The sequence below is a fragment of the Zophobas morio genome, unplaced genomic scaffold (genome assembly GCF_036711695.1).
Source record: "Zophobas morio isolate AGI-343-1 ecotype UQ-CSIRO unplaced genomic scaffold, CSIRO_AGI_Zmor_V1 ptg000014l, whole genome shotgun sequence".
Lineage (NCBI taxonomy): Eukaryota > Metazoa > Arthropoda > Insecta > Coleoptera > Tenebrionidae > Zophobas > Zophobas morio.
The window spans coordinates 11,778,543-12,066,900 of record NW_026972119.1 but is presented as its reverse complement, the minus strand read 5'-3'; the positions used below and the strand labels follow the sequence as shown (position 1 = coordinate 12,066,900).

The following is a 288,358-nucleotide window of genomic DNA, read 5'->3' as shown; positions in this document are numbered from 1 at the left end:
GCAAACTATATTTTTTTTTAATTCGACGTATATATCTTAAAGGATTTTGATAGACCGTTAAATTGCCATTATATTAATATACAACACATAGTTATTTATTTCATTTTCAATGGTTAAAATAATAAAATTTATAAATATAAAAAATTCAGGACTAGTATCATTTTACGACAATACGAAAAAATATACGTTGCAATTTACAAAAATATAAATTTATATATGTGCGTCATATTTGTAATATACCAAATTAAGCTTTCCCGTTTAAGCTTAGAACAATGGCGTTTACAGAATATCAACACCTCAAGATATAAGGGGCTGCAGTTTTAAATTGGGACACCTGTATAGTAAATTTAATGGATCGAATCGACTTTCCGAATACAGATGTGTAGAAAATTTCTTTTAAAGAAGAAATACACACTAACTACTCAACAATTGTTTTGTTTTTATTTAAACAGGCATACCCAAATTAAAAAAAAGTGTATCCGGTTTTAGGAGATCTACATTTGATTTTGTAAAAAGAATTTCTGGGTATTATTTTTTTACTTTATTTTAAGAGGAAAAAAATGCATACGAAAGTGCAAGTTTATTTATAATGTACACAATCAGATGTGTCTTAATATTCCTGTGAAATAGGTAAAATGTTGACCAAAATTTTTCTTTCTTTATTATAGCGTTCAATAAACTTCATCTGAAATATCCAACGTAATTATTAGAATAAGAATCAAGTTTAGACCAATAAATTTTAGAATAATATCACATATTCGTAATAGACTTCTTTCAATTTTTGGTAATATTAAGCATTGTTTGAGAAATGACACATAAATTATTGGTTCCACCCAGAAAATTACTGAGATCATCAAGTTTTTTTTTAAATTACGTTTATTTAAAAATACCTCCGAATTTTGACAGCATTTGTACTTGAGAAACTTTGTTTTTTGTTTTTTCACCAATCCACACTTTAACCCGGTCACTCAGTACAAAATTTCCACAGCATATTGTTTAATTTCCTTTCTTTGTATATGCTCAGAGCAAGCTCTAATCGTTTTTGTTTTGTTTTTGTAAATTTTGTAATGTAAGTACAAAATTTTACGTAGTAGTGTCAAAGTGTTAACTATTCAAAAGACACGTTTACTTCCCGAACGTAAGCTAAGTAAGTATTGTAATAGGATCCATCCGGCGAATGGCTACTTTCATGTTTTCTCGAAGTTTATCCTAGAATATGAAAAAATAGGTCTCCGGTTTTCTTCTGTCTGTATCAATCTTTATTAGACAGATAATCTCTAAAAGTGCCCTCCTGTGATTGTCAAATTTTATATGTTTATTAGGAATATTGTGTCGAGTGTAACTAACCAAAATATATCTAATCACACCCGCCAACAATTTAAGGTCATCTCAAAATTTTGCTTGTTGAATGCCGCTGAAATTTTATAAAATAAAATAATCCTATACTTGTGACTTATGAATCCGCTTTGAGTTTTTCTCCTAAACATCCCGATTTTTTAAAAAATAACCCCAAATTATATAGTAACAGTTTATAACAGTAAGAAAAACAAGAGAAATTACATCCAAGTAATAACGCGGGGATCGCAGGTGCGATTTGTCTGTCTGTCAGTCTGGTGTCTGAGTCCATTTTTATTACACAAGTAATCTCCGAAACTACTAGTCCTGCACTTGTGGTGTGTGAATCCGTGTCGAATTTTCTTCCTAGACATCCAGAATTTTTGAAAAAAATTCAAAACTCTGTAACAATATTTTGCAATATAATTTTGAAACTGCAAAACCGAATGTTCTGAAATCTAAATATTTTAAGTTTAACGTAATCGCGGTAAATCATTAAGCAAAATTTATTGGAAATATCCCCTCCCAAAGAATTGATGATGTCATCTCAAAATTTTACCGAATAAATCCAATTCAAAATGTGCAAAATATGATCTGTACTTGTGATTTATCACTGCTTTAAAAGTTTTTAAATTTCTTATACAGGGTGACTCATAAAAATTAATGAATGCGTCAATTTATTTTATTGATTAAATCGGTAACGGCCCACTCCATTTTCCCGAAAACGTGGGAATACAATACTGATATCATTAGTATTACCGTACACCTATCTAAAGAGATATATCTACGTGTCTTTGCAGAAATGTTGATGACGTCATCACAAAATTTTTTAATGGGAAACTCATTTGAAATGTACGCCCAGCATGCTTCTTTACATTTACTTTAACGTTACGTACATATCTTTATTTTAACTTATAAGGATTCTCATAAAAAATAACATTGTTATAATCAAATTTATTATAATTTAATAATAATATATTTTTTTAATTTTTCGAAAAAGCTGGATTTGTTTTATTGTAAGTACTTCAGGAGCGAGGAAAGTTGTGTCGTAACGTTAGACCAATTTTTTCTTGCACTGTGACTGGTATTATCTATATAATTTTTAATTTAAAGAGTTTATACTTAGGTACTTATATTGAAATAAAATTTTGCAAAATCCAACTTTACTATTTCTCAAAAAAGCTGGATTTGTTGAACTATACTTCGGGGGCGAGGAAACTTCTACTATTACAACTAATAGTGAAATTGATACAAAATAAATAAAAAAAGTTGTTAAAATAGGTCTGTTGTGATCTTTTTTGCAATCGAAAAATAATATCACAGAATAGAGTGGTTGTAGTTTTACCTAGAGTTACAGGCACATAGAACTTAAAACGACTAGTTTCTAATTTTGTTTCTGAAAAAATGTATTCTGGCACGTTTTATCTCAAGCTTGACAAACGCTAACTGATTTTTTCTTTTCTCTTCAAAATTTTGATATGGTCACCTAAAACTGTTTCTATATATTTATTACGTTATCATTCTACTTAAAATATCTCAAATATACGTCTATATTTGACATTTGTCAAAATGCTCATATTTCTAACCTTTAACCTAACAAAATTTTACAGCTTGTCTGAGAATGTACTATTTTGAAATTTAAGTAACACATACTTCAAAATTATTTATCATTAAGTCGACAAATCTCTAGTCAAAATCTGACCATCCAGTCTTTCCAAAAATTTGATAACGTTACCTCAGAATTTTGCCAAGTAAATCCTCATTAATATTAATATTGTTACGAAATAAACCCATACGCCACCCCGGTACGACGCCTATGTGGACCGTCGAGAACTTTCTAGGACGGACGGCAATGACGGGTGACGCCTGGAAGCGAAAGTCGCGAACCCAATTCGAGAAAAATCTCGATCGCCGAAGTATGGGTTTAAATACCAGACACCTTCGGGAACGATTATTGTTCAGCTAGTTGAGTCAAAAGAAGTTGAGCCGGAATTATTTTATAAATTGCTGTAATATTGGTGTAAATTCTAGTTAGTAAGAAACAAATTGTTGAGTTTTACCTACGCCGATTTTATTCACCGATCAACGTAACAATATGTATACTTGTGGCTTATTAATCTACTCATATTGATAAACAATTTTCGCTCATTTGTGTAGATAAGTATAAAATAAATTATTGCAGTCGTACTTCTTTTGACCGAAGCAAACAACACACCAACTTTACCCTTTGATTTACACAAGATATTTCCCACCATTTCTTTAGAAAATAATAGTCTCGACTTCGAAGTGTTTTCCTTTTAATTTTGGTCGAACAACGATGTTTCAGTTTTTATTTCTGTAAACCAAGAATTTACCGACAATTTCTGGAACGAAAGCTTTTACATGTTTTTATTTACACGACCTAGTAAGTTTACCTACTGATCTATTGTCATATTGCTAACCGATTGCCCACTGAATAAAAAAATGTTTATTTGAAAGATTTGTTAGCTGATATATTCCTTTGTGACTTGTTGTTCCAAACCTTTGTGAATCAACACTGCTTAATAATTTATTGAGAGAGTGACATTAAACGAAACTCTTGATAACTCATCGCCTTCTAACGAGATTCCTTCCTTTCTAAATATTGCAGAACATAATTAAAATTTAGTGTTCATCCCCCCTCTCGGAAGTTTATGACATCATCTTGCCAAATTATTAAATAAGTAAATCTGTTTTCAAAGAAAATTGTTTGTAATTATTATGTGTGACTCATTTCGCATGTATAAAATTGATAGTTTTTTAATTATTATTTTCCCCAAGCAATTTCTGTCAGCGAACAATGTAACAAGGAACACGGAATGTGATGGCGTCTTAACATTCTCGGAAGTTAATAGCTCCCCGGCAAAGCATCGGCCTATTAAATCTTCCTATAACGCTGAGACATCTTCCAGCTTAAATAACAATTATTTCTAAAAAATGCGAACCACGCAATTTCGCAAAATTATTTCCGCAATAAAAACGCCAAAATACGTATGGTGCAAGTGAGAGTTGTAAGGTAGGTGAATAACCCTAAAACTTTATCGTAAAAGGCATCATCCTCCAAAACTTGCTAGAATTATAAATTCACAGATAAATTTATTGTCAACAACATAAAATTTTACAAAAATCATCATATTGGTAGGTGGATGTAGACCTTTTAATTGACTTCTTATGCTAAATGTTGCGTGGCAGACAAGGCTAATTTACGTCTCATATGGAAACCGTAGGCCACAAAATTATGCTTTTATTGAGTTAAATTACTTTTAAAAAGCCATCATGTTGTATTTTCAGTTATAATATTATTGCTGTTAAATCGATAAGTGTGGTGATTTTAATAAAGGTAAGGTTTCGCTAGCTCACTCAAACAATTATCAGGCCATAAATGCGGCTTTTATGTAGTATAAATAATTGGGTGTTATTGTTAGTGTTATAACACTGACCGGTATGAATGGTCCGATAAAATGGTTTTAGTGACAGAGTGAAACCGTGCATGGTGGCAACGTTATGCAACGCTGATTGGACAGTCGTTAGTAAAGTTGCATAACTTAGGGAACATAATGTTCAGAAATTACAGTGTCAATTACTTGTGTTTTTGAACGTTCAATATTTTTCTTTCTATTAATAACAACAGAAGCAAAGAGATATTGTTGCAAAAATGGACACTTCAAAATAGCAACAGTACAAGAAAAAAGAAAAGAAAAATACATTTAAAAGCTGGTAACAAAAATTCTTAAATTTATGATTTCCAAGAAAACATACGGAATAACAAAATTATTACAGAAACTTCAAGAAAATAAAAACGCCTTTTTCATACGTACTACTTTATTATTTTGAAAAATAAGCTACAATTTTTATTTACGATGTAAATGTTGTTTTATTTTGTCATGCTTCAATGTCTTAACATCCCTTTAAATTGTAAAATTTATATATCAATCAAATGAATTTATTCGTCCCTTTCCGAAAGTTAATGACGTCACGCCAAAGAAAGACTAAACTAATAAGATGTAAGAGGCAGTTTCCTAAAAACTTTGGCGTCTTCTTTCTTGCATTATATGTACACTCTGTATTAATTAGCAATTTTGAATTTTAATGATTTTTTTTATTTTTTACGAATGATCTCTATTCAGACGTATTAAACACATTTGCAGTCGCTGCAGTCTCCTTTAATTTTTTTAACATATGGACTATAAAATAATGTCACTGGAGACTTCTTATTTATAAAAACTTGATTAATTACAGATTGTTATAGAGAGCCGAAACTAGAGTATCGCAGAATGACATTTGATAAACGACGTGATCTGTTTTTAATTAAAGTCAATTAGCGAATGTGTATTCAAAATTTAAGACACCCGTAGGCTTTATTTTTTTCAAACAATAGCAGATAGAACTTCATTTCTATTAATTAAAGTGACAGGTGTTTAAATTAAACGTTTTCAGTAGTAGACAAAGATACGTGTATTCGATAGTGTGCACGATCCGACATAATGAAGAACCAAATGATGCGGTTTGGACCAAGAACCGTTCAAATTGGTTCAAATCTACATATCGATCCAGTTCGATCTTGGCTGTATCGAGAGCGAAACCTTCGACTGGTGGATTTTGTTTATTAGTATACATCAAAGACTGACGGCGACCATTAATTTCCGCTTTGTTTCTATGACTCTTATTTACTATTTGGAATGAAACATTTTAATGGGCTAATAACCTTGCAATCGAAGTCGGAGATGGCATTTCACAAACGACCCGCACTAATTATTCGCGATTATCATTAAAATCTGCAAATGATATTAATATGCAAAACACGCTTGCACATCTTTGAAAGCGAAAAAAAGGTGCTTAGAGTTGTTGTGGGCTTTTTTGAATGCATAATTTTTCTGTTTCAAAAAAGATTAAAGGAGACGCAAGACTGGAACAAAACTAAGAAAAGAACCTATACGTTTAATTGCACAGAAGTGTCTGTTCTTGTGAATTAACGACATCGCTTACATCAAGACGTTGATAAGAAAAGTATACTGTCTGAGATTTGGATAATCATCACCACATACATATAAATTCATCATTTTGAGTTGTCCGTATTATATCACTAAGGTACACAAGAAAGAGTAAGAGTCTCAAAACCGAACCCTGAGGTACATCTAAAGTTAAGGATAGGTACCAGCTGTCCTAGTATACCCATATTACACCTAGGTTTTACTAAATATGAATGATAGATAAACAGATGTTAATTTTCGTCTTAAAAGTTACTTATTTAAAAAGACTGAAGAAAATTTTTTTTTATGGTTTAATTAATCACTGAACCAATGTGCGCGCTTAAAAATTTATTTTCCTGGCGTTACTTAACAAATAAGTAAAATTTTCTAATACTTTATTAATACATACGGATACAATCTGAAAAGTACAAAGGAGGTTATCGCATAAATAATCTTCAGTGTTTGAGGCGTAGAATTTAAACACAGTCACCTGCATAGTGTAATATCGACATATATAGCTTGAGAAAAATCTGAAAGAAAACAATTCGAACAGGAAAAATGTTTAAATTATGTATACAGAAAATTCTTTGTTCTCACCACACAGTCAGTATCGTATGATTTTAACAGTATTTTTCTACAAAAATTAAATAACAAAAGAATAAACTTTTATGTCGAGTCATCAGTTTTTTGTTTTGATAGGAATTACAAATGTTACCATTACCTACTCTTTCCAGAATTTTAGCAGGTGATTAGCGGTTTAAAATCTTTCTGCCAAAGAGATTCCAGACAGATGGATTTTTAGTAAAACTATGCAAACGTGAATCCGAGATTCAGAAACTTATGATATTAATCCACCAACAATACAGACACTTCAAAAATTATTATAAATATCAAATATATATAAAACCAATCGTATTGTTTTAGTGTTGGCAATTTTTCTGTGTTAAGTAATTTATTGGACTGAACAGAGAATTCGTAATACTCATTTATTAAAGTGAAATTGGCTTTAACAACCCGAAAAAAAATACAGTTGTGTTCAACGAAAATGAATATTCCACTTGATCTAACAATTCATGTTTAAGTGCTTTTATGGTGTGTTTACGGATGTTCCCTGTCCCAGTAGCTGTCACTTACCATGAGTCGACAACAGCGAAGCAGATTCGTACTTGTAATTTTCTAGAAGTGAGTGTTTAAAAAGCGATCTCATTTGAATATCGACAGGGTTGGATTTTAATAAATCAAAGAAGTTTTATAAGCTATAAGCGAAATTACTCAAGGATTTAAATACTACATAGCTCAATAAAAAAACGAAGATCTTTTGTAAAAGTGGTTAGGTACTTTAATTGCTGTGGTTACTCATTTTTGTCGACGTTTACTCAACTGAAACAGTATTTAATCTACACTATAGTAATTATTACGGTGAGGTGCTTTTAGTTAAACAATCTATTTTTTACCAATTCTTAAACAAAATGTCAAGTAAAACGTAACGAAAATGTATTTTATAATTGGCGATTTAATTAATTTTGTGCTAGCAGAATTTAGTCAGTTGATTTCAGTTTTTCAATGTATGATTTAAATATACACTATGTAGTTTTGTTCAAGAATCTGATGACATAATTGTAACAACTAAATTCGATGATAAAAGTACTGTAGGATTAGGTAAACTCTATCATATTTGGATAAAATTGGTCTGGTCTAGTCTAGTTTTTTAGAAAAAAAAAAAAAAAATAGATAATACCAGTTACAGTGTAAGAAAAAAGTGCTCAGCTTTGCTTTTATAGATATTATTCAAAAAGCTGTAATTTAGCACACAGTATTAAGGAATAAAATTAACATTTATTCAGAAAACAAATTTCGCCCAGTCTTCTCTGTCCTATCATTCCATTTTTCTTTCGGACTACCTTCTGTTCTGGTTTCTTATATTTTTGTTACCCACACTTCTCTGTTCGTGTTTTTGTTTTATTGTTCACCTCATTTTCCATATGATAGTATTTTATGTCGTGTGATATTTTTTTAACACAGCTTCATCGCTGTCATTTATTTCTGTTTCCCTGGTTCTTTATTAATGTATTGTCACTCGCAAATGTTTAACTATATGTGCTTGTTCTATCGGTTTTTTGTTTATTTCAACTGATATATATCGTGATTCCTGTCCGATTGCCATAATTTCCGTTTTTCCTGTGTTAATTTTTAGACTTCTTTTCTCCAATGTTTGTTTCTATACACTTATGTTATAAGTACAGGTACATAAATCATCCACAAAAACACAGTCGGAAATTTTAACTCTTTGCATTTTTTTTTGTATCCCACATTTAGCATTTTAATTCTTCTATTTGTTTCTTTTAGTACGTCGTCCGTTACTAAAAAAAGAATGTGAGGCTCAAAGCTCCTCCTTGTCTTATTAGTCTGTGCTTTCTATGGAATTCCTCTGATTTCCTATTTTCTGTTGTTAATTAATTTATTCCTCTCTTTGTCAAATTCGTCACGACAATTTCGTTTAGCATACTCTGAAATGCTTCTTCTAAGTCTATAAATACCCCGTAAAACGAATAGCCTTATTCCTCTTTTTTTCATCAGTTGTTTTATATGGAAAATATGATTTTGAATCTTGTGTTTTCCTCAATTATTGTGCTTCCCGTTATTGGCTTAGTCTTTTATCTAATATTCTCTGATAAATCTGACATACTGCATTCAAAACTACCTTTTCTGTGAATAAAATTTATAAAATAAAATAAACAAAGGTATTAAAATTTCCACTTCATAATCTGTGTCTTCTATCTCCCCTTGTTAATAGTTTTATTGCTGCTTTAACGTCTTCTCTCTTTAAGTTTTCGGTTTCTTCTCCTTTTGGGTTATTTTGGATGTTCTCCCTTCTTATCTATCTATAATATTTATATCTAATATGTCAACAAAATGTTCTTTCCTTCTATTCATTGTTTGTTTTTCTCCGATGAATATTTCTCCGTCTTTAGTTTTTATTAGTTTTAACTGTTTTTGTTTGCCTTCTCGTAGAATCTTTAATGTTTTGTAGAACAGTTTTGGATTTTTTTGATTCTACCTTGATAGGATCCATCGAACGACTGCCTACCTTCATGTTTTTTCGACATTACCCTAGAGTAGAAAAATAGATCTCCCGTTTTCGGTTGTCTGTTCTATATATTGTCTGTGTCGATTTTTGTTAGATAGATAATCTCCGGAATTATTAGGTCTATTGTTGTCAAATTTTGTATGTGAGTGTGTTAGGAATATCATATAGACAGTAAAACACTAACCAAAATTTGTTTAATCATCCTCACTAACCATTTTATAAAACCATGTACCTGTACTTTTGAATCTAGGTTGATTTTGTTTATTACTATTGTTTTATTGTTAAATCTTGTTCTAATTTCGATATATAATAAAAAGTTTGACAAGTGGGTCTCGTGGAGTAGATAATCGACTGCCCGCTTTGTCGAGTTCGAACTCCATCCCCTGTCATATATCAATCAATCAATAATCAAATAACAACTACCTAGACCCACCCAAAATAACATTTCGATCGTTTTGACCGATTATCGACTTGTCTAATTAATTAGACCTCTTCTCTGTCTTCAGGAGACAAATTAAATAAAAATTCATTTTTTTTAGCACAAATGCATATTTTGATCTGCCGCTACTGTTGCTGGTTATATGTCGTGCTTAATAGTCGAATTCTGTCGAAGTATAAACATAAATAGTTGAAGTTTAGTATGCACTAAGAATATATATTTTTCCATCGATTATTATCTGATTTAAATATATTTTATATTGGAACTTGTCCCCGGGGTTGTGGGGGTGTCATTTACACTACGTGGTAGAATGCTTATTTACCTGTACTTTAACAGTCCAGAGATATCTTTATTTCAGAAGTTATCATAAAAAAATTAAATTCGCTAAATTAAATTTTACAATTTGTCGAAGAAATAGTGTTTGTTGGACTGTATTTTAGGAACGAGGGAAGTTCTGTCTGTATTACCTTAAATCAATTTTTCCTTTGATGCATTTAACCATTATGTTTTTGATAATTTTGTTCCTTGAATCCGTTTTCCATATAATATGTTTTTTACCATTTCACTTCTCTTTTTATGTATCTCTCGTTGCATGTATGTATTGTTTATTTTTTGGAGATTAATTCATACTTTAATTTCGATTTTGTCTTGTAGACCCTTATTATTTTTTTATATGTACTTAGCAGCATTGTATATAAAAAAAATCAAAATGAAAATGAAAGCAACTTTCATTTCGATTTTTGTTTTTGTCACCACCAAGTATTATATTTTTCCTCATAAGTCATAACTCTTGCATCTTGAACCTCTTTTTACTTCCCGAGCGTAAGCAAAGGAAGTATTGTAATCGAGTCCATCGGCCGATTATCTACTTTTACGTTTTCTCGACCTTTCATTACCCCTACAGGACGAAGAAATAGGTCTCCCGTTTCCGTCTGTCCGTCTGTCCGTCTGTCTGTCCGTCTGAAGATGTTTTAAGGCTATAAATAGCATCATAAATCTTTAGTCAAAATATATAATATAAAATGTGCAAACTATGATGAGACAATACTTGTGATTTATCACTACATTAAATTTTTTTGGATTTGCTTATACGGGGTGCCACAAAAAAATTAATGACTGAGTCAATTTATTTTATTTATTAAATTAAAATTTGCAAAACTGAATATTTTTAAATCTTGTACACGTTTTGAAGTTATTGTACGCATGGAAACATTTTAATCAAAATGTATCTGTTTTTCAACCCCAAAAAAATCTCGAAATTTTGCCAAATAAATCTTTTCGAAAATATGCAAAAAAAGATCAGACTATACTTGTAATTTATCATTGCACTCATATTTTTTAGACCTGCTTATACGGGGTGACTTAAAAAAATTAATGAATCAGTCAAGTTATTATTGATCAAATTACGAACCAGCCGTGACTCCCAGAGTGAAAGCGAATTTATTGAAATATCCCGTCACAGAACTCTAATGAAAAGAATCTATGATAGACATAAAGACACGGTTCTGATAGCGAGGGAAGTACTGTCTAAACTCTTTAGACCAATTTTTTTATTTTCTGTGAATAAGCAGAAGTCTATCGCGTGACTTAGTTCTATGTTTTTTCAACGTTTCATGACCCCTGCAATACGAAAAAGTGATCTCCCGTTTTCGTCTGTTTGTCGTCTGTCTGTCTGTTTGTCTGTGTGTCTGTCTGTCTGTCTGTCTGTGTCGATTTTCATTAGAGAGATATTAGGGAGAGAATCTCCAAAACTACTGGACTGATGGTTGTCAAATTTTGTATGTATATTAGGAATATCATGTAGATGGTATAAAACGCTAACCAAAATTTGGCTAGTTATCGCTACCAACAATTTGAGGACGTCTGCTCATTATATTGCATAATTAACATTACCGAAATTGTTTTAATAATAATATGCTTCTATACTTGTGGTTTACGAGTCTATCTTGATTTTGTTTATTGTTATTATACTTGCTTATTGTTTAATGCGCATTGTTCTTTACGGACATAGTAGGCATAGCCGTATTGTAGCTGGCGTGGCTTAGTAGTAACCAGAGTCAACTAAATGAAACTGGCGGGGAGCAAACTTTTCCCCGTTAGATAAAATAAATTTAATAAAACTAATCACTCGCTAATTTTACGCATTTATTTAATAATGATAAAATAGGAGTCATAATAATATAATATTTTTTGTTCGAATGTGGCTTAATTAACAATTTTAGTCCTCTGTTTTAAGGAGCCAAACTCATTATTTGGCTGTATAAACATAAACGGTCGAAGTTAAGCATATTATTATTACTGAGAGGACATTTTGCCCCCGTTGGTTATCTGTTTTAAATACATATATTGTTACGGTGAAGGGGTGATAACAATCGGAGTGGGTTAAACTCAACAATATATTTCTCAATAACTCAAATATGCACGATTGATTACACAGCGATTATGTACAAAATAAATCCAGCGCAATTGCACTGTACTCTCTTGGACTGAACTGGCTGAATAATTATCGTTCCCGAACGTGGCCTCTATTTAAAGCCGTACTTCCCTTCTAAAAGTTCCGCAGTCGAGGTCTTTCTGGATCACCCATCGCGACTTTCGCTTCCAGGCTTTTCTTCGGCCGCCGTCACCGACAATGAGTCATCATCACCGTACAAAATAGAACCCACAGGCATTGCACCGTGGTTTACTTCGTAACAATATTGTACATTGTCCGTCCTTATACGAACGGCGTCCCTTTAGAATTTGCGTCCCTATGACGCAGGTGCTGCGAGGGTGTTATTTATGCGACAAGTGTAAGACGTATGTTATTTTATTAAAATTGAAATAACACATACTATGTAAAATTTTAAGATGACGTCGTCAAATTATTGATGGGATGATCAAACAAATTTTTGTTAGCGTTCTACTATCTACACGATATATCTAAAATACATATAAAATTTTAGTATTATTAGTCCAGTAGTTTCGGAGATTATCTGTCCAATAAAAATCTACACAGACGACAGACTGGCGGAAATAGAGGAAATTATTTTCCTACTTTAGAGAAATGTCGATAAAACATGAAAATTTATGTTTTATTCAGCCATTCGCCGGATGAAAATTTTACAATACGTCCTTAGCTCAAAGCTCAAAGGCTCGTATGAGTCGTATATAATTTGATGTAGTGACTACGGTACAACAAAAAAAGGCTGGGTTGACGGTTATGGTGCTTCTACTATACTAATACTAATTTTAAGAGATGAAAAATCTATATATTTTTGTCTTCAATGAATATTCGTAATGTATAAATCTTTTACCACGGCGTGACCACAATGTTCTCCGAAAAATGATTATGCGAAAAACGCCCAAAATTAAAACAACGGCGTTATGATAATGGATAATGCAAGTCTTCACTAGTAGTGAAATTTCAGCTTTTTATTGGAAGAATATTTCAATTTTAATAAACTTATTCAATTCTGAGAACAGAAAATTTTGCTATTTTCCCCATGTCATTGTATGGTCAATCCTTCAGAGCCGACGTAGACAAAAGCTAAACATCATTTTCGACGTAACAACAACAATTAAAAATTTAATAAGGAAACACTTGCCAAGAATGCTTTTAATGCAAATATTTTCGTTCAATATTTTAATGAAGAACAATTTTTCTCAATATCGATTTGAATCATGACATTGATAGTTGTGGCGAACGAGACTGCCAAATTATGTTTAGAGGCCACTAAAACTGTCTCTAGGTCAAGTATCCTTTACGTCTTCGGAATTTTAATTAATTAGTACTTTCGATAAAAAGCTTCGTCGATAGTGGACGGCTTGTCCTGCGGGACTGGCGTCTGATCCTGTTAATTACAGAGGCCTGTCATGGCGAACGTATGCCTAACCAGGACGAGAAAGTGCGAAAACTAGTAAGTTGTGATAGTGCCGAGATATATGGCCCCGACTTTGTTGCATATCTGTGATAGTTATTTCCTCGGAGGCATCCCGTACTCGTGTTCTTCTAGCCGACTGTGAGCAGAAATAACATATTTACCACTTTAGATTTGTGTTCGGTTGGACTTTATAAATTGGATTTTAGAAACGACGAGAACGTTGTTAGGCGGCGCGCATTTTACTGTTTTTGAGGTAGATGCACTTGGAATTCGAGATGGATGAGGGCAATTACCCCGGGAGGAATCCCTGCCACGTGTTTTTAGATTTCTTAAATTTGTTAAAGAACGTGGCAACATCTATGCAATCATTTATTATGTGGCAAAGGGGAAGTGCAAATAAATAACGCTATAAATCTGCGATATTTGCACTATGGGCAACGTTACTTACGAAGGATTTAAATCATAGCTGTTCGTAAAACTGGTAAATACCTGTAGGTTTTCCTGTCGGGGTTACGTACTCGTTATTATTTATGTAGAGAATTTAAAAAAGCGTAAGGGTACGAAGGCAAAATATTTTAACACTAATTGAAAGACTTTGTATCCTTTGAAGATTTATATCTCTTTAATATCATCGTTATCTTTCGTTTTGTGGTACAAGCAGTTTTAATGATCTTGTTCAACACGTATTTATTATAATACTAAAGTAGATCTGTGCTTCGTGGATATTAAAATTTGCGTTGAAGACTCAAAATGCTGAAATAAATTTTAAGATAACCCTGGAGGTGAATTTCCTTTCTTATCATTTTTGTTGCTCGGTTATAATTCTAATCTCTCCACTCTTTTGTTATATATCTTTCTGGTGTAATCTGTCTTATGCGGGTTTCGTTTGTTTTGGACTTCATTTCCGACTTCAAATGTCCTTTAGAATGTTTGATTATACTTGACAAAACAACAAAGCACTAAACCAACAACAATGCCCTTTAATAAACTAATGAAACCGGTCGTTATTTTTAAATCAGCGCATCCGTATTGTGTTGTAGCCAATCCTAAATCGAAATATTTTCGATAACACGCTATATTGAACGCTATTATATTTCTATCGTTTCGTAACGACGTATATGAAGATATAGTGCAACACACAATTAAATCATAAGTAGTTAATGGAGTGTGGTAACGTTACAAAACTAAAGTTATAAAACTTTTTTTATTTAGACAGAAACTCTCCTCTCACAACGTTTTCATGTAGCATCCAGCAGCTTATCGGTTGTTTTATTGTTACGTAATGGAGATTCTTACTTTCAGGAACTTGCGTTTGCGGATCGTAAATTTTATGTAACATGAGAGGGAAACTCATGGTTGTAAAAATGGATGGGACATATGGACAAATTACCAGCTTTGTCCTAAGTGGTCACAGGTACAAATGGGCCTTTTTTGTTCTAAATTTATTAAATTTGTCGCTAAAAGCTCTATCTTTATTACAATTATTACAGCGGAGGATGAAATTGTATGTTGCACAATAATAGGCCGTACACGAAATGCTGCTAGACAATTTGTTTTTACTACTAAGAATTAATGTGATGTTTTTACTTCTTTATTTAATTAACTTTTACTTTTTATTTTGTCGAAATAAACGAAATTGGACCAAGAGTTTGTGTCTCTTTTTAAAGTATGTACTGCGATAAAAGGAGATTACAAATACGATTTATATAAGAAATTGAGGTTGTTTAAATTGGCAGTTCTATATGTATCAACTTCAACCCATCTAAATTGGCATATAATTATCCGATGTTGTGCAACGTACATAATTGGAACTATTTTTCATTGCTGATACTGGTATAGAAGAGTTTTCATTCCTGTGTTAAACAGGTATCGAAAGGTACAGAACGAATTCATAAAAAATAAGAAAACAACTTACCAGAAAAACTGTAGTTTTCTACAAAAAACTATAGCTTTAAAGTTAACTTCATGAGTTGAAAGTGGTTAACAGACACAACTTGTTCAGGTAATACCTCAAATCTGGCGTTCTTCAAGGTAGCGATTTGGGACCATTTTCGTTCTAGCTGTTTATTAACGATTTAACATGTCATCATCTCTTATTTTCTTCCTGTTATAATGTAATAACGATAACATAAGGAAGATATTTCAGAAAAAGTTTAGGATTACATCAGTTTAGGTGACAATAATAATATTATTAAACGAAGTCAAACGTAAACTTTACCATAAAAGTTCTCAATATTTTCATTTTATTATTAGATTTCCTCAATAACAAATCTTGCACTGAGAGGATAAACACGTTATATTTTTGGAATCAGCACATCGAAATCTATATCTCAGAATTTTTTGGATTTTTTTTTCCAACTTTTCCAAAAGTACAATTTTTCATTACCCTATGAAAATTTCGGCCAATTTTCGACAATTTTCGAAATTTAACTAAAGACTTTTCTTATAGATTTTGTCTTTCAGTAGTTAGTTTTCGGTTCATTTTTTCGATAGCTCCTACCATTTTTCCAAAATCGCCCACTAAAACATTTTTTTAAATACTCTGTTACACTTATTAGTAAAAAGGTAGCTGTAAAATTTCAATTTTTTGCGAAAATCTGAATGCCTAGGATGAAAATCAAGATAAATTCATAAACCAAAAATGTGTTCACATCCCCTCAAAATTTGTCATATTAAGTAGGATTTTATAAAGTAACATACTCCTGTACTTGCAGTTTATGAATCCGCCTCAAGGGTTTCCCAGAGACATGTAAATTTTCACAGAAGAATTGAAATTATATAGTTTTATACTAATACTAATAAAAAAGGGCAGCGTGCACGAAGATATTCGATAGCTCATTGGTTACAGTGAGCGACTTTAGACTTGTAACGTTCGATTTTCTCATGAACTTTTTTGTTTCTGATACTATTATGTATACAGAATACCAGTATCACAAAATCAAATTTTACTACTTTGCAAAAAGCACGATTTATTAGATGGTACCTGAATCGTCGGCATATTACTTTTAGACCTAAGAGGATATGATTAAACTACAGACAAGATTACATCTCAAAGTATACTGTATCAATAGAAATAGGGGTTTATGACTTTGACTTTTCGAACCCTCTGGTCTGTGAACAAAAAACATCTTAAACTATTTACCAGAAAAGTTTCATAAATTTGCATTTAATACGTTGCAATGTTCGTTGACAAGAGTGGTGGAGAAATCAAAATTATAAAACCATTACACTTGTTGGTGCACTATAATGTATATTTCTCAGTAAATATTAGAAACATTGGTGAAAGTTATTTCGACAGAACTTCCCTCGCCCTTGAAGCGTATAATTTGATTGTGCGAATTTTGTATTGCGACAATCTCGCTAGTATACCGGGTATCTGGAAAATAGCGGAATACCTCACATTTTGGTAGACTTATAATGATTTTAAAATTGGTTCTTTTGCTATGTTTAGCAACTAAACTTCACACATTCATTATCACCATAACTAGTAATAAAATTTTATTTAATACGTCCCTCGTCCATGACCATCTTTAATTACCATTTTAGTTAGAATGCACAAACATATGGTTGTGTTGTTTTTGTAATAATTTTATAAAATTCCATTTGTCAACAATGTTCGCCTGATATAAAGCGAAGGTACAAATCAGCAAAAATTGAGTAAGCAGTTAAAAATGTTTGACGTATCAAAAATTGTCAAACTTTTCAAAACCCTAGGCTTAAAATGTTCGCAGTTAATTTTAAGTTCGCAGGTGTTTTATTTTCCGATAAATTTAAAGAAATCGGGTGTTTCGTTGCTGGATGAACTTGAAAAAATCTTTTGAGCTTTTGGTGTTTTATGTTTTATAAATTTGAAGTCTTGAGTGCCGCAGTGGTTTTTTTTTAATCGGAAGACGCTTGGGTACGAATGGTGTATTATTTTTGGAGCCCATGGAGATTTTTTTTATAAATTATTTAAAACAATTTTGGCGAACTTTGGTGTTCTATTTTTGAAAAATTCTGACCTGACCTGTTTTTGAGTTAATTTTTTTTTTAAGTTAAAACAATCTTGAAGTTCTAGGTATTCCTGTTTGGGAAGAATTTGAAAGTGCTTTGGAGCCTCTACTGTCTTTTTTTGTAATAATTTAATTAAATTTCTTTGAGGATACGTCATTTGCTAAAATCAGTCTTATTTATCTTAGCAGGTACTAGCCTCAACGGCCCGCCCTCTATTTTCATAGAGAATATGTCACTTGTCAAAATCATTCTTAACAGGTACTAGCCACACCCACCCTCCCTCTCTTTTCTTAGAGGGGATATCATTTGCCAAAATCAGTGTTCTCTTATCAGGTACTAGCCCCGCCCACCCTCCCTCTTAAAAAACATAGAGGGTTTCTCCTTTGCAAAAATCACTCTTATCTTAGCAGGAACGAGTCCCGTCCACCCTCTCTTTTATTAGAAGGTATCTCATTTACCAAAATGAAATACCTCTAAATAATATCGATCTCGGCAAATGAGATACCCTCTAAGAAAAGAGAGGGCGGGTGGGCGGGGCTAGTAGCTACTAAGATAAAACTGATTTTGGCAAATGACATACCCTCGAAGAAAAGAGAGGGTGGGTGGGTGGGACTAGTAGTGGCTAAGATAAAACTGATTTTAACAGGTACTAGCAACTATTTTCTTAGAGGGTGTGTCATTTGCCAAAGTCCATCTTAGATTAGCAGGAACTAACCCCGCGCTCCCGCCCTCTATTTTCTTATAAGGATCTCATTTGCCAAAATCAGTGTTATCTTAGCAGGTACCTGCTCCGCCCACCCACCCTCTCTTTTGTTAGATGGTATGACATTTGCTAAAATCAGTCTTATCTTGGCAGCTACTAACGCCGCTCACCCACCCTGTCTTTTTCAGAGGGTATCTCAGTTGCCAAAATCAGTCTTATCTTAGCAGCTACTAGCCCCGCCCACCCGCCCTCTCTTTTCTTAGAGGGTGTCTCATTTGCCCAAATCAGTCTTATCTTGGCAGCTACTAGCCCCGCCCAGCCACACTCTCTTTTCTTAGAGATTATGTCATTTGCCAAAATCAGTTTTATCTTAGCAAGTATTGATGACTAACTTTTACAAAAAATTATCAAAATTTGGAAATAACGAGCTTTCAAATAAAAACGACGTCAAGTTGGCTTTGGAAATGTGAACGAATCACATTTACAAAGCCAGCTTGACGTCGTTTTTATTTGGACACTCGTTTACGAGCTTACTTATATGCACAAGGCAGGAATTTTTAACATCTTGTCTAGTGTTTAATTGATTATGTTTTAATGGATTTTTCTTTTGTTGGTTCTGTTTTTGTTTATAAATGTATAAATGTCTTATTAAATGTTTTTTTGGTTTATTTATTAATGTCCTAAAAAAATAAAAATGGATTTCACTCACCATTGTTTCTAAGAAATCAGAAAGTAAGCCGGAGCACGCATTAGACATTTTACTTTTATAAAATTACTTTGTTTTCGTAATCGACATCATAAAGAATTTTTTTATTATTTTTTGGGACTCCCGAAAGCCCCGTACATAACGTACTGAAGATTTAATCCGCCATTTTCCAGACACCCGGTATAGTAAAAACCAGTGGCGTAAACAACACATCCAAGTGCGGGCAAAAGAAATAGATTTAAAGCAGGTAACCAATGGGAAAAAAGTATTCTCAATTTCTTAGTACATGCTTAACTTCTACTGTTTATGTTTATATTTCGCAAAAACGCGGCTGTTAGCACGTTCAGATTGCAAGCATCGACGGCGGCATTTGATTTAAAAGCAAATGAAATTTGGTTGATTTTGTCTATTTAACGCAGATGAGAGGACTAATTAATTAATTAAGTATATTCATAAATTCTTCATAAACGGAGAAATGTTGATTAACGATTTATTTACCATGTTTCCAACAACCTTAAAATGTTTGCAAGATTTTGATTTTCTTCCCAAAAATCTGGATGTCTAGGGTAAAAACTCAACACGGATTCATAAATCACACACGCGGGAGTATTTGGACAAAATTGTACAAGTGACGTCATCATTTTGGGGGAGGGCCATAAACGAAAAAAAATTGATGATTAACTATTTTACCATGCTTACGATAACCTTAAAACTTTTGCAAGATTCCAGAGTATTCGATTGAACAGTTTCAAAGTTAAATTGTAAAATGAGATTATATATATTTTTTTTTCAAAAAATTTGGATGTTTAGGGCAAAACTAAACACGGATTCATAAATCACAAGTGTAATAATCTTACTTTCTTATTATTTTACTAATAATTTTGCAGATGACGTCATGTCATTGTTGTTGGGGGATGATTAGCCAAATTTTGGTTAGCGTTTAACCATATACACGGCATTCCTAAAACACATAAAATTTGAGAACAATTTTCATTAACGATCTACTTACCATGCTTCCAAAAACTTTAATCACATCATTCACTTTTGAAATTTCAAAATTAAAGTGTAAAATGTTATACAATTTTGATTTTTTTCGCAAAAAATCTGGATATATATAGGAGTATATTATTTTATAAAATTTAAACAAAATTGGGCAAAATTGTGAATTGTCATTACCATTTTGGGGGGGGGGGGGGGGGGTACGCATAAACGAAAAAAATTTGAATAACGATTTACCATGCTTACGATAATCTTACAATTTTTGCAAGATTTCAGAGTATTCGATTGAACAATTTCAAAGTTAAATTGCAAAATGTTGTATATATGAATTTTTTTTTTTTAAATTTGGATGTCTAGGGTAAAAACTAAACACGGATTCATAAATCACAAGTGTAAGGGTATTTTATTTTATTAATAATTTTGCAGATGCCGTCATCTCATTATTGTTGTGGATGATTAGCCAAATTTTGATTAGCGTTTTACCATCTACACGATATTCCTAAAATACATCAAATTTGAGAACAATCGGTCCAGTAGTTTCGGAGATTGTTTGTCTAATAAAAATTGACACATACGACAGAGAACAGACAGTCAGACAGACAGACAGACAGACAGACAGACAAACGAAAACAGTAGACCTATTTTTTCGTACTATGGGGGGTCGTGAAACGTCGAGAAAACATGGAAGCAGCAAGTCGGTCGATGGACTCGATTACATTATTTAGCTTGCTTACGTTCGAGAAGGAAAATTTAGTCTCATGTTATTAAACGGAACTTTCCTTCCCTTTGAAGTATTGTCAAACAAATCCAGTAATTTTGAAAAATAAACTGCTTAATTCGTTAATTTTTTAGAGTCATCCTGTATAAGCAATTCTAGAAAAAATGATTGCAATGAGAAACCACAATATCGACACCAAACTTTCTATAATCATTAAATAAATGCTAGTATTTCATCAAAATTTTAAAGAAGTGCGTGTTGTAGGATTTAGGACGAATCGTAAAATTGAAATCTATGATTTTTTTTCCAATAAACAGTAAGATTATGCAACAAAATCACTAACAGACAGACAGATTGCAAGGAGATATCGACATTTTTGTATTCTGTGAGCTGACAAAACATGAAATTGAACATTCTTTATTTAAACTGAACTTACTACAACATTTTCCTTGGTTTAAATTCGGAAATACCAAGAGAGCAATAAAAACACGATCAAAGGCATCTATGGATTTTTGAAGATTTGTCTTTGCTAGAATTTTCATCTTGTCACTGGAAGTTTGACAAATGTTGAAAAATCCATGGCTGATTTTGATCATATTTTTAAAGCTATGATCTTATTGCTTATTTAGACGTTGACAAATTTCTATTTTCATGTCTTTAATTAGTTACCTTGTTCTAGTCATTATCAACTCAACTATTGCTATCAAAAATAACCAAATAAAAATATTGTTGTAAGTGTATTTTGCATATATCCAATCTGTAGCGTTTTTGACAGAATGGCAAGAATTCTACAAACACTGAATTTTCAAAAAACACACAAACATATGCAAAATAAAAAAACCTCTTGAAATTTTTGTCTTAAAATAATATATTTTAACAATTTTCCAAAAGGTAATTATTTTCACAAAATTCCACCACTGTAGCTTAGAAAACCTACTTTACTAAAACTTCTGTAGAATCAAGTAAGCCGCACTTATCGTTTTAAAATTAGAAGAATATAAAAAATAGCAAAAGCAACTATCAAACTTAAATAAAAACTCTCTTAGAAATAATATTTTAAAATTTAGAACAACTGTTATAAGTGCTGTCAAATTATATCAAAACGAGAAAAATTCATTAAATAAAAAAATTGAAAATCATATTTAAATTTGGCCAATTTCGTCAAATCAAAACTACAAGGTAAAAATTTCATCATATTGTAGCCACCGTAAAAATTTTACTTCCTTTCTTTCCAATGATATTGTGGGAGATTTCAAAGGCTGGTCAAATACGCTTCAGGTATTTAAAAGATATCCCGCTGTGTGAATCATAAATCATAGATTACCGCCGGAGCTAATATTTTGGATTTTCTAACTTAGCAAGATTTGTTCCAAATACACTGTATTTAATTTTTTTACAATAACTAAAAATTAAAATAAAAGTCTCTACGACCGTCAAGTAATATTTTTGACTGAAAAATGGTTCCCATTTTTCACATGTTATTTTTAATTACAAAAAAATCATACATTGATGACTGAAAGGAGCCTTAAGGTACGGTAAAAGACATCTTTCATTTAATTTCAATCAATTTCTACCGACGGCGTAAATAAATTCAGAAAAAACCTCGTGTGCGTTTAACCAAATAACTGTTGCAATTTTAATTACTTACAACAGTTACCGAGTAGCCACATCTGTTGTCCGCTAAAGCGCCCTGACAGGCCCGCATTAAATCAAGATTTCCTTTTTTTAAGATTCTTTGCCGTGTAATGGGCGTTAAATAATAAAGTTCCAGTACGACTTCACGGTACATTAAGCACACGAAATCAAAACGATCATAAATTAATAAAGAAGTCGGGACATTTTGACCTCTCGGAAGAATAAATTTTGACAAAGTCAAAAAATTTCAAACGAACAACAAAACATCTTGAGCGTGGCAGCAAAGACGCGATCCGTCGCGGCCATCATCAAACATAAATCCACTCTAACCGATCATCTCGGTGTCTTTTAAAACACATTAATCAAAAATCGGACGTTTACATTGTTACAGACATCAACAAATCATCGTGATGGCTTTCGAGCACATGGGAAAAAATGGTAGCGTATGCCCGTCACAAGTGCGCTGATGCGTGTAGATTTTGGAATTCCGTTACCATATAGGCTGGCGTAAGACATAATAACGACTTGTTGACATCTTCATTAGGCAGATGTGACCGATTTTCGGTCATTATGACAATAATTCCTGATTGAAAGGTGTGATGTGGGTTGTCTAAAAGTGGTGAACCTTAATATTAACCATTGAATTTTCAGTAAGGTCGTTCTGTGAATGAAAGCTAACATAATGTTGGTATTTAATAATTAATAAGGGTATATAGAGTTTAATCAAGTCGGAATTTATTGTACTTGTTAAGGAGTGAACATAAAAACAGTGTTTATCCGTGCGTGTTCGTACATGAAAATTTTGTTATTAAATAATAATGTCAAACTGGAAACTTTTAGTTCCTTTTTTTCCAAAACTGAATTCAAATTGTCAGAAAAAATTTCAAAATTTTATTTTTCATCTGTGGTGTTTGCAAAGCAGTGCACAAATTACCGAAAATATTTGTTTAATAACAATAACAATAATGACTTTAAGGCCCAACAGGTTTTTGACTCACTTATTGGATAATTATAAAAAATTGGTCTAAGGTGTCAGACAGCATCAACTGGTACATGACAAGACAATGATTTAAGAAGATCGTCAATGAACAATATGAACAACAATGGTCCAATATTAGACCCTTGAGACACGCGTGATGTTGAGACATATTCTTGTGATTTATAACCATTTTAGGAATCTATGTGATAAATATGACATTTATATGATTTATACATCACTTGATCTTGCCATCCGAAACTCAGGTGTTCTTCAGGACAAAGATTTATTAAAATTACTTTATTATGTGTCTTACGTGGTTCGATCCCGTTTTGAGTATGTAATGTCGCTTTTTTATGGCAGAGTTTTCTCAGTGTTTTAACAATAAGATAAATGATGTTTTCAGGAAATATAAATGCTGCAAGAGTTAATACATGGCCACTTCAGCAGGATGGTGCTACTGCTCGTACAACCGGAGCTACAACAGATTTTTTGCGACTTCTTTTTGTAACCACATAAAAAATTCTACTTATGCAACACCCTTAAATTATCTAGAAGAATTGCGGAATAGGATAACACAAAAAATTAATGAAATTAACAACAACGCGGGTCTTTTAGAAAATGTGGCCTAGGTTGTATTTCCAGAAAGAGAGTTCCCGCTTCTAATATTTGTTATAATTTAATGTTAAAATTGTTTAATAATTCAAAATGTAACATATCAGACCCTATAGAAAGCTGAATTATTGGTAGTACAGAAAATTTTAATAAAATGACGTATTATTCTTATGTTTTTTTTACTTTCTAAACAAACAAACATTTCACAGACGGAACTGTTATAATGAAGTCCATCGACCAACTACCTACATTTATGTTTTCTCGACCTTTCATGACCCCTAAAATACGAAGAAATAGGTTCCTCTTGCCATCCGTCTGTCTGTCTGTCCGGATTTCTATTAAACAGATAATTTCCGAAACTACTGGACCGATTGTTGTCAAATTTTGCTTGTATATTGGAAATTTCATTTAAATTGTAAACCGCTAACCAAAATGTGGTTAATTATTCCCACGACCAATGGGATGACGTCATCTCTAAAATTTACAATAGTTTTTTTTTAATTATATAAAATAAGATATTCCTACACTTGTGGTGTATGAATCCGTGTCGAATTTTCACCCTAGACATCTAGATTCTTGAAAAAAAAATCTAAAATCTTGCAAAGGTTTTATGTTATCGTAATCATGGTAAATGGTTAATCAAAATTTATTCGTTTATTCCCTCCCAAAAAGTTGAGGACGTCATCTCAAAATTTTTCCGAATAAATCCTCTCTGAAATATGTAGTATATTTTTGACGCACTCATAGTTTTTAGAGTTATTTATACAGGGTGATTAAAAAAATGCATGCATCAATCGCTTTATTTTACTGCTTTCAAATTTTGCAAACGTTTTTAAATTGATTACTTCATCTCAAAATTGTGCCGAATAAATCCTACCCAAAATATCCAAAATTAGATGAGTCCATACTCGTAATTTATCATTGCATGAAAAATTTATGAATTGGTTATATAGGTTGACTTAGAAAAATTAATGAATGATCCAGTTTATTTTATTTTAAATCAGCCTCCATTTACCGAAAATTTGGGAATACAATACCGTCATCATTACTATTAATTTGAGATATGTGTCCTTGCAAAAATGTTGATGAAACTTATTGTTATGAAATTTTATATATAAGAGGTCCACACCTTTCACTATACAGGGTGTTTTTGAATTGCATATCTTTAAAAATCAAAATCTCATTTATTAATGGAAATTTTGGAACGCGGTGTTCACTAGTGCATTCAGCTTCGAAAACTATAAATATTATGGAAAAATATATGTGACATTATAGCTAAAAATTATAATTTAACAGTCATAAGATTGTTCAGATAAAGCACTTACTAGGAGATTTTATAAGATTCACTTAGTCAGGACTCATCCTTCGCTTATCAAATTATGAATAAGGTTTCTGGATGCTTATATTTAAGGGTTACATTATAACACTTCTTAGTTCCTCACACAAGATTGCTAATAGTTCATTTACGGCAGTTAAATCAACTTAACGTTGTCCCAGTCAAGGACCGTGGAAAGTGCGATAGAATTCATAATATCGTGGACTGAGGTTCGGGAGGATTAATTTTTTCCCCTTGGGCAGTTATCATCATCACATCACCGAGACGTTTTTCTCGCCACGTGGGATGCATTTTGTGTTTATTTACCACGTGTTTTGTCTGGGATAAGCTGGGGATAGTCCAGGATGTAAACTCTCAAAGCTTAATTTTTTTTAAGGAACCAGTCGCTTGGATCAAGATATAATTTAACATCATGTAAATTCTTTATTTGAACCGTTGATAAAGTGTGGCATAATTTAACATAAGGTAAATTTTTTGTTTGAATCGTTGATAAAGCCTGGCATAATTTAATATCAGGTAAATTATTTGTTTGAATCGTTGATAAAGTGTAACAAATATTAAACTCATCTAATGTGGTTAGTTTTGCAATTTTTCATCTAATGCTATTTTTGTGTATCTGCAGTTTTAGGCTCAGTAATTTTTTTTTTTTCTGTATAATTTAAATTGAACGTATATTTTCATGCTTTGCAGTTTCTAACCTCAAGTAATGTTTTTGTCTGCACAAGTTTAACTTCACACCAGATTGTTTTTTCTTTATTGTTATAAATCTTTGCTAGTTTTTTTTCATGTAAATATTTTGTTGATTAATGCTTCCATCATATAAATTGTCTACTGTCGAATCTTAATCTCAGTTGTTTAAAATAATTCAGGACAGTGTATGGCGAATGTTGTTTATTGCTTTTTTTCAAACTTTAACACTTGTTCAATTGTAGTTTAATATCAGAGTTATAGAAAGTGAACATTTAAAATGGAATTGAGGTAAATAACACAAGAATACCTGGCGGAAGTGCCTTGTCGAGCTGGCAATCGCGCCATCTGCACAAAAGACGCAGATCTAGAATAGAATTCAGGGGCGGTCGGAATGATGAATAATAGCCGGGACCCAACCACGAGTTTGCTGCTGGATGGCATGTGCCTGCCGATAGAATAGAATCACCGTCGTGGAGGGAGAACAGCCACAACCAGGACCCCTATAAACTCCGCTCGTACACAGTGTCGAAATGCTCAATACTGTTTCCAACAAAAGCATCTCAAATATAAGTTGGTTTATATAAAAACCTATTTTATCGTCTTAAAAACAAGTATAATTAGATTAAAAACCATTGCGCTGACCTTAAGTCAGTCTGTTGATGTAGTAGGGCAATTGTATAAACGATTTGAAGATGCCCCTGGGGGAATAGATGAAACAGCATTTAAAAAGCTGCAAGATACTTTACAAAAAAATACCGGGTACCAAGAGCTTAAAGTTGTCAGCAACATATTACAAAGCGAAAATGTAAATAAAAGATTTAAAAATGACACCCACTGAAATTTCTAATTTTAAATATTTTCGTTTAACATCGTGTTATGTTGAGAGAACCATCTCTAGGTATAAAAATGTCATAATAGACAAAAGGAAACTTTATTCTGTCGAAAATTTTGAAAAATATCTAATTTATTATACAAATTTTAAAATTCGGATCGTTGATTATGTAAAATAATAAAATAAATGTAGATCTCAAAGAAAAGCAGACATTGCGTAAAATTTATTTTTCCTAAAACGAGTCTAAAGCGCCTATTTTGTCACTTTTCGGGTCTAAAGTTTTTGTTTTTATCGCCTATTTTAGGGCCTATTTTGGCTAAAGTCTAAAATCCGCTCTTTATTACTTCCCGAGCGTAAGCAAAGGAAGTATTGTAATCGAGTCCGTCGGCCGACTGTCTACTTTACATTTTCTCGGCCTTTCATGACCCCTAGAAGACGAAGAAATAGATCTCCCGTTTCCGTCTGTTTGTCCGTCTGTCCGTATATCCGTCTGTCCGTCTGTCTGCCGTCCCGAATTTTTATTAGATAATCTCCGAAAGTACTGGACTGATTCTTGTGAAATTTTGTAATTATATTAGGAATATCATGTAGATGGTAAAACGCTAACCAAAATTTGCCTAGTCATCCCCACCAATAATGTAATGACGTTACTTCAAAATTGTACATAGTAAATGGGTTTTAAATTGTATAAAATAACATAGTCCTATGCATGTAGTTTATGACTCCGAATTGAGTTTTTACCCGAAACGTCCAGATTTTTTGAAAAAAAATCAAAATTATAAAACAAGATTTTGCAATTTAATTTGGAATCTGCAAAACCGATTACTTTGAAATCTTGCAGATAATGTACAGTTATGGTAAGCATGATAAATTTTTATTCAAAATATATTTACTTGTCCCCTCCAAAAAATTGATGACGTCACCTCAAAAGTTTGCCGAATAAATCCTATCTAAAATGTACGAAACATGATGAGTCTGAACTTGTGATTTATCATTCCATTCATATTTTTTAGATTTGCTTAACAGGTCGCTCAAAAAAATTAATGAATGAGTCAATTTGTTTTATTGATTCAATTAAGAACAGTTCACTCAATTTTCCAGAAAATTTGGAGATACAACACTGTTATTATTAGTATTACATTGTATCAACCCAATTTGATAGACACAAAATTTTTTAAAGTAAAAACTCGTTTGAAACATAGGCATAGTACACTTATTTACATTTACTTTAACATTACAGACGTGCATTTCTTTTGTTGCGCTGACTAGGTTCCGTGAAGTGGTATAGACAAGTATGCAACTTTACTCAGTCTACAGATGGAGTGTTCGAATTATAAAACGTACATACCAAACCCGCCAAAACCTTGGATTAATAGTAACATATTTAATTTAATAAAACGCAAGAAAGCAATGTGGCAAAAATACAGAAGGACTAAATTAGCAGAAGATTACACATCACACAGGATTTTTTCGAACACACTAATTAAAGAAATCAAGAAAGCTAGAAATAACTATGAAGAAAGTATTGTAAGTAACGAGAATCCTAAGGTAGTATTCAAATATATAAAACGCGCATTATCGTCGGTAGCAAAGGAATTAAGGTTAAATCGTCCAAATAACTCTAAAACCACGAGTGATAATGAAACTGCAAATTTGTTGGCAGAATTTTTCTCAGAATCATATAATAATATCAGTAATAAACCACCGTCACCTATTAAAAGTCATACAGATGGAACCCTTTCTGATATCACATTTGAGATTAATATGATCTCTAAGAAGTTAGAGTTGATTAAACCAACATCTTGTCCTGGACCAGACATGATATCACCAGCTGTATTTAAACACTGCAGTCAATTACTAGCAATACCTTTACACATTATAATGGATCAGTCATATAAATTGTCAATACTACCAAACGACTGGAAAATCGCTCTTATACGGCCCATTTATAAAAGTGGTAATAGGTTTGATGTTAAAAACTATAGACCGATTAGCCTCACATCTCCAGTAGTTAAAATTATGGAAAGCATAATAGTTGATCAGCTAGACCTTTATCTGCAAAAATGTGAATTACTTCCTAGGCAACAATTTGGGTTTATTAAAGGTAGATCTGTTGAGCAAAATCTGTTAACTTGCATTAACGATTGGTCAAAAGCTTTAGATAACTCTGAAACTGTTGATGTTGTCTACTTAGATTTTTCAAAGGTATTCGATAAAGTACCTTTAAAGTTACTACTAATGAAACTAAATTCTTATGGTATTAGTGGAAAATTATTAAGATCGATAGAATGCTTCCTTACTAACAGAAATTTTTTTGTTAGAGTTGGAAATGGTTCCAGTGATATATTCGATGTATTAAGTGGAGTACCACAAGGGTCTGTCTTAGGGCCCAAGTTATTTCTTCTCTACACAGCCGATATACCTAAGTCAATAACTTCCTCCTGTGCAATGTATGCCGATGATATCAAAGTGTACAATCATATTTCTAATGCATCCGTTTTACAAAATGATATTAACGTTATCTTTGAATGGGGACAACAATGGGGTATTCCACTCAATAAATCTAAATGTAAAGTCCTTCGCATTGGTAAGGATAAATCGAACGCAAATTATCAAATACAAGGTGAATGTCTATCGCGAGTCACAGAACATAATGATTTAGGAGTTCAAGTTCACAGAAATCTAACATGGACAAATCACATAATAAAACAAGTGAAAAAAGCTAATTTAAGAACGTACACGTTTTCAAAAAAGAATATTTCTTTAATGGTAAAGATATTTAAGACATATGTTCGCCCAATCTTAGAATTTGCGAATATTGTTTGATGCCCAAATAGAATTCAGGATCTTGAAACTTATGAAAAAGTACAACGTAAGTTTACTAGATGGTGCTTTGGCGCTAGAAGACCCAATTATAACACACGCCTAAAACGTATGAAATTGATAACACTTTCAGGTCGTAAACTAAGAGGGGACTTGATATCTACGAGTACATTGTGAATTACACCATCAGAAATTAAAATAAAAAAATGTTTTATATAATAAGCGGAAGTCGAAGCAATATAAAAGTCTGGGCGACCATCGGTATTGTTTGCAGTTTCTCTGTTTGACTCTCACGTGTACAATCCCAACAAGTGTTACCGCTTGTTGTCTTAAATTAAGAATGCTTATACATAAATGATTTTGAGTCGCCTTTGCTAATACACGCGGTACACGTGACTTAACTGTTTCGTTATTTTATTGATTATAAATCAATATTCAAGACGACCCAATTCATTTTCCCGAAAATTTGGGAATACAGTACTTTTATTTTTAGTATTACACTACATCTATCCAAACTGATACACGTGTCCTTGCAAAAATGTTGATGACGTTAGCGCAAAATTTTTTTAAATTGCCCTGCTACAAAAATGTAATGAGAAAAGAGACATAATAGGCATACAGTCGTAATGTTTCCGACAGCGAGGGAAGTACTGTCTAAACTCTTTAGACCAATTTTTTTTTTTACATACTTACCTACTAATATTCTGTTGCATAGTTAGAAATTGAAAAATCATTATGCAGTGGTATAATATTCTATAGTAGATACTTATATGCCTTTCCATAAATGGGCAATAAGCCTGTGAAATTATCAGTAATAATAATAATAATTCGGGGTGGTTGAGAAGGCTTCTGAGGGTCGTGTCGACAAAATTCTTGCGTGCAGATATGCAAAGGTGTTAGGATGCGAGGAACGCGCGTTCCAGCTTAGGAAATATCCTGCCGGAAGCTCGCCATATTGGGCCAGCAACCACCTCAATGACGTCTCTGCGATTGCTATCGTCGAAGATTCGCCAATTAAATTAATTAGCAGTGACAAACAATTTTCTGCCTGCACAAAATAGAGGCACCTAATTAAATTCCTGGGATTTTTTTCGTTTTTCCATTTTTGTCTTCGTACAAGGAAATGGAATTTTTTAAGCGTCATCATCCTGAGCGTGTCGGCAACGCCTAAAAGACCGGAACTTGAAAAAGCGTTCGATTAAAAAGGTTTATTTATGGACGAAGCGCGCCACGTCCGTTTTATTTCTATAAATGTGTTAAGACCTACATAAAAATACGTAGATACTCCACCACTACTTTTTTTGCTTATTTTTAATTCAACAACCTTCGAATCGCTGCCAACGTTCAAATATACATAAGATGTTATAATGCGTTTGTACACAAAAACATAATCGGTTATGCGACCGATTTTATTTTTTTGCGTATCGGGAAGTGTTTGGCTTAGAGCGCACATTTTTCTTCGCGCCTTGTCCTACTGGCTCCGATTGTGCGCTTTTTGGACACGCGGTTTATTTGGAGAGTTACATCAAAATAAATATTATCAAAGTGAATAAAAAACACATTTCATTTCAGCGTTTGGAAGTTAAATTTGGAACAATGTATCGAATCGGCGTGCGGATTTTCGAACTAAAAAGTGTAGAATGGTGCAGAGTTAAGGTCGTGCCGCATGTTTTGACTCTATTGCAGTAGTTAGTTTGTTTGTTTTGTAAAAATGCCAATTTCCATTGTTGAAAACAAGCAATTATTCGCTTTCGTTTTAAACGAAAAGAGTAGATTGCACCACCAATAGTTGATTGAAAAGTATGATTTTTTTTACAATTTGGAACCTAGAGTTAAGATGTTTGGTGGTAATAACCTTGTTATATTGGAATATATTTTTTTTTAGTTTATTTTGAAATGGCAATAACTCAAAATTTTAAAATATTTGTTATTCTTTTTGGTTTGCTTCTGTGGCTAATTCTACTGTGTTATTTATTCACTACATGACTAGAGAGTACTTAATTTAACAAGATAATTTATATTCATATTGTGATAAAAGTTACATCATTTGGAATGTTCCTTTAAACATAACAATAGTAACAATAATAAAACAACATTGTACAGGTAGATGCTCCTATAGTAATAACTTTATTTAAAAGCTTGAAATTGAAACTTCATACAAATTTCACTTTATGGATTATATTCATATAAAAAAGTTGCAATTGTTTTGTTTCATTTGCAGAGTGTCTGAATAATAGGGAATCCATAACCCTACTAAACTTATTACAGTTTACCTTGTGTTTTCTTAATATATAAGCCATCTTTTCATAACAAAAAACTTAAAACATGGTTAAAATAGTACATTTTTGCAAGGAAATATGGATTTTGCAATTAAAGGTCATATCCTAATTACAAAATCGCTGTTACAAATTTTCCATTTTAAACATGTTTTAAGTTTCATGTTGTGAAAAGAAGTCTACAAATATTAAAACACAAAGACAAAATATCAGGCCGCCCACCCGCCCTATCTCGATTGTGGTAATTTTTTTTATTTGCCGTGAATCAAGGGGGCGGAGCTTAACTGCAAAATCGATATTTCCTTATACAAATTTTCCATTTTAAATATGTTTTAAGTTTCATGTTGTTCACCCACCCTATCTCAATTGCGATGATATTTTTGTATTCGCCGTGATCCAAGGGGGAAAATACTTATTTCTTTACAAGTAATTAAAAACACGTTTTTGAGTATTGTGTTGTTCAAAGAATACTATGTATATTAAGAGAAAAAGGCAAAATATAAACCCCGCCCACCCACCCTATCTCGACTGGAAAGATTTTTTTTATTCTTGGAAAGTTAAAACATGTTTAAAATGGTAAATTTGTATAGAAAAATATCAATTTTGTAATTACGCTCCGCCCCTCGATCTGACAACGAATAACAAATTCATCACGATTGAGATCGAGACTGCTGGGTGGAACTTCTCTTTTGGTTTTCTTTTTTAATTAATACTTTTAATTTTCTTTGTATAACATGATTACTTAAAAACATATTTCACATGGTAATTTCTCGTACAAAAATAAGGATTTTATAAATAAGGTCCGCCCCTCGGCTTACAACGAATAAAAAAAAAATCATCAGAATTGAGGTAGGGTGGGTGGGCGGGGCTTATATTTTGCCTTTTTTTTCTCTTAACATACATGGCCAACTTTTCACAGCAAGAAATTGCAAAATCGATATTTCCTTCTACAAATTTTCCATTTTAAACATGTTTTAAGTTTCATGTTGTGAAAACAAGTCTACAAATATTAAAACAAAATGGCAAAATGTCAGCTCGCCCACCCGCCCTGTCTCAATTGTGATGATTTTTTATTCGCTGTGAACCAAGGGGGCGGAGCTTAACTGCAAAATACTTATTTCTTTACAAAAAATTAAAAACACGTTTTTTAGTATCGTGTTGTTCAAACAATACTATGTATATTAAGCGAAAAAGACAAAATATATCGGTTTCTACAAAATCTCTGCTTTCTGGACGTAGTAAATGTAGTGATCGAAAAAAAACCGTGAAATTTATTTTTTAATTAATGACGTTGGTATTGCAGCTATTTCATATTTTATTTGACAGTTATTTGCCAGATACTGTCAAATTTAACATGTGTTGGTGTTGCCAACATAATTTTTTTTTAATTAAATTTCAGATTAACAACGTTTTTTCTTCTTCATGTAGTACCTTTTTATAATAACAAAATTTCTTCTATACCTAAAAACGCTTGTGAAAAATCGACGTCAGTGATGATTTATTGGTTTAATATTTCATAAGAATCCCATAAGGTTTATCTTTAAGATTTTTTGGGATACTTATGTAAAGTTCAAATTAAATGTTATGTTAAATAACACGTTACTTTAAAATATTTGCGTAAAATGTGTTACCTTTTCCTTTGACATGGCTATCCGTACCTTCTATAATCCGAAAACCTCTATAATCCCAAACACTTTATTGTGTAAAGTGATTGCTATAATCCGAATATTCGATTTCTTTATTGAAGTATAAACTTCGCTTCAAAATTTAGGAGTATTTAAATTAATTCAGTTTAAGCTTAATCAATTATTTTTAAAATTTTGAAGCGCACTTTCTTTGAGTTGATGTATTATTCTTTAAATAAAATATTATTTCCAAATAAAACTCTATGTTATGGGTCTTATTTTCATCAAGTCTGTGATATCCATAGTTCGATATAAGTTCGAGTTTAGATGTCTGCTGTACGCCAAATATTTAGTTGACTAATTCAACGGGGAACTGGCAACTTATAATCATTTTTTACTATATTTGTTATCACTTTTTAAACAACGTTCTTAAATTAACTTTTCTAAATTAATTTTTCTTTTTATGTTTTTACTTTTCTTAAACCTTAGAGTACGAAAAAATAAATCTCCCGTTTCCGTCTGTTCGTCTGCCTGTCTGTCTGTCTGTCTGTCTGTGTATTGTCTCTGTCGATTTGTATTGGGTAGATAACATCTGAAACTGTTGGATCGATTGTTGTGCAATTTCCTAATACGAATTTAGGAATATCTGAAAACTGATGTCATCTCAAAATTTTGCTTAGTAATTGTTACTTAAATATTATCAAATAACATAATATAACTTGTGATTTATAATCCGTTTTGTTAAATTACATTAGACATTCAGATTTTTGGAAAAATCAAAATTGTTACAAACGTTTTGAAGTTATAGTAAGCATAGTAAATCGTTAATCAAAATTTGTCCGCTTATGGTCTCTCACAAAATTTATGTGGTTTATCATTGCACTTATATTTTCCGAATTACTTATACAGGTTGTTCGAAAAAAAAGATATATATTATATTTTACTGAATAAATCAAGAACAGTTCATCACATTTTTTCGAAAATCTGGGAATATAGTACCGTTATTACTAGTATTACGTTAGGACTATTTAAATTGATGTATTTCTAAAATGTTGATAATCTCATCGCAAAATTTTATAGTAACGTAATTTAGCAACATGCTTTCACTTCTATTTAATTTTATTAATGATTAACCTTTCTTTAGAAATATCAAGTTGTGTTTTTTTCTATATTTTCATGTAAGTTTTTATCTGTATAACTGTTTGTGTATGTTATTCTTTAGAATTTTTTAGTAATTTTTAGATTTTTTTTTGTTTTCCGAAAGCCTTATTTTTTATAATTTTGTGTTTTTTTTTTTGAAATTTGCAACGGTTTTTCCTTTTTTACTTCCCGAGCGTAAGCTAAGTCCATCGGACGAAATGTCACTTTCATGTTTTCTCGAAATATCATGATCTCTATAGTACGAAAAAAGTAATAGGTTAAATGCTACCCAAAATGTGGATAATCATCCCCACCAACAATTTGGTGACATCATTTTAATGAATTGTATTTTAGTGTTTGAATGTTATATAAAAATATACTTCTACGCGTAGTGTACGAATCCACTTTCTGTTTTTTCGCTAAATTTTCAAATTTTCGCAAAAACTTTTGCAAGGTATAATAACGTTATATTACCAACACTGAACAGAACTCCCCGTGGCACAATGGCTACGTCGGGAACAAGGAGACCTGTGCTACGAAGCGGTAGTGGGTTCGATGCCGAAATTTTTTTTCCTTGCATTGGTAATACGCTGCGACTAAGTTTCTTTTGTGCTGTGACTAGTATTATCCATGTTGATGACATCATTACAAATTTTTTATTGGTCAAATTAAGAGCGAGTCACCCCATTTTTCGAAAATGTGAAAATAAACTCATTCAAATCAAACTAATTTCTACGTGACATTCTTTCGATGTATAAACATAAATAAACATTTCAGATTGCGATTACCTAGTGCTGAAGAACAATTTATCACGTTAGTTATTTGCTTTAAATACCTATATTCTACATTGTCCGTAGGGCGAAAAGGCTGCGGGGGTGTTATTTATGGCGCTGGTTTTTACTTTTACAGCGGTTATCACAAAAAGAAAATCGCAAAGTTAAATTGTATGTTTTTTTTAAAGCTGGATTTGTTTTTGATCAAATTAAGAACCATTTCTAGAAAATATGAGAACAGCCACCTCTTTATTTAATTATGATCAAATAAGAATAATAATAATCATATTCAAAAGATTTTGTTCCATTGTGGCTTAATTAATAATTTTAGTCCTCTGTTTTGAGGAAACAACTCATTCAAATTAAACAAATTTTTACGTGACATTCTTTCGATGTATACATATAAACAATCGAAGTTACGTTAGGCATCTCTTTGGAATTTGCACATCCGCGGCGCAGGTGGTTAGAGGTGTCATTTATACCACTTCTTTTTAATATAAGTATAAAGGTTATCAGAAAACAACATTTTTTATAATCTTTCAGAGAAGCGAAATTTGTTGGACTGTACTTCAAGAGCGAGGAAAGTTCTGTCGAAGTAAGCTTTGACCAATTTTTTAAAATTTGTGTATTCGTCGCCTTTTTCATTTTATCGCTTGGTTTCTTTGTAAGTTATCAAAGTTAGCCTAGAAAATTTAACATATTGATTTGAAGCATAAATTCTAATCGTCTTGTGTTCGTTTTGTGTTAAATAACAAAGTTAGATATACTATTGTATTTAAAAAGAAAAACTGATCTGAATTTTTTCGACGAAGTATTGTATTACTATGAAAGTGTGCAACTTTTTTTAAATTGTGCTGTTCTCACAATTTTACTGTTTTCAAGATAATAATAGCCAGAGGAGGTAGAAGCACTTTCCTGTACAAAAAATGCTCCGCCACTGCTTTTGATTCGAAGACATTATCTTACGAAACCACACTCTGTTAACTTGTTTATATTTGATCTGGCGCGGAGTACGAGGAAATCGGATGAACGGTGATACAATTGCTCCTAAACCATGAATCTATTGATAAAGTGCAAGGATGTGACTATTGGAAAATGTTCCGATCAACATTTCAGTAAGAATACGTTTGTAATATATATAATATAATTAAATACAATCGAAAAATCCAGTTTTTCGAAAAATTATAAAATTTGATTTTGCAAAATTTTATTTATTTTATGATAATTTCTATAAGCAAAAAAAAGATAATACAAGTCACAGTGAAAAAAAAAATAGGTAATGATGGGATTCGAACCCACAGAGCACAAGACCCATTGTTTTCCATCGACTCTACTATTCTAAGAACATATGGTAAATATTGCACAAAAGATTTTGTATAGACAAATTTTGGTTAGTGTTTTACCTTCTACACGATGTCCTTAAAATGCACATAAAATTTGAGAACAATCGGTCCAGTAGTTTCGGAAATTATCTGCCTAACAAAAATAGACACACAGCTCTAAAAGGAGACCTTTTTTTTTCGTACTCTAGGAATCATGAAACATCGAGAAAACATGAAAGTGGCCAGTCGCTCGACCATATTACGATTACTTCTTTAGCTTACGCTCGAGAACCAAAAATCATTATTTTACTCCGTTTAATTACTCATTAAATTTAAAATATATATATACTGCCAGTACCATACGAGCGAGAAAAAATGCGTCTAGGAACCTTTGAAATTTAACGTTAAAGAAATTATGTTATAATACCAACGTGTTCCTTGTCCAGTTTGACAGTCAAATGGTTGTAATACCAACACCATTATTTTAAATAAGTATACATTTCATGGTCTACTGGACAACTTTTTTGTCGATCAGATCTGTTCGAAAAACAGTGTAGCGTGAATGTTGTAAACCCTACACCAAATGTCAAGGAAAATGGCTATTTATGGACAAGAAATATTTCGCTAAGGCAGTATCCGGAATCGAGGATAATGAGAATCTGTGTCCCCAGAGTATCGTTGTAATTTTTTCGTCTAGATTCTTATTTGTTTGGTAATTCTTTCATCGTTGTTCTATTTCTTGCATATCACGCACGACCTAATACCAGAAAACATTGCCCGAAAAAAAATTGTTTAACTGTAAAAACTCGTTCAATAATTTGACTCTTCACATTTTCAAAATACGTCAAAATAGGAAAAGGATGCTTGTTGATTTTAGTAGCTAAACTCTTGATGAGAAGAGTGCCATTCTAAGTTTAATATCAAACCATGTCTGTAAACTCACATTTCCACTACTATGTAAAAAATTTCGAGATTTTCAAAATTTTATTTGTAACTGTGTAGCAATTTCGAACAAAACTGTTTACTTTGAAAGAACTGTATCAATTATGACACTTCTGGAACATTAAATGCTTTGTAGATATGTATTTTAAAAACTAGACCATTTGTGGCAAGTACAAAACTTACAAATTCGGTGGTCCAATTTTCAAAATCCTAAAAATTTTTGTTAACTATATGAATACCATTGCGTGTATGAATGTTTCTTGTCAGCAATTTTCCGTGCAACAAAATTTTACACCTGTTACATTTCACAAATACACCTGACGAACGATCATCATCTTCAGAATGTGAGTACAAATTCCCCAGAAAGTTGTAAATGCGTAAATATCACTAGCATAATATGTAGGTACATATTACCGTCTCAAAAGGATAAAACCGATTGTTATTCATCACCCGCTGTGCGATATGGAGAGAACAGGACAAAATGGATCGAGGTGAAACAAGACACCTCCATGTTACAAAAGTCTAGAATTGCGCTCTTCCACTGATTATCTAGGCCTGGTATGCGAAGAAAAACTCTTCAGAATTACTTTCAGACTTCTTTACCTTGTGTTTATTGTCTTTAATAGGAACTATTATTGTGCCTATTTAGAAATTCGCTCAATGAAACTCTCATAAACAATAGGGCAACACCTGTGCGACATTGGTCGGGATAAAAACGGCAGATTTCCGTGTTTTGCGAAAACATACCATTGGTATTAACCCATCGGGCCGTGCGCGCACGAAAAATGCGGTCTCGATCGTTAAGGAAGAATCGGATTTTGGCAATGACGAGGGCATATTTGGAATTAAAGGTGGTGGTACCAAAGTTGGTAGCGAATATTTCGGCCCGTTTATTAAGATAGTGATTTCCAATGAGCTCATTAAACAAAAAGCTGCCGTAATTGCAAAGACTTCTGAAAAAAGGTCTTCATTTATATGTAGCCAATAAATCCACCGGTTTCGATCTCGTTTAATTAGAGTTCGACTTTGCGAAAGAAGCAGGAATGACCTGTAGTTTATGGTTAGAAAAATAGACAATAATTAAATGTCACCGGTAGCATTTTTCACGGCTTAGCAATACTTATAAAGGATATAATAATTGCTGTAAATACATTATACAAAATGACAAATATTTTTTAATTAAATACGTGTCCTTAATACCAACACGTCCAAGAGCGTGTGACAAAGTAAAATAAAATTTTATTTGTTATATTAAATGCACCGCATAACATTTAATAACAATAAGCAATGAATCATTTCTTAAATGGTATCGAGTGCAGAATATTAACACTTCTTTAAGGGTATTTAGCATTCATTCACGGTCTCGTTGAACCATCGGCACGGTTCCACTAATCATCGCTACGCAAGAAGACTGAATATTTCTAAGCAATCAACACCGTGACACAATTATTATTAACACGAATGCGATGTGCGATAATGCGTACTTCCGCTCTTAAACACTCCCCGGTGATTACCCGTTGATACGTAAACAGCGAGAAATCGGTTTTTAGAAGCACTATTTTTTTAACGTGAATAACCTTAATTCTATCGAAAACACATCTATAAATAGGTGCTTACCAAATTAGATCATGCACTGACTGTCTGGAAAGTTAGAAAATTGGAAAATGTTGACGTCTCTACCTACGAACCGTTTACTTTAAAATTTCCGCTTTGAGGTAAGACTGATGTGAAAATAATAGTGTAAACAAAAATTCTGTCTATCCTTTAAAATAATCGATGACGTCATTTTTAGATGCCCCCCCTGCAGTGTCGAAATTACTCACCGATAGGTATAAAATTTTTCACTGAAATGCCTCTGGAACTAATAAAGTTTTCTAGAGGAGCAAATTTTTACTCAAAATAATTATTATACTTTTGTCCTGATATTGAAACTGATACTATGTCAGTTCTGTAGTTATTTTCGATTTTCGAGTCAATTAATTCACTAATCAAACAATTTTCTTCGCTTTCTCAATGATGTTCTTACAGAAACTGAAATTTAACAGTATAGGGACATTTTTCTAGTAGTATTATAGTGCTGTCCTGACTTTGAAATTTAAATTTCGTGCTGAGAGAGAAAAAAAAAACAGTAGTTTCCTAATAATAACTGAAAAATAAAAAATCAGACAATAACGTAGGCAACCATGTGTAGAGGAATGTCACTCTGGACCTCGTAGGTTTAGCGGGATTGTAATGTTGTCCAGATAGATTTTCAAAGGCCTCTTAGTCACTTCTTGCGAGTGTAAACACGTGTTAAAAATTGCATTCGACTTTTCAACGAGTGTAACTAGTGAAATATCAGTTTATTAATGATTTTTTAAACTGAAATGTCTAAAACTTTGATTTCATAAGCACGCGTAATTTTTATTTTTATTGTTTGTATATTTACAGTTCATCAAAATTACTTATTCAGTTGATGGATGTTTACACTTAAGTTATTAAATTATTATCAACACTTTGTAAATTTAAAAGTAGTTCATTTGTGGCATTTAATCAAATCTTCAATGTTGATTGATTTTGAGAGAAAGGACCTTGAAAATTATCACCAGTTAAATTAATATCATCATGGACTCGAAACGTGAAGTGTATTTTCTCACAGCTTCTAGAAATATTATTTTAATTTATTTAATTTGAATCTGTTGTGTTTACTTCATATGAGTTTTGTTTTACGTGTTAAGTTATTGAATTAATGATGTAACAATTTTGATTTGATCAATAGCATGAATTAATGCCTACTTTAACATCATGTAAATTCTTTGTTGTTTAAAATTCTTAATGACGTGCGGCATAATTAAATTTTCCTTGTTTCTGGTAATGTACTCAAAAAATACCTATTCATTTTTGCTATCGTCAAAATTCGGGAGATTTTAATTCTAATCGAAGTAAACGCACGGAGGCTGAGCTTTTCTTCTCTTGCTGTTTTCACGTGAATGTTTATCTGCAATACTGGATTTTCAACCCTCATGAATCAGGCCGTCTACTTAGCTGCATACGCTGGGATTGAAGTAAACTTCAGTAATATGAGTGTTTAAAATTCATAGCTCATGGTGTGGTTATGGATAGGACAAAAGGACCTTTCTGAGGAGACGCCCTTCGCGCCGCTGTCGCTACACCAGTTAAAGTTTGCTTGGGATTGCACAGACTGTGGAATTGAAAAACGCAGGATTCCCCTTTTAGTCTGCAGACGGTTTGTCGAGCAGTCTCGGAAACGACCAAACCGATTAACTAAACTCTAGGTTTATGTACGGCTTTCCCACAAAAAGACAGATGCTTGGATTACCAAATTTTAGAATTTTCAGAAATTATGTTTATCAAGGAAAATCTACATTTTTTTTTTAAATGAAAGTGAGAATTTTGGTTAGCATTGCGGTGACCAAATTTGAATTAAAATTTCGCGCTGAAAAAAAATCGCATTAGAATAATCTGACTTTGATAAAAATTTTAATTAAGAAAAGCGTTAAACATAGGCAATCATGTGCAAGTTTAGTTCTTTTCTGGTGGTTGATAGCTTTTCTAGGGAATTTCTGGGTAGCATCTAGTGAGAGGGTTGCTAAAAGGTTCGCTTGTTTTGTAGAGGCGTCACTGTTGTTTTTGTTTTGATGAGTGAAAGCACGCGGCAAAGAAGCTAGATTAAGTTTAGTTGGTTTGGTAGATAGAAAAAAAGGGGGGGGGTCTTTGTTTTAATGAAAATTAATCGAATCGATGACGACCCCACAGTTTCCCCAAAAAGCATAACTAATTATTGCTGTTTTTGTATTCGGAAATAGGCGAATTTTCGACCGACGCTAACACGTGGTGTAAATTTGTTTTCTTGTAAGTAAATTCACAGTTCATGTTAGGATTTTAATCGTTACTGGTTATAACACAATTTAACAGTCATGAGATTGTTCAGATAAAGCGTCAGGACTCTTCCTTTGTTTATCAAGTTATAAATAAGTTTTCTGGACGCTTATAGTTAAGTGTTACATTATAACACTTCTTAATTCCTTACACAAGATTGCTAGTAGCTCATTTACGGCAGTTAAATTAACCTAACGTTGTTCCTCTCTGGAAAAAGGACCGTGAAAGTGCGGTAGAAATCATAATATCGTGGACTGAGGTACGGGGGGATTAAAAATTTGTCCCCTTAGGCAGTTATCATCATGTAATCATTACATCATCGAGACATATTTCTCGTGACGAGGGAAATTACACCACCGAGAAGCATTTTTCGCGACGCGGGATGTATTTTGTGTTTATTTATCATGTGTTTGTTTGGGATAAGCTGGAGACTTTAAGTAACCAGCCACTTGGATCATGGCATAATTTAACTTCATGTAAATTCTTTGTTTGAACCGTTGATAAAGTGTGGCATAACTTAACATCATGTAAATTTTTGGTTTGAATCGTTGATAAAGTGTGGCATAATTTAATATCATGTAAATTCTTTGTTTGAGTCGTTGATAACGTGTGGCAAATATTAAACTCGTGTAATGTTGTGAGCTTTGCAAATTTTTCACTTCATGTAATTTTTCTCTATCTCACGTTAGCCTCAGTATTTTTTTTTTGCTGTTTAATTTAAATTGAACGTAAAATTTTCATGCTCTGTAGTTCCTAACCTCACGTAAATTTTTTTGTCTGCGTAAGTTTTACTTTACACCGGATCTTTTTGTGTTTTTATAAATCTTTGCTAGTTATATTTACCAGGTAAATATTTTATTAATTAATGTTTCCATCATATAAATTGTCTGATGTCCAGTCTTAATCTCAGATAGGAATTCTTTGCTGTTTAAAATTTCACGAGAGTGTTTGACGAATTTAAATGTTATTTATTGCTATTTTTGAAACTTTAACACTTTTACACGGTTGTAGTTTAGTATCAGAGTTATATAAAGTGAACATTTAACAGGGAATTGGAGTAACTAACGCAGAAACACGTGGCAGAAGTGGAGGGCGCGGTTCCTAGCCGAGCTGGCGGAATTTATCGCGCCCTCTGCACGAAAGCTGCGGATCTTGAATAGAAGTCTGGGGAGCGGTTGGGATGACGTGACGCTTTCGGCTTGTTGCAATAGCCAGGATTTCCAACCATGAGTTTGCGACCGTAACCACTATTTCCGTTGGTACCACACTATACCTTCTGGATAAAGTAGGAAAGAATTGATACGGTTACGAAAGAAACCCATACGCCGCCCTGGTACGACGCCTATAGGTTCTAGTATGTACGGCGATAATGACTCATCGCCAGTGACGGCGGCCGAGCGGTGTTCACAAAAGAAAAGCCTAAGCGAAAGTCGCGATGGGCAATCCAGAAAGAATTCGACTGCGGAACTTCTAGAAGGGAAGTATGAATTTAAATAGAGGCCACCTGCAGGAACGAGGATGATTCAGCCAGTTCAGTCAAGACAGAGTCCAGCCAAGAGTTTACCCACGTCGATTTTAAATTACCGAGAATCGTAAAAATACTTCTAAAAATTTACCTACACCTTATAAACTAAGTCCATGAACTGCAACATTTCTATACATTAAAAAATTTGCAGTTTACATAATTTATGTGTTTGATGTTAATGGGGTAATTTTAATTTAAAAATCATGACAAACTTATTCCCTGTTCAGAAAAAACTGTTTTCATTTTTCGTACATGAAAACTCTTGTTTGTTCTTTTTCAAATTTCAATTTGTGCACTCTTTTGTGGTGTCCCGATTTAAAAATTAAATTTCGGGAAAAAAAACTTAGGCAATTACTTATGTTTTAGTGCTTTTAGGAAATTGGCGAATGCTAGTCTATAAGTTGTTGTTAGGAGTTTGGAATGCAGAATGTAGGTACAATTGGACGGAGTTCCTGTTTTGATGGTGTTAATTTGTAATTGTACCAAAGGGCAATTGTTTAAACAAAAATAAATAACATTCGACGCCAAGGTTCGCCTCAACGAGTATAATTAGTGTTAGATCAGCTTATTATTATTGATTTTATAACCCGAAATCTGAAATTTTGACGACTCTGTCAACACGTATAATTTTTACTTTACTGTTTGTAAAGTCACAGTTCACTTTAGACTTTTTAACTCTTCATGATTCCAATGCAATTTTACAATATTGTGAGTGTTCTCGTAACGTAACATAACGATATCCAAAATTCTGGATAATTTATTCACAGTTAATCTTAAACATTTATCCAGTTTTAAAGTCATTATCCGTGAAGGTAAGCGGAGAATAATGTTGTGACTCGATGGAATTCGAACCCCACGCTTCTCGCTCTCCGGGGCAAGCATCCTAACCACTAGACCACGAGGCCACTTATCTTTCTCCGCTTACCGACGTGTTATTGTGCCGTCACAATCCGTTTAATTAATATCATTAATTTATTCCCGAAGTACCGAGACCACCTTATTTTGCTTCTGATCGTATTTATATGCGCCTGTTGTGTTTATTTCATATGTGCACAATGTAATTTTTCTAAACTAGTTTTGATTTAGTCATTAACTTGAATTAATGCATAATTTAAAACCATGTAAATTCTTTGCTGTTTGAAACTCTTGGTAGAGTCAGGTGTTGTTAAATTTTGCTTCCTTCTTTGGATTTCATTTTTTTATTCAAACAAAAGCACAGTATCGCTTGGCGAAAGCGGAATACATGGTTTCTAGTTAAAGCTGACGATTTTGGCGTAACAGGTGTTAAATTTGAATCTATATTGAAAATAGCTGGCTGTTTTGCGAAGACAGAGTATACCGTATAATATGTGGCAGGTTTTTCTGGGCTTAGAGATGTGACGTGACAATAGAGTAAATAGACTATAACAAGAAACTTAAATTTCGCTCTCGTCCCAATGGCCTCTGTAGCACGTTTTTTGTTTTCTCCTGCGTCAATAATTTGAATTTGCCACCACACCATCGTAATAATTTCAATATTACCATCTAGATACTTTAATTAAGATTTCTCTTTTCCTTTGTGTGTTGAAATTTATGATGTTCAAATATATATTTGTATCGATTTGTAATATTTGATTTCTGAATGGTGGAGAGGTTTTTGCAGTTGGGTGAATAAGTTATTTCAGACTTATTAAATGTGGGTCTGAAAATTTTGTTCTCATTTTGTCAGGATGTTTGTGTTTTCATAATTTTCTTGTCGTCTTAGAAAATATTTTTCTTCTTAATTTATCGTTTTGTTTTTTTTATCCATTCTTCTTCTTAAAACGTTCTTTTTGTATCCACTAAAATTGTAATGTTCTTGTAAAGTTAAAAAGATATTGTACCTGTAGTAGGTTGAATCCCATGGCAGGGGTGTACTTTTAAAATTTCAAAGGTTGATCTGCACGGGTCACTTTATTAAAGTCTCCACTAACCCTACTATTATCTGATTCAACTTCTTATAATCACGTGGCAAAATTGTAGTGGACAAAAATAACATTCTGCGTATACGACAACTACTACATATATTATTTTTGACATTTTCTCCCTATTGTACTTACTATTTTGACAAAATCAGTAATTCTGGATATACGCAACCTCCATGTCGAACTAAAAGAACTAAGGGTGTTAGAAACTAATTTACTTTCCCATGGTAAATACACATCAGGATTATGTTGCCCACTTTTTGCATATTTGATTATATATCTCTTGCGTTATTAACATACTAATTTTGAAAATTATGCTTTCATAAATTAGATAGTGGCAAAAAATTCTCCGTAATTACAGAATCATAAAACAAAAATTATTCAAAACAGTTTTACGACAGCAACCAGCAATCACAGACGGAAAACGTGACTGAAAGTTGCCTGCTTTTATGCTGAAAACTTCGGGTACACAAAGAATTAATTTTAGATGTTGAAGAAGGAAATAAGTACGATTTAAATGCGTCAGCCAGATTTAAAAAAAGATTCGTTGCATCATGCGCTTTGTTGTCTTAAATAAATATGAATTTATCCCCAGAATAATAATTCTAGTTTTTGAAAGTGACTTTTGTCATTGTAACAAGTTGGTGATTTGATACCCGACGGAAAAATAGCGGCTTTTGTCTACATCGAGTGTTTTAAAATATGTATTCACAAGCGAATGACTATTTTTAAGTCATAAATATTTTGGTGCGACTAACCATCAAAGGAAATAAAAATATGGCGTCGAGTTTGGACAGTGTTTTTCTCGCTTTCAGAAGCCCACACGATGTAGGTCCACGTTTTTTCTCAGAATTGTTTGATTCGAAATTTTATAAAAAAAAAAAATACAACATGTACACTTGTACTATTTTACATAATTTAGAAACGATTTACTTAGCAAGCTTTTGATGTGAGGTCATCAAAACTTTATTGGCGATGACAGTTTTAAAATACATCTCAAATTCCATGGTAAATGGTTCAGTTGTGCTGAAAATTCTTTTGGGTTTAGATATTGAGTGTTTGATCTAAAACCAAAAACTTTCAAGCGACACTTAAAATAAATGCTATTTTTGGTCATTAATTTTTTGGCTACGGCACCAACTGAAACTGTAAGTAGTGGCGCCGGATACCATTTGGATATTTTTGTACTTCCATGCTAAATAAAGTTAAAAATAAAAATCCGCTTTCGTTGTAGAGAAAATCTTCTTTTTCGAACATCCACCTACTTTTTCGTTTAAAAATCAAGCCCAGACGCCGGAAGCATGAAATGGAATAAAGAAGTGTTACGTGATATATTGCACAAAAATGATGTTGGTGTATTACGTCCAAGCTAGAATTTATTTTCGCAGCAAAGGCCGGATTCCTAAAAATAACGCTAGTGTAAAATATAAACCGAAAGGAAATGTTCTTAACGGAGCAAGCACATCTAATTCCAAACACATCTAAGACTAGTAGAGCAGACGTTTGACTATTTCAGTCGCAAGTAAAAATAAACGCATCGCCGAAGCGGTAAGGAAAATTGTACGAGTGTGAGTGAGAGAGAGCAAAGGAACGCAGAAAAACAGAACATAATAACAAATTTTATTTTTGCAGTTATATATGGCACGAAATATAAATACAGAGCGTTATCTTCGCTTTACAAAAGAAAGAACACTTTATTTCTATTTTTAAAACGTAATATGTATAAAGTTCTATTTACATGAGTGGCAGTTTAAGGCTTACAAGGATACAAGAATAAAAGGCGTAATGGTTTGAGCTATGATTTGCATAAATTTTATTATGTAAATACGATAAATATCAAAAAAGATATGTTACAAGTATATTATCTAAAGGCACGTTTAATTATGAAAGTGTTTTATCCAATAAGTTAATAAATAAAAAAATTTTCAACAATTCGTCAAAAACGTTTCTGCGTTGTTACCGACGGCGGCCATTAAAAGAAATCCTGCAAAAGAAAACATTGCCCCTGGTTTTGGAATGTTCGGTAAGTAATTTAAGGAAGCAGCTAGAAATGCCATGGAAATCGACGACCGAAACGTTTTTGCGACAATACTAACAAAATTAGTATAATATGTATAGGTACCAATCTACATACAAAACACTAATAATTTATGCACTAGCAATATTGACTAGCATATAACACAAGCAGAGAGATAAAACTGCCGAAATGGTCACCAGTTTGGCGCTCATTCCAACAAAAGTCAGTCTAATTGAGTAAAAACTAAATATTGTATTTCACAGATAATTCACAATAATAAATTAATAAGTACTACTCCACTCTATAATTTGGCAAGTATTTATTGTCGGTTTTATTCGTAAGTAACAATAACATCAAATTAGGTAGCACAACATCGACAAACAAATTGTTCGAAAAATGGTTATCATGGAGGTCAGTTACGCTAAATTAGGTACTTTCGTATTAACAAATACGACAACGAATTTGTTATTCAAACATAGATCTTTGGCCGATTTACACAACAGCGAATAAAAAGCGAACGTCAAATAGTCGTTCTGTAGTCAAATATGTTCTCGAGTAATTTGGTGCGATTTCAAGCAAATGTGAGATCGCGGGCGTCCACGAATCAATTCAGCTGGGTCGAGAATTGACGATTACAACGACATCTATTTGTCATTCTCTGATCATTTTCGACACTATCCGCTCTTATCAATTACACGGCTATTATAAATATGTGGTTACCTATGTTTAGTATTTTTCTAGACAACCTTCCATGATGTAATTTACTTGTCTAGACTTTTCGTTCGTACTGAAAATTTTTACTGAAGTTAAATACAATTTCTTCATGCATTTTTGTTTGTGTGAAATTAAGCGCTATATTTATCTTTTAGCACCGTTTGTAACAAATACAATGGTGAATGCTGTGAAAAAATTAAACGAAAAAAAGGTGCAAACAGACTTAAGAACATAATGTTAAGAGTTAATGAGAAATTGAATGTAAATCAACTCTGAATTTTAAATAAAAAATTATCACCATGAAAAGTCAAAATTTTCACAACACGTAAATCGTAGCTGTCAAATCTGTAACACTAAAATGGTGTGATTTGATGATCATGATTGTAACGTTTAATTGACAGTAATCATTAACCTAAAATGTGGTAAATGACAATTGCCGAATCGTTGACATTTCGTCATGACCTTGTTCCACGTCTGATTTAAATGATCATCTGATATTAATCCAGGAAAACGAAAAAAATGGTTTTTATAAATGACGTTGACGATTAATTTTTATTTTAGAGTTAACATAATTAATATTCATGTCTGTAAATCATAACACAAACATATGAAAAGTGAAAAATATGTATAATTAATTACAGGCAATTATTTATAATTATTGATAATTAATTATATCCACGTTTCGTAGAGCTTTTGGATATAGTGGACGTCGAATTGAATTTAGCAGTTCACACTAGGAAAAATCTGTTTTTACGTCGTAATAATTAGAAAGAGATGACAGAAGTACAATATATGAACGAAAGTTTGGCTTGTGGCGAGAGTGCTTGGTAAATATGCGTAATTACAGCCAATTATCAAATTTGTCACACTTATGCGGAAACATTGTATTTAAAATACAACGCAGGTCATACTTGGTAACTGTATTTATCTTAATCGAATTCTTCATATACTCATGGTGAATATTTCGTACTTTCGGAAAATTTGCCAGTTAAGTTGCATTTAATGCTTCTAAATTTACTACTTTTTACGTATTGATGCTTGCACATAACTCCATTAGAAAAAATGGGTCAATTTATAAACGCACATTTATATACAGTTGCGGCCAGAAATTCTTCGACGTCATTTTTCTGTCATTTTGAGAATTTTGGTGTAGTCTATGCCTCATGTCACTTTGACCTTTGAGTTTTAAATGTCAACATTCCCGTAATGTCAAAAATGACAAAAGTAAAAAATTAAGGTGTTTTTACACTTTGTTACAGTGGAATGACATTGACGTCCAATATTTCCTGACCCCAACTGTACGGTTTTAGAAAAAACTATGAAAATATTCATTTCTATGTGTTTGAAAATGAATACATTTGGATAATATCACTAGGAAAGTGTTTATGACGTCATCTCAAAAATTTTTCTATTTTTATTGCAATTTCAACAAATATTCTTTAATAAATTTGATTGATTTTTTTTTACTTTATATCAACTGTACTAACTATAGGACAATTGAAAAACCATTAGGAAATGTCTCAAAATTTATGTAATCCTTTGTGTTTTTGAAAAATGTGTACATTTTATTTAGAAGGATGTGTAGGAAATTCCGGATGAATAGATTTTACATTTGATAGTGATGGTAATTCTGAAAATTCGGCCTTAAAGTTTTCTTTGGTTCAAAGTTAGTTGTTTATATTATATTCGCACAACATACAGTTTTTTGTGTAGTATGAACTTGTTTGTTTTCATGGTTTCAAAATCAATAAATTTGCATAAATGCTTACATCTACCGTATGATCGAAAGTCATCTAGTAAGCCATGAAATTTATTTTTAAAGTAATGATGTTGACAATATCAACGCGTTCCTTGTTCAATTTGACAGGTCCGGTTAAATAAGTGTCAAATAATGTTGCAAATAGCTGTAATGTCAACAACATTATTTTAAAAATTAATTTCATAGCCTACTAGAGGGTTTTTTCGGATCATATGGTATTATCAAGTCAGTCACCTACGGTGAGTTGTTTTAAGCAGACAATTGAAGAATTATTATTATTTTTTTTAACGAATAATACATATAAGTATCTTAACAGAGAAAAATTATACAACTGTCAATCAAAGTTAGCTACGACTTCAAAATACACTGAACTATAAAAGTGAAATTTATAGTACAGTTATCAACTGAAAAGGCGAAGTGACAATCAACTGTAATTCATATTTTTTCGATCATAGAGTATTGTGTTCTTAGATTAGTAAATTCACTGTAGAAGAGCTTGTATTCTCAAAATGAATACCTGACATTAATAACTGTTTGGAAGTCTATTAGACACAAAAGTAGAAAAATAGAAAAGAAAAAAAAACAAAAGTTTATGCTAACAACACGTAGGAACTAGTTATACAAAAATCTTAAAATTTGAAACTTCTAATACAAAAAATTACTTCTAAACTAGGTATCAAATAAAAAATGTACCATGTTCCAAATACCTACTGTCACTTTGTGAGAAGAAATAAATTCGTATAAAATTACTTGATTTTCCATATTTTCAAAAATAATTCATGTCATTTTGAAGAAGTTACATATAATTAAATGAAAGGTCAAAAAAAATAATTAAGGATTGGAATCGACGTGAAAAAATAACGCATACTGATACCTTTTCTAAAAGAAGAAACAAACATATGTAATAACAACAGAGAAATAAATCTGCGGGTGACGTCATTGCGATATCCCGCCTATTCGAGGTGTGAGACTCAGACTCAAAATTCCCGGCAAAATCCACAGCGAGAATTTTAGAAAATCTACCTTTTTTCCGTTCTATCCAATGGATGCAAAGAATTATTTTTACATATTTTCCGTTCGCTTTAGATAGTAATTCCGCTCATTATCGTGTTCTTTAGATTACGTCTAAATATATATAACGACAAAAAGATCTACACGGAAATAACGCAGTGCTGAAAAAACACATCCCGAAGCTGTTGAATATTGCTATGACGTCATACGTTATCGCATTCTGAATCGAAATCGAAAAGTGCAAATACTAAAAAGCTGCAGTTTTCACTGTTTAACATTTGTATTTCATTCTCTATAAGCTATAAATCGAAATTTTAGTAGCGGTTTTGTAAAACTGTCAAATTTTCAGAAGAATCGTGATTCAATAATAGATTTTCTACCATATCTAGTCAAATTTAGAAGCAGCGTTGTCAGTTTTAATCACAAATCATCAAACATCACCAAATCCGGTTATTTTGACAACGACGACAACAGTTTCCTGTTTTAGACACAGATGTCGATATTTGAAACATCAGTATTTATGTTAATGTTCATTTTTATTAATTTAAAAAAAACTGCAATGCTTTTTAATGAAGCTAGTTGGTTTTAATCCATATTTTTTTTAATACCACAAGATTATTAGCGAAATTGGCGTCTACAGTATTTTCGAAAATGTGACACCTCGTCCTTCAGTAGTACTTTCGCTCAAAGTGAGTAACGATAAGATTAATCGAACCTGTAAACCAACCTCTTGCTACCTACATTGACCACGACCGTTGCAACCTTTTTTCCGTTTAACTTTTGCATAGTCATATCAAACCATGTACAACAAGAAACATTAGACGTTACATAATACCACAGCAACATAACATGCCCGAAAAATCGCAATACTACAATAATCCCTTCGATTCTGTTACGTCGAAGTGGTACTCGGACCCGCCCGATCCTCCCCCTACAGACTACATAGTGACTATTGCTTTGAAGCGAAGGTCGTGCCGCAGGACTCCTCTCATCGCCCCTTTCTGCAACACCTCCAGCCATCAGCTCGGCAAGTAAATACGACAAAGTATCGCGTGTCCTACCTCCGTGATTTTTGAATACGGAAACGGGCACATCACGTCCCCGAAGGGCACCGTCCGCTCCGGCAACCGGAAAAGGAAACAGGCAGAACAGAAGCGCACATACGAAACAAAGTCGACGGAAGCCCGCAACGTGCCAATAATCTTATTCGCCGGTCACTTCCGCTTCGACAGGTCAAGCTCCCCCTGGCCGTTGGCCGCCACCATGGACAGCGGTATCGTGATGAACTGCGGGTGGGCGGAGGTGGGGTCGGCCTGGGCCAGGCTGAAGATGACGCCGCCGTTGGACGGCGTGGCGTACATCATGCCCTGGGGGGTCTGGTAGAGCAGGGGCGAGAGGATGGGCTGCGACGGCGACGACTTGGAGGACGCGGTGGTGGCGGGCGCGGTGGACGTGGAGGTCGTCGTCGAGGCGGTGGAGGAGGCGGTGCTGGACTGGGACGTGGTGGCCGGCGGGGGTGTGGCGGATTTGGTTGACGGAGGAACGTAGACGATGTCGTTTTCTTCTTCGTGCGCGTCGGCGTCACTGCTGTCGCTGGATTCGCCGCCAGACATATTTTCGTCCTGGAACAAAAAAGAGGAGAGTTAATTTTGGCTGGGAACTGTGATCTTTGACGATGAGTATACGTTGTCTACGAGCAACAGAGAATTCTTAAATTTGCGGTCAATCCGACGACGTTGTTACTAGTATGTTAAATTTATTGCAAGGAATTGTGCGAAAGGAATTATAAACATAAGGAATTTATTAATGATTGTAAGTTAAATCTTCCAATTATACTTTAAAGTAATTAAAACATTTTTTCAATCACGTATTAGTAGCCAATTTCCCCTGCAAATAAGTTGCAAGCGACAAGCAAGCTATTTATGGGAGAATACAATGAATAAAATTGATTATATAAATTTCAACGCAAGATAAAGTAGGAGTCCCAGTTTTACGTTGCAGCACATTCAGTTTTATAGAATTCAGAATGGCATACGTATTGTCAAAAGTTTATACAAGGTGATTACAAAAGATCATACATTAAGTTAGCTTGTCAAAAATGTCAATCATAACCTAACTTTCTTAAACGTGGGAATGCACTTCCAGTAAAAAACGGACCGTTTTCAACATTTCTCCTTCAGTATTCTTGTTTATCTTATTTTTAAATTGCAATAAACTGGTGAAATAAATACAGTGACAGATTTTCCAAAACTAACGTCAGAAAAATTACTCTCAAGATCGTTAATATAAACTGAAAATAATTTCGGTTTAAATATGGAACCATGAATAACGTACATATCGAATATTTTTTAATAAACAATAGTCACCCTTGATCTGTTGCTTTCTTTTTCCCAAATAACTTTTAAACCCATTTAAAAGTGAGGCGTATGCAGACAACATTCCAATGCCATTAATGCATTTTTTAAGGTTACAGTAAAACTTTGCGAAAAGAACACTTTTGTTAGGTGACACAACATAAAAAAACTTGAAACAATTTAGCCGCCCGCAGTCAATAAAATTGGAACGAAACAATAACTCACAATTGAAATTTTATTGCCAGCCTGATGAGTGTGAACATTATAAGCTTTGTTCTATATTATTGCGGACACCCAGAAGCAAGCGACAAATTTAACAACATTTTCAAAATTAAGCTAGTACCGTACCGTATCATATTCAGCAACGATACTGATGGTGAAAATTACTGAAATGAAAAATGACGTATGAGGAAAATTCGTTGGCAACAGAGAGTATGTGAAATTTTACCGAAACTATATAGTTATTCGTGCATTAGTTACAAAAATCGGCGTGTTTTTTGTGCATAATGCAAGGGAAAATGTGTTAATCATCTTGCAGGAAAAATTAATCTTGGAAAGTGACAGACATCCAAGAGCATATACGGGGCATGGTTTTTGAAGATCGTTTGCAACTATTTATTTTTATGGAAGTGGAAGATTTTGAAAGTCGCAGAAGCTATACAAACCGATTTTTTGAAAAAAGCAATAGCCAACAGCAAGTTATTATTCTAATTCTATAGCCTGATTAAATTCAGCGAGATTCATCAACAGATAGCCAACGCGAAAAAGTGTTCTTTCAGCAATAATAGCATGCTTAACTTCAAGTGTTTATGAATAATTTGAATGGCTTTGTCTCCTCGAAACAGATGACTAAAATTATTAGTTAAGTCACAATCGAACAAAATGTTCTGAATATTATATTTTACAATTCTTATTTTATCATTATTAAATAAAGACGTGCGTAGTTATTTTCAAATTTTCGAGACAATCCGCTGGTTCTTAATTGATGAATTAAAGATTTGTGATGACGTCATCAACATAGATAATACTGCCGCAGCGCAAGAGAGAAAAAATAAAAGGCCAAGTACAAAACTAAGGACTCGGTTAATGTTTTAGCGAAAATTTTCACGTTTAGGGGAATAACTCAAAGCGGATTCCTACACAAATATTGGAGTATATTCTTGTATAACATTCAAGTCATTTTAAAATAGAATTCTTTAAAATGATGTCATCAAATTGTTGGTGGGGATTATTAGCCAAATTTTGGTTAGCGTTTTACCATATACTTGATATTCCTAATATACACACAAAATTTGACAACAATCGATCCAATAGTTTTGTCTAATAAAAATCGACATAGACGGACAGACAGAAAGACAGACATACAGACAGATGATTCGGTACTTTACCACCAGTTTAGTTTAAAAAGACGAAAAAGTAGAGAGTATGTTTAATTTAAGTATTACGGGAAGAACGGTAGCCAGGGATATTTACAACTTAAAGTTGTAGCGTGCCGGTAATCACCAGATGCTAGAAAGCAAAAGAATTAAGAAGATTAAACTATGTAAATCTTCGTGGGAACAATATTTAACGACTCAAGGAAAAAATGTAATGTTTCAGTAACTGTAAAGGGGTACATAATGTCAGTATTTCATAAATGTTATAGAAAAATATGTTGTTATCCATTGCTGGAAAATCTGTGACGTCATGGCTACATATCTTTGAAAACCAATGCTCAAAAATTTTTTAATGTTATAGTTTCATAATATGGTTTAAACTCTGTTCAAATAATTCAAATTATATGTTTTTGATTTTCATTAGGGGAACTCAGAAAGAACTTCCCCCGAATAGGAAGCGCAACCAAACACGTTCCTTTTCTTAGATAAATAATAAGTTTAATGTTTCATATTTAATTTTTATAACAACCCCTATATGGTAGTTAATATAAAAATTGGATACATTGTTAAACCGAAATAAAGGAGCATCTCACCCTAAATGTGATGAAACAAAAATTTTGAAACTTTCATTAAGATTTTCGGAGGAGGCACCAGTTTTATGGGTTTTAGTTACTTGTATAGTTTTGGAAATTTCATTCTACCCTATAAAATTTTATTGGCAAAAGCGAGACGGACAGTAGTACAATAGCAAGGGATATTTATTACTTAAAGTTGTCGCGTACCGGTAATCACCAAATGTTAAAAGTAGAAGAATCCGTGTCCTGCTTAATGTTCTCCTACAAATTCGGGTGACCTGGTGTGAGCCATAAGTATACCTTCTCATTGTACTACTGTCTGGTTATTGTCAATCAAATTTTATAGGATAGAATGAAATTTCCAAAACTATACAATTTTGAATATTTTTCCAAAAAATTACATGCATAGGGTTAAAAACAGAAGTATATTTTTTGCGCACTATAAAGACGAGTTACCTCATTTTACCAAATTTTGGAAACATCGTCAACAAATTTTCGATGAGGATGATTAAACAAAATTTGATGAACGTTTTACCATCTAAACTTTCGTAACAGTCAATCTAAGAGTTTCTTTCGGAAATTATTTGCATAATAATAAAATCGTCAACAAACCATGAACAAATAAGTAGAAGCGGGAGACCTACTTTTACGAATTCTAGACGCCATGAAACATAAAAATTACATGAAATTGGCAATTCGTCAAATGGATCGTGTTACAATTATCTACAAAAAAATTAGTTCTGAACATTTGCACTTAATTTCTCATACAAACACAGAACTTTTTTGTAGAGCTCACGTTCTTAATCTTTGTTCATTATAGTTGTAGATTACCTCTAGAGAATTTAAAACTGCTTCATTTCCAAATTACTATAATTTGCACGTCATGTTACTTGATGTGATAATTACTGTACTACCTGCCATTCCTGAAATGAAGATACACTTGTAACTTTATGCATATATCATAGTCGATTGTTATACAGCGTGTTCATGACGTTTATATTATATACCGTGTGTCAAAGTTTCATTTTTTTTATTAAACGATTAATTATCACAAGGCGGATCACACATTTGAAAGTATTTTTTTCTTTAAAAAAATATATTGCACACCGTTACAAAATATTAATCAAAATGGCCCCCAGAGAAGATAATTAAAATTTTCAAAACTATCTTAGATGTTTGTCCACAATAACAATAATATTCCATGTGAAAAATACAAAATTAAAAACACTTTTTTTAAGCAGACACAAAAACAACGTTTTTGACAATTACAAAGAACAACAACTGAAAACAAAATTACTATAAATTATTTTAGGACTTGAATAGGAACTGGAAGGAATTGTTAAAATGTTATTGTGAGTTATTGATGAACTAGAGGATCCTTCATATCTTAAATTTGATATCAAATTTTCGTGATATGTAGAATTAAGTTGGAGATAAGAGCCAATTGAAGAAGAGTCTTATTATAAGTTCCTGGTCAAACACTTTAGCTTTAGACAAGCGAGTTACCGCTTTGATATCACGTCCAATGAGCCTTGCAGAATTTTGGGTCCATTTTGAAATTATATTTAGACCATTTGGGGTTAGGAATATATGATCTGTTGTTACATTTTTGTTTCTTTTGTCTATGAGTTTATTAAATAATTTGACAAACAGTTTCATCTTCTTTGTTTTACACCAACCATTTACTATTCGCACATTTTTTCTTGACCACAGGTACGTAAAATGAAACCCTTATTTTATAGGAAGAAATGATTGACAAGAGACCGAAGTGCTAAGTCGTTCACAAATTACAAGAAAAAAAGCGGCCCCAAGTTAGACCCCTGAGGGACTCTATTTGAAACATATTGTCCAAAATTACACAAGCTCGTTGCAAGATTTAACCGTCGCGCAATTAGCTTTCTGGGGGAGAAAGTAGGTATATAAGTTCCATTTTGGTGGTAGATTTAAAAAATCGATCTTTTGTGATAAGTTTTAATATGACATGGCCGCCATTTTGAATTATATTTCGCGTAGTAATATATCTTGCAGAAACGTGTAGACTACTGCGAGGTAACCGCCGTCTGAACCCCGGGAATGTGGTAAATCTCTTGTTTTATATCATCGCTTCTGGAGAAGAAAGGCCTAACGCAAGAAGAGTTTCGTAGCGAAATTTCCATGATATAATGCGGTTTTTCTGTATCTCTCCCCATTTGGCTTAAGCGAGTTGCGAGCCGTGCAATAACACTATAATAGGCAAGCAAAGCCACGCTGTCTGCGATTTTCCATTGGAATCGTAAAACCCGTCTTTGTCAAATTTGGTATTGAATTCAACGACGGCACACGCGTAAATCTAAACTCGTCGGCCAGCCGCGACTACTAATTACGCGAATTAATTGCTATTTACTCCCGTCGTTGTCATGCTGTTAGCTGATCTTATTAATTAATTATTCAGGATTCAATGCAAGACGAATCGACTGATTGGCCAACCGCTGCGATATTTTTCTGCGCGAATTTATTGTGAAGACAGGTTTCTACACTTTTTTCAGCATGCCGACTAGCCACCATGTCTTTTTAATAACAAAAATGGTAGTGATTATTGATGTTAATTAGCACGTTTACCACAAACTCTAAATGGAATGAGGTCTACGTCAATTGCATACTTGTATTGTCATTGTACTTGCGATGGTCGCGTCATCTTCATCCCACTTTGTCTACGTGTCACTGACTTTTCAATATTTGACAGTCAAATTTGATAAAGGTTGAATGGCTGTTTATGAATTAAGGAAAGTTTGAAGCTGCTCAAAAATAATTCTCTCTGAAATGCATTATTGATTGTTTTTCCACTATCTCTTCTGACTAGAAAGCTAATCTATAAAACATCTGTGGTTACCGTGGCATTTAACAAAAATTAATGATTTTTTTTTAACACCCACAAGGTAAGAATGATGTCATTAACACTAAAATCTTTAGTATCGATAGAACTGAAGAAAAAAATCTAGACGAATTTAAAAAAAAAAAAAAAATGAAAGAGGTTAGTGAAACTATAGAATATTGGGGAATTGAAGGTAATATTTCGGAAAAATTTCGTTCGAGATTCAGTAGGTATAAAAGCATATGGACTTCAGTGCAAGATTTGAGTTGAAAATTCAGTAAGGTTCCATTTGAAATGAAGTGAATGTTATTTATAATTTGGTTTTAGTCGCTGAATAACTACTAAAAAATGCAATAGAACAATAATAAGAAGTCAAAATGTCAGCTGTGTAGTAGTTTGATTAAAAAATTCCTTGGTCCCCGAAGCATAAAAATCAAACAAATCCCGTTTTACCGAAAAAAAAAAAATAGATAATAATATAAGTGATAGTGTAAGAAAAAAAGTAGGCTATGATTTTTACATTATTAGCACGCGCACTAACCAACTGAGCTAACGAGCGGTTGGTCAACGACCTTCTTATATTACTATAAAATGTTATATCATTTTGATTTTTTTTATGCGAAAATCTGTATGTTCAGAGGAAAAACTCACGACCAAGGTTTAAAATTTCACAACAATTGATGAGGTGGTTTCGGAGATTATCTGTTTAATAAAAAACACACATGACAGACGATAGACAGACAGACGGAAACGGGAAACCTATTTTTACACACTCCAGGGGTCATGAAACGTCGTAAAAACAACTAGAAACAAAAAGAGATTAGTAATCATAGTAGACAGTAATTTTCTTCAACGGTTGCAGAAGCAAAAGTACCTTGAATTGCTTGGACAAGTTTTAAAGTCGTATGTTTTTTTTGTTGGTATACCACGTTTAATTGATGAAAATTTGCATCTGATCACTTCTTTTAATTTAGAGAGATTGTGTTCAAATCAAAATTATGAAAACAAAAAGTAGGTGTCAAATCAGCCCAAAACAAAACAAAAATACAAATATCTAAAAAACTGGAAAAATTCAAATAATTTTGAAAAATCTTTGGACAAGTTTCGTGCCTTTTCATTTTATCTAACCATTTTGCAATTACTTTCAATAAGGAAATTCTTCGAATAGTTACTTTCAAAGGATATTGATTAGTACCCAAGATCAACTCTAAAAAGAAAACACTTCGGAAAAGTCTGATTTATAAAACCAAATTGCATATTCTTAAGCATTAATATCATACGTTGTTAAGAAGGCTCTGAAGAACTCGAAAAAAATGGATAAAAATCCCTGCACCAAAATTTTGGAAATATTAAACTTCAATTGCTAAGATAAGACTGATTTTGGCAAATCACATACCTTCCAAGAAAATAGAGGGTGGGTGGGTGGGGCTAGTACTTGCTAAGTTAAGACTGATTTTGGCAAATCACATACCTTCCAATAAAATAAAGGGTGGGTGGGTGGGGCTAGAACTTACTAAGATAAGACTTATTTCGGCAAATGACATATTCTCTGAACAAATAGCCTCCAAATATTCTAACCTTTTCAAAGCTTTTAAAGCTTTCAAGGATACCAAAAACTCTAAGGACTACAAGGATTTCAGGAATTTCAAAAAATGAAAAAAAAACTGCGTACCTAATTCTGATTTGTTTTAGTGAACTACATGTCAAATAGACAGTTCAATAATTAGTTATTAAATATGTTATTTTGGACAATTTTTCTAGAAATTTTAAATTTCTTTAACTTTGAAGTTTAATATTTTCAAAATTTGGTTCAGGGATTTTTCAACCATTTTTTTCGACTTCTTCAGAGCCTTCTTAACAATGTATCATCGAGCTTGTCCGTAATCTTTTGATCTGCCTGTATATCCACTAGACTGATATATAGGTGTATGTAAGTTTTAAGAATGAAAATGTCAAAAAACTACAGAATGCCGCGTGATCAGAAATGACTGAGTGGGTTGGCAATCCTGGATTTTTAGTTGAAATTGGTATCATCATGTTTCCTATAATTTCCAGTTCTCAGCTGTCAAGATTGACAGTTTGTTGACAGTTTTAATTCAAAATTTTTCCAAAACATAACCTAAATTTATCGCCTGCCACGACTGACATCTGTCACACAATTACTTCCGTTAAGCCAACATAAACACAAGAAAAGTTCACATTTTTGTCTAAAATTAGGTACATCATTCTTGATTTGATCAATAAAAAAATGGAAACGTCACCGGGAATCGAACTCGGGATTGTCCATGGCAAAGCGAAATATCTCCCTACAAGTCTATTAATCAGATTTAAGACTTAATAAACAAAATTGAGGTGGATTCATGAACTACAAGTATAAGAGTATGTTATTTTATGAAATTTAAATGGTGAAATTTTAAAGTCACATCATTACAATGTTGGTGGGGATGATCAGACCAATTTTGATTAACATTTTACCATATACACGATATCCTTACATGCATATAAAATTTATCAAAATTATCTGATAAAAATTTGGGCCGACGGACGGCAGGCTGACAAACAAACAGATAGACAGATAGACGGAAACGAGAGACTTATTTATTCCTATTCTTGATCATGAAACGTCGAGAAAAAATGAAAATTGTGATTAACGATTAAGTATACCATTGATAACATGAACACATGCACATAATTTCACTGTTATTATAGATTCCAAGTCAAATTATAAAAATTTTTGTTGCAGTTTCGAATTTTTTGCTAAAATCTACATGCAGGGTTAAAAAATCGGGGTGGGTTAGTAAAACTCATACAGAAATATATTTCTGTACATTTCTAATAAAACTTACAAACTTCTGAATTCATATTATCACGTGTTTGGCGAAAACTACCAAACAATCTTGATCAGCGTTTTATCATCTACATATATTCTTAAAATAAAAGTAAAACTTGACCACACTCAGGCCAGTAGTTTCGGAAAATTTTTGACGAATAAAATCACAAACAGCTGGCAGACAGATGGAAATAGGAGACTTATTTTTTCACGCGCTAGGAGGTATAAAACAGCGAAAATATGAAAATAGTCACTCGTCAAACAGGCCTCGGGAAATAAAAAAGGTGATTAAAAATTGAAAATACATAGATTTTCAATTGGAATTCAACATGTTATCGAGGATGGCACAAATTTTTATCGTTAATTTCTACTCACGCACACTAGAAGAAAAAATAGGCAGAATATTTGTTTGATGAGTTTTCGAAATTTTTGAAACCTTTTGATTTTTTTTTTTTTTTTGGCTTTGAGGCATTATGTGGGCGAGAGAGAACCATTTTTGTGAATTATTCTTCTAAATAGGAAAAAAACATTTCATTTAATATTTTTAAGATCGGTAAAATTCTTGTGAACAAATTAGTCCAAAAAAAGGACAATATGAGTACATAAGTGATTTAAACTGAATGAAGCACATTTAAATCTTTCAAGTGTGCAAAATAAAAGCGTTTCGCATAGTTAATGAAACAAAGAATTTTGTTACCAAAATTTCGAACATTTTTCAAATTGTACAATCTACGGCTAAATAAAAATCTGCCTTTGTGTAAAAAAATTCTTCTTAAGTTTTACTTCCCGACCGTAAACAAAGGAAATATTACAATAGGGGCTATCGGGCGACTGGTTATTTTCATAGTTTCTCGACGTTTCATGAAACCCTAGAGTATGAAAAAAGTGGCCCCGCATTTCCGTCTGGTGTTTGTCGTCTGTGCCAATTTTTATTAAAAAAATAATCTCCGAAACTACTGAACACCGATTGTTGTCAAATTTGTATGTATTTTACTGTCTTTGTCATTTCTACTAAAACCATCTGTAGATTTTGGTTAAAATTTAGCAGTTGGTGACAGCTTTCAGTTGATTGAGAACGGCTTTTTGTGAGAAAATTGTCTGAATACAACGTTGCCAAATTTACGATCAATAAGTGGTGTTTCAATAGAAATGGCAAATGCTATAGAATTGTCGTGTAGATGGTAAAACAATAACCAAAATTTGTCTAATCATTCTTACCAACAATTTGATGACGTCAGCTCATTACATTGCGTAGTTAAGGTTATCTACTTAATTGTTATGAAATGATATATTTCTGAACTTGTGGTTTATGAATCTATCTTGATTCTGTTTATTACTACAATATTTTTGTATTGTTTAATCTGACTTATTCTTTAGATACATAATACGATCCTCCATTACCACAGTGATAATCTAGGAATAATATGTAGGTAAAAACAAAAAGCCGGGGCCGGATTCCAGCTATTTTTTTAGCGATCAAATCAAGACGGCTCATCCCATTTTTCCCCCAAAAATTTTAATATTCCGTAGATTAACATGTGTCCAGAAATTAAAAGCATTTTTACCAACGAGTCTTGGTTTTTACATCTGTGGATATGATCACAGGTTTACCCAGAAGCACTTTTGTAAGAGAGGAAGTTTTTTTAAGGTATAGTTAGTTTATCTACCCAATCACTAAATTTCCAACGTAATCAATAACATTTATGTAACCTGACAGTGTACGATATCAACAAGACTTTTTGGCAACTTTTATAAATCAACTAGATGATAGTGAATTAGCGTTAGCGTATTTTCAACAAGATGGTACCACTGCACATGAAAATGGAACCACAATTGCGTTGTTATAAGGGATTTTTGCAAATCGTCTCTTTTGTTGAAATATAGAAAACCTTTGACCACCAGGGTGGATGATAAAGTCAAAAGTGCTTGACACAAAATTGGCCATGACATGTTCAACATTTTAAAGTCATGGAATTACCCCAAGTTAAACTTTTTCTCTTTCTATCTTCTGCACTTTGTGTGAGATAAAAAAAAATCACCAAATTTTGAGCATGTCGTAGAATCTTAGGTCAAATTTTGGAATTTGTCATTTGTCCCAGTCAAACATGACGACCAAGCAAAACACGTAATTTTAAATGTGTTAAACTATCTTGATACAAAACGAGATGTTTTGGAATTTAAGAAAAAAAGGAAGACAGAACTGGCCGCAGAAATCTTGGAAATTTCGGAAAGATCTGTCTACAGGCTACAAAAATGTCCAGGTTTAAGTGACTTGGAATACAAGAAAAATATGTCTTCTAGAATTAGTCACAGAAAGACAAAAGTGAATCCTGTAGATTTAATGTCAAATTGGGAGATTATCTATAAAATTGTTGTTTCTAAAAATATATTACTATTAAGTTTTTGTACGATCGAGTAATGGAAGAGATTCTCGATTTTAACGTTGGTCCTAAATCGTTAACCAACTGGATAAGGAAAATTGGTTTCAAGCTTAAGAAAAATAGTAACAGATTATTTTTGATGGAACGGCCTTCAGTTAAATTAAAGACAACAAAATTTTTGCCTGAATACCACCAACACAAAGGAAAAAATTTATAAAATAAAAAATAAAAACGGTTTCATTAAAAGAGCTTCTTTAATTTTTAAAGCTAATATCAAATCTGGAGATTATCATGATAACAAGAACCAGGAAAATTTTGACAAATGGTTCAAAGAAGAGTTGATATCAAGTGTGCAGGAATCTTCTCTTATTGTGGTAGATAACGCAAGTTATCATAGTAGAGTTGAGGTGTCAATTTAGTCTTCATAGGTATTCATATATTGTAATAAAACTTTCCTATATTTGTAAGATGAAATTCCTCGAAAAAGTTGGACAAAGACAAAAATGATAGCATATTTAAATCCACCCAAAGCCATAAAAGACCAAATCTGGGGAATATTGGCTAACAAACAACCCCAAAAGCGTTACCATTTAGATTTATAGGCCCAACATCATGGGCATTGCGTATTGAGGCTGCCACCTTACCATTGTCATTTCAACGCTATTGAAATAGCATGGTCGGAAGTTAAAAGAAATTATGATAAGATCATTCCAAGAACCAACTCTTCCCTTAATGATGTTTGTGCAACTTGGCAAGTTGAAGTTCCGGTTGTGAATTGGAACAATTACGTTAAACATAACTGATAAAATAATAAAATGTGGTTAGGAAAATGAAAAAATTTTAGATATTTCAGAACACAATGAAATTATTATTAATGTTAATAATTCTGATGATAGTGAGAGTGGAAATGAGGATGATAACAGTAGCCTTGCATAGAATCAGTACAATAATAAAGCATTACCTGTTGTGTGAATTCAATAAAGAATAAAGAATATGTTATAATTTGAAACTTTTTCTTATTAAAGCTTCCGTTTTTTCGTTTTTTAATGAAGTTCAATTAATTGAGTGATTAAGTGATCCAATTTCTATAAAAGAAAAGTAAAAATTTACCATTTTTCTAACTGATGAAATATAGCAATTGGAAACAGAGGGCGTACGGTACTAATTAATGATTCTCCCAAACTTAAAAATTCAATTTACAAAAAAAATCTCTCACTGACTTTTTTTTAGTGCCTGCACTTTTCAATAATTGCGAAACGAACGAAAACTACTACTCACATTCTAAGTGTTTTTGATTAGGGGTATTTCCACGACTATACTATAGCATGGTAATAAAATAAATTTTCTCAAACATAACTACGTGTTTATTCCGTCAAAGTAAAGTCGGGATAACTCGATTACAACAATTTTTCCTCACTGTATAGAGATTTGTATCGACGCATTGCGAAAGCTTCATATCTCCGGTGATCAAAGTATGCAGCTCGTGTGTCTTACCATCCTAACCCTATTATCAGTATCAATTTGTAGTGATCTCGTGGAAACTTGTTCCTCTTGCTAATTATTCTGTACGTGTTGATCATTAAGAGATATTCGAAGCCTCCTGTATCTCAACCGTAAGCCACTGATGGGCCGACTTCCCGGGAGCCTACGTGCAAGTACGTCCTCACAACATTCGTGTTAATAGGCAAAGAAAAAAGAGGTACATGTCAGGAATACCTCAGTCATAATCGATAATTATTATTATCAAGATGCCAGAAAGCCGCGGCGATTGGAAGCCCAAATCGATTACATATGCTATGGGAATCTCCCAATTATCCGTTTGGCCGACGTCGGCGATGCTGTCATATGATATACGCGGCTTGGTCATTACGACTTTTTCTCGTCGGTAGGGATAATGCAAGTCATACGTGACGGAATCCCTTTCCAGCTCCCGCTTTTTGTCCCGGCTTTCCGAAACGCGTACAACGCCGATCGCGCGCTTTTTACCTAAATTAAAGAATATGCGTTCGCTTTCGAAATATGACAATTGCGTTTTTATGGCGCCGCTGTCGTCGATTTGTTACGTTGCCAACATGCCTCTTCGATCGCTCGGAAATATCCTCATAAACTTCGCGTTTACGCCGGTATGTCATGTATGAAAATTGTGCGTATTATGTTTAAACGCTTCGGTAAATATCACAGCGTCACGCTCTAGTGCCGCATCGATCCGACAGGTGGCAATCGATTTTTAAACACCTGGTGGTGGATTGCGCCGAAACGGCGAAGGAATCATCCTGGCGGCGTGGATGCTTTGATTGGCGCTAATTGACGCGACGTATCCTGGATTATTGGACACGTCGTTCCGGCTTATTATGCATTTTACGTCTATTTACTTAGTTCATAATGACTTTTTGAATTAGGATTTTTTATGAACTGACATTACTCACTCATTAAAGATAATGAGGGGTTGAGGAAATGTGGACGGCTTTAATTGGAATGGTAATATGAAATAAGTACTTGGGAAAAGGCAATAAATTTAGAAAACTCGTAACATTATTAGTCTGTTGAAAAAAGATACAATTTTTCCCTATTCATGTGAAATAGTTATCTATGTATGTATCTAGAACGGAAAATTAAGCAGTAGGCGCGCGTTTGAAATATTTTTGCTTGTACAATCAAAATTTCTCCACAGAGGACGGAAAAAAACTAAAAACATGTGTCTCAAAAATGCGACAGTTATTTAAAGTATGAGTTAATTTAACTATAATTAAGCTATATAGTGTCGTGTGTTCGTAACGTTTGTAAAAAAGGTAATTTAGTTTTTAAATTAACATTATGGTGTTCCCACATTTTTTAAGAAATTCTGTTTTTGGTAGTTTTAAAAGAAAGTATACAATAAATCCAAACAATTTTAATTGTTCGTTTCTGTGTCGGCGTATCTTGGGTTAATTTAGAGACAGAGAGAAATATTAGTAAAATAATGTCAAAAATGAAAAAAAAAATCACCATGGTTTAATGGTTTACATAAAAATTAGAAGATGTTTTTTCACAAATTTTTGGCGGAAGAAAACGCTTGGATGATTTGCAATACGAAAAAATAACAATAGATGCAAACATATAAAAAAAAAATAGTCCAATTTTATTTAGACCGAACTTCCCTCTCCACTTAAACACAATAGAACAAATCCAGTTTTTTTTTCGAAAAATTATACAATTTGAATATGCAAAATTTTATTTATTTTGATATCAAACACGTGTAAAATATTGCACAAAAAAATCGTAAAGTATTTATGATAAAAATCAAGGCGGATTCATAAACCACGAGTACAGGTGTATATTATTTTATACAATTTAGATTACCTCCACTACGTAAAATTGTTGGTGCAGATGAAGTAAAAAGTTATTATGACAATGAGCAGTTTATTGGTCATATTAACCTATCGGTGAAATTTTTAGAAATTCCGTCGATACTAAATGCATGATAAAATTTATTAACAAACTAACAAGAAGAATAATGGTACAGTAAAATTAAAAAAAAAAAAAAGAAAATTTAGACGAAAACTTAAAACAATTGCTTTATAATGTTCAGGTAATGCCACAATATAGAGCATCACAAATCATTAAAAAAATGTTTTTTTCTCTTCCTTTATGCAAAAAACAAGACTTGAAAACGGCAGTAACATCATATATTAGTGAAAAATATATTGCTATCTCCGTTAAAAAAAGATTTATTCACTTGTCCACAAAAAAAGGTCTCAATCGTAAGGATAAAATCTGCGTAAACATGAATTAATTAATTATATACAGCGTGAGTCATTAAGCGCGCGCTTTTGGATATCTCATTAATTTTAGAAATAGAAAAAAGTCCAAGATTAAAGTTGCACAGTTCCTCAAGAACCATTGGTACATGGTGAATTATTTTCAACTATACTGAGTGTTCTATTTTGAAGGCGTCACACAGTTTACTTTTTTCAAATGGAATACCTATATATTTTTATATATTTTGATTGATATTTTCTTAGGTTTTACAGCCGTAGTTTATTTTCGAAATTCCAATGCGACGTTGCAAAGTTGTTCGAATTTTAATGGATTTTTTAAGGGCTCTGAAAAAAATTCGCAATAGGATTAAATTACAAAACGTTTTATAAACATTTTTAAATATCGATACGTATTTCGATTTTTTCGGATAGAACAGCCTGTATTTTATTAATGTATTAATTATTAGAAATAGAAAAAAAGTCTAAGCTTAAAGTTGTACAGTCTTTCAAGGACCATGTACTAAAATTATTTTAAACTATACTGAGTGTTCTATTTTTAAGGGAGTCACACGACTCAGTTTCTTCAAATGGAATGCCCTATATATTTTTATTTAGTTGAGTAACCTTTTCTTAGGTTCTACAACATTTTATTTTCGAAATTACAGTGCGACGTTGTCAAGTTATTCGAAGTTTCTGGAAATTTTCAAGGGTTGACAAAAAAAATCGAATAGGATTATTTTTAAAATCTGCAACATTTTGTAAAAAGATAAATAAATATACACGCTTTGTTGTGGTATAAATGAAACTAGATTTTAATTTACACGGTGTTTATAAAAAAAATTAACTTATTTATTTTTTTTTAATAGAATATAAATTATTTCTGCATTAATAATAATTATTGGAAATAGAAAAAAGTCCAAACATAAAGTTGTGCTGTTTTTTCAAGGACCATGTACCAAAATTACTTTCAATTATACTCAGTGTTCTATTTTGAAGGCGTTACACAACCTAGGTTTTACAACCACATTTTATTTTCGAAATTCCAATGCGACATTGCCAAGTTATTCCAATTTTCATGGAATTTTCAAGGGTTCACAAAAAAAAATCGCAATGGGGTTATTTTTAAAATCTGGGTTGTTATATTTTATGAAAAGATAAATAAATTATTGTGGTATAAGTAAAACTAGGTTTTAAATTACAGTGTTTATAAAAAAAAAAATAATTATAACCATTGTTAAATACCGATATATTTTTTTTAGAATAGAACATCCTGTATTTGATTACTGCATTTATTATTAGATATACAAAAAAGTCCAAGCTTAAAGTTATACCGTCCTTCAAGGAAAACGATCCAAAATTATTCCAACTATGCTGAGTGTTATTATTTTGAAAACGTCACACAACTTAGTTTTGTCAAATGGAATACCCTCTATATTTTTATATATTCTGATCGACCTCTTCTGAGGCTTTATAACTACCGTTTATTTTCGAAATTCCAATGCGATGTTGTCAAGTTATTCCATTTTTTTTTTATTTTCAAGGGTTCACCAAAAATTTGGGTTGTAATATTTTGTGAAGAAATAAATAAATATACACACTTTATTGTAGTCTAAATAAAACTAGGGTTTCTTTTACAGAGTGTTTATAAACCAATTTAAATTATAACAATCAAATAACGATATTTCGATTTTTTTTAATAAAACACCCTGTATTTTATTACTGCGATAATTATTAGAAATAAAAAAAGTCCAAGATTAAAGTTGTACAGTTCTTCAAAAATTACTTTCAATTATACTGAGTATTATATTTTGAAGGCGCCACACAACCTAATTTTTTCAAATTTTCGAAATTCTAGTGCGATGTTGCCAAGTTATTCCAATGTTCATGAAATTTTCAAAGGTTTAAAAAAATCGCAATGGGATTGTTTTTAAAATCTGGATTGCAATATTTTGTGAAAAGATAAATAAATTATTGAGGTATAAATAAAATTAGGTTTTAGATTAGTGTTTATAAAAAAAAATTAAATCATAACCATTTTTAAATATCGATATTTCGATTTTTTAGAATGGAACATCCTGTATTTCATTACTGCATTTTATTATTAAAAATACAAAAAAGTCCAAGTTATTCCATTATTGTACAGTTCTTCAAGGAAAATGTACCAAAATTATTTTGAATGGAGTCACGTAAGTTTTTTCAAATATATTATTATTTATTTTGGTTGACTTCTTCTTAGGCTTTATAACCACATTGTATTTTTGAAATTCCAATGCGACGTTGCCAAGCTATTCCGATTTTTTTGAAATTTTCACGAGTTCACAAAAAAATCGCAATAGGGTAATTTTTAAGTCTGTGTAGCAATAATACAAAAAGTAGAATAAGATTGAAGACTGAAATATCGATTTGAAAATTGTAAATTTTATTTTGCATTATAACATTCTGTATATTAAAATTTTATTTAAATGGTTTGATACCAAAGCGCGCACCTCTGTTTATCTCTTCAGAAAATATGGCAAGCAGATCTGAAAAATAACAGTAGTGCGATTTTTATGTGAAAAATTGAATAACGTGGCAACGTTGCATCAGAATTTCAAAAATGAACTATGATTATAAAGCCTAGGAAGAGGGCAATAAAAATATGCAAAAATATATAAGGTATTAAAATAAAAAAAAAGTGTGCTATGCCTTGAAAGCAAAACACTCTGTATAGTCGACAATTTTTATGTACGTACGACTTTAGTCTGTGACTTTTTTTCCATCTCTAATAATAATTAATGAGATAATTGTGCGCGATATCTCTCACTAAAAAATTGTCAGTGGTCGCTTTAGTCATTTGCAGATTATTTTTTGAAACACTAATAATGTAAATTTCCAACTTACGTAGACGAAGAAAAGTTTCTTCTAGACCGTAAATTATAGGACACTCTGTATACGTATATAGGAAAGTGAAAAAAATGAGATATAAAAAATGTGCTCAAATAGGTAAAATTTGACGAAAGATATAGTCCGTTTACGCCGTTCAATTCATAAACACTAACGAAGTCTTCATAAAACTCGATAAATAGAAATTTTTATTTGTTACTCTTACAATAGGGGAAGGTCTTGTCCAGGCAAGCGGATTTATAGCCCCGGAACTTGAAAAGAAAAACAGTCAGATATGTGATAATTGATAATACACAAAATAAAACTGAAAAAATTGTCTAATATCATTCATCGCACCTAAAGCACACTAAAAAAGCCGAGTTTGTCAGATAAATTATAAAATTTGATTTTGTAAATTTTATTTCTTATGAGAATGTTTGTTCATATTTACATTAAAATAAAAATATGGATACATGAATAAACCTGCATAAACGCATACTACTTTATGCATGTTTAAGCAGATTTATTTAGCAAACTTTTGGGTTGACCTTATCAAAATTTTGGTGACGAATAAGTTTTTATGTGGTATTGACTTTCTTTAACTGAAAAATGGTATAATAGGACTATATTAAGTACTTTCTTATTTATTTTTCGTGAATTCACTTAGTTGCTGTAATAATGTTACGACATTAAAAACGAACCATTGGTCTAAAGAGTTTAGACAGTTTTTGTCGTACCTTCAGAAGCATGAACCGAAGAATATCACCATATGTTCAGATGTAGATTGCTTTGACGAGAAATTTTTCTAACAAATTTGGACATTTAGTAACACTTGCTTAACCAAGGTTTTGTGTTGACGTCATCAAAATTTTGGTGGGGATGCACAGACTAACTGTGTTTAGCGATCTATCAATCATGAGCTATATGTATTTCAAGGTAATTGGTTCATTAGTTTCTAAAATGAATTGTAACATTTTGTTGCACAATTTTGAATTTTTTTCAAAATTTTCAGTTGAATATGCAGTCAAACCCGAATTTCAAAAAAGACAAAATAAAGCAAAACATTCATATTTGACACCTAAAAAATTAACTATTTACTAACAGATTTTCAAACATGTCATCAACATAATCCGCTGCATCGACTCCTGTCTGCCAACAATAAACCGCCAATTTTTAACTTCTGACAGCGCACCACCGGTCAAAGACCACAGCGGAACACCGCCTCCCATTTTCACACTAGTCGCATAGCTTTGAGCCAGGATGTCAGCATATGGACTTCTCAAAGAAAACCCGCGATTGAACTAGAGCATCCGCGAAACTGTACCCAGACCTCTTTCTTCTCCGCTAATTATTCGTTGTCGAAAGTTGCAAGAGTGAAAAATACCGCACGGATGCCCCATCAATCAAAAACGAAGAGAAAAAAGCGATCGCCGCTTCATCGCGCCCGATTTCTACACACATACTCTCCTCGTACCGAACTTCCACAAAGAATTTCACACGACCAAGCCGCGATTTCCGCCTCGGGACGAGTACGAGGTCCCGGGTGGAAATTTGCGCCCGCTTTTCGACGCACCCGTGTTTGTTTCGCGCCCGTGACGCGTTTCCGCGGAGAGAATTTCGTTTTGACGGCGTTTGGGGGCGGCTACAGCCCTTAAACTTTTCAGATGGTCCGGTGTCTGCGCTGACCTGAGGCCGGGTCAATACCCGAAGTGATCAAAGACCCCCGGCGCCAAAACACTTGACAGCAGTTCCGATCCATTTAGGTGGTGTCTCTCATCGTGCACGTTTCGACATGTATTATAATGAAATTATTTCACAGGTAACGCAAGCCTCCTGGCTTATGCAAACACGTGCGCTAATGGGTCTCCAGGCGGGTTCGTGGAGGCGGGTTCATTCAGAGGGGAGAGTACCATGGAAGGACGTTGCGGTTGCCCATTGATTTGCATAATTAAGTTACACAGAAAGCATGAGAACCGTTTACTTAAATATCACCCCTAGACACTTTTAGACAGGTTTCTAGGCTTCAGTGGTTCATCTTGAGACCGATTTCACTTTACGAGATTAAATTAACCCATTGACAAAATCGAGCAAATCTGTCAATATTAGCTCAAAACTGCATCAAGCAGCCAGTTCTTCCACCTTCTCTAACACTCGTTGCTTGATTAGATCGATGACTTAACGCACCTTCCATTTTTGGGCTGCGGAATTGCCGGGTTTTCTTAAAAGTGGGACTAATTTTTCATTTGATAACTTAACTGTTGTGTGATTGTAAGAATAAACAGCTTTTTATGAATGTAGGAGTGTACTCTCGGCATTAACAGTATTGTTAATAGTAGGTGTAGATCGTTCTTGCTTCCAAAGCTGACATTTTAAGCTACTGATGAGGTATATTTATGTAACCTTTTTGGCGAAGACAAGGTATGATATTTGATCTTAGTAACTGTAAATTCTATTTGGGTAATTTAAATATCATTTCGTCTGTAGTTATTACTGAAAAACATTTTTAAAAGCACAGGATTTTGGCTCATGTTTAAAAAAAGATTATGTGGGTTGTACGATACTTTTATGTTACTTGTTATTTTCATTAAAGCGAATTGAAAGTAGCAGTGTTTATGCTTTTAGAGCTGGATAATTTTTGCGGTTACTTTGTAGCTTTGATGAGTTCTAAACAAGGCGTACTCTATTTTATTGAACAACTAAAAAGCCTGGAAAGTGAATCTGATGGATACTTTTTAAAACGTCCAAATTTACTACAAACATTTGGAAAAAAAAATCCCCAAGCATATTTTCTCAACATAGTCTTCATTTGAGTCTAATAATCCACCTTTATTTCGTTTTAATATAAAGGAGATTTTGTAGAAAAATAAACCTCTTCGAAATTTTTGAAAACCCACCAACATTTTTTTATGAATGCAGAACATCAACAAAATTGTGTTTAATTTAATCATCTCCTTCAGGGAACTGCTGAATGTTTATCAAAAAACGGGCTTTATTTCAAATTCTTATAGTTTTTGCATTTACGACATAAGAACAGTTTTTGTGTTAAAGAGCTTAATTAATTTCGAAAAAACTCTACAAAGATTCATATTGTTTGTAATTTCATGATATTCTTTGAATTCAGTCGTTCGAGGTTAATTAAGCCACATGTTTAATTTCACATTTCCTGGACGTTTGACAGTTTGTAGAATATGATAATGTTGATCTTCCACTTTCGTCTGTCTGTTGTCCATCTGTTCGTTTTATTACTCAGACAATCTCCGCAACTTTGAAGCTGTAGATGAAATTTAAAATAATTAAATTCTAACCAAAATTAGCTTACCTCTACTCTCCAAGAAACTGATGACGTCATCTTTTAATTATTGTTATTATTATTATTATTTTACAACTAGACTAGAAATATTAATGACGTCATTTCAAACAAAAAACTTATTAAATACTTAAGTTGTTCCAAGAAACTACAGCATGTAACATTTCCGTCGTCATGGCATCAAAAATCCGCGACTAACAATCCGCTCTGGAAAATTACTGACAGGTGTAGAAGAAACATAGTAATATAAACATTGATTGCAATCTCCTTCTATTCTTATCCGTTAACAAGTTTGAATAAACATTTCGTTCATTTTCAGGAATTAACACGCAATATTAGAGCACAAGTAAAAAATTACAGGTCGAAAGATATTTTTGACTTTCTAACGTTAGCTAAGTATTCTACAGTATTTTTTGAAAATAGAAAAAAAGTCACGGACTAAATTTATTTACAACTATACAGTGTTGTGTTTTCACTAGATAGCAGACAACTTGGTTTTTTAAGTAGAACACTCTATATATTTTCAATATTCGCATTGGCTTCTTCTTAGGCTTTAAAACCGTAGTGTATTTTTGAAATTCCAATCCGACTTTGGCACGTTATTCCAATTTTTTTGACATTTTTAGCAGTGTCATGATTTACAAAAAAAAAAAAAAAAATTAAATGGGTTTACTTTTAACATTTGCGTTACAAAAATTAAAATAAATAAAGATACCCGCTTTGTTGTGGTGAAACTTAAATTTAGTCTTAATATACAGGTGTACATAAAAAATTTAAAAATATTACCATTTTCAACTATCGATTTTACAGTTTTATAAAATGTATGTCCCGTATGTTTTTAATGCATCTTACTCCGTTTTCATTTTCTGTTATATTATTGATTTTCTGTATTAAAAGTTAATAGTTTCTGCGATTTTTCACTTTTTTAAGAAACGCCTTTACATATCGAAATGCAGTCATAAAATACAGGCTATTCTACTTGAAAAACTGAAATATTGGAACTTGAAAATTGTAATGTTCCGCAATTTGTTTCTCAACACTAGGTATATTAAAACTTAATTTAATTGATACCACAATAAAGTATGTATAGTGTCCGAAATACTACAAGGCTATATGGCCCCACTAAAGTTAATAATGAAATGTTATAATTCTTTTTGTGCGGTTGGTTACCAGCTCAATCCTAGCGTCATAAATCAAGGCTTTGGCCGAATATCTATTGCTGGGAAATCCGCTTACACATTTTTGGTACATTAAACCAACACGAATATAATTTATAACCGTGAGTTTGCCTTATTAACTGCTCCATTGTCGTCTTTAACTAGGTCTAATTTTACAACAGCCATATAACCTCGTAGTATTTGGGACACTATACCTCGGTTTACCTCTCTATAAAATGCTGTAACACAGGTTTTAAAAATAATCCGATTTTATTTTTTTTGTGAACCCTTCCACTGCCAAAAAATTTGAAGAAAATTGGAATAACGTGGCAACGTTGCATCAGAATTTCACACGTAAATTGTGGTTATGAAACATAACGTCGCCTGGCTCTTTGAGTAGCGTTGATTAAAATTATTTTACACTATACAGAGTGTTTTGTTTTCGAGGCATAGCACACAACTCAGTTTTTTTACCCTATTTTTATAGTCGCTTCCTAGGCTTTATAACCATCGGATACTTTTCAAATTTCCGATACAACGTTGCCACGAAAGGTAAATCAAATGTACGGGCTTTGTTATGGTATCAATTAAATACAGTTTTAACATACACAGTGTTTAAAAAAAAATAAATTGTACAATTTTCAAATATTGATAGTTTACTTTTTTAAATAGAACACGCTGTATTTTATTACTACAGGTTAGTCTATTTTCTATTAACTCTTTCAATATGTCGGCGTGTTCCTTAAAAAAATAAAAAATCTCAACTATCAACTTTAAATATAGAAAATATTTAACAACAAAGACAACAAAAAAACAGAATAAGATGCAGTAATAAAATACAGCGTGATTTGTGAAAAAAACTAAAATATCGGCATTTGAAAATTGTTATATTTAATTTTTTTTAAACACTCTATGCATTAAACCCAAATTTTATTTATACTATAATAAAGCGCGCACCTTTATTTACGATTCTACAAAAAAAAAACCGAAACAATAATAATGTTATATGGTTATAAAGCCTAAGAAGAGGACAAGCAGAATATATAAAAATATAGGTAAGTTATCCTTTGTAATTTCGCATTTCATGTTAATTTGAACAAAATATATTACATAACTTCTGTTCTCTATACTATAATAATGATAACAAAAGTTGGGTGCTATTTCTTAAAAACGTAACATTCTGTATAATTGAAAATAACTGTAGTATATGGTCTTGAACGAGCTGTATAACTTTACTTTTGTATTTTTGTATCTATTTCTAATAATAATCTGTTTGCCGCCTCTCCAGATTTTTATTAGACAGATAAGCTTCGAAACTACCAGACTGATTGTTGTCAAATTTTATATTCATGTACATATATTTGTAGATAGTAAAATGGTAATTAAAATTTGTTTGATCATTCCCGCCAATAGTGCAATGCGTCACTTTAAAATTTTCCTTAGCTAGCACAATTTAATAAAATAATGTACTCCTGTCTGATTTTGTTTATTATTATTACATTTATTGTTTAAACCTTTTTGTTCCTATAGGAATAAAATAGGTATTTTTTTATAAATTGGCGAAGAAAAATTAAGAAGTACCTCGGGAGCAAGGAAAATTCTGTCCAAGTGAAATATTTACTTAAATTTACAATAAAAAAGGACAGTAGGGGCAGGGATCCGGTAATGGATACCTGCCCCTACTGTTCGTAATTAATACGTTATAGTTAAGTTTACCACTAAAATAATGAAAAAATTAATGCGTGTGATAAATTTGAGACACATCTTGTTTTTACGAACCTCCATTTCTTAAAAAAAAAACGGCAATGTCCGCAGATCGTTCTTACATGATTCTAATTTAATCGAAACATTTGACAACATTGCTAACAATTGAGACACAGTGTAACAGTATTTACAGATCAAAAGCAAAATTTTCCCGTCAGAAATTAATTTTTTAAAGTAAAATATAGACTTTTATCTTTATAAAACAGTATTGCCCCCACAGATTTGTCAAAATGTTATTCAAACTCGAAAAGGAAAGAACGCCGTTCCAGCTTAGGAAACCTATCCCTATTATCCGTAACTGGCATAATATATGAAGTAAGTTTATGACATATAGATTTTCCATTAAGAAATAATAATTATTGTTACTGATAAACTTGAGATAAATTTAATGTTTGTATGAACCTCAAAGATTGTTGAAAAAAAAGAAAGGATCCACAATTTTTCCGGATTTTTCTCTAATAGAAAGTTTGATAAAAAATTAGAGTGTAATATTTTGAACACGTTTAGAAGCAGACAATCATAAAAAATAGATACATTTGTTTTTAATTAATCTGAAATATACAACAACATTATAAATTCAATTTAGACTCTTTTGAGACATGGTATGGATTTTCAAATATCAGCAAAATAGAGGCATTACTGAAATATGCTAAATTTCTTTTGATTCCAAGCAAAATATAGCCAAATAAAAATCTGCAGGAAAGCTTTCACGAACTAAATTAAATTACCGAAAGTGAAAAACTTTTTATTACTTTGGAAGCCGAAGTCGCTTCATTATTAGATTAGCAAAAATTGTATACACTTTCAGTCACTTTTTATGCACAAATCTGAAAGAACGAAAAACATCCATTCTGTAGTAATTTGTTAATTGAAATGATTATTCTTTATCCACTCTGGTGAAAATTTATCATCCCCCGTCCAATTTTCCCTTCGGTTCGCTAATTGTGCGTCGCTCTACCAAATCAGAAAAAACCGTATATTGTCTTCATTAAGACCATCACCGTCTGTCTCGGTAACGAGGCGTGCAGCTGGTCTTTTGGCCTAATCATCTGTGAAATATTTGCACCTTCCTACTCGATGCGAGTTTTACGACGGTATGATTGGACCTTACCGGTGTTAAATAACAAATACCGCTCCCGTTGTAAATAGCAATAATTAAACACTACCAATTTTTAGCAGCAGGTGCAACATTACAAAGTGAGCGCTCGTCGTCGGCTGGAACGAAATCTGACACAAGAAGAATGCAGTTGGTACTCGAACACCCATCAAACAACGAATTAAAAGTTGAATGTCGTTTTTAATTACTGCAGGCATTGTCCGCTTTTTTCCTTCTTATCCAATTTTCTATTATAAATTTTATGGTCAATCTATTTATTTTCTAATTATATTCACGTGAAAAATCGGTTGGGATATTTCGGGGAAATCTGAGGCTCGTTATCCGTGAAATTATTAAAAGGAAACGGATCTTTGTTGAAGGTGGACGGTGACAACTGTCTGAGAGTTTAAGAGGAGCAAGACGACGTTTGTTGGTAGAGAATCGAAAAATACATAGTGTGGTATTTATGGCGCAAAATGTCGCAATACTTCACTGAATGAATTTGGGGTGTTAACATGATTAGGGTATTATTCAAAATTAGCCACGCTGGTTACGGTCTTGGCGTCAAATTCGATCTCCAATGGAGGCACATTTTACGAATAATAGCGTACTTTAGTGTTTATTGTTGACTCTTTTGAGAAACCACAATCAGTATCACTGGATTTCGAGTTTTGAGAATGTTTCGCTTGAAACGCTTCTTGAAAGAGACATCAAATGGTACATTAGAACGACAATAGTGAGTATAAGATATTTCAAAGGGAATGTTACCCATTGTGATGGAATACGTCCAATAAAAAATATATTTTTAACAAGCTGGACACTATCCATGATGAAACTTATTCATTTAGTAAAGTTAGGCCTTTGCAAAATACTAATACATATTAGAACTCACACACAATTTTTTTTTTGCAATTGAAGCATTTTTGTGTATCTTCTAGTTCTACTTATTTAAAAAATTATACGATTTATCCGTGGCTAGTGTAAACTGTAAACACTGTTTACTAATTGTAAAGCCATAATAAAGGCTTCCTTTCGTCGGAAAAGGCGAAATGTGCCGCCGCACTTCCTTAATTAACTTGTCCATTTTTTGATGTGTTTTCCTTTAGGCAGGAATCAAGAATAGTTTCTTTTATGTTTTTGTATATCCCTTTCTTAATCTTCGGCATGACGTGGTCTGTTTTTCATCTTCCTTCCTTCCTGTTTTTCAATGTTTGGAGTTTCAGAATTTGACAGTCTTTGTTGGGACTTTAAATGAAGTGAAAAACCCCAATTATCAAACTTACATTGGTGTCTTTGCAAATTTCAAACTGAACTTGATTTATTAAATCAGATATTGAAAAATTGGGCTCTTTTTGGTTTAACATTTTATTTTTTCTATTTTCTAGGATCGTGTTGAAGTGGTAAAATTGTTGACGTTTTTTTTATTATTATCTTTGCAAGTTAAGTCAGGTCAGGTCAGGTTATTTTTTTTATTTCAACGTCGACAATACCATTGCGGCTGAGTCTGGTCTTATTTTTTTCGATTTTTTCATAAATCTAATTTATATTTCATAAAGAAAAATATAACTTAGTGGATATTATTGTTAAAACATAGATGATTTTTTTGGAAAATAAATACTCAACATTTAACATCTGTGTGTGATTTTTTTGATTTCTCATCTAGATTCCGCTGTCCATTCCCCAAATTACGTAGGTCGTCTTTTAGAACATATAACTTTGTGTTGTAGTGTGGGTTGTCTACATTCTCGCGTTCTGACATAATCGTGCTTTCTATTCATTTCGCAAGTTCGTTTCGCTTATTGTTTTCCCATGTTCGACGAAAATCAATCTTTTTTAGTGTGTTTTAACACAAAAGCAGAATTTTTATCACGAGAAAAATATTCTCTGAAGTTCGTAACACATTCATGCTTGAGTCTCACTTCCGTAACGGCCAAAAATTCGATGGTAAATGGTTTCGTGAAAAATTTTCGGTTGTTGTAGTGCCTGAGCTAATTTTTTCAAAACACTAAGTTATGTGATCATCTGGCAGCGTTAAGAGAAAAATTTATTATTTTATTTAACACTTGTTCAGCTTACAAAAGTCTGCTATACGCTTTTTACAGTATATCATTTTTAGCAAAAATTCGGTAATCTATCTGGTTCGATTTCTAACGTTTTGTAAGCTGGTGGTAAACAGTGGTGGAAAGTGCGTTCCGAAATTTTCATAAATAATTGAAATATTGATTTTAAGATATACGTGATAGTAAAATTTCAACAAAATAAAAAAAAAAGAAACTGTTTTAAAAATGTTCCCAGGAATCTGGTGTTTTGTTGCTGGATGAATTAGAAAAAAATCTTTTGAGCTTTTAGTGTTTTGTTTTTTGACGATTTTGAAAAAGTCTTGAGTGCCGCAGCGTTTTTTTTTAAATCGGAAAACTCTTGGTTGCCCATGGTGTATTATTTAATATTTTCTGGTAAATTATTTAAAACAATTTTGGGGGACGTTGGTGATCTATTTTTGGAAAATTCTGACCTAACCTGTTTTTGAGTTAATTTTGTGACCCCGTTTTTTTTTTTGAAAAATTTAAAATAATCTTGAGGTTCTAGGCATTAGCTTTAGAAAGATTTTGAAAGTGCTTTGGAGCCTCTAGTGTCTTTTCTTATAAAAATCTAATTAAATTTCTTAGACGATACGTTATTTGCTAAAATTAGTCTTATCTTCGCAGCTACTCGCCCCACTCACTTACCCTCTCCTTTTTTAGAGGGTACCTCATTTGCCAAACTCAGTCTTATCTTAGCAGGGGCTAGCCCCGCCCACCCACCCTCTCGTTTCTTAGAGGGTATGTTATTTGCCAAAATCAGTTTTATCTTATCAACTACGAGTCCCGCCCATCCGCCCTCTCTTTATTTAGAGGCTTTGTCATTTGCCAAACTCAGTTTTATCTTAGCATGTACTGATGAGGATGACTATCTTTTACAAAAAATGATACAAATTTGGAAACATTACTCATATGTACAATTGCAGAATAAATAATTTCAACATGATGGAGCAACGGCTCATACATTTGACAGCTTCAGATTATTTGTAAACAATCACTGAACACAATTCACACACATTCTTCGGTGACTAGAGCAGAAATGAAAAAAAAATCATTCGAGTTGAGTCTCATAGACACAGGCCAACTTCATCTACATACGTTCCAGGGTTTCGTACAAACAAAAAAACATCAAACCGACGATAACGCCCTCCAATAATTCTTGATGCTGTACTGAGCAATAAAACATCTTACTAAAACGGATAGTGAACAAGTAATGCGGATATTGAAAAATAGGAGGACGTAAATATTTAATATCCAACGTTCAACTTTCAAGAGCAAGTTTATGGATTTCAAGACTACCTTGAAAATCATAAATAATAAATTTTCAACACACATCTGAAGAAAATTGATGATGGGCCAATGTATTTAATTCGTGGACAGTATTCAAAATTTTGGGAAAAATAGATAAACTATTTTTGATTTAATCAAGATATAGTTAACTAATTATTAATTTGTTTAAACATCCTGTATAACCAACTCTAAGAAATGATTATATTTTCCATTTTTTGTCATACGTTGCCCACTTTTCACATCAAGAAACTTAAAACATGTTCAAAATGGTAAATTTTTAGTACGAAAATATATATTTTGCAATTACGCTCCGCGCTTCGGTCTAGCAACGAATGGAATATTCATCACAATTCAGTTCGGGACAGGTGGGCCGTGCTTAATTTTTTTTTCTTAATATGTATAGTTTTCTTTGAACAACACGATAGTTAAACTAGTTTTCAGTTTCTTCTTGGGAAAAAAAGACTTCATTATATTAAGAACAAATGGACAAAATATAAGCCCCGCCCACCCGCCCGTTCTCAATTGTGATGATTTTTTTATTCGTCGTGAGCCGAGGGGCGAAGCTTAATTGCAAAATCTTCATTTCTCTACAAAGAATTACCATATTAAGTATGTTTTCAAAGGGTAAAATTTTGTAGAGGAATATGGATTTTGCAATTAAACTCCGCCCCTCAGTCTAATTACGAATGAAAAACTCATCAGAATTGAGATCCGGCTGGGTGGGGCTTAATCTTTGGCTTTTTTTTACTGAAAACGTACAGTTTTCTTTCAAGAACACGATTACTTAACAACATGCTTTACATAACATTTTCTTATAAAAAATAAGCATTTTGTAATTAAGCTTTGCCTCCCGATTCACAACGAATAAAAAAAGAACATCACAATTGAGACGGGGTGGGTAGGCGGCGTTGATATTTTGCTTTTTTAATCATACGTTGCCATCTTTTTACAACAAGAAACCTAAAACATGTTCAAAATGTAAAATTTTGGTAGGGAAATATGTATTTTGCAATTACGCTCCGCCCCTCGGTCTGACAACGAATGGAAAATTCATCACAATTGAAATCGGGACGGGTGGGCTGTGCTTAATCTTTTTTTTTTCTCAATATATATAGATTTCTTTGAGCAATACCATAGTTAAACTTGTTTTCAGTTTCTTGTTGGGAAAAGATGACTGTGATCAGAAATTACTGAAAAATTTGAACTTTTCTTGCGTTTATGTTGGCATAACGGAAATAACTGTGTGACATATTTTGGATACATTTTGTAAATTAAAAATGTCAACGATCCTGAAATTATTGAAAATGATACCAATTTCAACTAAAAATCCAGGATTGCCAACAGACTCACGCGTAATATCAAAAAGGTGCCAAAAAGTAAAACATTATTTTGAAAAATTGTCAAAGTTTACAGAAAATTATGTCATAGAGGAACAGATGTGAAGTTGGTTGGCAGCATTGTTTCTTAGGTCAAACTATACACATTAAACTTCATTGTGCAAAATTGGTGACATTTTTTGTGGTTATATTATTATGGCGAAATTTTTACAACAAAATTGTTGACTTTTTAATGATTAAAATTCGTTAAAAAATGTCATAAAATTAGACGAAATAATCACACTGGGGAATTAATGTAGAGGGGTTGGTACCATTGCCCTTTCATTCAATTTCACGCCGCAATTTTATTTGGCACCACGAACTGAATGTGCAATTTGTTTATGTTTATAATGAAATTTTTACGACAAAACTTTTTTGGATTTGTAAATAATAATTTAAAAGTGACAATTAAAAGTAACATTGCATTTCAGACTAGATTTTCTACAAACATTGATTTAATAAATTTTTATGATGACGCCGTCAACTTTCTAGATGAAATGAATAAAAACTTTTTATTATATTATTCATTGTTTCAAAACCCTCAAGCAAATGATACGATCTTTTCGACATTACAAAATAATTATATATTACAAATTTCAAGCAAAATTTTAAGATGACGTCATCAAGTTTTTGGAAGGGACGAATAGATGAATTCCCGTTACCACGTCTACGACAACGTTAAGGTGTTTGTTTTTGTATAGGTCTAAATAAAACTAAACCCTTCGTGTATTATTATTATTTGCTTGCACAATAAAACAAATGGAGTAATTACTAACGATTGTCTTCATTTTCTATTTAAACTAAATACGTTGCAAAATACGTAGCACAGTGGTTAACTTTTAATGAGCTACTCGGTAAGCCCAAGAAAAAAAAAATTTCTTGAAAGTTACAACAAAATAAGAACACTACTTGAGGACAATGATTTTTCTTGCATCAAATCTATATTACATCACAATTTAGCAAAAAATGTAACAGTACTTTGGCGCACCCAGCATTAACAATCTCATTACTGTTTATTAGGTAGAAGTATATGCGTCAATTTTCTGCATTAATGTTTTTTTGTCTTTCACTACAAACAAACCTTCATCTTATTGATCAACCTTAATAACCTTGTCTTGTAATTTAAGTCCTGTCTCTCTAAACTCTAACAATTAACAACAAATAATCTCCATACTTCAAAACACATTCAGATAAGTACGTACTGAATAGATTTGAGATTATTGACAACATCGAATAAAAGCTCTTACAGCCAGCGCAAATATTTCTAGTATATCGTTTATTTTTGTTAAACGAATTTTCTTAATATTGTTTATTTTCTGTTTTTCTCCATTTAGTCAATTTTAGATCTCACATTCTATGGTTTTAAATATTTCTGAAATAAGTCATCTAGACTACGACTTTACTCTTACGAAGCTCACCCACTATAAAGCATAACCTTTAAAACTTTCACCTGTGAAGGTGGAACCTACGTGCTTACGTGGACGCATTCAGTTTGTTTACTTGAATATTTACCTGAAAAAAAACGCAATCGTTACACGCACTTTACTTTAATAGAGTCGACTTAAACCCAAACCGCAGCCACAGACCGAAGACAAAACCAACTTTCAATTATGTCCAATAAATAGTCGATGCTATCTCGTATGTTGAGATCAAGCATATCGGGCTGGTACATCATGGATATCTGGATCTGGTAGCGATGGTAATCTGTGCGGTGCGTCGGCTTTCCGCGGCTTAAGTAATGGTTGGTTAAACCACAATTACCCGAACAATGGCTATTATATTGTTATCGAGTTACTTGGCAAAAATATTGACTTATTATATGCAAGCATTATATGTATTGCTATACTGCGTGTAGGTGTACGGATACATCGTTTGGACATGTGCTGCGAGCCGGCAGAGTTTTTTCTTAACCATTTATTTCACCGTTTGCGCATGATATATAGACACGAGTACATATGTACACTTGTCCGCGCAATAAATGCAACTCCCATGTGATATGTTGAATTGGCCAAGGATTATTTGAAAGGGATTTTTAGACCGAGCGGTCCGCATTCATTGCGAAGACATGCACATTACTCTTCGAAACACGCCAGGGGCGGCTCGTCCAAATAATAACGTGTATTCTAAGAACGTTATTTTTGTGTCTGCTGCAATTTCATTGCCCCTTCAAGCTAATGACGGTAATTACTGTGGAAATTAGGCTCACTATCTTAAATGATCTAACATTTAAACAGTTAACTCATTATAAAGTGTTGCTATTTTTGTCTCGCCGAAATATAAAAAAAATCATAAAATGTAATAAAACGGTACAATAAAATTGCCAATCAGATGTTGGGATTTTTAAACTACTAATTTATCAGAAGGTGACTTTTGAACATTAATGTTATTATACGTTTATTTATTGTACGTGATTTTGTCAAGTGAGTGCCTGAACTCCGCTAGAATATAAAACACCAGGCGCTCCGAAAATTCATTCAAAAATAAAACACCGGGTACACCTACATTCAAGATTTTTTAAAAAATCCAAAATTCTCTCAAATTTGTTCTAAAATAAAACGGTCAGGGCTCCTCAAGATTCTTTTCAATTCTTTGAAAAACAAAACGCTAGGAACACAATGGCTCTTTTAAATTTTTTCAAAAACAACACACTTTCAGGGAATTCAAAGATTCTTCCAAATTCTTTCAAAATCAAAACGAAAACTTTCGCAATAATTCCATCCTTTCAAAGATTAAACAATGGGTACCTTCAAGAGTCTTCAAAATTCTTAAAAAAAAAACACCAGAGGCCATCAAAGATTATTTCAAATTTGTACTAAAACAAAACACTTAGGAATTCTCAAGATTCTTTTAGATTCTTTCAAAAACAAAACGCCAGGGATCTGAGGGTTCTTTTAATTTTTTTTAAAAACAACACTCTAGGTCTACAAGTTATTTAAGACTCTTTAATAAACAAAATACCGGGAATAAAAAAGATTCTTTCAAATTCGTTTTAAAACCACAATTTCAGAGACTCCAAAGATTCTTTCAAATTTTTCCAAAAACAGAATGCAGGAGACCTTTAAGATTTATTGAATTCTGTCAGAAATTAAACAATGGATCCTCCAAGATTCTTCAAAATTCTGTCAAAAATAAAACATCAGAGGCCCCGAAGATTCTTTGAAATTCGTTCTAAAACAAAACGACCAAGCGTCCTCAAGATTCTTTTAAATTCTTTCAAAAACAATATACCAGGGAAAGCTGGGTTCATTTAAAAACAACACAATAGGGGTTCACAAGATTCTTTCAAATTCGTTCTAAAACCACTTTCAGGGAATCCAAAGATTCTTCCAAATTCTTTCAAAATCAAAACGAAAACCTTTGAAATGATTCCATCCTTTCAAAGATTAAACGATGGGTACCTTCAAGAGTCTTCAAAATTAAAAAAAAAAACACCAGAAGCCACCAAGATTATTTCAAATTTGTTCTAACACAAAACGCCTAGCAATTCTCAAGATTCTTTTAAATTCTTTCAAAAACAAAACGCCAGGGATCCCAGGGTTCTATTAATTTCTTTCAAAAACAGTACTCTAGGTTTTCAAGTTATTTAAGACTTTTCAATAAACAAAATACCGCGAATAACAAAGATTCTTTCAAATTCGTTCTAATACCACAATTTCAGAGACTCCAAAGATTCTTTCAATTTCTTTCAAAAATAAAACCCAGGAAACCTTTAAGATTTATTGAATTCTTTCAGAGATTAAACAATGGATCCTCCAAGATTCTTCAAAATTCTGTCAAAAATAAAACACCAGAGGCCCCGAAGATTCTTTGAAATTCGTTCTAAAACAGAACGACCAAGCGTCCTCAAGGTTCTTTTAAATTCTTTCAAAAACAAAATACCAGGGGAAGCAGGGTTCTTTTAAAAACAACAGGTTCACAAGATTCTTTCAAATTCGTTCTAAAACCACAGTTTCAGGAATCCAAAGATTATTTTAAATTCTTTCAAAAACAAAACGCAGGAGACCCTTGACATCATTGCATTCTCTCAAAGATTAAACAATGGGTACCTTCAAGAGTCTTTAAAATTCTTAAAAAAACCCAGAGGCCATCAAGATTATTGCAAATCTGTTCTAAAACAAAACGCCCAGGGTTTCTCAAGATTCTTTTAAATTCTTTCAAAAACAACACACTAGGTCTTCAAGATTATTTAAGACTCTTCAATAAACAAGATACCGGGAATAACAAAGATTTTTTCAAATTCGTTCTAAAGCCATTCTTTCAGAGAATGAACAATGGATCCTCCAAAATTCTTCAAAATTCTGTCAAAAATAAAACACTAAAGGCCCGGAAGATTCTTTGAAATTCGTTCTAAAACAAAACGACCAAGCGTCCTCAAGATTCTTTTAAATTCTTTCAAAAACAAAATACCAGAGGAACCAGGGTTCTTTTAAAAACAACAGGTTCACAAGATTCTTTCAAATTCGTTCTAAAACCACAGTTTCAGGGAATCCAAAGATTATTTTAAATCCTTAAAAAAAAAAACGCAGGAGACCCTTGACATCATGACATTCTTTCAAAGATTAAACAATGGGTACCTTCAAGAGTCTTTAAAATCCTTAAAAAAAAAACCCAGAGGCCATCAAGATTATTGCAAATTTGTTCTAAAACAAAACGCCCAGGGTTTCTCAAGATTCTTTTAAATTCTTTCAAAAACAACACACTAGGTCTTCAAGATTATTTAAGACTCTCCAATAAACAAGATACCGGGAATAACAAAGATTTTTTCAAATTCGTTCTAAAGCCATTCTTTCAGAGAATAAACAATGGATCCTCCAAAATTCTTCAAAATTCGTTCTAAAACAAAACGACCAAGCGTCCTCAAGGTTCTTTTAAATTCTTTCAAAAACAAAATACCAGAGGAAGCAGGGTTCTTTTAAAAACAACAGGCTCACAAGATTCTTTCAAATTCGTTCTAAAACCACAGTTTCAGGGAATCCAAAGATTATTTTAAATCCTTTAAAAAAAAAACGCAGGAGACCCTTGACATCATTGCATTCTTTCAAAGATTAAACAATGGGTACCTTCAAGAGTCTTTAATTAAAATCCTTAAAAAAAACCCAGAGGCCATCAAGATTATTGCAAATTTGTTCTAAAACAAAACGCCCAGGGTTTCTCAAGATTCTTTTAAATTCTTTCAAAAACAACACACTAGGTCTTCAAGATTATTTAAGACTCTCCAATAAACAAGATACCGGGAATAACAAAGATTTTTTCAAATTCGTTCTAAAGCCATTCTTTCAGAGAATAAACAATGGATCCTCCAAAATTCTTCAAAATTCGTTCTAAAACAAAACGACCAAGCGTCCTCAAGGTTCTTTTAAATTCTTTCAAAAACAAAATACCAGGGGAAGCAGGGTTCTTTTAAAAACAACAGGTTCACAAGATTCTTTCAAATTCGTTCTAAAACCACAGTTTCAGGAATCCAAAGATTATTTTAAATTCTTTCAAAAACAAAACGCAGGAGACCCTTGACATCATTGCATTCTTTCAAAGATTAAACAATGGGTACCTTCAAGAGTCTTTAAAATTCTTAAAAAAACCCAGAGGCCATCAAGATTATTGCAAATTTTTTCTAAAACAAAACGCCCAGGGTTTCTCAAGATTCTTTTAAATTCTTTCAAAAACAACACACTAGGTCTTCAAGATTATTTAAGACTCTTCAATAAACAAGAGACCGGGAATAACAAAGCCAAATTCGTTCTAAAGCCACAATTTCAGAGATTCCAAAGACTCTTTCAATTACTTTCAAAAACAACACGCAGGGGACCCTTAAATTTATTGAATTCCTTCAAAGATTAAACAATGGATCTTCCAAGATTCTTCAAAATTCTGTACAAAAATAAAACACCAGAGACCCCGAAGATTCTTTGAAATTCGTTCAAAAACACGACCAAGTGTCCTCAAGATTCTTTTAAATTCTTTCAAAAACAAAACGCCAGGGATTCCGGTGCTCTTTTACATTCCTTCAAGATTTTTCAAAATTCTTAAAAAAAAACATCAGAGGCCACCAAAATTATTTCAAATTTGTTCTAAAACAAAACGTCCAGAGCTCCCCGAGATTCTTTAAAATGCGTCCAAAAACACGACATATGGGGGCCCTCAAGATGATTTAAGATTCTTCAATAAACAAAATACTGGAAATCACAAAGATTCTTTCAAATTTATTCTTAAACAAAACGCTGGGAAGCCCTAAGATTCTTTCATTCTTTCCAAAAATAGAACAACAGGAATCGCGAAAATTCTTTCAAAAACAATGCACCTAAGCACCTAAGGCCTCAATATTCTTTAAATTTCTTTAAACAAAAACAGAACACAGGGGTGATCACGATCATTTAAAACCGAGATTCTTTCGAAAATAAACACCAGGGGTCCCTAAAATTCTTTTTGTCCTAAAATCAAATTACTATGGACCACAAAGATTATTTAAAATTAATTCTCTCAGAAATAAAAAGCAGGTGCCCCCATGACTCTTTCAAAAATAACACCCAAAGGCTCTCAATTTTTTTTAAAACTCTTTCAAAAACAAGACACCAAGGGTTTTCAAGATTACGTAAAATTCTTTAAAAAACAAAACACTTGGTGTTCCCAAGTGTGAATCTTTAAAATTCTTTTGGAAATAGAACACCAGATGTCCCCAAGAATCTTTCAAACCAAACCCGAATTACCACGGGATCCAAAGATTCTTTAAAATTCAGCCAAAAACAAAACACAGGCAGCCTCAAAATTCCTTAAAATTCTTTCGAAAAAAAAACACCAGTGGCGCTAAAGATTATTCAAAACTCGTTCAAAAACAAATTCATTCTAAATCCAAAATTTCAGGGGTCCCAAAGATTCTTTAAAATAAACACCGGATATTCTTGAGATGCTTTAAAATTTTTTAGAAAACAAAACACCACAGTTCCCTAACATTCTTTCAAATTAGTTCTAAAATTAAATTACTACGGGTCCCAAGGATTCTTTAAATCTCATTCAAAGTGGCCTTCAAGACTACCTGAAAATTTTTCAAAAACAAAACACTGGGAGTGAAAAAGATCCTCTTAAATTCATTCTAAAACCAAAATTTCAAAATATTCTTTAAATCTGATTCTCTTTCAAAAACAAAAGTCCGGGATTCCTGCGATTCTTTAGATTCTTTCTCTTCAAAAATAAAATATCAGATGTTCGAACATTCCTTCAATTTCTTCCGATAATAAAACACCAGAGGTCTAGGATTCTTTCAAATTCGTTCCAAAACAAACTACCACGGATTCCAAAGATTCTTTAAAAGTCATTCAAAAACAAAACACCGGGAGTCAGCAAGATTCTTTCAAATTCGTTCTAAATCGAAAATTTCAGGACTCGCAAAGATTCTTTAAAATTGATTCAAAAACAGAACGTTTGGGAGGAGATTCTTTAATTATTTCAGAAAGAAAGAGCAGATGCCTCCAAGATTCTTCCAAAAACAATATACTAGGGACCGTTAATATTTTTTAAAATTCTTTAAAAATAAAACAGTAGAAACTCTTAATATTGTATAATATATTTCAAAAAGAAAACGCCCGGGGTTCCTGAGATTCACCAAAATTCTTTAGAAAACAAAACCAGCGGTCCCTAAGATTTTTCAAATTAGTACCAAAACCAAATTAACACGAGTTCCAAAGATACTTTAAAATTTTTTCAATACCAAAACACCAGTGCTCCTAAATAAAACAGCAAGGATCCGTAGGATTCCTTCAAAAATACAACACCGTTAATTATTTCAAAAACAAAACACCAGGTGTTCTGAAGATGATAGAAAACTCAAAACGCCGAGAGTGTTTCAATTCTTTCAAAAACAAAACACTGGGCGCCCTTAATTTTCTATCAAATTCTTTCAACAACAAAACATCAAAGATTCTTTCAAATTCTACATTATTTCAAAAACAAAACACCAGTGACCCTAAAGACTATGTAAGACTCTTTCAAAAACGAATGATTGGGGGCCTGAGATTCTTTAAAAATAAAAAAACAATAGACTATAACAATTGTTTTCAAAATTTTAAATTCTTTCAAAAACAAAACCATCAGTGTTCCTAATATCACAAAATTCTTTCGAAAACAAAATGCCAAGGGTCCGAAGATTCTTTCAAATTCGTTGTAATACCAAATTAGCAGGGGTACCAAAGATTATTTAAAATTCATTGAAAAACAAAACACCCGGGGGCTGATATCCTTTAATTCTTTTACGAATAAAACTCATAGGCTCCCACGACTCTTTCAAAAATAACACACCCAAAGGTCTCTAGGACTTTTTAAAACCCTTTCAAAAACAAGACACTGGGGATTTTCAAGATTACTTAAAACTCTTTCAAAAGCAAAACATCCAGTATTCCCGACAATCTTTAAACTTTTTTCGAAAATAGAACACCAAAGGTCCCAAAGGTTCTTTCAAATTCATTTTACCAAAACACCAGGGGTCTCAAACAATGTTCAAAACTATTTTAAGAACAAAACAGAAGGAGCGTCCAAGATTCTTTAAATTCGTTGATTCTTTAAGAAATAACTCACCAAGAGTATCCCTTGTTTCGCCGAAATGTTTTGTAAATTTTCACAGCATATGGTAAAGTAAAATTATTGTCAAGCAATAATTGTTCAGACTTTGGCCTCTCCATTTTGTTTACTATTACTAATATAACAAAAGGCAACTTTTATATATTAACATTATGTATAATAATAATAATAATAACGATAATAATGTCTTCATTAGCTAGCTTCTTTATGGCATTTACTATTTACTAATTTATTCTACGTGGTTTTGTCAAGTGAGTGCGTGAATTAAAAATAAAAAAAAAAGTAAGTTTTAAATTTGATCTGTTAATACATAATACGTATAGTGAAGAAAAAGTTCCCATTGGACCAACATACAATACTACACCTCATACACAGAAAACAAATTCTCCTCAACAATCAGTTCAACAGTTGATTTTAAATGGGAAAAAAGCTGTCCCAACCACAATTTTCCAAGAGATTTATGTAATCTTTTTATATGATTGAACATTCCCATAAATAAATTGGACTTGCCTATATTTCAAATATTTCTCAATTATGAATCTGCACTGAAATTAATTCAAAGAGACAGTGGTGACGGTCCCAGCTGGTTTTCCCTCGATGAAATAACTGATGTCAAAGGAAGAAATATTACATTTTATTATAAGAAGTTTAAAAGAAACCTCCGAGGAAAAGGATATTTAATAAATGTTAAAGAATTAGAAAATCCGTCCGAGTGTTTGACCAATTTTCATTTACCTTCCCAAACAATGTAATGTCTAACTGATGCTCAGTGATGCTGCGTCGAACATGTTTAAAATAGCTACACAATTCACGTGGAAAACAATTCAGTGCTTTGCAAGGATTGAATTGAAGTGAAATCATTTTACTTTTGAATACAATTGCTGATTACGTTTAAAAGCTTAATTTAAAAATGTGTTATAAAAATTTCGAAACAACTTACTCCTGTGTCCCCCAACGAGTCGCCACTGTCTAACACAGAGAAAGGCGGAACAGGCGAGCTTTGCTCGGACATGCTGAAGACTCACACCTAAATCTGAGCTTCCAGTGTCAAGCGTGTCGTAATTATCCACTCAACGGCTCGATTTACTTAACGACAAAACTATAAGTGAATCGAACCTAATTAGAACCATTTCGGAACGATAGGAAATGGAAGATGGAAAAAAGTCGGAGAACGAAACGGAAATGAGGTGTTAAAAATGTAATCCGTGCAATGCTAACGATTGAAACGCGAGCTCCGCTGAATTTACTGATGTAAAAAGCGTGTAGGTTTTTTGCATACAGGATGAGTAGAAGAAATTATTTAAAAGCTTATTAATACTAACCGTAATTTCGATCGAATTGCCAGAACGTGGGAACAGATAGATGACGCAAAAACGGTAATTAGGTAGGAGTATATTAACTATACCCGTTGCTAAGAAACGCTCGCTTAAGGCCATATCGTTTTGCCGCTTTTCTATAAGTGTGGTTTTTTCGCAGTGGGCAGATTAAACGGCGCACATTTATCAAAAGTCTGTTCAAAATGTGCAATTTATTGCTCTAGATTTTTCCAACTACGTTTTTTTGTTTAGCCAAAATAACTGAAACAATGTCTGCGTTGAAGATAGTTCGGAAGATCTTTTTGTTTCGTTTGTTGCGTTTTTTTAAATGTTAGCATTCAGTTGAAAGCGTAAAAAATCATTTTCACAGAAGATTCAACCATAACGCGAAAGGTCAAAATTTCCAAAGTTGGTTGCATCGTATGCAATGATCATAGGTCAGATATTTGTTTTAATTTAACGTATATGATGAAAACGTAATTAGCAAAATGCTTAAGTATATAATTCCAACGTCACGCGTCAAAATTATCATACACGAAGTCACTATTTTCAGTCACACGTAGGTATAAAGTGTGTGCTTATAATGAAGTAATTAAAGACATCTTCGACTAAATAAACATGCCTACCTACACTCAGTTGCGTAATTGTGCTCTATGCGTTGTATTTAAAAGTCGACACCAGGAATGAAATATAAAGAAATTACTGTCACTAAGAAAAGAAAGTTATTAAATGTAAATCAAAAGACCTTTAGATTTAAAGAGGTCTTATATTCGACAAGATGAAAGTGACGAAATCTACAATTCTTTCTAATTTTAACATTTGGAGATGTTCATCAGAAGAAAAAGAAACATCCCTGCAAATTTGTAGATTTGCGTTTCTACTTATCCGAGAAAATAATAACAAATCCTGAAAACCCGACAGAAGTATCTTGACAGAAAAACCAATTAAGAGGTTTCATGTTACATCAGTTGTCACAAAGAACACCGACAGTGTGTATCAGGAAGAACAGTTTGTCAAAAATTTGGATACTTTGCAAAGACCGCCAAACGTTTTCCTACGGCAGGTCAAAAACAGGTTTCTTAACAACTGGAATTTTTCCTTACAATCTACATCTATTTTGCCTGAAAAAACAACATCGCAAGATCACCAAAAAAAAGAAGAAAAAGAAAGTTCAACAAAAATTTCAGAAGGGTATATAGCAACACGATCTAGAGACAACAAAGTTATTAAAGATAATGTCAATATTAAAATTTAAAAAGATGTTCCTGAAAATTTAATGTGGAAAAGAAATGGCAAAAAATCAAAGAAAGTTGTAACTCTGAAAAAATTAAACATAAATTTGACTCTAAAAGAAACATTTGTGAACAACTTCTTCTAAAAACTATAGAATTTAGCTTTGCGATTTTGTTTTATGATGACCCCTATAAATGAAAATAAAAATTCATATGGACTGTGTTAACTACCGGTAAAGAAGCATGCTGCACGTATGTTTCAAGTGATTTTTCCACAACAAATTTTGAAGATAAAAAAAATGACATCATCAGCATTTTAGCAAGGACACGACGATATCTATTTGAATAGGTGCAGTCTAATGAAGTAAGAGTATTACATATCCAAATTTTCCGAAAATGGGGTGGGCCGTTCCTGATTTGATGAATAAAGTAAATTATCTCATTCATTAATTTTGAGACGACGTCTTTAATTTTTTGGGAGAGGATTAACGGACAAATTCTGATTAACGATTTATCATGCTTAGTCGGTTTTGGAATTTCAAAGTTAAATTGTAATTTGCTATTATATATTTGTGATTTTTTTCTCAAAAATCTGAATGTCAGGGTAAAAAATCGTATGGACAAACGTGTAGGAGTATGTAATTTTGTAAAATTTCAGTTAATTACGGTGCACAAATTTGAGGTGACGTCATCGCACTGTTGGTGGGGATCTTTAGACAAATTTTAAGTAAGTTGAGGCGCCGAGTTTAACTCATGGGATTTTTTATACGTTTTCAAAATGTAATTTAATTATTAACAGACTTTAGGGATCATTCATAATGAAGTCACGAAGAATTTGTGGTTTTCGGACTCCCTCTCTATATCACAGGTTGTTACATTCGTGTGACTTCCCAGCAAATGTTGTGACGTCACATATTTTACAACTTTTAACTTTTGATTAAAACATCAATTTAAATGACCTTAAATAAACGTTTTTCTTACGATTTGACTAGTTATTATTAAATTAATCATATTGATTTTATGTGGAATTATAGGTATATATATATACAGGGTATTTATTAAATATGCAACAAAAATTCAGGGCGTTATTCCTTGGATTATTTCAATCTGTTATCCTTGAATGATTTACGGAAAGATTATTTGTTTCAAAGATACGGAACGATAAAAGTAAAGACTTAAATCCCTAGAATTTTTAATTATAGGACCATTTAAAACATTAGTGTCCACTCCAGTGGACAATGACGAAAATTCGAGACATCCGATAATTGAGGGATTTAAATCCAATAAGACACAAGCCTGGTATTTTTGAAAAAGTTCGGTATTCAATGAGGAGAAAATTGGTAAGATGCATGCTCTAACTGGTGAAAGACATTTTCAGCCGTTGTTGCATATCAGAAATCTTTAGATGTAATACGAATTAATAGAGTATTTTTTTTTCGAAACGTTTTTAGCGCCCTCTATCTCCGAAAGAAAGCGGTTCTCAATTATCATTCAAGAACAAAAAGCTCCTAAAATAATCCACGGAATGATCTCTACTCTGGATTTTTGGTATACACCTTTAGTGAACACTCTGTATATTCACGCCGCATATAGGTATGAACTGCCTATCGAATTGTCAAATATTTTTGATGGGACGACATAAAAGTTTTGAGCCCCCACCTCCTCCTGTCACATGTCACTTTGCCTACCCATTCCCTCCCCCTTAACGTGTGACGTCATTTATGAGTGACTCCTTATAGTTAAAAAAAATTAAAAATTATTTGTCTACAGCTTTTGTTATACAGGCTAATTCAAAAATGATGCAGTAACTCAACGGTATATATGTTCAAACGCCAAATTTCGAAAATATCATCAAAAAAGTGCTTACGTCAATTTGAGTTTCACTTACAAAAACAAAATACGACTTAAATAGACTAAATGTGAAAAATTAGCCATTCTGACCAATTTTTAAGTTTTTTGTAAAATTATAAAATGAAGCAAACTGCGGACTAAGACATACTTCCAAAATTATTTTGACTAATGGAAATCCGATCAAATTCATGTACCCAACATTAACTAGTGAATTGAAATATGGTCAAATATCGAAAAGAAAAATTAAACTTTGGATGCCTATGTGTGTTCTATGTTAGGCTACAAAGACCTTTTAAATTATTTGCCCCATTTTTAGTTAGCCTGTATAATTTTTTTTTTTTTAATTTTGGTGACATTTTTCATCACGTATATTTAAAAATTAATTTCTCAATCGTTTAAAGAAATTTCTGAAAGCGGTTTTCAACGCTGTTTTTAGCTTACCAAATTCTATAAATCGTAGGAAAAACATTACCGATTTTTTTGTAGGAAATGAGATACAGTAAATAATCTACATTTTTATTTTATTGTATTGCATTTTCCACAAGAAAAATTGACAATATTTTTCCTACGATTTATAGTTTTGTAAGCCGAGAACAGCGGGGAAAACTGCATTCCGAAATTTCCATAAATAATTGAGATACTGACTTTTAGAGATACGTGATGAAAAATTTTGCCAAAATAAAAAAAATGTAAATTTAAAAAGAAACTGCTCTTGTTTTATATGAACAAAGTTGTGGACAAGTTATACTTAAAATTTCATAACAATAAGTCTGTAAATGGAGACATAACTTTCTAAAATTGTAGTGACAACCCCACAAGAGCTAAAAATAAAAATTCCAGATTTTACCATCTACATCATATTCCTAAATTACATAGAAAATTTGACAACAATCATTCCAGTAGTTTCTGAGGTTATGTGTAATAAAAATCGACAATGACAGACGGCGAGGCGAGACCTACTTTTTCGTACTCTAGGTGTCATGAAATGTCGGTGAAAAAAAAAATTTGAGAAATTTTATTTTCTAGGAAGTCCTAAAATACCTAAAAAGTGTTAAGGATTATTTAACAATAAAAATTTTCAACTCGATAATGTGTGAACACTGTGGAGAGATAGAATGAAAATGGAATTTGAAATGAAAGTTACAGTCGTGTAACCCGTGTAAATAATTTATTTAAATATAATAACCAAAGACAACAAAAGAAAAAGTATAGCCTACTATTGGTAAATTTAGAAACTTTTTCCACGATTTTTTTTTTGTTGAGCATAAACTAAAACACGTATCTCAATTAGGTCTGTCGTTTCTTCAATTTCTCATTTGCAGTTTTCCTAGTTTTCATTTTAAATAAGTAATAATAATTATAATTTTAAACAATTTTGAATTTTTTTATTTTTCGATATTTAATTTTTCAATGTTTCGATTTTCGTGTCAGTTCTTCTTCAATTTGCAATTTTTCAATTTTCCACTTTTTCACCTTTGCAATTTTTCGTTTTTTCCGTTTTTTGATTTCCCAATTTTTTTCGGTTTTTCAACTTTTCAAGTCAAAAAAATGAAAAAATTTAAAAATCGTAAAACTGAAAAACAAAAATGAAAACACGAAAACGTAGATGAATTGTGATAACCTAATCCTCAAAAAAGTCTGCTATTTAGGACAAATGGTAGGAATTTTCGAGCAAATGAATCCAAAAATCACTTCTGGGTCGAAATTCATAAAAAATGCTTTTGGTAATTTTCGAATGTGCTCGAAAAATCGTCAAAAATTTTTGAAATATTAAAAAATTGAGCTTAGGGAAAAATTGACTAAAAATTCAAAACAAATTTTGCTATATGTATAGATTTCATCAACCTAGTTCGAAAAATATAGCATGTTTAGAATTGCGTATCAACATTTTCCAAATATTAGGTTTGAAAGTAATTTTTTGAAATCCTGAAAATGACAAAATATTTCATATTAGCGGTTCTGGAAGAGTGGTAAGAATTTTCGAACAAATAAAGCCGAAAATGACCTGTGCTTCAGAGACTACTAGACTGATTGTGGTAAAATTTTAGACGTATTTTAAGAACATCGTGTCGATGGTATAAGGCAAAAATTTTACTTGATAAATCATATTTAAAATGTGCAAAATAATACGCTTTTAAACTGTCATTTATTAATTTGACTGTATTTTATAACATAAAGTGAGCAGATTTTTGAGAAAAAAAATTCAAAACAATGGAAAAAATTTTCTAATATGTTTTGAAACTACGAAACCGATTGCTCTGAAATTTAACACACGGGGAAGGTGTCCGAGAATAATATCAGTAATAGTCTTTTTTTTTAATTTCTCAACTAGTTTCGGTATAGCTACAACTGGTTATCGCCAAAATCGTCAACGATCAAATACTTCAGCAACTTTTATTTGAGATGGTAAACAACGAACTCTGCTAAAATTGTTCACAAAATAATGTAAATGTGGGTTAAAAAAAAAATCGTCGTAAAAAGTAATTAATTAATGTCAAAAGTGAGTCAATAAATTCGGGAAAACTACAAAATATCGAAATCGGACACAACTTGCGACCTTTATTTTATATCAATTATTATACTACTCATGTACAGTACGTAAAATAAGGCCGGGACCCTATAAAACTATGAGAGCGCTACTATAAACCGCCTTTTGTTGCGGTAATGGTTTATGACTTGAAGGTTGTATGTTTACCCTCGCTATAAATCCCTCCCAAGAAACGAACGTACAATCTCGATAAATTTCGGTTCGTGTGAGGGATTTATAGCAAGGGTAAATCTACAACCTTCAAGTGATAAACCATTACTGCAACAAAAAGCGATTTACTGAGTAGTAGCTTTATAGGGTTCCGTCCTCAGTTTTACGGACTTTGCGTCGTTATTGTTAGGACGCTTGGACGTCATTAAAAAATGAAGTGTCAATTTATTTAAGACTCTGCAAAATTGTGATTATGGAAGATTACGCTGGTCTACTTTTAGATTTTTCCTAACATTCAGGCAATCCGGCCACCCTCTAAAACACTAGTAATCGTAATGCAAAATTTTGTACAAACTTCTTTCAACAACTTGAACCAAGAATGCTTAATATCATTCAATCGTAAACTCCATGAAACGTTAACAACGTCGTTACATGAACGATTTGCATTTTATTCACATTTTTCAACTAAAGTCAGTCCAAAAATCAACAAAATCGGATGCCCAATCGGCTACAGATGACACCTCGTTATCAACGACGCAGTTGTCGACAACCACGATTGTGGAAGTTGTAGGAAACACGTATTGGATATTCATAAAATGCAAAATTACACACATACCATCGACTTAACGGCATATGCATGATAATGGTTTCGTCCCAAAACGGATTAAAGAAACGAATTAATAATTCAATTACGATGCAAATGCGGTTTGGCGAACACGCGACGAAAATTCGGAAGTGGGCAAAATTAATGTCGTTATCGACGCTGGTGATTAGTTTCTCTCTTTAAAACGATGGTGCGTCCAGCATTCACCTGCGATCGAGTTTCGCGGGTTCGCCTTTGCTTCCGGGTCTTGATTTGCATAACGCGGAGAGGAACGACAGACCGTTATTGCGTATTAAAGGCTTCGAGTGCGAGCTAGCTAGAGGTCTTCCCTGTGACGAAGTCAGTGGGTAAATGGTTTCGTCCACAGAAAGTATTGACATAGAGAGGTATCGAAAAAGAGGAAATACAGTTTTTACAAACATTAAGTGGTTCCTTTTTTGGGAAACCGGCATCGAATGAAAATTTTAGTACATATTTCAGAAAGAGGTATAGCGTTTTGATAGTTCAATGAAAACTCTATTCACTGTTATTAAATAAAAATATATATATTGGGCAGATTACCGACGTTTCATGGCCTCTAGAGTACGAAAAAATAGGCCTTCCGTTTTCGTCTGTCTGTTTACCGTCTACTCCTTCACATGTGGTATCAGAATGCGTGGCCAGTTCTTGGAAAAAAAATCAAAAGTGTATAACATTTTGCAATTTAATTTTGAAACTGCAAAAACCGAATGCTCAGACATTTTCCAAACGTTTTAAGATTATCGTGATGATGATAAGTTGTTAATCAAAATGTATTCGTTTATCACCTTTCAAAACATTGATGACGTCATCTCAAAATTTTGTCAAATAAATCCTCTCTGAAATTTTAAAATTACTTTTTACAAGGTCACTCAAAAAATCAAATAAAATAAATGTGGCAAGTTATTATATTGATTAAAAGCAAGAACGACTAACTCCTTGTTATATCACGATTTTTCCTATTTTCATTTTCTTTAATTATCCAATTTATCCATTTTCCAATGTTTCGGTTTCATAATTTTTCGATTTTTCAGTTTCTCAATTTTGAGTTTTTGAATTTCGCGTTTCCTCAATTTTTCAAGTTCTTGATTTTTATTTTTGTTTTCCCGATGAATTTGATTACTTGATATTTATTTTCTCGATTTTATATCACAATTTTTCATTATTTATTTCCTTTATATTTTTCGTTTATTAAATTTTTCAAATTTTCAATCCTCGATTTTTCAATTTCTCAGTTTTCCAGTTTTAAAATTTTTCCACTTTGTAATTTTTGGATTTCTCAATTATCCGATTTTCCGATTATTTTAATTCTCAATATTTCGATTTTACAATATTTCGTTTTTTGATTTTGCTCTTTTTGGATTTTTTAGTTTCTCAATTTTCAACTTGAGTTTTTGAAATTTTCGTTTCTTCAATTTTTCAAATTCTTGATTTCGAATTTCTAGATTATTCAAAGTTTTCATTTTATACTTTTCCGTTTTCTCATTTTTTATTTTCTACTTTTATAGTTCTGCATATTTTTGCATATTTTTATTTCGAAAGGTTGTAAAATCGACAAATCCAAAAATTAAAAATCGCATCAATCCAAATTGGTCTACGCGTCCTTGAAAAAATGTTCGTGACGTCATCACAAAATTTTATAATGGGAAGACTCACTTGAAACAAATGTGTAGCATGCTTCTAAACATTTACTTCAATGTTGCATAGATACTTTTATTTTATCTTATAATGGTTATAATAAAAAAATAAAATTCACAAAATCAAATCTTACAATTTTTCGAAAAATCCTGATTTTACCTCGACCAATTTTTTGACCCCACAATTTTTCGTTATTCTCTTTTCTTTGATATTACAATCTTTTGATATCATGTTTTATACGTTTTTTCAGTTTTGCAATTTTTCGATATTACAATTTTTCAGTTTCAAAGTTTTAAATTTTTCAAGTTCCTGATTTTTATTTTTCGTTTCCTTTATTGTTCCAATGTTTCTTTGGATTTTATAATTTATCCTTTATTCATTTTTTTCAAATTTTCAATCTTTGATTTTTCAATTCCTGGATTTTCCAAATTTTAAATTTCTCAATTTTGCAATTTTTGGATTATTTCTTAATTTTTAATTTTCGGGTTTTTTTTTTAATAAAAAAATAAAATCCACAAAATCAAACCTTACAATTTTTCGAAAAATTCCGATTTTACTTGGACCAATTTTTGACATCACAATTTTTCGTTATTCTCTTTTTTTGATATTACAATCTTTTGATAACATGTTTTATCTTTCTTTTCAATTTTGCAATTTTTCGATATTAGAATATATCATTTTTCGATTTTTCAGTTTCAAAGTTTTTCATTTTTCAAGTTCTTGATTTTTATTTTTCATTTCCTTTGTTTCCATGTTTCTTTGGATTTTATAATTTTTCCTTTATTCATTTTTTTCAAATTTTCAATCTTTGATTTTTCAATTCCTCAATTTTCCAAATTTTAAATTTCTCAATTTTGCAATTTTTGGATTATTTCTTAGTTTTTAATCTTCGGATTTTATAAATTTTTTATTTTAAAAAAATAAAATGCACCTTACAAGTTTTCAAAAAATCCCGGCTTTACTTGGGCAAATTTTTTGACATCACAATTTTTCGTTTTCCCCTTTTTTTTGATATTACAATCTTTTGATAACATGTTTTATCTTTGTTTTCAATTCTGCAATTTTTCGATATTACAATTTATCATTTTTCGATTTTTCAGTTTCAAAGTTTTTCATTTTTCAAGTTCTCGATTTTTATTTTTCATTTCCTTTATTGTTTCAATGTTTCTTTGGATTTTATAATTTTTCCTTTATTCATTTTTTTCAAATTTTCAATCTTCGATTTTCCAAATTTTAAATTTCTCAATTTTGCAATTTTTGGATTTTTTAATTTTTCGTTTCTTCAATTTGTCAAGTTCTTGATTTCCAATTTTTAGATTTTTCAAAATTTTCATTTCATACTGTTTTGTTTTTTTATTTCTGGTTTTTTAGTTCTACAATTTCGCAATTTTTCCAATTGTTTAGATTCAATCGATGAAATTAAATATCGAGAATTTGAAAATTTAAAAATCGAATAAATCAAAAATCCAGTAATTGAAAAAGTGAAAATTTATAATAGTTATCTTGAAAAAAAAAAAATTCGCAAAATCAAATCTTTTTTTGGGAAAAATCTGGATTTATTTACCTTCGAACAATTTTTTGATATCACAATGTTTCGTTTTCCCTTTTCTCCGAAATAATAATTTTTCATTTTTCGATTTTTCAATTTTTCGTTTCCTCAATTTTTAAAGTTCTTTTTCATTTTCCCGTTATTTTATTTTTCAATTTCTCGATTTTATGATACAATGTTTCATTTCCTGTATTCTTTCAATATTTATTTCGACTTTATAACTTTGCCTTTTCGATTATTCGGTTTTGCAATTTTTAAATGTTTCAATTTTGCAAATTCCGGATTTCTCAATTATCCGATTTTCCGATTTCTTTAATTTTCAATATTTCGATTTTACACTATTTCGTTTTTTTGATTTTGCTCTTTTTCGAATTTTACGTTCCACAGATTTTAATTTTTCGGTTTTTCAATTTTTCGTTTCTGCAATTTTTCAAGTTCTTGATTTCCAATTTTTAGATTTTGCTGTTTTCATTTTATACTTTTTCCTGTTATAATTTTTTCTTAGCTTAATCTTACAATTTTCCAAATTTTTTATTAGAAAAGTTGAAAAATCTAAAAACCGAAAAACCAAAAAATCAGAAAAAACTGAAAAATCGAAAAGCTGAAAAAAACGAAAAATTGCAAACTGAAAAGGTGGAAAATCAAAAAATTCCAAATTGAAGAACTGAAGAAACGAATAATCCAAAGAAAATTAATGAACCGAAAAATTAGAAAGAAGAAAAAACCACACGATTCGAAAAATTGGAAAATCCAATAATCCACTGTAAAATTGAACAATTAAATACCAGGAAATTGAAATATTAAAAACCGACAAATTGAAAAATCGAATAAATGAAAAAGTTTTAAAAACTAGTAAAATTTGAAAGATGTAAAATTCTAAAATCGTAAAATTGAATAACTGTGCTTTTTTCATTATAATTATTATAGATTTGAAATGAAAACTAAAAAAATTTCAAAACAAAAAAAACGAAAAATAAAAAAATCTAAAAATTGAAAAATCACAAATTGAAAACCGAAAAGTTGCTAATCGAAAAATCCAAAAATTAAAAAATTTCTTATTGAAAAAAGATAAAATAAAAAACAAAAATGAAAAACTGAGAAATTCGAAAACTAAAGAAAATAAAAAACCGAAACCAAAAATTACAAACTGAGAAATTGAAAAAATGAAAAGTTGAAAAATCAAAAAATTGCAAAATCTAAAAATTGGATATCCAAAAACGGGAAAATCGAAAAACTGAAAAATTTTAAATTGAAAGCTCGAAGGGTTGCATGTTGTAAACTTGGAGAAACAAAAAAAAAATGAAAAAAGGAAACATTTTAAAAAAGAAAGAAACGAAAAATCGCAAATCAAAAATTCGAAAGAATAAAAAAATTAAGGAATCAAAAAATGCAAAATCTAAATATTGAAGAAACGAAAAATTGAAAAACTCAAAATGAAAAACGAAAATCGAAAGTTTGGAATCGAAAAATTAGAAAATCTGAAAATTGAAACAGTCAAAAGTCGAAAAACTGAAAAATTGAAAATTTAAACTTGAAAATCTGAATGAAAAATTCAACTAAAAAATGTTGTGGGAGTGTTATTTACGCCACTGGCTTTTATATATTTTTATAGAGGTTATGTTATTAGAAAACAAAAATCTTTTTTTTTTATTTTTCAAAGAAGTGGGATTTGTTGGACTGTACTGCAGAGGCGGGGGAACTTCGGTTCAAACAACCTTCATCTAATTTTTTGTGCCAACGGGTATCCTGACCACTGGACCATCAGGTGTCGTTTTTTCTTCAAAAAAATTCACTAGTTACAAATAATTTCACAATACATATTTTTTAAGATACACAAATTGTAATTTTTTTTTAGTAACCCATGCGCGTAAAATTAACAATACAGTTGGATTACTAAACCTAAGACCACAACACCGGATCTTAAGGCATATGTTTTAATTAATATTGATTTAATAACTTTTAGATGACGTCATTAAATTTCTGAATGGAACAAACAGATGAATAATGTCTTGCGATCCCAAGATTAAGATTAAATGATGAATGATTAAACCACACATAAAGAACCTATGTCAGATGAATTTCAAAATTGTCATCAAATAATACAAATTAAATACAAATTACAATGCGTCATTTTCTGCATAATTTTGTTCAAGGAACTTTGACCCAATAATATCCTCAGAAACCACAAAGTTGTTGTCGAAGAATGTCGAGAACTGCGTTTAAAAAGTACATACTCATCATAAACATTGTTAATTACGGTTTCCGTGTTTAATAGTGTGTTATTTACTGAATTTCACGAGTGAAAATAATGTGTTTGGCTTCGGCAAATTTTAAAAATCAGCGAAAATATTTTTTTCGCAGCCACTACACTCACAAAAAACTCCTGGACCTGCGAAACAAGAATTCCGGGCCGATACATTTCCGCTTTTTCTGGAACCGCAACCAATTTCTGCAGTCGCCGCGAACTCTACAATTACGTATGAAAGTTTGAGCTAGCGACGATTCCGGGGACCGGAGTCGCAGGAGCAAAAATGGCGATGGCGTGCACATGGACGGTCGGTGGGTGGAGTCGAGCCAAATATGGGCAATTTTGCTGCAGTTGGTATCATTGTCGTTTGTTGTTTAAACCAACAACGACCGGACTGAGGAAAGGTGTTGATTTAACCTCCTTCCACGCTCGCGAGACGGGTTTTATTAAAATTTTACGGTATTTTAATGGATTTTCGAGACATCGGATGTCGTAAAATCATCTTAATTTGCAAGTCAAATTCAATTATTTATTTTCAAAATAAAACATGGATAGAAAAAAACATGACTTTATCTTGATAACAATAGTCGCGGAGGAATAACAACTACTTGTGGCAAGTTCTTAAAAAAATATGTAGCTTTTATTTATTGATACTTAGACGAGAGATTCATATTTAAGGGTCAAAAATCAATGTAGACGCCTACATTGACAAATTTATTTATAAGCTGTGGTCGTAAGGATTATTTTTACATAGCGGTTTAATCCCGGAGAATTTTAGTTAAAATTCTTGGCTTACAATTAACCACGCAATTTCTAAAAGTATTTTCAAGAAGTATTGTCCAAGTTTAAACGTAGAAAAATTAATGCAAAAACAATATAATTAGTTTCAAAATACGTAAAATTGTTAAATCGTTAATGCAGCTTCTAATACAATTGCAAAGAATAAAGGTTATATCTCAAAAACTGACGAAAAAATAAAAGTAAAAGAGAATGACCCACTTGCTCGTCCTTTTAAAAACTTACTTATTTCATTATACTTATTCAAAAAAAAAAGTAAAAACTGGTTTCAATTTCTCTAATAAACAAATATATAACATTAAATGCTACCTTTAACTAGCCTATTCAGGCACGACTTGATCGGAAGTTGACAATAATTAAAATTCGAACAGGAATTTTAAATGTCTTGTTTTAATTATTCAAATTAATTTCCATATTAATACCACATTTTATGTTAATGTCTTCATAAGGTATTTAAAATTGACACAAACAAGCTAAAAGAATGGGCTTTGGTCGAGTAAATAAAAAAGTCAAGTTAAAAGAACTGTTTACACAATACACAAAATAGTTTACGTATTTTAGTCCGATTATTATTATAACTGGTGGTAAATTTTGAACTACTTATATTTGAATCACGTCAAATTATATGATTATTCTAATTTAGAGCGTTTAATTGTGTATGGACTAGCATGATTGTTTTTAAAGGAGTGAACTCTAAAACTTGTGTTTCTTAAATTTATTGGTAAATGTAGCTGTAGACCTTAGTTTCAGAGATAATTACTAATAACAACAAACTTGCGTAAAACTTAAGTAACTCAAAACACTTCAACACAATTGCAATTTTTAGACAACTGTGTCATTTCCAAAATAGTCGCCAATGAACCAACAGACGACATACGGAAACGACAGACCGACAGACGGACTATTACAAAATGCTTCCTTTAACTTTCGCTCAAGAAGTAAAAATTATTTGAACACTCAATACAGCTAAACAACAAAATTAAACGAAACTATTTCGAATTAATAAGGTTTTGAAGATTTTTACTTTTTACTTCCTACAGATAATAGATTATTGTAAAATTTTATGTGTATTAGAAATATCGTAACTAAAATTTGGATAATCATCCCCAACGACAATAAAATGACGTCATCCCCAAAATTTACATTTGTAAATATTATTATTATTTTATTGAATATGATATTCCTGCACATGTGGTTTATGAAACCGTGTTGAGTTTTTAATCTAGACATCCAAATTTTTGGGAAAAAATCAAAATTGTATAACAGATTGCAAATCCAATGCTCTAAAAGTTAAGTTATCGTAAGAATGGTAAATAAGTAATCAAAATTTTTCGTTTATGCCCTCTCAAAAAAGTGATGACGTAATTTTACTATTTGGTCGAAAAAATGTTCTTTCAATTTTATGGAACTACTCAGTCCTGCATGTGTGATTTATGAATCCGTGTTGGGTTTTTACCCTAGATATAAAAAATTTTGGGAAAAAATTCAAAACTTGTATTTTCAATTTAACTTTGAAATCGCAATACCAGTCTGAAGCCATTTTGCAATAGCCGCAGAACACGAGAAAATAATTTCCAAAAATTTTCCAAAATAATGCTAAAAATGTCCCTATTCCAACAGAAATAACTACTCACTCATAGGAAATGTTCAGTGGATTATCGACTTAAAGTCATTTTCGTGACAATTTGTTAAATAATTGTGGACAACGGGAAAAATAATTTCCAAAATATTTTAAAATGGGTTTTATGTGAATTGAAACAGTTGCTGGCTTATTGAGAATTTTATGCAAATTAACAATCTGAAGCAATTTTCGCACAAGATCTTCAAATAACCGCGAAAAACGGTAAAATAATTTAATTATTCATTATTATTAATATGTATATTATTATCTTGGCAAATACTAACACCGCCCACCCACCCTTTATTTTCTTAGAGGGTATGTAATTCGCCAACATCAGTCTCATCTTAGCAAGTACTAGCTCCGCCCATCCGCGCTTTATTTTCTAAAAGGGTATGTCATTCGCCAACATCAGTCTTATGTTAATAAAATAAATACTAGCCCCGCCCACCCGCCCTCTATTTTCTTAGAAGGTATGCTATTTGCCAAAATCAGTCTTATCTTAGCAACTATCGCTCTGAAAATTGCAAGACTTTTTAATAAAAATTGTTTTCGTTTATATCCCCCTAAAAAATGATGACGTCATTTGACAATTTTGCCGAATAAATGTTCTTTAAATTATATGTATGTATGGATCCGTATTGAGTTTTTACCCTTGAAATACAGATTTTTGTGAAAAAAATTAAAATTGTATAACTAGGTTTTATAATAATTTAACTTGAAATTATAAAAACCGAATGCTGCGAAATCTTGCAAATATTTTAAGGCTATTGACAATACTTATGGTAAATTATTAATCAAATTTTGCCGTCATCCTACAATTTTACCGACAAAGTGTTCTTCAAATTTTTGAGTGTTTTTGGAAAAAAAGGAGTGACGTGTTTGATTAATTAATCAGTCCTGTCTGCGTTTCATTTTCTTTTAACCGCACATGCTTATAATCTGAACGTGCTAATAGTCGAATTCTTTTGAAGTATAAATGTAATCAGTTGGAGTACTAAGAAATTGGTTACATTTTTCCAGTTACTTAAAAACAAAGAAAAAAAAATCGCAGAGTCAAATTTTATCATTTTTTAACAAAGCGGCATTTTTCGAACTGTACTTCAAAGACGAGCGAAGTTCTGTCGAAATAACCTTTGACTAATTTTTTAATAATATTTCTAGGCTGTGAAGATAAATGAAATTTTGACTTAAAATGCTGCCATCAATTAAAATTATAAAAGCGGCAAACAAAAATTCTGGAAGTTATTTTGAAACCACTATTTTGTACTACTACTCGTTTTTTCATTTTTAAAATACACATAAAAAGTAAAATTACAATTAAACAAATGAAGGCGCTAAAATTTTCAAAACGTTCAATAAAATTTCAAATCAAAATCAAACTTATAATTTATCATTTACTGAACTTTCTAGAGTACCTACTTTTTAGTTAATCGTTTATTTTGTTTCCGAACTGAAAAAACGTACTCTAAATTGCAAAAGGCATTCGAGAGTAGTTTTTTTCAATTTTTCAATGTCGATGTGTTATGTTAAGTATATTTTTAATTTTGACAACTGTTGTTAATTTGTAAAGACCTGAAGATGGCCGAAACCGGTCACCAAAAAATAAATAAACCCGAATAATGAGTGTTTTAGAAAAGGAAATAAACGTACTGACTACAAACTTTCATAACAGGATGGTAATTATCAGCGATTTTCTAAAGTACCTTAAATAAAACAGTGTAATTTAATTATGTAATAACATGGCAAACGAAGCCGGTTACAAATTATAAAGTTGCTACAGTTAGGTCAGCCAAAATATGCATTGATGAAAAGTTCAAACGCAAGCAAATTATTCCATTAAATAACGGAGTTTTGGTTTTAACAAACATCAAGCCAGAAAAAAGAGAGTAATTACGTAATGTCTGAAAATGAATAAATACGTAATGTGCAATAAAATCTGTTCAGAATTTTATTTGCTAAAATGCTGTAAATAAAAACAGTATGTGGCTGAAAACGTTCGTCTAACTGAATAATTATTGTACAATTTAGACAGACTGCGCACAAACTTGATTTGTCATCTGTTGAAAATGATCGAAACTTGAAAAATCAAACAGTTTAAAAATGCATTGTGCCAATCCACTTCGATTTCAACAAAAGAACACATTTCACTCGCAATCCGCTGCCAACATATGTCGTAAATTTCAACCCAAGGAGCTAAAGATCAGATTTAAGCAGAGTCCCAAGCGACGTAATAAAATAAAAATCGGCAGACGCCGCCCGTAAAAATATCACTATCGTCTCGTATAAATCGTCGAATTTGATTTCAAGCCCATTCCGAGATAAATTTGATCGGTCGAAAAAGTGCCCACCATAAAAAGTCCCATCGAATTCCCGCAATCGTTAAATTGCGCCGTGCGCCTATCATTCCTCTCGAAATGAGCCGCAGCAGAAAACAATAGCACGTGCCGACTCTATATTTTTTTGCTCTTCTATCCCGTCCAAGCCCAGTAGCCAGTATTTTGCAACAATACACGACCCATATATGGAATGGTGCCCATGTATGGACCATGTATGGCGTTTGCTCGGCTCCGGTCGCCGCCGACCGACTCCGTGACTCATGGGGACTCTGAGGGACCCCAGTTCTTCGGCGATCGTCGCTCGTGCTTCTTGCGCTCCGTCCAAGACGTCCTGCAGCCGCCAAACGTAAGTACCGCCATTCTGCCTTCTCGCAAAAAACAAAAAACCTAACTTGGAGAATCGCATGCTGCTTTTTCGCTTTCGCCAAAATTTTTGCCGCGCCCTCCATGGAGGGCGATTTTCGAAAAAATACCAGTGTGTCGGTTGGGGTTCTTGGGGCGGCTGGGGGCAGCCGGCGGGTTCGACTTTCATGCCGAAAGGCGCAAAAAACGCAAAATCCCAACATATGTGATTCACACTTTTACAGAGAGCGCGGCGCTATTGCGTCCATCGACCCGGAGCCACCTGCTTGCGAAAAGGGCTGTAGCGGCGGCGGCGGCTCTTCTGGGCCCGAGATCGACCCATCTGGGGCTGTCGCCGGGCGAAAACAACCCCATGGACCCATCGCCGGCCCGAAAAAAGGGACAACTACCCCACAAGGGGGTGAAACGCGAACAGGTGTGACCTCCCGTTCCCCCACTCTCCCACAAAGCCAACTCGGTCAGCGCCAGCGTAGATGTCGAAAATCACGAGCGGACGGACTCAAAGGTAGTATCGCATGACATTTTGATATTTATGATAATTACGTGCCTTATTTTTGAATTGTCTCCCTTGGCTTCGGTGCGCGCTTTTCGTTTTCCGCGATTATCGGCCTAGTTGGACGCGAATTTATTCCGAGTATCGACAGTGTTTTATGTTCGGAGTCAATTACGAGCGTGCGTAATGTCTTGGTGTTAACAACAATCTTGGTTTTATGATGGAACGAAAATGAATGCAATCAAACGTTTTATGCTCTTGACGCCCCGGTGGTAAATTATCGCGTCGTATCGTTCGTTAAGCTGATTGCAAAATTACATACACGGTAATTTATAACTGACACGGGCCAATTAGTCATAGGCTGTCGAAAAAATAATATATGAAACTGGTGCTCCCGATGCTGCTGCGAGCGTTCCTCGGGTCTGAAATGTCTATTCATTAAATTTTTTATTACGAACGCCAACACAAAGACTGCGATCATTACATCTCGGCCAGCCCAACTAGACTCGGTTTATAAAATTTTTCGAGAAATTATAATATCGTCCAAACGAAAAAAATTGTTAACGTATTTTGAAACCAATAACTCCATTTTTTATCGCACTTGTAACTTTTAACTCATGTCTCTCATTTTATTTTCATTTCAAAAGGCAGTTTTTCTCATTTTTTCAATTTGGAACCGGACTTGTAACACTTTCAGAGAAAAAACGCCAATTCAATAATAAATTTTCAATTAATCAGACCCATGCGGGTTTAATTGGGTGGTATTAAGAAAGGCAGCAATAACTAAAGCACCGCGTCCTCAAATGAATTTAATTGTCTGTAATTTAGGCCGCATCCTAATTAAATTTTGCCGTGAATTTTATCTAAAGGGTGATTACGTAACGCTAAATTGATATTACACGAACGCGATCTATAATCTGTTTTACACCAATTATGCCAACTGAGAATTCGAAATTATTCTCTTTTGAAGCTATGTAGCAACATTTAATTTACAGCGATTTTGATTTTTTGTTTTCTCACCATATTCAAGATATTCCATTAATTATTTTAGTGAAAAGTAAAAAAATTTTGTCGTTCTGACTGTAACAAAATTTGTAAAATTAGTTTTGACTGGAGTTGTCATTTTTCAAAATTTGGCACTAAATCTGAAACCCGTGGTAATTAATCCACGATTTTTTTTCAATAAGTCAACGTCAAAGGTCTAAATACACTAGTCCGTTGTTGGCCGACCTGATTTGAATGGCTATAAATCATACAGATCGTTTTACGATATCTGTTTTTTCGACAGTGTAAACACTACAACGCATTCCGCGTTGATCGAGGCTTGACCCTAACAACGATTTATTGTACCCGGGCCGATCCGGCAGCTCCAAACTAGTGTAACTGTGCCTTAAGTTGGCCCTCGAACAAATCCCCCCGTTTGTTTAGTAATGCGATTTCATTACTCTTTACGACTGTGAGCTTTCAAGGATCAGCGCAACTTTTACCGAGGAGCGATTTTCCTCCATTAAATTTACTCGTCTAACCAAATCCCCGACGGATCTCGTTACATCTCGTTACCGTTTATTGCTCTACAAAGTAATTACAACATAGACTGGCCCGATCATTGCAAAACATTAAACAAACTCGCGTAGGACTAAACTTGAACCATTTCATCGAACATCTGCCCATGCGGTAATTTTTGAAATTCGATCCTCAATTAGTCGCTGAAAATATCCTGTGCATTTCGAGCGAAACTCGGCCAATTTTATGAATATTTAAATACCGAAATTGCGATATTTTTATGAATCGGCCAAAAATTATTTTCGATCAAGGTGATGGGGGCCAGCTGTTGGTAGTCGCGCTGGAGGCGTACACGACTTTTATCGAAAAATTAACTTTTCGCATTTAAATTAATAGAGTATTTACTTAAACATTTGCATGCGGGAGCTTACAGGTGTGGACTTTTTGATTTTGAGAGGAGAACGACGACGTTAATTGGAGAGATCGGTTCGAGAGCGACTAATTCCAGTAGCGGCACGATTATGCGCTAGATGGTGAATAATCAGTTGATTCCTGTTTTCTGTTGCAGACGTGGGCGACGCCCAAACACCGTTGGACATCAGGTGTGAAGAACTCGTCAAAGGAGCGTAACATCATTAAGTCGTAACGTTTAGTTTCTACGGTGCCATATTAAAGTTTAATGTATTGTATAGTTAGGCTAAGACGATTTCGGTAGCCGGAAAATAAAACGAGACGAGCGACCGGCTACAGATTTCAGATAGCGAACGATGTTTGATCGATGTCTGACTTTGATCTTTTATACTTTTAAATTTAAATCGCCTTTATCTCCCCGTTAGCTCCGCTAGGTATAGTCATATTTGTAATTATAATTTCGTATTGATGTATGATTGACAACTCTGATAATGTTACTTTAGTCTAAGATACTAATTACAAATTTTAATTAGGCGTTTGATAGTTTTTAAGTAGTCATAAATTTTGATGCTGCTCAATCTTGTACGATTAGGCTGAGACATGGCTTTAATAATTATGTACGGAACTCTTACCAATAAATCGATTAAGTGACAACCGTATTTTGTCCTTTTCCCATTCCCGTTTGTTTTCTCGTGTGCGATTTTTGCGAATCGAACGAGTACGGAGACAAGATCACAAAGTTGTCGAGTGATTAATTATCGACTAACATTTCACCGTAATGCATTAATTCATCGTGAGAAAATTATGACATTTCCTATATAGATCGATCTCATTTTTTCGTCGAGTCCAAGAGAGACAGATAACTCCGATACAAAAGGGCACATTACATTAAAAACATGTTTATTATCACATTTACGGAACAAGTACGATGCAATCGACACACTGGCATTACACAGTCAGTAAAATAATCTCGAAATTTTTCGCATGCCACTCTCCTTACAAAGAAAAAACATGCCAAGCAAAAAGTTTGCAACCCCGCATCATCTGTATACCACTCTCTCTATTACCATATGTATAAAACTGTCGAGGCACGTAGACAATACAAGGTTACAATATTTCGTATTCAGAAAATAACATGATTTATTTTGTATTAAAAACAAAAACCTAAAAATAAATAATAACAACCATAAATATCGATCTAAAAAAACATGCTTCCAATTAAAACTAACTAGTTACAATCGGTCCTAAGGCACACATTCAGTATTTTTAGTTTGCTTTATACATCACAAAATTAAGATAAATATTATATCGAATAAAACATAATATAAAATAATAAATACCTAACTTAAAATTATTTACCATTTTGAACAAGACGCTTATTCTACATGGACTAGATGATAATTAAAATTCATTATAGCTACAACGCCATAACATAACCTAAAATAATGTTCATGTTGTGTGAAAAATTTTCGTGCGATAATACAGATTCTGATGTTCAAAATGGCACTTAACGATTTAGCAAAAGGACAGTGCACAATGTGCGCCTTCGAAAACAGATCAACTTCGTTGGAATGTACAATTTAATACTTTACATAAAAATTAAATATTAAAACTTTGTACAAAATGAAAACATTAATAGAATTAGAGTTGTGACTCTGATGGTGTCTGATACGTAAATGAACGCTAAAAAGTCGCCACCCACCGACAAGGAAACTTGCGATTTTCTACAATTCTCTCGTCCCACCTGCGACACACTAATCCGAAAAACGGTGACTTTTGGGGAATTTTAACATCACCATAGATAATTAGATTCCGAGAAAATTCTCCTGTTGGCCGAGTAAATTCGAAATTTATGGCTTGTCTCGGTAATCAAGCTCGCCGTCGCGAAGGGAAAATTCTATAACTGAAAAAAAATTGCCCATTTTGTTACGCCAATCATCCGGGCGTCGAAACGAAAGAGGTCCTCAAATTAAAAGGCGGTTAACAACAAACATTGTACTGCCCATTGTTGACCTGCGGTTTTCATTGTCCGCGTTTCTGCCGCGTCACCTCGCCCGGACCATTATTTGATAATAGTAATAATGATGATAACAACGGGACTTTTTTCGCTCTTTTTTTCCCATACGCATTGTACGGCCGGATTTCAATCACCCCTAGGTGATGGTCTAGGCGCGTTCGCCCCATGTGTAGGTTCAAAAGTGAAATCTGGGATTTGCTGGGGGGGCCAACGACCTAAAAATAAGCAAGCCTCCAACGCAGATGGGTGCACCTCCCACACGCACACTTTTACTCGACCAATGGGATTTCGTAAATGTTTTAAATACAGGTGGGCTGTAATTGCTTTGCTAACATGATCTAATCGTAAACAAATAAAAACTGGACCTCAAAATCACCTGGACAATATTTACCAAATATATACAGAGAATCGCAAGTCGACCTCGGTCTGCCGTTCCGACGGAATTATAAATACCCTGAGATTAATCAGTTCGCATTGTACGCACTTCCTGGCCCTTCTTTCTCGTTTCGCGATACCCTTGAATAGATCAGAAACAAAAACACCCACGAGGGTGTGTGGGCTGATATGGGTTACACGGAAAACTTAATAATTACATTCATCTGGCCTTATTTAGGCATTTTACCAACAAAGGCTACGGCTGCAACGATTTCAAATTTCAAATCTATTCAACACGTCCCTGTCGGGATGCAAATAAGTCTGCGAGACAATGGTAAAACAAAGCAACAACTACAACACCATCATGCAAGACAAGACGCTAACGTAAGGGTCGCATACACACACATCCGTCGCTGGTCGAATTCTACCCAGAATCACTTCCACTACCTAGCTTTGCCCCTTTCAAAAAACACCTTATCTTACAGGTGTAAAATAAATTATACGATTCTTTGTGAATACAAAAGACCGCTTTGTCACCAGGAGCCCAAAAACCAACCACTGCACAAAACTGATTTCAAAATGGACCGGCAATGTATACAATTCAAAATTTGTCATTCTGGGGAAAGTTTACAAATTTCCCGTTTGACCAAGCTGCCAATTCTCTGTTTACAAGGCACGGACCACTCGCAGCACCTAGACTTCCGTTTCCGGACGCAGGAAGTAATGCCAATCGGTGTGGCAGGATAGGCACGCGCCATCTACCGTTAGGTAAAAATCCCGGTATTAGCTCCGGATTCCCGGAACAGCTGTTTAGAAATGGCACGCAAAAGTGGGTCTGAGGTGCAAGTGCCGAAAAATATCGCTTCCGGTACAGTTTAACAGTTCTTAACAATACAGTTGTCTAATAGTACTACCTGCAATTTAATGGAACGCATGGTTTCTTTGTTAAAAAATATTGGTATGAGGAATGAAATCCTTGTATTTTTCGAAATTGTCAAAAATACAATTTTTGAATTTCTTGAACTAAAAGTTTCAAATTTTGAACGATTTCATTTATTAAAACAAGATTTTTTTCTATCTACAGGTCAATCGTACCTTATTTACTTTCAATAACAGTCTTAAATATGGTCAGCAACTTAAAATAAAAATTCATGAGAACTATATAGAGCAGCGTATTTTGAAATTTAAGTCGTGTTAAAAGTTATATCTTAGAAGTTTTTTCGAGAGTTTATTTCTGATTTCAAAATAAAATGCAAAATTAAAACTCAAAAAATAGCACTTCAAATATCTACAATAGAATTATATTCATGTTAATAGTTCCTGACAAAAAATTTGTTCGCAAATAGTAACTTGACATAGAATAACTTCGCTGAGTAACTGCACGTACGAAATAAATACAAAATGTAACTTTTATTACGAGGTGCTATTTTTAAAACTAAATATTTACAAAAGGTATCTGATGACCCATTAAAAAATTAAGTTGAATGCATCACCAAAGAAACCTGACACAAAATTCAAAATTTCGGCTGGTTCATAGGATATCGACTAAGACTAAACACATTACGGATGTAATTAATTGTATATCAATTTTTAGTCATGTGTTTTGATATTTTTCTTATTACTTTTAGTAAAGTTTTGCAACTATCTATTATATTTACTACATATTTTTTAAATTTAAATTGATGTTATTCTAGAATTTGTATATATTTTTTTAATTTAGAGTTTATCTTTAGTTTATATCATTATACATATTTCGTTTCTTTTTTGTTATTTTAATTTATAAATTTTCGTAAGAAACCAGAAAAAATTTTTGGTTTTAGTAAAATCCATTTTTTGAAAAATTTAAAACGTACCAAATGTTTAAAGAATAAGTAAATGTGCAATCAGATTTTCCCTTTCACTTGTTCGTTTACGAATGATGCCATAGTACGATTCTATACAGGGTGTCCTAGTTAAGACTTCGCGGCCTTATATCTTGAGAATGGACATAGATATTGAAATTCTGTACATCATTATTTTTAGCTTGAGGGAGAAGCTTAATTTAGTACACATACTTCTGGCGCAAACTTATATTTTTTTAAAATTCCAACATATATTTCTTTTAACACAAAATTTAGATTTTTATTTCATTATCAGTTGATAAAAATTAAAATTTATGAACATAAAAAAATTAAAGTTGGGTGAAATCAAGGACTAACACCATTTTACAATGTCTTTATCCGTTCTCAAGATGTAAGGTGACGGAGTTTTAACTGGGACACCTGTATATTAGTAATTTCCACCTTTAAAATTTTCACTTGGTACAATTTAACTTGTCTTAAAAATTAATTATTACAATTTCTGATTTCTGAATGAAAGTTTTGTTGATTTAAATTTATTTTTCTGCTGCCCAATTTATCATGTTTGTTTTCATAAAAGCTAAATTTATCGGATTTTTGATACACGTTTAAATTGTGATTATAACGACGACAAAAACAACAAAATTTATAAACATTATAAACTGAAAGTTATCATTTTGCGACAGTTCGAACATGTGCTAAAATAACTGTTTTTGAAACAGATCTTGTTGATTATAAAATAAAGTGTGAGTGCTTTCCCTTTCAACATTTCTATTCGTTCTCAAGATACAGGGCCACGGAGTTTTAACTGGGACACCTGTATATTAATAATTTCTCAGTTTAAAATTTTCTTTTGGAACAATTTAACTTCTCTTAAAAAATTAATTATTATAATTTCTGAACGAAAGTTTTGCTGATTTAAATTTATTTTGCTGCTGTTCATCGAATGTGCACCATTTATCATGTTTGTTTTATAAAAGGTAAATTTATCGGATTTTGATAGACCGTTAAATTGTGATTCAAATACACAAAACTTGGATATTTATTTAATTTTCAGATGATAAAAATAAAATAAAATTTATAAACATTAAAAAATGAAAGTTGGGTGAAATCAGAGATTTAACATCATTTTCGACAGTTCGAACATGTAAAATAAATGTTTTTGAAATAGATCTTGTTCAATATAAAATAAACTGTTGGTGCTTTCCCCTTCAAGCTAAAAACAATGGCGTTTACAAAATTTTAAAGTCTCTATGCGTTCACAAAATATAGGGCCGCGGAATTTTAACTGGGACACCTGTATATTAAAATATAAATTCTCAGTTTAAAAATTAAGTTTCATACAATTTAACTTCACTTAAAAAATTAATTATTACAATTTCTGAAAGACAATTATGTTGATTTAAAACTATTTCCTGCTGTTCATCGACTGTGCACAATTTGTCATGTTTGTTTTTAAAAGGGAAATTTAACATTCGGATAGAACGTTAAATTGCGATTATAATGATGTACAAAACTTAGATATTTACTTAATTTTTAGTTAATAAAAAAATAAAGTGTGGGTGCTTTCCCCTTCAAATTAAAAACAATGGCGTTCACAAAATTTCAATATCTCTATCCGTTCACAAAATATAGGGCCGTGGAATTTTAACTGGGACACCTGTGTATAAACAATTTCCCAATTTAAAATTTTCGTTTGGTAAAATTTAGCTTTACTTAAAAAATAATTATAGATAATTCCTGAACGAAAGTTTTGCTGAATTAAATTTATTTTTCTGCTGTCAGTCTTCTGCATAATTAAGCTTGTTTTCATAAAAGATATTTAATAACAATTTTTTAATTTAACTAATTTGTCTTCATTTAACCAGGAGTTTAAAACGGACCGGAATTTGTTTTTGTCAATTTACCCGGAATATATGCTAAAATTTCGTTAATCTTTGCAAAGATTGTCTCCTTAAATTGATTCCAAGATTTTTGTTATTACAAAATATCGACATTACATCAGGTTGTACATGAAATATACACATTGTAGGCTGAAAATCGTGTTCTTGAACAAAGTTGTAAATTTAATACATTAAACCACGATTTTTTTGATATTTTTTTTATCGATGAAGTTGGCCCTATTTTGACAATTGATAAAAAACTATTCGTCTTGGGTTCGTTAAAGTCGTTCAATTTAATTTAAATTTTGTGTCCAGTGCGATCAACAACAAAAAGTGTCGGTCACGATTTCACCACAACCATTAAATTGTCGCGCTAATTTCTAAATGAATTGTTTCCTTCTTTTAACAAACTTGCATGAAACAATTTGTCTGGTTATCAAGAACATAAATTTCTTCAGTGTAATTTCATTTAAACTGAAATTAGACACAATTGTCACTAAATCTGACACTTAAAAAAAATTAGTTCTATATTTGAAACAGCGACACAAATTTCATTTATTCCATTTTTTGGGGTTGGCAGTCGCATTAATAATAATTAAAATAATAATAAATAAATTATTATTATAATCGGTAGACGCTTCGCTTACAATTTTTTTTGTAAGCATTTTAGCACCAAACAATATCGGAAAATTTCTCATAAACTTAAATTTCTGTAAAACAGAAACCATATACTCTATCAAGCTGAAAGTAGTACCATCAACTGAAATAATGCTCTCAATTCGGAGATTAGTATTTAAATTTTTTAAACAAGTTCTTTTCACTCTGTCGGAAGGGACACTTTTCCGCCGTGCACCACAGCAATACCAAGTCCCATTTCGGAACCTCCGCTCCCGGACTACTGACCCATCGATGGGAAAACGAATAAATCTCACGTCCGTCCCGATGCGTGAGGTCTGCTCGAGGATGAATTATTCAAGATAAGTCGGTCATCGTTCACTTTTTTTGATACAAAAGGAGTCCATCGACGCGCCGAGTGTGAAAAGTTGTATGTCGCTTTGGTTTCTTCCGGGCCGGCGTCTCGACGCGTCGTTTTCGTCTCTTCGCCGATCGGAACTCTTTCATCTGCCTCGGGTTAAGAATACACGTAACGGTTAACGATGCGAACATATGTTTGTTATGGGCGTAATACAGGCCTAGAAAAATACCGAAACGAAATTTCGAAACCTTCGTTGCGCCGAGATTTATGTTTGGACGTTTGCGATATTAAATTTCCTGGCTTTGGGGCACCCGAGTAATGAAAACGTTAAACAACAAAGTACACAAATGTGCGAAACGGGTGAATGAGAGCCTAAGGATTCGTATGATAAGGAGTCACGAGGAAATCTGACATCGCGAAATTACCAGTTGAATGCGCTCGGGTAATAGGTAACGTGTTATAAAGTCTTCGTAAATTATTGAGATCTGACTCGCGGCCATATCAGAAGTCGATATATTTTCCCAGTGCTTTTAAACGAGACAAGATTTCATTTTAATTCAGTTTGTCGTAAATACGATTCAATGATGCCACCATTTCGGATCCAATTTACTTTAAATTAATATAGACAGCTAGTCTTGCCGCCTGGAGGACCCGAGGCTACACTAAAATCACTCCGATTTGCTGATTTGCATAAATTACAACGTTTATAATTCAAATTTTTATGGCAACTATGTGACTTCCTTAATATGTCGATGTGTATCACTTTGATTATTCTTACTAGACAGCCCTACCCAGCAGACACATGTACGATGTAATCTACACGAAATCAACGTCACATTATTTATAAAATATATTTATGAACGGAAAATAACGTCCATACTGTATATAAAATCCGACACACCTGGTAATTCTTTGCGCCGCTATGGCCCCACGTAAGAATGGCTTAATTTGTTAGACACATTTTTAGATTCGTAGCACCATAAACAAGCAAGCAGGTTAATCCAAACATACAATTTTTCTTTTTTTTTTTTTTTGTTTTTAGAGGAGCCAAAGTGAATTTGCATAAGCTAATACACAAAAACGAATTAAAAAAATCTCGGAACGACTGCTGTCATAAAAATAAAATTTAAATATATTACTGGAACGTTAATTGGAAGCTATACACCTTCACAATTTTCTAAAACAAGAATTTCTTTTCGTACTTTTGTTATATACAGGCGAATTCAGTACTTGCTTTTAATGTCTACTTGGATACAGCAGGAACAACAATTTTATTGCGTTCTAGGTTCCACATCCCAAATTGGTTGGATGTCGCTATGACGTCAAGTACAACCTCGCATACCTTAAAGCTCCTTTAACTTTGTAAATAACTATGTAAATGTGGTAAGCTACTGTTTTAACACTGTGTACGTTTATTCAAGCATAAGAATTTGTTTGTGCATATTTATTTGTATATTACATCTTAGTAGCATCCATAATAATTTAAACTTCCTTTAACTTCTCTGTAGACGTTAATGTTGAATATATTTAGTCAACAAAGTGACAACATGTGCTGTTTAAAACCAACAAAACTAAATTTATACCAATGGAACGAAATCTTGGTCCGGCAAAACAAATCACTGTATTATGACATGACGCGACGTATGTGATAAATTTATATTTAGACTTAAAAATTTGTAAAAATTAAATTGAAATTCACGGTAAAATCGAAAATAATGGTTATGACATAAAACATGAGTTTCCAATCAATCAATTAAAAAAGTTATAAGTTGTTAAAATAAAACCGTTTATATACTGGGTGTCCCAGTTTATCTGTTCCACTGTAATATCACATTCGTGTCCAAAGATGTTTAAAATTGAGAAGTGTTAATACACAGAGATCTATAAAAAGAATATACTATTAGCATTACACCGTCTTTGATTTTTTTTCAGAAATGACATCAACTTTTTGCAAATAGAATATAGTATGTTTTTTAACTCTTTAACTTAAATTTTCGTTGTTTTTTTTCATGTTGTAGCATTTGATACGTAATTCGTTTGATTTAATATTTCTACTTTAATATTTCCTCCAATTTTTCCAGAAATTACTAAAACTTCTTTTCCCAAGAAAAATGTGATATGTTTTACACGAGTGCTACATACAATACTTTTTTAATTTTTTTCACTGCTGTAACATTTAATATCAATTTTATTGGTAAATTCAAAAAATAAAATGTTAACTTACTACACATTTGACTTAAAAAAATCCATAAAATGAGTAGGTACACTGAAAAATTGCATAGTTATTTATTTTGATTGACATTTTTGTATAATCTAAATTTTTTAAACTGCGACATCCTAGTTCAGTCGAAATATAGCAATTTTTCAAGAAACAAAATTTTAAAACTTACTACAGCCATATGGTTTTAAAAAAATTCATAACATGGAAAACTGCAAAACTGCATATCTAAGGTGCCAGAATTTCACATTACATTATTTTTTTTACAAGCGAAATGTAAAACATATTTTTAAGTGTAACAGTGTATTTTTTCACTTTTTATTGCATTTTTCTATGAGATACTGTTTCATTTAAGTGTTTTAAAATGTTAAAAAAATACGTACATATCGGAAAGATCGCTGATAAAAAATGAACTTTTCATTAAACTTTATTAACATTAACATTAAAAATCATACCTTTTTTTCGAAATAAAAAAAATGTCTGTCATTTGTGGCAAAACCAAAGGTAGTATCATGTTATTAGTAGATGTATTTTATAGATTTCTGTGTGTTAATTAATTATTCTAAATTTCAAACATATCTCTTTTCAAATAAGTGAGATATTACACTGCAACAGTAACCTGGGACACCCGGTACAATCATTTTGAAAAATTTATATATAAAGTTGTCTAATTTTACGGTTATTTATTCTAAGTTACATCTTTCTTATCTATTTTAGAAATTTTTAATTGTCTTTTTTAGAAATTTTTAAACTTCAAAATATTAATTACTACAAAAAAAAATTGTACATATATTGGCCATTTTTAGCTTAAAAATAAATCTGTATAGTTTTAGCTTTCTGAGACCTTTAATTTTGCCGAAAATTACAACAAGTTCTTTTCCCAAACAGAATATTTTGGAATTGCTCCAAATTGCCAAATAGAATATTTTTTTATTTTTTCACTGGTATAATATTAGATATGAATCTGTTTAACAAAAAGGTCTAAATTTTTTTAACTTTGACGTCCTAGTTTAGTTGTAATATAAAAATTTGTCAAAAAAAAAACAAAATTTTAAAACTTATAACAGCTATTTGACTAAAAAAATCCGTAGCATGAGTACACTGCAACATTGTATAGGGGCTACAATTTCCGAACATTACATTATTTTTCTTTTTTTTTAGTGAAATGTAAAACATATCTTTAATTGTAACAGTTTTTCACTCTTCAATGCATTTTTAAATTTTTAAAATGTTTAAAGAAAAAGATATATGTATATAAAATTGTCTATTTTGATTTATGAGACATTTATTCTGAATGACGTCTTTGTTATTTTACAAATTTTTCGTTGCATTTTTTGAAAATTTTAAATATAACCTCAAAATATAGATTACTAAAAAAAAAAGTCGCTAGTTTTATCTTCCAAAAAAATGGTTTCATTAAATTTCTAAAATCTATAAAGTTGTATATTTCTAGGGTTTGATCATCTCAAAATTTTCCGGCAATTACTACAACTTCTTTTCTCAAGCTAAAGTGTGCCAAATACAATACATTTTATTGTTTCTCTGGCATATTTCGTATAAATTTGTTTGGTAATTGCTCTAAATTTTTTAAACTACGAGATGCCAGTTTAGTCAAAATATATCAATACATTCGAAAGACAAAATTTTAAAACTGACTAATCATTTGATAAAAAAAATACACTGCAAAATTGCATAGGGGCCAGAATTTCCGGACATGACATTATTTTTTACAATTGGAATGTAATATACTTTTTAAGTGTAACAGTGTACTTTTCACATTTCAATGCATTTTTAAGTGAGATAACGTTTCAATTAAGTGACTTAATTTGTAAAAAATTAAAAAATTCACACGAATGTGCTAAATCGCTCATAAAAAAATACTTATTCATTAAATTTAACCCTTTTTTCATTCGAAATAAAGAAGTTGATGTCGTTAGCAGCAAAATCAAAATAGCAAATTCATTTTTCGATTTCTGTATGTTAATTAATTATTCTAAATTTAAAACATATGTCTTTTCAAGTAAGTGAGATATTAAAGTGCAACAAATAACCTGGGACACCAGGTATAAACAATTATTTTGAAAAATAATAATAATAATAATAATTTGTCTAATTTGATGGTTATTTATGCCGAGTGATATCTATCTTTTACAAATTTTTAATATTATTTTTTGAAAATATCGAAATTTAAATTATTAAAAAACTAATTCTAAGACCACATATTTCCAACTTTTGTCTTCTAAAGAAACGTAATGTTTAAATTATTTGTATTGTGATTAACTTAGCTGACACAGTTGCGTCTTTTACGTACAATTAGACCTGGCCCTGGAGATATATAAAATTTTGACTTTTTATTTTGCAGTATGTGCTAAAATTTTACTTTCAAGTATTTCCAGAAAGAAAAATCTTGATCGTAACAGCTACCTTTTGGACGTGGGATAAAAAATACGAATCACAGACTGTGTAGCTGCTCAAATTTATTAAGTAAACGTGTGAAGTCAAAAATACTCGTTTGAATGTTAATACACGATTCTTGGTATTCTCTTGACAGAAATGCAAAAAACTTTTTTATTGATTAAAAAATACAATTTTTTCTTCAGGAAGGTGGCGAATCCAAATATAAAGTTTTTTAAACTTGCACAAACTTAAAAAAAGCTAATGATGTGATGACTTACGCTGCATAGGTATTTGTAATCTACAACGTGCTCAACGGAGGCATCGACGTCACGATCTCTTTTATTTATCGCTTTTACGGTGTAACCATTAGTACTGATCATGAAAAGGATGTTCCGCATTAATTTTTTTGTTAACTTAAAATTAAAAGTGCCAAAAAAAATTATAAAGTTCCACTGATACGGCCGAACCATCAAGTACTTAAAAGTAGTAGCTTTTTTTTTAAACCGTTTCTTTCAGAATTGCCTGAAAAATTCTTTAAATTACTATAATTTAAGGATTTTTCTTGCATCTTTTTGTGTGTACATTGTTTGTCTCCTTTTTCATAACTATTAAATAAATGCTGTTAGTGTTGTAAGTATCATAGACTCGGAACTAAAATGATCTGGCATTTATGGTATGTATAATATATGCATAAAAGTACCATGGGAATGCAATAAAGATTGAGAATCCCATAACGACCCTGTACAGTAAGCTGCAAAAGTGATTCTCTTCTTGTCTATGATATTTACTAAAAACGAAAGCAAGGCGTTCCTGTTACACTTATTTAACCCTCAAGACTGAAAACTCCATCAAAACAACGAATGTTCGATATATTGCAAATATTATCACAGATTTTACTCAATCAAAACCTTTATAATGTTCACTATAACTCTTTCCTTTAATCCAAATCGAAAAATAGAGTGTTTTTAATTAAAGAAAGGAATAGTAATTTCGGGTTAGAACATTTTTGCAGCTTCTGTATCTCGCCATCAGTTTCAATCTCCATCAAATTCCCATCGTACCTCCACCCAATCAACCAAGCAAACGTCGTCCCGATACTTTGAAACCCGATCAGCGTCCCCCGAGGCAGCCAAAACAGTCCAAACCGCCGTTTTCGCCAGACTTTGGTATCAGAAACGTTTGTCCTCGGCGCGTCGTCCCGAACGTGATAACAATAAGCTAAATCATGACTAAGATCATCCCTAGGGACGCGTCCCATCCGCCTACCGTTGAGGATGAGAATGGGGCATATGCGAGTGCGAATGCGGGTGTTGCGGGTGTCCGTAGCCCTGGTGCGGGGGCGGCAGCGGGCTGGGGCAGGCCTGCGAGTAGCCCCCGTGCTGCGGGGAGCCCCCGAGGCCCAGGTGGCTTTGCTCTAGGTGCGAATAGTGACCCTGACTACTCAGAGAATGGGCGTGCGTGTGTGTATGCGGTGAACCGTACACCATTTGTCTTACTTTGGAGTCCTCGTCGCTGATGTTGTAGGTGAGTTCCGTCTCCTCGAATCCGGTGGCCGACATTCGCTGGTCTCCGGAAGCGGAGCCCGCCGGAGGATCCGGGGAGTTCAAGCAGGTCTGGATCAGCGCCTTGCCGGCCTCGCTGGTTATCATGGGCTGAAGCTTTCGGGTTGCGAACGTGTACACGTGGCCGGTCTCGGACGCCACCAGGAGCATGACTTGCGTCCCGGTCAACGTCGACAGCTCGTATGCCTGCAGCAACAAGAAAAAAAATTATGGATTTAAATAAGTAAATAAAATTAATCGAAGTTACATGGATTATTTAGGGAAATATGGAACTAGAAGAGGAGGTTCTAGCGAACCTCATCATGCAAAAATTCTTTAACTAGAAGACTAGATGGAATTCCATCCTTTCTTCTCAAAGCTTATGCTCACATATTTATAAAACCGTTTGCATAACTTATTTAATTTAATAATCGGTACCTCAACTTTTCCGGAAGGTTGCTAGAAAACAGTAATCTGTCCTATTCTCAAGAAAGGAGATCTAACTGAAGTCAAGAATTTCTACCCTATTTTATTATTAAGCAACTTGACATGTTTTACAGAATATAATATCTCTGAAGCCATCGACTAAAAACAACCAGTTGATACTATATAGTCGGATTTCCAAAAAGCTGTTGTTAAAATTGATCACTATGTACATATTCACGAATTGTGTTATGGATTTTATAAATCTTCACTGGACTTGTTTAAATCGTATCTGCTTAATCGAGGTTTTATTACGAAGGTTATTAGATCTAGTTCTAGAGTCCCGCAAGGGTTCGATTTGGACCCACTTCTATATCTGTTCTTTAATAAGTTCGATAACACATAGAAAACCATCACATTTTAGCTAGAAATCATACTTTTATCGAAATTTACTAATTCTGAGCCATATTGCGATTTGTTTTGACGATTCTGGACGTCTTGACGTATTTACGATATACTGAATCGACTTATTTTTTTTAAATGAGCTTTCGTCTGTTTTCTATCCTTTTCGGCACCTGAGAAACCCGAAAATACGCAGAAAACCATAAAATTTTGGCCACAAATGTGTGCACTACACTAGAAAGGTCTTTTTCGAGATTTTTTCTTATACTGTTACATTAATTAAACGTAACGATCCATTCAAAAACTTGAAGTTTCATTCGATTAAAAATTAATGATATTGTCGCAAAGATTTTCAAAAATTATGGGTTTAGTTATAGGAATTGTAGATAATTGTCCGAAACTGGAACTTTACGAATCCTTTTTTTTTTACTAGTTAAATCAATACTTAAATAAAATCCTTTCGTTTGGTCACTTCAAACAAGTAGTTAAAAAAAAAATAAGTCGCAAATCAACTTCATCAGAGAATTATACAACAAAATTTCTGCTCATTGTTGTCTAAATGCCGATTCATTGCACTCTATACAAAATTATACATTAACAATTTAGGTAACTAACTTTAGTTTGGGTTAGGTTACAGTTACAGGTTACCTAGTTTAAAAGTAACTAAAGCTTAAATTAACGCTGGGTACAATCAATCATTAATAATACTTATTACTGTTCTCTCGGAACTGTTTTCCAAAAAACTGAATTTGTAATGGTATGACCTTTTCGTTGTAAATCTAATGTCCGGTACAGACGCCGATAGATATGCGTGAATTTGAAGGAAAATTAACCCTTTTATACAGTACGGTTAGCCACTTGAAGGTTAATCATTCCGACGGGAGGTTCCACTGCATTATTGCTCTGGTGGTTTGTCCCTTTGCTCGCAGCCATCTCATTTATGGTCCGTATGTATAAATTCTTTTGTTTTTAATTCTGTAGTTTTAGATTGATCATTCAATTTTGTATAACTGGGTATATTATTTATTATTATTATTATTATTATTATTAAATAATCATCAATAGGAAGAATTACATTTGTACGTGATATACAGACAGTTACGAAAAGGATACATGAAATACAACACATTTATATACAGAATGTTCAAAGAAAGAAGTTGGTACTTCTTTACCATAAGTGACGGTTGAAACTTCAAAATTGAGCTCTATTATAAGCCAAATTTTAAATTCACCTTTGGTTTTAAGGACTCCATCATGGTTTTAATGTCTGCTGTCTTATATGTATGTAAGCACAAATTACGACTCTAGAAAGACCCTCAATTATATTCAAAACTGTATTTTTCTGAAAACAGCAGTCTGTGCTACGACTTACTTTAACACTGTCAAAATAAAATAAATTTGGTCAAATTTGATACACAACCAATCTAAACCAATGTTTTATTAGTTTTTTCTTCTAATTTTGGTATTTTTTAATCTTTAATATTTCCCTTTTTCACTAGGATAGAAAAAAGTCAAAAACTAAAGTTGGCCGGTCCTTTAAGGTCTACACTCTAAACATTTTTTAATTATACAGAGCGTTCTAGTTTTAAGGCGTGACATACGACTTAGTTTTTTTTTAATGAAGCACCCTATATATTTTTACATATTCTCATTAACTTCTTCTTATTCTTAATAGCTACAGTTTAATTTTGAAATTCCGATCCGACGGTGCGACGTTATTCCAATTTTCTTTGGTAACAAAAGGGTTTACAAAAAAATAACAATAGAGGAAGTAATTGTTAAAATCTGTCTGTGGAATAATAAATAAAGGTGCGAGATTTGTTGTGTAATTAAATCAAATTTTAATATACAGTGTTTGCAAAAAAAAAAAATGTTTTAAATTACAATTTTTAAATATCGATATTTCAGTTTTTAGAACACCCTGTATCTGATTATTGTTTCTTACTCTATTTGGTACTATTTTTCATTTAATAAGTCGATGTATCTCTTAAAAAAGTAAAAAATTGCACTAACTATCTAAATTTAGAAAATACTTAGGTAACAAAAGAAAGACAACAAAAAATAGAATAAGACAAAGTGATAAAATATAGGTGTCGTATTTGAAAAAACTGAAATATCGCTATTTAAAAATTACAAATAAAAATCTTATGAATACTCTGTATGTGAAAATATAATTTAATCAAAATTTATCACTCTACAAAATATTATAACAGAGATTTAAAAAAAACTGAAATTTTTTGTAAACCTTTCTATTGCTAAAAAAATTCAAGAAAATTGGAATTAAGTGGCAAAAGCAGATTTTTAAACATAAACTGTGGTTGTAAAGTCTAAGAAGAGATCAATCAGAATATGTAAAAATATATAGGGTATTTTATTAAAAAAAAAAACAAGTTATATGTTACGGGTTAAAAACAGAATGCTCTGTATGATTAAAAATAATTTTACAACTTATTACAACTTCGATTTTCGACTTTTTTTTTCTATTTTTAATAAATTAGTGAGATATCGAGGAACAGTGATTCACTCTGTATATCCAAATGTCAATATATCGATTTTAATTTTAAACAAAAAAGATTTCTTTAGAAGTTCGCATGTACTGCCAAACTTGGAATTCTTTACAACAATTCTTCCATTAAGGATCCTGAGTATTTTAGCGTCGGATATATTCGATAAGCACTAATAAGTAGTTGAGTTCAAGAGTTTCAATCAAACAAATCATTCCTTAACGCTAATTCGTAACTTAAAAGTTACGAAAAGTAATAGCGGGTGGTTTTTTAAATTTCAGCTCTAATAGTTGGCCATGACGCTTACGTCAATCGTTTCAATTGCACTGCTGACATACGCGTCATGGCCAACTAGAGCAGAAATTTTAAAATCACACGGCATCATTCCGAATTCGCAAAAAAAAACAATTTAATAACAGGTGTGTATATTATGTAACAAAATCAAAGAAATGTGAGAAGCTACATATCATCGCAGATAGATTCAATACATCTGTAAAATCTTATAAATAATAATTCGAAATCAGATCAATTTAACAATTATTTACCGTTTGCCAAATATAAAATATTTTCCAAATTTTCAAATGAAAAAAAATTGTAGAGTAACGTAACCCACTGAACATCTCTAATTTTTAGATCCATTTCAGTCGTCTAGTATTGTCAATTTTTTTTTTTATTAATTCTAAAAGAAAAACTAGGCTCTTACTTTGAAAGTAATAATAAATTTGATGAAACACAGTTTGCTTTTAGGAGTAATGAGTCAACAACATTGGCAACTAGTTCTACTAATATTTCATCGGCCTACGAATCCCAGGTACTACTCATCAATGATATGTTTAAAGTAAAACCTTCAGCTAAATCATTAATCCTCAAAATTAATTCCACATTCAGGCATACCACAGGGTTCCCTGCTGCAGCCTATTTTGTTTCTGATATATGTGAGTGATGTAGTAAAGACAGTTGTTTAGACAGACTAGCTGTTAATTACTAAAAACGCTCAGGCTGAAATCAGTTTTTAAATAATAAGCTTAGTATAAATGCCAAGAAAATATGTCTAAAATTAATGTACTTATGTAAATTACAAAAAGTCAACCCCGAAAGGGTGATTGTACTAACAATATAGGAGTACATTTTTAATTATCTAGCGAGTAATGCGTATACCTTATTACACTACCATTTAAAGATGGACCAGTTTGTTGGTAAATGGAAACTCTATCCGAACAGATCTTGGTATGTTGCAAATACTGTAAGTAACGCAGTTTTTACTTAATTATGGCATTAAATGTGTACCACTTTTCTCTTACATCACCGTGCTGCTCTCTGTGATCTTTACTTTTACTTTAGTAAGGCAAAAACGAATTAAAAATACCACAAATAAGCAAGGAACACATAAATAAAAAATGCACTAATATGGCCCAAAATTCTACTAGAAAGTATGCACAACTATGTTTAATAGGCGGAAATTTTTCCTCCATATCACTCGTATAATATTCCTTATCTTGATTAGAGGTTTTCCCCAACGGACGAACGTTTGCATTACGGGTGCGGTTGTTAGAGATATAAAAATTAAACCAAATGCAAAAAAGATACGAGATAAATAACTAACACAAATCAAAAAAGAACCAGGGTTGGTGCCGCACACTCTGGAAATATAAACATAAACAAGCTTAAACAATAAATAAATCTAATTTTATGGGTAAATAAATTAATGCAACTACTCCGTTCATCGAAAGAACACACTATAAACTTTATGATCTGACGACATTTTTATAGATTTTGGATTTCTATGAAGTCTGGTTTACGTCATTTAGTAAACTTAGCACACAAGCGTAGCATTTACTTATTGTACTATTATAAAACTATAATCTTGCATGGGAGTGTTAAGTCGTGATTTCGTTTACAGATTGCGGACGTGTAAATATAGAAATATGACAAATGAATAAAACAGATTTTACATTTTTTTTATTGTTCGGAACGTAATTTTGACCATCACTAACGAGAAATTAGAACACATTGTCTTGACAGTATGTGCTGACATTTAATGAAAGAAATTAAAAAAAGCGATTATTTTATCATTGATAAAATAATCGTTACAACTCGTATACCTTTAATCATAATAATTCAGCTGCTGGAGTATAAGTAAGCCGTTTACTCCTTCATCTCCATCATGCTATCTCTCCTCCCAACAACTAGTGTCTCAAATTCAATGAGATTTATGGGTGAGATGGCTGAATAAAGCACGAATGGTCAGTGCCCACACGTATATAACGTTTCAATTAAGCCTAGAAAAAGAGGTACTTGATAAGTTGCAGGCCCGTTTCATGGGCGGTCTCGGAATCGACGCATGTCTGCACCTCGGGTTCGCCTGCAGCAGTTTTAAGAAAACTTAATCCGTTTATTATGCTGATTGCAGTGTTCACGCTAGCACACTACATACATTTACACGCTCTAAACTTAGCCAAATTTAGCTTATCAGTGTAGTTGCATTCCTGTTTCGTTTCAAATCCTCCTGTGATAAATAATATAGCCCACACGAAAAATGAGTCGCAACGATCAATAGGACGTTTTTACGCCTCTAAGAAAAAATACGGTGATACGACCACACACCGTAAAAATTCCAAACATGAACTACACAGATGGTTTGAGTTTTGTTCATTCGAATAGATCTAATAGGATAGTTTGAATGACGGTTTGAGTGAACAATGAGTAAACTATATAATCGTATCTACGGATTTGATATTAATATTCATGTAGGCAAGTAAGTGTTGAAGTGCTGTTATCAGAGATCAAGTAGCGAAGTTTAAGTGTAACAATGCGAAGCGTGATAATATTGGATGTCCATCACTTTAACGTGCTATAGTAGTGTGAATGTGTAACGTTCAATTAGTTTCACGTATGTGTCATTCCACGGTAGTTGCATTAGTTGGAAATCTAAATTAATTTTACATTCCAAACGTGAAACTAATTGGCATTCAAATTGCAAAAATATTTGCCATCAATACCAGATTTTCACACTAAAAATTTTCAATCAAAATTTTCTTGTTTAATTTTCCATATTTAAAATTTTATGAATGCATTACGACACGATGTCATCTTTTCTTTATTTTTGTGAAGCACATTAAGAGCGCTTTTGTCAAAGTTGACAGAACAAAATAACACTGCTCCAATAAGTCGAAATTACCAACACAAAAAACCATTTTGGTTTTTTTTGGTTCATGTTATTAAGTTAGGTTCTGTATTTTCCCAGATCATCCATTATTTGATGACACGATTTCTTTCATTAAATTGGGGTTGTTTATTTCCGGACTTTAAGTTCCTCATGCTCAAAACTTGTTTAATTCAGTTTTATAAACAACCCTCTCAGTTTGACTCTGATTACTAATTCATAAAAAATCAAAATAAGTCACTTTCTAGGAACAGTGTACATAGAGATACCCAAAATTAAGGAATAATTTTATAAATAGTTGGTTTTTAAAAGGCAAAGTTTAATAAACCTTAAACTGATATAACAGTAATTGTGCTTTTACAGAGAAGTGGCAAAATATGTATGTACCATTCGTTGGGAAGTTATTTAAATGCAAAATGCAGTGAATGTTCCGCAATTTATTGATCAGGGATCCATATATCCCGTAAAGCATTACATAAGTGGGTGTTAAGGGTGAAATGAAGTATATTGGCAATGAAACAGAAGAAGTACCGACTACAATGCCTTTGACAATGTATAATACTATGTGGGATGTTTAGAAACACCACTGGAATTTCTCCATTAGAGATTTACGACTCCTTTATCTTTAAAAACAGGCTAGGAATGAAAGCTTTTTGCGACAAACGTTTACACAAGTCGATTTTATTTTTTATGTACATATAAGGAATAATACAAAAAATAAATACAAATTTTGGCTTTAAAGTTTTCATGTCACTTATTTTTAAAACGTTGTTAAAGCAGTTTTTTTTTAATCATAAAATGGATAACCTATTTACATTTGGTCTGCCACAGAGTGCGAGGAAATCGGGTCCACCATTGATCCAAAATTATGAGTGCATTGAGAAAGACAAAACGGTGCCCGTTCTAGTGAGTTTTCCCATTGGATAATATTCTGATCAACATTTCACTAATAAAAAAAAAACATGCTGTAGAATTCTTTTATTTTTGGCAAGATGTTAAACTGGTATGTTTCTGTTTCTGTCTCTGTCCGACACACTATATTTACGCAGACAGAGAATGCCTGCAACACGGCCACAGATTTCCCTACACGTCAGTGCTCTTATACTGGTATAAAACGTGATTATGTGATTTGATTTGTTTTGCGAAAATCTGGATATCCAGTGTACAAAATCAAGGCGGTTTCGTAAAACACAAGTATAGGAGTATGTTATTTTATGAAATTTAAATGATGTTTACTAAAAAAAAAATAAGAGACAAATTTTTGTTAGCGGCTGACCATCTACGCGATATTTCTAACGTACATGTAATATTTGATATCAATCGGTCCAGTAGTTTCGGAGATTATTTATGTAATCAAAATCGACACAGACAGAGAGGCGGAAACGCGAGATCCACTCTAGGAGTTATGAAATATTGAGAAAACATGAAAGTAGCCATTCGTCGAATGGAGCCTATTACAATACTTCCTTAGCTTACACTCGAGAAAAAAAAATATCGAAAATTCTTTCATTTCAGTCAGCAGTTAATTAAACGACAATGAAATAAAAATGGTATTAATTCTAAAACTACTTAGTTAAAAAAATTATTCAAAAGCTGTTTCGGCAGAACTTCCCTCGCACCTAAAATGCAGTGAAATATATCCAGCATTTTTGAGTTGAGTTTTTATTTTACAAAATTTTGTGATGACGTCATCGATATTTTTGCAAGCACACCTTGGATTGGTGCACTGTAATACTAAAAATAAAAATATTGTATTCCGAAAATTTTCTGGGAAAATGGAGTGAGCCGTTCCTAATTTAATTAATAAAATAAATTGACATATTCATTAATTTTTTTGCGCCACCTGTATAAGCAAAGCTAAAAAATAGTAATAATTACACGATTAATAGGGGCAAAACCAGTTTTACTTTAAGAAGTACTAGAACCGCCTACCTGCTCCCTATTTTCTCAGAGGATATGTCATTTGCCGAAATAAATCTTATCTTAGCAAGTACTAGCCCTGCCACCCACCCTTCACTTTCTTAGAGGGTATGTCATTTGCCAAAATCAGCCTTATCTTAGCAAGTACTGGCCCCGCCTGCCCGCCCTTTATTTCGTCAGAGGGTAGATAAGACTGATTTTGGCAAACACCATACCCTCTGAGAAAATAGATAGCAGGTGCGCGGAGCTAAGGTAAAACTTATTTTGGCACATTTTAGATAGAATTTGTTCGGCAAAATTTTGAGATGACGTCTTCAGTTTTTTGGGAGGGGGTAAAAAATAAATTTTGCTTAACGATTTACCATCATTACGATAACCTTAAAATATTTACAAGACTTCCGAGCAATCGGCTTTGCAGTTTCAAAGTTATATTGCAAAATATTCTTATCCAGTTTTAAATTTTTTCTAAAAATTTTGGATGTACAGGAGTATCTTATTTTATAAAATTTAAAAAAACTTTTAATTATAAATTTTGGAGATGACGTCATCAAATTGTTGGTGAGGATAATTAGCCAAATTTTGGTTAGTTTTTAAGTAACCATCCACATGATATTTCTAACATATGTACAAAATTTGACAATAATCGGTCCAGCAGTTTCGGAGATTAGGTACGTGTCTAATAAAAACAGATACAGACAGACAGACAGACGGAAACGGCAGACTACTTTTTTCGTACTCTAGAATCAACACACGTCGAGAAAATACGAAAGTGGCAATTCGGGCGATGGACACGATTACTATACTTCCCGACGGTCGGGAAGTAAAAACGATCTACTTGTTTCTGAATAATATTAGTCGATTTGAATGAAATAATTTTTTAAATAAAATTGGATGTTTTTCATTATATTGAATGCTTTTTCCATTGTAGAAATTTGTTTATATATTTTCGCTAACTTTTTTCAAATATTTACCACAATCACAAGTTTCTGTGAAATTTTTCTTCACATATGAATGATATTTTTGTCAGCTTTCAGTAGAAAGCAACCGTACGTCATAAATATTTTTAACCTGCCCTTAAAATATTGGACAATATTAGTACTGTCAGTATTATAATAATAATATTTGTTACAAGTGGAATAAAAGCATTATTACCATACGAGTGTGGTCTAGTTATTAAGATAGAATTTCCCTCGCGCCTGAAGTAAAGGCGAACAAATACAGATTTTTCGAAAAATTATAAAATATATGAATTGTAAAAGATAGCTGTGGACTGTTAAAATACAAATAAAGAAGCATGCTATGCGTAGATTTTAATGAGTTTTTCCATAATAAAATGTTCTGATTAACATTTTAGTAAGGACACGCATATAGATTTGAAATACTACTGATAATAATATTGTATACTCAAATTATCGGGAAAATGAGGTAAGACGTTGTTAAATTGATCAATAAAATCGATTGATTCGAAAAAAAAATGAAAAACTACAAGTATAGAATGACACTACATATTTTGCATATTTTGCTATTTACAATGCCTACAATGATGACCTTAAAACGTTTGCAAGATTTGACAGCATTCCGTTTTGCAGTTAAAAGTTAAATTCAAAAATATTGTTACAGACATCAATCCGTCCAGTAGTTTCGGAAAATGTCTATCGTTAGGGCTGGAAAAAATTGACAGACACGCCAGAGAGACGGAAACGGGTAACGTACTTTTTCGGGGCCCTGAAACGTCGAGAAAACATTAAAGTAACCATTCATCGGATGTATTCTATCGCAGTACTTCCTTAGCTTACGCTCGTGAAGTAGTAATAATCTCAGCTCCGGTGTAATGTACAAAGGTTAAAGAAATGAAAATAAAAGCATAATTACCTTACGAGTGTGAAATTTACTTAAAACGAGAATGTATTTAGTTAGTTACAAAATTTTATCTACGACTTTGGAATATCAGTATAAATCACTTTGGTTCTATTAAAAATGAGGGCGAAAATATAATAAAATTTTTATTAAATTAAAACTTAAATCAAATTAATCAGTTCTTTGTCCGTTTTTTTTTTTTTTGGTAAATTTGAATATTTTTTCATTATTTCTATTCTAATCTATTATAATCATTAGTGGTTTTCTTCACAAATGTATCGCTGAGGAACCACTTATTTCCTTCAGTCTTTTATTTCCTTCTACTAACAAGAAAAATATTGTCAATGTTGTTTCAGCTCATTATTAAATCTTGCCTATTTTCTTTATTTTTTGAAACCACTAAAATTTTCTGGTTTTTTCTTGGTCCATTTGATTTTCTTTGTACTTTGTTCTTATTAATGAGATATTTATTATATAAATTTATTTACTTTCTTATTTCTATTTGGTTATTATGTTGGCATCTCGGAAATGAAACTATTGTTGTTTTGATTGATGTATCAAATCCTTGTATTAAGAGTAATTGTATTTATTAAATTAGCTGCAATATGAAACTTTTCTGTTTTGGCAGCCAAATTATAAAGTCTTAAATGAGTACTTAATTTTGGCATCCAGTTTATGTAATGGACGTTTCACGTTCAATTTGATATTTAAGTTAATTTTAAATTGATAAATTACGCGATGAAACGATCCAAAGGTGAAATTTAAAACATCTGTCTTTCTTTACTACATATATATTCTTACTTTCTTATTTATTCTAAAACCATCTTTTTTTTTCGTTTTTTTCTCTACATTGTAACGATCAATAAGGTAACTGCACTCTAAATATCTAAGAAAACTTACAACAAGACGACCACACACCATACGAATTTCCAAATATGAACAGATGGTTTGACTTCTATTTATTCAAATAGATCTAATCGGATCGTTTCGATGATAATTTAAACGTCTTGAGTACATAATGTGCAAATTATAATATCCTGTTGTATAAATTATAAAGGTTTGATACCGACATTAGCCCCAAGGAACAATATAAAACACTATGAAATTATAAAGCTAGAAATAGAAAAATGAAAAATCGTGATAACACCCAGCTGTTTGATTATGGTTGCAGTAACACAGGTACATTTTTTAAACCCAAATGTGTTTTCCTTGGCAATGGATTCAAAGTCTTCTACTAAAACTGAAATGGGCAAAAAAATAAAAATAGAGTAGCCGTTGAACAAAACAAAAGATTTTTAAAGCGGTAACATCCTCGAACGAGAAACCAGAAATACACTCTATAAAAATTCATTGCTCCAAAAATCGGCGTTTCCCTTTTGGTTAACTACCCGAACTTAAGTAGGCACACATAAAAACAAAGATACGAAGCACCAAGTTTCTCTCGACATAAAAGTGACATTCACGGTCAAAATCTGATAAAACACGTAATAAACGTACGCTGAATTCAGTACACAGTAGCAAAAGTGTTATTTGCGTCGACATCTTGAACCCACTCTTTGATGTACAAGATAAATGAAGTTGGACGATAAAAAAGAAAATGATGCCTGTTTAAAGAAAAGACAAGCCACTAAAGAGACCCATAAATTCCTGGTGTCGACTCCCAAATATCACCCTAATTTGCTCGGTCGCGGCCTTAAAATTTGATGGCCTACCCTACTATCTCGCGGGAAAAAAGCACTTTATGCAGCCTTCGTCGTATCTACGATCCGGTAATTGCTCGTTTCGCCGGAAATGGGCCATAGTGGGGGTGGCGAGATGTGCTAAGATTAATTTCGGATGTGATTTTTGTGCGAGATTAGGGAAAAGTAGCGACAATGAAAAAGTAGTAGCTTGGGTAGCGGCATAAGTGACCTGGAGCATGTGCCAAATATTGCAAACATTTCCGGAATTTCCCGTACTCCAAATATTTTGCTCTTATATCATTCAAAATATCGTTTCAAAAATTCGGGCAATCCAACTAATGATTAGATTATTATTATAACACGACTTCTGAACATTGTAAAAGACAAATAACAGATAATAATAATTTGGATGTTGTTGATTTAAAAGTAATAATATTAGATTAATTAAGTACCTTGTAAAGTAATAGAAAATTTTGTTTTTAAATAAGTTATTTTTGATTCCACATTTTACTTGCTGAGCGTAAGCTAGGGAAGTATAGTAATCGAGTTCATAGGGCGACTTACCACTTTCATATTTTCTCGACATTTCATGACCTTTAAAAAGTGGTCTCCCATTTCCGTCTGTCTGTCTGTCGTCTGTATCAATTTTTATTAGACACGTGATCTCCGAAACTACTAGACCCATTGTTGTCAAATTTTATATTCATATTATAAAAAAATCATCTGGATGGTACAACGCTAAACGAAATGACGTCATTCCCACCACGGATGACGTCATTCCCAAGATTTCCATTTTTTTTTAATTTTATAAAATAAGATACTTTGCACTTATGAATCCGTGTTGAGTCTTCACCAATGACATCCAGATTTTTGAAAAAATTAAAATTATATAACAACATTTTGCAAATTAACATTGAAACTACAAATGTTTTTCAAACGTTTTAAGATTGTCGTTATCATGGTAAATTGGTAATCGAAATTTCAAAAAATTTACCACGTCATCTCAAAATTTGCCTAATAAATCCTTCCTGAAATATGAAAAATATTATGACCGCAGCACAAAATTTTGTAATGGAAAAACTCACTTGAAACAAACGCGTAGCATGCTTCTTTACATTTGTTTTAATATGACATACATATCTTTATTTTAACTCATAATGGTCATCATGAAAAAATAAAATTCGAAAAATAAGATCTTATAATTTTTAGAAAAATCCGAATTTACTTAGCTTCCAACAATTTTTCGTCTTTCCTTTGTCTGTTCTGTTTTTTCATTTTCTTCAATTTTTCAATTTTTCCATTTTTAAATGTTTGGGTTTGATAATTTTTCGTTTTTTCAACTTTGATGTTTTCATTTTTCAATTTCTCGATTGAAAAAATGAAAAATCCAAAGAGTGAAGAAAAAGAACTAAAGAAACGAAAAATTGAAGCCTTAAAAAAACTAAAACTTTAATATAGGAAAAATCAATTAATCGGCAAAATGTAAAAAAGAAAAAACGAATCGAATCGAATAATTGGAAAACCCAAAAATCGAGAAACTATAGAACCGCCAAAATTGTAAAGTCAGAAAAATATAACATCGAAAGATCGAAAAAATGAAAAAATAAATATCCAGAAATTGAAAAATTAAAAACTGAAAAATTGAAAAATTCAATAAATCAAAAGGTTTTGAAATTGAAAATGGAAAAATTCTACACCGAAAGATTGAAAAATTGAAAATTTTCACATTAAAAAAAACGAGAAATTGAAAAACTCAAGACATGACAAATTGAAAGATTGAAAAATTGAAAACTGAAAACTCGTGAAATTGAAAATCTAAAAATTGCAAAATCCAGAAGTTCGAAATTCGAAAAACTGAAATATGAAATCTTAAATGGTTGCATATTGTAAAATTTAAGAAACGAAAAAAATGCAAAATTGAAACATTGCATATCGAAAAAATGTAGAAACGAAAAATAAAAAGAATTGAAATTGAAAAATTGAAAACTCGAAAATTTGTAAATGTAAAAGAAATAAAAAAACCGAAAGGAAACATTTCAAATTAAAAAAATGAAATATTAAAGATTCGAAAAATTAAAAACTGAAGAATTTCAAATCGAAAAATTTTAGAAATTAAAAATTGAAGAAACAACAAAATGAAAAACTGAAAAATCGCAAACGGATCAATTGAAAGAATGAAAAACTGAAAAAATTGAAGTTGAAAAAAACAATAAAATTATGAAATCGAAGCATTGAAAAATGGAATAAATGAAAAAGTTTTAAAATTGAAAAATGGAAAAATTCTAAATCGAAAAATTGAAAAAGTGAAAAAAAAATTAATTCTAATTAATGTAAAATGAAAACTTGAAAAATTGCAAATCAAAAATTGAAGAAACGAAAACTTGAAAAAATGAGGAAACTGAAAAATCTAAAATCGAAAAATGAAAAAATCTAGAAGTTGAAAAATCAAAAAATTGAAAATCAAAAACCGCAAATCGAAAAATTGAAAAATAAAAAATTGAAAAATTTCACGTTAAAAAAAACGAGAATTGAAAAAAATAGAAAACCGAAACGAAAAATTACAAATCGAAAAACTGAAAACATGAAAAATTGAAAAATGGAAAAATTGAAAAATTCAAAATTCAAAACCTGTAAAATTGCAAATCTAAAAATTGCTAAACCTAAAAAATTGAAGATCCAAAAGTTGGAAAATCAAAAAACTAAAAACTGAAAAATGCTAACTCAAATGGTTACATATCGTAAAATTTAAGAAAGGAAAAAAACCGAAAAATTGAAACAATGAAAAACTGAAGAAACGAAACATTCGGAAGCTTACAAACTTGAAAATTTGTAAAAATAAAGGCATAAAAATCGAAACGAAAAATGGCAAATCGAAAATTTGAAAAGTGAAAACTCGAGAAATTTAAATCGAAAAAATGCAAAATTTAAAAGATTGACAAAACAAAAAAAAATTAAAATTGAAAAATCACAAATAGAAAAATTGAATAAACCAAAAACTGAATAAATTAAAATGAAAAAAATACTTGAAATAGAAATATTTAAAAATCGAATAATTATAAGCATGTATTTTCTTGATTTTTTTTATTAAACCCAAACAAAAAATTTCAAATCGAAAATTTCAAAAATTAAAAAACTGAAAAATTTAAACTTAAAAACTCTAAGCTGCGGGAGTGTTATTTGCGTCATTGGTGTTTTTACTTTATAGAGGTTATCAGAAAACAAAATAGCAAACAATTTTTATAAGTTTCCAAAGAAGCGGATTGTTTGGCTGCACTTCGGTAGCGAAGGAAGTTCTGTCGCAATAATCTTCCACCAATTTTTTAGAAATATGATTTTTTTTTTTATAATTAAACAAACACATTTTAGATGGATCTATACGACGAAATGTTTAACTATCTATATTTTGACAATTTCTCACAACAATGTTCGAAACGATGCTGCTCTATAAACTGCGTATTTTTAAACGAAAGATGACTTATTCAAACAACGCTCATGGACTATAAACTGTTGTTGTCTGAGAATACTTCTCAGTTGTATTTTGTATTTGTCTTGTGGAACGCAGCGAAAATTCTTGGTACCTATTCGTATTTAACAATTCTAAATTATTTGATAATTTTCTTCATACCTGAAATATTTATACGATCATCAGACTCAAAAATAATGATCAATTACTTGCTTAAATTGTACCAGTCGATTAGTTTTGCCATAAACAAGTTTTAGCGGCGTCTCTTGAGTCGGTCTTTACCATACCGACTTACATTTCAACCATTTTGTTGGTAGCAATGTGTTTCTCGTTAAAGAGCCAACAATTGGCTTTTTACAATGCGATATCATTTTTAGCAGTAATTGGTACCTAAGTAATCTCTCATCCATCAATTCGTATTTTAGTGAGTATATTTTAATAGTGAAACTAGCTCATCATCCTACGGTATGCCCTAAAACCGTAAGTTCAGACAATTTTTGGAAGGCAACGTCCGTAAGTGAGTAGGTTTATAAAAGATGTATGATATTAATAAAAAACTTCCTACTTCTCCCACAGTTTAAACTTGGTTTTGAAAGTATCACTGATGTATTCGTTAAAAACACCACTCCTAAATCCTACCGATCGCTTAATAGATAACAAACATTACAATTTAGTTATAGTTGTATTCGCTTCAAATAACTAGTGACGTCATTTCCTCCCTCAAGTGAGTACTGGCGTAAACGCAACATACACAATTTTTTGTTTCTTTCGCTAACTCCTATGTCCATCGTAGAAATTTTAGTCACCTTCTTATTTCGACGATGTTTTAAGATGGGTGCACATACAATAATTTATATCCTTAATTAAAGCTTTTTTTGCTTCATGAGTTAAGTAGGGCTTTTAAGTCCAATCGCGCTAAAGTCTGCTCATTTAAGCCAACTCAATTTACTCCAATGGCATTTATATTGATAGGTTTTAAGTGTGTTAAAGGTCACTAAGTCGTTTACTTCCATCGGCATCGATGTAGACCTGGTAAATGACCACATCTTAAAAAATACGTACTACAAAACAAAAGACTGGTGTTCTAGAATGTGGAAGATGTAATAAAATGTCGTCGATTCAAATTCCGTGTCTGGATTTCCAACGGTTATTGATTAGAAAAGCATTTACTATGGTATGACTTCAATTTAAAACTTTGGCTTCATGACTGAAAATTACTTTACGTTGTGTTGAAGTAACCGTAAAATTAAAAAATATTTGTTTCTAATAAGGTAGTGCAGAAGTCAAAGTAATAAAAACACTATATCTCTTGTGCCAGTATACCTCAATAATGGAAATGATTCGAGTATGACGCTTCATTAAGAGTACTGCACCCACTAATAACTACTCACCAGTCTATAATCATTATAATTAAACATTGCTACTTGCATAGAAAACAAATAATAATTAAATGTACCACAAAACGATCAAAACACTTCCATTATCACGGGTGAGAGGAGGATAAGTGATATTAAGTCATCTGCAGTTATTTTTAATTCCCCAAGATCTACGCAACGAGAATTATAATAGAATCGTTCTGACAAATGTATAATTTCACGCTTTTTTAGTGTTCCATACAAATGAAGGATTCCCGTTTCCGTGCCTGTTGTCCTTCGTCTGTCTGTTAAGGATTTATCGAACACAGCATCTAAAAGTTACGGAAGCGATTGCTTTGAATTTAAGCACACTTTTAAGATGATTATCACGAAAATCGCAAAGCCTTATCAAAATCAGTGTTCTAATCTAGTGTAAAAAATTGATGATGTTATCTCTTGAAATCTGCTGTATAACATGTTCCTTTATCTACGGTTTAATAATAGTCACGTTTACCTTTACCTAATAATAATAATAATAAGTTGAGTGCATTATAAACATTTTAGAAGATGTGTTGTGTAAAGTCTAAGACGCCCTTGTAAAATTTGAAGAACAAAAAAAGTTCGTGTTAAACCACCTCTGGGAGCATTCTGTGGTGCATATGTATGAGTTTTAATTATATTTACTTCACTTAAATTAACACTCATTCATTGTCATGTTTGAATCGCGTTCCCACAACTATTAAGCAATACAGAGAATCCATTTTCATTTTCATTGCTAAATCGTAACAGTGTTATTGTTGTTTACAATACAAGTTTACTCGGATATTTTTACATAATGTTTTGTTGTACAATGTCCAGTTGCTTATATACTTAAATTATGAAATTTGGCTTTTCGAATTTCATTATTTTTTATAAGACGTATAAATATTAAAAAAAAGTGAGGCAGAATCATAAACCATAACTTTACGGATATGTTATTTTATAAAATTTCAATAGCATGTATTATGCAAAATGTATAGATGATGTAGAGATATTAAAAAAACGGTTTTTATTAAATGCGTTCGTTTTTTTGTTTTAGAGCATGCTTATTTTTTGTTATACACATTTGGCAATTTTAATTAAATCGATATCGTTAGAATGTTCGAGATCTTTAAGATTTTTAAAATCGTCAGTAGCTTTAGAAACTTCAAAATTTTCAGTATTTCTAATATCTTCAGGGATCTTCAGAATTTTAAAAATATTCAGACACCTCTACAATGTTTAGGATCTATTTTCACTGTCAAGGACTTCCTAGATTATCGTGATTCCTAAAAACTTTAGTATCTTCAGCTTTTCTAAGATTTAAATATTCCAAGGAATTTAAACATTTTGGAAGCAGAAGGACCCAAAGTGTCTCCTTGAAATTATCACAAACTTCAAGATTGTCAGAACTTTCAGAATTTTCAAGGACTATTCCTTAGAACCTTAATATTTTTGTACCTTCCAGATGATCAGGATCTTTAAAATTATTAGGAATTTCCGAATCGTTAGGAGCTTCGGTGGCTTTAGTATTTTAAAGACTTCCATTATTTTTAATATTTTCACGATATTTTGAATTTTCAAATTCTATAGAATCATCTTTGAGTACGTATATATAGAATATTTAGAATCTGGAAGTTATAGGGATCTCAGGAATCCAAAAAGTCTCTGTAATCTATTATAGCACCTAAAATTTTCTGAATATTGGACTTTTTCAGTTTTTAAGTTTCCCAGTTTTTTATATTTTGATTTTTGAATTTTACGTTTCTTCTTCTTTTTACATTTTCCAAAGTTTTCATTTTATTCTCTTTCATTTTTTAATTTTCACTTCGAAAAACTGAAAAAATGAAAAATCCAAAAAGTAAAGAAAAAGAACTAAAGAAACGAAAAATTGAAACCTTGAAAAAACTAAAGCTTTAATATCGGAAAAATCAATTAATCAACAAAATGAAAAAAAAAAAGAATCGAATCGAATAACTGGAAAATTGTAAAGTCGCAAAAGTGTAACATCGAAAGATCGAAAAAATTAAAAAATAAATATCCAGAAATTGAAAAATTATAAACCGAAAAATTGAATAAATCAAAAAGTTTTGAAATTGAAAAATGGAAAAATTCTAGACCGAAAAATTGAAAATTTTCACATTAAAAAAAACGAGGAATTGAAAAAATAGAAAACCAGAACGAAAATTGCAAATCGAAAAATTGAAGACATGACAAATTGAAAGATTGAAAAATTGAAAAATATAACACTGAAAACTCGCGAAATTGCAAATCTAAATATTGCAAAATCCAAAAGTTGGAAATTCGAAAAACTGAAAAATGAAAACTTAAATAGTTGCATATCGTAAAATTTAAGAAACGAAAAAATGAAAAATTGAAACATTGCATATCGAAAAATTGCAAAAACGAAAAATAAAAAGAAAGGAAAAATTTCAAATCAAAAAAATGAAATATTAAAGATTCGAAAAATTAACAACTGAAGAATTTCAAATCGAAAAATGTTGGAAATTAAAAATTTAATAAACAAAAAAATGAAAAACTGAAAAATCGCAAATGGATCAATTGAAAGAATGAAAAACTGAAAAAACTGAAGTTGAAAAAACAATAAAATTATAAAATCGAAGCATTAAAAAATCGAATAAATGAAAGTTTTAAAATTGAAAAATGGAAAAATTCTAAATCGTAAAATTAAAAAAGTGAAAAAAAAATTAATTCTAATTAATGTAAAATGAAAACTTGAAAAATTGCAAATCAAAAATTGAAGAAACGAATACTTGAAAAAAACAGGAAAAATTGAAAAATTAAAAATTGAATACTTGTGAAATTGCAAATCTAAAAATTGCGAAACCTAAAAAATGGAACAACCAAAAGTTGGAAAATCAAAAAACTGAAAAATGATAACTCAAAAAGTTGCATATCGTAAAATTTAAGAAAGGAAAGAAAACGAAAACTTGAAAAATCACAAATAGAAATGAATGAATATACCTCTATTTTGTTTATTTTTTTTTTTTAATAAACCGAAACGAAAAATTTCAAATCGAAAATTTGAAAAATTAAACATTGAAAACTGGAGAAACTCAGAAGTTGGAAAATTGAAAAATTTAAACATAAAAACTCGAAAAATTGCAAATCGAAAAACTGAAGGAACAAAAATTAAATAAAAAATTGCACAATTGAAAAATTCAAGTCAAAAAAGCTGCGGTTGTGTTATTTGCGTGACTGGTTTTTACTTTATAGAGGTTATCAGAAAACAAAAATAGCAAACAATTTCAATCATCTTTGAGTACGTATATATAGAATATTTAGAATCTGGAAATTATAGGAATCTCAGGAATTCAAAAAGTCCCTGTAATCTATGGCACCTAAAATTTTCTGTATATTGGGCATTATGAAAATTTTAAAGATTTATTTAAGGACCTTCTACATCTTTATAATTATTGAGAGCTTTAAGATCTTTATAGGCTTCAGGACATTCAGGATTATCAAGAAGCTTCAATATCCTCACTACCTTCAGAGTATTCAGGATATGTAACATCTTCAAAATACTTAGGGTCGTTAGAGGCTTCAGGATCTTCAGCCACCTTCATTATGTACACAATTTTCAAATGATTTTCTATATCTTCAAAATTTTTTGGGTCAGTTATTTCAGAATGTTCGCAAATTTCAAAATTTTTTAAATCCTCTGAAAACATTAGAATATGTAGTCTCTGATTTTTAGGGGAATTATAGAAATCTCAGGAATCCTAAAGATCTCTCGAATCTAGAACATTTTGCAAAACTTTCCTTCCTTCCTTAGAATCTCTAAAATTCCTAAATTATCGTAATTTCTAGAATCTCTAAAAATTAACATCTATCCCAAGATCTTCAAGAATCTTAGAATCAGGAAGATCTAAAGTATCTGTGGAAATCTCGAAAATGTCAACTCTGTCTGAACTTTCAGAATTTTCAAAGATCGTTAGGAGCTTCAATATTTTTTGTATTTTCAAGATATTTAGAATCTTTGGAACTATTAGGATTTTCAGAATTTTTAGGTTTTTCAAGATCTTCAGTACCTTCAATATTTTTATAATTTTCAAATTCTTCGGCATCGTCAGAATGCTCGGGATCTTCAAGATTTAAGATCGTCGACAGTTTTAGGAGCTTCAATAAAAAACTATCATAACCTCAAAAGTTTGTTTATATGTTCTATGTTACATTTTTGCATTTATATTTTATGTCGTATTTGTCAACATGGAATTGTTACTATTATGCTTTAAGGAAATTTGTAAACAATACATTTATTTGATTATTAACAAAAAGAATAATTAAAACAAAAACTTATTTCGTGTTTTAAAACAAAAAAAAACTGTTTTTTAATTACTAACATCTATGACGTCATCAAATTGTTGGTGGGGATGAACAGACAAATTTTGGTTAACGTTTTACCATTTACACTATATTCCTTCTGTCTAAGAAAATCGACACAGATAAAAGACAACAGACAGACAGATGGAAACGGAAGACTTATTTTGTCATACTCTAGGAGTACCTACACGCCAGATGGACTCTATTACAATATTTCCCTAGTTTACGCTTGGAAAGTAAAAAATCAACAGAAAATCAGCATTTTATTTTGGAGGAACTACTTTACTCAATATTCACTTTATTTTGATTTCAACTGGACTTAAAAAGTCCCTAAATACATAATATTTTCGTAATTTGGAAATAAACGTAAAACAATTTTCAAACCAATGATTTTCTTTCAAAAACATTTTTTTTAAGTCACTTTATTTTTAAATCGCATTTTAAATCATGATTCAAATTTTAAATCTGGCCAACCTTGTTGCACATATATTTCTAGCGCCAAAAACAACAGATAAAATATTAATTCATATTTTTGTTAGATTTCAGTAATCCATCTACATATATCGAACAATCAATATTGATTGGCGGCACCTTTTGTAATTCAGACGTAGATATACCTACGGGGTGAATCTGAGCACTACTGTAGAATTTTAATAACGAATTCTATGGCAAAAAATTAGTAAAACAGTATGAAATAGAGAGAATTTTTAAATTTGCCACGTTAGCAAAACTGATGCCTTGATTGTTACAGCTGAGTTATCTTGGAAATATTATTTACTTCTTTTAAATGAAACAACCGTTACCAAGGTGTTAGAGCCAGAATGTTTTCTAATACTGAACCATAGTAGAAAGTTTAAGATTTTCTGATAGCCTTATTTTAAACAAATGATTATGCTCTCATTTGCATTATTTACTTATTTTCTGCCACACAATTAGCTATTAAAATCATCAGCAGTGGTTTGATTCGCCCTGTATATAAATAAAAAAAAATTAAATTGTAATATTTTTCCTAAATTATTAATCCTTACAATAAAAAATCTACTTCATGAATGACACTTAAAAATGTACATATGCCGAGAAAGTTGACGCTTGGACAGTCGACGCCGTATAATAGGGCCACTTTTTTTGAAGATGCTTAGCTTATCTATCCAATCATTACTTTACAATGTGTTCAATCACTTTTAAGGAAACCCCACAGCTGCACGACATCAACAAGACATTTTGGCACCTTTTATAAATCGACTCCACCATGATGAAAGCAACAAGATAGTGCCACAGCACCTGCAACTGGAACCACAATCGCTTTGTTAAGAGAGTTTTTTGCAGGTCGAAACACAGACAACATAAAAATATTTGCAAAAAAGGGACCGAACAGAATCAATTTTTCCAACTTGATAAGAAGTTGGAATTAATCGATATACCTCCATATTCGCCACTTTTGTATTTACAATTGCCATTTAATTTAAACTGTCGGGACCAGTCTATTACAGACATGCAGATTAAAACGCTAATAAAATTAACTTTATCTCAAACATCCATTTGTATAAAATTTGCTACGCCTCAGCCTAATCTGCAAAATAAATAAAGCCGCAACAATGATTAATTTCCACCGGCCAATGAATGCAGTTAGCTAGGTGATAAACCACCAACATAATGTTTTACCGCTGTAAAACAGCAGGGGAGTGGTTAAGACCTGAGAAACGCATTTTACTCATTCACAATGTCTAAATTCTAGTCCATTAACCGTTAGAAGTTCTACCACACTCCTATTAAAAATTTTCGATACTCTCCTCGGCAATTCAATCTCCGACTCCAACGAGCACCATCAAGGGCCGCATCATAATACTAACAACCTGTAATTTGAACATATCAGACTGCGCGTTCCTGAGGTCATCGTTTCGAAAGTGACGAACGATGACTAAGACAAATCAAACGCCATCACATTCCCCGACCATATGTCCAAATGACTTTTCATTTTTAAAGCCCCTGGAGGATTCATCAATCCACTAATCAGCCGTAATTTTATAAATTATTGTGATTAAGGTATCGCCGGGAATCAATCAACTCATTGAAAACCCATCCGACATTGTGCGCGACGGGTCGGAACAATTGCTGGATATCTTCATCAACTCGCTCAAAACGGCCTTAATCGCTTTTTTCAGTTCGACGCGACTCGTGCTGTTGACATTTTCAGACGTGTCGGCGTAAAAACAAATGTAATAACGCCGTTTTAAGTTCGAGATGATTTATTTGTGGGGCTTGGCCCGTTTTAACACTTCAATAAAAATCACTAACGCGGATGACAAATCGTTTTTATTGTGGCGTGGAGAGGGTCGATATTAATTACAACCGACAATCAAGCCGGGTATCTGGTGATCTGCTCCATTAATTTATTTTTCTTGATTATTTGATGTGGGGATGTTTTTTATGGCGCGAGCGGCGGCTAAGAAATGTGTGGAATAACTCCGGTTAATTACCGAGGAGGAATTTGAGCGTTCGCTGTAATGTAACGAGGCTAATTTCATGACAAAATAATATATCTAATTGATTTATTTTATCATGTATATGTATTAAGTTACGCAAAAAGTGTGTGAATGGATTATTTTTCAAATATAAATATTTTAATTAGCAGGTGTTGTATCGTTTCTTTGTCTCTAATTACCAATTGAACTTTCTTTTAGGAACTACTACCTACGCGACGAGGGCGAAAAAAATATGTTAAAATATAAAATAACAAATATTAAAAAGTAACACCTGCCGCAAAGTTGTAAAGAAGGCTTGTTTTAAATTTTTGTTAAATATTCGAGGCGCGCTGTTCACACATTATACAAATTTTCAGGAAGCTTATTTATTTCAGCAATGTTAAAATTAGATGTAAACTAACAAAAACGAGATGGGAGCTAAGATAGCGAAACTAATTCTAATTTATTTGAAAAAAAATTGCCAAAAACATGGCGCGAAATTAATATGAGCCGTAATAAATTTCATGTAACTATTGGGTTTTAATAAGGAAGAATATGCAAATAAATTACAACAAAAATTCCATAGTATTAATCATTATAAAATTTTCACAATTAATCGCTTACTCGAAAAGTATGACATTCATCCGTTATTTTTGACATGAAATAGTTCGATAATTATCCAAAAATAATTTCATTATTTGGTGAAAATTGTACCACTGAATTTAAGAGAGACACTTTGTACAAATGTGCTTCGAGATTTTCGATATTTAATGGCATTTTAATATTTGTATCATGAAAAAATAAAATATGTCAATGTCTATAACTGTAAGTATAGCAAAGTAAGTTCATATTTTCCAGTTCAATAAATTTATACAATCTGTCAACTTCAGTTGACTGTACTGAGCATACAGTACAGTTTATATATTTTGTAGTTAACGAAAATTCTAATGCTTGTGGGCGTTATATTGCCAATCTACTGGTAGGTTATTTAAGTTATAAAGAGTCTGACTGATTTAAGATTTATCAAACACTGGTGTTACTAGTTGTGATGGTTACGATTATGATAGCTTTAAACAAGAAATAATAATAAAATGACTTCAAAACATGAGTTAACACCATTTTTATGTACATGGGTAAAAGCGCAACACGCAGCACTGAATAACAAACTCCTTTTCTGTATTTTATGACTCACACTTTATTGTAATTTATGATTAGAAGCATTTTTTTCTTATTTCAAAAAGTGATAAATTATTTAAAACAACAAAATAATCATTAAATCTTTAGTCTTTATTCAATTTGTGAACCCACGAAATGAAGTTCTAGTCAACAGTTCATAACAGGATACAACACAGTAGTCAATGATTTGCAATTAGTCGGTAATCGTAGATCGTCTAAATGTTATGATATGAATCCATAGACTTCCTAGACAATTAAAGTGCTACCGTTTGGTTTTCATTCGATCATCATTAATCATCATTATTTAATACCACCAAAATTATTCTACTGAGTACTTTATTTTTAATTTATATATACATGATTTCGCGCTTAAAACGTCTTTAAATTTTTCTTCTGTGATCTCTACAATGTTCACTTTCTATTTTCTAATCGGTTCTCAAGCTATGACAGGTAGTATCTCTTGAATTACTGACGACATTGCGAGTTCGTAATTAAAGTAATTTATCAAAATGAAATGAAAATTCGAACTGCGTCGCTCATTTACATTATAGAACACATTTGCTCAGTCTGCTTTAAGCGTATTTTGCTGCAAATTAATTTCACTCACATTCAACGAAAATCTCCACGTCTAATACTCTGCTCGAGGTCAATATTTATAATTGACCCAACGAACATCGCACGTATAATATATACGAGCACACAACTAGCAAATGTAATTTTGGCATAAAAGAAAAATTTATACACTTTTTATTTTCGGGTGTTCAATTAAAAAAGTCTTCAAGTTGGCGTTGCTTTTTTTATAGAAGAAACCGTAGCGAAAAACGCATGTTTCTTTAATTCATACTGCTCTATATAATTGACATTTCCACGTTGTCAGCTGTCATCGATTAAATTTGAGGTTAATTATAGACATACTTCTTAATGTTTACAGAAAGTCAAAGCCAACTTGATGACTTTTTAATTGAACACCCGTTATGTATTGTAATCGAGTCCATCGGGAAACTTGTTCCTTTCGTGTTTTCTCGGCGTTTCAAGACCCCTAGAGTACGAAAAAAGTGATTACCGTCTCTCTGTCGTCTGTATCAATTTTTATATTTCCGAAACTACTAGACCGATTGTTGTCAAATTTTATATGTATACTAGAAATGTCATGTAGATGGTAAAACGCTAACCAAAATTTGCTTAGTCATTCCCACCAAGAATTTGATGACGTCGTCTCAAAAGATTCTACATATATTAAAATGATTTAATTGTAATAAATAATATACTCCTACACTTGTGGTGTACGAATCCGCTTTTAGTTTTCTCACTAGACATCCAAATATGTTGTTCTATGAGGCGGGTGAGACATTGTCCCAGTAATGAATTTGCACGGTATTATTATTTTTATTATTTCTGATCGATAGATTTTTGGCCAATAATATGTGTAATATGTATATTTTAAAAATACTCGTGAAAAATTATTATTCTCGTTTTGGTATTAAAATTATTGCTATTCTCGTATTCGATGTTTCTATAATTATACAGTGTGTTTCAAGACACCACACAGAGAATCGAATCTGGTGGTATGTATTGAATAAAGATGAAATTGAGGTTAGCCGTTCGCGCAATAGTAACGATGATATTTATATTAAGTCATGGCAAATTGAGATTTAGGTAAACTACGTGAATTTAAGGCCAGTGAAAATTATCTAACAAAATTTATGGAAAACTTGGCACTTGATATTTTACCGTCGAAACGTAAATGAAGTGAAATGAAGGATATAAAAATGGAAATTAGGACAAATCTTTTCCGAAATTCTTGATATTGTAATTAATCAAATAAAATTAGATTTTCTGCAATACAAAAACTACACCTTCCACTTAGTTAATACATATTTCTAAATTTCCATTTTTGGCCAAAAAATTTCCATGGGAACTAAAAACGCAAGCACAATATAATTTTTTCAATATTTAGACATTGCAGTATCAACTTCTCACTCCAGACCAATTATAAACAACAGTGTTTTCATAACATAATGCGTTCGAATCATAAACGGTGGCGTAGTACGGGTGATTAGAAAAACAAGGTCTACAAGAATTCTAAAAAACATATAGTGCCATAAAAAAGTTAGATACATATAGTAGACAAACGCAAAAAATGTATAGGTTGTCAAAACACATTTACATACAATTTAGCTTCTTACACTGTTACTGGAATTAATTATCTATATTTGTTCTCATATATAGAAGTTATCACAAACAACAATTTGTTGAATGTATTTAAGGACTGAGGAAAGTCCTGTCAAAATCTTTCGACCAATTTTTGGGGGTCATTGCTACTTGACCCTAAGGTCGAGTCGTAACACAACGGACAGTAAGAACCTATTTTTTCACAAAATATTATGGAAAATATAAAACCTTGTACGGCTATTTTAATTTTTTTTTTAACGATGAAAATAATACTTAAAACATGATTTATTTTCATAGGAAACTAGAGCCTTGTCACACTTATTTGAATTTGTCAAATTCTGATATACCTATAAACACGGGACACTCTTTTAGAAGTTCTTCGGCTACATTACTTGCGGACGTATGGACAATTAATAAATGTAAAAAATTAGTCGAAGCATTTTTGAGTTGAGTTTTTACTTTACAGAATTTTGTGATGAGGTGATCAACATTTTTGCAAGGACACCTTGGATTGGTGCACTGTAATACTAAAAATAACAGTATTGTATTCCCAAAATTTTTTGCGAAAATGGAGTGAATTGTTCCTGATTTAATCAATAAAATAAATTGACACATTCATTAATTTTTTTGAGCCACCTGTATAAGCAAATCTAAAAAATATTAATGCAATAATAAATCACAAGTAAAAACTCATCATGTTTTACATATTTCAGGTAGATTTAGGAATTTAACTCGTTACTATGGAAAGTTGCAATTTAACACCTTTAAATTTCCCAAAGTTTTGCAAGATTTATAGGGGTAAAATCAATTTTATCTTGACAAGTTCTAGGAACGCCCACCCGCCCCCTATTTTCTCAGAGGATATGTCATTTGTCGAAATAAGTCTTATCGTAGCAAGTAGTAGCCCTGCCCACCCACCCTCCCTTTACTTTCTTATAGGGTATGTCATTTGCGAAAAATAAGTCTTATCTTACTAGCCCACCCGCCCTTTATTTCGTCAGAGGGTAGTACTTGCTAGTAGTTGCTAAGATAAGTCTTATTTTGACAAATGACATATCCTCTGAAAAAATAGGGGCGGGTGGGCGGGGCTAGTACTTGCTAAGATAAGACTGATTTTGGCAAATGTTATGCTCTCTGAGAAAATAGAGAGCAGGTGCGCGGGGGTTAGTAGTTTCTAAGGTAAAACTTATTTTGGCACGTTTTGGATAGGATTTGTTCGACAAAATTTTGAGGTGACGTCATTAGTTTTTTAGGAGGGGGTGAAGAATAAATTTTGCTTAACTATTTACTATGATTACGATAACCTTAAAATATTTACAAGGGTTCCGAACAATCGGCTTTGCAGTTTCGAAGTTACATTGCACAATATTCTTATTCAGTTTTAATTTTTTTCTAAAAATTCTGGATGTCTAGGCTGAAAATTCGACACGTATTCACACACCACACGCACAAAAGTATCTTATTTTATGAAATTTAAAAAAAAAATTTGGAAATGACGTCATTAAATTGTTGGTAGGGATAATTATCCAAATTTTGGTTAGTATTTAACTACCTACATAATATTTCTATCATATGTACAAAACTTGACAATCTTGACAACAATAGGGCCAGCAATTTCGGAGATTACGTGTCTAATAAACGGATACACACAGACAGACAGACAGACAGACGGAAACGGGAGACCACTTTTTTTCGTACTCTAGAGGTCATGACACGTCGAATAAATATGAAAGTGACAATTTTTTAAGTTTTAAGGGCGAAATGTTGTGAAAACTACAAAGACTTTTTCTTAATCAATATGGATTAAATCAGTTGTCTTTGATTATCAATTGCTTCAATTACTTCTTGATTTAGTATTATCTAAGTCGCTACACAATTACACGGTGATTAGCAAGTTAGATTTTCTACATTAAGAATAAACTAGTTACATTGTCAGATTTATCGCAGATTATAATAATAAATTTCATTGTCTTTCCAGAGTCTAAAATATTCTCTTGGGTTTAACTACTGATTTCTAAAAAGTCTTGCAAATATCATGTCATTACTAAAACATTGCTAATTGAGCATTCCAAAAACTGTTAGCGCAGCCATGAAAATCAAATGTTTGTTATTTAATTCATAACATTTCAAATGTTCGAAAAATACTATCGTGCGACCAAAACAATCATGTGTCAATTTATGAATAAGAATTTTACTGCTGTATAGTGTAACACACAATTAGGGTAAATTTTCTTCAAAACCGTTTTCATTGAGATAGTTTAAGTTTTATGCAGCATATGTTTAAATTTAACGACGGTTACAATTAAAAAAACAACGATAAAATCTCAAAAACATCCTTACAACATTACGTGAATGTTTTGAATGATCGCCGCTTAAATTCTTCTACCATGTAAAATATTAAAACCGGTTCATTTCTGTAACATAAATGATCGTACAATCAGTTGGTATTCTACGAAGGTGTACTGCAGTTCTCCAAAGTCACTGTCCTACTTGACAAATGAAATTTGACACTACTAAACCACTATCTAACGACATCACAAATTTTTAATTGGACCGGTACGTTCTGAGCAATGACTTAACTCCCTTCCCATTCAGGTCTAATTCAGGTGGGTGTGATGATACAAACCGCGATATTTTAAGATTTTACCTGCTGTTGTTAATAAGGTACTGGAAATTAAAATTTGTCAAAATTTGCCGCTCGCTTTCTCTGCAACTATTTAGCGTCAGCTTGACAATTCGAGTAGAATTCATGTTTTAACAAGGCGGCAAAGTCAACGCCCACTTCGATGTGATAATCACTGATAAACACTGCACTTTATTCACGATTGCTGTGACCATCATACCCATTCATCTGCACGTATCATTATACCAGTTCCGGAGTTCAAATGACACCCGCGGAATGCCTCAATAGTGCCATCACGAGCTGGGTGTAGACGATTCAGGTCCGAAAGTGCTCTGACCCAAAAAAGGGTGAATATTTATGTGCAGAATTGCGATTACACGGCTTTTATTGGAAGCAGCGAATTAAAAAAAAAGTTTCCGAACACGAATTACCGACGGCAAATTGCAGACCTCCCGTGGCGATAATGAGTGTAAAGTGGTGGGTGAAGAGGTGAATTCCATTTTTGTGTAACACTTGTATTTCTTGTAAGTCAATTAGAGAGATGTTTGGCTGCAAATCGTGCGCATCCAGTGGTTTGTCTTATTTGATGACTAAATTATACAAGGAAACTAGTCGAAAATAGCTTGAAAGATACGTGGTTTAGGAGATGATTTTATGACTTGACTCCTACAGACTAAGTTATGTATAGATTTTATCTAGTTCAGGATTATATTTAGTTGACACGAATCCAAACGTATTATCATCTTGCGCCAAAAAGCGCCTTACCTTAATTTGCACAAACATTTTCCTGATAGGTGATTATTACTTAGATCATCGCCGCCGACTACCTCACGGTCTATTTTCGACAATCAACTCTTCAAATTATGTCAATTACGGACTCGGCTAAGGCAATTAACGAACTATGCAAACAGACGTCTAATCAAAACTTAATCAAACTAATTGAAAGCGTGTCCATAATAAAATATAAATCGGATGTTGTGTGTGTACAAAACGACCAGTGGCGTTATTATTGTCAATATAAATTACTTTGAACGACGTTGTATATTAATGAGTTAGTCATAAAGCGATTAATAAATCAATCCGCAAAGCCAGAGCGCTAATGGAAAATATTGTCCAATTTTGGACGAATTTTTCCGGTATGACGACAACCAGAATTAATTTTGAACAGTTGCCAAGTCGTCGATGTAAGAATCTTGAGATTTAACATCCATCCCACATACATAATTCGAGCGTGCAAACAATCCGAACGTGATTGATCGCATATTACACAGCGATTTCAGTATTTTCAATTCCGATTTGTTTAAGGAACAGAGATATTCTACCCAGTTTAAATAAATGTTTAGTACGTTATCGAATGCTATTTACACATATATAATAGGAGACATTGATAGTTCCCATGGACTCGCTTAATTTGTACTAAATGGTGACTATTCGGGTAAATATTTGCCCACGTCAAGCACCGTTCAGGGAAAGTGCTGTGGGGAAGACAATTTATGCTCTGAGAGCTTTACAGGTGTTTACTAAAATTCGTTCCAATAATAGTATCGACGTTCGGAAAAAAAAAACAAAATCGAGGATGTGATAAGGAATTTCGAAAAACACTCGTTGCTTGAAAGCGATGTTTGCTTTTTTTTAAAGAACGGGAAATGTTTCGGTGTTACTTAGTTTTTTCTTTTCTAACGTCGTAAATACACAATCAGAAACGCGTTTATTTGAAGAAAAAGGAAAGCGACGATGTACGGTAATAAGTGATTCCAAAATTAAACTTCCAATCCTAGCTAGCGTCTTTCAAAAATAGAATGTACGCATTACCCCCAGTTCTCTAATTATATGCCCGAACACACTTACCAGTCAAAGCAACGCCGTATTTAAAATAAACCCAAATAAGTAATAGACGGATGATTTTTGTTAAACAACTAATAACACTGAAAGGAAATCAAATTCCAGGTAGACAGGAATGTTTAGAAATTTCGTACCACGACTCACAACCAACGCAATTTTATTATTATTTTCTTTTTAGTACATATCTTATTTGATAATGATGTTTCTTGATGATACTTATTCTAATTTAGCAGCAATGGTTACGTTTCCAAAACAATATAAAACCTTAAGTAGGTGACAACCCAAATCGACATAAAGAAAGTCAGTTTTTCTCAAGGAACTTTAGTTTACTAATGTTGATTACCAACCAAGTTACTACATTTCCATGACTTGCTGTGGTCTAAAAAATTGTGATCCTTAGGTTCTAGTTAAATACAACAAACAAAAAATTTGGTCAAAAGTTATCTCGACAGAACTTCCCTCACTTCTGAAGTACAGTCCAACAAATACTGCTTCTCTGAAAAATTATAAATTCCGTGATAACCTCTATGGAGTAAAAACAATATATAAGGTACTAGTCACAGTGTAATAGAAAAAAAGAAGGTTTTACCTTCTTAAAAAGAAGACAAGTGGGAGCCCCGAGCAGATCTAATATTCTCAAAAAAGACACTTGGAGCCCCCGACAAGGTTTCGCCTTCTTTAAAGAAGGTCATTTGGGACCCCCGAGAAGGTTTCGCATTAAAAAAATGACATTTGGGACCCTCGAGAAGGTTTTACATTTTTAAAAAAGACAGTTGGAACCCCCGAGAAGGTCTCACATTAATAAAAGAGGACATTTGGGACCCGAAGAAGGTTTTACATTTTTAAAAAAGACAGTTGGGGGCCCCGAGAAGGTTTCACATTAAAAAAACGACATTTGGGACCCTCGAGATGGTTTTACATTTTTAAAAAAGACAGTTGGAACCCACGAGAAGGTTTTACACTCTAAGAAAAACAACATTTGGGCCCTTGAGAAGGTTTTCCATTTTTCAAAAAGACAGTTGGCGCTCCCGAGAAGGTTTCACATTAAAAAAACGACATTTGGGGCCCTCGAGAAGGTTTTACAATTTTAAAAAAGACAGTTGGGACCCCCTAGAAGGTTTTACATTTAGAAAAAAGACATTTGGCCTTCCCGAGAAAGTTTTACATTTTTAAAAAGATAGTCGCGACCCCCGAGAAGGTTTCACATTAAAAAAACGACATTTGGGGCCCTCGAGAAGGTTATACATTTTTAAAAAAGACACTTGGGACCCCCGAGAAGGTTTCACGTTAAAAAAAGGACATTTGAGCCCCCAAGAAGGTTTTACATTTTAAAAAAAGACAGTTGGGACCCCCGAGAAGGTTTCACATTAAAAAAAAGGACATTTGGGACCCCCGAGAAGGTTTCACATCAAAAAAACGACATTTGGAGCCCTCGAGAAGGTTTTCCATTTTTCAAAAAGACAGTTGGGAGCCCCGAGAAGGTTTCACTTAAAAAAAAACGACATTTGGGGCCCCCGGGAAGGTTTTAGATTTTTAAAAAAGACAGTTGGGAGCCCCGAGAAGGTTTCACATTAAAAAAAGAGGACATTTGGGACCCCGAGAAGGTTATACATTTTTAAAAAAGACAGTTGGGAGCACCGAGAAGGTTTCACATCAAAAAAAGGACATTTGGGGCACCGAGAAGGTTTTACATTTTTAAAAAAGACAGTTGGGAGCCCCGAGAAGGTTTCACATTAAAAAAACGACATTTGGGACCCGCGAGAAGGTTTTACATTTTTAAAAAAGACAGGTGGGACCCCGGAGAAGGTTTCACATTAAAAAAGAGGAGATTTGGGACCCCTGAGAAAGTTTCACATTAAAAAAACGACATTTGGAGCCCTCGAAGTTTTCCATTTTTCAAAAAGACAGTTGGGAGCCCCGAGAAGGTTTCACATAAAAAAAACGACATTTGGGGTCCCCGGGAATGTTTTAGATTTTTAAAAAAGACAGTTGGGAGCCCCGAGAAGGTTTCACATTAGAACATTAAACATATATACACGGTGAGTTACTAAGGGCGCGGTCCACGATATCTCATTTCATTAATTATTAGAGATAAAAGAAAAAGTCAAACAACAACGTTGTACTTTAAGGACTACTCCAAAATTATTTTTAGCCATACAGGATATTCTATTTTTAAGGCGTAACACACAACTTCGTTATTTTAAATAAAACAGCTTATATATTTTTACATATTTTGATTGACCTCTTCCTGGGCTTTATAACTACAGTTTATTTTTGAAATACGGATGGGCGTTGCCGATTTTCTTGAATTTTTTTAACAATGGGAGGATTCGCAAAAAAAATCACCGTAGCGATCGTTCAACATCTGTGTTGTGTGTTACGCCTTAAAAACAGAACACTCTGTATAGTTAAAGAAATAATTAACGAGATTTGGACGAGTGCGCCCTTATTGACTGATCCTGTGTTTTGAATTTTGATTAAAGATTTACCATGCTTACGATAACTTTAAACGTCTGCAAGCTGTCAAAGCATTCGGTTTTGCAGATTCAAAATTAAATTGTTATACAATTTTGATTTTGATTTTTTTCCAAAAATCTGAATTTCTCGGCTAAAAACTCAAAACGGATTCATAAACTACACGTGTAGGACTATGTTATTTTATACTATTTCCCATTTACTATGTAGAATTTTGAGGTGACGTGATCACATTGTTGGTGGGGACGATTAGACAAAGTTTGGATGGCGTTTTGTTATTTACATGATATTCTTAATATACATACAAAATTCGACAACATGGTTCAGTAGTTTGGAAGATTATCTCTAATAAAAGCGTCATATACAGTCGGACGGACAGACAAACAAACGAAAACGGGAGACCACTTTTTTCCTACTCTAGAGGTCATGAAACGTCGAGAAAACATGAAAGTGGCAAGTCGCTCGATAGACTCCATTACAATACTTCCGTAGATTACTCTCGGGAAATAAAAACTTAAGGCAAAAGTACATTTTAAAAATATGATACGATAAAAAGCAGAAAAATGAAAATTAAAAAAAAAATCGACTTACGCGAAATAAGAAAAATCAAAAATCGCACTTTAACACCAATGGACGCAGAATGATAAAAGATTTTCCAAATTCACGTACCACCTCTTAAGTTGTGTCGTTGAGATGAGATTTTTCTTTATTACAACTTCATTTTATGTCGGAAAAAAATCGCAAAAAAATTTTAATTTACGATTCATGCAACTGATAAAGAAATTTTTTTTGGAAAAAAGTTAGGAAACTCGTACAATAAATGTACAATGTTATATTACTATTAAAAAACTAAGACAAAATTTGGATGGTTTTTGAAATATGTCGTGTTAAAAAACCAAAAATCGCAATTTTAAAATTATGAAAATTCAAGAAATGTTTCGATCTACTATATTAAACTCAAACTGGACCGGAGAATAGAACCTGGACTAGGACCTTCGTTGCTTACTACACCTAATTTTCGATAGACATAAAGTTTATTGACTGGAGAATAAAAATATTTAAACTGTTCCGAGAATACTCGAGAATTCGGCGAAAATATCTTTATAATTTTATCACTTTTTCCTGGCCACAAAATTGCGCAATTTTTTTAATTCAAGCAAATCCGTAGGTATATCTTGCGGTTTAAATGAGTTGTTTACTATCTCCACTTCCTCCACATATTCATCGTTTATGAATAAGATTAATAAGAAAATGTACAACAATGAAAAAATTCTACTTCTACGTTTTGCACTTTATTTCAATCTGACTTATATAAAATGAATAATATGATTCATAATCCCCATTTAACTGACAGTGATAACAAAATTAACAGTTATCGCATAATTATTTCAAGAATTCTCTGATTATGATTATTTGAAGTTGCATTTAATGCAATGCAATAATACTATAATACCTAAAAGCAGCTTTTCATTATTAGTAGTTAAGTATCATCAATTGTGGCGGCAAATGATATACTGCCGAGTCAATTTTTTAGAATGATCACACAACCACCGCCTTGGATAACGCTAACTTTGATTTTTATTGCAGTTAAAACACGATTTTTCTGTTGTTTGATTGACGTAGCGACATAAATCTGCTCTATATGTCCAACATATGAATTAAATATGCTTCTGGTAACAATCTTATCTGTAGTAGTTGTCTTAACCTAAACAAAAAACGAGCTGTCACACATACATCAACCCAGACATGTATATTAAAGAAGTTTGTAAGTAAAAAATCACGGCAACCTGGCAATAACTGGCACCTTTGCTGGTTGAGAGAAAATTGTAAATCAAAATATATATTCCCCAGTTTTATAAATTGCCCCAGACAATATTTTTTTCTACAATCAGGGTTATATTTAGTATTACGCTCGCTAGAGTTGTACACTTTCACAAATATGACGTATGCTCCCGGTGGTCCGCTACGACCTCTACACCCACTTTATATTTCAGACCTATCTGACCTAATGCTGTATTATTTACTTTTGTTTTAACAATTATTGTCGAAATTTGACTACAAATTACAATTAATTAAAACTAAAAAATCAAAAATGATTACTAATTATGGCTGCTATTAGTATGTGACCTTACTATACATAAAATTCAATACAACTTCAACAACGTTACTGTCGCTTTCCTTTCATTGTAAGTTAAGTGAATTTCATAAAAGTATGAATGAATCGTCCAGAATCGTACGATAATTGTGCTACGAGAAAACACACCTTTTATGTTATTCTAACCGTAGTACACGCACATTAAAGTGTGAACATCCCAAATTGGAGCGACACCATACTAAGCAAAACAAGCTCTCCTAAAAAAGAGCCAAGTTTTCCCTTTTGGAATATAGGTCTGTAAGCGCACTATTTACAGAAGCTCACAAAAAGTAAACAAACGGTAGTCAAAAATGACACACTATAAGTACTCGATTGTATGTATGATCACGCCAAAACATGTCTATGAATCCAAAAATTATAGTTTCTGGTTTTATTCATTATTAAACGTTTCTAGAATGAAGTCTGACATAGTATTTGCTTGGCAACGTATACTACTCTATGTTAATAAGTTGACAGTTAGCCAACAGACGCAAAGATGCCAAAAACAAATATTTTTGAAAAAATCTATAAAAAGAGGTGGGTGTAAACCATTCAATTAAATATTTTTCTCTAAGTGTCGTCCACTCACACAAAAGAATATTTCTTCTTTTTTGTAAAAACATTTACCCATTTTCATTCTTCACGCTAAATGACGGTAAAACCCTTCGTAGCAAGTTCCAAATAAGTTACTATTATAATTTTTATCGGGTAGGAATTTGGCCCGAAAAACTAGACCTTCTCCACGCCAAATAGACGGCATTCATTGCCATTTTTTGCCCGACTGAAAAAAGAAGTAAACGACATTATAAAATGCAAGCCGGTATAAAATATCTGGCGACCCAACACGCGTCTTTGTCTCGGTGCAAACATATGTCTCTCAAAAACGACAAACCTGAGTGAATCTTGTACTCGCCGTGAGCAAATATTCCAATTTTTTATAAACTACAATATTTATAGTGTTAATATACATGTGTCTCTCGGGATTGTTTTTTTTTTATCAATAAACAGTTTTATAAATGATCTATCATAGGAGAATATACGTTGTAGGAGTACAGAATTATTGATAACAAACAAATACAAATACCAATCAAAATCAACGGAGCGTAACGAGCTGTTAGGAGCAAGTGAAGCTCGTGACTGTACTTTAGATTACGTAGAACTTTACGACACATAACACAAACGAAAATATTTTCGTTTAGATTCCAGTGTACAATAGAACAGAATAATAAGAGTCTATAAAGGGTGATTCATCTTAATTAATTATTTTTATATACTAATAAAATTTTACAATCGAAACCCCTAATCCGTACAACCATAAATTACAGACCATCGGTCGAAGCTGACGGTTGGTGAACAGGGCCGTAATGAATTTAACTGATATACTTGTGACCGTGGTGTATTTCACTGGTGGAATAGTAACCTGCTGTTTCTATTGTTTGCGTTTACGTGTGAATGTGCACGATTGACACTCTGAATCATAAAATTATATATTCCAACATTTAACCGAGCGTTATGTCTAACGAACAACTATGATTTTCCCCAATACAACCCTGAACTTTATGTAAATTTCAAAGTGGCACGCGTCATGTGTCAGAGATTGACGAGGGTCTGCACGGGGTGTTTGTTGGAGCACTGTTGGCCTAAATGACACTAACAGACCATAAAATTTTATTAGTATACAAAAATAGTCTGCAAATTGTACATACATAAGAAAGTCTATTTAAAAACAGTATAAAATTCATCTCAGCACTTCCGACTTCGCCGGAGAAAAAGATGGGTTGTACTTTTTAAATGATATGACTCCATTTTCCAACTTTTTTAATGGAAAGACGGTTGTAATGTCAATGAGGATTTAAATATTTTGTATACAGTGACCAAATTTCGTGTTATTATATTTATGCCATAATAATCAGTAAACAAAATTTACAAAACAAAGGTTGTCTTCAATATGGTAAAACCGGAAAAGTTAACATAAATTTCTTGTTCCTAAATATAACTTGTTCTATGTCAACTCTCTGCCATTTAAATTCTTTACTGTTCAGGGAGTAACTTGATATCGTGTATATTCTGTTAGTGATACCCAGTAACGACCAGAAAATAATAATATAATTAGAAACAGGGTGATATACATAGTCCAAGTTCTTAGCACTTTACATATGGAAACATAAATAGAGTAATGTATGGAAAATTAACCTAAAATTTAATCGATGACAAATTATTCACGACAGTATGGATTAATCAAACACATGCGTTTTTCGCCACGTTTTCTTCTATCAAAAAAGCAACGCCAACTCTTGCTGCAATGTAAATATAGTACAATCACGTCATTTGTGCAACCAGCTTGATCCATACGGACCTAAGACCCTACCCTCAAATACCAAACCGTCTGTCTATCGTCTGTGTTGATTTTTATAAGACAGATAATCTCCGAAACTACTGGACCAATTGTTGTAATTTTGTAGGCATATTAAGAATATCATGTAGATGGCAACACGCTAACCAAAAGTTAGAATGACGTCATCTCCAAAATTTACAATAGTAAGACTCATTTAAATTTTATAAAATAAGATATCCCTGCACTTGTGGTTTACGAATTCATCTTGAGTTTTCACCCTAGACATTCACATTTTTGGAAAAAAATAAAAATTGTATTACAATATTTTGCAATTTAACTTTGAAACTGCCAAACCGAATACTCTGAAATTTTCAAAACGTTTTAAGGTTATCGTAATCATGGTAAATCGCTAATCAAAGTTTATACGTTTTTCCCCTCCCAAAAATATTGATGACGGGTTCTCAAAATTTTAATTCTAAACTTGTGGTTTATCAATGCACTGTTTGCTTTTTTTAATTACTTATATGGAGTGACTCAAAAATTAAAGATTGAGGCAATATATTTTACTGATTAAATCAAGAACGACTCCTCCATTTTCCCGAAAATTTGGGAAAAAAGTACTGTTATCGTTAGTATTACACTGCATCTATCTAAATTTTATGATTTTTCAAAAAAGCTGGATTTGTTCTATTCTACTTCAGAAGCGAGGTGAGTTCCGGCAAAAGTTCTTTATGGAACATCTTTAGAACTAGTTCTAAATAAAAGAGGACTATTATTAACCATCTAGAAGAATGATAGACTGTATTAGATATATTTTTCTCATGAACACATAACCAGGCTGACAATCCAGAATATGTACAACATTTGGGTTTTATTATCGACTCAAAATTGACGCTGGACCACGGGATACAAATTTCTAGCAGGACTTCAAAAAAATTGGTCGAAAGTTATTGTTAACCGCTTGTCTTATAGGAGTAGTTTAAAATAATTAAGCATTTATTAAACGTCAAATTGACACGAGAATTTTTCAATAATATTACAAAATTAAGGTTTTTCTTCTAGAATTCCATTTCGGAAGTCTCTCCAGTCATTCTGAGGTTTATCAGATTGTAAGAAAAAGTATAGACTCGTTTAGGGAAAGTGAAAATGGAAGGCCAAAAAAAACGACCAGCAAAGGTGTTCAAAAATAGTTGTAATAGAAATTATAGAAGAAACTATGTCCACATTAATTGGAAGGCTTAGCCAACAATTAAATCTATCACATGAAACGACACACATTTATTAAAAAAAAAAATCTTAAAAATGTATATTTAGCTTTCCCATCAAGATTTTCAGCATGGCATAAATTACTGTAACTGATGAAGCTTGATGGTTACGTGAACTTGTAAAACATGAGATTGAAAAAAAATCCATTTACATACAATTAAATTTGGTCTTTGGGTGGTTATTTCAAGAAGACCCATTGTATCATTTTTTTTTTTCGTCAAAACGTTCTATGTTAAGGCCAGTCCCCACGTTTTCTCAGCGGAATTTTCGCTCTATTTTCAAAATGTAATATCTCCGTTATTAACAGATCTATAGTTTTCAAATTTTAAATATATGTGGTCCATAACTTTATTTATATAACGCAAGGGCAATTTTGTTAAAAACAGCTTGTGATCATATTATTTTTTTAATTTTAGTGAAATTTTTGCATAACGTATTTTTAAAAATCAATATTTCAGTTATTTATGGAAATTTTGGAACGGGGTTGTCACCACTGTTTTCAGCTTGCAAAACTTGAGAAATTCTACGAGGTCGATTTTTGACTTTATTTGTTGGGACTGAGATATAGTGAAAATAAAAGTTAGCAACTTCCATGCGCTTTTTTTAACTGTGTATCGTTTCTAAAAAATAAAATCGACGATATGTCTCGTATGATTTCTGGAGTTTTGTAAGCTGAAAACAGTGTTGAAAACCGTGTTCTGAAATTTTATTTAATAATTGAGATATTGATTTTTAAAAATACGTTATGCAAAAATTTCACTAAAATTAAAAAAATAATATGATCACAAGCTGTTTTTAACAAAATTGCCCTTGCGTTATATAAAGAAAGTTATGGACAACATATATTTAAAATTTGAAAACTATAGATCTGTTAATAACGGAGATATTACATTTTGAAAATAGAGCGAAAATTCCGCTGAGAAAACGTGGGGACTGGCCTTAATCAAATGCTCACACCATTTGTAGAACAACTAGACGAGGATACTAAACTACAACATGGATTTTTCCAGCAGGATAATGCTACTACTCATACAGCAAATCAGGAATTTAAAGTTATTACGATAACAGAATAATTAGTAAGAAATTTATAACCACCCAGATCACCAAATTTACTAAATTCCGACTTTTTTCTTTTTACGTATCTCAAGAACAATGTATATAAAATCGAACACAAAACTTGCAGGAATTGATAATGGCTATATTTTATTTTTGTTTTTTTACTCTAAGGTGTATTTATATAATTTAGTATCATATTTGTATCTCTAAACTTAAATTATGACGTGTGTAAATATTGCATAGTATGCTGGCACAAATACAGGGTGTTTAAAAAATGGCGCTTCAACTCAAGGGTACGTCACAAAGGTCGACGAATATCATTAAAAGATTACTTATGTCAATTATCACAAAACATAAAAAACTAGCCACTGTTATCAGATTCATCCTAAACAATTATTATTAAGTTTCTTCTAGTATTATAAAATGAAGAATACAATGGGTAAAGACAAAATACCTCCAAAATTAATCGATTTCAAAAACAAAAAATAGTGAATTAAAATATGGTGAAATTTCAAAAAAATAAATAAATTTTGAAGGGTTGTGTCTTCTACATTTGGAGAGAAAAGAATCCTCCATAAGGGACCCTGAACAACGTGTTATAGATTAGCTGCGCAATTTTTTGAATACTCTGTGTATTATTATATTAGTATTATTATTACTATTATCATCTGCGCAAGGATATAAAATTCAATTGGTCAGTCAATAACGGGCGGATTCTAGAGCAAATGCCCTTTCATTTTGGTTGTAGGTAAATGCATGACTGTTGTATTCTATATAAATGTGTATCTAAGAAAATCCTTTTATTTGAACCCTACTTGTTTTTGCCTATTTCCTATTTTTTCGAACTATTTTACTTTTTTTCTGCCTATTTTGTTCTAAAATGAGAATTTTCTATATCCCTAAGCACATGTTTGTTGCGAAGGTCACATTTAATATTTGTGGTATTAAAAAAAGACTTTTAGGTAAAAATGCCGATAATTCAATAACCCAAATCTATTTTTCTACATGAAGCTTCAAAGAACAAATTTTATTGCACAGCTAAGTACATAAAAAGGTTTTAAAATAATTAAAACACGCATTTAGAGATCCCGACACAAGTTGTCTCTTGCTTTTCTAAGAAGAGCTTCAATATGTTAAATACACCAAGCCCTCCTACAACATTCTTTTCGAGTTCTCTCCCTGTATCAATAAGTTCGTGTTGGATTTTGGTAAAGTAAACTTCAAAAGTATAAAAGTGTTTTAAAAATTGTACATCATCCAGTATTTTGTGCCATTTTTAAAAATACCCAAATTCTAATCGTCTTTAAACCACAAGTAAAAGGAATGGACGAAAAGACAAAACGGCGAATTGTTCTGCAAAGCCTGTGGGAAAATTGTAAAGAAAAATTATTAATGTTGCACATTTCAAAAGGGAAAAACTAATTGCGAAATTAAATTAATTAAATTAATTCCATAAATTCGCATAACATATCAGTTTTTGAAAAATAAATAAGTAAATAAATAAAAAGTGTTGTTGTAAATTTCATGGCAAAGACATGAAATTACTGACAACCACAAAACAAACCTTACTAAAGATACCAGGCAAACTTTAATTTCCTCATTTGATACTGAAGACGATAAGAAAAATAATACTATGAATTATGCAGTGCATTCGTTGGGGCAAATATACCGTTGAGAAAACTTAACAAAAATTAGTTCGCTTATTTTTGGAGAGAAACTGATGAAATAATATTCCTGAGGACTCAACTTTAAGAAAAAATTACTTGTCCCAAGTTAACGATGATGTAAGTAATGTGTGATTTCATAGAAATTTAAGATATTTTTTTGCTATATTATTTATTTAGTTATTTTACATTGTGCTTTTGTAGGTGATTAATAGAGTTAGAACAGGTATTGGATAAATGTAGATTTCAAAGAAAAGCAGACGTTACATAAAATTTATTTTTCTTAAAACTTGCCCAAAGTGCTTATTTTGCCATTTCGGGCCTAAATTCCCAGCTTTTATCGCCTATTATGCGGCCTATTTTGGCTTTTTTTTAGCCTAAAATCTGTTCTTTAGTCAACAGTTACTTATAAATATTAATAAAACAAACTGAAATTTCAAATATGTATTTGGTTGAGATGGCCATTTTTTTTAGAACCAGCGTGTCCAACTTAGTGAGTCCTCCAATTCTTTTTCTCGGTGATTTCTAGCAGTGTTTTCAAAAATCTAAAAATTGTAAAAAAAATTCCTTTTGGGCTTCTTGTCCAAGGTAAAATAACTTCTTTTTAACATGTGTACTTCGTGTAGTATGACGGACCAATTTACAATTCAATAATTATTTCCTTTATTTAAATTTGTAAGACAAAATAGATGGCGAGATACCTTATTCTAACACGTTTTTTTTTTTTTAATTCTATGGAATAAACGTCACCCAATTTAGACAGCGCTTTTGTCCACCGACTAATTGTTAACCGGCCAAAAATCTCCTTACTTTCACATGTCATTACGACAAAATTTTCATGTTTCAAATAAAATTAATACCAGACCAGGAACCGAAACCCCGCCAATAATTGCATTTCACTGTCACCGGTCAGCGATAAACAGCGCCGCTGTCTGCGCTCGATTTAAAGAACGTCGGACAGGTTATGTCACGTCCATGAATCACCACCTTATCTCCAACCCAACAACAAAACCCAAACTCCACCTCATTTTCAAAACAATTCGTAATTCCATTTTCCGTCCGCGAACAAAGAATCCTCGTAGCGGTTTTTCGCCACATCGCTGCGCATCCTGCCGCCGGCAAGCCGCTTTCGAAATCGGCGGCGGCGTAATTACCTCCGAGATATCTCTTGTATTAGCTGTCAAAAGCAACATATGTTTATAATTTGAATTGCGTACGGTGCGGCGCTCGCGTCTTAACAATGTAACAGTACCACAATACCAGTGCCCGTAATTATCTCAGGTCACGTGTTACAATCTCGGTTCATAGCGGGGCCGGCGGGCGGCGGCGCGCGCCTTGGAGCGTCGCGACGGCCCTGTTGCACCGCAGACCGCGTCCCCTGCCTGCGCCGCCGCCCGCGGCCGCTCCCGGGGCCGAAAATTTTCAAAATTGCTGGCAGATGTATATCTGATAGCGTTTTTTATTGGGTTGTGTAAGTGCGCGCGCAGCCGCTCACGTGCATGCGCGCGATGTTGCCAGATGGGGCTTCCTGGTACCGATTCGGACACCGGGAGAGAAATTTGAGAGGATGGGGGCTTTAAAGGAAAATATGGAAGTAGAGGCGGGAACGAGACATGTTGGGGAAAAATGAGAGACTGGATTGCGGCGGGAGGTGGGAATTTTCTTAGTGGGTTAAAGTAAATGTGGTTGCGGAGTGTGAGATGGTAGAGGCACCGCGATGGCAGGCTTCAGGCGGAACTACAAGGTGTTGTGATTTGAATAGAAGGAAATGAAAACATGCATAATAAGCCCATTTTAATAACTCGAATTAAACAAGGAAAAAATAAAAATTAGTTTTTAATGACAAAAGTAAATAAGCGTACATACTGTATTAGCAAAATATATAAAAAAAATAATAATAACACTCAGACGGATTAACATTTACATCTTAAAACTTAGACGAGAATTTCTTCAATAATCAGTTTGTTGAAAAGTTTTCAATTATTAGTGAACATAAAAATAAACAAATCAGTAAGAAATATCTATTAAAATTGCGAGAACCGATAACGATGCAAAAAGTTTATTTAACTATACTTAGATAACAACACACCTTTTTAGGGAAATTACCTTATTTTGGGAAAAACATTCGTTTTATGTACAAAAATATCAAGTTTCACTTAAATCGTCTAATTTACACACTTGGTGGTCGTACACTCACTCACTATCATAACTCACGATCAAACGAATACTCCAATTCATCATTCTTCCGATTTGACCTAAAAAATTTTTGACATTTCGTTTCAATTACATTATCTCAAACACGTTATTATCCCTGTAACACCAGCTAAACTAAGTTAATCCTATAACATGGCAGCGCCGATCATGGGTTAAAATTTTCGGTTCCATTTTCATCATTATTTAAAGATGAAATAAATGTTGAGTCCGAGATATTTATAAATCCCAAATTTCACTACTTCCATGATATAAGGAGATAATAAATTATTATGATGTGGTGCTTTTGAAAAGAGGAAGTGTCAAACACACATAAAGCTCTTAAAATTTGGCCTGTTACAAGTCCGATCTTGAAGTTTAAACCGCGACCTTGAGATATATAAATACCTTAAGCAGTAATTCAGAATCTGAAAAACATTCTCTTTCCAAAAATAACACACAAAGATTTAATTTCATTAAAAAAGTGGCCGTATTTACTTATAAATTTTCTTATGTATAGTGGGATCGACACAAATCGTTTGCATTAGATGAGTAAGTTGGCTTTTTCATCGATTGATTACAATTTATTCGTCTAATACCAACTTGAAGACGTTTTTTATTGATCACAAGTTACTTTCTAGTGACAGCTTTGAAGTAAAACCATTGTCCTCATTTGTAATTTTGCCGGAAATTTTCATTAGTGCAACTTGTTCAATCTTATCGCACATCGTACATGGGTAAAAATTCAATTTTTGGCGCCAAAATTTCAAATTTTGACAAAGACCCGTTCACAAACCATAATTCACTTTCTCATCGGGCATATGTAAATTGATATGAATGGATTTTACAGACTTTTCACATCTAAATACATAGTCCATTAAAAATTCTACATAAAATTACATTTTTAGTTGAAAAAGTTTCTTTGAAGCAAATTTCAAATTTGTGTCCATTATAATCAGCATTTTGAAATATTCGATTGTCCTTTTGGCATTAAGAAATGTTGTAGATTATACAGGGTGAGTCACTGAGCGTGCGTTCCTCGATATGTCGTTATTTATTAGAAATATAAAAAAAGTCAAAGACCAAAGTTGTACGGTTTTTTGAGAACTACAATCTAAAATTACTTTTAACTGTGTTTTTTAAGACGTTAACACACAACCTGTTCTCTTTTTTAATGAACCATTCTGTATATTTTTACATATGTATTTTGATTGACCTCTTCTTAGACTTTGCAGTCACCGTTTATTTTTGAATTTTCGATGCAATGTTGCCATGTTATTCCAATTTTCTTGATATTTTGGTTATAATGAAAAGGTTTACAAAAAAGCGCAGTCGGGTTGTTTACCATCATACTAAACAAAAATACGAACTTTGTTGTAGTATAAATAAAATTAAATCTTCATATAGAGTGTTTATATAAAAAAATATTTTTTATAATTTTCACAACGGAATTTTAAAATAAATTATGGTTATAAAGCCTAATAAGAATATGTAAAAATGCATATGCTTTTGTGCAGTAGAACTTATCCGTCATTTTTTGACCACCCTGTATAGTTTGAAAAAATATTTGCGTAATACCATACACCATTACTTATAAATGCACATAAACTCAGACAGGCTATCAAAAAATGTAATCTGAACCATCACATAGCAGGTGTTTTGACAAGTTTGACTCAGGCAAAAAAAAATGTTTAGGATTTCATATCAACAAAGAACATTTACTGACGTATACTTGTTAATTTTGATCACCATATTCATTTACAAGAGAAAGGTGTTGTTATCAATATTATCAACAATGAAACAACTGCTTTAAATAAGCGTTATTGTGGGTATCTTCTGGAAAATAAAAAGAAAAAAATCGGTACCACATCATAAATTTGGTTAGAGTGGAGTGTGCAAACAATTAACAGTTAAGTAATCAATTTTACTTGTTGTGCAAAACAGTAATTACACTTATTACCTATTCAATTATAAGGTTTAATTTTAATGTCAAACGCACACACATCAAGGAGCAGCTCAGTAAGTATTTTATTAGAAAAGTAGTGATGCGAATCCTCGTAGGCAATAATTAATCATTGATGAATTATTATTATTATTATTAATAAATGTTTGACCTTGATAATTTCCGATCAACAAAAATAGACGATTTTGGCAAAAAAACATCCTTTGAACAGCCCAAAGAAGAAAAGCACATCGTTACTAGTAAATTTAGAAAAAAAAGGAAACTGTGACCCAAAAAATATTACCCAAGCAAGCTTTGACGTCGTAGAAATAAATGATCACCTATAGATGAACAACGTTCGGAAAGAGTTTAAACATAATCAGTTTGGAAAGAGGACGAATAGAATAATCTAAGCCGAAGCAAAATCTATCTATGAATCTGAAGTACATAAGGAGACTTAGTTGTCAGCTGACAACACCAGAGGTCAAAAAATTTTAGCAGCAGTTCACGTTTGTTTGAAAATAAACTACCTTTAATCTCACATGTTTCAACTTATAAGGAATAATAATGATGAATCTAAATTACAGGGATATTTTTCTCCACTCGACCATTTTGCATACAACTTCAAACGATGTAACAAAAACGTGAATCATCTCGGAAGAATATTGGACTTGTTGGTCTTAATTTAAAATGGTTTTGTCCTCAGGAAGTCCTTGGTGAATCTTCATTGGTCAAATTTAGATGCAATTAACAATGTAAATGTGATGGAACACGTTTTTTTTTTCAGCAACTATTATAAGAATTGTTCATCGTTAAGTTCCTAAAAAGGATCGTTTACGATTTTATCACCGTATCAATTAAAATAATCAAATAAAACCTTCACCTACGATGAAAAAGATAAAAAAAATCCGGTGATAAATAGATTAGATAAAAGAGGTATGTACTGGCCAAAAAAAAAGAAACAAAAAAGGTTAAGTGAAATCAAAATTAGGATAATTTATAAAACAAAAAAATCTGTAGATAGAGTCAAAAGCAAAGACTGCACAACAGAAATCACATCCGTTTGTCGTTAGGTCAGATGTGCCTCAATGGTCAAACCTTGGACCTCTGTTGTTTTATTATTTATAAATGACAATGTGGACAATATTTCGTGTTGCAAGCTATTATTTGCAGACGACTTAATATATGTGCATTTTAACCCAATTTGCGACGTGTGTGATATTAATTTGGATCTTGACAGAACCACAATTTCTAGGTTTTTAGAAAGAAATTCTTCAATTTCATAGATTTGAGTGTATGTGTACATGAATTGATGTAGATTATATTTCCAATAATTGATTGATGCACCCCTCAGGAAATCAATATTATTATTTAGAAATGGTGGTAAGTATAACATTTGATTTCGTCAATATATTGAATTACTAGGATTGTATAAAATAGTTGACTACATTCTGCTAATCAAATTTTCCTAAAGCACAGATAACAATGTGTCAAAGACCAAAGACACTGTTCGTAAAACACCTACTCGAGGCACACAAGGCTCTAATTTAGGGTCTATTCTCTTCAATGTCTTTTTAATGATGTGTTCTTAATTTCTAGTAACATTGGAAATGCAGGTACTTTACAAATTTAATATACTACATCCTCAATAAGAAATTATCTTGTACCATGTTTTTGTATAATTAGTCCGTACGGACATAAACAGCTCTAGATTGCGATCTAAGTGAAAGAGGATTGGAAACATCAGGCTACTTACGCCTGTGGAATGTCAATAAACATTATTATTGTTATTATTTAGTGGACAAATTCTTGTTAAGGAGAGAAATTTTATTCAAATAAGATGGTCACAGATGTTCCGGAAAGGCAGTTTACAGAACAAAGTAAATTATTTATTTTTTATTTGTTTATATTTTTTAAATGTCAATTAAGATGGCAGTCGACATCCTGTATGTACTTCCGTCATGTATATAATTTCGTTAAAAAATCATTTCCGAACAGTTTTCGTGTGTTTATTTACAACAGAGCATCGTTTGACACTCGATAATTCCATTTCGAATCCAACCTCAGCACGTCTGCGCGGCCCGCGAGCCCATCAGCGCGGTGCCTCTAACCTCAGCGTGACAGCGCGAAATGTGGCAACCTCGTGCGCCTACCCTATCACGTAGAGAGGTTATCTCACCTTCTTCATGATGCCAGTCTTCCTCTTCGAGAACGTCGTGTACCGCCTCAGCTTGTTCTCGATGTACTCCATCTTGATCTTGACCCTGCCCTTGGTCTTCTTGCCGTTGCTGGGCGGCGACTTCTTCGGCTGGAGCGAGCCGTAAGCGTCGTCGCCGATATCGTTGACGCCGCAGGCCTCCAGGCCCATGCCCTGGGGCACGCCGCGCTCGTCGTAGCAGACGTCCACTTTGCGGCCGCCGCACGCGCCCGCCACCATCGCGCCGTGCCGCGGTGACAGCTGCTGCAGGCTGGTGGAGGGCCGCAGGCCCGGGTTTCCGTAGATCTCGGGCGGCGTCTCGCCGCTGAGCAGGTTCATGCTGTAGCCGAGGTTGAATCGGGAGTCCCTCCCGCCAGGTGGCTCCATGTCGCACCACAGTTTGGCAACGTAACAACAACACGCGGCGCACTAAGAGTGTATACACCGCGGGTACACACAAACACAGCTGTGGACACAATACGGAGCTGAACTGACCGCGCCGCCCAGCGCGCTCAGGCGGCCAATGCTCGCACTACGGGGCGCGCAGTCGCCTTAATTAGGATGGTGGGCACGGGGCAGGAGCGGACTGGGAAAGGAAGCGGCCCGGAATTTAGGAGCCAGGTTTTCCTTACGGGGTCATTCAAGATGAAAAGATCAAATTTGAATGAAAAAGTGCGTCGCTTGCTTTTTGCATTTGATGCAAAAATTAAATATTTCCTGAACGTTGACATTTTCATTTTTTGTCAACAGGAAGAAAGTGGTAGGCTACTTTCGAAAACTTGCATTATTGAAAAATTTTTTCTGAAAAAAAATTGTAGTCAAGGAACTTAACATACCGTCATATTTTGTATTCTATGGGTATTGAATGCCTGAAAAAATTCAACTCTCAAATTATTAGTAATCAATAAATTCATGGATTGTACAAATAAAATACTACATTATTATTACATTTTTAGTGGGATCTTCTTGAAATTTCGGCTACACTTAAAAATACTCACTCTGTATTTTCTGTAATTTTTTTAAACTTTAAACTTGATTTGTTTTCAAGATGCAAGGCTAACTTGATTTTTTTTTAATAGCACCGCAAAGGGGAAAAATATCATCTGTACAAAATTCATTTACTACAAGAATTGGGTGAGGATCACTTTGACCGCAGAATCGAATTTTGCGAAATAATGGTAGACAGACGAGATCAGGATGGCAACTTCATAAACCAGTTATTATTTTCTAATGAGTCTACTTTTTGTTTGAATGGGCATGTTAATCGCCATAACTGTATACACGGGTCCAATACAAATCCACACTGGATGAAGACAGTAGCCCCAACAAATTAATTAACGTTTGGAGCGGCATTATTGGTCGCCCCACATTGTAGACCCCTCCTTCATTAAGGGAAATTTAACGTTTGGTAAATACCTCCAACTTCTGCAACAAAGTATTATTCCTCGAATTAGACAAATATTTCCCAACTATAAAAACCCAAATTTACTTGCAAAGTCAATTTGGTTCCAACAAAATAGAGCACCACCTCACTTCGGACGTCAAGTGCAGCATTACTTTACCGGTTTAACACCACTTGACTTTTTTCTGTGAGATTACGTAAAAAATCGAGTTTATGTTATTGCCAGGAAGTAAATGAAGAACATTTCGAACATGTGTTGTAAAACTATTGTTTTTTAAATGTTAATTTGATCTTTTTTCAATTATGTAATTTTTATTTAAATTTTTCAAAAAGCTTCCATAACAATGTATTCACTATTTACAGTCATTAAATCGGAGTATTATTATTTTTTGAATATTTTGTAAATTATTTGGAAACAGCATTTAAATCAATCTGTTACGTTGACACCTTTATTTCAGTTTATGTACCCTCAGAACTATCATATTTACAATGATTGGGCACTAGTATAATTTTTGAATAAAGTGTCCCTATACCGTGCCAAGATTGTAGAAAAAATTCCAGCCCATACCAGGAAAGTATAAAAATGGCCCAACTTCAGACTCGCAATGATTGGAAGTAAAACAGTAAAAAAAAGTTGATCGAAGGTTATGTAGACAGAAAATCCCTCACCCTTAGAGTATAGTCCGACAAATGCGCTCTTTTAAAAAGTAATAAAATTTGGTTGTGCGATTCTCATTTTGTGATAACCTTTATACAGTAAAAATTCCAAGAGGGATACTTCATCTTGTCCGCACAAGTCTGGACAATGTGAAATATATTTAAAGTAAAAATAACCAACGGGAAAAAATCTAGATATTTTCATTTTTCAATACATGTTTAATTTTGACACTTTAATGTTTATGTTTGTATTTCGAGAAATTTTGACTATTAGCACTTTTAGTTTACAAGCAGCAGCGGTTAAAAGAAAAGAAAATTTGTCCAATTTTGTCTCGTCAACACAGAGAAGTGTGACTGATTATTTAATTAACCATATACAATTTTTTTCCCAAAAATACTTACAAATTTGGGGAAGATATTTCTTCGACAATACCCACTATAAGATGACGGACAAATTTTCTCTTTTCATTAACGTTGTATGATGTTGAAGATTTCACATCATTCGTTTTTGCAACCTTAAAGTTAAATGAGAAAGTATTGGTTATATAATTTTAATTTTTTCCCAAGAACCTTGATGCCTTGATTCCAAGGGTAAAAACTCAACACGGATTCATAAAACACACATACAGGATTTTTTTGAATTTTATTTTTATACAATTTAAAGAACATTCGGTAAAATTATAAAATGACGTCATCAATTTTCAGGGAGGCATAAACGAAAAATTTTTAATTAACGATTTAAACTATACTTTGGATAACCTTAAAAGGTTTGCAATTTTTCGGAACATTCACTTTCGCAATTTCAGAATTAAATTATTAAACAATGTGATATAATTCTGTTTTTTCCCAAAAATCTGGATGTTTAAGGAAAACTCGACACGGATTCATAAATCACACATGCAGGAGTATGTACTTCTATAAAATTTGAAGAATATTTATTTGGCAAAATTGTAAAATGACGTCATCACTTTTTTGGTGAGGCATAAACCAAAAAATGTGGATTAACGATTTATCATGCTTACGATAAAGTTGATTCAGAGCATTCGGTTTTGCATTTTTAAAGTGAAATTACAAAATTTTGTTATACAATTTTGATTTTCTTCCAAAATTTGGATGTCTAGGGCAAAAAAGTCAACACGGATTCATAAACCACAAGTTCCGGAATATCTTATAAAATTTGACAACAATCGGTCCAGTTGATTCGGAGATGTCCAATGAAAATCGACACAGACGCCAAACAGACAGACAGACGGAAACGGGAGACCAATTTTTTTGTACTCTAGGGGTCATGAAACGTCGATAAAATATATAAATAGCAGTCATCCAATGGACTCTATAACAACACTGCCTTACCTTACACTAAAAAAAAAACATCCTCAATGGTTTTATCCGCATTGGTTTACAGAGCGCATTTCCATGGCAGTTTTCTTGTTGTTTTCGCAAAAATCCGAAAAGGGGTCAATTTTTTAGTTTCGGGGTTACATTCTGATATAGATTTGACCTTATAACGTTTCCCTCTTGGCCCTGATGGACCCGTCATCTTTTGGAAGATATTTTGATGCTTTACATTACAACGAGCGGTCAAAAAAACCCTTCTTCTAGTTGATTCTCGAATGTTAGCTGTCACATCTGTCATTTGGATTTCCGTATTTCGTTCAGTTGTTTATGCTTCTTCTTTTTTACGGTATTCTTCATTTTATATCTTCGTAAGTGCAAAGTTGACCTGACTTAACTTATCTCCAAAATTTACAATAGTAAATGTTATTTAAATTTTATAAAATAACATATTCCAGATTTTTCGAACAATAAGCAAAATTTTTTAACGACATTTTATAATTTAACTTTGAAATTGCAAAACCGAATGCTTTGAAATATTGCCAACGTTTTACGGCTATCATGAGCATAGTAAATTGTAAATCAAAATTTATCAAAAAAAAAACTTGACATCTTCTGAAAATTTTAGGGAATAAATCTAAAATATGCAAATATTAATAGTATATACTTGTGGTTTATCAATGAATTTTTTAGAATTGCCAACACAAGGTGACATGTTTTTTTTTCCATTCCATTTTCCCAAAAATTTGAGGGTATTGTACTGTTATCAACAGTATTATACTGCACTTATTTAAACTGATATACCTACGTCTCGTTGCTTAAATGTTGATGACGTCATCAAAAAAAATTTATATGAAAAAACTCACTAGAAACATACAATCTACACGGGGTATGATTATGAAACATCCATAAAACATTAAAGTAGCCAAGCGAATTCTATTACAATACGTTTGTAACTTACGCTCCGAATGTAAACATACAACTTTGTTATATAAGTTAAACGGAACACTCTATATGTTTGAAAATACTTATAGAAGTTATAGCTCTATCAGATTGCGTTGATTAATTTTCTTTACAGGTTACAGCGAATGTTTACCTAAGTTTCCGCCCTTTGACCGTTGGAATCTAATTTACATGAGTATCTTGGCAGAAATGGTGAAACAATTTGAATTCGGTGTTGTATTATTGACTGTTTAAAATTAAAATATTTTCGAAAGACGTATTTAGATCGAGTTTTCAAATTTGTTTTTGGGGAATTCTATCCGAAAATTTGTTCTGCTAGTGAATAACGTTGCAGTATTTGAATCCAGGTTCATTTAGTGCGCGATGCACCGATGAATAAAAACTGTGGAAAAAATGTCTGATGTGGGTATCAGCGATAATTTTTTATTCGTGTTTCGTGTTACGCAGAGGAGTTCCGTCGGTTTCGACTTTATTGAGGGCGTGTGCGTTCAATCTGTAAATTAGTTTATTTAAAAGTGCGTTATTTTTGTTAAACATAATTTGGTTTCGGGCTTAAAGTGAACGGTGACCGTTGTGATGTGCCCATGAGGAAGAAGTCTGCAAGGATTGCCACGGAAAGAAAGGAAATCCGGATTTAAAGGGTAAGTGTTGCTTGCTATTAGGCTTTATATATGGATATATTATTCAATGTATTGTGCTTCATTTCTTCACTCCTTTTATTCTAAATTGATATAAAAATATGGATGTTAATAGAGAAGTAAATAGCTGTATTGTAGAAATCGTTACTTAACGACTTAATAAATATGTTTGTTTCATTAAAAAGTCAAACGTTAAAACCTCGTCAGCTATTTCTTTTTTTAAACTGGCCTTTTCGGCTGATATAATTTGGAATATCTAACAGATTTTTATCAATGTTCATTTTATTATTTAAAAATTGAATCTAATGTTGATTTTTACGCAGTTAATAATATTAGGTATTCATTGCAATTATTGTCGTTATTGTTTTGTGAAACATTTAAATTTCAGAAAAGTTTTGAAAACATTTTTCTATTTGGGACATACCTACATACTACAACTAAAAGTTCACTAAATCAGCAAAACGTTTCAGACAATTCTTTTAAATAAAAACAGTGGTCTTCAATATTTGAGTTTATTGGGAAGTTTTTATTCAAGTTTCAATAAAATTAGCTTTAGAATGTTCTTAATTACTAAACTTATTAGTGTAGCAGGGTTATTTTTATTAACTTTCATTTCTGGTTTTCTCGACATTCCCCAGTTTATGGAGTGAAAATATCCGTTTGTTAGTGAATTTTTAGGCAAATATTCTCGGAGACACTTTTTTGGAGTATTTTGAGTCTATTATATATAGATTTTTTTCTTTTCATCTCCACCAAGAATAGCGTGATGTAAATGTAAAATATTGCTTATTGTGATTTCTAAACTTTTTCTGATTAATATTTTTTAAATCTTACCTGTATATTAAATCTGCATAATGTTGAATTGCACTCTTATTAAAAATTAATATGTATAAAATTGATGTTATTTTCTACCCTATTTCCTATTTTTCTTTGTGTAGACAAAAATTTCATGTGTTTTTTGTTGCAGTGGGTTCGTAAATAAAGATGAGGGGATTCGCTAAACTGTAGCAGAAGAAGAAGCCTAAAGGTTAGAATTTTGCATTAATTTTAAATTGGGTGATCTTTTGTTAACATTTTTTTATCTTTTATAAGGGCTACTTTTCGATAATTTTATCTTATTATTATGAGAAGAAAATGACGTGTTATACAGTTTTTTCCCTAAGAATATTTAAAGTATATATTATTAATTGTTTATAAACTGTTTTATTTAGTGTTTGATTCTGTTCACAATCTATTTTAAACATTTCATTTTAAACTATACGTAAAAGAATTTTCGCCGGTTTTCCACCGGCCGACGAATAGCTGGCTGGTCTAACTGCCAGTAGAGTTGCGTATCAACAATACAGTCTCATTTTAACCTCTATTTTTAGAATGACATGTAGGGATAAAGTTATTGAAATTTCGGTCTTTTACGTGATCAGTTTTCTCTCATGTATGCAAAAATTTATAATTGAATACTAAACAAGAATTTTTTTCGTAGTAAATATTATCGGATTCTTTTTATTTTACTCCCCCCCCCCCCCATATAATAAAACAACAAATACTAAACTCACGGGTCTCTATTTTGGCAAAATATTCTATAACGTTATCAAAATTTACTTTCCTCTGTTTTTCAATTGATAAAATGGAAAGATTGTTTAGTCGAGCTTAGCTCATTGTGGACCTTAAGCACGATTTTATCAATTTCAATTGTGAAAAGCCTCTTTCACATGAAGCCACCGAAATAAATGGTTAAAAAAATTTTAGACAAACGCGCTAGACTCGGAACAAACTCCGAATATCCTCATTTTACGATGAATCTTAAAAGCACCAACATAATCCACTGAACCGCTTCTGGAAGAAATGCTGGCGGCTTTCAAGTGGCGCCTCAATCGTAAAATTTTCAAAATTAATCCATGACGTATTTTTGATGACGTTAGCAGTAACTCTGATGTTCCACTTTTGCCGTATTTAAAGGGGTTCGGGTTGTAGAGAAAAGTGGAGGATTTAAGATGATTACTACAAAAATTTACCGTTTTAAACATGTTTCAAGTTTCTTGTTGTCGAAATAAGTTAACACATACTAAGAAAAAAAGGCCCCGCCCACCCGCCCTGTCTCAATTGTGATAATTTTTTTATTGGTAGTGACCCAAGGGGACGGAGGTTAACTGCAAAATCCTTATTTCTCTACGAGAAATTAAAAACATGTTTCTGAGTATCGTGTTGTTTAAAGAATACTATGTATGTCAAGAAAAAAATAAAGACGAAAATTATGCCCCACCCATACCCACCCCGATATCAATTCTCAATTGTGATAAATTTTTCATTCGTTGTCAGATCGAGGGGCGGGGCTTAATTGTAAGATCGATATTTGTCTACAAGAATTTACCATTTTAAACATGTTTTGAGTTTCTTGTTCTGAAAAGACAACTACGTATATTAAGAAAAAAGGCAAAATATATGTCCCGCCCACCAGCCTTCTCTCAATTGTAATGATTTTTTTATGATCGTCGAGACCCAAAGGAGCGGAATTTAAAAAATCATCAGAATTGAGATGGGGTGGGTGGACGGAGTTTATATTTTGCCTTTTTGTTTTAATATGTGTAGATTTCTTTTCACAACATGAAACTTAAAACATGTTTAAAATGAAAAATTTATATAAAGAAATATCGATTTTCCAATTACGCTCCGTCCCATAATTGCTAAACCTATGTATATTTCCTTGCATAAACCATTTTAACCATGTTTTAAGTTTCTTGTTATGAAAAGGTGGTTATGTATATTAAGAAAAAAAGGCAAAATATTAGGAAGTATTGTAATGAAGTTTGTCAGCCGACTCTCTACTTTTACATTTTCTTGACCTTTCATGACCCCTAGAGTACGAAGAAATGTGTCTCACGTTTACGTCTGTCTGCCTGTCTGTCTGCCGTTCCCTGGTTTGTGTGAGTGAGTTGTCGTTGTCACCCCTTCGTGCTTGATACCCATCGCCCCCTCTTTACGCCGCCACTGCCGACCTGCTGTACTGTGTCAAGATAGATTCGTTTTGGAATTAAACATTACAGAATTTTTTTGTCCTTGATTTATTTCATTTTTGTTTCCACATTTTCTGGCGTTCAAATTTTAACATTCTGTGTTTAATTAAAATTCTCATTTCATAAATAAAATAAATAAGATATATCTAATATTAAGAAATATTTTTTCAGTTAATAAGTTAACTGAAGGGATTTTATTACCCACCCCTGAAGTACAATAAAACATTTCTAACTTTTGCGAAAACTTATAAAATTTGATTCTCCAATTTTATTTTTTTTTATAGGAACTGCGTATATGTTTCAAATGAGTTTTTCCATTATAAAAGTTTGTGCTGATATTCTCAACATTTTTGCAAGAACACATATATCAATTTGGATCGATGACCAATCAAATTTTGGTTAGTGTTACTGACTTACGCTCGAAAAGTAATAACTACATAAATGTAGAAAAAAGAACAACCGAAAGTAATAAACAATGAGCTTTTAACACATCTATACTGTTCTAATTGGTAATAAATGATTTATATCAAATAATTAGTTCGAATAAATTAATGTCTCATTAATACGATTAATTTGCCAAATAATTAAAAAATAATGAAGTGCACATCGCCAGAAATGGTTAAAGGTGATGCATTATAAATAATGAACTACAATTAATAGATAATTGTTGAATAGTTAGTGGTGATTACTTGGTTTTACTGCAGTATTATTAAGGTCGAAATGCCGATTTGCCACAAACCCATTTTATTTATTTATTTATTTATTTATTATGACTTTATTTCAAAACTCGCCGAATATAGAGACGTAGATTCCCCTTATACATGATCTAGGTGTCTATCCTGACGCTTTAAACAGTGACCATTGATCCTTCTAATATAGTGTCCAGCTAGATCACCGGATTTAGGACCATTAGAATTATATTTGTGAGATTATTTTGATTTGGACTATATCATAGAAAAACACCAATACGAAAAAAAGTCCGTTCAACAACGGCTAAGACAATTCACAACGTACAATGTACAGCAAAAGTGTTTTTTTTTTTTTTTTGTTTATGTCATTGTCAAGTTGTTCATGGTCATCAATTCATTATTTAGTACAGTGATTTTATTTAATGACATTATAAATATTTTTCCGACAAATTAATTTTACCTTTTACGTGAATAACGTGTGAAAAATCCGGTTTCTTCTATTTTCCTTTCCTTAATTAATTAAAAAAAAAAACGAAATTTTTATATTTTTGTTTTGTTGTTGTATTATTAGTGTGGCCTCTACTAAATTTTGTAATAAATATACTTTCGGAATGACGTTAACAACTGAAATGTCAGCATCGCTGCTGCAACGTAGCCCGGGTAAAACCTATTCCAGGTTCTGGTCGAATTAATTATTAAATTGTATGTCTGTATTTGATATGTAATATGCAAATAAGATAGACTCACGAAAAACATCTTCGAGTTGGTGCTCTATGCTCAAGCTATCTTTGTCACCGTCCACTACTCACAACAACGAACGACAAAGACAGCTAATGATTCTGCGCAAGCACAGGACCATTTCAGTTGATTGTGCTTTTTGAAACTGAATAATTTATTTTCAGTTTTTCCTACCTTTGCACTTTGTTACTATTCAGCACATTGTAGAATAATTTATAAAGAATTAAATTCCTGGAAATTAGTTACGACTGGATTATTATGTTGTATTACACAAGAGGTAACGTTTAGAACCGGTCGTTAAAAACCAAACCGCGTCAGATAATCGCTATCACTGTGTCTTATCGTTTGATCAAACTCGACGAACTTGACATAAACTTATTTAAGGTCGACATAAAATAATCAGTGCAGTACTTATTGTGAAGTCGTGCCAAAGTCCCAAATTGTGCTCAACCATGCCCTTCAAGTGTATAGAATCCGAAAAACTCTACTCGAAAGACCCAAAATTAACACAACAAGATGTAGATATTATTAAAGAATGGATGAAGAAACAGCCGCACTTACCAGATGTGGAAGGTACGTTTTTTCTTTGTTAATATTGGAGAAGAGTGAATTAATTTTTACAGATACTCAAATCCTTCTATTCCTTCATAGTTGTTATTATCAAGTGGAGGCAACTAAAACTACAATAGACAATTATTTTACCGTGCGAAACCTTTGTCCTGAGATATTTATAGCGCTTAAACCAGACGTCTTAAAATTTACCTCATCAGTAGGGTACATGGGTACAATAATAAATAGACAACCTTTTATAGAGCAAATTGTAGGTTTATTACTATTCTACCGCAAAAAACTCCTGATGGTTGTATTGTGCTTATGGCCAAACTGCTGGATGCAAAAACGGACAATTTCAACTGCCCAAACCTTATCAATCTTATTTATATGGTGTGTATGCTACATTTCCACCAGCATGGGACTGATCAAGGTATCGTTGCCCTTTTTGACATGAAGGGATTTACTTTGGGTCATTTGACAAAACTGCAGCTAAACCCCATTAAACATGCTCTCTGCCTTGTTCAAGTAAGTAGGAAATATCAATAGTTGGTTCTGTTATTTTCTAAGCAACTCGTGTAATCAGGAAGGAGCCCCTGTCAGAATCAAAGGGATACATGTCATGAACGCCAATTCACTGATTGATAAAGTTATAGCTTTAATTAAACCGTTTTTGAAAAGCGAAATTTACAATATGGTATGACCAGAATTTAATGTATGGTTTGTTGTTTCTACCACATAAATATTTTCAGTTGCAATTCCACCCTCCTAACTCTGACACCCTGTACAAAAGTGTACCACTAGAGTGTTTACCGAAAGAGTATGGTGGCTCACAACCCTCCAGTGAAGTCCTGAACGGTTAGTACTTTGATGAGCAGTTCAGGTTTACTTTTTCTGGGGTTTTAGAGCAAACTGTGAAGAATATTTCGGACAACTATGGCTTTTATAATTGGCACGATGGACAGAAAATCGATGAGACTAAGCGAGTGGGGAAATCGAAATTGGTGAATGACGTTTTTGGAGTTGAGGGCACATTTAAGAAACTGGAGCTTGACTGATAAAAATTGCATTATTTTAGTTGAGTAGGTGCTGTTAGTTAAAATGATATCAGATTTATTGAATGTTGTATAGTTGTTATTATTGGATTTAAAATAAATTTATCATTTTTTTATCGTAAGAAATGTGGCGTGTTTATTTATCTATTGTGTAACACCTGCAGAGTCAACAAAGCAATCTAGAGAATGGTAATAAAATGCTGATATTTTGCAATAAATTGGGTAACAACAACCTATTTTTGTGTTTTTATTTTAAAGTATTATAATGGGGTCATTTTGACAAAAATGTACTAAACATAATTAAATTAAATACGTCATGGTATCTCGAAATATTTACAGGTTTTGTTGACTTTACTGTTTCGTTTGACAGCGTTGTTAGGGATATTTAGGTAATGTAAAAATATTTAAAGGCATCTCAAGATCTATTCAGAATGATATTGCTGATGCTCTTCAGAGTGACGTTTGTAAATACATTAAAAATGAAGTGGAAAATATAGATCGTTTATCTATAGATAGATAGTATAAGATTTTATGTCATGTCATTACTTGGACATCATGCTGTGTTATCAAATTGATGAATTAACTGATGAATGATTTTGAGAATTTTTGAATTTACAGGATCGTTCTTCAGCAAAATTTTAGCGTTTCCTGGTTGATTTTTGCACACTTCATGTGTAATAATCTAAGTTCCGAAGGTACAAAAACACTTAAGTATAAACATGAAAGTACCGACTTTTTGTTGTTATTGGTACACAAATCTGTGTTTATGCAGATGAAGCAACTTTTTTTAAATATAATTCGACAAAGGCGACAAGTGGTTTTTGGTCCTGTTTCGTACAGGAAGTATAGTCTTGTTCATTTTTCTGCTTCCAATTAAACTTGTTTATTGCAATTAAATTGTTTTGAATACAATATTGTTTGTGGGACAAAAAAGTGTACATTTTTCAGTTGTTTTAGTTACAGTTGTCTTCCTGCACTACCTAAAGACTTTCGAAAGTACCGGCAAAAAAGCAAGTATTTTTGAAAGATCAGAGAATAATTATTATAATTATATGTTCCCTGTATTCGCCGAATTTGACAGAATAAAGGAATCAGAAAAAACAAGAAAGAACAGCTGGTGAAAATTTTTACATTTTAAAAAAATATTGAAAAAAAATTATGTCACCCAATAAGCTTGGAAGAAAAATAAAGCTTGATATTGGAACTAGCCATTACCGAAACATTAAAAAAAAAATTGGTCGAAAGATATTTCGGCAAAACTTCCTTCGCTTCTGAAGTACAGTCCAACTGCTTCTCTGAAAAATTATAAAATTTGATTTTGCGGAATTTTACTTTTTCGTGATAACCTCTATGAGAAGGTACTAGTCACAGTGTAATAGAAAGAAGATTTCACCTTCTTAAAGAAAGACAGCCGGGAGCCTCTAGAAGGTTTAATATTCTTAAAAAAAAGAAACTTGGGGCCAGCGCGAAGATTTAGCCTTCTTTAAAAAAGGACAATTGGGGCCTCCGAGAAGGTTCCACATTCTTAAAAAAAGTCAGTTGGGCACCCGGAAAGGTTTCACATTAAAAAAAAATTGGTGTCCCCGAGAAGGTTTTACATTTTTAAATAATGAGGGGCGTATTCTCAAAATTTGACAACAATCGGTCCAGCAGTTTCGGAGATTATGTGTCTAATAAAAATGGATACAGACACCAGACAGACTGACAGACAGACAGATAGACGGAAACAGGAGACCACTTTTTTCATATTCTCGGGGTCATGAAACGTCGAGAAAATATAAAAGCGTCCATTCGTCCGATGGAGTAATAACGAAAAAAAACACAAAATAGGAGTTGTTAATAATCCTAGAAACGACCAAAACTCTAAAAAAAAATTAAAACAGAAACCTGGCGAAAAAATACCGCAAAGAAAGTTAAAAGAAAACAGCCACGAACGAAACAACAACAGAAAAATGTGATATGATTATAAGAATTTACAAACTTTGAAAAATAATTATTTTTCTTAAAAAATTTAAAGTCAATTTTTATTACATCCGTTGTTTACTTAGATTTGAAATCAATTTTTGTAATTTTTGACAAATACTAAAAAATACTAGAAAATTTTATTGTTCAGAAAAGTGCCTTAAAATCTATAGTACCGCAGGAAAAATTCAAACAAAACCATTGAAAGTAGAATTATTTGAGATTTGACATTTTGTAGATTTTTTTAATTCCCAAGCATAAACAAACAAAGTATTGTAGTAGGGTCGAATCAGTGGAAGGCTACTTTCATGTTATGTCGACATTTGATGACCTCTAGAGTATGAATAAATTTGTCTCCCATTTTCATCTGTCTGGTTGACGACATCTATCGTCTGTCGTCTGTAGTTATGTCCTCTGTTGATTATACAGACAATTGTCGAAACATCAGACTGATTATAATATACTCGTACTCTAGAGATTCTAGAAATTACATATATTCCAAATATTCGAATATTCTTAAAGATTGTGAATAATTTAGAGATTCTAGAAATTGTAAAATTTTTGGAGTCTAACGGTTTTGATAGTTCTAAACATTCTGAAGATTCGAAAGATTCGAAAGGTTCTAAAAATTTCAGAAATTCAAGAAATTCCAAAAATCCTACAGATTCTAAAAACTCTAGAGGTTTTAGATATTCTCGAGATTCGGAAGATTCTAAAAATTCAAAAAAATCCGAAGAATTCAGAGATTTGGATTCTTTTGGAGATTCTAAAGATTTTGGAAATTCTTAAGGTTCGAGAAATTCGCGAAATTCTAAATATTTTAGAGATTCTGGAAATGTTACAGATTTTAAAGATTCTGTAGGTTCTAGAGGTAGAAATTCTCAAGAGGTTCTGAAGATTCTGGAGGTGCTAAATATTGTAGAAATTGTAAAGATTTCAAGAAATCCAAACTACAAGTTCTACAAGTTTTAGAGATTCTACAGGTCCTGAAGATTTTGGAGATGCTACAGATTTTGGAGATTCTAAGAGATAGTAGTTTTTACAAACTTTAGAATCTTAAGAAACTTTAGCATCTCCAAAATCTTTAGAACCTTTAGAAAACCCAGAATCTTAAGAATCCTTACAATTTCTTGAATCGTTAGACTCTAAAACTTTTGGAATTTTTGAAATGTTTAGAATTTATAGAATCTTTAGAATCTCCCGATTCTTAAGAATCTCTAAAACTTGTAGAATTCCTAGAATCTTTACGATTTCTAAAATATTTAACATCCCTGGAATCTCTAGAACGTCTAAAATCTCTAGAATGTTTAAAACCTGGAGACATTTAAAATCTTCAAAATTTTTAAAAGTATTTCGAATGTTCCAAATATTCCCAAAACTGGTCTAAACATTCGAAAGATTCCAGAGATTTCGAAGATTCTAGTAATTCTAGCAATTGTAGAGTATTCTAAGATTTTAAATATAGTAGAAACTTTGGAGTCTAGCGATTCCAGCTATTCTAGAGATTCTAAAAATTCTAGATACTCTAAAGATTGTAAGGACTTTGGATTCTAGACATTCTAGGAATTCCAGATATTCCAAATATTCAAGTATTCCTAGATATTGTTGAGAATTTAGAGATTCTAGAGATTGTAAAAATTTTAGAGTCTAACGGTTTCAGCAGTCATAGACATTCTGAAGATTCGAAAGATTCTAGAGACTCTAAAAATTTCAGAAATTCAAGAAATTCCAAAAATCCTAAAGATTCTAAAAATTCTAGAGGTTTTAGATATTCTCGAGATTCGGAAGATTCTAAGAATTCAAAAAAATCCGAGGAATTCAGAGATTTGGATTCTTTTGAAGATTCTAAAGATTTTGGAAATTCTTAAGGTTCGAGAAATTCGCAAAATTCTAAACATTCCAGAGATTCTGGAAATGTTAAAGATTTGAAAGATTCTAGAGTTCTAGAGGTAGAAATTCTCTAGAGGTTCTGAAGATTCTAGAGGTGCTAAATATTCTAGAGGTTCTAAAGATTTCGAGAAATCCAAAGTTTTAGAGTCTAGTGATTTCAGCAATTCTAGAGATTCTAGAGGTTTTAGAAATTCTAAAAAATAGTAGTTTTCAGAAAATTAAGAATCGGCAGAATCTTTAGCATCTCCAGAATCTCTAGAATCTCTAAAATTTAGAATCTTTAGAACCTTTAGAAAAATCAGAACCTTAAGAATCTTTACAATTTCTGGAATCGCTAGATTCTAAAACTTATGGAATTTTTGAAATGTTTAGAATGAATAGAATGTTCAGAATCTTCTGATTCTCAAGAATCTCTAAAACCTGTAGAATTCCTAGAATCTTTAGAATCTCTAGAATTGCGGGAACCGCTATACTTTAGAGCTGTGAATTCCAGAGATTTCGAAGATTCTAGTAATTCTGGAGATTGTAGACAATCTAGACGCTCTAAATATGGCACAAGTTTGAGAGTCTAGCGGTTCCATCCATTCTAGAGATTCTACAGATTCTGAACATTCTAGTAATTCTAGAGATTGTAGAGTATTTAGAGATTTTAAATATAGTACAAACTTTGGGGCCTAGCAGTTCCAGCTATTCTAGAGATTCTAAAATTTCTAGATACTCTAAAGTAAAACTTATGTGTTTAAGATCGGTGCAGCTTTTTTCAAATATAACTAAATTCGTATCTGGTTTAATTTTCCTTTCATGCGTATTAAGTGAAATTTAGCCAGTCGGTTGTAGAAAAAATATTTTCACATGCAAATATAAAATTTACTTTTTCTCTAGTTTGAGGTGATAAATAACATTCCGCTAAATCTGTATCTTAGACAAAATAACAAAGCAAATTATAAAACACGATAATATTAATTCGAAATTGTATTTATTAGCAAAATTTATATTATAAAACTGGCTCTTAATTACGTGTAAAATTTGCAGTCAAAAGTGGCTAATACTAATTACTGACAGTAACAAAATAATCTATTACTTATGATATTTAAGAGCTTCAGAATAAAAAAATATGTCTTGTCGATCATATTAATATTTTCCTTGAAAGCAAATTTCGTTTTTAATGGAAACAGGTATCAACAAGATATCATTAGGTAAAATTTTTAGTGGAAGTAAATCGCACTGTAATTTCTTACGGCAACATCGAAATTCGTTAGGTTAATACTGCACGTTTTACCATGGCCGACTAGTATAAAGATTATGGCCTGTCCAAGAGGTACCATACGTGTTGCCATCTATTAATAATTACACTTAATAATTTAGCAAAATTTTAATTTGATTTGACATTATGAGACTTCAAAACGTGTTAATCGTGGTTTGTTTCGGTATGAATGCTTTTGTGCCTTTCAAAAATTGTTAATAATTCTTTTGTCGATTTTTAATTATTAATAGATGGCAGCACGTATGGTACCCTTGGACAGGCCATAATCTTTATACTAGTCGGCCATGGTTTTACATAGCAAATTAAAAAAAAAATGTTACGTACTCATATCACATATTAACTCTTTAGGAAGATCTCGTATACAAAACGTTAACCGAAATTTACCCGATAATGTGTACGAACATTTTGCTGAAATTCCTTCAAAATTTTGCATAGTAAATGCTATTTAAATTTTATAAGGTAACATATTTCTGTACTTGTGATTTATGAATCCGCCTTGATTGTTTACTCTACGCATCCAGATTTTGTCAAAAAACAAATTCAAATTTTATATCAACAATTTTTAACACAACGTAAAATATCCGATTGGATCAGTTGGATGGCCGATTGGATCAGTTGGTACACTGTCGTGCTAATAAGCCAACGACGCTGGTCCGATCCCTTTATGTATTTCACGAGGGAAATTCTCTGTTAAATAATCTTAGACGAATTATTTTGGGTCGAGTTATAAACTCATTAAGTTTAAATAAGTATACCAATGTACAGTATGTATATAGTTTTGTCAATAACAATTAGTTAAGAATAAAACTATGGAAAAACAATACAAAGCTAATTTTACAAATAAAAAGTTATTACCTAAATATCTGTTCATATTTTTTAAACCTTTTTTTGCTTTTAAGTAACCTATTTTAGTTTTTTTTTTTTAATTTTTGGAAACTATATATATGCGCAGATTTTATTTTTTCTTGTAATGGATATAAATTAAAACATGGGTAGATTAATAAAACACGTATATCCTTTCACACATTTTAACAAGATTTACTTAGCAATTTTTTGGCGTGACGACATCAAGTATGAGAGAGGAAAGACGTATGAATCTTGATTAGGGATTTATCTTGTCTACAAAAATTTGCCTTAATAGTTATTTATGTATTAAGGGCATAATCAGGGAGATTGTGGCACAAGGGAATGTTTAAAGCCCGACGAAGGAGGGCTTTTAATTTCCCGAGTGCCACAATCGACAATTATGCACGTGGTACATACAACGTTTTATTCTATTTTAGTTTCTAAACTATTTTTAACGAAATATTGAGTATTTTCGGCAAGACTGTGTGAATTGTGCCGATGCGAATTTTAATACATAGCTGGCTATTATTTTGATGTTGTTATGGATACCACGTTGATTATTTGATAATTCGTTTTTCAAAATGTAAATTAAAGAAGCGGAAAATCTTTATTCAAACGGAAGTTTAGAAGAATTTGAAGTCGGTCAGGCAATGATTTGATAAAATATTATTTTTCCAACTTAAGAAAAACGTTGAATATCGAAGCGTGTTTGAATAATTAATTGATTAGTGTAAATGAACAATCAATTGTTGCTTAGCAATTTTTGACAGATTTGTGCTAAAAAGGCCAATTTAAGCCCGCATTTGGGTGCTTATAAATAAGATTATGGTTCTAATATAGAATAAAGTATTAAATTGTTTATAAGATTTCAGAGACCTCCGTTTTTTATTTTTTTAAATAAATTTTCGACTTTTCTTTTACCGTTTCACTTTCGTTCCAAAAGGTTATACGTTTAAAGTATCAAGTATACTATCCTTAAACATATTTGGCGTTTATGACTTCACACCAATTTGACTCCCATTATAATTAAATAGGCCGTCACAACCGGATGTCTTAAACCCGCTCACCGATACCTACCTGAAAAGACCTTTTCTGGTAAAAGCACAGGGCAGGACTGAGGTTTGCATTTACCGACAACTGCGCCTATAGGCGGATTCATAACCCACAAGTGAGGCAGATTAATAAACCAGAAGTGTAGGAGTTTTTAATTTTATAAAATTTTGATAGTATTTACAACATTTTGAAATGACGTCATCAAATAGTTTTAAAATACACTCCAAAATACCAGGGCAGTTGGTGTCGTGGTTTCAGAAATTACGACTGATAGTCTCGTGAACAGACAGACAGACGGAAACGCTGGAGAAACAAGTCATGTAACGACGAACATGTTTAGCGAACAGGATACACTTAATTTTTTTGTAAAATTGCAATTTAATACGAAATAATGTGGTAAAATTGGATTTTACATTTAGTGCACATTTTTATAAGCAAATAAGTTTTTTCGTTATATATGGCACAAATTTGCAGTTACAATTTTTGAGAAAATGAAAAAAAAACGGACAGTGAAAGTGATGAAAATAACACTAAGTTTAAAATTGAGTCTATAAAATAAAATGTCCAATACGATAGTAAACATTTTCAGCGATCAAGGCTAGGTACGTTGAATAATAAAGAGAACGTTAATATTAACAAGTTTCCTAAATTGCTACTTTAGCTCTGATGAAATTAATAGTTTCATAGTGGAAGCTGATAATTACTATTTAATGTGTACAATATCTCAGTCTGATTCATGCCGAGATTAATTTATACACTGTTTGTGTTTTTAGCTACAGGTTTTTCATTAAATATTCATTCAATCACGAAAAATTACCTTCAAATTCTTCACACCTTATTCAAATTTTCATCACTTTAAAACTATCTTAATAGGAACCTAATTCCTATACTGTAGCCATTTATATTCTTAAACAGAGTTTGTGAATTACTACGTAACAGACAATTCAGTAAGGTATATTTTTTAAAAAGTTGTGAAGATTTTAAGATTAAAAAAAAAAACTTCGACTTTAAAATTGGCCTATTACCTTAAAAAATTATAAAGAACCTTATAATGAATAGGTATAATATATACATAGTTTAAAAAAAATTAAAGATGTACAGCCTATTTTCACCGGAATTTGCAATTCAGAAAAAAATAATATTTCTAAATCGCCAGAAAATCTTGAAATTGAAGAAATATTTAAACCGGTTTTCAAAAACTTTGTTAGTAGACGTTATAATTATACAAAAGGTATTGATAATACATATATGGCAAGCAGATATTTATGCATTTTATAGAGCAAAAGGAAAAATAGAGGATTCTAATTATAATTTAAGAACAAAACATCAATCTTTTAATAATGAATATAAAAATGAATAGAACTATCAAAAACTAAATCGGGAATATAAATACCTAACTGATGCTTTGTGGAAAATTCTAAGTCGAGCAAAGAAAGATAATCATAATAAAGAATTTTATACCAAAAATGTTGAAGAGGTTTTAGACAAATTACAGTTAATTTTTAAAGTGGTGGCACAAAAAATAAAAAATTACCAGAAATAGAACAACTAAAGTGAAACCAATAGATGTTAATAAAGACGATGAGAAAATGACATTAGATACTCTCTACAATTATAAAATTACCAACGGAAGACCAAAGTTCAAAAAAGGGGACAGGATTAGATTATCAAAATTAAATTATACTTGAACTTTTCGAAATAAAGTAAAAATCAATTGGGCTAAAGAAATATTTACTGTTTTTGAAGTAATAAAATGTAATGCAATTGTTTATGAAGTTAAAGAAAAAATGGGGAAAAATTTAAGGAATGGATTTATTTCATCTATTAAATATCTTTTTTCATCAGAGGGAGATAGAACTATTTTATTTGTTTCAACTGTTTATAATTTAGTTTTTTTTATGTAATATATATATCTGATCGTATGTGTCCTTTTTATTAAGTAAACAATCCTTGTATATTTCAAATCTCTGTTTCGAATGATTTACTTTCTTTATTGCATTTTGTTTGCATTTCATCATGTTATTTTAAAAGCATACATTTTTTATCATAATCCTGCATAAGCTCTTACTGATATTCCTAAATATTCATCTTTAAATAATCCAGGAACTTTTTTTTTAATTTTCTTGGTATCCAATTCATTTTACTGTCAAAGGTGAGATGAAAAATGGAGTCGACGCCAAGTTAACAATTGTTTATCACAAGTTTCGGTACCTACTGGTATCATCTTCAGAGCTAGATGACAGGTAATTTAGCCTACAAAAATATTGACATTAAAAACTTACCCAAAGAAAAAGAAAAACCGAAGATAATTTCAGATTTATAAAAAAATTGACTAGCGAGGTGCTGTTGACACATGATCAGGTAGATTCTGACTAAAAAGAAATCTGAAAATTATATTAAATAATGTTAAAAAATGTGTAATTTAAAAAACAGTACTGAATAAGTTACAGTTATCATGATTTGTATTCGTATTAGAGGAAACATAAAAGGAAGGTGTTGAATTTGTATAATTTCTAAGTCATGGCTTCAGTAAAGAAAACCTAATTCATATTTCACGCGTATTATTTTTTAGTTATTTCCGCATAGCGCTGAAGTGATTTATTAGATAATTATGACGCTATTAAATAGAATTAGATGTCCCGTCAATTAGAAGTAAGCAATTAGAATTAATAATGAAATAACTTATGTCTTCATCGAGCAGGGTGCCGTCCAAACAAATGGCTTCATTAGAACCGTTGTTGTTTACAAATTGTCATTCATACATAATAATGCGAGTTAAATATTCAGCGATCCGCAAGATGCCCGTAAAAAGCAGTACCATTAGCGTTACGCCCAGGCACCATGACGCATTCGGCAATTAATAAAAATGTAAAACGTAATACTCAAACTTCCGGACTTTCTTTTCTACCGGTGGCGCGCTCGCCTCCCGAAAGCCTAGACGGCCGATGAGGAATGTCTCACAAAACGAGCAAAAACGATACCTGGCATATTTTTAAACAGGGGGCAATAAACGGAATTCCGCGTGCTCGCATAAGACTTTGTCTTTGACAGCGTGCGCCGATCGTCAGAAGGAGGGATTTCACTTCTCCATCTAAGGACAACTGATCCTTATATGGTAATGGACGTCTCTAAATATGGTACTGGGCAGTCCTAAGTGTGTGTGTTTACTTCCCACTTTTACGTGGCGGTACGCTGTAAAATGACCGGCTGACGGAGGGGTTCACGGCGGTGGAGTGGTAGCAGGACCACGTGGATTACGTAGGGAGTTCGCAGGATTGCTGGTCGTGGTGGTAGGTTTGGTGGGTTTCCGAAAGGAAGCGCTCGGATCAGTGCTGGTAGAGAGAGACGGAAATAGACAGGGGCGGACTGGTGCTAGAAGTCGACCTTTGAAGATATTCGTACTTGAAATGAATTGCATAAGATTTCTCAACTGTTAGCAGAAGTGGGAAGAGTTTCTCGTGTTTGCTAGCCAAATGAGGAATTTAGTCACTCCGATTTCGCATAACGCAAAAAGCCTTTAAAATAAATGTACATATATTATGCAGTGTGGTGTAAACACCATATAAAACATAGGTGTGTGAAAGTGCTAAAACAGAAACTGACTAAGCAGTGGCTGCTAAAACCTTAGATTCGTCAGTAAAGTCTATCATGGTTTTATTTATAACAATTTGTTCATTATTTTGGATTTTTTTTTCGATTCAAATTTTATCAAATATTATTATCGATATTTCATTGGTTAACGATAGCTCAGTATTTATAATTATTAACTATTCAATAGTTTTGCATGAGTGTCCCGAAATTAAAAAAGATTTTTTGGGAGAAAAGCGTACCGATATTTTGAATCAGAAAAACAAAAAAAACGTAGAAATAGTAGTTTCATTAAATCAAATATATAGTAAAATTTCTGTCAAGAAAGGCACATTATGTGAAACGCATACGATATGTCAGCATTCTCAAAATAGCGTCATATTTTTCAAGTGTTCAGCATACATATTTAAATTTTATGGCATCGGCAGCTATGTCTTGAATTATATATATTTAGTGATAAAAGTAGGGAATTAAAAGTTAATTTCCCGTCATTTTTACAATATTTTATTTATCAAGTCTATATTCTATATCATAATCTCGTTCAGTTTTTTTTAATAATTTTCTTTTTTGGGATTTTTTTTATTTTACAAAACATTATTTGCAATATTTTATTGGTTCACAGTACAATTATTGACTACTCAATATAGTTTCACATGAATGCCCTGATATTATTAATAATATTTTTTAAGGAAATGGTTACATTATTTTGAATCAGAATAGTGCAAAATGAGTATTTTCATTAAATCCAATAGTAAAATTTCTATCAAAAAACGATCATCATTTGAAACGGAAGCCCTTTGTCAGAAATCTCAACATTGCATCATATTTGTCAAATTATCAATTCCACTAGTCCCCCATTCTTCAAATTTCGTACCTATTTTTTTAACTAAATACATTTTCTTGCAGATTTCGAGCACTGGAACTCACTTCTGATCTAGTTTCTTCGATAATTCCAACCGCGTTTCCACATTTGCCCATTGAAATATCGTAATTTTTGGAATTAAAAAAAAAATGGCTTTAACCGAATATTTCGAAAACATTGCTGTTACCATAAACACGCTATATGTATTTTTGGAACCAGCACGTCGGGATCTATTTTTCAGAATGTTTTATGGATTATTATTTATTAGACAACTTTTTTAAAAGTGAAATTTTTCGATACTTCAAAATTAATTCAAACTTTCATTTTTCAAAATTCGACACATTTTCCACAATTTTGGAAACTTAACTAAATACATTTTCTTGTAGATTTCGAACTCTAGTAGTCACTTTCGGTATCGTTTCGTTGATAACTCCAACAGTTTTTCCAGAATTTCCCATTGAAATATCCATCCAGTTTGATTTAAACTAAACTATTACGATTATAAACTACATCTGGGACATCGTTATAAAATTAGCGGAAATGCCAGAGTACATCGTATTTGTCAAATATTCAATATTCAAATTTAAAGTTTATCTATGTCTTGAATTTCGTGATAAAATTAGCAAATACAACATTATTTTCCAATCATTTTTACATTATCGTACACTTATAAATGTAAGGTATATTGTGCATAAATGATAAACAATCAACAATTTTTATTATTTTGGATTTTTTTTATTTTATAAAATATAGTATACATATAGTAGACCCGATATTTTTACATAAGTGTTGTTATTAAAAAAAATAACAATGATATTAAATTTATATTTTTATTAAATCCAATAATAGTAAAATTTCTACAAAAGAAAAATCTTCATCTGAAACGGAGGCGCTATGTTAAAAATACCCAAACAGCGTCGTATTTGTCAAGTTGTGTGCAACATTCAAATTAAAAGTTTGTTACAAACTATCTCTTCAACTACATTCAAAATTAATGTTCGATGTTGTGATCGATTTTTTTTTAATGATAGTTATGCAGTAAAATGCAAATAAAACAAATATTGGCGATGTTGTTATTTCTTTCGCCAGTACAGACCTCCATTATTTCTGCATGGAATTAAAAGTGTACCTACATTTTTCCGGAGCATTTTTGTGACATTTGAAATATTTTAGAATTTAAGGGGATTTTGAACTTTGAGAACGATTCTATATGGCGCATTCCAGGCCAAATTTGAACCCGTCCCCTTTCAAGTTTGCTGAAACTTTTATTTTTTTTGCTAACCCACTGAAGACGTTTCTGAGAATTTTTTCAAATTATTTTACCCAACCAAAAAAAGTTATGAGTTTTTCAACAAAATGACTCTTTTTTTTTTTAAAAACTGTAACTTTTTCAAAAAATTGAGTTTTCGAGACGTTTTTTTTTAATTTGTGGGCCGAATTTGCGTTCTATTTTTTTTTTCAATTAAAAAAAAACATTAAATCGATTTTTAAGTTTTTTTTATTTTAAAAACTCTAATTTCGGAGGCTTTCACGGTCAGTCAATACATGATAGTTTTCCGAGTAGGGACCGTGTTAATTGAGTTTTTAGGCTTAACGTTTTGCACACTTTCGTAAGTGGCATCTTCAGGAGCAGGGTTAAGAAATTAGGATTAAGGCAAAAGAGCACGGTAACTCAGCAGGTCAACCATACCAGCGAAGAAGAGAAGAGTTTCGCCTCTGGTATGTCAAGTATGTCAGTATGTCAACCATACCAGAGAAGAAGAGAAGAGTTTCGCTTCCGGTATGGTTGACATACTGAGTTACCGTGCCCTTTTGTCTTATTCTAGAAATTATTATTGCGAAACTCTTCTCTTCTTCTCTGGTATGGTTGACATAGTGAGTTACTGTGCTCTTTTGCCTTAATCCTAATTTCTTAACCCTGCTCCTGAAGATGCCACTTACGAAAATGTGCGAAACATTGAGCCCAAAAACTCAATTAACACGGTTCCAACCCGGAAAACGATCATGTATTTAAAAACTCTGTTTATAGACTAAAATTATTTTAAATCTATAATTTTACAACATTTCATACTTCAAATTTCATTTTTCGTTGGCTCTTAAATAATTTAATTAAAATTCTACTTATATCGATCTGAATTTGAAAAATTTCGAACATGAAGACAACCATCTCTGTCTGGAATCACACAAATAAATACATACTTTGTTTAATAAGAAAATAAAGAATCAATTAGTCTTATTAATCTTGATGGTAAATCATAGGGTAAGGTTATAAATTAAGTACGAAATATTGTAAAATTTAGATTTAAAATAATTTTAGTGTATAAACAGAGTTTTTAAAATAAAAAAGTCAAAAATCGCCCCACTCCCGTTTTAATGGAGTTATGTCCAGAAAAAATCAAAGGTTTTTTAGGGAAAAAAAATCAAAAATGTCGGACTTCGAGAAATTGACGATTTTTCTCAAAAAATTGAAAAATTTCAAAGAACCTCACATCAAAAATTGTTTTCAAATTTTTTTCTGAAAAGTACATTTAAAGACAAAAATTTTGAAAAAAACGTCCGGATAACTAAATTTTTGAAAAAGTTACAGTTTTTTAGGAAAAAAAGAAGACATTTTTTTAAATTCATAACTTTTTTTGGGTTGGGTAAAAAATTTGAAAAAATTCTCAGAAACCTCTTTAGTCGGGTAGAAAAAAATGTAAAAAATACAGCAAAATCGAACGGTGTCGGGTCCACAGTGGTCGATTTGACATGGAATTACCCATTATACCTACTTATAATTGACGGAGCTTGAAAATTTTATGAAATTTTGTAAAAAACAGATAAAATTATTTAATTTTAACATGCCTCAATTTGTGAGATGAAATTATTGAGAAGATGACAATATTTTTTTTATAAAATCTAGACCGATGCAAAAGATATACATATATGTAATCCGTTTAGGTATATTCCTTTGAAATCAGTTTTTAAAGTTGACGGTACTTATTTTCTTTTAAGTATTTAGTTAGAATATTCATGCTACATTAGTTTTTTCTTCCTAAGCGTAAAGGAAGTATTATAATCGATTCCATCGAACAACTGGCTACTTTCATGTTTTCTCGACTTTTTATGACCCCTAGAGTACGAAAATACAGGTCTCCCGTTTCCGTCCGTCCGTCTGTTTGTCTGCCTGTCTGTTTATCGGCCGTCTGTCCAGGTTTTTATTAGAAAATAATCTCCGAAGCTACTGGACCGATTAAATTTGATCTGTTTAAAAAATATCGTGTAGATACATACTAACCAAAATTGGGCGAATCATTCCCACAAACAATAAAATGACGCCATTTCCAAAATTTACATTAGTAAATATGATTTCAATCTTATAAAATAAAATTCTCCTGCACTTGTGGTTTATGAATCCGGGCCTAAGATTTTTAGAAAAAAATAAAAAATCATAACATTTGGCATATTAACTTTGAAACTGTAAAACCGTATACTCGAAAATCTTGCAAACGTTTTAAGATTATGGTAAACATGCTAAATCGTTAACCAAAGTTTTTTTGGTCTACACCTTCCCAAAAAAATGATGACGTCATTTTATAATTTTGGGGAATGTTCTTTAAATTTACTAGAGTTTTGGAAAAAAAACAGAGTTTGTTTAAATATAATCGGAACAGACGGACAGACAGGTGAACAGACAGACGGACAGACAGATGGAAACGGAAGACCTATTTCTTCGTCCTCTAGTGGTCATGTAAGGTCATGAAAAATCCATCAAATTTCATTTTCTTTTAACCGCTGATGCTTGTGATTGAAGGGGAGGATTTAGAGTATACTTCATGGGCGACGGAAGTTCGGTCGAAATAACCTCGAACCATTTTTTTTTTAATTTTGCGATAACGTTTTTAATTTTCGGTTTGCAAAATTAGTCGTAGAATTTGAAGTAGAAAAATAAATAGCTATCTAGTAAAGTGTCAACTTCGTTTTAGTTCTGTATCTCATTTCGACAATGTTTCTCAGGTTTTGTAAGCTGAAAACATTGGTGAAAACCGTGGTCTGAAATTTCCATAAATAATTGAGATATTGATTTTTAAACATACGTTATGAAAAATTTCGCCTAAATGCTAATTAAAAAAACTGCTCTTGCGTTATATAGAGAAAGTTGTGGACAGATTATTAGAATTTCATAATAATAAGTCTGTTAATAAAGAAGATATTACATTTTCAAAATGTATTGAAATTTCTATGCGGCAACTCAAAAATTCCGTTATGAATATTTTCTGTAAGATACTTGAATCTATTATATCCGAATTTTTGTTGTTATATATATTTAAAACATGTTATTAATCCTAACCAGCACGGGTTTATGACACAGCGAAGTACTCAAAGTCATTTGTCTTTATACACTTGATATATTCGATGCTGATTTGATAGAGAATGCCCTTCAGGTTGATGCATTGTATACGACTTTCTGCAAGGCCATTTATAAAGTTAATTTCTCTTTGTTGTTATTTAAACTAAAACAATATGGCATCAATGGTAAATTCTTAAAACAGACCACTTCTTATCTAAGCTAATTGTTAACGTCAACGGTTATTTCGCCACACGTACTAGTGTAACGTCAGGAGTGCGACAAGGTATAATGTATATGCAGGTCCAGTTTTAATTACTTTCTTTACCAACGATATTTCGAAATTGATTCTCTGTAATGTCTGCAACTTATAAGATTTCAGAAATGACGTAGTTTTAGAATACTTTTGAAAAATACAGAGTCTGCTACATTATGATAAAATTGAATGTATTTATAAGAGTTCAGAGAAAATATTAATTTATACAAAACGGAACAATAGATTATTTAATTTAAATTTACAAGATTTTTAGAACTAATTTAACAATCAGAAATTTCAGCTTATTAAAATAAATGAATAAATACATTTTCGCAAAATTTTGTGGAATTATTTCGTACCAAATAACGAACAAAAATTGTAAATTATGTTTGAATTATCTAAGGAAAAGCTTGACATTACTTAAGTAGGTCACGTATTGATAAAAAGCAGGAACGAGAGAAACAGAAATAATCAAATTAACTGATTGGGAAAATACCTATACTCCCGTTTCCTTTTCTCACTTATTAACTTAGTCTAAGGTCACTAACCTTATTATTAAGATCTAAATTTAAAACTTTCCTGTCTACTTAAAAATTTAAATATACGTTGTAGCAACACAAAAAGTCTGATATTTTTATATTTGATCCATAACTCAAAAAAAGTTGTGTTATAATTTTGAAGCTTTAAAAGTAGAAAATTATTCATGAATACTTTAATGTTTTAGTTAACAATATTAAACTGGAACATCATTTTTATTGGCTTCTTAAAAATACATGTCCATAAATACAAAAGACATAAAGCTCTATTAAACTCTGAATACCATAAATGGCATGCTCTTCCCCATCAAAGAAGAAAGTGTCTCTTTATAACAGTTGCTGATTGAAAATCGTTTTGGTAATGGTGTGGAAAATGGTAATCTTATTGCCATTAACCCTTCGTAAGACGTATGTTTAAATGTTACTACAAAAAGTAAAAACTAAATTATAACAAAATTCTGTCAAGCATTAAGTTGTACAAAAAGTAATACACGTGTTTCATATTGATTAAAAATCTATAAGTCGACACTTAGAAACTGTATCCTTGTTAACCGAAAATCTGTGAAACGGTTACTATGTAGAAAAAAAGTAGTTTGAATTAAATATCCATCTCATTATACGACCACACAGCCTTTAGATTACTTGTCAATAAATACACGGCGCCTCCATGTCAATAAAACCATTCATCCAGTGGCGCGAACTAATTTACAAACAAACAAATGTAAACAAAATAAACTTTTGCGAAGTGCCTTTTAACTACGTCTATAACTATCAAATACAAACTCAAAAAGTACTTAACATTAAATTAAGTACCATGTTGTACATAAATATGGGTCCATTTTGTACGCAAGAAGCAGGCAAGAAGTGTGTTAATAATGTGCAACGAGGAAAAAGTTCCTGTTTGTTATTCATAGTTTCAAATTCAGCAACAATGTAGAAAGGGACATCGATATATTTTCAAAGTGAACATTTTTTATTTCCAAAATAGAGTTTTTATTTTTTCTGATTAGGTAGTTTCTCACTAGATCAAATAGTACAAAGTATAGTGATTCATTAAACTTGCTACTGTTCGGTATAATAAGACTTAAGAAACAAAAGAGAATATAAAACAAAAGCACACAACGTAATAGCGCATTGTGTAACAAGCTTGGTGTAGAGTTCTCACGAGCATAAAAGTCTGCTGGATAAGGTTAATGCGAATCTTCCAATTTATACAGGCAGGAATAAGTATTCCATCCGAATTACGTACTAGACTTTTTCTATGATCGTTTGTTGATCTTTATTAAACTTGAATTTTCTAATAAAAGTCGAAAATTTAATGACATGGATCCTAGCAAAATTTAACGGCCACAATGTTAGTAGAATAACGAACAACAGTCTCGGTTTGAATTCGCTATTTTAGATCTTCTGTTTAACAGCAAAAGATAAATTACCATGGAAACTTATTTTTACTAGAATTGACAACAATGAAGATACATGATTGTTTTCCGGGTTGCAACCGTGTTAACTGAGTATTGGGCTCAACGTTTCGCACACTTTCGTAAGTGGCATCTTCAGGAGCAGGATTAAGAATAAGACAAAAGAGCACGGTAACTCAGTATGTCAACCATAGCAGAGGCGAAACTCTTTTTGAAAAAAAGAAAATGTGCGAAACGTTGAGCCTAAAAACTCAATTAACACGGTTCCAACCCGGAAAACGATCATGTATTGATTCCGACCGTGGAAGCCTTCGAAATTAACAATGAAGATGTATCAAATTTTTAGATACATATGTTAAGGACAAATTCAAAAATAAAATTTGCAGAGAGTGGATAGATGTCGCAAAGTGTTTAATCACAGTGAAGGGTTGGCAACCCGTTGGAAAGTTGTAGACTGCATTTTCGATCTCGTTTGATCCCATCAGTACAGCATATTCCATTGAGTTGTCAAATCTACACCAATATGTAACTGATTAAGTTTTTTTGCGAAGGGTCGCTAGAATGTATGGAAACCGTTATTTAACCGTTAAGATATTTATCTTGTGAATCAATTGTACAAATCAATTGAAATTAGGTATATAGGTATAAGAAGTTTATCCTCTGAATTCACTGATAAGCCCAATCATAGTTCCTTTCTTGTTGACTTGAAGATAAATGTAGAAATGTAAGTTACTATAAACAAAATACAAGAAAAGAAAAGTTCATTTAGATTATTTATATTTCCATTTTTAGCAAACTATTCGAAAGTTGGTTCACTTTCCATGATTTGCAATAAAATCTCCAACTACAAATCTCTTGACAAAATCTAGCAGAATCATTTATTATCTCTCGATAACAAAAAATCATTACAACAAATAATTGTTGGTTAATAGTTCTCATAGTACCAAACTAGAGGCCGTTAAATTGCAGAATGATTTCTCCTAAATAGGATCAACGACCAACAGGTCGTACGAATATTCTTCATGACAAACAAGATTTTTATAATAAGAGCAGATAAACAAGGAAAAAACAAATTGATGACTAGTAAAAAATTCACAGTTCACATTATGCACCTACAGCAAGTATTTACTTCTAAAATAATCCCCAAATCGAAAAAATTAAGACAGAAAAAGGCGAAAAAAATAATACCACTGATAGTTCAAAAAACGACAACATTTTTAGCGACAGAAATTATTTGAACTGCGTCACTAAAAATCATGTCCTTTCTACCATAACAAAATATGAACGCAGACGTCAAATTGTCGAAGAAATCTTAAAAACAGAAGTACATTATTGAGATTTAACAGTCTTGAAAGCCAAGCCAGATGTACTTTAAAGGATTTAGTAATTGTGATAACATCCCACCTTAAATTAACATGTGAAAAAAAATTGAAAGCCCGCGAAAAATTCAAAAATTCAAAATTTGGCCTTGGCTATGATCGTCTGACAAAATGGAACCCTACGTTGTGTTTTTGAAAAATGGCGGGATGCGTTCAGATGCAAATGGTGGACCCCATGATTGGAAAAGTACAAACACAAAATTATTTATTCCGTCACTGACAAAAAAAATAAAAAAAAAATCTGCGAGCGAGAGTGACTCTTGACTTGCCCTCAGGTTTCCAATGGGGGCCGAATCGCAATTGCTTCTCAGCTCCAAAAAAAAAACCTATTGAACTTTGGCTGAAATTTAAATGAAATCAAATTAGACGTTCTGAATCAATGCAAATATTTGAAAATCACAAATTTAATAAAAAAAAGCAAAATCTGAATTAAAGTAACTGGACGCAAATACACCAGTTATTACACATGTGGCGGCAAATTTAAATTTATGGCAGTCAACAAGGGAACAAACTATGTCAATCTCATTCTAGAGAATAACAAAAATACCTATAGGTAGCGCGAGCGGAGTTTGGGGCTCCCGGTCGTGGCTGCTCTCCCACGCGACGGTGATTCTATCTATGGCGAGCACTACCGCACAGCACCTCTCTATTACGGACGTGCCGTACGGCAGGCCGTTACGGTCGCAAACTCCCAGTTGGGTCCCGACTACCACGAAGCCGACAGCGTTACGTCATCTCGACCTCCCCTGAATTCTATTCTAACCTGTATCTTTTGTCCAGATGGCGGGGTAAATCCCGCCAGCTCGACTAGGAACTGCGCACTCCGATTCTGACACGTTTTTCTGTGTTATTTAACCTCAACTCCATTTAAATATTCGATTTTTATAACTCTGATATTAAACTACAACTGAACAAGTGTCAAAGTTTCAAAAAGAGCAATAAACAACATTTAAGTTCGCCATACAATCTTGTGAAATTTTAAACAACAAATAATTCTTATTTGAGATTAACATTGGACATCAGATAATTTATATAATGGAAACATTCATCAACAAAATATTTACATAAAAAAAACATAAAAAGATTTATAAAAACAAAAGATCTATAGAGAAATATTGTATGAGGTGAAAATTGCAAAGCTAACAAGATTACATGAGATTAATTTTGCCATATTTTATCAACGATTCAAAGAAAGAGTTTACATTATGTTCAATTATGCCACAATTTATCAACATTTCAAACAAAGAATTTATTTGATGTTACATTATGCCATGATTCAAGTGATTGGTTACTTCAAACAATTTGTTTTGACGATTTATATCGTGAATTGCTTATTCCACACAAAACACATAATAAATAAACACAAAATGCATCAGGCTTTGCGAGGAAAGCTCCTCGGTGATGTAGTTTGTTGACCGTTGCGAGAAACTATTTCTCGGTGATAAGCTGTGCACGTTGCGAGATAAATGTCTCGAAATCTTTAATTCCCCCGTCCCGCAGTTTACGATATTATGAATTTTGCTGCACTTTTCTACGGTCTTTTTCCACAGTGGCGCAACGTTAGTTTCATTTAACTGCCGTAAATGAACTATTAGCAATCTTGTGTGAAGAATTAAAAAGTGATATAACGTGACACTTAAATAGGTATTAGTATCCAGAAACCTTATTCATAATTAGACAAAGAAAATCAAACGAGTCCTGACTAAGTGAATTTCATGGAAACTACAAGCAGTTTGTTCAATTTTGTTAGCACCAGTTAACGATTAAAATCCTAACATGAACTTACAAAAAATGAATTAAATTTACACATGTTGGCGTCGGTGAAAAAGATTCACTTTTTTTCCAATTAGAACGCCACAAGAATTAGCTGCGCGCGTTGGTGAAAACCGTCGTAGACATTACGTTTAACTGTCGTTAAATTTATTACTCACCACTCACACTCACAATAAACACACCAAAAGTGATGCTTTCACGTCTCTATCAAGCGGCCATCTTCTATCAAACCGCCCTCTTCTAACCAACCCTCTAACTAAAATCTCAAGCAGACTACACACTACCCAAAAGCGCTAATGTACACATGGTTGCCTATGTTTAACGATTTTTTTTATTGAATTTTTTTCGCAAATTCAAATTATTCAAATGTGATTTCGCGCCGCTACGTTGTTAATTTTTTTACCGTGAAATTTTGTCACCACATAATAAAAAAAAAGAAGAAAATACAACAATATACAGGGTGAGCATTATAATAATATTGCTAGATTCCAAAATAAACACACACGTTTTTAGGATCAACGTAGGTACTCTTCTTACTAGTTCACTGTTTCTGAAAGACGTCAATCAAAATTTCACAAATGAAATATTAAAAATACACCAACATAGTAATTCAAAGAAATGTAATAAATAAATTGAACAATTAAATAAATTTAACTAGCGTAAGTACTGTTCAAAATGCCTCCCTTCCTGCGCAACACACATTTCGATGCGATTTAGCAAGACAACTGGCAGCGGACAAGTGTTTCAAGAGTTATTGCAGCACATACATTTCTAATTCTGGTTTTTAAATCTTCACAATTACGAATAGGACTTTGGTAAACTTGTTCTTTTACAACCCCCCCAGAGGAAGAAATCTAAACTTGTCGGAGGTTGAGAGGAACATTTTCTAATAACCCCGGAAAATCCTTTTCCATAACTTGTCTATACCTGTGTCATGTTAAGTTGTTTTCGAAGAAATATGGGCCAATTACGTAATCTGCAATAATACCAGCCCATACATTTATGGAATAAACATTTTGAAAATGAGTTGTTCTGATCCAGTGTGGGTTATTTTGGGAGTAATAGTGACAGTTCCGATTAACAACCCCGTTATTGCCAAATCTTGCTTCATCGCTGAACAAAACTTTGAATAAAAAATTGTTATCCAACTCTAGTTAATGTTGCATAAAATTGCAAAATTGTATTCTTCTGAGAAAGTCTTCTTCTTTTAGATCTTATACTAATGTCACATGGTAAGGGTGGAATTTATTAGCTCTCAAAATTATTGAAACAGAAGATTGATATATTCCTACCTATCGTGCTATAAACCTTTTGGGTCATTGTCTACGGCTTCAATTATACGAATTTCATTTTCGACACCAGTGGCGGTAAGTCCTCTATTTCTGGTGTCTTTTGGTAAATTTTGTCTTAACGTTTTTTTTAAACATCTAAAGATTTGGTGGGATGGATGTCGCCCATTGAGATATCTTCTTTCATAGAGATTTGCTGCTGCAACGGCATTTTTCCACATTCTTCGAAAACCAAGACCATATCAACCTTTTCATTGATCGTGTATTTAACCCTCATCTTATCGCGACAACTAAAAACTTATCGGAGCTCAAAATTGTCAAATAGGATTATTGCGAAAGTCAAAATTAACTACTAGGTAAATATGTTTGAACACTTTAGAAAAATAAAATATAAAAAGAGTTACATATGAGATATGTATTTTGTGTTGTATTGAAATTTGGTCAGGGTCTCGTTATTATAATACTCACCCTGTATGTACCAAATTTTCTCCAGTCCCAAAAACATTAAACCAAACAATACAGTTAATATTAATGATGTTTTGTAGAAAGTATAGCTCAGTTTGATTACTTTTTTAGTCTTTCTCTTTCTGTTGTCTTTTTCTTTCCAAATTTGCGACAGTTCACTTCCAGAAATTCATTTACATAAAACACCTCAAGTGCAACCTTGACAGTTTTTATAAAAAGCAAACTATTTGCTTGAACAACGACCACAATTAAAATAATCCTTTAAACGTTGTCGTTTAAGGCCATCACTTCTTCCCAACGTAAATCTTCTTCGGATTAAATTTAAATGTTGCACGGTCGTCTGCTTCGGCGTTAAAGTTTCTGTCCGCGTACGTTATCGGACAAATCACTTCTTGCGTCCGATTTTCCTCGAAATCGGCTGGTAGCATTCAGCGGTGCGACAGAGCAGAAGAGAATACCACAGGCGAGGATCGATTGACAGAAGAAATAAACTAGTAAAATTCTCTTCGGCAGGTAACTGTCAATAATGATGTCCGCACGGCGTATCAACAAGCGAAGAGCGCGCTTGCCGATGCCTCATTTGGTAAGAACACGAGGAACAAGCCGCTTGTCCTTTCATGGTTCGCCTGCTTTACTTCATCTTGTGCGATATATGTTAATATGCAAATTGGATAATTAATGGATTGTTCAGATCGACCGCGTGGGTTCTATCGGCATTAGATTAACGCTCTCTGGAAAGCGGTAAGGCTCTTTTGTACCATTGACGGTTGCGACAGCGCACCACCATTAAGTTTGCGACAAAACCCGGCATATGCATTGTTTAGTTGCCGATATTTATTGAACACGCTTTTATTTATATTTTGCAATTACAAGCACTTATCTGCTAAATTAGTATTGATTTAATGGATTTGCAGTGTTCTTGCAAAGATCATGGGAAAGGGGCTTTGGCCGCTTTGGCTACTGCGGCATTAACTCAAGTAAGTAAAAGCAAAGTTGAAGTAAGTAAAACTGTTTGTGTTTGTGATTTGTTTTGGCGCCTACGATTTACTCTTTCATGAATTAATAAGTAAACAAAAACTAGCTTATTTACATTCATATTATGCATCTACTAATATGGAAAGGGTTAAGATTATGGCATTTAATGCTAGAGTAGGCAATGCGGTTATATTTAGTATTAAAACGGAAGACAATATGTAAATAATAATTCGCAGACCTCTCCTTTTTGTAGCTTGAATGCAAACTTGTCTAATAATTTTTATTTAAATTAAATAACACGCAAAAAATGGCAACATATTGCTGGCTTTCAACAACAAATGGAAGATGAACATATGACTCATTTCTCAAATAAGACTTTTACTTCCTGAGACATTTCATGACCTCTAGATTACGAAAAAAGTGGTCCCCCTTTTCACCTCTTCATCTGTCTGTCTGTCTGTCTATCGTCTGTAACAATTTTTATTAGGCACATACTCTCCAAAACTACTGAACCGATTGTTGTCAAATTTTGTACATATATATTTGGAATATCACGTAGATGGTAAAACGCTAACCAATGGATGACGTACCTAATCTCCAAAATTTAGAATAATATTTTTTAATTTCATAAAATAAGATACTCCTGCACTTGAACGTGATGTATGAATCTGAGTTGACTTTTTACCCTACACACATCCAAATTTTTGAAAAAAAAAAAACAAAATTTTATAACAACATTTTGAAATTTAATTTTGAAACTGCGAAACCGAATGCTCTGAAATCTTGCAAACGTTTTAAAGTTATCATAAGCGTGGTAAATCGTTACTCAGAATCGTTTATCCCCTCCCAAAAAATTGATGACGTCATTTCAAAATTTTATCGAATAAATTCTCACTTAAATATCCTAAATTGTTGGTTCGATGCTAGTGCCTTATGAATGCACTTATATGTTTTAGAATTACTTATACAAAGTGAGTCAAAAAAAATTAATGAATGAGGCAATATACATATTTTATTAGTTAAATAAAGAATGTCGCACTTCATTTTCTCGAACATTTGGAAATATAGTACTGTCATTGTTAGCAATGCACTTCACCTATCCAAATTAGTATACGTGTCGTTGCAAAAATGTTGTTGATATCATCACAAAATTTTGTAATGAAAAAACTCACTTGAAAGAAACACGTAACACTTTTCTATACATTTTAACATATAAGTTTATGTTAATCATAAAAAATATAATTTGCAAAATCAAATCTTATAGTTAATTCGAAAAATCTGGGTTTATTTACCTTTGAGCAATTTTTTGACATCACAATTTTTTTCTTTTTAGCTTTAATTTTTTCAGTTTCTCGACTTCCAAAATGTTCAGTTTTGCATTTCTTCAATTTTTCGGTTTGCAATTTTTCTATTTTTCAGTTTTGGATTTTTCAATTTTTAAAGTTCCTGCATTTTATTTTTCATTTTCCCGATTTTTTTATTTTCATTTTCCCGATGTTATATCACAATTTTTCGTTTTTTCATTTCCTTTATTTTTTCCATGTTTTTTTTATTTTTCGTATTTCAATATTTGATTTTTCAATTCTTCGATTTTTCTATTTTTAAATATTTCAATTTTGCAATTTTTGGATTTCCTCAATTATCCGATTTTACAATTTCAATAATTTTCAAAATTTCGTGTGTACAATATATATTCTATATTTCGCTTTCCCGATTTTTAGCTTTCTCAACTTTTAATCTTTCGATATTTGAATTTTTCTTTTCTCCAATTTTTCAAGTTCTTGACTTTCATTTTTATATTTTGCAAAATTTATACTTTTTCCACTTTTTACTTCCCGAGTAAAGTAAGGAAGTATTGTAATCGAGTCCGTTGGCCGACTCTCTACTTTTACGTTTTCTCGATCTTTCATTATCCCTACAGGACGAAGAAATAGGTCTCCCGTTCCCGTCTGTCTATCTGTCCGTCTGTCTGTCTGTCCGTCTGTCCATTTGTCCGTCTGTCCGTCTGTCCTGCTGTCTGTCCGTCTGTCTGCCGTCATGGATTTTTATTAGACAGATAATCTCTAAAAGTACTGGGCCGATTGTTGTCAAATTTTATATTTATATTAGAAATATCATGTAGATAGTAAAACGCTAACCAAAATGTCTGTAATCATCTAATTCGATGACGTCACTTCAAATTTGTACATAGAAAATGGGTTTTAAATTGTATAAAATAACATAGTCCTACACATGTAGTTCACGACTCCGAATTGAGCTTTTACCCGAAACGTCCAGATTTTTGGACAAAAAATCAAAATTATAAAACAACATTTTGCAATTTAAATTTGATTTGCTAATCCGAATGCTTTGAAATGTTGCAGATGTTTTAAGACTATAAAGAGCATCATAAATCTTTAGTCAAAATATATTTGGTTATCCCATCCAAAAACTTGATGACGTCAGTTCAAAAGCTTACCGAATAAATCTTAAATGTGCAATATTTTATTGATTTAATCAGGAACTACAAAACCGAATGCTTTGAAATCTTGGAGATGTTTTAAAGTTATCATAAGCATGGCAAATTTTTCGTCAAAATGTATTTGCTCATCCCCCCTAAAAAATGTATGAGGTCACCCCAAAATTTTACTGAATTAATCTTATCTAAATGTACAAAACGTGATGAGTCTGTACTTGTAATTTATCATTTCATTAATATTTTTTGGATTTGCGTATACAGGCTGATTAAAAAAAATATATCATTCTACTTCAGGAGCGGGGGAAGTTCTGTCGAAACAACTTTCGACCAATTTTTTTATTCGAAAATTGAAACGCTGAAAAATCAAAAATTTACAAATTGAAAACCTAACAATCGCAAAAAATCGAAAAATCAAAAAACGGAAAAAACAAGAAATTGTAAAACCGAAAAAGCGGAAGATCGAAAATTTGAAAATCAAAGAATTTAAGAAACAAAAAATTGAAACATTGAAAAAATAAAAATCGAGAAACTTCAACATCGAAGAAATTAATTAATGGAAAAATTGGATAGAAGAAAAAAAGTATCGAATTGAAACATTTGAAAATCCAAAAATTGTAAAATCGTCAAAATAGTAAAGTCGAAAAACTGTAACACTGCAAAATTAAATATCCTAAAATTCAAAAATTAAAAATCGAAAATTTGAAAAATCGAAAAATTGGAAAATCCCTAAATTAAAAAATCGAATAAATGAAAAAGTTTTAAAACTTGGAAAACTTCAATTAATACTCTTATTATTTCTTAAATTCAAAAAAGCATAATCCAGTTATATTATTCTTCTTTAATATGAGTTGCGGCTTCAGTAAAAAAGTTGGGATTTTCAGTACTCCACATTCGCATATTTTACGAGTTCACGGAATGGCGTCATCTATTCCTGTATTTGTAGTTTATGAATCCGTGTTTTTAGAAAAAAATCAAAATTTTATAACAACATTGTGCAATTTAACTTTGAACCTGAAAAACCAAAGGCGCTGAAATATTGCACACGTTTTAACATCATTCCAAATATTATAGAACATAAAGCGAATAAATCCTATCTAAAATATGTAAATTATGATATGAATGCACTAATATTTTTGAGAATTTCTTATACAGAATGACTAAAAAAAAATCAATTGGGCAATTTCTTTTATTGATCAAATCAAATACGGTTTTGCACCTATTCAAATTGATATGCGCCCTTGATAAAGTGTTGATCAGGAAATTTTATTATGGAAAGACTCACTTGAAACCTGAGCATAGCATGATCTTTTACCTACGCAATAGTCTTTTTTATCTGCAGTTTAACAGTATGTATTTGTTCGCCTGTATTTCAGGGGCGAGGGAAGTTCTGTCTAAATGACTCTAGACCAATTTTCTTAATAATAGGCAGAGCAGAAATATATAAGGACTTGGAAACGGCAAGACGCAAATAAAGGTTTGCTAGGTTCTTGATAATTTAGTTTCAACATGGATCTAATTATCCTTTTGGGGGCTACAAATACATAATTAATTCATGTTCAGAGGTTCCCCAGAGTATATAATACCATACTAAAATGGATACTATACATAAATAGCAGTATGTAATGTATTACCAATTCATTATCCAATAGGTTTCATAAATTCTTTATTACAAACGAGGTTTTATGCAACGTACTACACAGTCTATGAATATAACTCTTAAATGTTAGGCGGTTATGGAATTCAACGTCTAGGAATTTAATCTTTTATGTTATAGGAACCGCCTTTTAGCTTTTGATTTAATATTTTCTGTTGTTGCTATTTGACACATACTTTTGCCAATGGTTTCACCAGTACACTAATACACCGAGTAGTTGTATAGATCCTCTATTAGATCGTTAATATGTACGAACCGAAAAGGGTCCAATATAGAGCCTTGCGGAACCCCTCTGGTGACTCTTATTGGGCTTGGAAAAAAATAATACATTTTTTACTACCTAAGCACGGACTAGGGAGTTATTGTAATTCCTAATTTTATGTTCTCGATTTTTCATAGCTTCTAAAAGCTGAAAAAGTAGATCCCCGATTTCAATAAACAAATAGTCTGGGAAACTACTAAATTGATAGATGTAAAATGTTATAAGTATTTTAAGAATCACAATTTTTTGCTCGTATCCAAAAATTTGACGAAGCCTTTTCAAAATTTGACTGGAAGAATCGTATTTAAAATGTACTAAACAAAATGTGTCTACACCTTTGAGTAACTAAACCACTTCTATTTTTAACCTTATGCCTTTAAGCTTTGGAAAAAAATGTTTAACGAGTTTATTAAATAAATTAAAAGTTTATAAATTCATGTGTGTTTTATATTTACTGGTCAAACTGAATTCAAAAAGCAAATATTTGTACTATGGAAATTTTGTCATACCACAATTCGAACGAAATTTTGTGTCGGTTTTAATTTTAAATCGTAGAAAAAGGATAGTATGTATACGTATGTAACTTCTCTAGACACTCGTTTTTTAAGCATTCGCTCCGGTCGTGATTTAATAAACTCTCGACCAAAGGGGCATTTATACAAGAATATAGAACGAAATTCGCTGTGAAAGACATTACAAACAGCAATATTCTTCTTTGAATTGCCAAACACAAACAAATAAAATATAGTAATAAACAAGTGGGTATAAAAGCAATTACTACCAAGTTAACTGAGAAGTCAATCGTAATTTTTAATAACTCATCATATTAAAGCGTTCAATTTCTAAAACTACCAAATAATTCGTGGAATCAAAAAGGATGCAATAATGAACGGATGCCCGATAAAAGATTGATGAAATAATTGAAAAATGGTCATAAAATACTCCCACTGGACTATTGTCAATATAATGTAATCGAACTAGTGTGGAGGATATGCAAATCGTATTGTGGTCACCATATTGGGGGAAATGGTTTGTAGAACAGAAGGTTCCAGAAGTGTGGGACAAATCTGCTCGCAGTGTGGGCTAAATGCGTCACAAACGCGGAAAAAATAATTAAAAAAACAATGACGGATTTAAAACTGGACCACCAACAAAATAATATCGGAAAGTGGGTAAAGATTTAGTTACATTCTTTCGCTATACAATATTCTATATTTTCCAAATCTGTAGCCTCCTCTCAATAGTTTATTCCAAAAGCGTCTGCGGGGAAGAACTGTCCGTAGAAAGTAAATGAATAGATGAAAAATTGTAATCTTAATTAAAAAAAAAAAAAATAGAACAGATGTAGGTATAACAAACGGCAATGAACTTGCAACTTAACACAGAATTTAAAGTATGTGCATTTAAAAATAATTAATGTATAATACGTTTATTCAGTACTCTTATAAAACCTAAGTTGGAGTATTGCAACACTACATTTTACCCATTTTATTGCACCGTGCACATCTAATGAAGCGTATTCAGCGTAAATTTCTAAAATATTTGTATTTATAATGAGTCCAACTTGTTTTCATTAAAATACAGGTGACAGATATATTTATCTGCTATTTTTAGGTTAATTATGGTAATCTGGACTATCCTAATTTACTTTGTTAAATTAATATTGATGTTCCACATCCAGGTTTAAGATTATGAAGTCGTTTAACACTTTATTCTGATCCTTCGCCAAAAAACAAGCACACGCATCCACCTATTAATATGTTAAATAGTCATAGGATTATTTTGATGGGGTTAAATATATTATTTCAGTTTGTCTATTAAGTTATACAGTTACTAGTTTCATTATTATTATTATTACTGATGCGACCACTCTGATTTTACTTAATTGGAGCTAAATTACTATTATTAATATATGTATTTATTTATCGATCATCATTCCATTCTTCGGTGTTCGAAGCGTTATAAACACTTTCAATGAATTTAATGGTGATTGCTTGATTAATTATTATTTATTTTAAAGATGCAACTTAGCTTGCCCATTAGATACTCATTATTCAAAAAATAATTGTTTACAGCACGCAATAAAACAATTAAGGCTGAAAAGAACCAAACACACGTGTGGTTTTAATTATGTTGAAGTTTGCTCTAACAGGAAAAACTAAACTTGAGAACTGATAATTTACTATTTACATGATATGTAATTAATCTTCGTTCTACACTCATTCTCTATTTCTAATCCCTGCACAAAATTTACGGACGTTACCAGACTTATACAATTAATTTTAAATAATCAACTTTGATTCAATTTTTAAAGTTAATTTATAAAAATTCTGAAAACGACATTTCGTCCACTTTATCACTAGAGTTGGCGAGAAGACGTTGTAAGAATTTTAAACTCTTTGCTATCTGTCTAGAAAATATATATTTAACCACATCTAGACATGATTTTGAGCACATTGGCACAAAAGACGGCGGTAAGACGCAACTATAACGTGCCTTTTGAATATTATGTATAATTGTTTAAAAAGTGAGAAAACTATCGTCCACGCACCTCAAAATACTCAAATTTTTCTTAAAAATATTTTTCAAATGGGCTCCTGAAGAGCTCAATTATGAAAGAAGAGAGAAAAAATGTCCCGTTGAAATGAAAAATGTACTGTTTCACGGAGGCATCCGTTGGATGAATATAGTCCTTGAATTATTATTATTACAAACTGTTTCGAATAAATAATTTATTGTTACGAAATAAACACCTATGGGTCTTCTAGTATGTGCGGCCGTCGGGAGCAGTCAGTGTAATCCAGACAATGGGAGAAGTAGTCTAGTCAAATGCATTCCAGTTGAGTCGGAATTATTCTGTACATAATCGCGGTATAATTTGTCTTGTGAATTCGAGTTATTAAGAAATAAATGTTTGAGTTTACCCACGCTAATTTTAAATACCTGTCCAACGTAGCAGTAGAGTAATTTTCCTCATTAATTTGTAGTTTTTGAGAACAATTTCTGTAATATGAAAAAATTATTTCAAAAGTCTAGTTGCTGATGGCTTTCATTAATCAGTCTCCAAAAACCCAAATTCAATATCAAAAATAGCAAATGAGATAAATAAGGCTTTTGAATCTCGTAGCGACCAATATGATAACCTCCGAAATTACTGGACTCACTTTTGTAACACTGTATAACGCTAACCAAATTTGATGACGTCTTCTCAACATTTTCCATAGTAAATGCTATTTAAATTTCATAAAATAACATACTTGTGGTTTATGAATCCACCCTGACTTTTTAATTATTATTATAATTTTTATTGTTTATTTTATGCAAATTGCGTATCCCGTATTTTTGATATGAAAAATAAAAGCTTTAGTATACGTATCCTTTATTAAATTGATATTGGCGTAGATTAGTTGTTGCATATTTTGTCTATTTTGTCGGATGGAGCATATGTATGGCATATTTGTATATGTTTTACTTTATAAGTTGAAAAAAAAAAAATTAAAACTACTTCTTTTCCTAAAATACTCGTAAAATTCGAAGTTAAGTTAAGGACAACGAATGAAAAATTCGTCACGATTGAGATCGGGATTCTCTTTTGGTTTTCTTTTTTAATTAATACATTTAGTTTTCTTTGTATAACACGATTACTTAAGAACATAGTTTACATACTAATTTCTCATAAAAAAATAAAAATTTTACAATTAAGCTCCGCCCCTCGGCTTACGACAAATAACAAAAATCATCAGAATTGAGATAGGGTGGGTGGGTGGGGCTTACATTTTGCCTTCTTTTTCTTAATATACATAGCGATCTTTTCATAACAGGAAACTTAAACCGTAGTTAAAATGATACATTTTTGCAAGGAAATATGGATTTTGCAATTATGGGGCGGGGCCTAATTGCAAAACCGATATTTAATTATACAATTCCATTTTAAACATATTTTAAGTTTCACGTTGTGAAAAGAAGTCTACACATATTAAAACGAAAAGGTAAAATGTAAGCCCGCCCACCCGCCCTATCTCAAAATTCTGATGATTTTTTTTTATTCGGCGTGAACCAAGGGGGCTGAGCTTAACTGCAAAATACTTATTTCTTTACAAAAAATGAAAAACATGTTTTTGAGTACCGTGCTGTTCAAAAAATACCAAGTACATTACGAAAAAAAGGTAAAATATAAACCCCACCCACCCACTCCATCTCAATTGTGATGATTTTTTTTTAATTCTAAGAAATTTAAAAAACGTTTAAAATGGTAAATTTTCGTAAGGATATATGGATTTTACAATTAGGCTCCGCCCCTAGGTCTGGCAACGAAAGAAAACTTCATTACTATTTAGATCAGAGCAGGTATGGTTTGATACATTTTTTCTTCATATATGTACATGGTATTCTTTGAATAACATAATACTCAAAAACATATCTTACATTGTAGTTTCTTGTAGAGAAATGATAAAGATTTTGCAATTAAATTCCGCTCTTTTGGCTCTCGACGATTAAAAAAAATCATCACAATTTAAATATTTATCGTTTTTTATTAATATACGTAGTTTCTTTTCAGAACAAGAAACTTAACACATGTTTATAATGATAAATTCTTCTAAACAAATATGGATCCTGCAATGAAGCCCCGCCCCTCAATCAGACAACGAATGAAAAATTCATCACAATTGAGAATGAAATCGGGGCGGGTATGGGTGGGGCTTAATTTTTGGCTTTCATTTTTTCTTCATATACATAATATTCTTTGATTAACATGATAATCAAAAACATATCTTCATTGTAGTTTCTTGTAGAAAAATGATAAAGATTTTGCAATTAACTTCCGCTCCTTTGGCTCTCGACGATAAAAAAAAATCATCACAATTGAAATAGGGCGGGTGGGCGGGGCTTATATTTTTCGTTTTTTATTAATATACGTAGTTTCTTTTCAGAACTAGAAACTTAAAACATGTTTATAATGATAAATTCTTCTAGACAAATATGGATCTTGCAATGAAGCCCCACCCTTCAATCTGACAACGAATGAAAAATTCATCACAATTGAGAATTGAGATCGGAACGGGTATGGGTGGGGCTTAATCTTTGGCTTTAATTTTTTCTTCATATACATAGTATTCTTTGAATAACATGATATTCAAAAAAATGTCTTACATGGTAATTTCTTGTAGAGAAATTACAAAGATTTTGCAATTAAATTCCGCTCTCGACGATTAAAAAAAAATCATCACAATTGAAATAGGGCGGATAGGCGGGGCTTATATTTTGGGTTTTTTATTAATATACATGTAGTTTCTTTTCAGAACAAGAAACTTAAAACATGCTTAAAATGATAAATTCTTCTAGACAAATATGGACCTTGCAATGAAGCCCCACCTCTCAATCTGACAACGAATGAAAAATTCATCACATTTGAGAATTGAGATCGGCGCGGGTATGGGTGGGGCTTAATCTTTGGCTATAATTTTTTCTTCATATACATAGTACTATTTGAATAACACGATACTTAAAAACATGTCTTACATGGTAATTTCTTGTAGAAAAATGATAAAGATTTTGCAATTAAATTCCGTTCCTTTGGCTCTCGATAATAAAAAAAAATCATCACAATTGAAATAGGGCGGGTGGGCGGGGCTTATATTTTTCGTTTTTTATTAATATACGTAGTTTCTTTTCAAAACAAGAAACTTAAAACATGTTTAAAATGATAAATTCTTGTAGACAAATATGGACCTTGCAATGAAACCCCGCCCTTAAATCTGACAACGAATGAAAAATTCACACAATTGAGAATTGAGGTCGGCGCGGGTATGGGCGGGGCCTAATCTTTGGATTTATTTTTCGTAATATACATAGTATTTTTTGAACAACACAATATTCAAAAACATGTTTTGAATTCCCCGTAGAGAAATAAGGATTTTGCAGTTAAGTTCCGCCCTCTTGACTGACGGCGAAAAAAAAAATCATCACAATTGAGATTGGGCGGGTGGGCGGGCTTATATGTTGCCTTTTTTTTCTTAACATGTGTAGACTTATTTCGGCAACAAGAGACTTAAAACATGTCTAAAGTGATACGTTTTTGGTAGTAATCAACTTAAATCCTCCACTTTTCTACTACAACCCCTTTAAATATGGCAAAAGTTGAACATCAAGGTTACTATCAACGGCAACTTAGTAACGTCGTAGTAATCCCACTTAAATAGAGTTTCTGAGGAAATTAGGAACCATTTCAACTGTAAATTCCTTAATAATTAATTTCAAAAAATTTTTGTAAGGCAACTTTTGAGGGTGCAAATATATAAAGAAAAGTTGTCAAATACTCCATTGCCAGCTGAACCCGTTATTACTCGATAGGGTACTTGGTTAAACGCCACAATCTTTTACCAGGAACATTTCAAACAAATAAAAAAATTGATTTTAGAATTTTCAAATGAGAATTGCAGTGTCACCCCAATATATCATCAAATTTTCAAAAAACATTATTTGCTGAACGAATTAGCATTTATTAAAGCGAATTATCAATTTGTTTCGACTACGAATACAAAACTAGAAAGAATGTATATGTCCTTAGTTGAATCTATGCAGTTAATTAAAAATTTTCAAACCAGTACGTTGAATATTTCAGAAAAAATAGTCGTTAAAAGAAGTGAAAAAAGTAATTTACAAGCTCCTACAAAACATCAATTTAATGTTAAGTGGCGAATCACATGATATTAATGTAGAATGAGGTCTGGACATTATTAGTGAGTTAAAGTCAAAAAATTGGTCTAAAGAGTTTAGACAGTACTTCCCTCGCTGTCGGAAACGTGACGACTGCATGCCTATTATGTTTTTTTTTTCGCAATGGATTTCAAAGAATTCGGTTTTATAGTTCCTGAGTAAATCAATAAAATTAATTTACGCATTCATTAATTTTTTTGAGTCACCCTGTATATGCAAATCCTAAAAATATGAATGGAGTGATAAATTACAAGTACAGACTCATCATATTTTGTACAGTTTAGATAGGATTTATTCGGCAAACTTTTGAGCTGACGTCATCAATTTTTTGGAGGGGATAAGCAAATGTATTTTGACTAAACACTTATTATGCTCTTTATAACCTTAAAACATCTTCAAGATTTCAAAGCATTCGGTTTTGTAGTTCCTGAGTAAATCAGTAAAATAAATTTACGCTTTCATTAATTTTTTTGAATAACCCTGTATTTGCAAATCCAAACAATATGGATGGAGTGATAGATCACAAGTACAGACTGATCATATTTTGTACATTTTAGATATGATTTATTCGGCAAACTTTCGAGCTGACGTCATCAAGTTTTAGGAGGGGATAAGCAAATATATTTTGACTAAACATTTATTATGCTCTTTATGACCTTAAAACATCTGCAAGATTTCAGAGCATTCGGTTTTGTAGTTCCTGATTAAATCAATAAAATATATTTACGCATTCATTAATTTTTTTGAGTCACCCTGTATATGCAAATCCAAAAAATATGAATGGAGTGATAAATTACAAGTACAGACTCATCATATTTTTACAGTTTAGATAGGATTTATTCGGCAAACTTTCGAGCTGACGTCATCAATTTTTTGGAGGGGATAAGCAAATATATTTTGACTAAACATTTATTATGCTCTTTATAACCTTAAAACATCTGCAAGATTTCAAAGCATTCGGTTTTGTAGTTTCTGAGTAAATCAGTAAAATATATTTACTCATTCATTAATTTTTTTGAGTCACCCTGTATATGCAAATCCAAAAAATATTAATGGAGTGATAGATCACAAGTACAGACTCATCATATTTTGTACATTTTAGATATGATTTATTCCACAAACTTTTGAGCTGACGTCATCAAGTTTTTGGAGGGGATAAGCAAATATTTTTTGACTAAAGATTTATGATGCTCTTTATAGCCTTAAAACATCTGCAACATTTCAAAGCATTCTGGTTAGCAGATTAAAAATTAAATTTCAAAATGTTGTTTTATAATTTTGATTTTTTTTCCAAAAATCTGGACGTTTCGGGTGAAAAGTCGCTTCAGAGTTGTAAACTACATGTGTAGGACTATGTTATTTTATACAATTGAAAACCCATTTACTATGTACAATTTTGAAGTGACGTCATCGCATTAGTGGTGGGGATGATTAGACAAATTTTGGTTAGCGTTTTACCATCTACATGATATTCTTAATATAAGTACAAAATTTCACAACAATCGGTCGAGTACTTTCGGAGATTATCTGTCTAATAAAAATCCGGGACAACAGACGGACAGACGGACAGACGGACGGACAGACGGACAGACGGACGGACAGACGGACAGACGGACAGACGGACGGACAGACGGACAGACGGACAGACGGACAGACGGACAGACGGACAGACAGACGGAAATGGGAGACCTATTTCTTCGTCTTCTAGGGGTCATGAAAGATCGAGAAAACGTAAAAGTAGAGAGTCGGCCGACGGACTCGATTACAATACTTCCTTTGCTTACGCTCGGGAAGTAAAAAGTTTTTCTTCATACAAAATTAATTGACAGAAAACAGAATTTTACAATGGAAAATTTGTCACTGTTAATTGTAATAGCAAAAAAATGTGTAGTTTATAATATATTTATACTTTATATAAAAATATATTATAGGTAATAATTGTAGGTAAATGTGTGTGCTACGCCTATGACCTATTCAAATTGATGTAAGTGTTCTTATCGTACTTGTTCGACTATACTTCAGAAGCGAGGGAACTTCTGTCAAAATAGCCTTGGACCAATTTTTACTTCCCGAGCGTAAGCAAAGGAAGTATTGTAATCGAGTCCGTCGGCCGACTCTCTACTTTTACGTTTTCTCGATCTTTCATGACCCCTAGAAGACGAAGAAATAGGTCTCCCATTTCCGTCCGTCTGTCCGTCCGTCTGTCCGTCTGCCGTCCCGGATTTTTATTAGACAGATAATCTCCGAAAGTACTGGACCGATTGTTGTGAAATTTTGTACTTATATTAGGAATATCATGTAGATGGTAAAACGCTAACCAAAATTTGTCTAATCATCCCCACCACCAATGCGATGACGTCACTTCAAAATTGTACATAGTAAATAGGTCTTAAATTGTATAAAATAACATAGTCCTACACATGTAGTTTACGACTCCGAATTGAGTTTTTACCCGAAACGCCCAGATTTTTGGAAAAAAAATCAAAATTATAAAACAACATTTTGCAATTTAATTTTGAATCTGCTAACCCGAATGTTTTGAAATGTTGCAGATGTTTTAAGGCTCTAAAGAGCATCATAAATCTTTAGTCAAAATATATTTGGTTATCCCCTCCAAAAACTTGATGACGTCAGCTCAAAAGTTTGCCAAGTAAATCCTATCTAAAATGTACAAAATATGATGCGTCTGTGCTTGTGATATATCACTCCATTCATATTTTTTGGATTTGCATATACAGGGTGACTCAAAAAAATTAATGAATGCGCAAAATTTATTTTACTGATTTACTCATAACTACAAAACCGAATGCTTCGAAATCTTGAAGATGTTTTAAAGTTATCATAAGCATGGTAAATTTTTTTTCAAAATGTATTTGGTCGTCCCTCCTAAAAAATTTATGACGTCACCACAAAATTTTGCCGAATAAATCCTATCTAAAATGTACAAAATATGGTGAGTCTCTTCTTGTGATTTATCATTCCATTCAAATTTTTTCGATTTGCATATATAGGGTGACTGAAAAAAATTAATGAATGCGTCAATTTATTTTATTGATTTAATCAGGAATTACATAATCGAATGCTTTGAAATCTTGGAGATGTTTTAAAGTTACCATAAGCATGGTAATTTTTTTATCAAAATGTATTTGCTCTTGCCCCCTAAAAAAATCGATGACGTCACCCTAAAATTTGGTGAATAAATCCTATCTAAAATGTGAAAAATATGATGAGTCTGTACTTGTGATTTATCATTCCGTTCATATTTTTTTCGATTTGCATATATAGGGTGACTGAAAAAAATTATTGAATGCGTAAATTTATTTTACTGATTTACTCAGAAACTACAAAACCGAATGCTTTGAAATCTTGCAGATGTTTTAAGGTTATCATAAGCATGGTAAATTTTTGATCAAAATGTATGTGGTCGTCCCCCCTAAAAAATTTATGACGTCACCACAAAATTTTGCTGAATAAATCCTATCTAAAATGTACAAAATATGATGAGTCTGTACTTGTGGTTTATCATTCCATTCATATTTTTGGATTTGCATATACAGGCTGACTCAAAAAAATTAATGAATGCGTGAATTTATTTGATCGATTTAATCAGGAATTACAAAACCGAATGCTTTCAAATCTTGGAGATATTTTAAAGTTATTATAAGCATGGTAAACTTTTGTTCAAAATGTATTTGTTCATCCCTCCTAAAAAAATTGGTGACGTCACCCTTAAATTTTGCTAAATAAATCCTATCTAAAATGCAGAAAATATGATGAGTTTGTACTTGTGATTTATCATTCCATTCATATTTTTTAGATTTTCTTAAAGGGTGGCTCAAAAAAATTAATGAAGTCAATTTATTTTATTGATCAAATTAAAGGCAACACTTATTATTAGTATTACATTGGACCAACCCAATTTGGTAGACACAAAATTTTTTAAAGTTAAAACTCGGTTGAAACATAGCTGACTAGGTTCCGCGAATGTGGTATAGACATGTTTTAAATCAACCAATTGTGAATTCCACCGTCAAAAATTAAAATAAAATCCAATGTTTTATATAATAAGCGGAAGTCGAAGCAATAAAACCGATGGTCGTTTTGTTTACAGTTTCTCTGTTTGACTCTCACGTATGCTGTTACGCCTGTCATCTTAAATTAAGAATGTTTATACATACACGATTTTCAGTTGCCTCTGATACGTATACGTGAGTAAATTGTTTCGTTATTTTATTGATTATTACAAATCAATATTCAAAACGACCCAATTCATTTTCCCGAAAATTTGAGAGTATAATAATTTTATTCTTAGTATTACACTACATCTATCCCAACTGATATACGTGTCCTTGCAAAAATGTTGATGACGTCATCGCAATTTTTTTTTAAATTCCCACTACAAAAATGTAATGAGAAAAAAAAACACAATAGGCATGCAGTCGTCAAGTTGCCGACAGCGAGGGAAGTACTGTCTAAACTCTTTGGACCAATTTTTTTATTTAGGGAAGTTGCAATGAAAATTAAAAAAAATAACAAGTCGTTAATTAAACAACCACAACCTCTTAACTGCTGATCTTCTGTTTTTTTTTCTGTGTTAAACACCACGAATCACCGGAAATTATTAGCTAAATGGAGTATATTACAAACGAAGATAGCAAAAAAAAAATAATTAAAAATGCACTAACTATAAAAAACAACATGCATTGTTCTGCATTTATTTTTCAATTGTAAGTACCTGATATTCGCGCACAGAATTTATTTAAATTTAAATTTACTGACTCCCGCAACCCGTTAAAAAACCAAATTCCACCTAATTGTTTAAAGAAATTCTACGACTTGGTAAACTTCACTTCCACTAATACCAACCCTCCATAAAAGGCACTGAACAGAAAATCTACGCAACACCGTGAGGCGATCGCATATTCCAGCGAATGCTGCGGAACCATTGTTGTGGAGTCAAATCTGCAGCGCTCTTTTTTCCACGCAATGCTAGTTCTCACAAGATACGCGGCAATAAAGTATGTCCTGTTTCGATATGCACGCCGCATCTCTTGTAGAATCCTCTTTATTTGCAATAATGGGCAACTAAACTCTCTCACAGCAGAGCCAAGCAGTCTGCAGCTACCGCAACTCCTCTTATGGTAAGGTCTTTCGGAAGCAGCAGCTACTTTGAAATGTTATAGCGTACCTGTTCTTGTGCACGAGAGGCATAACTTGTCATCCAACTGTCCGTCTTGGCCCACCGAGGAGCGGAAAACAGCGCCCGACTCTGACTAGTTTCGAGAGAAATAAATCCGGTGGTACCGGGTCGTGCTAAATGGGAAAATACAAGTAAATTAAACGGCGCTTGGATAATAATGGCGAGATTGATTTAGCGTTCAGGAGAGACAGTTATGCGAAGAAGAAATCAGTGTGGTTGATGGTGGTACCCGGTCGTACGAAGTAAGAAAATAAATAAGTGGACGCTTGTTTGATAATAATTATAGAAAAGGGTTGATTTAGTAAGTCTATTGTCGGAGCCAGGCCGTCTACCGCAACCAGCTTTACGAGATTTACCACAAAAGGAGACTCGTATTCCCCACAGATAGTACAATTATAGATGGCCTTACTTACTTGCCTTTGCTAACCGACTACTAGTTTATGACCATGTTTATTAATAGTATACAATGCGTTTGGAGAATTAATTATGCAATTACCACAACGGGCGATTTATAACCAGGTTAGTTTCCAGTACCACCTATTTTAACGACGAGAAATGAAAATATCCTACCCTGTTAGGAATTTTGCATCGTGGCGCTTCAACAAATTTACATTTACCACTTTGGGTACCAAAGATTATTTATGCAAACAATGTTAATTAAGTAAGCGATTTTTACTCAAGTAGTACCTCATTGTCTGCCCTTTGTATTTCGCACCTACCGCCGAAAATTTTTTCGACTCTCTGCATTGCTGGACTTCTTCGTTGCCAGATCTCCTGTTGGATAATGCAGCAATGTTTGTATTCACAAATCAGCGTAGGGGCAGCGAATTCTTCTCGACTGGTGGCATTCGGCGTCTCATCTGAAGATCCGCGAGTCGCTCATTTAAAATTTCAATCACACACGGCGTATTTATTCGCCACTTGAAAAAATCCTTTAAAATATCCAATTAGTCGTTCGTAATGTGCAAGATAAGGTAGTTTTTCTGTGGAGTTTGCTACGACATAAGCAACAGATAATCCTCGGCGGTAGCAACCGGGTGGTGAAGACCACTTTTTTCGCGGGAAACGACTATGCGTACCGGCAAAACAATGTCCAGCCCAGCGGTCAAAGGACTCGGTACAACCAGTACTCACTGCCATTGTTTACTTTTATTTGTCGCATAAATAATTGTAACCTGTTATATGAGTCACAACTGATCTGATCGATTTTTTCTTCGAGACCATCATCGTCCATGGCTTTTGCTTCCACAAAACCAGATAGATATAAATAAAACCAACATCTGTTACTGGATTTGTTTGTTTCTTCGCTACCTAGAAACATCAGCAATAATCCTTGATGGATGTGTGAACGGCTGAAGGACGATGACTTACCGAGCTTTTTGCGGTTTCAAACAAACTACCTACTTCTGTTGAAACTATTTCCCATCTAATGACCTTAAATGGAGAACCAATGAGAGTACTCACCTGTGGGTACTACCTACTGACAGTAAGTGGGAAACTGTTTCCGAATTTGTTTATTTATTACTGGTTTGAAATGTGGTTTTATAGTCGCACTTTCGCTTCGTCGCGGCATTGTTGGACTACATTTTCTTTTGCAAATTTGGTGCAAGAATTATTCACGCAAAAAATACGCAATTAATCAAACTGTCGGCATTTAATGAATATTAATAATACAATAAACCTAAAAAATTTTGGTTCCTGGTGCCAGTAATATATTTTTTAACAGCGACCCTATTTTTGGTTATTTATTTTATAAGAAATTTAAATAATGTGGACATAATCTTGATAAATTCTTCGACGATTTATTAAAAAACATTCATATCTAGTTAGAATACGGAAATATTCTATAAAAAATTATTAAAGTTTAAAATTTCGAAAACTGTTCACAACCCTTTCCTTCTTTGAATGTTATTTTTACGTCATCAAGGTTTTTTGGTACCAAAAATATCTAAATATATTTATGCGTTTTTAAAATACTCGACAAAAAATATTCGAACCATAATATCGTCAGACCAAAAGTTTCAAATTTTACACAATAGAGTAATCTACATTAAAAAACGTTTAAATTGATATAGTTGTATTTTATATTTTGAATTTATAGTCATTTAATTAAAAAAAATGGTTTAAATGGTTTCATTTTGATTTTTTGCGGGAAAGCGAGACCTACTTTTTCGTACTTTAAAAGTCATTAAACGTCGAGATAAGATTAAAGTTGCCGTTCACCGGATGGACCCTGTTACAATACTTTCTTAGATTATGTTCGGGAAGTAATAAGGTTATTTTTTGCAGGATATTTAAATACAATACCAGAATATAAGAGCACACAAAATCATTAAATATTTTCTTCTGAAACAATAAATCTTCTACTGGCAGTTTGGAACAAATATTTATTTTCAAAAGTATTTTTTTCACAAGTTGTGTGTCATATTAGTTAAAATAGTGAAAATGACATCTTATTAAATTTAAATGAGAATACTTTGTGGACTGTTACATATTCTTGTGTTATTATTATTATTACTTTACAAAAACAATAATCCGACGGAGCCCTCATCTTCATGGATTCCTTATGTCGACTGTCTATTAAAAGGATCACCGTTTGCCTGTCGAATAAAAATTTGTCTTCAACGAAAAGATTCAGCTGACACGTAGCTGTCAGCGCTTATTAATTTTTTTAATCACACATTTAAATCCACTTAGAGATGCATTAGAAAGTGGCAAGTTAATTTACTTTTTACCCAGACGTAACAGTTTATTTTTCAGTATGTCAAAACATGTAACTACTTTTCAAGAAGACATTCATGAAACCTGAGCTGTCGAGTAATTGCTTTTAAAAGTTCAAGCTTAAGATTTTTAACGGAATAAATAAATGGGTCGAAATTCATACTGAATTATCTAGGATTACATTTTTTATTAAAATATATATACTCACAATTTTTGGTATACAATTTTTACGTTTTATTGTTTAGTAGCATCATAGTAAACATCAATTATTCAAATAATTATATTATACTCAAAAAACGTATTAGATTTAAGTAGATTAAGTAATTTAATAAAATAGGCAACTTTTGAGTTTTTCAACATGTCCAGAAATATTATTTTCACGCACTAGCCACAAAAGTAACTTCTGTAGACTTACAAAAATTTATATCTGGTATGGATAACTATCCAAATTTTGGGGTGACGTCATCATATTGTTGGTGGGGATGGTTATACCAATTTTGGTTAATATTTTACCGTCTACAACGATATTCCTAAATACATATTATAAAACAGACGACAGACAGCCAGACGGAAACGGAAGACCTATGTTTTCGTACTCTAAGACTGAGTCTGAGTCATGAAAGCAACCATTTTCCATTCGATAAACCTTATTACACTACTTACTTGGCTTAGTTTACGCTCGGGAACTAAAAATTTTGAACATTTATGTAACACAAATAAACTTTACACATTTTTGTCAAAATATCGGTTTTTCTATGTCCAAATTTATCAGATCGGAAATTAGGTTATATTCCCTCTCCAGTTGATTGAAGTAACAATTTTCATTTAGTTGTAAGGAAATCTTCCAGATCTTTAGCATATTTTTTTCTGTTTCTTTCACACACGCTTTTTCTTACTTACAATCATGTGTCTTCCTGCTTTTTTATTTCTTTTATTGCTAGGTTTGTTTGCGGTTGTTATTGTTCTACTCTGAAAAGCGCAGCTTGGTTTAAATAACTGGCTAGTTTACGAAAACCGGGCAAAGAGTATAATATGCGGCAGGTTTTCTAGACATAGAAATGTGGAGTGGTGTGCCAGGAAAGTCAATCCATCGAGAAAGGGAAGGGTAACAGGCTACGATAAGAAACTGAAATTCCATTTTCGTTGTAACGTCCTCGGTAACTCACTGTCACGATAATGTTCTTCTGAAAAAAAAAGTTCTAAAAGTTGTTCGTGGTTTAAATACTGTTATTTTTCTGTTATCTTTGAGTACAAAAATTTTTCGAAGTAATCAGTCACTTTGCTTCCCGTTTAATTAAATATATCTCTCAACTTCATCGGTCAATTTTCAAAAACCTGTACCAAAATAAGTAACATCAAAATTGACTTTTTGATTATGGGGCAGATAGTTAGGAACGACCTTAGAATAATATTATTCCTTACAAATCTTGCAGTGTCAAAATTGGACCCTTTGCCGAAATTTGACGCATTTGGTTAAACTGATTTCTCCTGTTTTTTGGCACTTATTTACCTAAACCTTAATCTGTAGTAAAGAATTGTTGATTCAAAATGGCTAAGAACGACAATATTATATGAAGGAAAAATGTGTGTGTGAAACAGATTTCTTTTCAGTTCGATGGGCAATTTTTCCAAAAAGTGGAATTGTATGGCCGGTTTTCATAGTTATTTTTTTTATAAGTCGATCAGAAAATACCTTTTAAAGAGAACTTACAAATTTGATTTTCTGAGGACATAATTAAGATTTATAAAGGATTTCTTGATTATTTATAAATTCGAAAGTAAGAAAATTCACTGTTCCATTTTGTATTAAACCATATCTATCACGAAGCCGACAGCGTTACGTCATCTCGACTGCCCTTGGATTCTATTCTAACCTGTATCTTTGTGCTCCACTAGGAAGCGCGCACTCCTCTTCCACCACATAAATCTTTAATCCCCCCCGCCAGTCCACGATATTACGAATTTTGTTCATTTTAACTGCTGTAAATCAACTATTAGCAATCTTGTGTGAAGAATTAAGAAGTATTATAATATAAATATATAAATATATAAATACTTAAATATATAAATACTTAAATATTAGCATCCAGAAACCTCATTTATAATTAGACAAACAAAATCGAACGAGTCCTGACTAAGTGAATTTCATGAAATCTCCTAGCAAGTATTTATCTAAACAAATTCCTGATTGTTAAATTGTGTTAGAATTAGTGAACGATTAAACTCCTAACCTGAACTGTGAATTTACAAACAGTTAATCAAATTTACACGTGTTAGCGTCGGTTAAAAATTCACATTTTTCGTATTAGAAAGCCGCAAGAATTAGCTATGCATGTTAAGGAAACTGTGGCGTCGTCGTCATTACAATTAATTGTCGTTAAACAAAGGCTTCCTCCCTTTTATTAACTACTAAGCCAACTAATTTAACCCAGCTATCTTACCGTGTTTTTCATCATTCTCTCCCTCACGCAACCAAAACAACAGTGACCTTCTCTCGTCTCTACCAAGCCGCCATCTTTTCGCTACCAAGGAGCCCTCTTCGACCAACCCTCTAACTAAAATTTCAAGCAGCTTTAACTATTTTTTTATTGAATTTTTTTTCTCAAATTCAAATTATTCAAATGTGATTTTGCACCGCTGTTAATTTTTTTCAGCGCGAACTTTTGATTCAAATTCGGTCACCACAGTGTTAAAAAAATTATGTTGCCAACACCAACGACTTCTGTTGAATTAGACAGTTACTGGTAAATAACTGTCAAATAGTAAAGTGTAAACTAGCTGTAATGCCAACATCAAAATTCAACGTATGAAGATATTTTTGCTTGAGACATGGAAAACAAATTCTCGTGTGTCTTCCTCACTTAATCCCATCGGACTCCAAAATAAAGGTAAAACTGTAAAAAAAATAAAGCAACTATTAGTATGTAAATTTATTTTCAGGTATGTCAATCGAAACGTTGTAGTATCCTGATTTGAAATTCAAAGTTTCCGGTGAAAAAAAACATCTCGAAACCGCATTTGAAAAGAAATATTTTTAAGTAAGAATGTCAGTAAGTAACATAGGCACTCACAAATGTTCTCGAGAGTGTAGGGAAGTAGTAGTGTGGTCACTTATTGTTTTGTGCTTTTAATAAAATGTTGTTTTTTATAAATTGGTTGAAAAATGAATCGCATCCGACGCCACAGTTTCCCTCCAACGAGCGTAATTAATTATTAATGATTTGAATTTAACAATTTAACAGTTACGTAATTGTTCAAATAAACCACCTGTCAGGAAATTCACTTATTCAGACTTCACTCTTTTGTGTATCACGTTATATCAAAGAGATTTATAATAGTTAATTTACGGCATTTAAACTAGTCTTAAATGTTGATACATTTTGAAAGTGAGGACTTTGAAAATGTTCACCACTCAAGTTAATAACAACCGGACAAGGGTGATGTTGGATTTAGTCTTTTTGATGTTTTTATTGTATCACCGTTGACAAGTTGAATTTGGAGACTTTATTCCTGGAGAATTTACGCAACGCGAAATGCGCACCAAACACATCTTATTTTTGTTTTTCTACTGTACGAGTATTTAATATTTTTTGTCTGTTGTGTGTATTTTATATGTAATTTGTTAATATGATCTGAGATTTTATGAGTTCGTTTACGAGGTAAACCTGAGAACTTCACTTTGATTTGATCCATAACTTAAATTAATGCAAAACTTACCCGCATCAAGTTATTTTAAAGACGATTTCTCTTTTTCCCTCATGTTTTCAGATTTGTGATATTCAAATGTTTGCACTGATTCGTAACTTTGTTTTGATTTAATTTCTGTAAACTAGGGGGTTTTCCAGTTGGGAGCCTCAGCACGGCATAACTTATTTCACAGCTTCTTTCCTCCAGTTTTGTGTTTTATTTAGGGGCACTTTTTCACCCTTGAGGTTCACCACTTTGGATTTGAATGCGTCATAAAAAAAAACAACAGAGCGTTTAATTTTATGGACAATGACTATTCAAGACCAAATTTTGAATTTTTCGCGGGTTTTAAAATCTTGTTCACATGTCTAATTTTGGCGGGATGTTCGGGTTAACATAACGTTATTATTAATTCACATAACTTTAAATTAGAAAAAAGTACATACATGAAATTACAGTGCCAGTAAAAATAACAAGTTTTGTGGTAACTTAGCGGACGATTATTTCTTATTTTACCTATTCTGATTTATTAAACTTTTCTTACAATAAAAATGTATATACAAGGTGTTTATTTTATCTGTTAACGCCTGAATATTTCTGCATAGGCAACCCTTTTTACGTTTCATAAACAGCTTTGATTAATTTTTATTTTTAAGTAATAATGAACGCATAGATAGCAATGATCAGAACCAAAATTATGACGAATTACTTCTGTCGGCCAAATATTTTCAATTTTCATTTGCTTTAAATTGTTTTCGAATTCTAAAAAAACAGAGATTAGTTTGGGTTCGGTTTTCAACATTTTAAAGGCAAACCGATTTCATCCACAGCATGTAATAATTGTACAAGATTTAACAGAATACGATTTTATCCGACGGTTAGTGTTTTGCGAATTCGTGAGGGCTCCATTACTGACAATCAAGATTTTTTATTTTCGTTTTGTTTACGGATGAAGCCACATTTACCAATAACGGCTGTGTAAACAGACACGACTCACATTACTATGCCCAGCAAAATCCCCAGTGATATCAGGAAAAGCCCTTCCAAGAAGTTTTCAAAGTTAATAATGCTTTGTGTGGAATTGCTGGTAACCAGGTCATTGGTCCACATTTTTTTGAAGGAAATTTAAAAGGACCTATGTATCTAAATTTTTTAAAGAATATTTTACCTGAACTGTTGGAAAAGTTACAACTAGACATACGACGAATAATTTGGTTTCAAAATGATAGCGCTCCCGCTCATTATCAGAGAGACGTTAGGAACTATTTACACATAGCGTTTGGGCCAATACTTATTACTTATTCCAATCGAAAATGAAAACCACTTACGTGAAAGGATAATAGCGTCATGCAGATCTAGGTATAGCTCTCGACATGTTAGAGTTCGGAGAAATTTTGAACGTAGGTTAGGACTTGAAGATAGTGGAGGGAGGCATTTTGAACATTTAATATATAATATCTGGTTGACCGAGCTTCACTCGGCTCGTTTGGTAGTATTAGATCAGATTAGGACAGATAAATATGCGTATAGTATGCATTTTGAAGTAGACGCGCTAATTAAAAATACACATTAAAAAAGAAATTCCATAAGCAGTCTTTGTTTTAAACAGTGATAAGTGACATGTAGAGATTAAAGAACAGAAAACTGGAATTATTGTTTGACATTTATTACAATCTCATTTGTTACCCAAGTTTTCTCTCTGTCGTTCTTTTTTTTTTCCTAGTTCTCTCTCTCGACTCTAGAAAAAGGTCACAACTACATTCTTACTGCCAGAAGAGTTTCGCCTCTGGTGTGGTTATCATACTGAGTTACCGTGCTCTTTTGCGTTATTCCTAATTTCTCAATCTCAACCCTGCTCCCGAAGATGCCATTTACGAAAGTGTGCGAAACGTTGAGCCCAAAAACTCAAATAACACGGTCCCATCCCCGAAAACGATCACATTTTGACACTGACCGTGGAACCTCTGAAATGAATGCTTGACAAAATAATCTCAATTCAACACACTTTCGTGTGCCTTTTATCCGCTCACTGTTTAGTTTTTGGTAAATTTTCTCACCTCAGGAGGTGAATTTCAACGTCCTCTATACAGTGGAGTATGTTTCGGTACGTACAATTGAAGATAAAAAGGTACGTCAAACGTACTGTCAGACTGTCACCCAAACTTCTCTTATAAAACAATCTCGTGTTCGTGTAGTGTCATCTGATGTTGCCTAGCAACAAATATAATTCACTGCCTGAAAATTGCAGAAAATGCATGAAGCTGTAATTTTCAGAAGTTAAAACTATGATCAATCGATTTTTTGACCCAAAAAACCCCTAACCTGTAAATTTCATCGAAATCGTTAGAGCCGTTTTCGAGAAACCCATTATATATATATATATATACGTCAATAATAACTTTTGGCCTCGCGCCAGATTTAGGCAACAAGTAATGGGAGAATATGAAAACCACATCCTAGCCTCAAACCTGTCATATCAGTGTTCAAATTTGTATTTATGGTTGCATCATTTACAACAAGCGAATGCTTGACACGTTTTAAAGTAGGTAAATATTTGGAGTTATAGTTTAAACTGTTTTCGAGTAAAAGAAAGAAAAAGTGGTATGAATCAGTTTATTCAGAAATAATTTTTTGGAATTAAAACAGCCACATAGAGGCTGAAGAAATTAAGATAATCAAAGAGAAAAGAAAACAACTTAAAACTAGGAAAGCTTACTTCGTAGTAAGTGCAATTATATTCTATGAACATTTAATACTACTATAAAACACCAAAGTAGATTATTCATATTTCTTATGAAGTTAGAGATTGCAATTATTAACAAAGTTGACAACGTATGGATAAAGTTAAATATATATCTTTTAGTCAAAAGAGGTGTCTGCATAATTTGTTACAGTGTGTTTGCAGGTATATTTGTACAATGCAGCAGCTGCTGCATTCACTATCCAAATGTAATGTATAAATAATGATTTGTCTGGTGTATGGTGCAGTCTTAAAATTAGGTATTTTTACTATATTTCAATTGGATAAATATTTTTACACATATTTGTAAATTCTCGTGCTTTGCCAGTTTTAGACGTTGGAATTTTAATTATTAGCGTATCGTTTTTGTCTTGAATGCCGTCATTATTTTTCAATTTATCCATTCCACATGCTCCTACAACTTCTAATAAAAAATAAACCTAAAACATAATGATTTATAGACAATGTGATTGACCTTGTTTGAGATCACCTTTAACATCGGGTACATTTAATCACGGGCTTCTGTTAAAAATTTTGGTAAGTCTTCTCTTGTAAATATATTTGATTTCTTGGCAATGTAACCTATATTTTTTGCTTGAAAACTTGGTGTACTTAGATATATCTATGCTGTTTTTTATTAACAGAGTTGACTTTAACTACGACTATGCAGCCCAAAGTGTTAAAGATTTCACAGAATTTGCTTTTTCAGCGAAATACTCGTATGCAATGAGGTGTTCTCCATATATTTTGCATGGTTGTTTCTGCGCAAAAAAAAAATTCATACCGCTTTTCATAAACTGTGGCTGAGTTTTTAGGTAATAAATTTGATATATTATCTGCCAGTTTTTGCAAGTTCGGTCGAATGCATGTAAACTGCTTGTTATTATTGCTATCCATCTCTATTTTGCAATTGCTACAGATCTTTCTGCAAGCAAAAATATTAAAAGTGCCGAAAAATAAGAGGTACGCTTTATACTTTCATTTAAAATGGGCATGTAAGCTAATAATCTGTTCTGTAATAATAATAAAAGCTTATTATAGGTTATGTAGATACAAGAAAATTGTTCAAATTCTTCCATTCCGCATACTCCTACAACTTCGAATAAAAAATATACCTAAAACATTATGTTTTATAGACAATGTGATTGACCTTCTTTGAGATTACCTTTGACATTAGGTACATTAATCACGGGCCTCTGTTAAAAATTTTCGTAAGTTTTCTCTTGTAAATATATTTGATTTCTGGGAAACATAACCTATATTTTTTGCTTGAGAACTTGGTGTACTTAGATTATATCTATGCTGTTTTATATTAACAGAGTTGACTTTAACAACGACTATGTAGCCCAAAATGTTGATTTCACAGAATTTTCTTTTTCAGCGAAATACTCGTATGCAAAATGAGATATTCTCCATATAATGTTTTCCATGGTTGTTTCTGCACCGAACAAAAACTTATTACAGGTTATGTGGATACACATTGTTCGCTGCCATAGAATGTCGCTGCACTTCAAGAAATCCGCTGTTGCCATGCATGGTTGCGACGTTGCGAGATTACGCGCAAATTTAGTTAATAAATTATATTTATAAAATTAATAAACCGGATGTGTTTCTAATAACTAATAAAAAGGGTTAACAAAGAGTATAGAATTACTGCTAAACCGAAAAACAATTTATAACCTTGTAAAATGTAATTGTGGAGGTAGATAATACTAATATGACAACACCGCATTTAATTTCTGTGCCGATTTTTGAACATAGAAAAAGCACATTACTGCGCGATTTCGAAAAAAGAAACATTACTATTTTTTAGCAGCTTTTAACCTCTCTTTTTATATTTCTCCAAGAAAGGCGTACATGTCAATTTTAAAATACCAGTTTAAGTTGGAGTAAGAAATTTACTTTTATGGTTGTGTGTACAGGCACTTCTACAATTAGCAGTACAAGTTTTTGTTAATCTCTTAAATTATTTTTCTACTTATGGAGCCAATCTGGATATTTGCTTAAGGGTGTGCTTTAAATTTTAGGAATTAATATCTTGGAACGTCATGCATCGTTTCCATACATTTTTGAGCTTCTGTTTTATTTTCTAATCACTTGGAATTTCATTTCCAAAAACAAAAATTGTACTTGAAATGATAGATATGAAGCTCATTATTCCGAAACATGTAATTATAAGATCAAATGTTACTATGCATGAAATGTATTATTTGATATAAAGTAACTTTTGATATCGCATTCTTTAGATTTTTTTCATGGGTACTTTACAGTTAATAGTATCACCATGAAATTGTCTCTTAGATTTGTTTTTCTTTCTTCCGGTATTTGAATCACAATTTGATAATCTTAAAACAACGACAATTAATTTAACTTTAGCTTGAGTTGTGAACCTGAAAGTTGTTTTGTATGAATTTGTGTGACAAAAGTGTACTAAAGATGAAAATAATTACTTATACTCTTTTATAATCATTAATTACATTTGTAGCAATTTTTGGCCTCTCGTATTTTATATTATTTTATCCAAGAAACAAGCGAAATTTGAAAAACCAGTTTAATATTTTAATGGAGCAGTAATTATGAACCCAAATGTTGCTATGGATAAAAACTATTATTTGACTTAAATTAACTTTTGGAATCACAGTCTTTGGATTTTTTTCGTAGATACTCCACAGTAAACAAAATAATTATAAATCTGTCCCTTTGATTTATTAATTTCTCAATCCGCCGATATTTGAAAGACGATTTGGTATTCTTAAAACAAGGGTTACTAATTTAATGTTTCCTTGGACTGTGAGCCTGAAAGTTGTTTTGTATGAATCCATATGGGGTCAAAGTGTACTAAAGATGAAAAGAATGACTTCGTTTATAGCAACTTTTGGCCTCTCGTGTTTAATATTTCTCCAAGAATGTTTTTAATTTTGTAAGATATTGGGCCAATAAAACATACACCGACAACATTATTTGCAATTCTTCCAACCACCTATGAATTCATAAAATATCAACTTTTGCATCTTTAATTGAAATATTGTTCAATTCTAATCTAAACCATGAAAACTATATTAAAGAACTTCAGTCCATAAAACAAATTGCAATAAATAATGACTTTAAACTAAAATTAATCCACAATCTAATTGACAAAATAAGATACAAAATTAAAAAAAAAACAATGTTGCTCGTTGTTCAAAACGGACCATGATACTAAGGAAGACATAGGTAGATATTATTTTCTGGATTTTATTGAAACATTATCTTACAAAATTAAAAACATACTAAATAGAGTGAATAAAAATGTTAATATTTCATTTAGAAAAATTAATTCAACCAGAAATCAGTTACTGAACAACAAAGATAAAATTACTTAACTAGATAAAGCCGGAGTCTATCAATTACAATTTGAATGTTGAGATTGTGCCTTAAATTTTACGAATCCATATCGTGAAATAATACACCTCATGAATTTCACTGGCTTGTGTTGAAATTTCGGGTTTCCAATTTTAAATTTATTAATCTAGTACTTCGTTCCAAAAACAAAATTGTGCCCGGAATGATGGGTTAATTACCTGTTTTCACATATACGAAGCGCACGAGTCCGAAAGTTACCTAACATGCAATTATGAGGCTAAATGTTGCTATGGATGAAAACTATTATTTGAATTAAAGTAACTTTTGGCATCACAGTCTTTAGATCTTTTTTCATAGGTATTTTACACTTAACAACATCATTATGAATTTATTTCTTAGATTTATTTCTCAATCCACCAATATTTGTCTTAACCTCATAGAAAATGTTTCGTCTTATGGAAAAAATCTGAATCTTTACACTTGGGGGTGTGCCTGAATATATAGCACCGAATATTGCCTCACATGAATTTTACTGCCTCGATTTGACCAAATTTTGGGTTTCCGATTTTAGATTTAATCATGTACCTAGTACTTTAAAATATGTTAGCACATGAGTCCGAAATTATGAGGCCAAAAGTTTCTATGGATGAAAGCCATTATTTGATTTAAAGTAACTTTTGGCATCACATTCTTTAGATTTTTTTAATAGTTACTTCACAATTAATAACATAATTATGACTTTTTCTTTTAGGTTTATTTCTCTTATCTGTTATTAAAATAACTGCTATTAAGTTAATTTTAGCCTGGGTTGTAAGTTTGAAAGTTGTTTTTTACGATTCTGTGAGGCCAAAGTCTACAAAAGATGAAAATAATTTTAGGCCAGATAGTTCAACACTCAGCCAATTATTTATTTTTATTTATACTATTTTCGTGTGGTATAGCAAGAATAATGGTCAAAAATCAAGTATTTTAGGATCAAAAAACGGCACATCATTTTCCAGATAATATTAACACTAATAAGTCTAAAAATCTAACCAAATATTGACTTTTTTAAAGTGTTATAAGTTTACTGACGAGGTGGCTAAGAAAGGGGATGAACCCTGAAACTGGTATCACCAAAATAGTATAAATAAAAATAAATAATTGGTTGTTTGCAGAACTACCTAACCCAACTTTATACCCACGCTAATATGGAAACACACATATCAAAATAGTTAGCTCATTTATAGCAACTTTCGAACTCTGGTATTTTATATTTGGCTAAGTAGCAAGTACTTAAAAAATTTTAATTATCACTTTAACTTTGAATAAAAAATATTTTTATGAATGCGTCTACAGATACTTCTACCATTCACAGTCGTAATTTTGTCTTAACCTTATAGAAAATGTTTCGTTTTATGGAAAAAATCTGAATCTTTACACTTGGGGGGTGTGCCTGAATATATAGCACCGAATATTGATTCACATGAATTTTACTGCCTCGATTTGACCAAATTTTGGGTTTCCGATTTTAGATTTATTCATGTACCTTGTACTTTAATGTATGTTAGCACATGAGTCCGAAAGTTATTCGTCATGTAATTATGAGGCCAAAAGTTTCTATGGATGAAAGCCATTATTTGATTTAAAGTAACTTTTGGCATCACAATCTTTAGATTTTTTTAATAGTTACTTCACAATTAATAACACAATTATGACTTTTTCTTGTAGGTTTATTTCTCTTATTTGTTATTAAAATAACTGCTGTTAAGTTAATTTTAGCTTGGGTTGTAAATTTGAAAGTTGTTTTCTACGATTCTGTGAGGCCAAAGTCTACAAAAGATGAAAATAATTTTAGGTTAGATAGTTCACCACTCTGCCAATTATTTATTTTTATTTATACTATTTTCGTGTGGTATAGCAAGAATGATGGTCAACAATCAAGTATTTTAGGCTCAAAAAACGGCAGATCAAATTTCTGATAATATTAACACTAATAAGTCTAAAAATTTAACCAAATATTGACTTTTTAAAGTGTTATAGGTTTACTGACGAGGTGGCTGAGGAAGGGGATGAACCCTGAAACTGGTATCACCAAAATAGTATAAATAAAAATAAATAATAATTGGTTGATTGCAGAACTACATAACCCAACTTTATACCCACGCTAATATGGAAACACACATATCAAAATAATTAGCTCATTTATAGCAACTTTCGAACTCTCGTATTTTATATTTGTCTAAGTAGCAAAGTACTTAAAAAATGTAAATTATCACTTTAACTTTGAATAAAAAATATTTTTATGAATGCGTCTACAGATACTTCTACCATTCACAGTCTAATTTTGTTTTAACTTCATACAAAATGTTTCGTATTATGGAAAAAATCTGAATCTTTACACTTGGGGGTGTGCCTGAATATATAGCACCGAATATTGATTCACATGAATTTTACTGCCTCGATTTGACCAAATTTTGGGTTTCCCATTTTAGATTTATTCATGTACCTTGTACTTTAATGTATGTTAGCACATGAGTCCGAAAGTTATTCGTCATGTAATTATGAGGCCAAAAGTTTCTATGGATGAAAGCCATTATTTGATTTAAAGTAACTTTTGGCATCACAATCTTTAGATTTTTTTAATAGTCACTTCACAATTAATAATACAATTATGACTTTTTCTTGTAGGTTTATTTCTCTTATTTGTTATTAAAATAACTGCTGTTAAGTTAATTTTAGCTTGGGTTGTAAGTTTGAAAGTTGTTTTCTACGATTCTGTGAGGCCAAAGTCTACAAAAGATGAAAATAATTTTAGGTTAGATAGTTCAACACTCTGCCAATTATTTATTTTTATTTATACTATTTTCGTGTGGTTTAGCAAGAATAATGGTCAACAATCAAGTATTTTAGGCTCAAAAAACGGCAGATCAAATTCCTGATAATATTATTATTATTATTATTATTATTATTATTATTAGCAAATACCCCAACAGATAAAAATCCAATTACTGGGGCATATATTACAAAACAGAGCAAAGAAAAACATAGTGATTATTTTACATTACATTATTGCCTTTTTTATGATCCTTTTATTGCAGTAAAATATATCGAACTTATTTTGGTGTAGATTATAATTTTGACACATCCTGAGAATAGGAGAAAACATTTTAACGTTAGTCCTGGCCGTGCCGATATAGAAAGTATCTTGATTACGACTGTTTAAGCGTGGAATTCGTAGATTTATTTTTCCAAGTAAATCACTGCAATCTAATAGTCCATTCACTATTTTATGTAAAAAAGATATAGAGAAATAATTTCGTCTGCTCTCTAAAGTTTGAATCCCGAATAGTTTTAAAAGTTCGTCTTGCGGAAAGCCTTTTTGAGGGTACATACCAAATACTTTTAGGTGAAGAAATTTCAAAACCTTTCTTTGCAACTTTTCTATATTATTGATATAGACATTGTAACCTGGACTCCAGATTATGCATCCATATTCCACTAATAACATATTAACACTAATAAGTCTAAAAATTTAACCAAATATTGACTTTTTTAAAGTGTCATAGGTTTACTGACGAGGTGGCTGAGGAAGGGGATGAACCCTGAAACTGGTATGACCAAAATAGTATAAATAAAAATAAATAATTGGTTGATTGCAGAACTACCTAACCCAAATTTATACCCACGCTAATATGGAAACAAACATATCAAAATAATTGGCTCATTAATAGCAACTTTGGACCTGTCGTCCTTAATATTTGGCTAAGTAGCAAGTATTTAAAAAATTTTAATTATCACTTTAACTTTGAATAAAAAATATTTTTATGAATGCGTCTACAGATACTTCTACCATCCACAGTCTAATTTTGTTTTAACTTCATACAAAATGTTTCGTATTATGGAAATAATCTGAATCTTTACACTTGGGGGTGTGCCTGAATATATAGCACCGAATATTGATTCACATGAATTTTACTGCCTCGATTTGACCAAATTTTGGGTTTCCGATTTTAGATTTATTCATGTACCTTGTACTTTAATGTATGTTAGCACATGAGTCCGAAAGTTATTCGTCATGTAATTATGAGGCCAAAAGTTTCTATGGATGAAAGCCATTATTTGATTTAAAGTAACTTTTGGCATCACAATCTTTAGATTTTTTTAATAGTTACTTCATAATTAATAACACAATTATGACTTTTTCTTGTAGGTTTATTTCTCTTATTTGTTATTAAAATAACTGCTGTTAAGTTAATTTTAGCTTGGGTTGTAAATCTGAAAGTTGTTTTCTACGATTCTGTGAGGCCAAAGTCTACAAAAGATGAAAATAATTTTAGGTTAGATAGTTCACCACTCTGCCAATTATTTATTTTTATTTATACTATTTTCGTGTGGTATAGCAAGAATGATGGTCAACAATCAAGTATTTTAGGCTCAAAAAACGGCAGATCAAATTCCTGATAATATTAACACTAATAAGTCTAAAAATTTAACCAAATATTGACTTTTTAAAGTGTTATAGGTTTACTGACGAGGTGGCTGAGGAAGGGGATGAACCCTGAAACTGGTATCACCAAAATAGTATAAATAAAAATAAATAATTGGTTGATTGCAGAACTACATAACCCAACTTTATACCCACGCTAATATGGAAACACACATATCAAAATAATTAGCTCATTTATAGCAACTTTCGAACTCTCGTATTTTATATTTGTCTAAGTAGCAAGTACTTAAAAAATGTAAATTATCACTTTAACTTTGAATAAAAAATATTTTTATGAATGCGTCTACAGATACTTCTACCATTCACAGTCTAATTTTGTTTTAACTTCATACAAAATGTTTCGTATTATGGAAAAAATCTGAATCTTTACACTTGGGGGTGTGCCTGAATATATAGCACCGAATATTGATTCACATGAATTTTACTGCCTCGATTTGACTAAATTTTGGGTTTCCCATTTTAGATTTATTCATGTACCTTGTACTTTAATGTATGTTAGCACATGAGTCCGAAAGTTATTCGTCATGTAATTATGAGGCCAAAAGTTTCTATGGATGAAAGCCATTATTTGATTTAAAGTAACTTTTGGCATCACAATCTTTAGATTTTTTTAATAGTTACTTCATAATTAATAACACAATTATGACTTTTTCTTGTAGGTTTATTTCTCTTATTTGTTATTAAAATAACTGCTGTTAAGTTAATTTTAGCTTGGGTTGTATGTTTGAAAGTTGTTCTCTACGATTCTGTGAGGCCAAAGTCTACAAAAGATGAAAATAATTTTAGGTTAGATAGTTCAACATTCAGCCAATTATTTATTTTTATTTATAATATTTTCGTGTGGTTTAGCAAGAATGATGGTCAACAATCAAGTATTTTAGGCTCAAAAAACGGCAGATCAAATTCCTGATAATATTAACACTAATAAGTCTAAAAATTTAACCAAATATTGACTTTTTTAAAGCGTCATAGGTTTACTGACGAGGTGGCTGAGGAAGGGGATGAACCCTGAAACTGGTATCACCAAAATAGTATAAATAAAAATAAATAATTGGTTGATTGCAGAACTACCTAACCCAAATTTATACCCACGCTAATATGGAAACAAACATATCAAAATAATTGGCTCATTAATAGCAACTTTGGACCTGTCGTCCTTAATATTTGGCTAAGTAGCAAGTATTTAAAAAATTTTAATTATCACTTTAACTTTGAATAAAAAATATTTTTATGAATGCGTCTACAGATACTTCTACCATCCACAGTCTAATTTTGTTTTAACTTCATACAAAATGTTTCGTATTATGGAAATAATCTGAATCTTTACACTTGGGGGTGTGCCTGAATATATAGCACCGAATATTGATTCACATGAATTTTTCTGCCTCGATTTGACCAAATTTTGGGTTTCCGATTTTAGATTTATTCAACTACCTTATACTTTAATGTATGTTAGCACATGAGTCCGAAAGTCATTCGTCATGTAATTATGAGGCCAAAAGTTTCTATGGATGAAAGCCATTATTTGATTTAAAGTAACTTTTGGCATCACAATCTTTAGATTTTTTTAATAGTCACTTCACAATTAATAATACAATTATGACTTTTTCTTGTAGGTTTATTTCTCTTATTTGTTATTAAAATAACTGCTGTTAAGTTAATTTTAGCTTGGGTTGTAAGTTTGAAAGTTGTTTTCTACGATTCTGTGAGGCCAAAGTCTACAAAAGATGAAAATAATTTTAGGTTAGATAGTTCAACACTCTGCCAATTATTTATTTTTATTTATACTATTTTCGTGTGGTTTAGCAAGAATAATGGTCAACAATCAAGTATTTTAGGCTCAAAAAACGGCAGATCAAATTCCTGATAATATTAACACTAATAAATCTAAAAATTTAACCAAATATTGACTTTTTAAAGTGTTATAGGTTTACTGACGAGGTGGCTGAGGAAGGGGATGAACCCTGAAACTGGTATCACCAAAATAGTATAAATAAAAATAAATAATTGGTTGATTGCAGAACTACATAACCCAACTTTATACCCACGCTAATATGGAAACACAAATATCAAAATAATTAGCTCATTTATAGCAACTTTCGAAATCTCGTATTTTATATTTGTCTAAGTAGCAAAGTACTTAAAAAATGTAAATTATCACTTTAACTTTGAATAAAAAATATTTTTATGAATGCGTCTACAGATACTTCTACCATTCACAGTCTAATTTTGTTTTAACTTCATACAAAATGTTTCGTATTATGGAAAAAATCTGAATCTTTACACTTGGGGGTGTGCCTGAATATATAGCACCGAATATTGATTCACATGAATTTTACTGCCTCGATTTGACCAAATTTTGGGTTTCCCATTTTAGATTTATTCATGTACCTTGTACTTTAATGTATGTTAGCACATGAGTCCGAAAGTTATTCGTCATGTAATTATGAGGCCAAAAGTTTCTATGGATGAAAGCCATTATTTGATTTAAAGTAACTTTTGGCATCACAATCTTTAGATTTTTTTAATAGTTACTTCATAATTAATAACACAATTATGACTTTTTCTTGTAGGTTTATTTCTCTTATTTGTTATTAAAATAACTGCTATTAAGTTAATTTTAGCTTGGGTTGTATGTTTGAAAGTTGTTCTCTACGATTCTGTGAGGCCAAAGTCTACAAAAGATGAAAATAATTTTAGGTTAGATAGTTCAACATTCAGCCAATTATTTATTTTTATTTATAATATTTTCGTGTGGTATAGCAAGAATAATGGTCAAAAATCAAGTACTTTAGGATCAAAAAACGGCACATCAATTTCCAGATAATATTAACACTAATAAGTCTAAAAATCTAACCAAATATTGACTTTTTTAAAGTGTTATAAGTTTACTGACGAGGTGGCTGAGAAAGGGGATGAACCCTGAAACTGGTATCACCAAAATAGTGTAAATAAAAATAAATAATTGGTTGATTGCAGAACTACCTAACCCAAATTTATACCCACGCTAATATGGAAACAAACATATCAAAATAATTAGCTCATTTATAGCAACTTTGGACCTATCTTCCTTTATATTTGGCTAAGTAGCAAGTATTTAAAAAATTTAAATTATCACTTTAACTTTGAATAAAAAATATTTTTATGAATGCGTCTACAGATACTTCTACCATTCACAGTCGTAATTTTGTCTTAACCTTATAGAAAATGTTTCGTTTTATGGAAAAAATCTGAATCTTTACACTTGGGGGGTGTGCCTGAATATATAGCACCGAATATTGATTCACATGAATTTTACTGCCTCGATTTGACCAAATTTTGGGTTTCCGATTTTAGATTTATTCATGTACCTTATACTTAAATGTATGTTAGCACATGAGTCCGAAAGTCATTCGTCATGTAATTATGAGGCCAAAAGTTTCTATGGATGAAAGCCATTATTTGATTTAAAGTAACTTTTGGCATCACAATCTTTAGATTTTTTTAATAGTTCTTCATAATTAATAACACAATTATGACTTTTTCTTGTAGGTTTATTTCTCTTATTTGTTATTAAAATAACTGCTATTAAGTTAATTTTAGCTTGGGTTGTAAGTTTGAAAGTTGTTTTCTACGATTCTGTGAGGCCGAATTGTACAAAAGATGAAAATAATTTTAGGCTAGATAGTTCACCACTCTGCCAATTATTTATTTTTATTTATACTATTTTGGTGTGGTATAGCAATAATAATGGTCAACAATCAAGGATTTTACAATTTACTTCCTTTATCGCATCCCCTTTGCTCCAGCCTTACTCCGCTCTTTTCCACTCCTTTCATCCACCCAGCTTCTCTTCCATCTTCATTCAATATTTCTGTTATACTTTCCTTTTTTCTTTAATTTCGCCCTAGTCTTGTAGCATGTATTCTAAATTCTCTTGCACTTCTCCACACATCCTATATATTCTTCTGCTTTCGCTTAAGCAAAAGTTATTGTTTCTTTCTTCATGTCCACCCCTCTGTCTAGCAATTACTTTTTCTCCTTCGTTCTTTCTCTCTCTAGGTACCTTGGCGTTGTTTCTGATATTATCTTTAGACGAGTATAACCCCCATTGTACCTAGGTTCCTTTATACTCGCCATTGGACGTATTTGTCCTTGTCGCCACTTTCGAGGAGACCTTTACTTTTCCACATCTCATTCATTATTTCACACAGTCTTTCAATCAAATCATCCGTTCTAAACGTCCATACATCAATTACCAATCCATTCCTCCCTGGTCTTTTCCCTCTTTTCGACCCTCCAACTTGTTTCCATATTTTTTCCACTGTAATGTTCGGCCATTCTTTCTCTCTCAGCATTCTCGGTTTAACTCTTTTGCGCTACAATACTCTCAATAGTTTCATGAAATGGTACTTCCATTGTATTATTAGCATTTCTTCACTGATCATGTTTTTGTTTTTCCTTATTTTGGTTCTTGCTCTGATTTTATGGCTTTTATTTTATTTCTTCTTTCGGAATCTCTTCTTTTTTTTCTTCACACCGACCTGTTATTATTTCTTGCTGGACAGTACTCTTCTTTTTTATCTTTCCCTTTTTACACCTTCGTAAACATTTTCTTTCTTATGTTTTTAAATCTCTGCATCTATTAACCCGCCATTTGTTTCTCTTTTCTGATTTCTTAGTTATAAATCCTTTTCTTATTGCTGCTTTTTCAGTTGTTGTTTTTAATTCTTCTGTTTTATTTTAGCTTACTTCTTTTGAATTCAATTTCCAACATCTTTTATAATGCTCAGTTCCCTTCTCCTTTTTATCTACTTCCTTACTTCTATCCCTCAATTTTACTTCTTATAGCATGTGGTCGGAATCAATTCTTTCTCCTAATTTAAATGTTTCGGCTTCTTCATCAGCTACTGGGTTACATATACAGGTAAATTCTTTATCTTCATCCCCCTCCTTCACCCCATTCAAGACTACCAAACTCTTTCTTCAATTAATTTCCATAGAAATTTTCTGTCTTTATTTAAAATTTTATCTTTAGATTTTTCTGTGCGTTCTCCGCTATATTCCCTGCTTTTGTTGCCTATTTTGGCGTTAAAACCATCTCCTATCAGAAGAAATTCTTCGTTAGACTCTTCAATTTTTTCTTAAATTTTTTTCTTCAAATTTTTTTTAATTGCAATGCAATACAATATGCAAATTCTTTTTTTCTTTTATCTTTCTTTCCACTATGCGTTCCACTTCTATTACCCGCTCTTCGATTTGTTTTATATCTTTTGTCACCCCTGTTATGGATCCCCCACTTGCTTCACCCTCAACTTTTCCTTTTTCCTTGTTCAATTTATTGCCCTTACTCTTTAGTATCCATGTTTCTGTTAATCACACAAAATCAAAATTTTATGTACTCATTAAATAAATTCTGTTTATTTTTCTTAATAATGCAATATTTCAAACAAGCAATTTTAAACCCCATTTGTCCTCCCCGCTTTTCTTTTCCATTCCCTCTCTATTTTTTTTTATAATTATTACCCCTTCTCTTTATGCTTCCTTGCTCAGTTAATTCCAACTCTCTTTGTAAAATTTTTCATCCAAATTTCCCTGTCTTCATTCCATGTCCTCAACTTTCCGTTTCTTACATTCTATAGCTGTTGTGTATCTTTTTTTTTCTTTCTTACTCTCTAACTTCTTTCTGAATTTTTGGCTCTTCTACTGTCCAATTGTTTTCAGTTGCTTTATATTTTCTTTAATTTTAGATAAATTTCCAACATTCTTCTGGAAATTACTACCTTCAAACAACTTCCCGTATTTACATAAAACCTAGTCATAATATTAGCTTTGTTAAGTAAATCATCTATGCAACCAACTTTTATACTTAACAATCTTTTCTCAAACCAAAATTGTTAAAATTACTGTTAAAAGATGTCACTGGATGTGCGTGAGTCCAAATGTTACGTTGAATGTGTGAGTCACTTCGGCCTCAAAAGCTACGGCGAGGCCGAAACTTCCAATTTGAGCCCAAAAGTATATATACGTGAGAGAATTTGAGGTCGAAAGTTATCATTAACATATATATATATATATATAAATATATATATATACAAACTTTGCTCGTTTAATAGTATAAGATATAAATTCGTTTTCGTTGTAATCTGATCCATTAATAAATCTTTTAAATTTTGTTATTATGTGGCATTGACATCTTTGTCATTTTTTTTCTGTCATGGCTGATTGCTTATTAAAAAAAAATAAATTGGACGAAGTCGTCTATGGAGTGTATAATATGTTGCCTATGCAAAAATTGTCAGGCCTGAACAGATGAAATGAACAGCCTGTATATCTATCACTATCCGAGAAACTAAATTCTGAATCGGGATCTGATTCCTCTAGATATAAACAGAAGCTTGACTGGATTTTCCATTACAAAACAAAGTAAAAATCTTTAAAAGGGCTGATTGAAAGAAAATATCGAAAAATCGATTAAAATAAAACATACGAATAACGACAGGAATCTGAAAAAAAAACACGACACGAAAGCACAAGTAAGAATGAAAGCTCCAGTTAACCTAAGTCGAAAGGCCATGAATAATTTGTTGAGCTGTGTGAAAACGGTCATAGTCGTTTTAACTGAACTAGACATCCCTTGACCAACAGTATTAAGGTTTTAAACGATTACGCACTTTTACAACTCCATCTGTTCCGTAAACGGAGTATAGACGATTTTTATTCGATCAAAGAAGTAAAATGATCATTTTGTCATAGAAAACATAATTAATAGATATATGGAAAAATTGTCTGCAGGGTTTATGTTTATGTTAAATTTTCTACCAGTAGTATTCATGCTGTTTTCTTTCTTTGTACTCTGTATACACTTTGAAGCAAATAATACTGTTCTCAATGGGTAACTTCGATGTTTAGGTTATGCGTTCATCTTATTATTTTATTATTCTCGATCTCTAGCTTCTAGTTAGTTTACAGATACTTCCCTAAAGCTTCCTGGATGTGTTGGCTTAAGTGTTAAGTTTTACCGTTAAGTAATAATACAACTTATAATCGTTTCTCCACATTTATTTTTTTAATATAAACGGAGTGAGTTCTAACCTAAGTCAGTCCCTCAATAAGTCATCTGTGTACGTAAAAAAGCACTTACTGTAAAAATAACATAAATAATAAAAATAATAATTTGACTTTCATTTACAACATATACACATCAATAAAAACTTGTATAAAAAATTATAACCCTGGTTCAAAATCTATACAACAATAAAATTACACGATATGTACACATTATCTACAACAAACAAAAATAATTAATTAAAAACAAATACAACGTGACAATTGATCTACAAGCTGCCAATATCGTTAAAGCGTTTCAACTTCTCTGGGAATGGATCTTTGAAGAGTACGGGGTCCGCTCGAAATTCGACCGACTTCAAGGGCATACGATTGAAAGCCTTCGCAAACCTATCGACGCATTGCGACCTTTCAATCATGTGCCCCAAATCTGCTGATAGCATCTCGTTATTTACGCACTCCGGACATTTGAACTTCTTCCGGGGCGTCACCTGGAACGAAAGTATTATTAGTCGAAATTCCCCAAGACTACTAGACCAAGGGCTAGCGATCGATATAGCGCAAAACGTACTTTGATAGGCGGTTTGTTTGTCACATTAGCAACTAGGAAATTCATGGCAATATCTTCACAGTTCATATGTTCATCCACCCAATCTCTGACTCCCGCTGGCATCGCCGTCGTGTACAAAAAGCTCCAGTATTTGTGCAAGAAGGCGGCGCCGGTTAGCACCATCGAAATTTCGTTCTTCCATTCCGATTCGTACGTCCATGTATTGGTGACGTTGTCCCACCTGTGGGTGCGGGATGGAAACCCTGGAGTTTTGGGTGTGAGATGGTTTTTATTATTTTAATGGAAACACGAACCCACTATCCGATCCGGAAATTCTCTCCACACTTCGTAACCAAATTCCACTTCGTCGGCGGTTAACATGACGATGTCGTCGTCGATGTGGAGAATGGCCTCTGTCTCGATCTCGTTATACGGATAAAATCTATTGGACAGTTTGTTGGCACTTGTTCTGATAACTTTCACGGGTTTTTGAATTTGGGGAAATGATGACACTGCAAATACAAACGTAACCGTAAAAGAGTTGCCGTAAATAACAGTAGGTTATAGAGTGTGTCCGTAAAGGAATAAATTCGATGCAAAATTCAAGAATGCACTATTAAAAAAAAATTATATTGTTTAAGCAGAAATACGCCCCTGAAACAAGATAAAACATGTAATATGACGTTTCTGAGTTAATCAATAAAATAAACTGTTTGATTCACTAATTTTTTAAAAGTTATTGTTACTTCACAAAATTTTGAAGTGACGTCATTGCAATGTTGGTGGGGGACAATTAGACAATTTCTGATTAGCGTTTAACTCTTACAATAAATCTAAAATTTCACACCCATTGGTCCAGTAGTTTTGGAGATTACTCGTGTAATAAAATCGCTAACACACGACGGCAGACAGTCTGCAGGCGGAAACGCGAGACCTACTTTTCATATTCTAAGAATTACGACACGTCGAGAACACATAAAATTAACTTTAAACAAACTTTACTGGTTTATTATGTTTGAAAAGTAAACAATACTAGACAGGTCGATTTAAAAATTATTGGTCGATAACGTCAAAGCTAACAATTATGCATACACGGTGATTACATTTGTAAATTGTCAGTCTTCTCGTATTTTTCACATGGAATTATTCAAATGCCAAAATCAATCTTATCTTAGCAAGTACTAGCCCCGCCCACCCACCCTCTATTTTCTTAGAAGGTATGTCATCTGCCACAATCAGTGTTCTCTTAGCATCTACCAGCCACTCTGTATTTTCTTAGAGGGTATGTCATTTGCCAAAATCAGTCTTACCTTAGTAGGTAATAGCCCCGCCCACCCAACCTATTTTTTTAGAGGGTATGTCATTTACCAAAATCAGTATTTTTTAAGCAAGTACTAGCCCCGCCTACCCAGCCTTTATTTTTTTAGGCGGTATGTTATTTGCCAAAATCAGTCTTATCTTAGTAGGTACTAGCCCCGCCCACGCGCCCTCATTTTCTTCTAAAATTAGTCTTATTTTAGCAGGTAATCTAATGACTAAATTTATTTGTGTTGAAGATCTACCTTTTATTCTAACCCGATTAGATCAATCACTGAAATGGAGGCGGGGTGGGTGGGTGGGGCTAATTACGTTTTTCTGTCGTGTGAGCGTGGAAACTAATGGAATTCAGGATGTGAAAAAAGTAAAAAAAAAAAAAAACGCTAATCGTAATTTTTTGTTATATTATTTGATATAAAATTATTTCTTATTTCAAAAGAAAAAAAATCAATGAACTGGTGGGTGGGGGGGGTCAAGTTTAACTTTTTCCTACAGTGTCTTTTATAAGCAAGCAATAGGCCTGCTCACTTACCCCCCTCTTCATGCTAGTGGCTAATCTTAGCACTGTTAATTAATGACAACATTGTTAAAAAAGACATATAGAAAGTATTAAGCTGTGTTAAATAAGGATACCAGGCGTAAAAATCATATCTAAAAGCAATGTTACTGATGCTCCTCCTACTCGCACACCTTAATATATCATTTCATTGGTCCTAAGAAAAGGGGCGGCGTTTACAATTGTATACTATCCTCAAATATATTTGGCGTTTATGACTTCACACCAATTTGACTCTCATTATAATTCAATAGGCCGTCACAACCGGATGTCTTAAACCCGCTCACCGATACCTACCTGAAAAGACCTTTTCGACGTGCCAGGGACGGTCGAGACGCGAAGGACCGGACTCAGAGTAATTTTGTTTGTTAAAATTTTCAAATTTCAAAATTTCCTTACAGAACATGATTTATACTTTGAAGAAAATTACACAAAGACACAATTATTAGAAGTGTTACACACTCGAAAATTTGAGAAACAATATAAAATAGATGCTATGGCGCGAGATCGTGGATTTAGGGTGATTCCGCCGTACCATTGTATATTTAACCCCATCGAACTAATCTGGTCGCAAATGAAAAATAATATAAGAAGGAATAATACGGCACCAAAATTTAGTAGTGCAACAATTGACATAATTAGGGAAGAAGCTTCCAAAATAACTGCCGAAATGTGGGCCAATTGTGTACGACATTCCACAAAAGAAGAAGACCAGTACAGGGCACGGTTGATAACACCGTTAATTATTAATTTAGAAGAGTCGAGTGATGATGACAGTGACTATTTCGATCAATAAATAAGCAGTAGTAGTTAATAAGTAAATAGTTGTGCTGTAATAAAAAATGATTGAGTACAAAGTTACTTTGTTTTTACTTAAAATAAAAAACTCGAAAGGCGCAGTTGTCGGTAAATGCAAAACTCAGTCCTGCCCTGTGCTTTTACTAGAAAAGGTCTTTTCAGGTAGGTATCGGTGAGCGGGTTTAAGACATCCGGTTGTGACGGCCTATTGAATTATAATGGGAGTCAAATTGGTGTGAAGTCATAAACGCCAAATATGTTTGAGGATAGTATACATTGTACCTTAATGTGTCTATTTCTATTTTATTTAAGTGTAAACGCTGACGGAAATCGTTTTTCGAACAAAAAAAAAATAAAATAAAATTTAGTAAAAATAAAACTGTATTTAAAAAAAATGTTATCCTAGGTTCTATTATTTATCAATATAAAATGCAATTTCCGTCTGTGAGCCAATGAAATCGGTTATAAAAGCGGAAGATGGGTGGGTGGGCGGGGTCACTTTTTACTTTGTTTTCAATCTTAGATATCTTAGATTCTACAGCTTGTCAATATACATAATTCAGTTCCCATTTTACAGTAAATAAAATAAGTCAGTGAAATGGAGAAAGGAGGTGGGCGGGGTTACATTTAGCTTTTTCTAGTTAGAGTCTTATAAGCAACCAATAGCCCCACCCACCCGCCCCTTCTCTATTCTGGTGACTACTCTTAATATTGTTAACTAATGACAATATTATTATCTTTTAGAATCTTAGGCAAATCTGTTAATCCGTTATTGAGGAACTAGATAATTTGATAAACAAGGTATATACCTAGTGTATTAAGCTGGTGTCAAACAAGCATAGTAGATATAAAAATTATATTTAAAAGCAATATTTCCGATGGTCCTCCTACTCTCACAAGCTCCACCTTAATAAATTATTTCATTGGCCCCAAGAAGAGGGGCGGCGTTTACAATTGTACATTGTACCTCAATGTGCCTGCTTTACATAATTCTTTGTTATTTAAGTGTAAATGCTGACGGCAATCGCTTTTAGAAAAAAAAATTGAAAAAATAAAATTGTATTTGAAAAATGTTATCCTAGATTCTATTATTTATCAATATAAAATCCAACTAGGGTGATAAAATCGGAAGAGGGGTGGGTGGGCGAGGCCAATTTTGACGTTGTTTTATTAAATCTAAGATGCCACCACTTGTCAAAACATAATTCAGTTCTCATTTTACAGTAAATAAAATAAGTCAGTGAAATGGAGAAAGGAGGTGGGGTTACGTTTAGCTTTTTCTAGAGTCTTGTAAGCAATCAATAGCCCCGCCCACCCGCCCCCTCTCTATTCTGGTGACTACTCCTAATACTGTTAATTACTGACAACATTATTATCTTATTTGGGCAAATCTCTTAAACTTTTGGTGAGAAAATAGCTAAATTGTTAAACAAGGTACATAGAAAGTATTAAGCACACCAGACGTAAGACTCATATTAAAAAAGCAATATTACCGATGCTCCTCCCACTCGTACAAGCCCCACTATAATAAATCATTTCATTGGTTCGAAAAAGAGGGGCGGTGTACAATTGTACCTCATTGTGTCTACTCAAATAAAATTTAGTAAAAAGAAACTGTAATCCTGGATTACATTATTTGTCAACGTAAAATCCAACTTCCTTCTTAGAATCATAAAATGAGTGATCAAAAGGGAATAGAGGTGGGTGGGAGGGGCCACTTTTGACTTTTTTAAGCCTAGTCAAAATAAAATTCAATTCCTAATTTTACAGTAAAAAAATTGAGAAAGGAGGTAGGTGGGGCTAATTTTAACCTGTTTTACTCAGATACTCAGTGAAGAACAGTGATTTTATTGGCTCTGGGGTGAAAGGCGGATTTCAAAAGATCTGGGTTAAAAAAATATGACTGGTTGTATTACAGGCAAAAGAAAATTCGCACGCAACTACCCGTCAGCATGTATTAGATTTTAATCTTCCAATACATGAGTTTGTGAAGCATGAACGACTTCCATAGTGTGGAAAACCATATTTATTTTACTGTGGATTTTAGATTTTTTTTCCTCTTTTTTAGAATTTTTGAGAAATCGTTTGGTTTCCGTTTTGATAACCCGGTTTCTGAATCATGAAGATTCAAATGTATCCAATCCTCAAATTTGGTTTCAAAAAGGTAATGCGCCGCCGCATTATGTTTTTAATGTTGGGCACTACGTGAATATTTTTCAGAATAGATAGATGTATCTACAGAATATTTTAGAGTACAAGTGCATGAAAACAAATCCTGGGATACTGATGATTTAAAAATTGTAATGTGGAGTGAAGCCTGCTCATTAACTTTTGAAATCGGCCACAGGAATTTTACTTTCGTGTAAGACACTGGCAAGTTTTTCAAGGTCATCATTTGAAAGACTTAATTTAATTAGTATCAACCCGGCTCGTAAATTTTTATGGTATGTCGTAAAAATGCAAACGTTCTTATATGAAAGGAGACGAAAGTCAAGCAATCTGAACGAAGTCAAGAGAAAATGTTGTTGGAATAAACGATAATATTTATTTTTGCTGCCTTTCCTCTTCATAGTCGTAAGAACTGGTGCCAAATATGGAATTACATAATTCGAAGTTATTTACAATCTCAAGTGAAGTTGTAAGTACAATTTCAGCATTTAGCACAGAATTGCAGTCCTTTTCATTCTTTTATTAAATCTGACTGAGCGTGGTTAAAGAAAATCAAGGCGGATTCATAAACCACAAGTGCAGGAGTACGCTATTTTAAAAAATTTAAATAACAGCAAATCCGATTCGACGGATTGCAAACATTCCATGATTATGCAACCAACATTACTAGCGCGGACAACTCGATCGTGTAAAAAAATGACAAGTGCATTGTTTTCTAATAAAAAGTTAAAACTTTTGGCAGAAAACGTACATAAAAAGTTTATATTTCCAGTTTCTAACCTTATATTTCAAAGAACATAACCTACCTATTCGTGAAAAAGAAAACAAACAAAATGCTGTAACAAATTAAAAGTGTACATGTTTACATATTTTTTGAGCAGTGACGTACTCGTACGTATACAATAAAGCACTAAAGTGTTGGGCAAACCAATTTTTGAAATCTATTAGCTCATGTTACGCAATTTAGGTATTTAAATTTATCGAAATGGAACACCAACATAAAACACATTGTGGTCAGTTTCAATTTAGTTTACGAATTTAATATAACAAAATATTGTTTGTTCTCTTGTGTGATTATTTACGTTTATCACATCAAGACGTTATAATTATAAAATTCATAATTTATTTTCAAACTATTCACCTACAACGCAACCCGTAATACATCATACAGTGCCTAGGTCGTCTTGATAATTATTATTCACTGTATTACCCAATACTAACACTAATTTCTGACTAATTTTAAATTTGTTATGTACAACAACACTGATTAGTGATTAAGTGTGATGACCTCAAGGTCAGCTTTCCATTTCCTGACATCCTCACGTCCATATTAGCCCTTAAACGTTTAGTCCCATTAAACTTTGAACCCAATACATATGCAAATAGTGCAAATCTTATATTTACATCACAAAAGATCCAAATTGCGTCAATTTAAACGATAAGTTTAAGCGAACCTCTTTATACTTACAAAGCGGTGGACTCTTCTTTTGGTTATTCCAAACGACGAGCACTTTCATAAGACTAGGAACTCTTGATAACCTATCGATCAGCGTAAAAAGACTATCGACCCTGTCATATGTTAAAATAACAGCGGTAAATCCATGCGATTTCGGTGCCGTCAGCGGAAGGAAAAGCGGATTCGTGTTTTTTTCTTCAGGCTTCAAATTCCAATCATCATAGATTCGGCTCCAGTGCGGATAAACCCGGTCTTGGATGATATCCAAGGTCGTCAGGGCGATTTTATCTATGCTGGAGAAGTACGAATTATACAGAAATCGGATGGTTTCCCGCATCTGACGTATACGCTTGGGAGAAATTTTCCCTAATACGTCCATCAGGGTATGTAAATAGTTTTCCATGATGAAAACGGCGGCCCGTTTCCAGTCTATCACATTACTAAATGGCAACACGGCGCCATCCATGACGATGACGGGGATACAATCGGCGGCCATCGCTTCCAATAAAGCGAACTGACCTATCCTTTCGCCTCGAAAAATAAGGCAAAAGGTGCTATCCTGGAGTACGGCAGGATAGTTGAATTTTTCTTCGGGGTTGTCCTTGCAACGTTTTGTATAATTATGATTATGGCAGGCACTGACGACTAACAAGTCGGGATTACGATATGCTAACTTCTGTAAGACGCCCCAGTAATTAGAATAGAGGTGTAGTTGGGAGGACGTCGCCAACCACGACCTAAAAACATCATCTCACTTATACATTTACTTCACTGAATGCGAAAGACATTCTTAAATGTGTCTTTTGTAAGTTATACATGCAAATAGAGAGTTTTCGGAAATAATTGGAAGATTATTATAATTAATTAGTATAATTGCCTTCCCCTAAATTCGGAAGTGGACCGGTCCGAACGCTTTTACGACTACTGCGACGTTTTATTGTATTCTTTAATTTCATACAAGCAAAAGCAAATTACTTAAGAAATGTCATTTTTCGCAGCGGTCAAAAGTATATGTCTATGTACTATTTCGCAATTGTTTAGATTCAATATAATATAATTCAAGTATTGGTTTTGGCAAAGTGTGACGTCATACATGACATCTAAACATCGCAATACCGAGACACTGCCGCTTCCGCTGAAACAAGAGGTCAAAGTTGAAATGCTGATAATGTTGATGTTGTGACGAGTTTCTCTAATCTACTACCACTCTGCTGTATTTAGATAAATTCTGATGACCCTAATGATGGGTCTTTTGCTGTATTGTATTCATTGTCTTAGGTTCTTGGACTAAACTAATCCCTTAGCGCGTCTTTCTTTTCCGATCAGGGGTCAGCCCTACTGTAGTGTTAACGATGCAAATTTTGACGCTCTGAAAACCCTGATAAGGGTACCGATGGCATTTGTGACCGCCGCGCCGACGCGACTGAAAAACCATCGCGGCAACGTCCGAAATCGCCACCATCCATTTTTTTGTATACCCGAGCTCGATAAACCGAACACCGCTAGGAACAGATAAGGGTCGCCCATCGTATTTCCGCTACCGCGTCACGTCCTCTTTCGACGCACTATACCCATCGAATCCCCGTTCAAGCGTCGTCACCTCCCCAGGATTCGAAGAAGCCCGATCCATGGAGAAGTCGCCCTTGACCGCATTTGATTTCTCCGATTTCGAGTAACCCGAGGTGTTGTAGAAGGCGCCACCCCGTGACGTGAAAGCAACCACATCGCCTAGACCGACCAGGCCTGTCTCACAGCAGTAGTTGGTCTGGGGCGTGGTGCTGACGTACGACCCAAACCCCCGCGAGACCTGGACCGTCACCGTCAACTTCGCCGGCCAAAGAGTTAAACGTTGTCTGTGTGTTTTTTAAATGTGTTTAAACGTGTGGTGACCGAATTTAAATAAAAGTTTTCGCGCTGAAATGAATTAACAGCGGCGCGAAATTACATTTGAATAATTTGAATTTGAAAGAAAAAAAATTCAATCACAAAAAAAGGAAATCGTTAAACATAGGCAACCTGGTGCACGGAAATGCTTGCTTGGTAATCGGACGATTTAGCGCTAGGGAGTTTTTAGTTACAGGGTTGGTTGATTGGTAGAGACAGAGCTGCATGACGTAGAATCATTCTGAATGTGCTTGTGTGAGTGTAACCACGTGGTAAAAGCTAGGTTTAAATTAGTTGGTTTGGTAGTTAATAAAATGGGAGGAAGCCTTTGTTTAACGACAATCAATCGTAACTGGCGTCACTCAGGTGTCCCTAATCCGCACGGTTGCGGTCTTTTTAATCGAAAATTTGCGGATTTCCGGTCAACGCGAAACACGTGCTGTAAATTTGTTTCATTGTTTATAAATTCACCAATCAAGTTAGTTTTTCTTAATAGTCAGCTAGTGCAAACACAATTCAACAATCAGGATTATTTAAATAAATCACTTTATAGAAGATTTCATGAAATTCACTTACTCAGGAAAACACCTTATTGTTTAATTACGAATAAGTTTCTAGATGCATATACGTAAGTGTTACATTATAACACTTCTTAATTCCTCACACAAGATTGCTAATAGTTCATTTACGGCAGTTAAACAAGTTCATTATACTGCGAACTGGCGGGGGCTATGATAATTTCTTCCCTTAGGTGGTTATCATCGTTACCATGATTAATTCACCGAGGCATGCCCTCACAACGCTACAGATTGATTAATTCATGGAGGTCCGTCCTCGCGACGCTAGAGATTAATAACATCACCGAGACGCTTTTTCCTCGCAACGATTTTTAAAATTTACATCACCGAGACGCTTTTTCCCTCGGAGCGATGATTGGATATTTTTGTGTTTATTTATTATGTGTTTTGTTGGGGTAACCAGTTTTTTTTTTAAGTAACCAATCACTTAGATCATGATATAATTTGACATAATGTAAACTCTTTGTTTGAACCGTTGATAAAGTGTGGCAAATATTAATCTCATGTAAATTTTGTTAACTCTGCAATTTTCCACCTCATACAATATTTCTCAGTGTCACAGGTTTAACTTCAGTTATTTTATTTGTTGTATAATTTTAATTGAACGTAAATTTCATGTTCTACAGGTTTAACCTCACATAATATTTCTATTTGTACAAGTTTATTTCACACCAGATCTTTTGTTTCATAAATGCTTGCTAAGTTTGTTTTGTAAATACTTTGTTGATGAATGTTTCTATCATAAATTGTTTGATGTCCAATGTTTATCTCACATAAGATTTATTTGTTGTTTAAATTTTCACAAGATTGTATGGCGAATTTAAATGTTGTTTATTGCTCTTTGAAACTTTAACACTTGTTCAGTTGTTGTTAACATCAGAGTTATAAGAGATTGAATATTTAAAAATGGAATTGAGGTTAAATGACACAGAAAACGTGGGAGAAGCGAAGTTCGGTTCCTAGTCGAGCTGGCGAGGTTTATCGTGTCACCTGTACAAGCCCATAGGGTTGGATAGATTCAGGGGCGGCCGCCGATGTTGTAGTGCTCTCGACTTGGACCAATAGTCGAGATCCACTTGCGGGTCTGGCGACCGTAATGGCCTAGTTTCGCAGGGTACGTTCGTAATGGAGATATGCATGCGGGTAGGCTTTGTGATAGATAGAATCACCGTCGTGGAGGGAGAACAGCCCCAGACCGGTGGCCCCAAACTCCGCTTATGCTACAACGCCCGGGTACTTTTGTTGTGATCCTGTTAACTGCCGTAACCTTAAAATCTGCCGTCACACGTCCGTAACAACTTGTGTATTTGCATCCAGTTACTTGATTCAGTTTTTGCTTTGTTTTGTTAAATTTGTGATATTCAAATATTTGCATTGACTCCCAACAGATGTACTGAATTTTGCGTTTGTTCGTTTTTCATATGTGCATGTCTGTCAATTCGCGCGTGTCTTTTTTTCATATATCTTAAGGTGTTTGAAATGTAATATGTCCGTGAGTAACGCAAGGGGGTTTTTGCGCTGAGGAGTAAATCTTCGCAGCTCTTTCCTCCTATGAGGGGGTGCCGTGGCAGCCCCTCCAAAACAATTTTGTCTATTATTTCTTGCGCTCTCAACTCACATGCAGTATATGCTCACTTGTATGAAAGAACGTCTTCCCGCTACTTAAAAAAAAACACAACGTAGGTTCTCATTTGTTAGATGATCACAGCCAAGGCCAAATTTTGAATTTTTGAATTTTTCGCGGGCTTTGTAAACTTTTTCAAGGTCAATTTAAAGGCGGGAAGCTTGGGTTATTACAAAAACCTTTAAATAACTGTAAACTTTTTAAATATGTTTGGGAGTTTAAGATATTTTAAAAACAAAGTTCGGTGTCTGAAGATAATAACGCGTTTGTATTCGTACTAGCGAATTCTATCAATTTGACGTTAGTAAATTGTTATAGTATTATTAAAATGTCACAGGTGAATTAATGAACTGTTTAAATGGTCCCCAACAATGCGAAAATCATTTTCGTTTTCCAGACATCTTGTTCGGCTACCGGAACTTGATAGAATGTTCTGATTAAAAATCAGTTTATCAAATATTGTCTTCCAGCGTGGAAAGTTTGTATGGGTAAGCTTTACTTCCGGACGGCGAACTGCAGTATAATCTCATCCGGTACAAGACAGGTCTGACATACGCGAGAAAACAAAGTAGGACCCTGCAGAATGGCGGATCAATCTACACATCTATAGTTAGAACACATTTCAAGTAATAGACAGTAGTTTTAATGTCTATTCTTGATGTCGGCAGGTAGAAAAGTAGTTGAAGGAGCGATAATGATCTGGGTACCCAAAAGGGAAGATGTTCCAAAATGTATCAGTTTTTCGAAGAAATATAGAGGTTCTGATAGGTTTTGTCCATAAGCCCTTATACCCAAATCTATAAAAAAGATCAGATTGGGGTAGGCCTCTAGGAGGATAAATAGGGTCTATTTTAAATGCCCAAAACTTGAGAAAACGCCTTTGGATTTTTTCATAGACTGAATGTAAAATTGAACTGAAGGAGGCGATACAATACTAGCGTATTTTAATCTCTTACATTCATTACATCATGGTACGGCCCCAAATACTAGTTTCAAGTAACCAAAGTGAGAAAAAAGGCCCGATTCAGCTCTAGGTACTGTGTCCTAAGAAGCTTTAACTTCTACAAAGGAAGAGGTTATAGTAGTACTTAGTAAGTACCTCTCGAGGTTACGAAGTTTCACATTATGACATTAATATATCAAAAGTTCCGTGGTGTGTTATATTACTGCTTCTGTCAAACTCTGCTATCTTTACCCCGTAAGGTTCAAACGTGGAAGGATCTTTGTTTCCTAAGGTTTAACCTGTTTAAACGACATTCACAAATAAAAAAGGTAAAGGTAAGAGTTATGGGTAACGACGCAGCTCGTTTTTCAGTACCCTATATAACTATGAAGAGCTGGGCAAAGCACTATTCGCCACGCCCAACTTATCGGCTGGAAGTCGGAGAAGTTGAATGTTCTAGTTATCTGTATGCGGGAGCTCGGATTCGAAACCCTCGTCCTTCACGTCATTCGATTTTAAGGTGTCCCTGAAGGGAAAACCACCATCCTTGAGGTTTTCACTACTCCTTTGAGTCCAACCTAATGTGGGTACACCGGAGGACGGCACTGGTCCGGTGGGGAGTGGGGCCTGCCTCGAAGTACCAGGCTTTGTCTGCCGAGGGGGTACTAGGAAACTGGGGCTGCTAAGCGTTACCTCCGTAAGGGGGACGTGAGAGGGACGTATGATCCTCCGGTACAGTTACCGGAACGACATACTTTATGGAACAAAGAAACGAACGCAAAGCCTGTGTTGCTCAATGTTAACTTTCACCTTCACGAGGTTCACCTTCACGAGGTACAGACTCTTTAAAACTTAACCGAGTTAAAAATATGGGACCGGATACTTATCGGTCCCGGCTAGTGACAGGCTCTGGGGCGGCTAAGGACCTGAGGAAGCCAGCGGCATGCGCGGGCGGGGGGGGGGGGTTTGACCCGCCAGGAGTGTGAACGACGGGCCAAGGGCCAAGGGCAACAAGGCAGGCTGACCGCACCGTCAGTCCCTTCTTAGTACCCACGGATCCAGCTTGAGCTCCCACGACTGGTTACCGGTCCCACGGTGTATTTTAGTCCGACCCTTCGAACTGGATGGGTGCTAGAAGGTTGTGAGTCGCCTTACCCGTATGGGAGGCTTATAAAATTGGTCAACTAAGCCACCTGTCTCGGCAGGTCACGGACGCGAAGCTCACTAAGTTTCGAAGGCAGCACTGGCCAGGTTCACCAGTACCCGTCGAACTCAGGGGCCCTTTGCAGAGCACTGCACAATCCCCATAGAAGACCAACCCCAACAGAATTTGGTACATGAAGACGTGAAAAAGTCCGACCCGTAACGGAACGCTTGCGCTATGCGTGTAGTAAATTGTCTACAGCGAATCAACTCAACAGTTGAGGAGTGTGGCGGCTACCTCCGAGTTGACTTGCTGTTTTCAGTTACTTCAAAAGGGTTGCGCGTCAAAATTTATTTCGTATCCACTCAAGTCATCCAACCCCACCTCCAAAAGTACGGACTGGGTAGATAGCAACGGACGTCAGACTGGGCTGGGTGGTGACCCAGACGATCCACAGCAAGCAAGGTAACGGGGCAATGGCGAGGGTTTACCAGTACCTATCTGATCGAGGTGTCCCCTCAAGCCAAGCAGGGACTGCCGAACCCCGGTGTCGACCCGCATTTGGTGTAGGACTCGAGGGGGTAGTGAAAAGCTTCTTGATGGAGTGTTTGCCCTTCGGGAAAGGCAGGGAGCGGCGCAGGCCCTCTCAAGGATTTTCATGTTACGCCTTTTTGCCTTGCGAGCTAGATGAGGAACCTGCGGCTTCCCGAACTCTACGGACATTCTTCCTTACTCGCTACCCAGTCTGTTGTTTTAACGTATATGAAAAAAGCGAATAATTTGGTGGGATACCAACCCCAAAACTGCTAAATTTTGCAGTACATCGGGCTCCTGAGTTTGTCGAGTACGGTAGACCTAGGGCGGTACATTACTTCGAGATTTAGTAAACTTTGCGGCACGTGGCCAGCAAGAAAGATTAGTTGACTTTTAAGACGTAAGAAGCTTTATATTTCAACCGTCCCATAACGCTGCCTCTAAGAGTACACTGTCCCCTCGCCTCCTATACGGGTAAGGCTAACCCAGAATCATCATCCAGACTCCATTTGTCAAGTTCGAAGGACCGGATTTTAGGATACCCGATAACCAATAGTGAGAGTGAGTCCGTGCCACTCCGCACCTTGCTGGGGCCAATCAGAGGTTTCACGACCTCGGGTAGTGGCAGAAAGGGTGTGGTAATCATCTTTCCGCTTTCCCCGAGCCGTCAAAGTCCTCACAGCCATACGTCTTCCACGCACCCCTTATCACCCTAGAACTATAGTACCAATTGCAACAAAAGTACCAGGTACTAAATTTTGCAGCCCTTTACTGGAATTGAAGGCCTTCATCGGCCTCCGAGAAACTCCGGTTTGTAAAAACGGCCTCCACCAACGAAAAGTTGGGAGTTGACATGGAGCAAGAGCAAGAGTTATGTAGATAGATTCGGCTCCGCGGGTCCGAAGAGGCCTGACTCTAGTTACCTACACAATCGATACTGTAATCACATCGCGCACGATACCCTTCCACGAAAAAACGTGTTTTATTGTTTCTTAATATTTATTAAAATAATTTTTAATGGACACCGAGCAGAATCTCTGCCACACTGTATCCGCTGTCAATTAATGTAGTTTTGTCACTGACGAAAGATAATACGTGTTTATGGGGCTGTCGGTAATGACTTGTGTGAATGTCTTAAGATAATCGTTCGTTATTTTCTAGATCTTGAACGAAACCTACTTTGATTTCGACCATTTATTATTTCATCTTTGCATCTTTTCACCACTGTCAGGGCTGTATACATATGCTCTGTTCAAAAGATGAACGATGAACTATCTAGATGTTCTTGTTGTACCGATGATCGTCGATGGTTTATTATGAAATCTACATCAAACATTCTTCCGAAGAAATATTTTCAACTGAATTATTTTCAAAACTTCTTTTAAAGCCGTTTTTTGGTGAATTTCGAGAAACGTACGACTGTTTCTGTGGTTTTTAGTTTTTTACTTAAATTGATAGAACTGTGGTGTCCCGCTTTAAAAATTAAATTTGACGCCGAAAGAAAAACAAATAATGCCGCGGAACTGCATTTGACCCTAAACCAATGTAATTAATGTAAGATTCGTTTATTAACGATTCTGAAACGTTGTGAAACTGTTTAAGAGTGTGTTTTTGGTTTCATTATTTGTAAATTCACAGTTTACGTTAGACTTTTTATTCGTTCATGGTTCTATCGACAATAAATGTAAATATAAATGTTCCCTGTGATTGATGGCCTGGCGATATTTCACACGTCTAATCGGAAAATCATCGAGCGAAAGACTCTCCGAGTGGTTGGTGTCGAAAACAGTTTATTGTAACTGATGACGTCATGGATATTTTGAATTATATGTGTGTTTGGGTGATTTTCAGAAATAAATTTCATATCTATTTATTACCTTTAATTTTTATTTACAACGTAGAAGTTCTCAACGTATTCAAAAATCAATAAACAAAAGCATTATACAAATATTTATAATTTTTTTAAGGTGATGTTAAATTCCTGTACGAGATGAATAAATGTTGTGTAATCATTAAAATCAGTGTTCTTGTTTTGGTTAAAAAAAACCTAGGGAGTTTATTAGGTTAAAATTTTTTTATTTTTCTATTCTAAAATCGAAATTAACTCGGGACCAAAGTTATTTTTTTCGAATAATCTCCTCGAGCTCTGCGTAACAGAATTATTTCAGCATTTTTAGGCAACTTTTCAAAAAGCTCCATTTTTCAATAGCCCTGGTATGCATTTTTTGATCATTTTATTAAAAATTTCATTTTCAATCCGAATTTTTCGAAAATCTTGTTGGAGGAGCATTAACAATTTATATTTTTTGAATCAGCTCGTGGAGATATATACCAAAGAATTCTTCGAAGCAATTAAAAAAATCTCAGTTTTTAAATATCCTGATTTTTTGGCTGTTTCTCGAAAGTTCGAGATGTTTAAAAACAATCATTTTCAAATCAAAGTTTTCGAAAATCTTGATCCAAAGAATTTTTCCGTATGTGAATTTCATTTTAAAACTGAAATTTTCGAAAAAGTTGTTCGAGGAGTATTGACAATTTATATTTTTCACATTAGTTCGTCGAGATTTATATGGAAGATTTTTTTGAAAATTTTTGGGCACTATTTAAAAAGTCTCAATTTTTCAGTATCTTGAACTTTTGACCCTTTCTCGAAATTTCAAGATAGTTAAAAAAAATCGTTTTCAAATTGACGTTTTCGAAAATCTTGGTCCAGGATCATTGACACTTTTATATTTTTCGAATCAGTTTGTTGAAACTTTAATCCTCGGTTTTTTTGAGGACTTTTAGACAAGTCTACAAAAATCTAAATTTTTCAATACACTATCTTTTTTTGACCTTTCGGGATATCTAAAAAAAATATAATTTTCAAACCGAATTCTTCGAAAAACTTGTTCGGAGCAGCATTAAGAATTTGTTTTTCGAATCAGCCCATCAAGATTTATATCAAAGAATTTTTCGCGGATTTTTAAGCAATATTTCAAGAATCTCAGTTTTTCAAGATCATAAATTTTTTACCGTGTCTCGAAATTTCCAATTCCATTTTCAAATCGAAGATTTCGAGAACTTTGGTTGTCGAGAGCTTGATCTCCGAATTTTTTGCGGACTTTTAGACAACTTTTCAAAAATCTCAATTTTTCATTATACCTAGCCTCCATGTGAAAATTTTTTAGAGCTTTCGAAATTTCTAAAAGTTTTCAAACCGAATTTTTCGAAAAACTTGTTCAGGTAGCATTAACAATTTTTGTTTTTGGAACCAGCTCATCGAGATTTATATCAAAGATTTTTTTTACCGTTTTTCGAAATTTCGAGATATTTAAAAAATCTCATTTTCAAACCGAATTTTCCGAGAAACTTTTTCGGAGCAACGTTAACAATTTGTTTTTCGAATTAGCCCATCAAGATTTACACCAAATCATTTTTTGAGGATTTTTAAGCAATTTTTCAAGAATCTCAGTTTTTTAACTGCCTGAATTTTTTTATCCGTTCTCGAAATTTTGAGACATTGAACAAAATTTCGTTTCGAAATCGAACTTTTCGAAAATTTTGGTCCAAAATCCTTGAAAATGTATGTTTTCGAATCAGCTAGTTGCGAGTTTTATCTCCGATTTTTTTGAGAATTTTTCAGAAATCTCAATTTTTAAATTTCCTTAATTTTTTGACAGTTTCTAGGAATTTCGAGGTATTTAAAAAATTCACTTCCAAATCGAAGTTTTCGAAAATCTTGGTCTGAAACCTTTGACATGTTATGTTTTTTGAATTAGTTTGTGAAGACCTGTATCTCTGATTTTTTTGAGAATTTTTACACAAGTTTAAAAAAAAATCTATTTTTCGTTATAGTATGAATGTTTTCGAATCAGCCCGTCCAAATCTACAAAATCCCAGAATTTTTTAAGGATTTTTAGGCAATTTTTCAATATTGCTCCCATATGAATATTTTTTAGTTTTCGAAATATCTAAAAATTGAGTTTTCTAACCGACTTTTTCGACAAACTTATTCAGAGAGCGTTAACAATTTATGTTTTTCGAATCAGCTTGTTGAGACCTTAACCTTAGAATATTTTGAGAATTTTTTAACAATTTTTCAAAAATCGCAAACTTTCAATACATCTAATGAATGTTTTCTCTAAATTTCCAGATATCTGAAAAAATGTCACTTTAAAACCATTCGTGGAGTAATAATAAATTTATGTTTTTCGAATCAACTCGTCGAGATTTATATCAAAGAATTTTTTGAGGATTTTTAAGCAATTAATTTTTTTATCGTTTCTAGAAATTTCAAGATATAAAAAAAAATCATTTTCAAATCGAAGTTTTCGAAAATTTTAGTCAAGGATCCGACACATTATGTTTTTCACATCAGCTCGTCAAAATCTTTATCCCTGAATTTTTTAAGAGTTATTAGACAATTTTTCAAAAAGCTCAATTTTTCAGTATTGCCTAATATTTTTTGATAACAATTGTATTACATTTATGTGTTATTTTTCAGCCTTAATTTTTCTCACAGCCCGAATTTGAACATTTATTTTCGAAGTGTGCAGTCCTAAAGCGAAGTGTTTACTTTACTGATAATAATATGTCCTGTAAAGGATGTGATCAGGATACAACATATTTTACCCTGCGAGCATGATATGTGTTGAAGCTCTTGAATCCCGTAACATAACAATGCCGAAAATTAGAAGAGCTCGATCGCCTTGATCAGAGACATTACTCAATAACCATGAGCTTTGGTTTTGTTCGTATTTAAATTATTTTTGTAACATATGATTTGAATAAGTTCCTTCAGAGTTATTTCAGAGAAGGAAGAATAAAACGATTTGCGCTCCATATTTTGAATTTTGATTTATGGTCATTTTGGCACCTTGGGGTTCACCAATTTTCAATTGAACGCATTTTGCCATCAAAATAGTGTTAAAGGTGCAGATTTTGGAGTACAAATGTTTGCGAAATCTAGAATTATTATAATTTAAGTGCGTATTTAGACTTTCCACAACTTTATTGACGCGGATTTTTAATATAAGCAGCGAACATAAAAACAATGTTGCACATGCAAGTTCCTCGGGTCAGCCGGTCAGAATTCTTCCTTTAACGTTTACGGTTTTCTCGTTCATAACTGGATTTGCAGTTTTCGCTGCAAGCAATTTGAATAGTTGCTAGTGTCCACTAGCTAGTTTGTAAGCATTCTTGTCCCATTTAATCCCATATCTCGTATTTACAAGGGATGTTTTAAACCCTATGGTCCTAAAATCCAAAGTCCGACCCAGTGTTAATTAGTACGCATGGTTCGATTTGCGCTGCGTGACTGAAAAGGCGTACAGAAAACTACCGAAATGTTGAGACATGAATCATTGTGTTTAAGAGGTAGACATGAATAGTAATTATTTGAAAATTCTTGAACGAATGGTTTCCACAATGGGGGCAAACACAATCAACGACCCATTCTTGAAGCAAATTTTTTTCCACATAAATATGTATATTTTTCCGAAAACTCTCTACAACATATATCGTACAAGCAAAGATGGATTTACCTTTTACGATGAAGATTTTTCTGCGTTACTCCCATTTCTAAAATGGGACTGAATAACGGTATCGAAACGTCGAAATTCACCCTAAACGAATATCTGTCGAAATCGGCTCCGGCAATCAGGGCCTTGCCAGTATCTAACTCTATTACAGACGGAAAGTCGGGGGCGCTGCCGGATATCATGTTGAAAATGAGATGATTTTCTCCGTAATTCCAACTGAAACAAAAAGACATACTTTATTTGGCGTCTATGCTTTAAAATGTGTGCATTAAGTCCTTGAAAATAAATCCACTATGATAGATGGTGGTGTCGACTGAGACAAAACATCGATCATTCCGGAAAATGATATTCAAGTCTGCAGTGCTGACGTCAATTGAATAAAAACAACGGTTAAAGTGTTATTGTTTAATGCAACAAACCGCAATATTTTTACTGTTTCAGCATGCAAAGGATTGGTGAAACTATGGATTCAAGGTTAAAAGTCGTATCTGCAACAGTAAAATATTTTACAATAGCATAATTGAGTAAAGTTACTAAGTAAGAATTTGTTTTCGCAGTAATCTTGATTTTAAATTTCTGTCGATAAGGTTTGGGGTTTGAGGTTTGGTGAATTTCTGACCACATTTTTATAATTGTGTTTTCACATGCAAAACCTTGTACTATTATATAGTTGGAAGTTACTATACGGCGATAAGGTGTGGTGAAAATTCCGGTACGAAATATCTTATCAGAAAAACCGACGTACAAAAAATATCAATAAAATTACCACACCGTTTTGCTGTGGCCCCAAATTTGGTTACTACATAAAATCCAATTAAGGAATAATAAGTGAAATTATCAGGACTAAAGCCACAGTTCCTCGTATGCAAAAAATGCCAGCTATAATAAATTTACAATCGCGACAAGTTTATTTAACGACAATTTAATGCTTTGGTCAATGTTTGTTAGTGGAGACGCTAGACTTTATAGTTGGCGATAAAAAGTTTTCATTGTGAACACAGTTTATTTTATTTGTGGTATAGTAAGTGATCACAAAAATATACAAGCTCGATTTAAAATTTATTGAATAACATTCCGAGAATTTATAAGCAGGAAAGAATGCACATATGATTATGTATACATTTGTATTTTTATTTTTAGTTATAAGGTGGTATTTCCTGAACCGATATTATTACGATAAATATTGCAAATTTCTTTGCCAAGCAGTAAAATTTATTTGTGTACTGTAGCCTAAAGTTAACGCACCTTCCCAGTAGTTTTGAATATTGAATAATCAGCAAAATATGGGGTGATTTTTTAAATTTCTGCTCTAGTTGGACATGACACATAATGAAACAAAAAGTGACATTCATTAAATTTTTGTAACCTCAAGTAATTCTCAAAAATGAAAATACGTATATTATCAAAGTACAAACAACCTGTCAGGCTACATTTTGTTATCATTTTTTGAGATGATGTCATTTCTGGAGACATAAATAAATAAATTATAATTGTTTTGTAATCATTAAATCAATGTTAGTTCTAAGACAAATTGCAAAATTACACTCTACAAACATTATTTTACTATAATAATCCGTATAAATACGTCAAGAATATTATTAAACCACATGGAAAGCACCCGGTCATTAAATTAATTACAAGCTCTTCTTCGAAATCCTGCGCAATCAAACAATTCGACCAGTACTCATGTCTGGCACAGATTCCATTTAATTAGTCTGTCTGACATACTTAAATTAAAGCCTAAATATTGGAGCAATGAAAACATGAAAAAACGCTTCTGAATATTATACTCTTTTTTAACATTGCATTAAAAAAATTACTTCAAACTTGACGGAAGTATTTTAATTGTGGAAAAGAAGGGGACTGGTAATTATTTTTTCAATAAAACTTAAAAAAAAAAATAAAATTTATACAGCACGAAGTGAATTCGTGAGGACTATTACACGAGAAAACCAAACTGGCGCTCCCTCGTAAATGACCTAGTTTAGGCATAATTGTTGCAACTTGTATAAACGGGTTTCTTTAACTTCTGCTAAAAAGTAAAACTAGTTCCATTGTCCTGCGAGCAGAACTGAAGTAAAATAATGCAACGAAATGAATATGCGTTGACTGTGGGTGTTTTTTTTCAACAAAATGTTATAAAATTTGATTTACGTTTTATGGCGCCAAAGTTGAATGAAAAAACTTGATTAAATAGGTACTTTTGAAAAACAAAATAATGAAAATGCACTTCGTTTTCTATCGTTTGTAAAGGGGTGCCCACATAATTCAATTTTTCGAACTTTTAATGTATTCTACAGAATGACTAAACAAACGTCAAAGGAATTTTATTTTGGCAAATATCCCAGTTTTCTTATACTAAATATGTACCTAAAAACCGTTTCATTTAATATATTTTCCCAATATGCACGGATTTGTTGACACATAAATAAGATAAAGTTTTTTGTAGTTTAATTTACCTTGAAGGATGGTAAACATCCGATAAGTTTTGATGAATATGGTATATACAAATAATACTTTCTTAGAAAATCACGTTTATGTTGCTCAAATCCACACGTGTTTTTTAGATACAGAGTTCATATTATTATCATTATAGTTCGGCACATTTGCTTGGTGTGTATTTGTTATTATTTTTAATTTTTTATGTTGTTTTTGTATTTATTTTGAAAATGAAACTTCGTTAAAATCAGAAAATCGAAAAATCGGAAAAACAGAAAAAGCTACACAGGAAAGTAGAAAATTCAAAAATCAAAAATCGAAAATTCAAGAAATCGAAAATAGAAAAATTTTAATTTCGAAAAACTGAGAAATCAAAAAATCAAAAAACCCAAAATTCAAGAAATCTAAAAGTAAAAAATACCTCTAAAAATTAGGGGTTGGAAAAATTAAAAAATCGAAAATTCGAAAAATTGAAAACTCGAGAAAACGAAAACTTGAAAAATTGAAGTCTAAAAACAGAAACATACTGAAAATCGAAAAATCAAAAAAAGAAAAATTTAAATTCTACGTATCAAATATTCCAAAAATTGAAAAACTGAAAGTTCGATTGTAATGTAATTTTATTAACGGTTAATACACCTTTACATAAATTTATATGTACCTAAAGCATACAGATATTAAAAAGATTCGTCAAATATTCGAAAAATCGAAAATTCGAAAAGTCCAAAACTCGAAAAACTGAAAACTTGAAAAGTAGAAAAACTGAAAATTCTATAAATTGAAACATGGAAAAATCGAAAAATGAAAATCAAAAATTAAAAATAGAAAAATATAAATTGTATCAATCAAATATTCGAAAAATCAAAAAGCTGAAAAATCTAAAATTAATGAATTCGAAAATTCGAAAACTTGAAAGGTAAAAAAAAATGAAAGGTCTAAAAATTGAAGCATGGAAAAATCGCAGAATTGAAGATCGATGAATCAAATATTTGAAAAATCGAAAGTCGAAAATTCGAAAACTCGAGATATCGAAAAATTGAAAATTAAAAAAACAGAAAAATCTAAAAATTGAAGCGTGAAAAAATCGAAGAATCGAAAATCGGAAAATTAAAAGTAGAAATATCTAAATTCTATGAATCAAATATTCGAAAAATCGAAGCTTCAGTGTCGAAAAATGAAAAAATTGTAAAATTGAAAATTCAATCAGTTGAAAATTCAAAATCTCGAAAAATCGAAAGTCAAAAAACCGAAAATTCGAAAAATCGAAAACTTGAAAAGTAGAAAAATTGAAAATTCCAAGAACTGAAACATGGAAAAATCGAAGAAATGAAAATCAAAAATCAAAAATAGAAAAATATAAACTCTATGAATCAAATATTCAAAAAATCAAAACTTCAGAGTCGAAAAATCGAAAAATTGAAAAATCGAAAATTGAAACAGTTGAAAAATCGAAAATCCAAAAATCGATGAATCAAATATTTGAAAAATCGAAAATCGAAAATTCGTAAATCAATTAAACTGAAAAAATCGAAAATTCGGAAAATCGACAACTCGAGAAATCGAAAACTTGAAAATTAAATAAATGGAAAAGCTAAAAATTGAAGCATGAAAAAATCGAAGAATCGAAAATTGAAAAATCAAAAGTAGAAATATCTAAATTCTATGAATATTCGAAAAATCGAAGCTTCGGAGTCGAAAAATCAAAAAATTGGAAAGTCGAAAATTCAATCAGTTGAAAATTCAAAATCTCGAAAAACTGAAAAATCGAAAATTCGAAAAATCCAAAACTCGAAAAGTACAAAAATTGAAAATTCTAAGAATTGAAACATAAAAAAATTGAAGAAATGAAAATCAAAAATCAAAACTAGAAAAATATAAACTCGATAAATCAAATATTCAAAAAGTCAAAACTTCAGAGTCGAAAAATCGGAAAATTGAGAAATCGAAAATTGAAACAGTTGAAAAATGGAAAACCCGTAATCGATTAAACTGAAAAAATTGAAAATTTGGAAAATCGAAAACTCGAGAAATCGAAAACTTGAAAATTAAAAAAATGGAAAAGCTAAAAAGTGAAGCATGAAAAAATCGAAGAATCGAAAATCGAAAAATCAAAAGTAGAAATATCTAAATTCTATGAATCTTCCAAAAATTGAAGCTTCGGAGTCGAAAAATTGGAAATTCGAAAATTCAATCTGTTGAAAATTCAAAATCTCGAAAAATCAAAAAATGGAAAATTAGATTAGCCAAATATTCGAAAAATCGAAAGTCAAAAAACTTAAAAATCGAAAACTTGAAAAGTAGAAAAATTGAAAATTCTAAGAACTAAAACATGAAAAAATCGAAGAAATTAAAATGAAAAATATAAATACTATGATTCAAATATTTGAAAAATCAAAACTTGGGAGTCGAAAAATCGAAAATTGAAACAGTTGAAAACTCGAAAATCCGAAAATCGATGAATCAAATACCTATTTGAAAAATCGAAAATCGAAAACTTGAAAATTAAAAAAAAATGCAAAAGTCTAAAAATTGAAGCAAGAAAAAATGGAATAATCAAAAATCGAAAAATCAAAAATAGAAATATCTAAATTCTATGAATCAAATATTCGAAAATCGAAAATTCGAAAAATTGAAAACTCGAGAACACGAAAATCTGAAAAGTAAAAAAATTTAAAAGTCCTAAAACTGAAACAAGGAAAAATCGAATAATTGAAAATCGAAAAATTAGAAATAGAAAAATCTAAATTCTATGAAGCAAATATTCCAAAAATCGAAACATCGGTGTCGAAAAATGGAAAAATTGAAAAATCGAAGATTCGAAATTTCGAAAACTCGAGAAATCGAAAACTTTAAACTAAAAAAATTGAAAATTTTAATAACCGAAACAATGGAAAAATCGAAGAATTGAAAATCAAAAATCAAAAATAGGAATATTTAATTTCCGTGAATCAAATATTCGAAAAATCGCACAATCAAAAATTCGATGAATCAAACATTCCAAAAATTCAACCTTCGAAGTCGAAAAATCGAAAAATTGATAAATCCAAAAATTTAAAAATCGAAAATTCAGAGTCAAAAATTCGAAATCTCGTAAAATTGAAAAATGAAAAATTCGATTAGCCAAATATTCGAAACATCGAAAATCGAAAGACAAAAAACCGAAAATTCGAAAACTTGAAAAGTAGAAAAATTGAAAATTCTAAAAATTGAAACATCGAAAAATAGAAAAATGAAAATCAAAAATTAAAAATAGAAAAATATAAATTCTATCAATCAAATATTCGAAAAATCAAAACTTCGGAGTCGAAAAATCGAAAAATTGAAAAATCTAAAATTAATGAATCAAATACATATTCGAAAAATCGAAAAATCGAAAACTCGAGAAATCAAAAACGTGAAAAGTAAAAAAATTGAAAAGTCGAAAAATTGAAGCCAGGAAAAATGGAAGAATCGAAAATCGAAAAATCAAAAATAGAAACAATTAAAATCTATGAATCAAATATTAGAAAAATCGAAAAATTGGAAAATCGAAATTCGGTTAATCAAATAATGTATTTAAAAATTCGAAACTTGAAAGTAAAAAAAATCGAAAATTCGATGAATCAAATACTTATTTGAAAAATCGAAAATCGAAAATTCGAAAAATTGAAAACTCGAGAACACGAAAATCTGAAAAGCAAAAAAATTTAAAAGTCGTAAAACTGAAACAAGGAAAAATCGAATAGTTGAAAATATTAAAATTAGAAATAGAAAAATCTAAATTATATGAAGCAAATATTCCAAAAATCGAAACTTCGGTGTCGAAAAATGGAAAAATTGAAAAATCGAAGATTCGAAATTTCGAAATTTCGAAAACTCGAGAAATCGAAAACTTTAAACAAAAAAAATTGAAAATTTTAATAACTGAAACATGGAAAAATCGAAGAATTGAAAATCAAAAATTAAAAATAGGAATATTCAATTTCGATGAATCAAATATTCGAAAAATCATACAATCAAAAATTCGATGAATCAAAGATTCCAAAAATTGAACCTTCGAAAGCGAAAAATTGAAAAATCCAATAATTTAAAAATCGAAAATTCAAACAGTCAAAAATTCGAAACATCGAAAATCGAAAGTCAAAAAACCGAAAATTCGAAAACTTGAAAAGTAGAAAAATTGAAAATTCTAAAAATTGAAACACGGAAAAATAGGAAAATCAAAATCAAAAATTAAAAATAGAAAAATATAAATTCTATTAATCAAATATTCGAAAAATCAAAACTTCAGAGTAGAAAAATAAAAAAACTGAAAAATCTAAAATTAATGAATCAAATATTCGAAAAATCGAAAATTCGAAAACTCGAGAAATCGAAAACTTGAAAAGTCGAAAAATTAAAGATGGAAAAAGGAAGAATCGAAAATCGAAAAATCAAAAATAGAAATATCTAAAAACTATGAATCAAATATTCGAAAAATCGAAAAATTGCAAAATCGAAAATTCGATTAATCGAATATGTATTCAAAAAATCGAAAATTGAAAATAAAAAAATCTGAAATTCTAAAAATCGAAAATCCGACGAATCCAATATTCGAAAAATTGATAAGTCGAAAAATCGGAAAATTCGGAAAATCAAATATTTGAAAAATCGAAAAATTAAAAAATTCGAAAGATCGAAAAGCGAAACCTAAAAATCCTTTCTACAAAATTTTAAAGTGTTTGCATCACGTTTCAGCATTCATTTTTCAGTAAAATTCTGTGATGCAGTCATCAATTTTTTTGGTAGGTAAACGGATAAATTTTGAATACGGATTCACCTTATGACAACCGTAACAACATATTTGCAAGATTTTAGAGCATTCGGTTTTGCAATTTCAAAGTTAAAAGTGTTGTCATACAATTAATTTTTATTTTTTTCCACAGATCTGTATGCCTAGTATAATATCAATATCTCAACACGGATTCATAAATTACACATCTCGGAGCATTCGGTTTTGCAGTTTTTTTTTTTTTGCAAAGTGGACGCTTAATTACGTACTTTACTAGACAATAAAAATTATAATAGTAAACAAAAACAAGGTAGATTCATAATCCACAAGTACATTATTTTATAAAATTTAAATATTCTCGACTTCGACAAGACGATTAGCGGATGTATGTATATAACCACGTGTATAAATATTTAGATATTTATAGCAAGTTTTGCACAAAATTCAGAATGTTTTGATCAAAATCTACTGAAGTTAGCTATTCAACGATTTATTTATGATAAAAGGAAGTATAATCCTTTTTATAATTCCAGCATTAGGTTTGATATTTTACTATTTCCTGCGCCTTAAGATCACTATCTCAGTTTCCGTTTTAAAATTATTAACTGTAAGTACATTGTAGCCAACACTCGTACACAATACGTGATTTATGTGACTTTTTGCTTTATTTTCTCTACTAAAGCATTAACACTAAAACGTTTTCTGTTTTACAATTCCAATTTAAAAAATAACTGGTTATTATTTACTCATTATTTCCCTTGAAATACAAAAAAAAAAACATAATAATTATGTGAAGATACGTTATTAATAGTTCCTGAATGGGAAAAGCATAGGTGAGACCTTGGAATGCGTCGTACTCCACTGCAGTTGCATCATATTTGTGCGTTGTATTTGCTCACTGTATAACTAAATCAACAAATGCAGATAAATAAATGTGTAAATATGAATACAATTAATAAAATGTGACCGCTCAGCGTAGATTCGGTTAGGTATTCAATCTTCATTTTAAAAATAGTTGCATTTTAAAATTTAACCATCGACCTAATTACCTAATTAAACTGTTTGTTCCCGATAACTACAACAAATAAATTTATCAAAACGCAAAAGCGTCGACTGGTAATCGATTATTTTATTTTATTTTTTATTAGTTCGTTGTCATATTTTAACTCATTTCAAATTTTTAAAGTACCAGGAAAATTATTAGGTCGAGACACCTAATAACTTTACCTACAATTATGTTTTTATTCTTGATATTTTTTTTAATGGTTAAGTAGTGCACAAGCAACAGAAATATTTTTCAAATTATGTGCACACATATTCGGTACATTTACATGGTTTTTTTGCTGTCGAGATAAATAATCCTATCGGAATCATACACCATAAACTATGGTGCTTATCACATGGAGTAACATGAGCACGACGGATTACAATACACATAAAAACTGTGCAAACTCATAATAAATTTAAATTTCCGTCCACATATGCATGACAGTCACCACAGGATTATCTTTGCTTCTATAATTGAGAAAAACCATTCACGTCCGCTTAATTTCATTTCAGAGTAAAACTACGCCAACCATCGTTAATACTTATCCCGACATCCTTCAAAGAACAGTTTAAAAATAGCACAATGCAAAAAATTGATCTTGTTTACAGATTTACACAAAGAACAGACCTGAACAAACGTACGAAAGCTATAATTATCACATGAAACGACAACGTTTCTTAATGTGTGAATAAATATTTATTCAGATTTTGTAATGAATAAAAAATGACTTAATGCTCTCATAAATCAGTGCAAGACGTTGCTAAACCGTTGTGCAGCAGTTTTGGCGATAAAAACTTCAACAATGTCAATAAATTTAATTGCCTACAAAATTAGTTCAATTAAAAGATTGATGGGCTCTAATTTATCAGCTTGACAGGGTCAATGATTTCACAACACTGCATACACTGTAATTAAAAGGGAAACAAGGTTACTGTCTCCCACTAAATTAGTAATGATAAAATTACACTGGAATTACTATTTACAAATAAATAATGTTGTTTGTCTGTTGTGATGAAAGCCTATCATAAAATAACAAATTCTACTCACAAAGGCAAGCTGTGTAGAGCTCTTGAAGTGAGATTTGGCCTGAGTCTTTCCTGATTTAAAGTGTCAATAGATGGAATGAAAATGCATGCTTCGTGAGGATTCGCAGTGTAGTATTTGGAATTGACCACAGCCTGTAGCAGCGTTAAATATTCTTTAGACATGAGTTCAGTCGCAGAAAATCCCTCCTCATCCACATATTTCCGTGGAGGATACACGTACACGGCAATTCTGTCATGACCCGTGCGTCCACACCTGTAGATGTTGAAGCAGTCCCAATGGGTACATTCTGGATTTCTGGGCAACAATGCAATATTAGTCCTTAATCTAAATTCAGGCAAGCTTCGAATGTGTGTGAGCGAGATTTTCTTGAAATTCGAGGATTCGTCACGAATGCTGATACGTAGTCTTGAAAGAACAGTGAATGTGGTCACGATTAAAATCAGAAACACACCGAAAAAGAAATTTTTGTATAAAGACGTTTTGTGGGTGTAATTGTACACTTTTGATATTGTGATTTTTGTGGGTATAGTCATTTTAGAGTGGAGGTTAACACTTGAGTTTGATGCGGCCCCTCGTCAAATACATGGCACAATTTGTTTGGATAGGGTTTCTGATACACTCGCGTTATTTTAAGTCATGTTTGGCGTAAGTTTGACATTTCAACAATAAACATTTCTTTGGAGGTTAGAAGGATTGATTGCCAGTGCGCCACTCTAGCACGATTGTGGCTAAATTTCCCCAATCAAAAGTAGAAGAGGGGGACGAGAAAGTAAAACACGTCACTGAAACAGAGAACACTGCCGCGGCAAAAAGAGCAAGAAAGATAGCGATATATCACGTGCAACAAATTTGGTAACACTAATATAGTAACTAGCAATTTATCTCTGCAACCAATATAACTAGTTGCAAAAGCTAGAATTATCTATAATGATGGTGTATGATTGGTTGCATACGGAAAATGTTATGTATTTTTCACCGTAGAAATTAAATTGTCTAAACCCTTAATCTATAATTATAAATTACAAACTCAGTTAAAAGCTTTGGGTTCGGAGAACTCCGTATAGGACCCCATAAATCCTGAATTTACCGTTTGTGGGTGGGTATCAATGAACCAATGAAATTATGCACCTTACATGTTCAGTCCACAAAATTTTTTTTTCGTTTAAAAACTCTTTACATTAAACAATTATTAAAATACAAGCATACACTAACTGTAAATACTAAACATACTTACTCTTAAATAAAAAAAACTCTAAAAAAGTACTACTATAAATGGGATATTCAAGCCTGCCTAAGTACACAATAGGTACACAAAATAAACTGTCAAACACTCAAATCTTTTAGTGGTCCTTCTTTTTTGGCTTCTTTGGATTCCTAGACCTAGATTTAGCTTTACACAGTGGACAAATAGGCGCATTTCTGTGAATTTGTTGATGACAGCTTAGGCAAGACTTCATTGGCGGCGGCTGTTGCCTGCAACATTAAACATATGAGTGTAGCAGCTGAGTTTAAATGTGGTGTATAAAAGAAGTTTAATAGAGAATCAAGAGCACCTCAGATTAAGGTCGGACCTGAATGTAGGAGTTGGTCCTGTGTGTGGCGAAGGCGGTAATCCCCCAGGACGGCCCGGCTCTGGTTTATTTGTCACTAGTCTGAGAGGATTCGGAGGCGGCAAAAATGTAGGCGGCAGAGGTGGCGCTAGTGAGCTCGTCGAACTTTCGTTTGGTTGTATTGGACGAGTCCAGTCGCTTGACTTGTTGTAAGTTTGTGATTGTGTTTTGTTTGAATTGTAGAGCTGGGAAAAGCGCCTAGAAGACGTAGCAATATTATAATTTTCACACATACAATAAAAATATATTAATTATGGTTTGATCATTAATATCCTAAATGCAGTCAGGGTAAGGTGGCCGTGTCTTGTTTTATTTAAATGCCGTTAGATGTCTCTGACCGCAGTCCTCCAAAGAGGAAGAAAGTATTGATCCCAGAGATATGGTAGAAATATTTTCATATTTGGGTGGGCAAATTCGGTCACCCGGTCATCAAATATCGTTCATTTCATTCACTTCGTTCTTAGTCATTCATGGATGTGTTGATGAATTCATGATATTCGGTCAACATTTTAGTTTCCCTTTTCCTTGGACACATCAACGAAATAAATTTCTGTATTCAATAAAAAAAGTTGGTCCAAGGTACTTCGACAGAAGTTCCCTCGCCCTTGAAGTACACTCCAACAAATTCCGTTTCTTTGAAAAATTATAATTTTAGAAAATTTGTGTTTTCTAATAACCTTTATATAATAAAAACCAGTGGTGTAAATGACACCTCGAACCCCCAACGGAAAAGAGTGTATTATTATCAGTGTACATACTTAACTTCGATTGTTTATATTTATACATCGAAATAATGTCACGTAGAAATTTGTTTAATTTGAATGAGTTGTCTCCTCAAAAGAGAATACTAAAATTATTAATTAAGCCGCAATGGAACAAAATGTTTTGAATATGATTATTATTAAATAAAAACGTGGGTATTCCCACATTTTCTACAAAATAAAAACCAGAGACATAAATAACATTCCTTGTCCTGCAGCACTAGGTAATAGCAATCTGAAGCTCAAGTGTTTATTTATGTTTATACATCGAAAAAATGTAACGTAGAAATTAGTTTGATTTGAATGAGTTTGTCTTCTCAAAACAGGACTAAAATTATTAATTAAACCACAATCGAACAAAATGTTCTCAATATTATAATTCTTATTTTATCATTATTATATAAAGACGTGCGTATTCTTCACATTTTCGAGAAAAAGGGGCGACTCGTTCTTAATTTGACCAATAAAAAAATTGGTCGAAAGTTGTTTCGACAGAACTTCCCCCGCTGCTGAAATACAATGATAATTTTTTTTGAGTCACCCTGTAAACAAAAATCCAAAAATAATAATGGAATGATAAATCACAAGTATAGACTCATCATATTTTGTACAATTTAGATAGGATTTATTCAGAAAAATTTTGGGGTGATTTTTTTTAGGGGGGATGAGCAAATACATTTTGATCAAAAATTTACCATGCTTATGATAACTTTAATAAAACATCAAGATTTCAAAGCATTCGGTTTTGTATATAGCCCCTAAAAAACACAGTATCGTCACCGTGGAGCAAACCTGGCGTAAACTTTACAAAAACAAAAATTACTAACACCATTTGACGACCGTGAAATTTAAAATGGTTTTATGTTGGGTTTAAAGTTTCTAGTTTATGCACAAAATTAGGTTTTTTAATTTGAATAAAATTCAAAAAATGTGTTGATTAGATAAATAATATTAATGAAATATAAAATTTAATGAATAAAATCATATTCAGTAATTAATTTTATTAATTGGCAATTTTAAATCAAACACCAACATTTTTTGTTTATACATTTTTTTACTCATTGAATCACCACTATATACATTTTTTTTTTTGTGAAATTTTGTATCACTTGCCTTGATAGCAAAAAAATTCGGATAAGTAAATACTGGTTTACATTGTTTTTTTAAATTCGACTACACTGACATGCAGTTCTCCCAAGACCGAATCCTAATATTAAATTAAAACACTGTTGAATACAACGACTTTAAACAAGAATAACGTGCACGTCACGACCACGTGACAACCATTTACATGCCGTCAACTCTCTGCTGAATTTAGTTCCAAACCAGGGGAATTTTTTGCGTTACCAACTGCATTTGCTCCAATCGTACAACAATGGATCACCACACTATGTATTTCTAGGGGCTATAGGTTTTGTAGTTCCTGATAAAACAATAAAATAAATTTACGCATTCATTAATTTTTTTGCGTCACCCTGTATATGCAAATCCAAAAAATATGAATGAAATGACAAGTTATAAGTACAGACTCATCATATTCTGTACATTTTAGATAGGATTTATTCGGCAAATTTTTGACCTGACGTCATCAATTTTTTGGAGAGGATAGCAAATACATTTTGACTAAAAATTTATTATGCTCTTTATAACCTTAAAACATCTGCAAGATTTCAACGGATTCGGTTTAGCAGATTCAAAATGAAATCACAAAATGTTGTTTAATGATTCTGATTTTTTTCCAAAAATTTGAACGTTTCGGGTAAAAGCTCAATACGGAATCATAAACTACATGTGTAGCACTATGTTATTTTATACAATTTGAAACCCATTTACTCTGCACAATTTTGAAGTGACGTCATCACATTATTGATGGTGGTATAAACACAGGTGACTCATAAAAATTAATGAATGAGTCAATTTTATTTATTAAATCAGGAACGGTTCACCCCGTTTTCCCGAAAATTTGGGAACAGAGTACTGTAATCATTAGTATTACACTGCACCTATCCAAAGTGATATAAAGTTTGTCCAGAATTATAAGAATTTTATGGACTTCCAACGTTAATTCGTTTTACAGCCCAGGCGTCAATTCTTTTTGTACAGGTAAAGAGCCTGTCAGGGGAAAGCCGAAGTTTTCTGTACCTGAGTTCGCCCCGCTCTTCAGCTGTACAATAAAATTGACAACAGGGCTGTAAAACGAATTAACTTTGGGAGTCCATAAAATTCTTATAATTCTAGACAAACTTTACGTGTTTTTGCAAAAATGTTGACGTCATCACAAAATTTTGTTAAGGAAAAACTCATTTGAAACGTACACCCAGCACGCTTCTTTGCATTTATTTTAATGTTACGTACATATCTTTATTTTAACTTATAAGGGTTCTCATAAAAAAATAAAATTCGCATAACCAAATTTTATAATTTTTTATAACCTTCAACTATTTTTTTTTTGCTTTGTTAATATGTGCAGTTCTAACTGCAATTTGCCCTTTATTTAAGAATGTGAATAAAATTCATTGCTCTTCCGTAGTTTAGTTTTTATACTTAAGTAAATTTCTATACTTTTTATTGGCAGAAATTCTCTTATGTTTCTTTTTTGTATCTACGTGACTTATTAGAACATCCACTAATAAATTATTTGCTAAAGAAAGATCTATGAAGTAATTGTTGAAACTTACTATAGCACCAAGAGGTTAGGGTATATCATGATCTTGAAGAGACATGTTGATGACGGTAGAAAGTACCTCTTACGCGGTTAATTTTAAATCTAGTTACTTCTTCCCATTACATTGCAAGAGCGATTTTGCCGAAGCTGGCATTGTGTTTACAAAACCTTGTAGCCAGGACGTACTCACAATCAGGGTAGTTCACACCAAGATCCCAAAAACCCTAGCGAGGTATACTAGTCCAAAAGCTATAACGTTATATGACCATCATAAAAGTAGTTGACCGCAAATAAATACCCCCTTTGTGTGGTTCGCACTAAGCTTATCGGTTGGCAATAAATCGCCTTCTAAATATTTCTTGCTCACATTTAACAGGGCCGGTTTTCAAAGCGAGTGGTTATTTCGGAACCCTCAGCGGCTGCAGGTAGTATAAAAAAGAAAAGAAATAATGGAGTGGTGGATTTACATATTTAGGGAAAGCCGCCCCTGAACGAAACCTCAACAGGCGGTCGAGCTGCAGTGGACACTTTTCTATTGTAAACAACTTAACTTCAACATAGTGGGATAATTTTATGATGGCCCTATAACCTTATAGCTTTTGGACTACTATACTTTCTATGTCACAAACGAGTGGTGGCTCCCCTTCCCCCCGTAAGAGGTCTGTTGACAAATTCGCTGTATGCACTAACCTAGCCACTATTAAGGAACCTTGGTGTTAAATATATTCTTAATCTACCCTGGACTAGAAATTTTAACAATAATAAAATATCCAAATCTACCAGTTTCTAAGATATTAATCGGCACAATAACATTCATTCTTGCGAATGACTTGTATGATAAACTAAAATAGTTTTACTGCAACAAAAAATTGCAATAAAAAGATGTTTTTTGCAGTTTCGCAAAGACAGGCCCGATCTTTCTGTAAACATTGTGAAAAACTTATTTTGGCAGATTGGGAAAAAATATGGGAAATCTTTCGTACGAATCTATACCTCCTTTCATTATTTCGCTAGGTGAATCTGATTCAGAATCTAAATTTGAAAATGACGGTGATGATACAGATTTTCATAGCGAAATAATGGAAATGGAGTGAATTGTAGTTTGTCGGGGGGTGATATTTTAACGCATCTTTCGTTCTAAATTTACCAAGGTAGTATGTGAAAAACTACCTGATGTACAACAAAATACGTATAATTTTAGTTAGATCATCCACGTTGTTACTTTGCACCAAATTTTAAGCATTTTCATTTTTTTTGGAACTCTTCATGGACCTGGAGAAGGCGTATAGTAACGTTCTTATTAATAAGCGTTTGGAAGTACTTAGTAAAAGCAAATAAGCGCAGTTACGTAAGCATTAGTAATAGCTATATAGATAAATCATTCAATTTAAGAACGGAAAAATGTTTCAGAAGAGCTAAACCCATCAAAGCACTAGAGCAAGGTTGTTGTCTTTTACAACCCTTTTAGTAATCTTAGAAAAGTGAAAAAAGAAGTTGGAAGATACGGAAATAGACTGTCCACAAAGGTCCAAATTTCCATTTCTACGAAGAGTGGGCGAGCAGAACGAACTGATGATTGAGAATTAAAGATAAGATGCTAAATGTGGCATGCGACAATAGTCGTATGTAGAACCCCCATTCATATAAAAACAATGTTTAAGTGAAATTTTAGTGTTTGTTCCTTACATATGAAATAAACACTTACAAAAAGTCGAATAACTGTTTTAAATAGCGTAAAGTATTATGCTTTCTAAGAAATGGATGCCGTTAACTTGGTCATTGCTACTGAAAACTGAAAGTATCGGCAACAATGTTTATATTTCTGGCATATTTTTTAACCTTTAATTTAATAAAACATAACCGAACGAAAAAAGTTCAGGGAATTTTTATTCTTCTGCATCGAATACCAACAAACTCACTAGATTTTCATGGCCAACCCTACTATATAAAGATCGTGAACGGATAATAACTTTAGCCAAGTTTTTGAATTCATTTTGTATGACAGAACTCTTAATCACGTCATGAACAAGATATCTCATTATCAGCATGGTTTTGTTTCAAAAAGATCGACTGTTACGAATCTTGCGTATATTGCACAATTCCTCTGTGAACATCTAGATAGACTGTCAACATGTGCAAATTCCTCCACTGATTAATAGAAGAAGATACTTTTAATAAAGTTTTTATCACAGATTTTAAACTACATATGAAGTTTACTGTTCATATTTATCGTCTAAAATATGTTTGCGAGTTCCTTCTTTTAACTGTCGGGCACATAATTTGTTTCATCTGGAGACAGCAAGAACAAATGCTTTGGTGATGTCACCAGTACATAAAATGGTTGGCTCTTACACATTGATGAAGTCAAATGCAGATGTATTTGCACTAAAAATATCAGATCTCTAATAGTCTCTTAGCACCTAATAATTGAGGTATTGCGGTATTCGAGCTAGGTACATTCAGTATAAACATACCTATACCTGGGCCCAGTAGTGAGAGACAACTGCTGTTATAGTTTATACTTTAAATGTTAAGGTGACGTTGGTCCGTAAATGAGAAAACCTGTTGATCAACTTGATTAATAATAATAATAATAATAACATATATTTTTACTTCCCGAGCGTAAGCAAAGGAAGTACAGTATAACCTCGATAATTCGAATTAATTGGGGATTTGTTTGGATCAGCGAATTTCCCAAAAAGCTGAAAGGGAATTGAACAACAACTTCATACACTACTGAAAACAAATTTCAAGAAATAAACCTTAATTTTCTTAAACAGAAATAAAGTATTCGTAACATTGGAAAAAATATTACTCCGTGACCATAACCACGATATATTTTTGGAATCAACACGTCGGGATCTATATCCCTGAATTTAATCAGAATTTTTAGATAACTTGTTCAAAAATGAAATTTCCCATTATGTATTCGTATTATCTCCATTATGCTAATTTCGACCCATTCTCGACGATTTTCGAAACTTAACTACATACTTCCATGTAGATTTTGGGCCACAGAAGTCACTTCTGGCTTTATTTCAGTGATACCTTGAACCGTTTTTCCAGAATCTTCCATCGAAATATCGTAATTTTCAAAAAATTCGAATTTCACACCGAATTTTCCGAAAATATTGTTCCGTTGCCATAAACATGCTATATTTTTGGAATCAGCACGTCAGGATATACCGTGAGGTTTTTTTTTCCACTGAACATACGATAATTCATGTATGTTGGGTTGCACATTCATCCTCCAATGGATTGATATGGACTTTTAAAAACTGAACATAAGATTCGTAATAATTGAGGAGTAGGCCATGTCAACAATAACATTTGCATTAAAATTTTTGACGAAATTGTTTTAAAAAGGTCAATAACGTAAATTTTCTGTTCTCTAAACTTGTTACAACTTATTACAATACCTTAACATGAAGACAGTGCCAAATGTCAATGGCAATATCTTTGACATAACCCAAATCTCGATCAGATTTTATGTTTAATTTTTAAAAGTCCAAGTCAATCCATTACAAGCAGGTATGCAACCAACTTAACATTAATTATTATGTTCAGAGAACAAAAAACCTCACGGTATATATCTCTGAATTTTTTCAGAATTTTTAGACAACTTTTTCAAAAATGAAATTTTACAGTATGGTAGTATAATTTGCCAAAATAAAACTCCTTTTGATAAATGACCTACTCTTCTAAGAAAAGGTACTAGCCCCGCCCACCCACCCTTTATTTTCTTACAAGAGTAAGTCATCTGTCAAAATCAGTCTTATCTTGGCAAGTATGAGACTGATTTTTGCAAATGACAGATCCTCTAAGAAAATAAGGGTGAGTGGGCGGGGCTAGTACTTTTTAAAATAAGACTGATTTTGGCAGATGACCCACTTTTCCAAGAAAGTAAAGGGTGGGTGGGCGGGGCTAGTACTTTTTAAAATAAGACTGATTTTGGCAGATGACCCACTTTTCTAAGAAAGTAAAGGGTGGGTGGGCGGGGCTAGTACTTTTCCTTAGATGAGTAGGTCATTTGCCAAAATGAGTCTTATTTTGGCAAATACTAGCCTGGCCCACCCGTCTTTTATTTTCCTAGAGGGTAGGTTATTTGGCAAGTACTAGCAAATTTCGACCCATTTTCGACGATTTTCGAAATTTAATAAAGTACTTTTTCTTGTAGATTTTGGGGTACAGAAGTCACTTCCGGCCTCATTTCTTCTATAACTTCAACCTTTTTTCCAGAATTAGTTAATTAATACGATTTTTAAAAATTTCAAAAAATTCAATACAACACGTACAGAAAGATCTTGCGTCATTTTTGCAAGTAGGTGCATGTTTTCAAGTTCAGATCGGAGTTCTTGTTCGGAGTAAAGAGATATCGACTTCAGCTAGCCTCTGTTTTTTTGAATCTGCTAACCCGAATGCTTTGAAATGTTGCAGGTGTTTTAAGGCTATAAAGAGCATCATAAATCTTTAGTCAAAGTATATTTGGTTATCCCCTCCAAAAACTTGATGACGTCAGCTCAAAAGTTTGCTGAATAAATCCTATCTAAAATGTACAAAATATGATGAGTCTGCACTTGTGATCTAACACTCCATTCATATTTTTTCGATTTGTATATACAGGGTGACTCAAAAAAATTAATGAATGCGTGAACTTATTTTATTGATTTACTCAGGAACTACAAAACCGAATGCTTTGAAATCTTGAAGATGTTTTAAAGTTATCAGAAGCATGGTAAATTTTTGATCAAAATGTATTTAGTCGTCCCCGCTGAAAAAATTATGACATCACCCCAAAATTTTAGTGAATAAACCTATCTAAAATGTACAAAATATGATGAGTCTCTTCTTGTGATTTATCGTTCCATTCAAATTTTTTGGATTTGCATATACAGGTGGCTCAAAAAAATTAATGAATGCGTAAATTTATTTTACTGATTTACTGAGGAACTACAAAATCGAATGCTTTGAAATCTTGAAGGTGTTTTAAGGTATATAGGCATGGTAAATGATTAGTTAAAATGTATTTGTTCATCTTCCCTAAAAAATTTATGACGTCATCTCAAAATTTCGCTGAATATATCCTATCTTAAAAGTGCAAACTATGATGAGACAATACTTGTGATTTATCACTACCTTAAAATTTTTTAGATTTGCTTATACGGGGTGTCTCAAAAAAATAATCACTGAGTCAATTTATTTTATCGATTAAATCGAGGATTGCAAAACTGAACACTTTGAAATCTTGCAGACATTTTGAACTTATTGTAAGAATCTTAACTTTTTAATCAAAATGTATCTGTTTATCCAATGTACAAAATATGATCAGACTATACTTGTAATTAATCATTGCATTCATATTTTTTAGAACTGGTTATACAGGGTAACTCAAAAAAATTAATGAATCAGTCAAGTTATTATTGATCAAATTACGAACGAGCCGTGACTTCCAGAGTGAAAGCGAATTTATTGAAATATCCCGTCACAGAACTCTAATGAGAAGAATCTATGACATAAAGACACAGTTCTGAAAGCGAGGAAGTACTGTCTAAATTCTTTAGAACAATTTTTTTATACCCCCGTTATATTGGCAACGCCCACGCATTTCTTGTTAATAATCAGTTTGACATTTTTGGTTAAATAACTGTCAAAGAATTGCAAGGAAAAAATCACCATTATAAAACCAAATATCATGACTTACTTGATGTTTTTTTTTTCAATAATACGACATGTTATAAAATTTAGAAAGAACAAAACCGCAAACGTAGACAAATTGCCACATTTTTCAACAGATGAGCACCATAACTGTGCAAGACACTTCATAGCACAACACATAAAAATATTACACCTTTACTACAAACATGACATAAGTTTTTTTGTTACATACTCTGCTGTGATAGCAGATCCCTCTTCTTCATGCAGCTCAGGGAGACGCTCCAAACCCAGACACTCCCTCCGCAGTCTATCAATTTCATTTTTAAGAGGAACATATTCTTCATGCAGCCGTACTGCATAATTCAAAGATCGTTGCCTACTTTCTTCTGACTGTTTAATGACTCCTTCCATCTAAAAATAAAACATTTCCGTTAACAACCTCTAAAAATTAAATATACTAACAGCGTTGATGTCTGCATGTATCTGCCTCAGTTCTTCTACATGTGACATTTTCTCTTGCAGAAGCAACTCCATTTCTTGTTTGTATTCTGAGAGACATTTCTCCTCTTGATCCTGAGATTCGATTTCAAGAATTAAACGATTCTTAATTTTCTCTAGTTGGATTGTTTTACCACTGAAAGTAATTATTGATTTTTTTTATGTAAACATAAGTATTTTTTAAGTTTACTTACCGAATTTCCTTAACGGCCTCTAATTTCGCGTAAACCGAACGTTCATCTGTGCTGGAAGTCATTTTTTTGGGTTCTTACTGTGTAAATAAACGTGTTTACTTTTGAATTTCCACTATCTGTTCAACCCCTTGTGGTAGCCATTCATCTATTCAAAGGACGTAATCTTGCAAGGAAACATTTAAATAAATGCGGGTTTTTCTAAATTAAACGGGCGAAAAATTTAACGCCGTGGTTTGAAATTAAACTCACAATAATTAACAAAGTTGTGTTTTAGTTGCGGTTAAAATAATTTATAAAAATGATATAATTCACGCTATTTATATCCTTCTAATAATAGTAGCCATAGACGGCTCGTAACTGGCATATGTAAGGGATACAATTTGGTCCGTAATTGGTAATTCATATCGCTAGAACTAACTAATAGCAGAGAACATCGAGAAGCATCAAAGTTTAAATTAAATAACGGTTGAGGACTCCTCGACTTATGTTGGCAACAGTGTTTGGTCGTAACTAGGAATAAAAT

General features: G+C 32.4%; 5 protein-coding genes and 1 long non-coding RNA gene across 7 annotated transcripts; 2 read left to right on the top strand and 4 right to left on the bottom strand.

Annotated features, from left to right (window-relative positions):
• Window positions 1-50,331: 50,331 nt before the first annotated feature.
• On the bottom strand, window positions 50,332-173,327 carry LOC135129280 (serum response factor homolog). The gene is made up of 3 exons (XM_064056439.1): window positions 172,839-173,327; window positions 124,147-124,398; window positions 50,332-52,287 (listed from the first exon to the last, which is right to left on the bottom strand). Exons 1-3 carry the CDS (start codon window positions 173,241-173,243, stop codon window positions 51,880-51,882), a joined length of 1,065 nt encoding a protein of 354 aa, XP_063912509.1. The 5' UTR covers window positions 173,244-173,327; the 3' UTR covers window positions 50,332-51,879.
• Window positions 108,415-111,600, top strand: LOC135129279 (uncharacterized). Its single transcript, XM_064056438.1, has 3 exons — window positions 108,415-108,522; window positions 108,764-109,044; window positions 111,104-111,600. The coding sequence occupies exons 1-3, from the start codon at window positions 108,437-108,439 to the stop codon at window positions 111,163-111,165; spliced, it is 429 nt and encodes a 142-aa protein (XP_063912508.1). The 5' UTR covers window positions 108,415-108,436; the 3' UTR covers window positions 111,166-111,600.
• A 9,296-nt stretch (window positions 173,328-182,623) lies between the features above and the next one.
• On the top strand, window positions 182,624-184,019 carry LOC135128984 (alpha-tocopherol transfer protein-like). Its single transcript, XM_064056064.1, has 6 exons — window positions 182,624-182,862; window positions 182,913-183,063; window positions 183,114-183,366; window positions 183,425-183,535; window positions 183,591-183,696; window positions 183,745-184,019. Exons 1-6 carry the CDS (start codon window positions 182,742-182,744, stop codon window positions 183,894-183,896), a joined length of 894 nt encoding a protein of 297 aa, XP_063912134.1. The 5' UTR covers window positions 182,624-182,741; the 3' UTR covers window positions 183,897-184,019.
• Window positions 184,020-233,074: 49,055 nt separating this feature from the next.
• Window positions 233,075-234,740, bottom strand: LOC135128983 (uncharacterized). Its single transcript, XR_010280485.1, has 4 exons — window positions 234,381-234,740; window positions 234,192-234,330; window positions 233,706-234,140; window positions 233,075-233,655 (listed from the first exon to the last, which is right to left on the bottom strand). It is a non-coding gene; the product is annotated as an uncharacterized LOC135128983 (long non-coding RNA).
• A 13,326-nt stretch (window positions 234,741-248,066) lies between these two features.
• LOC135129278 (exostosin-2) lies at window positions 248,067-277,174 on the bottom strand. Its single transcript, XM_064056437.1, has 6 exons — window positions 276,453-277,174; window positions 267,172-267,384; window positions 254,952-255,676; window positions 248,958-249,155; window positions 248,665-248,906; window positions 248,067-248,584 (listed from the first exon to the last, which is right to left on the bottom strand). Exons 1-6 carry the CDS (start codon window positions 276,983-276,985, stop codon window positions 248,363-248,365), a joined length of 2,133 nt encoding a protein of 710 aa, XP_063912507.1. The 5' UTR covers window positions 276,986-277,174; the 3' UTR covers window positions 248,067-248,362.
• A 414-nt stretch (window positions 277,175-277,588) lies between these two features.
• LOC135128982 (zinc finger C4H2 domain-containing protein) lies at window positions 277,589-288,004 on the bottom strand. 2 transcript variants are annotated; one of them, XM_064056063.1, is made up of 5 exons: window positions 287,836-288,004; window positions 287,606-287,777; window positions 287,376-287,554; window positions 278,024-278,260; window positions 277,589-277,925 (listed from the first exon to the last, which is right to left on the bottom strand). In XM_064056063.1, the coding sequence occupies exons 1-5, from the start codon at window positions 287,895-287,897 to the stop codon at window positions 277,793-277,795; spliced, it is 783 nt and encodes a 260-aa protein (XP_063912133.1). In that variant the 5' UTR covers window positions 287,898-288,004; the 3' UTR covers window positions 277,589-277,792. The 2 variants fall into 2 exon arrangements, with proteins under 2 accessions (XP_063912133.1, XP_063912131.1); XM_064056061.1 differs by having other exon boundaries at window positions 278,006-278,260; window positions 287,836-288,003.
• Between the last annotated feature and the right edge of the window lie 354 nt (window positions 288,005-288,358).

Coding starts and splice junctions, on each gene's coding strand:
- LOC135128982 (XM_064056061.1), bottom strand. CDS start 287,897: ATGACTTCCAGCACAGATGAACGTTCGGTTTACGCGAAATTAGAGGCC. Junction 287,555..287,605: donor TACATGCAGACATCAACGCT/GTTAGTATATTT, acceptor TTTTATTTTTAG/ATGGAAGGAGTCATTAAACA. Junction 277,926..278,005: donor AGGTCCGACCTTAATCTGAG/GTGCTCTTGATT, acceptor TTAATGTTGCAG/GCAACAGCCGCCGCCAATGA.
- LOC135129279 (XM_064056438.1), top strand. CDS start 108,437: ATGGGGACTCTGAGGGACCCCAGTTCTTCGGCGATCGTCGCTCGTGCT. Junction 108,523..108,763: donor ACGTCCTGCAGCCGCCAAAC/GTAAGTACCGCC, acceptor ACACTTTTACAG/AGAGCGCGGCGCTATTGCGT. Junction 109,045..111,103: donor ACGAGCGGACGGACTCAAAG/GTAGTATCGCAT, acceptor TTTCTGTTGCAG/ACGTGGGCGACGCCCAAACA.
- LOC135129280 (XM_064056439.1), bottom strand. CDS start 173,243: ATGGAGCCACCTGGCGGGAGGGACTCCCGATTCAACCTCGGCTACAGC. Junction 124,399..172,838: donor AGACTGGCATCATGAAGAAG/GTGAGATAACCT, acceptor TTGTTGCTGCAG/GCATACGAGCTGTCGACGTT. Junction 52,288..124,146: donor TCAGCGACGAGGACTCCAAA/GTAAGACAAATG, acceptor TTTTTGTTCCAG/GACGAAAATATGTCTGGCGG.
- LOC135128984 (XM_064056064.1), top strand. CDS start 182,742: ATGCCCTTCAAGTGTATAGAATCCGAAAAACTCTACTCGAAAGACCCA. Junction 183,367..183,424: donor ATGCTCTCTGCCTTGTTCAA/GTAAGTAGGAAA, acceptor TCGTGTAATCAG/GAAGGAGCCCCTGTCAGAAT. Junction 183,536..183,590: donor AAAGCGAAATTTACAATATG/GTATGACCAGAA, acceptor AAATATTTTCAG/TTGCAATTCCACCCTCCTAA.
- LOC135129278 (XM_064056437.1), bottom strand. CDS start 276,985: ATGACTATACCCACAAAAATCACAATATCAAAAGTGTACAATTACACC. Junction 248,907..248,957: donor ATTTCCGGATCGGATAGTGG/GTTCGTGTTTCC, acceptor CCAAAACTCCAG/GGTTTCCATCCCGCACCCAC. Junction 248,585..248,664: donor CAAACAAACCGCCTATCAAA/GTACGTTTTGCG, acceptor CTTTCGTTCCAG/GTGACGCCCCGGAAGAAGTT.